The sequence below is a fragment of the Geotrypetes seraphini genome, chromosome 7, assembly GCF_902459505.1.
Source record: "Geotrypetes seraphini chromosome 7, aGeoSer1.1, whole genome shotgun sequence".
In the NCBI taxonomy this organism is placed as follows: Eukaryota; Metazoa; Chordata; class Amphibia; order Gymnophiona; family Dermophiidae; genus Geotrypetes; species Geotrypetes seraphini.
In genome coordinates this window covers 49,969,438-50,247,280 of record NC_047090.1, presented here as the reverse complement: position 1 = coordinate 50,247,280, position 277,843 = coordinate 49,969,438, and the positions used below count along the sequence as shown (strand labels likewise).

The window sequence follows — 277,843 nt, the reverse complement described above, 5'->3', positions numbered from 1 at the left end:
CCCTCACCCTGTACCTCCATAGTATCTTCGCTAGCCCGAGCATCTTCTGCCTGTTGCTTGCGCCAGCCTCTGAATCACTTCTGGGTCACAGGGCCAGGAAGTGACATCAGAGGAAAACCAACGCTGGCGTGAGGAGCATGCTTGCAGAAGCTACTCGAGCTGGCAAAGATTAAGAGGTATGGATGAAGGGGGAGCTCAAGTGTGGAAAGGGGGACGGGAAAGAGTGGGGGGGAGCGTAGAAGGAGTGAGGGGCGGGTGGGACAGCAGGGGGATGCCGGGGGGGTGCCATCGCACCAGGCACCTCCTACCCTTACTATGCCATTGGGCCTGTGTTTGAGGTGTGGGGGGTTTCCATTCTTGGTGTCATACCTTTTTTCCAAGTCGACCTCTAAGCATGGTCGTTGATCTTTCGCAGACAGCTCCAATCATGCTCTCCAAACTCTTCTTACATTATTCAGATGACATCAAAGAATATGAACAAAGCATGCAGGCAGTCCTAGAATATATGATGATGGGGGGGATACTTTGAGAGTTCTGATCCTAAATCGGTTTCTTTGAAAGTTTACCAGGGCTGAGTACCTACATTTCTACTCAAAACTTCACTAAACTCCTAAATTTAGAAGTATAAAAAGTGGATGGCACCACAGGCGGGTTTAGGACGGAGAACAAAAGGAGTTTAGCCCTGATTTTCCGCACTAGACTCATAAATCTAGGACAATAAGCAGTAATCCTAAATTTATAAACATAACTTTTAAGCTCCTAAATTAAATGAATTTTCAGCTGAAATTTGACTGGAAAAAAAGGGCATAAATTTGGGAGCTCTAGTTTAAGGGCTCCGTTTTTCACTGATCTGGATTAATAGCTCCTGACTCATCTTTACCATATATAGGTAGTTCCCGGGTTAAAAATGAGTTCCGTTTTTTTAAACCGTCAATAAGTTGAATTTGTATGTAACTGGGATCCTGTACATTAACCATTAAAGAAACAGTCCTCAAAACAAAGTATTATAGTTTAAAGAGAAAGGAAAAGATGGGAGATTTACACTTACTTTTGTTCTTCATCCATCCCACTTTTCCCTCTCTTCCACCACATCCAACATTTCTCCCACTCATCTCTCTTTTCCCCATGCCTCTGTACCTCTCGCCTCTCCCACCACCATGTCCAATATATCTTTCTCCCTCCCTATTCCGAACAATTCACCGCTCTCTTCATGTCCCCATGTGCACCATCTCTCTTTCCCTCTCACTCTCAGACACCCAATTCCCCCTTTCTATTCCCTCCCCACCTCAGCATCTCTTTCCCTCATTCCCTCCATTGCTCCATCCTATTCTCCCTTCCTGTGCCAATACGCCCCTTCCTGTCCAAACGCGACCCCTCCTTCTCCCTTTCATGTCCCAATGCATCTCTTGTCGTCTTTCACTCTGTTCTGCGTCCCAAATTTGTGCCCCCCCCCCCCCCCGTGGGCGTTTACCTCCTCTGGCCAGCTCCCTCCTCCTCTGGCATGAGAGAAGACTTCCGAGTCAACTGCGAGCCATGTGCAGGAACCGTCGGCCACGGCTTTGCAAAGAGAAGTGTGACTGGGAGGAGGGAGCTGGCCAGAGGAGGTAAACACCCACACGAGGCACAAATTTGAGACGCACAACGAAGGGAAAGACACAAGGGTCACTTTGGGACACAGAAGGGAGGAGGAGGGTCGCATTCGGACAGGAAGGGAGGAAGAAGGGGCACATTGGCACAGGAAGGGAGAGGCAGGACCCCAGTTCATAAGTACAAGTTTGACTTAAGTCGGGCGTTCTTAAACCAGGGACTGCCTGTATACTCGAGTATAAATCCATCCAAATATAAACCCCCCTCTAAATGCTAATGTGTCCACAGAATATAATGGATGTGTTATCATTTAACGAGCGCTAATATTTACTACACGCTAAATTGGCTAGAACGCCTTAGTAAAAGGATCCCAAAATGAGGTAATCTTTTTCCCCTCAAAAAAGGAAAGAAAGAGAAAAGGTTGACTCGAATATAAACCAAACTCACATCAGTCTTACAAGGTTACTGTAGGCCTATGGTTAGAGCTGCTGCCTCAGCACCCTGAGATTGTGAGTTCAATCCCCGCCTGCTCCTTGTGAGCCTGGGCAAGTCACTTAATCCCTCCATTTCCCCCAGGGACCTCAGTTGTGAGCCTGCAGGGACAGATAGGGAAAATACTTAAGAGTATCCCATTACTATTCGAAGCATTGTAACCATTTTGAATGAATCTCTTCATGAAAAGGCGGTAAATCAACAAAGCAACCACTGTGGGAACTCGTGTCAGCCATTTTTGAGTAGTGAGACTGCCTGTGGCAGGAGTATAGGAGAATCGCTCTCGCCCTGGCTCACCACTGGACCAGAAAGGCTTAAGGTAGCCCCAGGGAGAGGCCTGCGATGGGTCGGAGAGGAGGAAGACTCAATCATAAACTGAGACCCCCCATCCCCCATTTTTGGACCTAGGTTTATATTCGAATATATACAGTATTTGTATCCAATTAGGGGGTTTGGATTAATGTCAACCCATGTTTGGATTTCAATTTACAATAGCTCACTTATCATTCCACCCCCCAAAAAAAAAACCCAATCCCCCTTTCTTCCAAACAATAATATTACAGTGTAAATAGGCAAATAAAGTGATTACTTTGACATCTAACCAGCACGGAATGTTCTGAGGGTTCATAAAAGGCTTTTACATGTTAGCATCACTACTTTACACAAATGAAGGATGGCCTTGCAGGGTTGGAAAAAAAGCATTATTTTCAGATGTGAAATGCAGAAGCATTGTAAACACAGGCTCACTCAGCAAAGGCACTCCAGTAGGGAAAAGCTTCTCACACAGAAAACAGACCATTTGTAAGACAGAGCTTTTTAATTGTGAGGATGGATGGATAGATAGATAGATTAAGCTGGCTTTCACTCCTTTGACACAGCAATTAAATAGCAAAACAAAATATTCCGAACTCCAGGATTTTATTCATTTGTAATACTTACAGCTCTGAGGTTCTCTAACAATGAAAAAATAATGTGTGCTATGAACAAAGTCTGCGATGTTTGTCTGTGGTCGCATTTCTTATCAAAATAGACATTGATTCAATATTGATCTCTTTTACAATTATACACAGGAAACCATATTAGAGCAGCGCACATTGGAGCAACAGCTTAGGAAGAATCTACACAGATAGCATCCATGAATCAAGACCGTTTTTGAAACCACAGCATTTATGAGGAGAATTGTGGTGGACGGAAGCTAAGAGCGCACAGATGAAACTTAAGTGTGCTTTTGGGATGACTCACAGTACTGCTTATCTCAGGAACGATGGAGGAAAAAGAGACGGCTTTAGGAGCCTTTGTACTCAGAGTCTCTGCAACGATGACCTTCGGATCCAGGCTCTGCCGACGCAAAAGGCAAATGCTGAGTTTCCATGCATACGTTCATTTACAATGGACTCGTCGGGCACGGAGAAGACACTGCATCCACCAGGCAGCTTCAGCACATCGTCCTCAAACCCAAGTAACTTCTTCGAGGGCACGCTATGCTTATCATGACCCATTCGTCAACAATGGCCTCTTTACAGCACAGTTCTTGACATGGATACATTCCATTGTCCCTTTGTCAGCAGTCAAAGTTCCATGATACATTCTGAAATAACACTGTATCCAATAACAGCAGCACCAAACAGAATATTAATGATCTTTGCTGAAAAGCCTTTTTTTTTTTTTCTCAATTATATCTCGCAACAGGTGACGTTAGCAAAATGTATCAATGCACATCTCTAAATATCAGAAATATTGGGGGTGGGGGGGGACAAAAATTTATTAACACGTTATTATAAATGAACTCGGACATGCAAATCATGCTACAGGTATAGGCAGTCTATTAACATATACATGGCGTAATTAACAGTAAACGTGGTTAGTTTTTTTTTTCTGACAAAGCTACATGAATGGAAATCAGGGATTATTCAACAGTCTCAAGGATTCGTGAAGCCCTTATTTATTTAATTTTTCCTGTATTTCCCAGCCTCTTTTGTTCCCTACCAGCCCAAAACATCCCATTTGGCGATATGTTTATACTAAGGCATGAACTAATTCCTTTAATCTCGGGCTGAAATAAGCAGCCACTAGGGACCTGGGATTAGTATAGTAATGGATGCTGGTTGCTAGGCAGAGGGGCATGTCGCAATGGCAACAAGTTAAAGCGACAAAAACCACTGCTAGAGGGAAAAATTTCTTAGCAGGACTCACTTGAGCTTATATTTGATTTTGAAGCACTCCGTCCATTGTCAAAAGCAAACTGGAAGGAATGCAGCCGGGGCTAGTCTTCAAAGACTGGGCGCATACATCTAATTACATATGTTCTGCTGTGATCCGCTTTGAATAAAAGGTGGGGATACAAATTTAAAAACTATAAACCTATTTCTGCACCTTAATAGAGACAGATGAAATCAGACAAGTAGTTAGACAAGACAGATCGACAAACAAAACAGCATTGTGGACGAGGAATCTCAAAAATACTGAGCAGAGAAATTTGTGAAGCTTGCAAGTCAGATGTTTAAGGCTGGTCCAAACCCCTTCTTGAGAACAATCACACCCCTAAATCTGTAAAGAAATGCAAGAGCCCACCCCACCCCATGTCTTGCTTTAAGTTAACATTCTACCTCAGAAAATGTTGAAAAATCCTGGAGTGATAGTGGCAATGGTACCAAGCCGTACTTGCTCATGAAGGGCTGCAAGCCTGGATGGCATTTACCTTTTTTTAAAAATATTTTCACATGTTTTGTGCCTTCCCCAAGCCATTAAGAAAGAGATCTGGCCTCTGCTTGCGTGTAACCAGTAATGACAACCTCTTTGCAGTTATCTGTGTGCAAATAACCAGAAACATTCAGACCTGTAATATGGTATTCCACTGCAGAAGTCAATGAGCCAAAAAAAAAAATCAAACCATTTAAAGAAAGTGAAAAAAAATCACAAAAAAAAACAAAACAAAGGAAGAGATGGGAAATTGAAAAAAAAAAAAAAAAGAAAGAAATGTTCCCACATGCAGAACACTTGGGTCAATGGTGTCATCTCAGCAAGATGGTACAATGCAAGCACATATATCCAGAGCCATCGTAGGTTGCAGAATTCTGGCTGACGTAAAAACAGAATGATCCATGCAAGTGACCTGAACCCCAAGATACACTGCGTGCAATCAAGACAGGATTCCAGAATCTTCAGATGAGTTAGAAACCACAGGAAATGCAGGTCCAGAGACGTGATTATTTGGAAGCCCATGGGTTTAAATAGGTTTGATCTCCCTGAAAATACGTGCTATTTATTGAATGCACTGGCCAATGGAGTCTGCTCCCTGTCTTGTTATTGCCAGAGGAAAGGTAACGTGGAAAGTCAAGTAAAAGAGCCTTCCACTAGCCAAATGAGTTTTCATACTCTTTAAAGTGACATCATGCAGACTTCATAGTATATTAACGAAGCCCTATAGTTGATTCTAAATTTATTTATTTCCATTTTGTGGCAAATGGTACTTGGATTAATTCTAGTTAGCCGATTGATGCAGTCTGGTTTACAAGACAGATGGGATGGGAGATCGAGAGCGTCTGAGAGGACAAGGCGACGTTGCCGGAGACAGTCTCAGTGCATTGCCTGCCATCCCAGCAATGTTGTTTAAGCTTCTGGATTTTTCATACCCTTGTACAAAAAAATGCACAGACATCAGTTTTCAGCCAGAAAAGAGACAAAGACAAACATTGCAGTGCAGTTAAAACACGATAACATTGGCGTTCAAAGAGGTGTCTTCGCCTTCAAAGAACCAGATGCTGAGACAATTCTGCAGCTCTGTAGATAATGCTGCTGCTTCTTGCAGTTAACGCCAATTCGCTGCAACAAAATGCTCTCCGCTGTCATTGCAATACAGCTTGGGATTCTGGGAGCCGGGATTAAGGAAGACAGGGGGCTCTCTTTGAGAAAAGCAGAGCGGGTTTAAATTGTGTCAGCATGTGAGGGAAGAAACTCGCATTCCACAAATAAAACAGCCATAGGCAAGCAAGTGAGAAAAAGACATTTTTATGAAACCCAGTTCCTTGTTTGAACAGATTTACCTGAAAAATACAGAAAAATGCATAAATATTCCTATATTGGATTGTTTGATAGAGTGAACCAAGTTGTCACAAGGGTTACATTAAGCTCATGTTTCTAATTTAAAGGAAGAACTCTTGTGCCCGATTGACAATTTGTTTTCTGGATCAATAGCAATATCTTAACCACGCCACGAGTTATCAACATGGCAGCCATGTCAAGAGCACTCACAATTTAGACTGGGTACATTACATTTGTGGTCACTGTTTTTGCACATATACTAAAAACTTATTTCCTGGTATATTACGAGGGGGTGCTGAAAAGTTCTCAGCCCAACCAAGAACAGAATGATGTGAATATGGTTCAATCAATGATCTGAAACAATGTCAAAACAGAGAATTTCATGTCTGCAAATTGGCACGTAACGAAACAAGATAAACGTTCTTTTCAGCTACAGTGGCAAAATAACACTCAGAATTTAGGAAGTTGGTTGGTTGGGCTGAGAACTTTGTAGCACTCCTTCATATGTGAGCCAAGTATAGGACAATCAAGCCCTTGCGACATCACTGATGAGGTTGGCTCTTATTGGTGGAATGAGGCATTATGACATCACAATCTCAGCTCTGATTACCAGAGGCTGAAAGTCTTCACACTATGAGGAGGTGGTGAAAAGTTCTCAGCCCAACCAAGAAGAGAATGACGTGGATCTGGTTCAATCAATGATCTGAAACGATGTCAAAACAGAGAATTTAGTTTCTGCAAATTGGCACATAACAAAACAAGATAAATACTCTTTTATTCAATTATTGTATAATTTTAGTTGTTTTTTTGATTTCGTATTTTCATTCACTGTTTGTATATTTTTAGTACTGTATGTGAACCACCTAGAGGCCCTAGAACTAAGTGGTATGGCGGTATGGGTATATAAAAATAAAATTATTATTATTTTCAGCTACAGTGGCAAAATAACGCTCAGTTGGTTGGTTGGGCTGAGAACCTTTCAGAACCCCCTCGTATGTTGTGTGGATGTAGGTACCAGTAGGTGCCTCTGTAGACACGATTCTCAACGCAAGTAGGTGCCATAAATGAATGTCGACCAGTAAAATCCTAGCCTACATTTCTGGCGCCTACTTTTGAAGTCATGATTCTGCAAACGGCATCGTAGTGCGATTGGCATACTAACAGCACCACTTTTGTAGGCGACCGCCGATAACGGCATCGTTTGCAGAATCTGGCCCCTTGAGTACGTAACCATAACTCTTTGTGCGATTTGTAGCACTTTTTTTTTTAATAGAATTTGGGAGCGATTGTACAAATTGGAGCTGTGTTCAATTTCAGTTTCGATATCCATGGCACTGTGTCGTCCACAGTCTGATGATATTCTACAGAATGGATTGCACTATTAATTTTTTTTCCTGCTCAAATAATTTATTAGATTCAAAACTTTACATTAGACATATACGTCTTTTCCAGTTGTTAATGCTATTGATTTAGAAAATTGTTGAAAATCGATGGATAGCAATCCAAGGGCCCCTTTTCCAAAGCCGCGATAGTGATGCTGCCACGGTAAAAATCACCAAAGCCAATTCAATTCCCATGGGCTTGGTGCATTCACCACAGCAGCATCGCTACTATGGCTTTGGAAAAGAGGCCCTAAGATGAATTATCTTCATCACTTCATACAGTTACAATATACATGCCAGTCAATGTTAATCCATGTTAAATTAGTAAAGAAATCTATAATTGACTAAAAGCATTGAAAAATTTATTAAGGCCATTTAAAACAAATGAATTGTCAATTCAGCACAAAAAAATACAGTGTTTTCCCCCAGGTTGCAAGGAGAGGTTGGATCGACCTACTACACTCTCATAGGCTTTCATAGATCGTGGACAAAATTCTCTGTTTTTTTTGGCACTGCTAGTTGCTGTCACTCGTTTTGTATCCAGACAGTAATATAGAGTAACCATAGTCTTAGTGAAAGGCTGAAGAAGATGGTTTCCATCCAAAGATTAGAAAGATAATCTCTTATTTTCCTTTTTTGGACCAAAGCAAAGAGGACCCAGGCATGGAAAGGCATGAGAAGGCCGGGAAGCAGCAGCAATAAACGAGGGCAAATGACCTGAAAATAAGAAAGCTCAAAGCTACTATAACTACATATGAAAAGGATCAGAAAGACCGAAAAAAAATGGAGAGAGGGAAAATGAATGGAAAAAAATTCTAGATGTGAATCAACTTTCAAAAAGCACGGAAAAACAACAACACAATGAATGCTAAGAAAAAACTGGGAAAAAAAAAAAAAGAGTAAAATTATATAACAAGAACAATCGATAAATATGTCTGAGGTTAAAAAAAAAAAAAAAAAAGCACAGTTTGATAAACAAATGAAATGCCTTTTCTTTTTAAGAAAAAGTCTAGGGGCTCCTTTTACTAAGGTGCGCTAGCGTTTTTAACGCGCGCTAACCCTGCGCTACACGGCTAGAACTAATGCCAGCTCAATGCTGGCGTTAGCGTCTAGCATGCGTGGCATTGTAGCGCGTGCTTTTCCGCGCGTTAAAGCCCTAACGCAGCTTAGTAAAAGGAGCCCTAGATGTTAAGACTGCTACATTCTGTCAACCTTCACAGTTGTTTGGGGGGGAGGGGTTATTCTGCTTAAGATTTCAGTTCAACCACCTTCACAATTGGACAGAACATTACAAACTGGCTGTTGTTGAAACACTCAGGGATATAACAGTTTCTGGCCTTCTTGTTCTGAAACTGCCAAAGCTAATTAGAATACAAAAGATACTACTACTGTAGGTTGAGGTTGGTGGGAACGCTTGTTTACCATCCCAGCTGCAATGGAAGAAGGAAGCAAGTTCAATAAGATCCCAGGCCAGTGACCTGACATAACCCAGCAGAAAATCCCCACTGGCAAAACTCTCTATTGGAGTTGCATCGTTCCGTTTCACTTAGTAGCTGTGAGGTAAAAAGGGTTAACAACCAAGTCGTTGATGATAACGTTTTATTGGGCTAACTTAATCTATCTTTGACAAGCTTTGGAGAGTTATTCTCGCTTGATCAGGTCACTTTAGTCCACGTGGACTATAAGCACCCACAATTCTCAGTTTAATTATATGCAGCAAACTATTGTCTGCCATTACTTAAACCGCTTACTCATCTACCTTTTCCGGTTGGAAGAGTTGGAAAACATTAGGTGGCAATTTCAAAGAGGAATCTAGACTACAGTTTTCTCCCTTAGAAGAAGCTATACAAGTAGACAAAGACAAAAGACCCTAGATCATAAGACTTTTTCTTAGACACAGGACAGGAGGATACAAGTGAAAAGACCATCGCATGCAATGCCAAGCAGTTTTCCAGTATGATATCCAAGAGAGAAGAGAAGAACGAGAAAGAGAAATTATACAGTCTTCATTATCACATACTTAATATCGCCTCGCTCTTAAATTTTGGAAGAAGTCCAGAGTCAAATGACTTTTTATAATCTAATTAAAGAAGTTCATACCTTTCCTGATCCCTCCATCAGTAGCACATGTGTAATCGCCAGTTGTCATCAGGAAGCATGTCCCTCCTCGTCGGTTTTTATCTCTGGTGCTAAAGCGTCTCATTGGGTGTCTCTCACCAGGGGACAGTGGCTGGTCACTTCCTGCACTGTCTTCACCTGATAATACTGGTCAAAGCATCGTGCCAATTTGCATGCAACATTGAACAAAGGAATAGACATGACAAAAAGGTTTACAGTGAAAATCTAGCACAGCGTAACAGTACTTACAGCACATCAATTTGCGATCCAAAATGTAGATCAAAATCATCATCACTCACTGGCTCCCAGTGAAAATCCAATTTGGACGAAAACTTAAATCACTGATTTTAAGACACACATTCTCAAATTTAACCAATGTATTCTTTACAAGGTGTGAAAGGCTGATGTGAAAACTGTCCAAACCTGTTGATATTCCTGAGTTTTGAAGACCACATGGAGGGCCATTTTCAATAGGACGTCTAAGGTCACTGCTGTGAACTTCACATAAAGGGTGCCAGATATATATCTCACCACAACCCTCTTCCAATGTATGGTGATCCCTCGAAAACTCCCTCAAAACCTACTATATCCACCTGTCTCCCACCCCAATAGCCTTTATGGCTGCAGGTGGCACTTATATTGCAGTATAGGAGGATTTTGGTGGGTTCTGGTGGACTTAAACTCTCCAAAAATATGAATAAAACAGTACAAACCTGTCTGTAGAACAGCAGCATTTGGTATGGGAAAGGTTAGTACAGCATCACACAGGTGCCTTCAGTAGCCTGGTGGATGGGCTAATGAGCTATAGAGAGGAGGACCCAGGCCCATAAGACACACTAACCACTATATTTATGGTGAAAAGAGTGAGAACACTAAAACTCACCAAAATCCTACTATACTGCCATTTATGTGTCACTTGCAGCCATAAGGGCTATTGAGGTGAGAGACAGGTGGATATACATAAGAACTGCTATACTGGGACAGACCGAAGGTCCATCAAGCCCAGTATCCTGTTTCCAACAGTGACCAACCCAGGTCCCAAGTACCTGGCAGAAACCCAAAGAGTAGCAACATTCCAGAGCTGAGATTGTGATGTTATAATGCCTCATTCCACCAATGCCTAAGAGCTAACTTCATCAGTGATGTCACAATGGCTTGATTGTCCTATACTAGACTCACATAAGAGCATAAGAATTGCCGTACTGGGACAGACCGAAGGTCCATCAAGTCCAGCATCCTGCTTCTAAAAGTGACCAGCCCAGATCCCAGGTACCTAGCTTATTCCTAAGTAGTAAAACAGATTTTACGCTTGCTTATCCTTGGAAAACATCTGATTACTATGCACGTTGGAGGCTTATCAGATTCGGGATTCAAGACAATTCTGTACGATTCCATTTTGCAGCCACTTCTGCATACCATTCCTTGCTGGATGGCCAACCAATCTCATCAACTTCTTTAGTGTCTTGTTTCCTTCGAGGTCTTAACCTCCATCCTCCAATTCACACCCCACCATCAGCCTGGGACCTTAATGTTGCTTTGGTTCATTTCACGAAAGATCCCTTTGTTTGTCAGGATGTCTATGTAGCTAACCCATTACTATGCTGGCCCCACCCATGTCCAAATGGATGCTTTTGTGTTTTGTAAATGCCCCTAATAGGCACTCACATTTTAAATGTAGCATGGCATCAGAAAACTATCAAAATTACTGAGACCTTTTAATTGATGGAAGGAACTTTTTTAATGCTTTGAAATGTCATGAAATTTCCTATTTAACCACAGAGGTTTCTGGACTCTAGGTGGCTATTCTGACTTGCTGCTAAGTCTCTAAGGGGAGTAGTTATCAATCTGGACTACTGTTAATTCAGGTTATTTTACCACAAATAGAGTTATTTTAGCTCAAGTCTCCTTTTTATTATTGAGAGGTGGTAGACTCAAGAGCAATGTAAGGAAATTCTTCTTTACGGAGAGGGTGGTGGATGCCTGGAATGCATTTCCGAGAGAGGTGGTGGAGATGATAACGGTGATGGAGTTCAAAAAGCGTAGGATGAACACAGAGGATCTAGAATCGGAAAATAATAGTAAATATTGAAGAACTAAGGCCAGTAGTGGGCAGACTTGCACGGTCTGTGTCTGTATATGGCCATTTGGCTGAGGATGGGCTGGGGAGGGTGTCAATAGCTGGGATGATGTAGATGGGCTAGAGTGAGTGAGCAGTAGTTGGATCCTAAGAGCTTGACCAGAAATAGCTAAAAAGAAAAAAAAAATTTTTTAGATTGAATCAGGTTAGGTAGACTGGATGGACCATTCAGGTCTTTATCTGCCGTCATCTACTATGTTACTATGAGACCGTGAGCTAAACTAACCCAACAATCCCACTGTAAATATAGGACCCATGTCAAATTCAAAGCTGATCTTAAGATGTTTCTCTTTGCTGATGCATATAATTGACCCCTTCTTTCTTCTCATTTAATTTCTGGGTAGAATTGATCTGGACTGACTGAACATGGAAATCATACCTTGTGTTTTAAACTCCTCCCCCCCCCCCAACTATCCTATAAATATTGCAGTTCTTCCTGCTTTCCCCCACCGGCATGTTTATGCTACAAAGCACTGGCAGGACTCCCACTTATTTTGTCAACCACTTTGTATTCTCTACAAACCTTCGATCCATGCGGAGAACTTCTCTATTTTCTTTCTCTACGTTATGAGGATGTATTGAAAAAAGATTCCTGGACAAAACTTTAGCTTACCAGGCTAGTGCCTGGAGCAATACTTTAAGTGCCCTATTTGTGAATTCATTGTCTTATCAAATGTTAACGGAAACCTGTGAAATCTCATTCGGATGAAAATTTTGGTTGAAGAACCTCAACCATTTAAGTTATATAATTAGATATGAATGTCATCTGCTTCTGGCAGATTCTCTTTGTTGTAAACCACTCTGAACTGTTAAGGTATAGTGGGTTATAAATAAAATGTAAAAAATTATTATGTCAATCACACTCCTCTCCCTTTTAGATTATATTGTAAGTCGCTTAGACGTCCCACATGGTAGGATATTAAGTACTTCTTAAACTTGGATCCCCATTGCAAGGAAACACAAACATGAGTACCAAAAAAAGTTCAAGAGGAGGAAAAAGCCTCAGAACCCAACTTCTACCATATCAAAACTAGGTGGTAGGATTATAGGGTAAGGAACCTCATAGACTTTTTTTTTTTTTTTTAAACCTTCTCAATTACAACTTAAATGGTGCTTTGTGCAATGCAAAACAACCAGAGAGAGCAAAAAAAGTGTTCATGAGCTTATCTGTACAGGAAACAATGAGTCCCACCAACGATGGCCAGTTTCGCATCTACTGATGCCTGAGGGTGTAGACCAGGGGTAGGCAATTCCAGTCCTTGAGAGCCGGAGCCAGGTCAGGTTTTCAGAATATCCACAATGAATATATACGAGATGGATTTACATGCACTGCCTCCTTGAGATGTAGACAAAACTGAAAATGCTATGCTCTCTCAAACACCAGTGTTGATTCCTCCCTCCCTCAATGGTTTTGGAACGTCATTACTAAGTTCCATCCAGGATTTGATTTAGTAATTACAGATTTTAAATTGATGGCTTAAGCCTGAATGATTGTCTTGATTCAATACTGTAAGACTTCTCCAAGATCTAGATATGTTATGTGTTAAGAAAGGATAAATGTATTATGTCGGATACGACACCCTATTCATGCCTTTGCTGGCAGAGATGCTCAAGCCCTGCTCAAGCCCCACCAGCCAAGGTTTCATCATCAGATCCCTGAAGCTTCTGTCTAAGGTGGCGGCAGGTTGCGCCAGGCTCTGATGCCTGCTCAATCCAAGTGCACAAAGTAAGCCTGCGTAGCAGTGCCAGTATCAGTTGCTGCCGACTTCTTGCTGCTCATGCGGCATGGGCCGGGCATCAGCAGGGAAATTCTTCAGCCGATGGTGCTTGGGCACCCCTGCCAGCCACGTAAAGGCTGCCAAAACTAAGGGGTCCTTTTCTCAAGGCATGCTAATCGATTTAGCGTGGGCTAAATGCTAAGGCATCCATTATATTCTATGAGCGCAAAATCTGTTAGCGCACCTTAATAAAAGGATCCCCTAAGCTCTTTGTGGATGCTTAGTTCTAGAACCACTTCAGCCTAAATTAATCTCGTTCCTTTTGGAAAACAGATTAATTTTTTTGTTTCTCTGTATAAGATTGTGGAGCTCATAAGTAATTAGCTTTACTCGTCCATATTGAATAGTCTGTTAGCAGGAATTCCTAGGGTGTACATTTGTCATCTATTGAGAGTGCATGGAGTCAAGGCAGGATTAATCAGTAGGCACGTGCCTAGGGCCCAAAATGGTCAGGGGGGCCCGATGAAGGAAGGCATCAACATTGTTTTTTTCCAAACGGCAATAGGCCCCTCCAGCATCGATCGCCAACGACAGAAAGTAAGACAAGCAAGCAACGCGGGTAAGAAAGGCAACGGGAACTGTAATTGTGCAAGCGCTGCTGCTTGCCCAAAGCTTCCCATTTCCGCCTGGGCACATGGTGGGGTGGGGCAGGGCAGGGGGCCCAGTGTACTTGTGTGCCTAGGGGCCCTTGACCAATTAATCCTCCCCTGCGTTGAGTTACTCCTCCAGTTTGATGTGAATGATTTTTTTGTCAATTGAAAGATTTTGTGTTTAAATTATGTATGTTTATTGTATGGAAACCGCTGAGATTTCAGGTGGTATATAAATTCTTAAATAAATAATGTTGGAGGGGGCCTGAGCCCAGTTGGGGGATCCAAGGTCCTCCTGTGAATGCAATGACTCATTTGTGTTTGATAATTATATGATGCGTCGGCTCGGAAAGCATGACATCAGCAAAGACAGTGAAAAGGGTCGCCAAGCAAATATATTCTCAAGTCATGCAAGATACATAGACACAATGCAACCAGCGCATGCAAAGAAAAAGCAGGTCCACAAGCAAAGCATGCCAAGTACATAAACAGGTGCTTTGGGTGTATGTCAAATATCGTTGCTTCCATTCCAATGGCACACACTCGTGTGAAGATGAAACAACTACAGCTTGTGTTGCGGAAATGGTAATGCTTTCTGATGCCTGCACAAGCTAACAACCCATAATGCATTTACCTGATCTGTTGTGTTCCATCATCCTGTTGTCCTTACCCAGGCATATATCACTCTGCATGCTATTACATGCCATGTTCATGTCCGTCTTGCACACGGTAGGAGAGCCCACCTGAGGAGCATGTGGGATGTATTTTTTTCTCTTTCTCGGAAGCTTCTGCTTGGCCATTGCCAGCGAGTAGTACATTCCAAAATTGTTGACGATAACCGGCACGGGCATAGCTATCGTAAGCACACCCGCCAGTGCACAAAGTGCCCCCACTAGCATACCCGACCAAGTCTGGGGGTACATGTCTCCATATCCCAGTGTTGTCATGGTGACGACTGCCCACCAAAATCCAATGGGAATGTTTTTAAATTGCGTGTGATTGCTTGCTGATGGGTCATTTGGATTGGCTCCTATTCTCTCGGCATAGTATATCATTGTCGCAAATATCAAAACTCCTAGAGCCAAAAATATTATGAGAAGCAGAAATTCATTGGTGCTGGCTCGGAGAGTATGCCCAAGCACACGGAGTCCCACAAAATGGCGGGTCAGTTTGAAAATTCGCAGGATTCGAACAAACCTCACAACCCTGAGGAATCCTAGCACATCCTTAGCTGCTTTTGAGGAAAGGCCACTCAATCCCACCTCTAAATAAAATGGCAGGATTGCCACAAAGTCAATGATATTCAAGAGGTTTCTGATAAATTCAAGCTTGACTGGGCAGAATGTGATTCGCACTAAAAACTCAAAGGTAAACCATGCCACGCAGACCCCCTCCACGTATGTCAAAGCAGGGTCCGTTTCGATTTCAGGGTGGTAAAGCATCTCTGTACCATTGTTTATCGGCTCCGTTTTGTTTATAATTCTGTTGAAAGCCTCGTGGGTCTCCAAGCAAAAGGTAGTAATCGACACCAGGATGAAGAATAAGGAGGCAAATGCGATGAACTGCAAAAACAAAAAAAAAAAAAAAAGAGGAGAAGACACGTGAGTTAAATCACATACTAACATCAGTCTCAAAAAGGCAACATGGAGGAATCACATAGGATTAGATGCACTAAAGTCAACGATCATTGCTAAACCTGACGTACAAAACTGCTTTTACCACATGTTTTTCCCCTCGATCGGGTAGTGTATTATCTTTTTGAAGAAATAAAGGATGTGTATGAAATCCATCTGAGTTCACCAGTCTTTTCTGGACATTTCCACTCCTTTGTGTATGCTTTCCCCTCGATCGCCCATTTTTCGATTTGGCATGCAAATTAGCTAAAACCCCATACAAAGTAGCCAAGGGATTGATGCACTAACATCGCTTGGCTATGCAAAAGAAAAAAAAACAGGGGTTTTAGCTATCGGAAAAAATCGACAGGAGTACCTGGGGTTTTTTGGAGGGGGGGGTTTCTAATGGCACAATTTTTAAAAATGAAAAAAAGCCCCCCATCGCTGATGACAGCCCTCCCCAACACTCCCTGACCAACACGGCACCAGGAATTTCTTCCACCCCCACCGAGATAAAATTGGCAGGAGGGATGCCCACTCCCTCCTGCCAATGGAAGCCCCCCATGAACCATCCCCTACCCTCTCGAAAAAAAAAGGGCAGGAGAGATGCCCACTCCCTCCTGCCAATGGATTCTCCCCTTAACCCCCCACCCACTCTCCAAACCCCCCCCCCCACCCCATACCTTTGCTAGACTTTGGGAGCTGGAGGGAAACATGGTCCCTCTTGCTCCAAGGCTCGCCCGTGGAAAATGATGGGCCTTCAACTCCCCAGTGCACCATGTGTTGCATGGGGAGGAGCCTAAGGCTCCTCCCCTTGCATGCAAACTTGGTAGCGCAACGATCGCTGATCCACAATTGGACAGAGAATCGAGCAACCATTCAGTCTGTATTACCAACTGACTTTAGTGCATCTAATCCATAGCATTACAGAATCACAACATTTAAAAGGATATTTTAAAAATTCAAAATGCAAATTTATTGGGTAAAGGCCAATTGGCCCATCCAGTCTGCCCATCCGCAGCATCCACTATTTCCTCCTCTCCCTATGGGCTAAGACTCTATACCTGCATTGTGAGGTCATAGAGCTTTATGGTTATAGAAACAGGTTTACTGTTATACCTTATAGTAGGCCCTATCAAAACAATATTGACAGAAATCAGTCTTGATCCAGATTAAATATGGCTAAACACAGATAAAGTGGTAGGAATCTCATCTGATTAATCTGGCTATGCAAACCAAAAGGAATAATCTATCGCTCCACTGTGATGCAGCTAAGCAAAGAAAAAAGACGGGACCCGATATTCAGCCGGCAGCAATTGTGTTTTGCTGACCACCACTGGTGTTACACCTGGAAATTCAGTGCCAGGCCATTTCTAGGCTCGAGCATTGAATTTTGCGGTCTATGGAGTCAGTGAAAACATAGCCAGTTAAATGCGATATTGGACACTTAATTAGGGTTATTAGACGTCCGGATTTCCACGGACATGTCTTCTTTTTGTCCAGGTTTTGAGAAGCATTGCATCGGGGGGGGGGCATCCACCCATGCAAGGATGCAACGCGGTGACATCACACGCACAAGTGCATGGGTGTGACTTCATTGTGTCACATCCGCATGTGTGGTTGCCTTTCTGCCGATGAACAGGCAGCAGGGAGGGGGGCTGGGGGCAGAGCTGAGGGCAGAGCTGGGTGGCCCTGGGGAGGCAGATCTAGGGGTCCGGATTTTACCGACTTAAAATCTGATAACCCTACACTTAACTAGCTATGAAAAACCACATAAAGATAGGACTGTGTTTTATGTAGTCCTGTTTATCTTGGCGTGATTCGCGGCTGGGTAGCCGCTTTGGATCACCTAATGCCACTTCGGGGTTGGCCACGCCTACTTTGGCATTCTGCAGCCTAAAGCGGCTTCTGAGCCGCAATTCCAGCGACCATTTCAACCGCCTTTTATTTAGTCGTCAGTGGGCGCAGGGCGCCAACCAATGCCTAAATTTAGAAACTGGTTATAGAATTTCCCCCTAAGAGCCTGACTCCTAGGCACCGGTTGGCGCGGTTGGCAATCACGTGCTTAGCTCTACTTAGGCATCGCTAGGTGTCCTAATGTTAGATACCGGTATATTAGGTCAGCACCTAACACAGACACCTAGTCATACCAAGCCTAAGTCATACCATGCCTATTCTTTGCCTCTAACCATGCCCATTGTAAGGCGTTGGGTTATGCTTATCTATGTAATGCCATCAGCAAAACAAGAGTTCTACTGATCTTTACAAAATCTCACTTAAGCATTTAGCGGCGCTTAAACTCAGCACCACCTAAGTCAGACCTAAGTCAGAAATGTTCATAGCTTGGTCAGCAATGTTTATAGTAGTAGGGTTTTTTTTTAATAGATATATGATGTATTGTTTTTAAATAATTATGTATGTCGATTGTAAAATGCTTAGTTTTCGTAAGCAGTATATAAATTTTTTAATACATAAATAATATTTATTTTAAAATGTCTTTCCTGCTTAAAACCTAAGCAGGGCACAAAGCAAAAACATAAAATGCAATAAGACAGAAAAAGTATAAAACCAGAAAATCCTTGTCATCCTCTCTTCCTCGCATCCAATCTAGGAATCTGGCTGGACTGTAAAAAATGCTTTGGCACCCTCTGGAAACCCCGTACCATCAAACACTATTTTGACTTCTTCTCTTTTCGACTGCTGGTTCAATCTCTAATCTTAAGCACCTTAGATTATTGCAATATCATATACGTGGGATCCTTTAAGAAAACCATCAAACGACTGAGAATCATTCAGAATGCTGCCATCCGTCTCATCTATGGTCTCAAAAAATCCGTTCATGTAAGCCCTTACTACAGGAAACTACACTGGTTGCCAATGGAGGCAAGGGTCATCTTCAAGTTTGCCTGCCTCTGCTTCAAAACCATAACCGGTTTATCCCATATCTACCTCTCGCATCACTTTGAATTTCCAAGCACCACTTGCACACGTAATGCCTATCTGTTCGCCTTCCCCTCCCTGAAGGGCTGTATCTAAAAGAGATTCCTTGATAGATCATTGCCATTCCAAGCAGGCAAAAGGAATAAATGTCTAACCACCCTCATTTCCAATTCTCCCTCCTGCCAATCCTTCAGGAAATCAGTTAAAACCTATCTCTTTGATAAATTTCTCTGACTCCTTCCTACCTCATTGTATCTCTGAAATTCTTCCGGATATACCTAACTACTCTCTGCTTACTAATGTAATTTGAAAGGTTTTTTTTGTAACATTGCTGTCTGTGTACAGTCTCTTCCTCTGTAAACTGCTCTGAACTGCTTGTGATATTGCGGTATACAAAAATAAAGTTATTATTATTATTAGCATGAAGGATCAAGTTTTGTCTGTAATTAAGTCTGCGTTTTTTCCAGTTGCGATTGTTAAGACGATTGAAACCGATGATGTCGGTATATGATTTTCGTATAGTGGTGCAGACGACAGTCATATCAAAACTGGATTATTGTAATGCCCTGTATTTAGGGATTACAACAGTACAGTGTAAAGCCTTGCAGATGATTCAAAACGCTGCTGCAAGGTTAATTGGTGGCATAAGAAAGTTCGAACACATAATACCTTAGTTAAAGAAACTCCATTGGCTACCTGTGCGCTCAAGTATTATTTTCAAGACATTAGTACTGGTGTTTAAAGTCATTTACCAAGGGATTCCCTGGTATTTATTGCAGGCTATGGCAATATACCGGCTGCTTAGAACTCTGCAGTCTGAGAGCGCGATACGACTGTCGTTGATGGATTTCTCAAAGGTGCGCTATGAGAGCACAAGATTTCCTGCTATTTCCGCAAAGAGCTCTCCCCGATAGTCAGAAGTTCAAAAAAATGCTTAAGACTACGCTTTTTGTAAAAGTATTCCGATGAACGATGATTCTGATTTATTCTGGGTTTTGGATTGACATATAATTGAGCGCTGAAAATTAATTGTTCTTATTGACAGATCTGAAACGTTTGCTGTTTGTATAAATTTATGGTTTTCTGTATGTTGCTATTTGTAAAGCCATCTAGGAATAGGCAGTTGAGAAATCTTTTAAATAAATAAATACCGAAAGCAAGAGTTCTCCATAATACCCTTTTTTTCATCCTATGCTTCTTCCTTCGATAACCTTGTTTTGTGTACTGCAATCTATATATAGGGCTTCTTTTACTAAGCAACGTAAGAGCTTTTTACCATGAGCCATTGAGGTAATTGCTCCGACGCTTATTGAATTCCTACATGCATCGGGCACTTACCTCGCTGGCCCACGGTAAAATGCTCTTGCGCTGCTTAGTAAAAATCCAGTGACAGCTTAAAGCATCAGATGTTCAATTTATTTGCACGGTTAAATATTATACTCTTGTTCCTGTGCTTATAAGGACTTTCTCTTGACTCACTGGTTACTAAGTGTAAAAAGAAATTGAATGAATATTTCATAAACCCTCAAAAATGCCACTTTCAATATTCTCATTCGCAGGCCCAGCACTAACCTAAAAAAAACCTGTAAAACACTTTTCCTCCCCGTAGGAGCAAGAGTAGGGAATTACCTGGTAACACATAATTTAAAATTATGTGCACAGCGGCCAGGACACAGAGTAACGACGTACTTGATTTTTTTCCTTTCTTTAAAAGCTGTGATTAGCTTCTAAAATTGCAAATGTTAAAAAAAAAAAAAATCTAAAGGAACTGTTTTGATGAACACAAAATCCTATTGCATGGCATATGAGTCAAATTAGACTGAATGCCAATAGCAGGGGAGAGATTATAACTGTGAGGGAGAGAGGTTGTGGGCACGTTTCTTAAGACGAATGAAAACAAGCATTTATAATACCAATATTTTTTTATTCAGGACATCGGAGAAAAAAATTCTGAAACAGCAGGATCGTTTTTGTATATACAATCAAACCTCGGTGTGTGAGGAACGCGATTTGCGAGTGTTTTGCAAGACGAGCAAAAACACTCCAGCAAATTTCAACTCGCAAAACGAGCGGCGCCTCGATACACGAGGGCGTACGCATGCGTCACGGGTTAAGCATGCACGTCGAGGAGCACTTATGCTGTGCGTCTGTGCAGCTCATCGACGCCGTGCTTGTTTGTATGTAACGCGCGGGCGCACGTGATCATTTAGCGGGGGGGCGCTTGCACCAAGTATAGCAGGCCCGCACTTCCATGTTCACAGCGTGTGAGTGTGCTGCATCTTCCCGCACATCTTGCGAGCACTTCTCACATGTGCAGCTCGTGTGCACATCCCGCAGGTTCTGTATTAAAGCTTTTGGGTTATGGAACGAATCGTCCGAGTTTCCATTATGTCCTATGGGGAAATTCACTCTGGATTATGAGAATGCTTCTGGAATGAATTATGCTCGCAAACCAAGGTTTGACTTTATAGGCCTTTAAAACCTTTGCCTGCTCTACGCTATTAGTGCCTACGTTTTTTCGGAGGCATCGCAAGCCGCTATTCTGTTAGTGGTGCCTTAGCCAGTGCCATTTTTATAGGCGCCGTTTACAGAATGCGGGTCAGAGCGTCTGCCTGCCAGTTCTAAATTGCTTACTCTCCTAATACCAAGTACCTGCCTCCAGTGAAGTAGTAAGGGTGGGAGGCAGCTGGGACGGTGGCACTCCACTCCATGCCCCACTCTCCGTGCCCCCACTCCTGTTCCTCCAGCTCCTCCCAACCCCCCCACTCCACACTCTCCCTTCCTTTCCTCCCCCCCCCAGCACTTCATAATCTTCACCACTGCGAGTGGGTTTTCTCCAGCATGCTCCTCACGCCAACTTTGGATTTCTCTCTGATGTCACTTCCTGGCTCCTTGACCCGGAAGTGATTCAGAGGGGAACCAGGCTGGCGTGAGCAATAGGCAGAAGTTGCTCACGCTAGCATAGATCTACAGAGGTACGGGATGGGGGAAGAAGGATGGTGCGAGCGTGGTGTGATATGGTTGGACAGGGTGGAAAGGTTCCGGCGCCCCCACCAACATGGTGCCCAGGGTGTTCCGCACCCCCCACCCCCATTGCCTGCCTCCTTTTAAGGAAGGGCTGTGGCTCACTGGTTGAGCTGCTGCCTCTGCACCCAGAGGTTGTGAGATCAACTCCCAGTGCTGCTCCTTGTGACCATGGGCAAGTCACTTAATCCTCCATTGGCCAAAGCAACAAAAAAGGCAGTATATACAAGTCCCCATTCCCTTTCATCAAGCCCAGTATCCTGTTTCCAACAGTGGCCCACCCAGGTCACAAGTGCCTGTTAGAAACCCAAAGAATAGCAACATTCCAGAGCTGAGATTGTGATGTCATAATGCCTCATTCCACCAATGCCTAAGCCAACCTCAGCAGTGATGTCACAATGGCTTGATTGTCCTATACTCAGCTAACATAAAGGAATTGACCTATTGGGACAGACTGAAGTTGTGGCTCACCGGGAGAGTTGCTGCCTCTGCACCCAGAGGTTGCGAGTTCAAATCCCAGTGCTACTCCATGTGACCCTGGGCAGGTCACTTAATCCTCCCGTGCCCACCGCTTTGAATGTCAAAGCCACCAAGAAAAGCAGTATACAAGTCCCCATTCCCTTTCTCTATCATTGTTTTCCTTCTCTCTCTGATTCCAAAGCCTAATGGTTAGGTCTATGGGCTAAGCCCATTTCCTGTTCCTTGTCATCTTTGGCAAATCACTTGACCCTTCGTTGCCTCGGGTACAAACTTAGATAGTGATTCTCCCAAGGACAGAAAAATCTCTACTGTACCTGAATGCACACAACTTAAATAGCTCTCAAGCTTGCAGGTGGTCAGTGGCAGAGTGAGGATAAGAGCCACCTGGGGCCGTGGTGCCCCTCCCCCACCTTAACACGCTCCTCTCCTGCCCCCACCTGCCACGTGCATGCCGCTTCCCTTCCCCTGTACATCTGTAAGGTTCCTAGCATGAGCAGCAACCCCCAAGCTGCTATTGTGCCAGCATCAGCTCTTCCTCTGATGTCACTTCCTAGGGATGGGTTCAGGAAGTGATGTCAGAAAAGAGCCAATGCTGGTGCAACAGCAGTTTTGGGGGTTGCAGTTCACTCCAGGAACGTTACAGAGGTACCGGGAAGGGGGGGGGGGGGCAGGAAAGGAGCGAGGGTGGGCAGAGAAGAGGACAGGTGCATACACGCTCACCAGGATGGAACCCAGGGCAGACTGCCCTCCTGTGGCTCCTCCCCACTGCAGGTGGTATATGAGACATCAAGGAGCTCTTTAAAAGGTAAAAGGTCACATCCATTAGTGTGTGTTAAGCTTTAATGAAAGGGCCTCTAAATTCATAAAATCTGATTTATTCAGTAAATCATTTCCTTACTATGCAGCATACACATTAACGAGTTTAAAATGTGCCTTTACCACCTTCACATGTAAGCCAAAATCATTTGGATTAACATATATCTTGTAAAAAGTCCAACAGAGATCAAATTAAAAGCAGTGTTTCTCGGCCCCAAACCATGATCTTATTGAGTGAAATTCACCAGAGGAGCTTTCAAATGAAAGCGATATTTCACTGTAAATCAACCTCAGGCACTGCGCACACCGCTGTCGGAATTCTTCTCAAAACAGGAGGAAACCATTCACGTAAACGTGCAACAGAAAACGAACGCTCTGATTGAGAAGCTGGTACTGCAAAACAGAGACCTAGCCAACCTTCCAATTTTGGGGTTGCCTAGGGGTGGATTGGCAGGGCAACACATTCCTCCCTCCCACCCCTCACCCCCCACCCCACTGCGCCCTACACATACCTTTGCTGTCAGGGGAGACGAAGCCCCGCCAACCAAATGAATACGGTGCTCAAGCCGATCCCTTCCTCCTCATTGCAGAAGTCAGCGGCGTACCTTCAGCTGCTGACACCAGGACGTCTCACGTTTGCGTCTGAATTAAGGAAGCAGAGCAGCGGCTCAAGCACTATAGATATTTGGTTAGCGGGGCTTCGGTATCTCCACCAGCAAAGGTAAAAGTGTGCTGTAGCTCTGGAGAAGGCCTGAGCACCCCCTCCCCTGTACCTCTAATAGCGTTACCAGACGTACGGATTTCCCCGGACATAACATGTCTGGGGGTCTGGACAGCTTTTCAAAACCCGGCAAGAGGGGTGGGGGGCTAGGGCGGGCTTGGGGGCGGGATTAGGGCAAGGATGGGCGTAACTAAGTGGGCCTGGGTGCAGGGCCAGGGGGGGTCTGGATTTTCCAAAAGGAAAATCTGGCAACCCTAACCTTTAACGCACTGCCGGCACGAGCAGCAGCTCCATCTTGCTACTTGCACTGGCCTCAGGGCTCCCCTCTGGCGTTACTTCCGGGTCCCGCAAGTAGGAAGTGACATCGGAGGGCGAGCTAAACAGGTATGGGGAAAGGGAGGGGGCGCATGAGTGGCAAGGGGGGGTGGGGAAGGAGCAGGGGCTAAGCCAATGCCCCAGCCCATGGATACGCCACTGCTGCAAAAGTTCTGAAGTATCACGAAGCCCCTAATCATAAAACAAACCCTCTCAGGTCAAGGGAAACTGTTCTGGGACTTCTACAATATGAAAAATCTCTCCTCCATGGTTATTTATTCATTCTTGCTGTTTCATGACAATTATATCCTGGAATCCTATGCCAACTAATTTTAGAATGGAACAGGATTATTTGAAATGCAAAAAGCTGAAATTCTGGCTGTTTCAGGAATATTTTAACTAATAGATAGACAACCCTTGTTAGCTAGGTTAATGATTTTAAACTTAATAGCATAGATCATAGTAGATGACGCAGATAAAGACCCAAATGGTTCATCCAGTCTGCCCAACCTGATTCAATTTAAATTCTTTTTTTTTTTAATTTTTCTTCTTTGCTATTTCTGGGCAAGAATCCAAAGCTCTACCCGGTACTGTGCTTGGGTTCCAAGTGCCGAAATCTCCGTTAAAACCGACTCCAGCCCATCTAAACCCTCCCAGCCATTGAAAACCTCTCCAGCCCATCCTCCCCCAAACGGCCATATACAGACACAGACCATGCAAGTCTGCCTAGTACTGGCCTTAGTTCAATGTTTAATATTATTTTCTGACTCTAGATCCTCTGTGTTCATCCCATGCTTCTTTAAACTCAGTCACCGTTTTCCTCTCCACCACCTCCCTCGAGAGCGCATTCCAGGCATCCACCACCCTCTCCGTAAAGTAGAATATCCTAACATTGCTCTTGAATCTACCATCCCTCAACCTCAAATTATGTCCTCTGGTTTTACCATTTTCCTTTCTCTGGAAAAGATATTGTTCTATGTTAATACCTTTCATGTATTTGAACTTGTTTTGTAAAATTTTTCTAATGTTTAATTTTTCCTTTGTAAACCGTTTGAGCCATTGCATGAAATGATATCTAATATAATAAAACTCTAAGCGCGCATGCGCACTCCCACCTGCGTGTTCCGTTTTCCATGCGCTGTAATCTCCCGCAGGTAGGAGTGCGCATGCGTGCGAATCTCTCTCTCTCTCTCTCTCTCCCCCGAGGCAGATGTCAGCCGCCATAGCTGTTTTCTCCTCCCATTGCCTGCCAGTCTCAGCCCTGACCCCCCCCCCCCATCTCCATTGACTGCCCAGCCTCACACCTGGCATCCCCTCTCTCCCTTGCCTGATAACTTCACCTGCCCCGCCTTCCTCTTCTTGCCAGTCTCAGCTGGGCTCACTCCTCCCCTCTTCTCTCCCCCCTGGCAGCCCTGAACCTGCTCTCCCTTCCCCGCCATTCTCCTCCTCCAGTGTCTAATCCACCGTCGCCTTCGTCACTTCTCGGCACTCTTCAACAAGATGGCGGGATCGCTGGTGGAGAGCGATGGGCCGGTGAGTGGCGCGGCATTGTGCCCTCAGCAGAGGACCCGATGGACTCGTGGTTGCCCGGGTCCCTCTGCACCACATTTTTAAAGTCTTCCCTGGGCATATGCCCCAGCTGCGATCAGCCTCCCACTGCAGAGCCGATCCAGAGCCTGGCCACGTTGCCTGCTCCTTTTCCTGAGCGGCAAAATTGTGTAACAGGTTCAAATGAATTAACATCATCACGGCCTGTCTTTTTTTTTTCTTCTTCTTCTCCTTCTATAGAAAATAGATGGCGATCTTTTGAACAATTCTTTAGGATCTCCAGTCCAAGCAGAAGTTTTTTTCCCACGCCTGATAAATACTTGCCATTTTCTGGCCTACAGCAATAAAGTTGTGATTTTTTTTTTTTTGGTTCCTGGAATGTCAGACTACATCTAATGACAAATACTTCCTGTTCTCTTTTTTCTTTGCACTGAGTCAAATGTTTGGAAAACTGGCCCAAACCATTTAAAAACCACATTCCTCTTGGGATCTGGAGGAGAAATGTCTTTTAAAACCCCCCCCCCCCCCAAAAAAAAAGCAATGCTCTGATCAGGGAGAGATAGACTTCAGGGAGTGTGGAGGGGGCAGGAGAGATTACATTACATTAGGGAATTCTATTCCACCATTACCTTGCAGTTCAAGGCGGATTGCAAAAGAATTATCCAAGATGTATTACAACAAGAACTTACAAAAAAGAAAAATTGGTCATTTTCAAAAAGAGTGAGAAATGGGTAAGGTTATTTGTTTGGGGTAGTTGGTTTTAGTGAGAGGTGGAGTTTGAGACTTACGGTATTATTTCTTTTTTCAGAGTTTTCTTGAAGAGTATGGTCTTTATTTCTTTTCTAAAAGTCTTGTGGTCGAGGGATGCCGTCAATAGATTGGCGATTTGGTTGTCTAGTTTGGCTGCTTGAGTGGCCAGGAGGCCATCATATAGTTTTTTCCCGTTTGACCTCCTTAATTGGGGGGTATGAGAATGGGGTGTGAGTTTTCCTAAGTCTGGTTACGGTGTTGTGGATGAGGCGGTTATTCAGGTAGTTTGGACTGTCTCCGTATAAAGTCTTAAATAGTAGGCAGTAGAATTTAAATTGTATTCTTGCTGGGATTGGAAGCCAGTGCGATTGGAGATATGCTTCTGTAATGTGATCATTTTTCTTTAATGAGTAGATGAGTCTTGGTGCTGTGTTTTGGATAGTTTGTAGTTCTTTTGTTATGGTTGTAGGGCATGGGAGGTAGAGGATATTACAGTAGTCAAGTAGGCCTAGTATTAAGGACTGAACTATGAGCTGGAATTGAGTTTTCTCGAAGAATTTCCGAATTTGTCTTAAGTTTCTCATGACTAAGAATGACTTTTGTATTGTTTTATTGATTTGCGGTTGCATGGTGCAGCATCTGTCGATAGTTATTCCTAGCAGTTTTAGGGTGGTTTGTATGGGGTAGTTGATTGCGTTGATTTCAATGTCGGTTATGGTTGGTATTTTGTTGTTTTCTAGGAGAATGAATTTCGTTTTATCTGGGTTCAATTTCAGTTTGTGATCTTTCATCCAGGTTGCTATTGATTTTAGTGTTTGGTATATTGTGTTCGTCATGGAGAGTTCAGGTTGATCGAAGGGTATGAGAATGGTAATGTCATCGGCATAGCTGTAGGAGGTTATGCCTTGTTTGCCAGGTGAGAGCTGAGGGAGGCTGTATAGAGATTGAAGAGAGTCGGGGATAGAGGGGATCCTTGGGGAACTCCGCAGGGGTTTGACCAAGGTTCAGATTTTTGTTTGTCTGATTTTACTCTATAGGTTCTTGATTTAAGGAATCCTTCAAACCATGTGTATACTTTATCTGTGATACCTATTGTATCCAGGATTTGTAGTAGAATGTTATGGTCCACCAAGTCGAATGCAGCGGTAAGGTCTATTTGTATGAGCATCATTTTTTTTCCTGTGCTGAGATATTGTCTGGCTGTGTCCAAGAGAAATCCTAGTAGTGTTTCAAGTTTCAAGTTTATTGGTTTTTAATATACCGACCATCAAAGAATATCTGGACGGTTTACAATAAATCTAAAAAGAGATAAAAGTAAGATAAAATGTTGAGCATTTAAAAATGATTAGGTGAACATAAATAACATCGACTGGACAGACTTGAAAGTGAGGGTAGAAGGGAAGGGAGGGGAAAAGTTACATGTTGGAGAAGAAATGGAGACAGTGGGAAAGGGGAAAAAACATATAGGGTGGGTCGCTTTATCAAAGCGGTTGGTTTTTTTGGAAGAGGAAGAGAGAGAGAGAATAGAAAGAAAAAAAGAAAAAGAAGAAAGGAAAAAAAGAAAAAAAAAAAGTGCTGAAGTTGTTTCTGAAGCTGGATTGTGTGGGATGGAGTATGTTATGGTTTTTTAGGTAATTGGAGAGGAATTTGGCAACTAGTCCTTCTATTATTTTGACGTAGAGTGGAATAGAGGCAATAGGTCTGTAGTTGGCTGTTTGGTCTATCGGTCCTTTGGGGTCTTTGAGGATCGGGGTGATGATGATTTCGCTGAGGTTGGTAGGGTAGTGGCCGTTTATTAGCGAGATTTGTATCCAGTTTAGAAGAAGAGCGCGGAATTTTGTGCTGGATGTTTTTAGGAGATATGGTGGACAGTTGTTGAGGTCACAGGATGCATGGCTGTATTTTTTGTAGTATTTGTTGAATTCGGGCCATTGTATGTTGGGGAATTGAGACCATATTCTATCTGCTGCAGTAGAATCTCTATCTATGGGGAGAATTGGGAATTTGTTAGGATGGGTAGAGGTGTCATTGAGGGTAGCTCTTGCATTGGTAATTTTATTTTGGAAGTGTTCTGCTAATAGAGTGGCTGAGGGGGGTATAGTATTGTTAGTGGTCAGGTAGGGTTTGGTATTGGTTAGGGTTTTTAGAATTTGGAATAGTTTTTTGGTGTCTTGAGTTTCAGTGCCTATTAGGTTGGTGTAGTGTGCTTTTCTCTTGTCCTTTAATTGTGATTTGTATTGTTTGTTGATTTTTTTCCAGGCGGATTTTGTATGATCCGAGTTCGATTTTCTCCATTTTCTCTCTAGTCGTCTGCATTGCCTTTTGAGTTGTACCAGTTCGGAGTCGAACCATTTATCTGATCTCCTGCTGGGTCTGGATTTGGTTTGCAGTGGGCTAAATCATCAAGGGTGTTGGAGCAAAGTAAGATGAAGTCCTCGGGGTTGTTTTCTAGAATAGTTTCATCTATTTTAGACCAGAATATGGAGGGTTCGATGTGTTTGCGTGAGGTGTATGTTACTTTATTGAGTTTTGGTATAGTTTTTTTGTTGTTTTTGGTCCAGTTGATGTTGAAAGTGTAGGTGTAGTGGTCTGACCAGATGGATCTGGACCATGTTCCGTTAGATGTATGAATTTCTGTTAAGGATGGTTGGTGGGTCATGAAGGCTGCAATATCAAGTTGGTGGCCTTTTTCATGAGTTGTTTGTGGATTTAGCATTTGGAAGGATAAGGCTTTGAGAAATGAGAGAAAGTTGTCTACTTGTTTGGATGATTGATCATCTAGATGTAGATTTAGGTCTCCTAGGAGTAGGTTGTAGGTTGCTATTAGTGAGTTTTGGTATATGAAGTCTTCCACTTCGGTTCTTGCTAAAGACCAGTTTCCCGGCGCTATGTAGCAGAGCATGCAGTTTAGTGTGTCTTTTAGTGTGGTGCTTGAGAGTTGGCAAGCTAAAAGGTCCATGTACGGGTTAGATGTTTTCTCAATTATATTAAGGGTTAGATCTTGTTTGATTAAGATTGCTAGGCCTCCGCCTCTTTTTTTCTCTCTGCAGACCACTGTAATTTTGTATCCTTGTGGGCAGACTTCAGTTATTCTGGGGTCTGAGTCGGAGGTTAACCAGGTTTCTGTGAGGAAAAGACGGTCCAGGTTTTCTTGTGTTATCCAGGTTTTTATAAGCTCTGTTTTTGGACCTAGCGCTCTTATATTTAAGTAAGCGCATTTGAGTGTGGATATCTCTGTGTGATAGTTGTGGGTTGTGTTTGGATATATAGGTGATTTGGTGTGCTGGTGTGGTTTAGTCTTAGTGTGTGTTGGTCTTCTTCCCCATGCTGTGGTAATGGAGTGTAGAGTGTTAGATTGTAGGTTTGAGTTTGGTCTTGGGGAAGGACAGAGGGGACAGGAAAGGGAAAGATGGCAAAAGCGGTAGGACCACTGCTACTTTGGGGCACTGAGGGAGGAAAGGTTAGTACGTCAGGACTGCTGCTGCCTCCTCGTGTAAGTAAAGACCCTGTCGGGTGATAAATGCAAGGGTACAAAAGAAATGGTGAAAGGTGAGGTAGTGGGACTGGGATCAGTGGGAGGCAGGGTCCGGGCATGATAGAGGCGGGGCATGGGTGGGGTCAGAGTCAGGGTATAGGTGGGGCTATTCTAGCACCCATTACTGTAACGAATGTAACGGGCTAAAACACTAGTACAGTATAAAAACCATTATGTTATGTCTTTTCTTTATCATGGTTTATACCAGTGTTTTTCAACCACTGTTCCACGGACCAGTGCCGGTCCACAGAAATTTCCTGCCGGTCCACAGGGCCAGCACGTGCATCAGGCCCAAAACAGTGTTCTTCAACCGCCGGTCCATGGTGCGATCAATGCGGCGTTATTTTTGAGCCAGCTCCCTCTTTCTAACTGATTCAGTGCACAAAGCCACGGGCAGCGGCTCCTACGGGCATCCTGCGCCTGAACCGGAAGCCTTCTCTCTGATGTTGCAACGTCAGAGGGAAGGCTTCCAGATGAGGCACAGGACGTGCAAGGTGCAATTAGTACTATTATGGGGGCGGGGTCTGGGGTGGAGATTGGGTAGAGATGGGCGGGGTCTGGCCCACGACTTAGCCCCGTGTTCTTCAACCGCTGGTCCACAGACCGATGCCGGTACACAGAATAATTCTTTTATTTCTGCCGGTCCATAGGTGTAAAAAGGTTGAAAAACACTGGTTTATACCATTTTAAAAGAATGAATTTAAGCAGAATTTGCAGGGTCTCAATGCCCCTCACAAGTACTTATCCCTCTCCCCCCCTTTTACAAAACTGCGATAGCGGTTTATATCACAGGCCAGCGTGCTGAATGCTCCGCGCTGCTCTTGATGCTGATAGGAACACAACTTATGCCTAAAAGCCTGCCCATAATTGGGCACAGATCGGCTGTATTCCATAACAATAAGTACAACTTTTAGGAATGCCCTGAATCTGCCCCTTGCCATGTCCACTTCTGAACTGGTGCACAATTTTTAAAGAATTGCGCGTTCCACACGTAACTTTTAATTAGTGCCAATTAGAATCAATTATGAATGTTAATTTCCAATTATCTGCTCTGATTAGGCCAATTGGTCAATTAAGGGAAAGGGATTGGGACTTGGATACTGCCTTTTTGTTCTTTTACAAGCACACTCAAAGCGGTTTATTTCAAGCATTTTCCCTATCTGTCCTGGGGGGCTCACAATTTATCTAATGTACCTGGGGCAAATGGAGGGATTAAGTGACTTGCCCAGGGTCAGAAGGAGCAGCGTGGGTTTGAACCCATAACCTCAGGGTGCTGAGGCTGTAGCTTTAACCACTGCACCACTCTAGAAATCAAAATGTAGTGAAAGTGAGCCAAGTATAGGACAATCAAGCCATTGTGACATCACTGATGAGTTTGGCTCTTATTGGTGGAATGAGGCATTATGATGTCACAATATCAGCTCTGCTTATCAGAGGCTGAAACTTTTCACATTATTTATTTATTCAATTTTCTATACTGTTCTCCCAGGGGTGTTCAGAATGGTATACATGAGTTTATTCAGGTATTCAAGCATTTTTCCCTGTCTGTCCTGGGGGGCTCACAATCTATCTAATGTACCTGGGGCAATGGAAGATTAAGTGACTTGCCCAAGGTTACAGGGAGCACATTCTCAGGGTGCCGAGGCTATAAGTTCTAACCATTACGCCACATTCTCCTCCGCACGCACATTGGCTGTGCCAATGCACATGCACAACCCTAGGCACGATACGCAGAATTTAGGGAGGGGTTAACACACATCAGTAACAACCCCTCCCCGCCGACGCACAAGTTTGCCCACAGCTCCGAAACTAGGCCTTAAGGATGAGACCACTCAAACAACTAGAGAAGTGGCTTAGTAGAAAAGCTGGTAGTGGGATTGATTCCTAGCGCTGCTCCTTGTGAACCTGGGCAAGTCACCTAATCCTCCATTGCCCCAGGTACAAAATAAGTAGCTGTATATTTGTAAACCACTTTGAGTGTGTAACCACACAAGGCCCGGCCCCTTTTCCCTTTCCTCTGCTCTTTCCTGCATTACTTCACACTGCCCTGAATGACAGCTCAGAAACCTCTGAAAAGAACAAGGCCCGGCCCTCGACAGCGTTCCCCCATTAAGCACTTTGGCAGAGCATCAACAAACACACTTAGACCTAACACCACATGTCTCTAAGCAACACAAGGACGATCTTCTCATCAGACTCTTCAGTGCCGAAACTGATAATTGTTTTGAGCAAATGCATCCTGCATCCTGGAATCAAGCCAGACTCCCAAGTGCTCTCGAAACCCAGAATCTCTCCACAACTGCATGGCCAACTCGTTTCTACAAAATTCCTACACAGTGAATCGGATTCAGTGAAAACACCGAGTTATCACTGAAAGCTAGGGTTAGCGAATGTCCGGACTTCCCCGGGTATATCCTCCTTTTGAGGACATGTCCGGGGTCCATCCGGGTTTTGAAAAGCTTCCCTTCATGTACGGATACTACGCGATGATGGCACGTGCACATGATGTCATTGTGTTGTATCCGCCTATGCGCGGATGTCCTGCCTGATGAGAGAAGGCAGGGGGAGGGGCAGGGATGGGTGGGACTGGGCGGGCCTGGGGGCAGGTCTAGGGATCCAGATTTTCCAGATGAAAAATCTGGTAACCCTATTTCACACGCACGGGCAAATACCAATTCCAGAACAAGTTATTTACATATGGCTATCCAGATTCCACACCAGTCACAGATTTCAAGGGGATGTGGCCAGTGGCATAGCAAGGGAAGTAGCTCAAAAGCTGTCCTAAATCTGATACCTTTGCTATGCCAGGCCAGCACCTATATAACTTTTTATTTTTTTTTACAAAAAAACCCCTCCTGACCCCCTGTGAGTCTCTGCCCCCCACCACACACACATATGAAGTGGCATATCTTCCCCCCCCCCCCGCCTTGATCCTGCCCTCTCGTGGCAGCAATCCAAAATGCCGTGACTTCCTGTAACATCGTGAGCAGCCATGAAAGGTCATGGTGGCCATTTTGGATTGCTAACACAAGAGCGAAGGAGCAAGGGGGCTGCATTCCTGATCCAGAAGAGCCCTGCTGGACCAGAAGGTACACAGGTAGGCCCGGGAGGGGTCTACATGGACATAGGGGAGAGGGAGGAGAGATTCAGTCAAAGGATATGTGAGGGGGGACACTGCACTTCTCAGGGAGGGTGAGAAGGGTATTCCAGAGACCCATCAAGGGGGGGGTTAGGAGGGGGTTTGTATAAAAAAAAAAGTTAAGAGGCCCCGGCCAAATATTCAGTTGGAGCCACATAATTTGCTTATGCTGAATGTTAACCAGGACTTCATTGGCTCCAGAAGGTTGCCTGCTCACACTTAACCCCCAATATTCAGTGCCGGTGCTTGAACACGGCCTGGGACTAAATATTATAGGCTAATTCAGCCGGCAATGTTAAACATTTACAAAAGCAAAATATATAAAATCTGGATTTTCAAAAGGCATTTGACAAAAGATCTCATAAAAGACTTCTGAGGAAATTAGAAAGTCATGGAATAGGGGGAGATAATGTTCTATTATGGATGAAGAACTGGTTGAAAGATAGAAAACAGAGTAGGGTTAAAAGGTCAATATTTTCAATGGAGAAGGGTAAATAGTGGAGTTCTCCTGGGGTCTGTGCTGGGACCGCTGCCTTTTAATATATTTATCAATGATCTAGAAACAGGAATAACTAATGAGATAATTAAATTTGCTGATGACACAAAGTTCTTCAAAGTTGTTAAATCGCAGGAGGATTGTGAAAAATTGCAAGAAGACCTTGGGAGACTGGACATCAAAATGGCAGACGACGTTTAATGTGAGCGAGAAAAAAGGAACCTGAACCATAGCTATGAGACGCTGGGTTCCATGTTAGGAGTCACTGCCCAGGAAAAGGATCTAGGTGTCATCATTGAGGATGTGTTGAAACCCTTAGCTCAATGTGTGATGGCAGCTATGAATGCAAACAGAATGTTAGGAATTATCAGGAAAGGAATGGAAAATAAAGATTGAAAATATTATTATGCCTTTCTACGAGGAGGCGAGGAGGCAGGCAGGCGAGGGCGGTTTTCAGAGGGCTCGCTGCTGATTCCAGCGGCAGCGAGCAGGAAAGGAAGGCGAGGGGGACGCGGTGAGCCAGGGGCGGGCGAGAGTTAGCTCCGCCCACCCACACCGCGTCAGCGGCTTCAGCCGGGCTCCCCCTTAAAAGGCAGGGAGCCAACGGCGCACAGCCGTTCGGCGCGCGGCGAAAGGCGCTCGCCTTAGCGGAAGCGCCTTTGCGGAGGTGCCTTAGGGAGGAGCCAGGAGCACAGGCAGCCCAGTAGAGAAATTCCTGAGGTACATTTTCTCTAATTTATTCTCTATTCATTCTCATTCTCTTTCTCTCTCTTCTCTTACAGAACATAGGAAAGAAAACAGAGAATGGAGGCTGCAGGAATCCAGCAGGGCTACCCAGTATACTGCATCGCATGTCATATGTATGACTACCTCCCCTCTGGGAGGCGGGCATACATATGCAATCGATGCCAGGAACTGGATAGCCTGAAGAGGGAGGTCGGAAGGCTGCAGGTTAGAGTACAGGAGCTGGAAGGACTCTGCACCATAGAGGAACAGTGTGGGGAAACGGAGGATACTACCAGAGAGAGCCACTTCACAGAACAAGTCAGAGAGCTCGAGAAGTTCATAGAGGAAGCCTGGCAGATGGCAGAGGCACAGGACCACCAGCGTATCAGACGGGAACCGGAAGCTGGAGGTCAGGATCCACCAGATACCATGGGAGTGGGACCTTGCGTAGGGTCTGAAAAAGCAAATGATGGTACCCAACAGGACCTGGTGGAAGGATCAGCAGAGATCCAGCAGAGCCCGGAAGACACGGACCTGAGACCAGAGAGACATCTGAGAAAGAGGAAATCTGCTGTTGTAGTGGGAGACTCAATCCTGCGAGAAGTGGACAGTCACATTGCCGGAGGGAGGGAGGACCGACTAGTGACATGTCTCCCGGGGGCGAGAACAACAGATGTCATCAGCAGAGTTGAGAGAATCCTGGAGGGAGCCGAGACAGAGGAGACGGCAGTTGTAATCCACATTGGAACCAACGACGTCAGCAGGAAAAATTTCAACCGGACTACATTGACTGAGCAGTTCAGGATCCTGGGGCGGAAACTGAAGCTGAGATCAAGGAGGATAGCCTTCTCGGAGATCCTGCCAGTACCGAGAGCAGACGCAAGGAGACAGAGCGAACTACAAGAAATGAACGGATGGCTGAGGAGATGGTGCGAGGAGGAGGGTTTCCACTTTGTTCGAAACTGGACGACCTTCTTGGGGAAGAACAAGCTCTACAGGAGAGACGGACTGCACCTGAGCACGGCTGGGACGAGGCTGCTGGCAAGAAACATCCAAAACGCCATAGACCTAGCTTTAAACTGAGGAGCAGGGGAAAGCCGGAAGTCGATCTGGCCTCGACACACCGGACATTGGTATCAAAAAATGATACTGAGCAAGGGCATCGCAAAAGAGAGCTTGGGACCGAGTGGGATCTTTTGGACAAAGGGACTGAGAGGAAATACTTGGGCAAAGGGACTATGAGGGGCTTCTTGGACAAAGGGACTGAGTGGACACTTTTGGGCAAAGGGACTGAGTGGGAACTCTTGGACAAAGGGGCTGAGAGGGACTTTTTGGACAAAGGGACTGGGAAGGAACTTTTGAACAAAGGGGCTGAGTGGGAACCTTCAGAAAAGGGACCCACAGATGGGACTGAGATGAAAATCTTGTACAAAGGCACTGAGAGGAAACTTTTGGACAAAGGGATTGGGAGGGAACTTTTGGACAAAGGGACTGAGTGGAAATCTTCAGAAAAAGGACCCACAGATACAATGCAGGGGCCCAGTGCCCAAATGAATCTAACAGGCAGGGTCGAGATAGTACAATGGGAGCCAGGGGACCATCCAAAAAAGGGGATACTGGCTGGGGGCAAAACGGACACGCCACGGGAGGTGGATGACCGAGTAAAGGCAAGCCAAGTGGATGCGCCGAGCCATGGAAAGAAAACAGCAGGGCGGGTGACAAATCAGGACCTATATTGCCTCTACACAAATGCGAGGAGCCTCAGGGCCAAAATGGGAGAGTTGGAAATTATAGCCAGTCAAAAAGCCCTAGACATAATTGGAATCACAGAAACGTGGTGGGCTGATGACAATAAATGGGATGTAGTCATACCAGGGTACAAACTTTACAGGAGAGACAGGACGCACAAGAAGGGTGGAGGAATAGCACTATACATAAAGGACTCCATACCCTCAACCAAAATGGAAACAGCAGTAAGGGCGGACGGCTTGGAATCACTATGGGTTAAGCTACCAGGAGGATCTGGAGCAGACATCAAATTGGGTCTATACTATCGTCTGCCTGGCCAATCGGAAGAAATCGACCGGGACCTGGAGACTGAACTGCGGCAGGTATGTAAAAATGGAAATGTGGTGATGATGGGGGACTTCAACTACCCTGGGATAGACTGGAGTATCGGGCACTCGAGTTGCGAGAGAGAGACCAAATTCCTGGAAGCCACGAGGGACTGTTTCCTGGAGCAGCTGGTCACGGAACCTACACGAGGAGAAGCTACTCTTGATCTAATCTTCAGTGGACTGGGGGGACCTGCAAAGGAAGTAATAGTATTAGACCCACTGGGGAACAGCGATCACAACATGATCCAGTGCCGACTAGAACTGGGATCATCCAGGGTGAAAAGAACCACAACAACAGCGCTCAACTTCAGAAAAGGGAATTATGATGCAATGAGGAAAATGGTGGGGAAGAAACTCAACGGCAGCACAAGAAAGATAGAGTCCGTAGAAAGCGCCTGGACCATGCTCAAGCGTACGGTGCACGAAGCACAGAACCTGTACGTCCCCAGGTTCAGAAAAGAGTGCAAGAAAAATCGAATAAAGAACCCAGCATGGATAACGGCTGCTGTAAAAAAGGCGATCAGTAACAAGAAAGCATCGTTCAAAAAATGGAAACAGGATCAAACGCAGGCCAGCCAAAAGGACCACAAGGAAAAACAGGAGTGCCACCGAGTGGTTAGGAGAGCAAAGAGGGAATATGAAGAGAGACTAGCGAGAGAGGCAAAAAATTTCAAATCATTCTTCAGGTACGTAAAGGGAAAGCAACCAGCGAGGGAGGAAGTGGGGCCCTTGGATGACGGGGATAGAAAGGGAGTAGTGAGGGAGGAAAAAGAAATAGCTGACAAGTTAAACGACTTCTTTACATCAGTCTTCACGAGGGAGGACACATCCAACATCCCGGAACCAGAGGAAATAGAAAATGGAGATCAAGATAGCAAGCTGATCCAACTAGAGGTGAGCCAGGAGGATGTCCTCAGGCAGATAGACAAGCTAAAGAGCGACAAGTCGCCAGGTCCAGACAGCATCCACCCAAGGGTGCTCAAGGAATTAAGGAATGAAATAGCAGAGACACTTCAGCAAATATGCAACCTATCCCTAAAAACTGGAGAGATCCCGGAGGACTGGAAAATAGCTAATGTCACGCCCATCTTCAAGAAGGGTTCAAGGGGCGACCCGGGAAACTACAGGCCGGTGAGCCTCACATCGGTCCCGGGAAAGATGATGGAGGCACTGATTAAGGACGGCATCTGTGATCATATCGAAAAAAATGGACAGCTAAGGTCGAGCCAGCATGGGTTCTGCAAGGGTAGGTCGTGCCTCACAAATTTGTTATACTTCTTTGAGAGGGTAAATAGCCAGGTGGACAAAGGTGAACCCATAGACATAATTTACCTAGACTTTCAGAAAGCCTTCGATAAGGTACCACATGAGCGATTGCTCAGGAAACTATGGAATCATGGGGTGCGAGGGGAGGTCCACCGATGGATTAAAAACTGGCTGTCGGAGAGGAAGCAGAGGGTTGGTGTAAAGGGCCACTACTCGGACTGGCAAGGGGTCACGAGCGGGGTTCCTCAAGGGTCGGTGCTGGGACCGCTCCTGTTTAACATATTCATCGACGACCTGGAGGCGGGAACAAAATGTGAGGTCATCAAATTCGCTGATGATACCAAACTATTCAGCAGGGTTGAAACCACGGTAGATTGCGAGGATCTCCAAAGGGATCTTACGACACTGGAAGAATGGGCAAAAAAGTGGCAAATGAGCTTCAACGTGGGGAAGTGCAAGGTCATGCATGTAGGGAGAAGGAACCCGATGTTCACTTACAAAATGGGGGGAACAATGCTAGGGGTCAGTAAGCTGGAAAGAGACCTGGGAGTGATGGTAGACACGACATTGAAGGCGTCAGCACAGTGCGCCACAGCCTCGAGGAAAGCAAACCAAATGCTAGGTATCATTAAGAAGGGTATCTCGACCAGAACGAAGGAAGTCATCCTGCCACTGTACCGGGCTATGGTGCGCCCCCATCTGGAATACTGTGTACAGTACTGGTCACCGTACCTCAAAAAGGACATGGCAATGCTTGAGGGAGTCCAGAGAAGAGCAACTAAACTGATTAAGGGTATGGAAAACCTTACATACACTGACAGACTGAAAAAGCTGGGGCTGTTCTCCCTGGAGAAGCGGAGACTCAGAGGAGACATGATAGAGACCTTCAAGATCCTGAGGGGCATCGAAAAGGTTGACAAGGACAGATTTTTCAATTTGAAAGAAACCACAAAAACAAGGGGCCACTCGATGAAATTGAAGGGGGACAGGTTTAGAACAAACGCAAGGAAATTTTTTTTCACACAGAGGGTGGTGGACACATGGAACACCCTTCCGGAAGCCGTGATAGGAAATAGCACAGTACAGGGTTTCAAGGAAGACCTGGATAGGTTCCTGGAGGACAAAGGGATTGAGGGATACAGATAAGAGCAGTGGAAGGTTTAGAGATAAATGTAGAGGTAGGTATAAAATTAGTCAGGGACTGCTGCTCAGGCAATATGCCTGATGGGCCGCCGCGTGAGCGGACCGCTGGGCGGGATGGACCTCTGGTCTGCCCTGGCGGAGGCGACTACTTATGTTCTTATGTTCTTACTGCTCCATGATGTGGCTGCACCTCGAATTGCTCTGTATGCAATTCTGGTTGCCGTATCTCAAAAAAATATCTTGGCATTAGAAAAGGTACAGAGAAGGGTGAAAAAAATTTGATAAAAGGGATGGGATGGCTTCTCTATGAGGAAAGGCTAAAGTGGCTAGGGCTCTTCAGCCTGGAGAATAAACGGTTCAGCGGAGATATAAAATGCTGATTGGAATGAAACCGGTAGATGTAAATCACTTGTTTACTTTTTCCAAAAATACTAGGACTAGGGGCATGTGATGAAGCTAGTGAGTAGTAGATTTAAAATAAACTGGAGAAAAATATTTATTCACTCAATGTGCAATTAAACTCTGGAATTCATTGCCAGAGAATAAGGTGAAAGTAGTTAGCTTAGCAGGGTTAAAAAAAAAGGTTTGGATAATTTCCTAAAACGCCATAAGCCACCTAAAGTGGACTTATTATGGTGCAGAATGTATCACTGCGCTTTTGAAAACTGATCCATTTGCTTGCAGATCAGATCTGGTGTCAAAATAAGCTAAGAACTCATTTCATCGTGCTCAGAAGAATACTTTTAGGTATCAGGTATGTTTAGCTCTGAACACTCATAAAATAGCTTTAATCTCCTGCTGCATTGGAAAATCACCATCTACTTAAAAATAACATCTACCTGAGAAAACTCCCTGTGAAGGAAAGCTGAGGACCCCACATGTAGGATTACTGCTATTATTATCCATCTGAAGCGAGGGAACAGGATTATTTTTATCTCGCTCTATTCTGATTGCAAGCAGCTTGGCAAGTTCACGTGGAAATCAACGGCATCACTCTAACCCACTCATCTTGCATCCAAGCACAGCTCTTCACTGACTGCAAAGGTTCATAACAGGTTGTTATGGGGATCGGTTGTCAGAGCAAATGGGTCGCCGACCAACCCACCGGATCATAAATAGGGTGTAGGTGAAAGAAATAACAGTACCTAAAGTTAGGCGCGTACCAGAAAGTAGGCGTGGTTAGGGGGCGGACCATGAGTGGATTTGGGGCGTGTTTTGCGACTATGTACCTAGAGTGGACTTAGGCGCTGGTAGGCACCTATCTTAGGCCCTGGTATAAATAGGTGTCTAAGTTCACTTTAGCTGCGATTCTATAAACGGCACCTAACTGAAGATTGGCAGGCGTTATTTATTTAGTATTTATATACCGCTTATCAGTTTATCTAAGTGGTTTATAATCAGGTAGTCAAGCATTTTCCCTATCTCTCCTGGGGGCTCACAATTTATCTAATGTACCTGGGGCAACAGAGGATTTCACGGTCACAAGGAGCAGTGCAGGATTTGAACCCCCAACCTCAGGGTGCTGAGACTGTAGCTCTAACCACTGCACCACTCTCTCCTCCAATACAATAGCAGAAGTGAGCCAAGTATAGAACAATGAAGCTATTGTGACATCACTGAGGAGGTTGGCTCAGGCAATGGTGGAATGAGGCATTATGACATCACAATGAGCTCTGGAATTTTGCTACTATTTGGGTTTCTGCCAGGCACTATGACATCAGGGAAAGGGGTTGGGACTTGTATATCACTTTTTTGTAGTTTATATAACCACACTGAAAGCGGTTTAGAGGTACTTCAAGCATTTTTCCCTATCTGTCCTGGTGGGCTCACAATCTATCTAATGTACCTGGGGTAATGGGGGGTGGGGATTAGGTGACTTGCCCAGGCTCACAAGGAGCAGTGCAGGATTTGAACCCACTGCTGAGGCTGTAGCTCTACCCACTAGGCCACTCCTTCCTCCTTCCTGTGTTCCACGTTCCTCTGCATCTGGCTTAGGCAACGTTTATACAGTGGGGGGCCCTAGGGCTCCATATTCAGCCAGTAGCAGCGAGTATTTGGCTGACCTGGATATTCCTGGCTCATAGCAGTGTGATTCATAAATGATGGAATCTCCAAAAAAAACAGTTTCTCAGACGATCTCAAACTGCCACTAGGCCAACAAACCCGATTAGAAAATTTCCCACCAAATAATCGTTCATGTGCGTGAGTAAATTTTCAGATGAAAAACTAGGCTCTTGAAGTTGGCTGAACGAAGGGAACAACTTTAAGAATGTAACTTAAGTGCCTAATTTTACACGCTGAGCTTTGTTTTTTTTTTTTATTTTTTTTTTTTTGAGCCTCGAGCTGTATTTGCTGAGTTTCAATGACCACACACTGTGGACTGCCTCCCTAAAGCAAGGGTTCTCAATCCAGTCCTTGGGACACACCCAGCCAGTCCAGGTTTTCAACATATCCACACTGAATGAGAGAAATTTACATGCTTTGCCTCCACCGTAGGGGGGTGAGAAATACAGCACAGATTTTAATGTGTATTAGAATAACATGTTTTGGTTTTTTTTTTACATCAAGGCAGACTGTGACAGCTGTCATTTAACTGCACATCACAGAGGCGAAGTTAACTGCTTTCATAGCGAAGGACGCTTTACGAACGTGTAGGAATGTGTGGAAACAGTGGGCTTCCTCCCCTCCCCCCCCCCCACCCTAGACGCTGACCACACACCTTTTCCTAGAAAACTTTTCAGTGGAGGTTTGCAGTAGCTCATGCGAGGGAACATGGCGCGCAAAGCGGTGGTGCCCATCTTCTGCCCTCTCCCTGCCTCCTGCCGCATGCACGTGCCTCTTTCCCATACCTTTTTAATTTCAGCGAGCAGCCACCAACACACTGTCCACGTCAGCTTCGGCGCTCTCTCCGACACGGCACAGGTCCCGGAAGCGGCATCGGAGAGAGAGTGCAGAAGGCGACGCGGACAGTACGTCGGTGGTGGCTGGCGCCGAAGTTAAAAAGATACGGGGGAAGGGAAGTGGCACATGCGCGGCGGGGGAAGGGGGGCAGAGAGGAAGATGGCACCCGGGGCAGACCACCCCTTCACCCACCTTTTCTACACCACTGGAGGTTTGTGCCACTAATGCACATTTACCCCCCTCCGCTAACCGCTAATCGAATTAGCACACATTAAATGCTAACGCGTCCATAGACTATCATGAATGCGTTAGCGTTTAACGCGTGCTAAATCGATTAGCGCACCTTAGTAAAAGAGAGCCGAAGTTTGAATGGCAGTTGTCCAGAGCAGGGGGTTCATGCATTTCGTATGCACAAATAAAGCAGTATGAGAAGGTTAAAATGCAGACCTATGGTCAGCTTGTCAAGCAGCTATTGAAGAGATTTATTGCCATATTTATTTACTACAGATAAAATATCAGCATACTTCAAGGTTACTAATATTTCGCCAGTACCGGGACACAGAACTGCAGGGCAAACATCTGACTGCTCTATCAAACAGCTAGGCATAGGGGGGGTCTCTGCGTCTTTGCAGAACACCAGCGCAAATCCTGCAGAAATTGTACAGATTGAAGGCCCTGTCGCTTCCTCCTCTATGATATTACCACAATCCGACCTCTCCTCTCTGAACACACTACCAACCCCCTTATGCACACGCTCGCATCGCCTCGCGCTTAGACTACTGCAACGTACTTCTCTCAGACCTCCCGCGCATCCGTCTCTCACCCCTTCAATCCGTTCAAAATGCCTCTGCACGACTCATATTCCGCGAGAGCCGCTATTTTCACATTACCCCTCTCCTCTAGTCACTTTATCGGCTCCCCATCCATTTCCAAACACTCCTCTTACCGACTTAAAAAGCGCATTCACTCTGAAACTCCCCAATATCTCTCTTCACTTATCTCCTCCTATGCTCCTCCCCATGAACTCCGTTCGTGGGGGCAAGCCCCTCTTATCTGTACCCTTCTCCTCTACCACCAACTCCAGACTCCGTCCCTTCTTTTTTGCCACGCCGTATGCCTGGAACAGGCTGCCTGAGTCATTACGTCATGCTCCGTCTTTAGCAGCGTTCAAATCCAAGCTAAAAGCCCACTTTTTTGAAGCTGCTTCCAACTCTTAACTCACTCACCGTCCTATCCCCATTGTATTATTCCTCCTAACAGAAACTCCCCAACCTTGAGATGTCCTGTCTGTCAGTCCAAATTAGAATGTAAGCTCTTCTTAACAGGGACCGTCTCTTGAATGTTAAATGTACAGTGCTGCGTACATCTTTCAGCACTAAAGAAATGATAATTAGGAGAAGGAGACATGATGCCTGCTTAAGAGTAATTGTAAATGGCTGTTCATGCAATAACATGTAAATCGACACTCAGCCCACGTACCACTGTACCTCCTCGTCTGAGCGTGGCTACCATACAAGGCTTGCACTATGCGTATTTTTAGGTGAAACCAAATTTCTGGCACTTAGGGCCAGATGCCGCCTACAAAAAATGGTGCCGGTCAGCGCCTTAGTAAGGGGAGGGGTACGTTCTTCCATGGGGCGCTCGCACCCCTCCTGCTCTCAGCTTTGGCGCTTTCTGATGTCACTTCCAGGACCCACGCCTAGGAAGTGACGCCAGAGACCGCCGAAGCTGAAGCGAGCAGCTGCTTTGTGGCTGCTCGAACCGATGATAAAAAGGTACTGGGGAAGGGAAGGAGCGCACGCCCACATAGCAGGGGGGCGGGGAAGAGGGCGGGAGAGGGGCGCCACTCACCCCCGCTACGCCACTGGCGCTAGTCGCGTATCGTTCACACTGAGGTGCCATTTATAGAATCGCGGCTAATGGCACCTACCGGAAAACTTGGGCATCTTTAATGTAGGCCGGGGTTTTACTGGCCTACTTTGCGGATGCCTAAGTTCTTTTGAGAATCGCGGCTAATGGCGCCTAAGATCATCCCCGCCCCCCCAACCATGCCTAGTTTGACCTTAGGCGCCATTAAATGGCTCTTAAGATGCGATTACGATGCCCATCTTTGTTGGCTTCTACTGGCACCTACTTTTTTAAAGAGTTTTTAACGGCACGATAAATTACTCCGCTGCAAAATTAGTCACAGGGGTTCCTGTGTTGAAGAAACTACACTGGTTACCTATGCAACAAAGAGCGCAGTTTAAGATTGCTGCGATTATACATCAGACATTGAATCTTGCTTCCCCAAAGATCTGACAAGATTTCTTCCAGATCTATAAACCGAGAAGAGAGCTTATATTGGGGATGAAATTAAATTTGGAGGGTAGAATGGCGATTTTGCATGCTAGCATCGGAGCATCAATGATATCTGTGGCTGGCGTAGAACTATGGGATGCCTTGCCTGGTATCCTGTGGTTTTGTATGGGGGAGGATGAATTTTAAGAAAATGCTGAAAACTCAATTGTTTGCTAATGCCTTCTTATGCTAAGATGTATTTCAGTTGATAATCGCCTTCTAGAATTTTTTTTTTCTGACATCGAAGTATGATTTAAAGCTTGTTTGTACTTCTGAATTGATCGAATCCGTGCTCTCTCCCTATTATAACAGGGATGATTAACGATGTTACCTTGATATGTCTATGTTATATGTGTTAATCGGAGGGAAACAAGATTCTATGTATGTCATATGGAAACCGCATAGTTGTATGCGGTATATACATCTTTAAATAAATAACCATGCTCGTTAAATCCATTTAAAGCAGGGATCTCAAAGTCCCTCCTTGAGGGCCGCAATCCAGTTGGGTTTTCAGGATTTCCCCAATGAATATGCATTGAAAGCAGTGCATGCACATAGATCTCATGCACATTCATTGGGGAAATCCTGAAAACCCGACTGGATTGCGGCCCTCAAGGAGGGACTTTGAGCAATTAAGTTAGACAGCGTGCGTCATCTCTGTGCATAACTTTAGGCTATCTATAGCAGGTGTCCAACCTTTTGGCTTCCCTGGGCCGCATTGGCCAAAAAAAAATGTTTCTGGGGCCGCGCAAATGCTAAAGCAAGACAGCGGAGGGAGCCGGCAAGACGGTAAACACCTGGGGGCAGCAGAGGAAAACACTGCATCGCCCTCGACTGGGGCCGCACAAAATACTTCACGGGGCCGCATGTGGCCCTCGGGCTGCAAGTTGGACGCCCCTGATCTATAGGGAATTACCCCCCTTAATTTACATGCAAACTTTTACACCAGCTTTGGAGCAGATATAAAATTGTGTTATGCATGCAAGTGCACACTGATATAATTCCCTTTGAGGCCACGGCACGAGGTAGAATATAACGTTTAATCAATCAAATCAAATTTACAGGCACACTTAGTTACAAAATTACACCCCTTATGTATTTGTAGCTTTTGTGTTCGTGATATTTCAATTACTTTCTAACACAATAATTCAACAAAAAGGATATGCATGAAAGGTTTTCTGGTTTGTAAAGCCCAATCATATTATCTTGGATTTACGAGACGCTGCCTTTCAATGTCCTTGCGCTACTCCGTACTTTGGCATGATTTAAGTTGGCAGCGAACATCAAACAGCAGCGACACTGTCACTTTCTATTGTTAGCTGCAGAACCGGACGGGTGAGAAGCCAACAGAAGACGGTTGGAAGCAACCTGCTGAGTTTTACTAAGTTCTCATGTTAAAATTCTTGTGCGCTGTGGCCCGGATTCTGTAAACGGCGCCTACATGAGCTGACGCCTTCATAAACAGTGCCGGCCACGCGTCAGTCAGGCCTAGATGCTGTTAACAGAAGTGCAGCTACTGAAAGACGTAAGCACCAGTAATGTAGGCCAGGGCTTTTTAGGCCTACATTACCGGTGTCTAAGTTTGATAGAGAATCGCGGCATAGCGGTGCCTAAGATCATCTTTGCCACTAACCACACCTACTTGGACCTTAGGCTCTGCTAGGTGCCGTGCTTAGATGCGATTCCTGCGCCTACTTTACGGAGAGGGTGGTTGATGCGTGCAATGTGCTCCCGAGGTAGGTGGCGGAGAAGAAAACGATGACAGAGTTCAAACAAGTGTGGGATGAACACAGAGGATCTAGAATCGGAAACTAAGGGGTATGCATTGAAGGAGCCAAGGCCAGTACTGGGAAACGCTTGCACGGCCTGTGTCCCGTATATGGACATTCAGTTGAGGACGGGCTGGGGAGGGTTTCGATGACTGGGATGGTTAAGATGGGCTGGAGTGAGTTTTGACTGAGACTTCAGTAGAGAGAACCTATGCACACTACCGGGCAGGGCTCTGGGTTTCTGGCCCAGAAATATCTACTACTACTATATTTCTATAGCGCTACCAGACACACGCAGCACTGCACAGAGTCACAAAGAGTAGGAAAACAGTCCCTGCTCAGAAGAGCTTACAATCTAAACAGGCTTGACAGACAAACAGGATGTCATGGATACAGTTAAGCACATAAGCATTGCCTCTGCCGAGTCAGACCATAGGTCCATCATGCCCAGCAGTCCGCTCTCGAGGCGGCCCCCCAGGTCAATGACCTGTAGTGATCTATTACTCTACTACTCTATTACTTTATAGCCTTTTGTACTGTATAGTAACCCTCTAATTGTACCCCTGGATCCCCCTTTTCCTTCAGGAACTCGTCCAATCCCCTTTTGAACCACAAAGTCTTACTCTGCTCTACCACCTCCTCTGGAAGCGCATTCCAGGTGTCCACCACCCTCTGTGTGAAGAAGAACTTCCTAGCATTTGTTCTGAACTTGTCGCCCTTCAATTTTTTTGAGTGCCCTCTAGTTTTTGTTGCCCCCGCCAGTCTGAAGAATCTGGCCCTCTCTACTTTCACTATACCCTTCATGATCTTATAAGTTTCTATCATATCCCCTCTAAGTCTCCGCTTTTCCAGGGAAAAGAGCCCCAGCTTCTCCAGCCTCTCAGTATATGAGAGGTTTTCCATGCCCTTTATCATTTTTGTTGCTCTTCTCTGGACCCTCTCGAGTATCGCCATATCCTTCTTAAGGTACGACGACCAGTACTGAACGCAGTACTCCAGATGCGGTCGCACCATCGCCCTATACAGCGGGAGGATAACTTCCTTTTTTGATAATGCCCAACATTCTGTTCACCTTTTTTGAGGCCGCTGCGCACTGTGCCGCCGGTTTCATTGTTCTATCCACCAAAACCCTCAAGTCCTTTTCTAGGTTGCCTTCCCGCAGTACCATCCGCCCCCCCCCCCCCCCCCCCATCGTGTAGTTGTACATCGGGTTCCCTTTCCCTATGTGCATAACTTTACATTTCTCTACATTGAACCTCATCTGCCATTTACTTGCTCACTCACTCAGTTTGTTCAGGTCCCTTTGAAGTTCTTTACATTCCTCTACAGATCTAACTTTACCGGAGAGTTTTGTGTCATCCGCAAATTTTATAACTTCACACTTTGTCCCTGTTTCCAGGTCATTAATAAATATATTGAATAGCAGTGGTCCCAGCATTGATCCTTGTGGGACCCCATTCGTGACCCCTTTCCAGTCAGAATAGTGTCCCTTTACTCCTACCCTCTGTTTCCTGTTCGCCAGCCAGTTTCTGATCCATCTGCGTATGTTAAGGGGAACGGTTAATCTGCTGGCTGGGTTGGAGGGCAGAGGGGAGTAAAGGACAATCCAGCCATTGTGACATCGCTGATGAGGTTGGCTCTTATTGTTGGAATGAGGCATTATGACATCAGAGGTTAAGGATTGAAGGCTATATCAAACAGGTGGGTTTTCTGCCTGCTTTTAAACAAGGGAAGGGGCTTGACGGACAAACTCGGATAATTTATTCCAGGCATAGGGGGCAGCTAGATGAAAGGAACGAAGTCTGGAATTGGCAGTGGAGGAGAAGGGTAACTCTAAGAGTGACTTATCTGAGGAACGGAGTTCTCTGGGAGGTGGATAAGGAGAGAGAAGAAAGGAGAGATATTGAGGGGCAGCAGAATGAACACACTTGTAGGTCAGCAATAGGAGCATGAACTGTATGCGATGGCGGATAGTGAGCCAGTGAAGTGACTTGAGGAGAGGGCTGACATGAGCGTCACAAGGTTGGTAGAAGATGAGTCGCGCAGCAGAGTTTTGCACAGATTCCAAAGGGGAGAGGCGACACTGCGAGAGACCAGTTAGAAGTAGATTGCAGTAATCTAAACACGAGAGCATGGACAAGGGTCTGGGTAGTGTGCTCAGAGAGATAGAAGCAACAGGTCTAAGAAAGATCTAAGAAAAAGGACCACTTAAATTAAATGATTCATTTATGGAGCATGTATGGTTAGGTAGACTGGATGGACCGTTCAAGTACTATGTTACTGTGTATGTTGCCATGCCAATTATAACCAATTAAAGCAATTACCCCCCCCCACCCCCTTTTCACCTACGCTTGTTTCATTACAATGCTTGCATGTGACACCATATATATCTGCTTTCTTCATTAGCCTTTTTATGTTATTCTATGCCTAATTTTGATATCGTTCTCAGAATGTATATATTTATGTCCCATAAGAGCATATTTTGACATTTCTTCATTTAGACTACTGGTACAATCTCTGATTTTGGTCAGCTGGATTGTTGTAACATCGTACAATTGGCTGGTACTCCCAAAAAATCTTTATAGATAGCGCATCATTCAGAATGCGGCAATTCAACTGGTTTTGTGGTTGAAAAAAAAGTTTGATCCTATTCCGTCTTTTTTGCGTGAATTACATTGGCCGATGGTGGAGGCACGTGTGATGTTTAAGTTCGGCTGTATATACACGTTAAAGAGTTAGCTGGTCTCATACCTTGATACCTTGTGGACGCCTTTACTTTTGTTAAAGCAAAACGTTCAAGACAATTAGATACACTTCTCCCTCCCTATTCGTAGTTTCGATGTTCACAGTTTCGATTATCTGTGGGATTTTCCCCCAGGTCCACCCCCCCCCCACCGCCCCCCGAGAATCGCAAAAAAAACAGCCCTGGGACTTGGAGGGAGGCGATCAGAGGCGGTGGGGGGGGGGCAATCGGAGGCGGAGGGGGCGATAGGAGGTGGCGTGGGAATGAATGGAGCATGGACCTTATCTGGTGTTCTAGCGGTGACTTGGGGCAGGAGTGAGTTTCCTACACTCCTGCCCCGTGCAGAGCCACGCTGCAAGTTCCCGTGGTCTCACAAGAGTACAACAGGGAGTTCCTGCAGGGAACGCAGCAGCGCGGCTCTGTACGGGGCAGGAGTGTAGGAAGATTGCTCCTGCCCCATGTCACCGCTAGATAAGGTCCAGAGGTGGGTCAGAGCCGGCCAAAAGTTATTTGCACTTTTTCCCTATTCGCAGGCCGGCTCTGCCCCTAACCCCCGCAAATAGAAAGGGAGAAGTGTGCTCTCTTTTCTTTTCCGTCCGTCAAGGGATGTAAATTTAAGAAATATCACCAATATCTTTTAGCTTACCAAACAGCCTCCTGGACATACCCCGTCTTTTACACACTAAATATTAACGTGCGCTAAACGCTAACACGTGCATGTTATCCTATAGACGCATCAGCGGTTAGTGCGCTAAATCTGCGCTAAAATGCTTAGCGCGCTTTTGTAAAAGAGGGCCAAAGACTTGAATTCTTTGATTGTGAATGCTAGTACGTATCAACAGTTTAGGAAACATCTTGATCGTCTTCTTCTTTTGTAAACCGCATGGATCCTCACGGTTATGCTGTATGGAAGCAAGTTTTTACGTTATGTTTATGTTATTTATAATCACTGATTTTATCCATTGAAATCATCTTTCAGGACCCATAATGCACCAGGACAGGGTTGTCAGAAATCCAGGCCCACTCAAAATATTCCTACCGGAACTGGATATGTCAGCAGATATGTTATTTTTGTGTTTTCTTGTATTTAAAATCTAAGAAGGGAACCTGGGCATGGGATATGAGGGGTTCTGAGGTATGGCAAGCATAAATCAGGTTTTAGTACCTACGAGGGAGTGTTGAAAAGTTCTCAGCCCAATCAAGAATAGAATGATGTGGATCTAGTTCAATCAATGATCTGAAACAATGTCAAAACAGAGAATTTCGTTTCTGCAAATAATAATCCTCTTTCCAGCTCCAGTGCCAAAATAACACTCAGAATTTAGGAAGTCGGTTGGTTGAGCTGATAACTTCTCAGTACTCCCTGATATGTAATAAAAGTGAGCCAAGTGTAGGACAATGAAGCCCTTGCGACATCACTGATGAGGTTGGCTCTTATTGGTGGAATGAGGCGTTATGACATCACAATCTCAGTTCTGGTTACCAAAGACTGAAAGTCTTCACACTAGGAGGGGGTGTTGAAAAGTTCTCAGCCCAACCAAGACGAGAATGAAACGGATATGGTTCAATCAATGATCCGAAACAAAGTCAACACACAGAATTTTGTTTCTACAAATTGGCACTTAACGAAATAAGATGACATTCTTTTCAGCTCCAGTGGCAAAATAACGCTCAGAATTTTGGAAGTTGGTTGGTTGGGCTGAGAACCTTTCAGCCCCCTTTCCTATCTGCAGATTTGTGGCACTATAATACAAGCTCCCTGAAGCACAAAGGGGTGACGGATGGGCCAAATCTTTAATAAAAGCCACTGAAATACATCTGTAAATGTGGATTATATAAGATTCGACCCACTAGAACACAGAAGACGGCTCATTCTCCACTGCCCCCTCCCCCACACACACTTCAATAACTCCTGGACTGATCAAGAACAGCAGTTAAAACAAAATTCTCTTCCTAATCAAATCAGAAACCAAATAAATGGGACCAAAAAGACTTAACCTTATTATTAATAAAGTCATTAGAGCACGCTAATTAAGAAGTCGATCTGAACAACATCTGTCGTGCACTCGTCAGTTGGGCCAAATGAAACATTATGCCATCATTAGCTACTGGATAAAAGCATTAGCGGAGATCCAATGATTGAATATAACTAGTCCAGAGACCCTATTACCTGATGTAATGATGTCTAGCTATGTCCCAATGAGTGATTTGCATTCCCTCCATCACCTCTTTCCTTCCTTCCTCATCCTGTTGTTCCTTTTCCCTTTTCACTCTCTTGACATTTAATACTTTGATGTCAACAGAGACACTGGGCAACTCTTTTCACTCCTGTGCACTTCATTGCAGTGTATTTCATTGCACTGTAAAGGCGATTGAGGAACTTTTGGGAGCCTGTGGTTTTAACCCGTTCAAGACTGCGGGTTAAAACCACGAGCTTGCAGTGCGGGGAAGGGTGGGAGAGTTCGGGGCAGGCAGGCAGCGTGTTCGGGGCTGCAGGATAGGGGCTGACAGGGCAGAGAGCAGGGCGGCAGAAGACAGGGCAGCCGGAAAGGGCTTCAGCGACTGGTCCTCAGCAGTCACCAGCCCAGTCGGTGTTGCAGGGTTTTCTTTAGTGAATCACATCCCTGCCTATTTTGCATGCCGTTGCCCTCATTTGCATGCGCGGATCGGAGGATGGTCGGAAGACAGGTAAGTGAATCGGGCCGGGGTCGATAAGGGGTTGCAAACCGATCGGTTTGCTTTGTGAATCTAGCCCTAAGACGCCTGCACTAAGTTTTTGGGATGGGCGCTGTTAGCTGTCAAAAGCATGCAGGACTTTGGCGCGCCGACAATCCCGTGGCAACATTTGCGTGTAGGACTTACGCGCGCCGCTGCTTTGAAGCATTTCCGTTAGTGTTATGAAGGGGGGTGTGGGGAGTAACCCCGCTAGTACATTTACAAGTTCTTGCGCTCCTGTTATGGGGGGCTTGGGGGTGAAACAACCCCCCCCCCAAGTACATTGAAAACTCCTGTTCTCCTTTCCACTTTTACTGTTCAGGAGTTCACCCGGGGTTCAGGGGGGTTCACCTTCACACACACACCCCCAATGGGACTTGTAAATGTAGGGGGGGGTTCCCCTCCCCACATCACCCCTCACAGTGCTAATGGGAAGGCTTCAAAGCCGTGGAAGCGGCGGTACCCATATATCCTGCGCACAAATGTCACCGCAGGATTGTCAGCGCGCCAAAGTCCTGTGCACTTTTGACAGGTCACCCTTTAAACTGCACCTAAGCGTGATTAACATGCAGCTAGCACCTGTTTTGTAGGCGGCTACCAATTTAGGTACATCCAGCCCAAACTGTAGAAGTCTGCCACACACTGGCCTTACTTCCTAATTGCTGCAGTTGCCCCAAAAGCCCACTCCAGCCCATCCTCGAAAGGGTCCAGAGAAGAGCGACTAAAATAGTTAAGGGGCTGGAGGAGTTGCCGTACAGTGAGAGATTAGAGAAACTGGGCCTATCCTCCCTTGAAAAGAGGAGACTGAGAGGGGACTTGATCGAAACATTCAAGATAATGAAGGGAATAGACTTAGTAGATAAAGACAGACTGTTCACCCTCTCCAAGGTAGGGAGAAAGAGAGGGCACTCTCTAAAGTTAAAAGGGGATAGAGTCCGTACAAACGTAAGGAAGTTCTTCACCCAGAGAGTGGTAGAAAACTGGACCGCTCTTCCGGAGGCTGTTATAGGGGAAAACACCCTCCAGGGATTCAAAACAAAGTAGATAAAGACAGGTTGTTCACCCTCTCCAAGGTAGGGAGAACGAGAGGGCACCCTCTAAAGTTGAAAGGGGATAGATTCCGTACAAACATAAGGAAGTTCTTTACCCAGAGAGTGGTAGAAATCTGGAACACTCTTCCGGAGGCTGTTATAAGGGAAAACAACCTTCAGGGTTTCAAGACAAAGTTAGACAAGTTCCTGCTAAACTGGAACGTACACAGGTGAAGCTGGACTCATTTAGAGCACTGGTCTTTGACCTAAGGGCCACTGCGTGAGCGGACTGCTGGGCAAGATGGACCACTGGTCTGACCCAGCAGCGGCAATTCTTATGTTCTTATCCAGATCCATTTTTTCATAATTGGGACACAGATAGTAGAAGTCCGTCCTGTTTTGCCATATTTGGGACACAGGTGTCTTTTATACATATTTTACAAAAGGCTCTATATTTAGTGAGCTTTTTGTAAAATATCCACAAATTTTTTTTTTTTAATTTTATTATTTATATACCACTTATATCCAAAGTGGTTTACATTCAGGTACTTTATCATATTTCCCTGTCTGTCCTGGTGGGCTCAAACTCTTATCTAGAGTACCTGGAGCAATGAGGGGATTAAGTGACTTGCCCAGGGTCACAAGAACAGCGAGGGATTTGAACCCACAACTTCAGGATGCTGAGGCTGTAGCTCTAATCACTGTGCCCAGGGCAGGATTAATTCGATGAGGGCCCCTAGGTACACAAGTACACTGGGCCCCCTGCCCCACCCTACCCCACCATGCGCCTAGGCAGAAACAGGAAGCTGCATCAGAGGGAAGCTTTGGGAAAGCAGCACCGCTTGCACAATTACAATTCATGTTGCCTTTCTTACTCACGTTGCTTACTTGTCTTACTTTCCGTCGATGGGGGGGGGCACATTTCCGAACGGGGCAGGGCCCGCATTGCCGATCGAGGGGGTCCGCGTTGCTAATCGATGCTGGAGGGGCCCATCGCTGTTTGGGAAAAACAATGTTGATGCTCTTCTTCATCGGGCCCCCCCTGACCATTTCGGGCCTACTTGGCCTATTGGTTAATCCTGCCCTGACTGCGTCACCCACTCCCACAAAATATTGGACCATCCTGCCTTAGACATCCCTTTCAGACTTAACCATCTTTGCAACATAGGGCTTCCCGTGATTAATAAGGCAAGCTTGAATTTCTTGGCTAAATATACCGCTGGGTCTGTCACATCTTGCTTAGTTCTGCTGCTACAATGTTTAACCTCTACTTGTCCAATTAGATCTTGCCTTCAGAATTCACTTGTGATTTCTTTTTTAAGAACGGATAAATTGCAGATCACTGGGATAAGAGTATGTTAAGTTTTGTGCATGACTGGAAGAATTTAAGGCTCTTCCAGTTATTTATGACTTTGGAAGACAATTAAAAGACTAACCTGTGAGTTACAAGAATACATTTGGGAATTGACTGCTCTTTGTATATGTTTCATATATTCCACCTTGAACCTTGGTGATCCATGGCGTAGCAAGGGCGAGAGACGCCCTCCCCTTCCATCTTCTCTACCCCCCGCTCCTTCCCCAATCCTGCCTACCATGCACGCTCCCCCACTTTTCCTGAACGATTGTACTTCTTCCCTTTTTTCCATTTGTCCATTTTTTCGTTTGTCTAGAAGTGTACCTCACCTTTTGTTAAGTTATGTTAATTGTATTATCTGTTTTACCCTTTTTTTTTTTTTTGTATTCTTTATTTATAATTTTAACAATTGGCAATAATTACAAGTCAATAAAAGCAAACATACAACGTAAACTGAAGTTAAATTAAAATTCCAAATTGCTTAAAGGATATCAGCCTATACAACGTATTATTAGTCCACAATTTTGGAGACGAAGCTGAAGAAAAAAGACAACCAAGAAACTAAATATCAAGCAAACTAAAGAAGCGATCCGACTGCTCATGAAGCAGAGAAGCTCATGAAGACTATCAGAAATAAACTTAGATAGCTGCTGTGGGTCACAGAACACATATCTATTCCCCCCAAAATGTCATGACACACTCACAGGGATATCTTAGGACAAAAGTTGCCCCTAATTGTACAGCCTGAGGTCTCAATATTAGAAACTGCTTTCTTCTTCTCTGGGTTAGATGAGATACATCAGGGTACATCCTTATTATATTTGTCAAAAATGGACCATCTGTATTTTTAAAGAACATCTTAACCCTTTCAGGACCATAAGGATCGTAGGCCAATTTTTGTGGTTTTGATGACATTTTTATGGTAAAAAGGGCTTGCAGATGCCAAAAAATTGATTTTTTTTGTGAAATATCATTATTTTTTTTTAAAAAAATCAAACTTCTGGCTTATGGACAGTGTGGCAAGTGAATCTTCTCGTCAATCTGGCAACGACGCTAATGAATGAATGTCGGAACCAGTTTGTTTACATAAAGGCAGTATCATATGGAATCCGTACATATCAAATTTAGAACTGTAGACTATCCCAATCAAAATTTATAGGATTTTAAAGTTATGGGACAAATATGTCCCTTGGTCCTGAAAGGGTTAAGCATCCAATCCCTGTCTGAATCAATTGCAAACTCTACTATTAATGTAGCAGGGACCTGAATGTCAGTATCCAACCTCTCTAGAAACTGTGTCAAATCCAACCTATCAACAGATAAATTCTGCCGATTTGGATTTGTATTTTGAGATTTAGCTCTCATTGGGAGGTAATATATTTACCCATTTTTATTGTATAACCACCTTGAAATAAATGATAAGGTTATATCAGATCAATAATAAACTTGAAACTATAGAAAATTTCAACTATCTGGATAATGAGTAAGAAATCACTACTAATTATCTTTGTCCCGCCCTGATTTTCCTTATGAAATCTGAACTTCCATCACAGCAAACAGCATCCGCCCTTTCTCCCACAACCACAAACAAAAATCATTAACACTTAGCTCTCTTCGGCTGACGCAAGGAAAACGATAAGACGCAGACTCTTATCTCATGTTGGTCTCGAAAATAACATTTTACATTTTGGCCCTCTTATCACTAAGCTATGCAGCCCAGAGCGCTCAACGCTACTTCGATGCTCATAGAATTCCATCGAGCATCGGAGTGTTTAGCATCCCAGGCCACAGTAAAAACCTCTGCTGCAGCTTAGTGAGAGGACCTTTCTTTTTCTAGAATTCTTAACTGTGCTGAACAAAAGGGCCCGGACCTACTTTAATGATGGAGTGGAGCAGTGGCATAGTAAGGGGACGGGGGGAGGGGAGTGTTCCACCCAGGGCGCCAAGTTGGAGAGGGTGCCAGCACCTTTCCCCCCCCCCCCCCACCTCTTCACACTGCTCCCCTCCAAGCGTACACCCCCTTCCCTTCACGGCAGTCAACAATGTAAGAACATAAGATTAGCCTTGCTGGGTCAGTCCAATGGTCCATCAAGCCCAGTAGCTTGTTCAAGTTTCAAGTTTATTAGTTTTAATATACTGACCATCAAACAAATATCTGGCTGGTTAACAATAAAATTTAAAAGATAGGAAGACTAAAAAATTAAAGATAAAATAAGTTGGTATATTAAATATATAGTGTGAACATAAATATAAATAACAATACAAACTTGAAAGTGGGGGTAGATGGGAGAGGAGGGGTAAAGTTACATATTTAAGAGGAAAAAGGAGATAGTGAGGTTGGGATAAAACATACAGGGTGTGGTCGCTTTATTAAAGCAGTTGGTTGCTAGAATGAGAAGGAAGGATGAAAAGTCTAAGCACTAGGAAATGCATCGCAGAATAAGAAGGTTTTTAGGCCTGTCTTAAATTTATCTAAACGTTGTTCATCGCGAAGTTGTTGTGGAAGGAGGTTCCATAAGGTTGGAGCTGTTACTGCAAAATTTACTTTTCGTGTATAATAAAAATCTCATGGTGGCCAATCCAGGTCCCTAGTACTTGGCCAAAATCCAAGGAGTAGCAACGTTCCATTCAGAATCCTAAAGAACAGCAAGATTCTGGAACCCCAAAGAGTAACAAAAGATTCCGGAACCTTAAAGAGTAGCAACATTCCATGCTACCGATACAGGACAAGCAGTGGTTTCCCTCATGTCTTCCTTCATCTTCTTTGCCTGTAGATGGTTTGCGCATGCGTATAGAGAGCTGGAACCTTTTTTATTTTTACTTTGCGAGCTCATGGTTTTAACCCGCTTTAAACCTGTGGATTAAAACCACGGGCTCGCCCTGCAGGGAAGAGCGAGCAAGAGAGTCGGGGCAGAGAGCAGGACGGCAAGAGGAGAGTCGGGGCAGAGAGCAGGGCAGTCGGAAAGGACATGAGCGACTGGTCCTCAGCAGTCGCTTATTTTTTTGATCGGCCAGCCCAGTCGGTGTTCTTGAAATTTTTTTACTGAATCGCTGTCTTCCTACATTTGCATGCCATTCCCCCCTCATTTGTATGCGCGGATCGGATCGGGAGCAAGGTTAGTGAATCGGGTCGGGGTCGCAAAGTGGTCGGGACACGATCGGTGTCCTTAGTGAATCTGGCCCTTAGTCAGTGGATTTAAACTTTATTGTTTAATAGGCCAAGTCAGCACTGATAATTAGCAAATTAACACTTCTAAAATTAAAAGGGGATAGATTCCGTACAAACGTAAGGAAGTTCTTCTTCACCCAGAGAGTGGTGGAAAACTGGAACGCTCTTCTGGAGTCTGTCTTAGGGGAAAACACCCTCCAGGGATTCAAGACAAAGTTAGACAAGTTCCTGCTGAACCGGAACGTACGTAAGTAGAGCTAGTCTCAGTTAGGGCGCTGGTCTTTGACCTAAGGGCTGCCGCGTGAGGGGACTGCTGGGCACGATGGACCACTGGTCTGACCCAGCAGCAGCAATTCTTATGTTCATGCATACACATTTTCAAGAAAATATTGTGCATTCTAAGTGACCGATGTAAGTGCGTTTTTGTAGTTTCAATAGGGTCATTTTTAAATCGCAGTGTGCACTTTACATTTGAAAGCTGATACGTATGTTGGAAAGTCAGACATGAATATGCTGGAGAACATGCAGGGGGGAATAGTGAAAGATTAAAGGTGCACAAGAAACAAACTGTTTTCAATGGAAGGGAAGTCTAAGAACAAGGGGTCTTGATGTGATGTTCCTAAGTGTGCTTAGTCCTGGTTTTAGGAGAAAGAGTTTTTGATTTTATAACAGAATTTCATTTGAAAAAATTCTTTAAAAAGGCACCAATTGAAAGGCACTATCCAACATACGTGCAGGGAAACTAAACATTACAGAGACTGTTGGAAATTCATGTCAACATAACACCCAGTGGTAACACAGAAAATATTATTCAAAAATCACTTGCAAAAAGAAAATATTATGAATTTGCTCATAGATCAACGCAGGGAAATAACCATGAAGCCTTAAACAGACTAGTGGTTCTCTAAGGTGCTCTAATTACGGCGCAGATGACAACTGAATGGTCCTTCCAGTCTGCCCAATAGTCACAAGTTGGCCACTGAGAAGATGGGCTACTAGGCTAGATGGACCATTGGCATGGCCAAGTAAGGCTATTCTTATGTTCTTATATGTTATAGAAACATAGAAACATGATGGCAGATAAAGGCCAAATGGCCCATCCAGTCTACCCATCCGCAGTAACCGTTATCTCTTCCTCTCTCCAAGAGATCCCACGTGCCTATCCCAGACTTTCTTGAATTCAGACACAGTCTCTGTCTCCACCACCTCTTCTGGAAGATTGTTCCACGCATCAACCACCTTTTCTGTAAAATAGTATTTCCTTAGATTACTCCGGAGCCTATCACCTCTTAACTTCATCTTATGCCCTCTCATTCCAGAGCTTCCTTTCAAATGAAAGAGACTTGACTCGTGCGCATTTATATCACGTAGGTATTTAAACGTCTCTATCATATCTCCCCTCTCCCCCAAAGTATACAGATTGAGATCTTTAAGTCTGTCCCCATACGCCTTATGATGAAGACCACCCACCATTTTAGTAGTCTTCCTCTGGACCGACTCCATCCTTTTTATAGCTTTTTGAAGGTGCGGCCTCCAGAATTGTACACAATATTCTAAATGAGGTCTCACCAGATCTTATACAGGAGCATCAATACCTCCTTTTTCCTACTGGTCATACCTCTCCCTATGTACCCTAGCATCCTTCTAGCTTTTGCTGTCACCTTTTCAACCTGCTTAATATTTCTGGGTAACAGACCATAGAAATCCTCCCAGTACTGTCTTTAGGTTCCCACTGCTGGAGTTGCCCTTGAAACCCACCCCAGCCTATCCTGTCAGTGGAGCTTCTATCAAAGCCCTCCCCAGCTCATCCTAAACCAAATCACCAGTACCGGCCTTAGTTTGTTTTATACCATTCAATTTTCTAATTAGAGATCCTCTGTGTTCATCCCATGCTTTTTTTAATTCCATCACCGTTTTCATCTCCACCACCTCCCTCAGGAGGGCATTCCAAACATCCACCACCCTCTCCGTGAAAAAGATTTTCCTAACATTACTTCTAAGTCTGCCAGCCCGCAACCTCAATTCATGCCCTCTAGTTTTAGCATTTTATTTTCTCCGAGAAAGATTAATACCTTTCAAATAATTAAACGTCTGTATCGTAACTCAGATATTTGCGGTTCTCCTTGAGGTTCCCTTTGGGTGTAACAAACAGCCCCAGCTGTTCCAGGACTATTACAAGCTCTTCGCAACCCTGTTTCAATTGTGATTCATCGCACAGCAATGTTTATTTATTTCTAGAGCTTGTAAGGCTATTTTAAAGTGGTTCTCAAAACTAGACAAAACAGAAGGACCAACAGAAGTTGCAGTTTGATTTTGTTTATTTAATCCAATCCAATCCTTTATTGATTTTCCATACTTAAATAGTGCAATACATGAATATATAACATGCCAATATAAGCACATTCAACTTATAATTATACATAACCAATCATTTTCTCTCCCCCCCCACCCCAAGTGTAAATACTCTAAGGTCAAATTAGAACAGAAATATCCCCCTCCCATCCCCCTTTTTTTGAATTCCGTCACCGTTTTCCTCTCCACCACCCCTCTCGGAAGCGCATTCCAGGCATCCACCACCCTCTTCATAAAGTAGAATTTCCTAACATTGCTCTTGAATCTATCACCCCTCTACCACCATGTCTCGTGGGAAAGAGCAAGTGAGGTCAACAAGGTGCAAATGCTTCCATATAAGTCACACAGCAGAAAGGTTTGGCTTCAGTCCATTCTAATCTAATCTTCCATTTGTGAGTCGCACATTCAACCCATTCAAGCTCGAGGCGACAGATCAAAGAAGAAGGGGAAAGTTGTAGGGAAGGGGGCATGGAGAAGCAAGAGGAGGGATCTAGAAGTAGGGGGTGCTATACAGAAACTGAAACAGTTATTTGTCAAAGAGGTGAGTCTTGTTTCTTTCCTGATGGTTTCTGGGAGATCATTCCAGGCTTTTACACCCAGATAAGTTAGCATTGAGTGGAAAATTCGCTTGTAATGGAGGTATTTTGTGGAGGCAGATTTAGTTGGATTCTGTTAAGGATTCTTTTTGATGTTGACCAAACTTTAGAGAATAATTGGATGAGGGGGACTGCTGAGCTTCCGTATAGAATCTGGTGTAGGATACATAACGATTTGAAGATTATTTGGGATGATATTGGGAGTCAGTGTATTTGCCTGATGAAGGTTATGATTGACTCATATTTCTTTAATTTGTAGATTAGTCTAATGTCTGTGTTCTGGATGAGCTGCAGTTTGTGGATAAGAGTGGTGTTGATGCCAAGGTAGGCAGAGTTGCAATAGTCCAGTTGAGGTAAGACCATCATCTGAACGATCAGAGCAAAGTGATGTACACTTCTCCCTCCGTATCCACGGGGATTAGGGGCAGAGCCTGCCCGTGAATATTAAAAAAACTACGAATAATATTTGGGCCGGTTCTGCCCCTAACCTCTGCTTCCCCCTGGCTATTTTAAGCCCTGTAAGCCTCCCCTTAAGCCTTACCTGGTGGTCTAGTGGGTTTTCGGAGCAGGAGCGATCTTCCCATGCTCCTGCCCTATGTAGATCGCTCACAGGAAATGACTGCCTTGAGCTCCTGTAGTCTCTTGAGCCATTTCCTGTGAGCGATCTGCACAGGGCAGGAGCGTGGGAAGATCGCTCCTGCCCCGAAAACCTGCTAGACCACCAGGTAAGGCTTAAGGGGGGGCTTACAGGGTTTAAAATAGCCAGAAAAATGTAAAAAAAAAAAATTTTGTTTAAAACTCGTGAATAACCGAATCCGCGGATGCTGAGGGGGGAAGTGTATTCCCTTCAGAAGCGCACAGCAAGTCACCACATTCCAGATTGAATTTTGTGTCCGATTCTTCGTGTATCATTTTGATGACCCACCTTTATAAACTACAAAGCTTGGAAAATGAAACCCAAATAGCTGTCTCAGCCCAAAATAGACTTTTTTCATTCTGCTGAACTGCTAAAAAGCTGATTGCTTTGAAAGGTAAAGTAATAGATAAATTCTGGGAGTTTTCTATTCATACTGGCTGCGTCACCAAACCACAGGCTGTGTGTCTGGCTGTTCTCTTTGTAACACACCACTGCATGCAGCGGGTTGGACAACAGTACTTCCTATCCTATCTATCTCCACGGAAGAAAATAAACAAGTGCTTCACCCACTGTAGAAAAGAGATTTTCTAGCTTTAGTGTTTTTCAGTTTATTATAGCATTTGGGCTGCAAAAACCCAAGAGAGCAGTACAGTTTAGGGGGTGAAGAGCTTGTGTGCACGATGGTAGAGCGGGACTTGGGTGTGATTGCATGTGATGACCTTAAGGTGTCCAAACAGGTTGAAAAAGCTAGAAGGATGCTAGGTTGCATAGGGAGAGGTATGGCTAGTAGGAAAAAGGAGGTACTGATGCCTCTATAAGACTCTGGCGAGACCTCATTTAGAATATTGTGTACAATTCTGGAGGCCGCACCTTCAAAAAGATATAAAAAGGATGGAGTCAGTCCAGAGGAAGACTACTAAAATAGTACGTGGTCTTCATCATAAGGCATATGGGGACAGACTTAAAGATCTCAGTCTGTATACTGTGGAGGAAAGGCGGGAGAGGGGAGATAGGATGGAGACGTTTAAATACCTACGTAATGTAAATGGGCATGAGTTGAGTCTCTTTCATTTGAAAAGAAACCCTGCAATGAGAGGGCATAGGATGAAGTTAAGAGGTGATAGGCTCCAGAGTAATCTGAGGAAATACTTTTTTACTGAAAGAGTGGTAGATGCGTGGAACAATCTCCCGGAAGAGATGGTGGAGATAGAGACTGTGTCTGAATTCAAGAGGGCCTGGGATAGGCATGTGGGATATCTCGGAGAGAGATTGTTAATGGTTACTCCGGATGGACAGACTAGATGGGCCATTTGGCCTTTATCTGCCATCATGTTTCTATATACTGCTTTAAATACCAAAGCGGTTCACATCATACAAAATTTTAAAAACCAAATATAGAAATAGTTAAAAACAAGAGAAAGGGCATATAGATACAAAAATTCAATTGACAAGACATGGAACACAAGGGAAATGGGAGAGGTTACAATTCTCAAAATAAAAAGAGAAGGTAACGGACAGAACAACATGGTGAAGGAAAAGACTCAAACGAATCCTTTATCTAAATCTCAAACACATCCCTAAAGAGAAAGGTTTTAAGGTTAGATTTGAAATTATTAGAATTAGCCTCTCGTCTTGGAATTATTGGGACAGAATAAATGGTTTTACATGTTGAGTCGTAAAATAATTGTCGAAGAAGATGTTGTTGAGATGATCTAAGTGACCGTGAAGTTTTGTACGGGATCAAAGTTTGTCAATAACAGGGGGGAGTGATTGACCTGAATATTGAAAGCGAGAAAAATAATTTTGTATGCAATTCTATGGGAGATGGGCAACCAAAGGACCTTGTTTTAACAGAGGGGTTGCATGGACAAACTACTTCTCCTTGTCCATCCTCAAACTGTTTCCTTAAAACCTTTTACAACACAGGTGTCAAAGTCGGTCCTCGAGGGCCGGAATCCAGTCGGGTTTTCAGGATTTCCCCAATGAATCTGCATGAGATCTATTTGCATGCACTGCTTTCAATGCATATTCATTGGGGAAATCCTGAAAACCCGACTGGATTCCGGCCCTCGAGGAGGGACTTTGACACCCCTGTTTTACAAGAACTCAATCTGTTGTCAACCTCTTTCTCCATCAGAGTTGAACCCCTCACAGTGGGTTTAAAAGGGGGGAGGGGCAATGAACCCCTAAAACTAGTCTTGCAGAATGGAGAAGAGTCAGTATTTCTCTCATCCATTTCCAGGTGTTGATGACACAGGGGTCAAATTTCAAAACCTGCTTCATTCCTAAATTATAGGAACCTATATTTTGACAGATAACTTAAAGCCACCTAACTTATTTTCTCTACCTTAACTCCACCCAAGATGCTGACCTCTTTCTAGGAACCTGCATTGTAAATTTAGATACTCAGGCTTAGTCAGATTTACAAAGAAGGACTAATTTAGGTTCCAAACTTCTTAAGACCCTTAAAAACTGAGTCCACGAAAGAGTAGAAGTGATTCGTATTTTCATTTTGAAGCCAGAAAAAAATGCCCATCTTTGTTAATGGTTCAGGACAGCTTTATATAACACATATAACTTTATATAACACATACAGCTTTATATAACACCCGCCCTCTAAGCGGGCGGGTGTTGTGAGCAAACTTTTTTCACTGTGAGCTAAAAATATCGGGCGCCAGCAAGTTATGAGCCAAATAAATATGTTGCTTTCTACCACAGAACTTCCTTACGTTTGTATGGAATCTATCCCCTTTCAACTTTAGAGAGTGCCCTCTCGTTCTCCCTGCCTTAGCTACTAAGTCTATTCCCTTCAGTACCTTGAATGTTTCTATCATGTCCCCTCTCAATCTCCTCTGCTCAAGGGAGAAGAGGCCCAGTTTCTCTAATCTTTCGCTGTACGGCAACTCCTCCAGCCCCTTAACCATTTTAGTTGCTCTTCTCTGGATCCTTTCGAGTAGTACCGTGTCCTTCTTAAAGTACCAGTGCTGGACGCAGTACTCCAGGTGAGGGCGTACCATGGCCCGGTACAGCAGCATGATAACCTTCTCTGTCTCTTCAGTCCAGCATCTGCCCCTTCTATTCACTGTCTGTCTTTCCCTGCCATCTCTCCTCCTGCCCCCCCCCACCCCCCAATTTGGTCTAGCATCCATCATCTTCCTTCTGTTCCCCTCATGGTCTGGCATCTCTATCCTTCCCTCCCCCCTGTGGTTTTTAGCATATCTCTCTTCTCATTTCCTCCACTCAGATCTGATCATTCTCTGCTCTCTCTTCCCTTTTCTTCTCTGGTCTTCCTTCTCTATTTTCTGCCTCCATCTAAATTAAATTCTTTCTTACTATTTAGTCCCATTTCCCTCTTTTCACTGTGTCTACACACAGCTTGTCACCCCTTTCCCTCACCCCTCCATTATCTTACTATTTTCTTCCCCCTTTATTTATCTCCTCCTTCCATCCAGTATGTGTTCTTTCCCCACTTCCATTCAGCATCTGCTCTCCCTTCTCAACTGACATCCATCTGCCTTCTGCTCTCTCTCCCTTCTTCTCACTTCCATCATCTGTCCCCTTCTCTCTCTCTCTCATCTCCTCCATTCCATCATCTGCCCCTTCTCTCTCTCTCTCTCTCTCTCCCCCCCCCCCAAACTTCCATCATCTGCCCCCCTTCCCCTCACCTTTGTGGGTCACTTTCTTTCCCCTGAGGGTGGCTCATGTCACAGGGGAAGCTTTGGCCGAGCAGAACCGCTTGATTGACAGTGGAACTTACTTGATTGATGTCGATGCTGGGGCCCGTTGCCGTTTGAAGGAAAAAAAAAAAGGTGGAAAAAAGGAACCTGTAAAGGCGAGAGGAAGGGAAACCTCCAGGACAGCTGCTTTTTGCCCTCCTTCAGCGGCCCAAGAGTTCAGACCAGCAGCGGCAGCTCTGTATGCTTTTAACTTCGGCACAGAGCTGCCCCTAATCAATAGTTTAGCGCGGTTTCATGAGGCAGCCTCGGGGCCTTTGATAGCCGGCCCGCTTCGATGATGCGATGTGGGCCGGCCTAGCAAAGGCCCCGAGGCTGCCTTATGAAACCGCGCTAAACTATTGATTAGGGGCAGCTCTGTGCCGAAGTTAAAAGCATACACAGCTGCCGCTGCTGGTCTGGAGGTGCGGAGACAAGGCAGGAGGCAAACGCGGTGGAAGGCAGGAGTCCCGGCGAAGGCAGGAGTCCCGGCACAGCGACTACAACAGGAAGTTGCAAGTCAGCTGACGCCGGCCTTTCGTTGCGGCGGGGACCGAATCCTTCGCGGACCGGCAAGATTTTGTTTGCGGACCGGCGGTTGAAGAACTGTGCTCTACACTGTGTGCGCTGTGACGAGAAACTTGTGCGCTGCGAGGTAATATTTTGAGCGCCAGCGCACCCCAGCGCAGCTTAGCGGGAACGCTGAGTCACAACCTATACCAATATCCTCTGCATTTCTTCTTATACAGTATATAGGGTATTTATTTCCCCAAGGAGATTTGTTGGCCGTTCTCGCTGCCACTCCACTCTGTGCTCTATTGCCAGCCACTGATTTGCCAAGAATAAGTTTCTAATTTCCAACAACCTCATTAGTGATCTTCAGGGACAGTGACGTAGTGAGGGTAGGAGGTGCCCAAGGTGTTAATGCCCCTGTGCCCCCCTCTCCACCCCCATCCTTCTAGACCACCCTTCTCCTTCCTCGCCCACCCCCCATGCCACACTCACACACTGGCCCCACAACCCAGAAGTGATTTCAGAGCGGAGCAGCAAGCCTGAGAAGTTGCTTGCTCTGGCAAAGATTTAAAGAGGTATGGGGTGGGGGAAGGGAGAGCACGAGCGCGGGGAAGGGAGGGACGGAGAGGTGCCAGTGCCCCAACCAAGACGGTGCCTGGGGTGGTACACCTCCCATCCCCCACGCTTACTATGCTGCTGTTCAGGGGTGACTTCCACTGTTCCCTCTAAGCTGAACAGAAGAGTCCTCCATTTACAATCCTGTCAATGGTGGGGTGCTTTTTCATTATCACATTTTAATAGTAAGGGATAAGCAAGTTCTGCAGGCCTCCGGGGAATCTGCTTATCTAGAGATTGAAAACATAATACTTAAGCACCACCCCCTACTGGTAGCAATGCAGTTGGAGGACACGCCCTCAGCTTAGAGGGAACAGTGGTGGCAGTCCCCCTCAATCAGTAGGACGTGTCCAAGCGCCAGACGGATTTTCAAAACCCAGAACCTTGTCCGGGTTTTGAAAAGCTTCCAGCTCTGGACCGCGTCGGGAGGGCATCTGCGCGTGCGCTGATGCAATGCGGAGACATCACGCACATGTGTGCATGCGTGTGATGTCATTGCGTCACAGCTGCACATGAGCAGATGCCCTCCCGACGCGATCCCGAGCATGAGAACAGGTTGAGAGGGGTGGGGCCATGGGTGGCACTTCCAACAAATGCTGCGATACTGACCGCAATGTGCAGGAGGGAGCACCACTTCAGGAAACATATTTCGAATGGCCTTAAATACCAACACCAGGATACTTAGCTCTGTGGCACCTACACAGCTACCAAGTAACAGATTAAGTTGTTGAATATGCCCCCCTCTTTCCCTTCCCCATCCCAAACCCATTAGCTCTCCCCCCCCTTTAAGATCAGTCCTCTCCCCAGACCAGACCCCCAACCTGAAACCTGCTCTTCCCCCACCCCCTACATTAGGGTTGCCAGATTTTCCAATCTGAAAATCCCGCCCCCAGGCCCACCCATCCCCACCCTGTAACGCCCTAATCCCACCCCCCAGTCCTGTCTTAGCCCCGCTGCCTGTTCTGCGCGGACTTCCTCCCTGCCCCGATGCAATTTGAGGAGACTTTTCAAAACTCGGACAAAGTGTCAAGTTTTGAAAAGCCATCCATGGAAATCCAGATGTCTGGTAACCCTACGCCTACATCCCTGATTGTCCACTATTGGTGAGAGACCATCATGGATAGTGCGCAGTGCTTAAGGATCTTGGCGATTGTTTTAGATTTCTGGGCCATGCGGTGTATAAACAGGATTAAGCCCAGCCTTGTATGGCAGCTCCAGACATCAGTTCTAGACTTCATTGCAACCAGCCAGGATCTGAAACCGGGCAGATTCCAAATGGGCCAGAAGTCCAAATGTAGGAGGAGGTTGACCAGACGAAAGAAAAACGGAGATTCTATGCTATTCTTACTTGATTTTTACTCCAGTAATTGTGTCTGTGAATCATGTGTCACATTCTCCAAGCATCATACCCGGAGTTTCATGCAGCTAAATGAAATACTGGCTTGACTGACAGTGCTCAAGTAAAAGGTTTAATACTGAGGTGTTGAGTCTGTAGCCAAATCAAAAGGGGATGAAGTGGCCCTCTCATAGCGCTTTTCAGAAAAAAATACAACTATTTTCTCAGAATGTAACAGTGTGAATTCACTTACTCTCACAGCCCCAAATCAAATTGTTCTGTGCTTTTGCGAAAACGAAGCGGCAGGTTTTAGAAAGAACGCGGAGAGGGGAATTCCTATGTCCGAGCCAGGACATGTGGAATTCCCACACTGTTTTACAAGAGGCTCTGCAAACATAAAGATACATCCAGAGAAACCAGGTGTGGAGAAAGGGTTTTCTCTCTGACCTCAGGGCTAGATCTGGGTGTAATCTTTCACTTGAGATTTCCCTCTAAATGAGAATGCATATGCCTTTATTTATTTACATAAGAACATAGGAACCGCCATCTCCGGATCAGACCTTCGGTCCATCAAGTCCGGCGATCCGCACACACGGAGGCCCAGCCAGGTGTACACCTGGCGTAATTTTAGTCACCCATATCCTTCTATGCCTCTCGTAAGGAGATGTGCGTCTAGTTTGCTTTTAAATCCTAGAACAGTGGATTCCGCAATAATCTCCTCTTGGAGAGCATTCCAGGTGTCCACCACTCGTTGCGTGAAGCAGAACTTCCTGATATTTGTCCTGGACTTGTCCCCCCTCAGCTTCAGTCCATGTCCTCTTGTCCGTGTCACATTGGACATTGTAAATATTTTTTTTCCTGCTCTATTTTGTCGATTCCTTTCAGTATTTTGAAAGTCTCGAACATATCCCCTCGCAGTCTCCTTTTCTCAAGGGAGAATTCTATTCTATGCAACCTGAAATTCTTTTTTATACTTAATTTTTTTTTCTTTTTTAAATTTGCTTCCAACTAAATATAAACAAGACAGCAGACAGTATACGCAGATGGGGCCTTATTAACGCTTAGAGATTTAGAATATTCCCTCCCTACAATCTGAAATTCTTGGTGGATTACAATATACAAGTACATAATCGTAACACAATACCAAACTAAACTAATGGGCTCCTTTCACGAAGGCGTGTTAGGGCCTAAACGCGCGGAATAGCATGCGCTAAATTGCCCTGCGCGCTAGCTGCTACCGCCTCCTCTTGAACAGGTGGTAGTTTTTCGGCTAGCGCGCACTATAGCACGCACAAATCCAGTGCGCGCGCTAAAAACGCTAGCACACCTTCGTAAAAGGAGCCCTAAACTATGAGCTTATATAAGAACATAAAAAGTTGCCTCCGCTGAGGCAGACCATAGGTCCATCCTGCCCAGCGGTCCGCTCCCGCCGCGGCCCATCAGGCCCATTGCCTGAGTAGTGGTCTATACCTATCTATACCCTTCAATCCCTTTTTCTTCTAGGAATCTATCCAAACCTTCTTTGAAACCATTTAATGTTTTCTTGTCTACAACAGCCTCTGGAAGCGCATTCCATGTATACCGCATGTTGGGAAAAAGAACCCGATGTTCAGCTATTCAATGGGGGGAACATTGCTAGATGTAAGTACCCTTGAAAGAGACCTGGGTGTGCTGGTGGATACAACAATGAAAGCATCAGCACAATGCGCGACAGCCTCAAAGAAAGCAAACAGAATGTTGGGTATCATCAAGAAGGGTATCACGACCAGGACAAAGGAAGTCATCATGCCACTGTACCGTGCAATGGTGCGCCCGCATCTGGAGTACTGTGTCCAGTATTGGTCGCCGTACCTCAAGAAGGACATAGCATTGCTTGAGGGGGTCCAGAGAAGAGCGACGAAAATGGTAAGAGGTATGGAAAACCTTTCGTATGCCGACAGGCTAGAACAGCTGGGGCTATTCTCCCTGGAAAAGAGGAGACTTAGAGGAGACATGATACAAACTTTCAAGATCCTGAAAGGCATAGATAAGGTAGACAGGGACAGATTCTTCAGACTGTGGGGAACAACAAGTACAAGGGGGCACTCGGAGAAACTGAAAGGGGATAGGTTTAGAACCAATGCCAGGAAGTTCTTCTTCACCCAGAGAGTGGTGGACACATGGAACGCACTCCCGGAGGTTGTGGTGGGGCAGAAAACACTACAGGGATTCAAAGAAGGTTTGGATAAATTCCTGAAGGAAAAGGGGATTGAGGGATACAGATAGAAGTAAGGATAGGTTTTTTAGGGCAGGGAACACTTGACAGGTCATGGACCTGATGGGCCGCCGCGGGTGCGGACCGCTGGGTGCGATGGACCTCTGGTCTGATCCCGGTGGAGGCAACTTCTTATGTTCTTATGTTCTCTACAAAGATAGAGCTCGGCACGGTTTACAAGAAATTTAAAGAAAGAAGAATCGGCGATTATAGAGAGAGCAGTGAAATTTACATTTTTGAGAATAGCCAACTACAATCATTTTAAATTATAGAATAAAACAAGTTCAGAAGACAGTACATTGCTGCTACATTCACTATTGGGAATGTTTTTATTGTAAAACTGCTTAGTTATAGGTGGTCTATAAATTTTAGAAATAAATACCACTTATCATTTCTAAAGCACAGCGATCAGCAGGAGGCAGCCTCATAGCAGGTAGCTTGCAGCCAGCCCTGGCAGGGCCTTTCCTCTGATGCGCTGGAAGTGACCTATCAGAGGAAAGGCCTTCTGGGACTGGAAATTAGCAACCAGTTGTGAAGCTGCCTCCTGCTGACTGCTGCGCTTCGGGTAAGGAAGAGAGGGAGGAAGCGAGGGAGTTCACGGCTCAGGACCGCCGCCTGCTTCTGGAGGGAGGAGGGTTTTGTGGCTCAGGACCGCCACCTGCTTCTGGAGGGAAGAGGGTTTTGTGGCTCAGGACCGCTGCCGCGCTGGTGCTTCAGGGCGGGAGGGAGGGGGGTTCATAGCTGCTTGGGGGCTTGAGGGAGGGAGGATTTGCGTTTCAGAATGTTGCTGCTGGTGCTTCAGGAGACTCACACTTTTAAAAAAAAATTACACCAGTGAATTTTTTGCTGGTTGGGTGAGAGTCCCGGCTAACCAAGACCTTACTATACTACCTGTCTCTGACTATAAGCAAAGCAGTTTACATATTATATACAGATGCTTATTTTAGACTTGGGGCAATGGAGGGTTAAGTGACCTGCCCAGAGTCACAAAGTTAATACAGATATATATATATTTATTCTGCTAATGTTTCAGCTCCTGAGATGATTGTTCATCTGTGTGGGATTTTGCAGTCACAGAGATGACAGTCACTTTTCTAAGATCAGTAAGTAGCTGAGTAGGCCATGGTTAACGGTAGCAGGAAGTCATGAGACAGCCTGTTTCTATGGTAGCACTAACAGCTGCCTTAAAAACCCCTTTCTCGGTGTGTTCCGTTGGCCTAGTGTTCCAAAACATTGCAGCCTAATGGAAACTGGTTCAGCTTTCATTGTAGAGGTCACACAAGGAGTACCAGATGTCAACATACCGCATATCAACTAAGCCACTTGCAATCAAGTCTCATCCCCCCCCCAAAAAAAAAAAAAAAATACCAACAGTCAATTAAAATAAGATATAGATGACTTCATTGGAGATGAGTCATGATTCAATGCAGCAAAGAACTCGGCAGGCATCGTATGAATACTGAATATGCTGCAGTGATACCATGCTTTCTTCTCAGGAAAACACAAACAGTGTTGCTCTGATAGAGCACGAATGTGTCAGTCATGACACATTAATGAGCTGAGTCTTTATCATCCAGGACTTCTGGGTCTATGTAGCTCCTAGGAAAAAATAAGTGTGTTGTTTACTGAATTGGCCTACATGAACATAAGAATATCCTTACTGGGTCAGAACAATGGTCCATCAAGCCCAGGAGCCCGTTCTCACGGTGGCCAATCCAGGTCACTAGTACCTGGCCAAAACCCAAGGAGTAGCAATATTCCTTGCTACCGATCCAGGGCAAGCAGTGGCTTCCCCCATGTCTTTCTCAATAACAGACTATGGACTTTTCCTCCAGGAACTTGTCCAAACTTTTCTTAAAACCAGCAACACTATCCGCTCTTACCACAACCTCTGGCAATGCGTTCCAGGGGGGGAAAAAATTTTCCTCCTATTGGTTTTAATTTCATCAAGTGTCCCCTAGTCTTTGTAATTTTTGACAGTTGGGAATTATCTAGTAATATGAAGTTTAGTGCCTATTAGGGGCATTTTCAAAACACTAAGAAGTCCAAAAAATGGCATAAATCGGCACTTGAACGTCTTCGTTGCCAGAGCGTCCAAGTGCTGATTTTCAAAACCATTTTTCTGGACATCTTGCGAGGTGTCCTAGCCTCTGTGCATCTAAAACAAAAGGGGGGTATGTTGGAGGTGTTTTTCTGGGTGGGCTTAGACTTGGACATATTGCGGTAATCAAACCTGTCCCGAGACGTCCTGAATGGAATTTAGATGTTATGACCTGTTTTGAAAGCATCTAAGTGCCAAAAAGATACCCAAACTAACCAGATGACCACTGGAGGGATTAAGTAATGACCCACACACATTCCCCCATTGGTCACTAACTCCCTCCCACCCCACAAAGATCTAAATGAAACAGTGCATACCTGTCTCTAGAACAGCAGCACTTGGTATGGGAAAGCCTAGTTGAACTGCACACAGGTGTCTTAAGTAGTCTTTTGGGTGGGCTAGTGAGCTTTAGAGAGGAGGACCCAAAACCAAAACCCACTCTAAACAGTACATTTCTGGTGGAAAGTGCGAGGCCACCAAAACCCTACTATACTGCTATAAAGGTACCCCTGCAGCCATAAGGTCCATCAGGGTGGTAGATATAGGTGGTTATAGTAGGTTTTGGGGGTGTTTCAGAGGGCTCACCATACACTATAATGGGGTTATCCTGAGATGTACTTCTGGCACTCTTTATGTGATGTTCACAGCTATGCCCTCTAAGGTGCCCCACTGCTCTACTGGCATGTCTATGTGGCCAATCCATTACAATGCTGCCCCCTCCCTCCATCTCCAAATGGTCTGGATTTGGATGTTTTGAACTTGGATGTTTTTGTGGTTAAACATGGCAGATGAGCTTCAACGTGGGGAAATGCAAGGTCATGCACGTGGGGAAAAAGAACCCGATGTTCACATACAAAATGGGGGGAACACCACTAGGGGTTAGTAACCTGGAGAGAGACCTGGGAGTGATGGTAGACGCAACACTGAAGGCATCGGCGCAATGCGCCACAGCCTCTAGGAAAGCAAACAGAATGCTGGGTATCATTAAGAAGGGTATTACAACCAGGACGAAGGAAGTTATCATGCCGCTGTATCGTGCAATGGTACGGCCGCATCTGGAGTACTGTGTCCAGTACTGGTCACCGTACCTCAAGAAAGACATGGCGGTACTTGAGGGAGTACAAAGAAGAGCAACCAAACTGATAAGGGGAATGGAAAATCTCCCATATACCGACAGATTGAAGCAGTTGGGACTTTTCTCCCTGGAGAAGCGAAGACTTAGAGGAGACATGATAGAAACCTTCAAGATCCTGAAGGGCATAGAAAAAGTAGACAGGGACAGATTTTTCAAACTAAGGGGCACCACAAGCACAAGGGGGCATTGGGGGAAATTGAAAGGGGACAGGTTTAGAACAAACGCTAGGAAGTACTTTTTCACTCAGAGGGTGGTAGATACATGGAACGCGCTCCCAGAGGCTGTTGTAGACAAGAAAACACTAAATGGTTTCAAAGAAGGTTTGGATAGATTCCTAGAAGAAAAAGGGATTGGGGGGTATAGATAGGTATAGACCATTGCTCAGTCAATGGGCCTGATGGGCCGCCGCGGGAGCGGACCGCTGAGCAGGATGGACCTATGGTCTGCCTCAGCGGAGGCAACTTCTTATGTTCTTATGTTCTTATGTTCTTAAATTTGGCCGTCCTAAGGCTGGCTGCCCTGGCAGCTAAGCCGTCCAAGTAGGTGATTATCAAAAAAAAAAAAATAAAATTTGGACATCTAGTGGTTTTTGCCAGATTCAAAAATGGTCATTTCTCCATCTCCAACTTTGGACGTCTTGAGGAAAACGTCCAAAGTAGGACTTAGATATCCTTTTGAAAATGTCCCTCTATGTCTGTCAAAATCACATGTAAACTGCAACTTTTACATTACATTAGTGATTTCTATTCCACCAATACCTTGCGGTTCAAGACGGATTACAAAAGAAGTTATCTGGCCATTTCCAGAGGAATTGAAGAGTAGAGCGAGTTGCTTCAGAGAATTGGGAAGAGTCTTGCGGTATTAATTTGTTTTTAAGGATTTCTTGATAGGATGGTTTTTATTTCTTTTCTAAACGATTTGTAATCTGGATTCATTATCAGTAAATTGGAGAGTTGGTAGTCTAGTTTTGCTGCTTGAGTGGCTAGAAGGCCATTGTACAGTTTTTTTCGTTTGACGTCTCTGATTGGGGGATGCGTGAACGGTTTGTGTGTTTTCCTGTGTCTGGTTGAGGTAGTTTGGATTAGGTGGTTGTTCAGGTAGGCTGGGCTGTCTCCGTTTATGGTTTAAATAGTAGGCAGTAGAATTTGAATTGCACTCTTGCTTGTATTGGGAGCCAGTGTGAGTCGAGGTATGCTGCCATAATGTGGTCATGTTTCCTCAGGGAATAGATAAGTCTTAGCGCTGTGTTTTGAACTGTTTGTAGTTGTTTTATCATGATTGTATAAAATCACTACAATTTAGAAGGAGGTCCTTCCTACTGTGTAGAGTTGGGGATTTTCCTTTAGCCTATGGAGGTACAAAGTACACATTAATCTTTATTGAGGAATTTACTTTCTTCTGATAATGCAATCTGTTTCCTTTTCAATCCTTTTACATCATTGTCTTTGAATACAGAGCTAGAGATGGACCAAATATAATTGTTCACTGTTTTATATGTCAAATATATTCTCCAAGCAAGGTCGAAACACGGACCGTGTTGGATTCTCTTCATTGATAGAAGTTGTGCATGAACGTTATTTTTGTTAAGATTGTGGATTATCTTCTCGTGTTAATAAAGCCTGCATTAGTAACATCAGATGCCACAGTTTCTTTTGGTCATTGTTTTATTGTTCATTGTCCTTCTTTATGATTTTTTTTATCACGATAGTTTTTTAAATCTATTTATAACTTTATCTGAACAAGTGTTTTACTATGGAAATTTTCTATTATGCAATTCCTTTGTTGTTCATTATCATATTTATGTTCAAACAATGCGTGTCGTCATTTTACTTGTTTTTGGTTGTACATTATCCCCCGCGAATACGGTTTTTCGTGGGGGAGACAGGATAGGGCAGCAGGAGAGGCAGGTGTAGGGATGGAGATCTGATAAGTTCTGATCCAGGGCATCAGAACACAGGCAGAGTGAGCACACGCAGGCGGTTCTGAACACAAGCCAGGTCGGCACACCGACCTAGGCCTTGTGTGCAGATCTGTGCCTGTGTGTGGATCTAGGTCTGGGTTTGGTTCTGAGGCCCTGTTTCTCATTTCCTCTCCCTCACCCTCCTGCCACGTATACATTCTAAGCAAGGATAAGGGTTGCACCTTGAGCAGAAGGCTGAGGCATTCCCCCTCCCTTGCCACATATTAACCAGACATACATTTACCCTTTTTCTCTTAAACACACACCTCAATCAAAAAAAACCACATATACCACACGCAAACATATCGACCCAACCATTTTTTGGTCAAATGTAGACGAAACTATCCAAGACTGCGACCCAAAAAACTTCATCTCCCACTGGAAAAATGTGTCCACCAACATCCTTGATGACCTGGCCCCCCTACAAACCAAAACCAGAACCAGCAGGAAATCAGACCAATGGTTTGATAATGAATTACTCCAACTCAAAAGACAGTGTAGAAGATTAGAAAGAAAATGGAGAAAAAAGAACCAAGATCAAACAAAAACCGAATGGAAAAAAATCAACAAACAATACAAAAATCAACTAAGGGATAAGAGGAAAAGCTACTATACTAATCTCATAGGCACGGAAACCCAAGATTCCAAAAAAATATTCCAAATCCTGAAAGAATTAACAGACACCAAACCATACACAACCACCACGAACACCCCTCCACCATCACCCACCCTCTTAGCAGAACACTTCAAGAACAAAATTACCAACACCAGAGCCACTCTCATCCTTAACCCATCCCATCAAAACCCAATCACAATCCACCCTTCAGGAAAAGAGGCAACTGCAGCAGACAGAATTTGGACTCAATTCCCCAACATACAATGGTCAGAATTCAACAAATTCTACAAAAAATACAGCCATGCCTCCTGTGACCTCAACCATTGCCCCTCATATCTCCTTACCACCTCTAGTGTAAAATTCCGCACCATAATTCTACAATGGATTCAATTCACGCTCACAGAAGGCACATTCCCTGCTGACCTCAGCGAAAACGTCATCACCCCAATCCAAAAAGACCCAAAAGCACCACAAAACCACCCATCTAACTTTAGACCTATAGCCTCAATTCCGCTATATGTCAAAATTATAGAAGGCCTAGTAGCCAAACTCCTCACCAATTACATAGATGACCACAACCTACTCCACCCCATGCAATCAGGCTTCAGAACAAACTTCAGTACAGAGACACTACTAGGCTCCCTTATGGATACCGTCAGACAACACCTTAGTACAGGGAAAAAAATGCTTCTCATACAACTGGACCTAACTGCGGCATTCGACTTAGTGGATCACAACACCCTTCTACAGATCTTAGACGCAATAGGCATCTCAGATAAAGTATACTCTTGGTTTGAAGGATTCCTAAAACTCAGAACCTACAGTGTAAAATCAAACAAAGAAAAGTCAGAATCCTGGTCAAACCCCTGCGGCGTACCACAAGGATCTCCACTATCCCCCACCCTCTTCAATCTCTACACTGCTTCTCTAGGAACGCATCTGGACAATCTGGGCATAACCACCTATAGTTATGCTGATGACATCACCATCCTCATCCCATACGATCATTCTAAACCTACCATGACAGACAAACTTCACCAAACACTTGAAACAGTCACAACCTGGATGAAAAATCACAAACTTAAACTCAACCAAGACAAAACAAAATTCATCCTTCTCGAAAATGACAAGATCCAAACCACAACCAACTTAGACATAAACGCAATCAAATATCCCATCCAAACCACCATAAAACTACTTGGCATGACCAAAGACAGATGCTGCACAATGCAACCGCAAATAAATAAAACAATTCAGAAATCATTCGCAATCATGAGAAATCTGAGACAAGTCCGAAAATTCTTTGAAAGAACACAATTCCAACTTATAGTACAATCCCTAATACTAGGTATATTGGACTACTGCAACATCCTCTTCCTTCCTTGCCCTGCAACTACGATCAGACAACTCCAAACAATCCAAAATACAGCTTTGAGACTCATCTACTCATTGAAAAAACATGACCACATCACTGAAGCCTTCATCAACTCACATTGGCTTCCAATCCAAGAAAGAATCCAATTCAAATTCTACTGCATATTATTTAAAACCCTACACGGAGACAGCCCATCATACTTGAACAATCGCCTCATCCAAGCACCCACAACAAGACACAGAAAAACGCACTCCCCATTCATACCCCCCCCAATCAAGGAAGTAAAAAGAACAAAACTACACGACGGCCTCCTAGCCACCCAAGCCGCAAGGCTGGACAACCAGATCTCCAACCTCTTGATGACCACCCCAGACTATAGGACGTTCAGAAAAGAATTAAAAACCACACTTTTCAAGAAATTCCTGAAGCAGCAATAACATCACGACCGTTTAGTAACTCTAAAACTGACATTTGATCTACCCATTACTGCACTAATAATAACAAAAGAACTTCCACTATGACCACCTATTAACTCTTTTACAAACCACCTCACCCTCAACAACCCGCTAAATGTTTATAAGATCTACAACTTACCTCTCTTGCTAATCATTGTAACTCTGTTTTTTTTAAATTAACCTTTTGTAATCCGCCTTGAACCGCAAGGTAATGGCGGAATAGAAATCCCTAATGTAATGTAATGTAATGTAATCTTGTTTAAGCATCCCTTATATGGGCAACAATCAGACTTTGCCTGAGCAAGGCTAATCAAGAGAGCTTAAGAAGCTGTCACATGCCATAGTAAGATTTGAGACATATCAGAAAGGTACACATTGGGAATCACTTTATTATAACTGTTATTATGTATTCATATGTCACGTGAATTAGTAGCTTTGAGATACACATGATATAGATAAACATTATCCCCCGCGAATACGGTTTTTCGTGGGGGAGACAGGATAGGGCAGCAGGAGAGGCAGGTGTAGGGATGGAGATCTGATAAGTTCTGATCCAGGGCATCAGAACACAGGCAGAGTGAGCACACGCAGGTGGTTCTGAACACAAGCCAGGTCGGCACACCGACCTAGGCCTTGTGTGCAGATCTGTGCCTGTGTGTGGATCTAGGTCTGGGTTTGGTTCTGAGGCCCTGTTTCTCAATTCCTCTCCCTCACCCTCCTGCCACGTATACATTCTAAGCAAGGATAAGGGTTGCACCTTGAGCAGAAGGCTGAGGCATTCCCCCCTCCCTTGCCACATATTAACCAGACATACATTTACCCTTTTTCTCTTATCTTGTTTAAGCATCCCTTATATGGGCAACAATCAGACTTTGCCTGAGCAAGGCTAATCAAGAGAGCTTAAGAAGCTGTCACATGCCATAGTAAGATTTGAGACATATCAGAAAGGTACACATTGGGAATCACTTTATTATAACTGTTATTATGTATTCATATGTCACGTGAGTTAGTAGCTTTGAGATACACATGATATAGATAAACAATGGTTTAATCCTCACTGTAAATGCATTATGAAATTATAACCTTGTAGAGCATTAACTAAGTAATTAATGGAGATATGATTCTCAATAAAAAGAGGGAGAGACCATTCATTTGGAGCGTCTCCTCTCGACTCTAAGATTGCGTGTATGTGTGTTTATTGTGGGGCATTCGTACAGGCAGGAGAGAGCAGCCGGAGCGCCGGCGAGTGCAGGAAATCACTCGCCGTGTGCTCCGACCGCCTCTTCCTGCACTAAGTTGGGCCTTACCAATCAGGAACTGCGCCAGACTCAGCCCAAAAAGATGAGGTTTGCATGGTGTTGGGGTTAGGGGGCAGAATGGGGCGTGGCTGGGGGGGGGCGGAACGGGGCCGGGACAGGCACAGGACGAGGCGAGGCCATGCGTCTTCTTGTTCCAGATGCAAAATCTGGTAACCCTACACCCTGCACAGTCACCTTTACTGAATAATGCCTCAACATGGATTTTCCCAACAACTAACTGAGGAGAGAAGAGGCCTAGTTGCACAGCTGCTGCCTCAGCACCATGGGGTTTTGAGGACATGCTCGAGGATCAGGACAGCTTTTCAAAACCCGGCATTTCGTCGGGACTGCGTCGGGACGGCATCTCTGCATCCGACACGGCTCTGAGCACAAGAATAGGTTGAGGGGGCTGGGGAGGAAAGGGGCGTGACTTGGCCGGGACTGGGCGGGCCTGGGGGTGGGGCCCTGGGTCCCGATTTTACAATAGTATAATCTGGTAACCCTCATTCATACACAAGTTTTACTATACTTAGCTAGTGCCTGGGTGTATGCAGTTGATCCAGGCCCTTGGTACAGATCTGCTCTTTCTGTACACCCACGCCAAGACAGGAGTTTTTGTGAATTCTAGACTCCAGATCCAGATGTGCCCTCAAGTCAGAGTTAACTCCTGGTAAGCGTACAGTGATGGAACCTCTCCCCCCATAGCTTTTTAGCATTGCCTCCTCCCTTCCAAAGCTAGCACTGAACAAGCAACGAGAGCCTAGAACACCGACCTGCTAACCAATCACAATACAGAATGTTGCAACGCCCCAGAGAATACTGGGAAATGCGCTATCCAATCTTCACTCTAAATCAGTGGTTCCCAACCCTGTCTTGGAGGACCACCAGCCAGCCAGGTTTTCAGGACAGACATAATGAATATGCAGGGAACAGATTTGCATACCTGCCACCTTCATTATATGCAAATCTTTCTCATGCATATTCATTAGGGTTATCCCGAAAAACCCAACTGGATGCTGGTCTTCTAGGACAGGGTTGGAAACCACTACTCTAAATTAACACACAACGCCTGCAGGTTAACCTAAGGGAAAGGAGTTAGGCTACTGCCTGCTTATTAGTTTAAAGATTGCTACCGGGAATGTAAAAAATCTTAGGCCAGGATTCACTAACCTGCCAGATCGGGCCCGATCAATTCATAAACCAAAAATAGGCAGATGGGGGCGATCGGAGGAACGCCCCCATCTGCCTGCATGGATAGCGCATACGCAGACCATAGGAGCAGCGATCTTTTTTTTTTTTTTTTTTACATTTTTGTACTTGCGGCAGGACTTCGGGGAGACTGAACCAAACACCGCCACCTCCACTGACCTCCAACCCGCGTGGCTCCCAGAAATCTGGTCCCGCTCTTGCCAGCTGCCTCACTAATAATAAAAAGATAAATGGAACCCGTGGTTTTAACCCGCTTAGAGCCCGCGGGTTAAAACCACAGGCTTGCACTGCGGGGAAGGGTGGGAGAGTCCAGGCAGGCAGGAAAATCATGGCAGTTCGGGGCAGGCAGCAGTTTGGGCAGGGTAGGAGAAGAGCATCAGAAAGACGAACAGCAGGAGATAAGAAGCAGGGCTGAGCAGGGCAGCATTCAGGGCGAGCAGGCAGGAGAGATTGCAGGGCAGAGAGCAGGGCTTCCAGTCGGAAAGACGTTTTCGACTGGTCCCCAGCAGCCGCTTCTTCAGGTGATCGGCCAGCCCAGTCGGATCAGAAATTTGGTGTAGTGAATCGGGTCGCTGTCCAATTTGCATGCATTTCACCTCATTTGCATGCATGGATTCAAAACAGATTGCAGGAGAGGTAAGTGACCAGGCCAGATGGAAATTTGATAGTAAAGGGGTCGCAAACTGATCGGTTTGCTTTGTGAATCTAGTCCTTAGTGCACCAAACAAAAAAGCCTTATTTCTCCCTACCAAGTCCTTGCATTTCAGTTCTGTGTGCTAAATCACTGCAGATAGAAAATAGTGGCACTCGTAACTTGGCATCACTTACAAACTTTTTGTACTCAGAAACACTGACGGTGCCAAATTTATAGTATTTCACTTTCTGTGAACTTTCAAATAGAAGAAACAATAATTATGCAATTGTGTTTTGGTCAAAATAACATGCGTGTTATGGTAAATATTTATTCTGAATGCAAAACTGATCCACTTTCCTCCAAGATTAAAGGCACAAGAGGATGTACAGAGGATGTGTTCTGGCATAGTAAACAGGCTATTTAAGGTAATTAACTTGCCTACAGGATGAGCAAATCATTTTTATATTAACCAAATAGCTTCCTGGACTGCTTTTTACTTTTTACATATTCGAGTTTATTTACGGTTTGCTATTCCGCTTATCATGCTTTACATTACATTACATTAGTGATTTCTATTCCGCCTTTACCTTGCGGTTTAAGGTGGATTGCATAAGAATTGTTATATTAAGAATTACATATTGTTAAGATAATTAGAAGTACTTAAGGAATAGTTTGAACATTTTCTAATTTGCTAAGGAGTAGATTGGTATTGCAGGAGGAGTTCGGAACATTGTCTGGTTGTGTTATATTGGTTTTATGTATAGGATTTTTGTTTCTTTTTTGAAGGTTTTGTAGTCTGTGGTCAAAATTAGCAGATTGGTGAGTTGTCAGTCCAATTTCGCTGCTCTGCTGGCCAGTAGGTTGTCATACAGTTTTCAGTGGTGTACAGTTTATAAAAGAGAGGATTTTGCAAATTAACAATATGAGTCCACGTTAGCAAGACATACCAACATATGAGAGGATAATAAGGGGGAACTCCATAAAATAAATAGAATAGAGACATTTAGGGGAAGAACAAAAGGGCGGTGGAATCCTGTCTGAGAGGGGTCTTCAAAGCATAGATTTAGATTTCAAAAAATAAGTTTTCAGTTTTGATTTGAAGTGGTTTAATCAGGTTTCTTCTCTTACATGGGTTGAGATAGAATTCCAGAGTGAGGGGGCAGTTACAGAAAAAATGGAGGATCGGGTTGCTACAAGGTTGTGTAAGTCTTACCTCTGAAACAATAGGGCCATTTTTGTAACGACAAACATTGCCCACTTTTGCTACTAACCGAAAGGAGAGCATTGCGGGACCAGGAAGTGACATCTGAGGGAGAGCTGAGGCTGGCGCGGGCAGCAGGTTGGAGATGCTGTTCACGCCAATGAAGAGTTAGAGGTACAGGGGAAGGGAAGGAGTGCGCGCGGCAGAGGGGGGCAGGGTAGGGTTACCAGATTTTCCTGGAGGAAAATCCGGACCCATGGCCACCCTGCCAGGACCACTCCGTTCCCAGCCCTGTCCCCTGACGGCATCCGCGCATGCGCGGACGTGATGAAACGATGTCACGCGCACACGTGCATGGACGCAACATGTGCAGTTGCCCCTTCCTGACGCAATTTTGATGGGAAGCTTTTCAAAACCTGGACAAAGTGCCATATTTTGAAAAGTCATCTGGACCCCCGGACATGTCCTCGAAAAGGAGGACATGTCCGGTGAAATCTGGACATCTGGTAACCCTAGGGCAAGGGGTACCACCATCCCAGGCACTTCCTACCCACAGTACACCACTGATCTAACACACTGCAAAAACCTCTAGTGTTTTTCTCTATAACATCACCGAAATCCACCCCTTCCTTTATGAACACACTGGCAAAACCCTTCTCACCACTTCCTGATTAGACTACTGCGACCTGCTCCTCACAGATCTCCACTGAATCATCTCTCTCCCCTTCAATCTATTCAAAATTCTGCTGCACAACATATCTTAGATGTCAGCAGATAAAGACCTCCACGATCCATCCAGTCTGCCCAACAAGGTGTCCAGAGTTATATCTGACACTCTGCCGGGTTTTGAAAAGCCGTCTGGATGCCCGGACATGCCCTCTAGAAAGAGGACATGTCTGGGTAAATCCGGACGTCTGGTAACCCTAGGCGAGACTGCAGTAGGATGTCTACCACCACCTACAATCGGGATGCCGTTTCTAGAATCGGCCCCTCAGTTCCTAGCTCTTCCTGACAATTTAGAGGCCTGCACAGTGCTGCCCTGCGATGCTGCCCAACCTCAATCTCTCTCTGCCAGCACACCTGCACTGCTGCCACACATCAATAGAACCAGTGGTGTAGTGAGGGGGGGAGGGGAGAGCAGACCACCCATGTGTCATGTCAGTGGGGGGTGCTGGAACCTCTCTGCCACACCACGCTTGCTCCATCCCTCTCTCCCACCGCGTACCTCTGTGGATCTTTCACTAGCACGAGCGACTTCTCCTGCCTGTTGCTCGCACCAGTCTGGGTCCTCTCTGAATCACTTTCGGGTCAAGGGGGCCAGGAAGTGACATCAGAGGGAAATCCACAGCTGGTGTGAAGAGCACGCTGGAGAAAAGCCATCCGCACTAGTGAAGATTTAGAGGTACGGGGGAGAAGTGACAGCGCGAGTGTGGAGTGAGGGGCGGGACACAGAGATGAGGGCGCTGGGGTCGTCTCCTACCCTTACTAAGCTACCAACTAGAACTGCTGCTGCACAGTGGTTAAAGCTACAGCCTCCACACCCTGAGGTTGTGGAGTCAAACCCACGCTGCTCCTTGTGACCCTGGGCACGTCACTTAATCCCCCCATTGCCCCAGGTACATTAGATAGATTGTGAGCCCACCGGGACAGACAGGGAAAAATGCTTGAGTACCTGCTTGAGTACCTGAGTAAACTGTTCTGAGCTCCCCTTGGAGAACAGTATAGAAAATTGACTAAATAAAGTGTGAAAAATTTCAGCCTCTGATAAGCAATAAGAACCAACCTCATCAGTGATGTCACAATAGCTTGACTGTCCTAGACTTGGCTCACTTTTGCTACATTTTGATTTCTAGAGTGGTGCAGTGGTTAAAGCTACAGCCTCCGCACCCTGAGGTTGTGGGTTCAAACCCACGCTGTTCCTTGTGACCCTGGGCAAGTCACTTAATCCCCCCATTGCCCCAGGTACATTAGATAGATTGTGAGCCCGCCGGGACAGACAGGGAAAACTGCTTGAGTACCTGAATAAATGCATGTAAACTGTTCTGAGGTCCCCTGGGAGAACAGTATAGAAAATTGAATAAATAAATATATTGAATAAATAGGTTTAAGCCAATTTTCACCTTTGCAAATATCTGCGCGTGAAAACCAAGTTGAACTAGTGATGAAAGGCCCTAGACGTGAGATCTTTCAACCAAATGCAAACACTCTGAGTGATGCAGGAGGCTGACTTCTTCTCTTAACAACACCCCTAGCTCAGCAAATTCATTAAGGAGAAACAGAAAAGGTACTTTGGCTCTGTGTGGCCCAATTTACCAGTGTATAAGTAGGTAATTAGAATAGCATTGTTCATTCCTCCCACTCCTTTTCAGAAGGTTTAATTCAGCGGAGTCCTCAGACATTTACTACCTACCAGTCTACACCTCTGTCAGCTCTGTCTTTCTTGCTGGAGTAGTAAATTGTAACGTGCCTCAAACATGCTGTATAAAAATGGATTGTGATATTGTTCTCTTAGGCTTCCACGGCTGGCGCCGCGATGGTTGCTATTGTCCTGGATCTTGCTACGTCTGAACTGACGTCAGCTATCGCTCTGTGGCTTTCTTCAGGGTATGCTGTGAGGTCTGTAGGTTGTCTTTATATATAGTGGGTCCACGGACCTGATTGAGAACAGGCAGGAGAGGAGCGGTGGGGGGGGCAAGGGGAGGAGGGGTGTCACACCCTTGGAAAGACCACGCCTCCCCCTCCCCCCCGCCACGCCACTGACAATAGTGATTGTCCGGGTCTTGCCACGTCAGGGTAGGTAGAACCAACGTTTCAGCCCTCATGCTGAATTTGAAATTTGAATTTTGGCAGGAAAATTCATTGGTCACAAATTTGAAATGTGGCGGGAAAGTAACCAAAAGGTTAAAGTTTGTGACCAACCACAATTCAAAATTCAAGTTCATGACCAACTGACCTCCCTGTTCTCAATCAGGTCCATGGACCCCACTATTCATAAAGATAAAGCTACAAATCCTCACAGCATACTCTGACGAAAGCCACAGCGCAATGGCTGAAACATTGGTTCTATCTACCAAGATGTGGCAAGACCCAGACAATCACTATTGTCAGTGGCATAGTGAGGGGGCAGTAGGGCGGTCTTCCTAAGGGCTCGGCTCCCCTCCTCCTCTCTGCCCTGCCCCACCGCTCCTCGCCGCACATGCGCGTCCCTTGCTTTCCCCATACCTTTTTTTTTACTTCCCTAGCGCGAAGCTGCTGCCCTCGTTGGCATCGGCAGTCTGACGTCACTTGTGGGACCCGCACCTAGGAAGTGACAGCAAAGGGCGGAGCCGACACCAATGGGGGCATGCTGCTCATGCCGAAGAAGTTAAAAAGATACAAGGGAAGGGGGCAAGTGTGGGCGCGGTGGGGGGGGGAAGAGGGCGGGTGAGGGGCGCTGCTCACCCTTACTATGCCACTGAGTATTGCAATATTGTTGCAACATGCATCAAACATGTAATGTAATGTAATGTAATTTATTTCTTATATACCGCTACATCCGTTAGGTTCTAAGCGGTTTGAAGAAAATATACATTAAGATTATAAATGAGAAGTAAGAAGGTACTTAAAAAATTCCCTTACTGTCCCGAAGGCTCACAATCTAACTAAAGTACCTGGAAATTAATAAAGAAGAGAAAATAAAGATGGTTGAAAAAAGAAAAATTCTATGTGAATTTATAGGATGGAAATTAAACTGACAGTGAAGAACTGTATGAAAAATATATATGGAATTCAGTTAGAGAGGGTAGGTTACAATCTATTTATGGTATTTGTTTAATTGGAAGGTGTTAAGGTGGGTTCTTATGATTTAAAGTAATTATACCCAGTGGCGTACCTAGCATATGTAAAATCCTATTTGAAAGAAGTCTGATCGGTCGAGATACACCCCGAGGCAGCATATTTGTGAAACACTGGCCACCGTTGGTGTACCGATCAGCTGAAGATAAACTGAAATTTTTCTTCTATCTTTTATTTTTCATTAGCGAAGCACAGCATAAGGCTTTAATGCATATTGAAGGTTTTTTGCCAATGAGGTGACCGCTCGACCACCTTTTACAAATCACTTTGGTGGAGGTGGAAGGGCCCTTTCTGAGGCTTTTTCTTTCATTTCTGAGCCAGTTTACAGCCTATGCTGTTCTCATATCATACCACAGGACATTACAGCAATCACTACTGAAAGTGTTTATTATTTTACACATTATGTTTTCATGATATCTGGATCATTTGTGGGTACCTAGCATATGTGACACCCGGAGCCCATCATTTTTTGACACCCCCCTCATCAGCACTGGTCGCCATACATGAAGAAGGACATGGTACTACTCAAAAGGGTTCAGAGAAGAGTGACTAAGATGGTTAAGGGGCTGGAGGAGTTGCCATAAAGCAAAAGATTAGAGAAACTCGGCCTCTTCTCCCTCAAACAGAGGAGATTGAGAGGGGACATGATTGAAACATTCAAGGTACTGAAGGGAATAGACTTAGTAGATAAAGACAGGTTGTTCCCCCTCTCCAAGGTAGGGAGAACGTAAGGCCACTCTCTAAAATTGAAAGGGAATAGATTCCGTATGAACATAAGGAAGTTTTTCTTCACCCAGAGAGTGGTAGAAAACTGGAACGCTCTTCCGAAATCTGTTATAGGGGAAAACACCCTCCAGGGATTCAAGACAAAGTTAGGCAAGTTTCTGCTGAACAGAACTTACGCAGGTAGGGCTAGTCTTAGTTAGGGCGCTGGTCTTTGACCAGAGGGCCACCACGTGAGCAGACTGCTGGGCACGATGGGCCACTGGTCTGACCCAGCAGCGGCTATTCATATGTTCTTATGTGAAAAATATGATTTTTAGTAACAATCCATATATCACACAACAAGAGTGTATCTAGGAAAAAAGGCAGTATCTTAAACACTGCAGTGAGCACTAGAACATCAACACATACATTGTAAAACTAAACAAACCAGATCCCGCACAGTCAATTGATCCTATACAGTCAATGCCAACAGAAAACCATGTTCTTTTCATACACACAGAACAGAGATACACCCTCGCCCAATATGGAATAATCACAAACTAAAAATAGAAATATATAGACAAAGTTAAACTTAACCGCCAAGAAACCAGACTCTGCATACAATACAACACCACAAAAACAGTGACACATGTCCTCTAATACTGTGCAAAATATAAAGACAGTAGATGTAAATTTGAAAAAACTGATACATAACCATCACCGCTTTACAAATTAACAATAGAAATAAAACAAATAATGAGAAATAAGAAAGTAAAGCAACAAAAAAATCTTTCTACCCTTTTGTCATTTCTGCTTTAATCATCTGCTCTTCACTCTCTTCTTTCTATACAGCATTTGTCCTCTCTCCCTTCCATGCAACATCTGCACCCCCCTTTGCACCTTCCACCCAGGTTCTGCCCTTTCTCTCTACCCCTTCCATCTACTTCCCACACTCTGCCCCTTCCATCAACTGCCCACACTCTCTCTGTCCCTTCCATATGGCATCTTCTCTCTTTCTATGTCCCTTAAATATCCTGTGCCCCTTCTCTCCTTTGTGCATGATTCATTTCAGTTTCACCCTCTCTTCATTTTTCTGTCTCCACCCTTCCCCTATGCTTTGGCATCTCTCTCTCTCTCTCTCTCTCTCTTCTCCTTTTCTTCCTTCTCACTCCACACCATGGTCTGGCATCTCTATCTCCATCACTTCCCTCCTCCCATGCCCTGGTACCTCTCTCTCTCTCCATTCTCTGGCACCTCCTCCTCCTCTGGTCTGGCATTTGTCTCCTTAATTTCCCTTTCCTCCCTCCATGCCCTGGCATCTCTCTCCTCTCCTTCCAACTCCCCCCCCTCCTACACTATCTGGCATCTCCTTTTCTTCCTTTCTCTCCCTCCTTCCTTCCTTTCCCCTGCTCTTGCATTGTTCTCCTTCCCCCCCCCCCCATGCCCTGGCATCTCACCCTCCCTCTCCATGGTCTGGTATCTCCTTTCCTTCCCCTCCTTCTCATGGACTTGGCATCTCTGGTTCTTCTCCCTTGTCTTCCTTCCCTCTCTCTCCCCAATTGGGTGCTACAGCAGCAGCATTTCTCTCTCCCCTCCCCCCTTGCCTCTGCAGCAGCAACATTTCTCTTCACTGCCCTGTGCAGCAACAGCATTTCTGGCCGGTTCCTTGCTGCAGCCAGTTTTCCATTCAAAGCCGTGGGCGTCGACAACTTGCGCGATCCGCGGCTGCGTCAGAAGCCTTCTCTCTGACATCGTGATGTCAGAGGAACGCTTCTGATGCAGCCGCAGACCGCGTGAGGAACTGACGGCTGCAGCTTTGAGCGGTAAAATTGCTGCAGGGGAGCCGACTAGAAACCAAACACCTGCCAGAGGGAGCACAAGCTGGGCCGCAGACACCCCTTATTTAAAGTTTGTTGCTGCTGGTTAAGGAAAGCAACAGCGGCAGAATAGGGAGGGTGGCCGGCTGTGCACCCGGGGTGGACCGCCCCCCTTGATAAGCCACTGGTTACACCCTAAAGCAGGGGTGGAATCCACAGTCCTTGAGGGCCACATTCCAGCTGGGTTTGCAAGATTTCCACAATGAATATGCATGAAATTGATTTACATGTACCGATTTCATTGTATGCATAAGAACATAAAAGAGTTGCCATAGCGAAACAAATTGAAGGTTCATCAAGCCCCCATATCTTGTTTCCAACAATGGCCAAACCAGGTCTTAAATACCTTGCAAGATCTCAAAACGTACAACAGATTTGATGCTGCTTATCCTAGGCATAAGCAGTGGATTTCCCCAAGTCCATCTTAATAATGGCTTATGAACTTTTCTTTTAGGAAGTTATCTAAAGGGGTTTGTTTTTTTAAAAAACCCTGCTAAGCTAACTACTTTCACCACATTCTCCGACAACAAATTCCAGAGTTTAATTACAGAGTGAGTGAAGAAATATTTTCTCTAGCATGTTTTAAATCTACTACTTAGCAGCTTCATTGCACAGCCCCTGGTCCTAATATTTTTGGAAAGAGTAAACAAATGATTCACATCTACCCATTCCACTCCACTCAGTATTTTATAGATCCCTATCATATGTCCTCTGAGCCAACTCTTCTCCAAGCTGAAGAGCCCATTCCTTTTATTATGTTCATTGCCCTTCTCTGTACCTTTTCTAATTCCGTTATATTTTTTTTTAGATACAACGACCAGAATTACACACACTACTCAAGCTGTAGTTGTACCATAGAGCAAAACAAGGGCATTCTAACATTTTCATCTTTGTTTTCTTTTTTTTTTTTTTTTAATATAATTTTTATTGTAAAAGCAGTCAAATACACACAACCGTGGTCTGGCAGACGACCACATAACAGATATAACAACAAAGCAAAACAGTAGGAAATACAGAAGCTTCATAGCAGAGGAGGTGTATTCATAACGTCCGTCATGAAGGAACATACAATCGATGGAATGAAAAGGAAGAATCTCGCCAAAATGAGTCTCAAAAGGCGCCCCCGAAAGGACCCTCCTCAAGATAATAAAGACTGCAAAAACATTTTTGTCATTATTAGAAACCCCTCACCCCTCACTCACCCATCCATCCAACAGACATAACTATCCAGCACAAACAATCCACACATTTCACAACAGCCACCCTCCTAGCACTCCACAGACATACCACAATCAACCGATCTCGAGAGTCGCGGGCAAGTAGGCCAGAGCAGGCCCCAATCAAGGAGCCGCCCATACCTAAAAAAGGGGACCATATTTAAGGCAGGGCTCTGGGAGCTGCGGAGTCAGCCGCAACTTGAAATGTTCTCCACAGGGAAACATATACTACCCTATCACGTCCAGTAGATGCCGCATGGGATTGAACTTCAAAAGCAGCGAGCTCCCGCATGCGGTGGAGCCATTGGGTGAAGGATGCGGACTCAGGCCCCACCCAATGTAAAAGCAACAGCTTCTTCACCATTAAGAGTGCAATGTACAAAAACTTCTGATACGGTTTGGTAAAGCCTGTGGCGGATACATCCTCCATGTCACCCAACAATAAGAGGCCATAAGACCGGGGAATGGTCCGGCCGATGAGGCCCTCAAGAAAAGGGAGAACCTGGAGCCATAGGGCTGCATGAGGGCACTCCAAAAACATGTGCAGTAGGGTGCCCCTCACTCTCTTACAATGAGAGCAAATGTCATCATCCCATAAACCCATTTACCGATTCTGCCGGTTCGGAAACCCATGCAATATCATCTTTGTTTTCTATTCTTTTCTTGAAAATTCCTGACATTCTATTTGCTTTCATAGCCCTCAGCGCACACTGAGTTGAGGGTTTCAACGTATCCTCAGCAATGATACCTAGATTCTTTTCCGGGACAGCGACTCCTAGCATTGAACCCTGCATCACACAGATCTACAGTACTCCCCCGAAATTCAATTGAATCTTGAAAAACCATGAATATGGTTTTTCGTGGGGGAGACTGGAGAGGGCAGCTGGAGAGGCAGGAGAGAGCAGCCGGAGCGCCGGCAAGGGAAGGAAATCACTCGCTGTATGCTCTGACCGCCTCTTCCTGCACTAAAGTCGGGCCTTACCAATCAGGTCACAGCAGCTCCTGATTGGTGTAGCCCGACTTTAATACAGGAAGTGGCAGTCGGAGCAGATCGCGAGTGATTTCCTTCACCCGCCGCGCTCCTACCTCCCCTGCCTTTTGACAGGCAAAAAAACGCATTTGCGGTTTTTCAAAATTCGCAGGGTTTCCTGGAACAGAACCCCCGCGAATTTCGGGGGAGTACTGTAGATCTCATTTGCATTCATTGTGGGAATGTGGAAAACCTGACTGGTTTGATGCACTCGAGAACGGCAGTGGATTGGCTATACCACCAGTGGCACAGTAACACTCTTCTTGGTGGGGGCACCAGCACATCTTGTAGCCACCACCAGGGTCTCTAGGCATGGTTCAACAGTGCCCCTAGTGGCTACAGCAAAAAATTGATCAGAGCGTGTGACTCAGAATGGAGCCAACCCTGCAGGGACTGAAATACTATATAAAAGAAACCCCAAAAAATAATAGCTTTAATAGTCAGAATGTGCCAAGTCAACATGAAATGTAATTTTAAAAAACCCCAAAACATCAGGATTTCTCTATACAGTTCACTCAACTCCCAAAACTGTACTTTTTCACTCAAACAGTTTCTTTCCCCAAAGTTCTTTCCCCAGCCTGCCAAATGCAGGCCACAGGAAAGTTCAGCTCCTTAGCTGTAGCAGTCCAAACATTTAAACAGCTCAAACACGAAAGCCTCCAGCTAACAGTACTGCTGGGACCAGGAGAATTGCCTCAAGTTTGCATTATGTAAAGCACAAAAACAGTTTTCAAACTTCCCTCCCAGATAATGGCAAACTTCTCCCACTAGACCAGGGTAGGGAACTCCGGTCCTCGAGAGCCGTATTCCAGTCGGGTTTTCAGGATTTCCTCAATGAATATGCATGAGATCTATTTGCATGCACTGTTTTCAATGCATATTCATTGAGGAAATCCTGAAAACCCGACTGGAATACGGCTCTCGAGGACTGGAGTTCCCTACCCCTGCATTAGACAATCCCAGCTTCCTACAAGCATGGGCTGAGAACTAAACACAGCAATCAAAAACCCCACAGTTCCTGCAGTCCATGGAAAAGGTAAACAAAAAAACATCCTCAGCAAAAACAAAACAGTTTCATTCCAATGTCCCAAATGCAGAAAAATTTTAAAAAACTCACAGCTCTGCAATCAGTTCTGCAAATGGTTCCCTTCTGCCACATGTTTCCTCCTGCAGCTCCAACAGCCCTCCCGGGCCTGGGGCTGCAAACGGTGGTGTGGACCCAGCTTTTTCCACACCCAGATCTAAGGCATTACCCTGGCTTGAGCCTGAAACTTTCTCTTTGGGAAGAGACCCTGGTCTTTCCCCTAACCTCTCCCCGACTACTGGCTTTTCATGAGGGGAGCCGCACCCTGCTCTGACTGAGCCTGCTCTCACCTGGGCCCTCTTGGGCTCCTCCCAGTGGACACTAGAGCAACAACAGGGACCAAGGCGGCACGGAGCCTGACTGGTCACAATCTCCACCCTCCCCCCATGCCAAGCTTGCGCCCTCCCTTACCCACACACCCCCACACCCCCGGTACCTATTTAAAATTTTTTGCCAGCATGAGCAACTACTTCTAGCCTGCTGCTCGTGCTGGTCTGGCTCCCTCTGAAATCACTTCCAGGTTGTGGAGCCAGGAAGGCCAGCGCAGCAGCAGGCTGGCGAAGCTGCTTGCGCTCACGCTGGTGAAGATTTTAAGAGATACAGGGTAGTACGGGAGAGCACGAGTGTGGTGTGGAAGGATCAGGGAGCGGAGGGCATGGGTGGCTAGCATGGAAGGGGCGGGGGAGGGTAGAGAAGGGGTGCCTCCTATGCTCGTTACGCTACTCTATACCACCTTTCTGTGGTACAACCAAAGTAGCTTATATTTTGATTTAGGCAGGTACTTTCTCTGTCCCTAGAGGGCTCTCAATCTAAGTTTCTGTACCTGGAGTAGGGGAAGGTTAAGTGACTTGCCCAAGGTCACAAGGAGCTACAGTGGGAGCTGAACCCAGTTCCCCAGGCTCTCTGCCCCCTGCACTAACCTTAGGCTACTCCATAGTAAGGGGGGGCGGGGGGGAGCAGTCCACCCCAGGCACTGTCTTTGTAGGTATGCCAGCACCCACCTCCCCACTACTGCATGCGGGCGCCTCTTCCCTGTACCTCTTTAATGTTCCCAGCCTTTATTCTTTAGTATTAGCCTCTTAATTCCTTGATTCATGTGAAGCTTTGAAACATCTAATACTTCTTTTGAAATGATTCCCCTCCTAATGTTTTTGCCACTCCCCATTTACCGTCCTTTTTTATTAATTTTACTTCGATGTATTTTAAACAACCTTTCCCTCCCTTACTTTCCTTCCGTTTCATGTACGTTAATCCAAATTCGTCTAGTATTTTTGATAAAATATTGCTTTTATTTACCTATTTTAATTGTCCCTTACAATCTTTTTATATTGTACACCGTCTAGATGCTTGTTTTGATAGACGGTATATCAAAAATAAAGAAACTTGAAACTTGCAACTTGAAGCCCCCCAACCTGCTGCTCGCACCAGCTTCGGCTCTTCCTATGACATCACTTCCTAGACCCACACCTAAGAAGTGACATCAGAAAAACAGCCGACACTGGCACGAGCAGCAGGTTGGGGGTTTGCTGCTCGCTCCGGGAACGTTAAAGAGGTACAGAGGAAGGGAAGGGGCATGCGGGGGCAGGGAACGGATAAGAGGGCGGGGGAGGGGCACTACCACCCCAGGCGCCTCTCACCCTCGCTACTCCCACCCTATATACATCCCTGGGCCTTTCATTGTGCATGTGTGATTTGCGCTACCAGCAGGCTGCCATTGAGGGAAGGGCTCCAGGAACAGCAGTGGGGACATGCAACAGGCTTCAATGGGGAAAGACGACATGGTGGCCCTTGGGAGGTGAGAAAAAGTATGGTAGGGAGAGACTGTCTCTGCCTATAAAGGGACTTTTTATCTAGTAAGTACAAGCAGCCCCCAGGTTAAAAACGAATTACGTTTTTAAAGCTGTTCTTAAGTTGGATTTGTATGTAACTCGGAACTTGTAGATTTTAGGATTCTGCTCCCAGCTGACAAAAGGGCCAACTGTCCCCAGTGTTCCCTCTAAGGTACAGCAAGCACAACCACACACTGTTGTTAATGTGGCCATGCATCATTCCTGAATCTGTGTAGGAGTCTCTGCCACTGGAAATACTGCTCAGTGAAATCAAATGAAGCCGCAAGCACGTTCTTAAGTAGCAACATTCCAGAGCTCATATTGTGATGTCATAATGCTTCATTCCACCAATGCCTAAGAGCCAACTTCATTAGTGATGTCACAATAGCTTGATTATTCCTATACAGGCAGTTCCCGGGTTAAGAACGAGTTACGTTTTTTTAAAGCTGTTTTTAAGTTGGATTTGTATGTAACTCGGAACTTAATAGATTTTAGGATTCTGCTCCCAGCTGACAAAAGGGCCAACTGTCTCTCCAGTGTTCCCTCTAAGGTACAGCAAGCACAACCACACACTGTTCTTAATGTGGCCATACATCATTCCTAAATCTGCTGCAGGAGAAGTGTAGAGTCTCTGCCACTGGAAATACTGCTCAGTGAAATCAAATGAAGCCGCAAGCACTTTCTTAAGTAGCAACATTCTAGAGCTCATATTATGATGTCATAATGCTTCATTCCACCAATGCCTAAGAACCAACTTCATTAGTGATGTCACAATGGTTTGATTATTCCTATACAGGCAGTCCCCGGGTTAAGAACAAGCTACGTTTTTAAAGCTGTTCTTAAGTCGGATTTGTATGTAACTCAGAACTTGTAGATTTTAGGATTCTGCTCCCAGCTGACAAAAGGGCCAACTGTCCCCAGTGTTCCCTCTAAAGTACAATATAAACTAAACTAAACCTTAGGTTTGTATACCGCACCATCTCCATAGTCGTGGAGCTCGGCACGGTTTACAGGAATTGTAATGAGAAAGGAACTCCAAGGAAAGGGCTAGATGAAGATCGGAGGAAAGAAGAATGTTAGAGGGCTAGGATGTCAGATGAGGAGGGAGTGTTAGATTTTTGAGAAAAGCCAGGTTTTCAGATGTTTACGGAAGGGTTGGAGAGCACTCAGGTTCCGAAGAGGGGAGGTAAGGTTGTTCCAGAGCTCGGTGAATCTGAAGGGGAGGGAAGTCCCCAGTTTTCCTAGGTGGGAAATGCCTTTTAATGAGGGGAAGGATAATTTTGATTTTTGGGTAGGTCTGGTGGTATTAAGATTTGAGGAGTTCCAAGAAAGTGGAATTAATGGAGGAAGGATGCCGTGGAGGATCTTGAAAGTTAGGCAGATGCATTTGAAGTGGACTTTGGAAATTATCGGAAGCCAGTGAAGCTTGAAAAGGAGCGGTGAGACGTGATCGAATTTACTTTTTGCAAAGATAAGCTTGGCCGCGGCATTTTGAATCCGTTGGAGTCTGTGAAGGTTTTTCTTCGTTAGGCTTATGAAGATAGAATTGCAGTAGTCTAGTCTGGAGAGGATGATGGATTGGACGAGAACGGCAAAATGTTTTTGATGGAAACAGGATCTTACTTTCCTCAGCATGTGTAGGCTGAAATAGCATTTTTTTACCAGGGAGTTGAAGTGGTCATTGAAGGATAATGTAGAATCAATGATGACGCCCAGGACCTTGCTGGAGAATTCGAGCTGCAGAGTACAGTGGGATTGAGGTGGGAGCCAGAGGACAGTGGGATTGAGGTGGGTAGCTGAACTAATTTTGGGCCAAGCCAAAGTAGTTTTGTCTTGGATTCATTCAATTTCATTTGGACGGTGTGGGCCCAAGATTGGAGGTTCGAGATACAAGAGGATATGTTCTCTAAGAGATTAGTGCGATTCGAGTCGGTCTCTAGAAGGACAAGGATGTCATCAGCATAGGTGTAAATTGTTTCAAGGGGGGATAGATGGAGGAGTTTTAGAGAGGACATGTAAATGTTGAAAAGGATAAGAGATAAAGGTGAACCTTGCGGGACTCCACAGATTGGTATCCAGGGAGAGGATGAGGTGCCATTCATGTTGACAATGTAGGATCGGGAACGAAGGAATTTTGAGAACCATTCAAGGACTGTAGAGGAGAGTTGGTAAATTAGAATATCATGGTGAACAATATACACAACCACACACTGTTCTTAATGTGGCCATGCGTCATTCCTGAATCTGCTGCAGGAGAAGTGTAGGCGTGTAGGCCACTGGAAAGACTGCTCAGTGGAATCAAATGAAGCCACAACCGTGTTCTTAACTATGAGTCGTACTTAAGTCGGGCGTTTGTAACTCGGGGACTGTCTTTATTAAAATGTTGTTGAGTTTATCTTCATCAAAGAAATAAAGCATCATTCAGCAGATCTCTCGGTGAGAAGTAGTGATAATTCTGCTTGAGTCAACATCCTTTCAACAGTGTGTAGTCACGGAGTGAATTTTAATTTTACAAAGTAAATATCAGTGGCAAACAGCTCATCACATAAAAATGGTTCATGGAAAAAAACAAAAAAAAGCTCTTTGTAGGTGTATAATTTGAATTGATTTAAATCATTACTTTCCACATACATCTGCTCCTGGGTTTTTATCTTTTTTTCATTCTGTTTCCTCCACCTCAGGTAACTTGCATAGATCACTCCAAGAACCAAAGGGAAATCTCTTCCAGAGCTAATTTCCAATGCTGCTCTATGACCTGCAGGGGTCATTGCCATGGAAGCAACTGTCTTCCTTTCCTTTGCCATAATGGGACAGACCAAGGGTCCATCAAGCCCAGTATCCTGTTTCCAACAGTGGCCAATCCAGGTCTCAAGTACGTGGCAGAAACCCAAAGAGCAGCAATATTCCAGAGCTGAGACTGTGATGTCATAATGCCTCATTCTACCAATACCTAAAAGCCAACCTCATCAGTGATGTCAAAATGGCTTGGCTGTCCTATACTTGGCTCACATAGGAACATAAGAATTACCATACCGAAGGTCCATCAAGCCCAGTATCCTGTTTCCAATAGTGGCCAACCTAGGTCCCAAATACCTAGCTAGATCGCAAGTAATAAAACAGTATAAGCAGTGAATTTCCCCAGGCCATCTCAATAATGGCCTATGGATTTCTCTTGTAGGAAATTATACAAGCCTTTAATAAACTCCTCTAAACTAACTGATTTCACCGCATTCTCCAGAAACAAATTCTAGAGTTTAATTTTATGTTGGGTGAAGAAATATTTTCTCCGGTTTGTTTTAAATCTACTGCTTTGCAAATAGTGTGCACACTTTCCTGATCGTGCATGCATGCATGGACCATTGTGCATGATCAAACCATTCCACGTGCATGCACTATTGGAAAAGAGCATGCCTTCTATGCAAACAATGCACCACCGTTTCAGAAAATGTGAACTCGTAATGACTTTGCCCCTGAAATGAGAATGAAGACGATTCAACACAAAATATCATGAACAATGCGGCAAACATCAAAACTTGGGGGGGCTGCTTATCCCTACTGCCAAATGGGAGAGGCCCCACCCAACCTAAAGCCCAGCACTTACAGTCCCCCATGTGTTGGATTTTGAGAAGCTCCACCAGACAGAGATCAGCAATTTAATGAAGTGGGAGGAAGGGGGGGGTCTTGTCTGTCTGTTGGGGAGAAGAAAAATCCTTTGCAACTTATTCTGAATCGCTCGATAATATTCAGATTCAGAGATTCCTAATAGTAGAGATTACAAGCAAAATGCAGGAAGCTATTACAATTCCGTATTATTACAGCTGTACAGATGTCTAAAGTACAAAAATGCGTCCTTTAGCCTCCAATGAGCTGATTTCACCATTTATATAATACTGCTTCATCGTCTCTCACTGGAATAATGTCTTCCCTTCTTGCTCCACAACAGGTTACCATGACAACTTATATTACAAGTTCTGTAAATTGCTATTTTTAGACACCAGTTCAGGATAGGAAAAAAAACCCCCACAAATTACAAATATTAAATTCCAACCTTTCTCATCTTTCTTTTTACCCCCTCCCCTAACTGTAGTAGAAGACCAAATGAACCAGCCAATGAAAAATGTGAAATTCCATCCATAAACCTGTGCTATTAGCAAAAATGGCTCTTCTTTTCTGAAGCATCTGAATCTCAGTTCTTGAGAAATAAGACCTAGAAATAAAAAAAAACAGCTGCTTCAAATTCTAATCATAATAATATAAGAATAGCCTCACTGGGTCCATCTAGCCCAGTAGCCCATCCTCATGGTGGCCAATCCAGGTCACTAGTACCTGACAAAAACCCAGAAAATAGCAATATTCCAGAATCTCAAAGAGTAGCAAGATTCCAAACAGAACCCCAAAGAGCAAGCAAGATTCTGGAATCCCAAATAGTAGCAACATTCCATGCAGAATCCCCCAAAGAGTAGTAAGATTCCAAACAGAACCCCAAAGAGTAGCAAGATTCTGGAATCCCAAATAGTAGCAACATTCCATGCAGGATAAACAAAGAATAACAAGATTCCAAACAGTACCTCAAACAGTAAGCAACATTCCATGCAGAATCCCCAAAGAGTAGCAAGATTCCAAACAGAACCCCAAACAGTAAGCAAGATTCTGGAATCCCAAATAGTAGCAACATTCCATGCAGAATCCCCAAAGAGTAGCAAGATTCCAAACAGAACCCCAAACAGTAAGCAAGATTCTGGAATCCCAAACAATAGCAACATTCCATGCAGAATCCCCAAAGAGTAGCAAACATTCCATGCAGAATCCCCAAAGTGTAGCAAGATTCCAAACAGAACCCTAAACAGTAAGCAAGATTTTGGAATCCCAAATAGTAGAAACATAGAAACATAGAAGATGACGGCAGAAAAAGGGCTATAGCCCATCAAGTTTGCCCACCGTACTGTCCCTTCCTCTTAAGTCTATACCTAGTGACTATTTATTCAGATTGACTCTCTTAGGGATCCCCTCTTTCCTCCTCTGACCCTCGTAGGGATCCCACATATGTATCCCATTTATTCTTGAAGTCCAGCACGCTGTTGGCCTCGATCACCTGCGCTGGAAGCTCATTCCAACGGTCAACCACTCTTTCTGTGAAGAAGTACTTCCTTATGTCGCCATGAAATTTCCCGCCCCTGAGTTTGAGCGGATGCCCTCTGGTGGCAGAGGGTCCCCTGAGAAAGAAGATATCATCTTCCACCTCGATACGTCCTGTGATGTATTTAAATGTCTCAATCATGTCTCCCCTCTCCCTACGTTCTTCTAGAGTGTAGAGCTGTAGTTTGTTTAGTCTCTCCTCGTATGAGAGACCTTTGAGACCCACGATCCTCCTGGTGGCCATCCGTTGAACCGACTCGATTCTGAGCACATCTTTACGGTAATGAGGTCTCCAGAATTGTACACAGTATTCCAGATGAGGTCTCACCATGGTTCTGTACAATGGCATTATGACTTCAGGCTTCTTGCTGACAAAGCTTCTACTGATACATCCCATCATTTGCCTTGCTTTAGATGAAGCCTTCTCCACTTGATTGGCAGTTTTCATGTCTGCACTGATGATTACTCCTAGGTCTCGTTCCGCCGAAGTACTAGTTAAAGTTTCCCCATTCATGGTGTAATTTCTGCATGGATTACCGTTACCGAGGTGCATAACCTTACATTTCCCAGCGTTGAAGCCCAGTTGCCAGGTCGAGGACCATCTTTCCAATGTAAGCAGGTCCTGTGTCATACTATCCTGTAAATTACATTCACTTACTGTATTGCATAGTTTAGCATCGTCGGCGAATAATGTTATTTTACCCTGAAGCCCCTGAGTCAGATCCCCTATGAATATGTTGAAAAGGAGTGGGCCCAGGACTGAACCCTGCGGTACTCCGCTGGTCACCTCTGATGTTTTAGAGAGGGTACCGTTAACCATTACCCTTTGAAGTCTTCCGCTTAGCCAATCCTTGACCCAAGTAGTAAGTGTTTCTCTTAACCCCATCGATTTCATTTTGCTCAACAGCCTGCGGTGTGGGACGCTATCAAATGCTTTACTGAAATCCAGGTACACGATGTCCATAGACTCTCCCAAGTCTAGCTTCCTTGTCACCCAGTCAAAGAAGCTGATGAGACTGGATTGGCAGGACCTACCCTTGGTGAATCCATGTTGATTGGGATCCTGTAGATTTCCCTCATACAGGATCGTGTCTAATTTGCGTTTAATTAAAGTTTCCATGAGTTTACACACTATTGATGTGAGACTCACCGGTCTGTAATTCGCAGCCTCTGCCCTGCCACCCTTTTTGTGCAGAGGAATGACGTTGGCTGTTTTCCAGTCCAAGGGTACTCTCCCCGTGTTTAGGGAGAGATTGAAGAGTGCGGCTAGTGGTATCACCAGGACATCGCACAACTCTTTGAGCACTCTTGGGTGCAGATTGTCTGGTCCCATGGCTTTATTTACCTTTAGTCTTGCCAGTTCGCTGTAAACTTCACCAGGTGTGAACTCAAAATTCTGAAACGGGTCATCCGCATTTGACTTAGCCTCTAACCGAGGACCATGTCCTGGTGCCTCGCAAGTGAAGACCGAGCAGAAGTATTCGTTCAGTAGTTCAGATTTATCTGAATCTGCTTCCACGTAATTCCCATCCGGTTTGTTAAGGCGTACTATCCCGTCTGTGTTCTTTTTCCTATCACTAATATACCTGAAGAAGGATTTGTCCCTCTTCTTAATGTTCTTTGCTAGAGTTTCTTCCACACAAAGTTTGGCCTCCCTAATTGCTGTTTTGACCGCTGTAGATCTGGTCCTATATTCCATGATAGCTTCTCTTGTTTCCGTATGCTTGTAGGAAAGAAATGCTTTTTTCTTCTCCTTAACAAGGTGCGAGATCTCTGCGGTGAACCATTGGGGTTTATTGTTTCTTTGTCGTTTATTTACCGATTTTATGTAGCGGCTAGTTGCTTCATGTATGGTTGATTTCAGTGTTAACCACTTAGCTTCTACATCATCAGTCTCCACTTGGTCCTGCAGCGTCCGATGGACGAAATCTCCCATGCGTGCGAAGTCTGTGCCGCGGAAATTGAGTACCTTTGTTTTCGTGTTTGATCTAGGGAAGCCTTTCCTAAGATTGAACCATACTATGTTGTGGTCGCTGGAGGCTAACGTATTTCCTACTGAGACCTCTGAGACGCTTTCCCCATTGGTGAGTACCAGGTCAAGGATTGCCTGGGCCCTAGTGGGCTCCATCACCATTTGTTTGAGACGGGCTCCCTTTATGGAGTTTAATAGCCTCCTACTAGCGCTGGATGTCGCTGAAAGTGTGCTCCAGTCTGCATCAGGCATATTGAAATCCCCAAGTATTACAGTGTCTCCCCTTAGAGTGATATTCTCAATGTCTTCAATTAAGTCTGTGTCCATGTCATCCAGTTGTCTAGGGGGTCTGTACACCACACCAAGATACAGGCACTTCTCTCTGCCTCTTGCCAGGTTTACCCAGAGGGATTCCCCTGTGTATTTGACATCTGTAATCCTGGTGGTTTTGATGTCCTCTTTAATATATAATGCTACCCCACCACCTAACCTGCTCTCTCTGTCCCGACGAAGTAAGTTATAACCTGGTATAACCATATCCCACCCATGAGAGTCTGTTAGCCAAGTTTCGGATATCGCCGCCACGTCTAGGTCTGTATTCCTTATTTCAGTCTCTAATTCTAGAATTTTATTACCTAAACTGTGTGCATTAACATACATAGCCCTCCACTCTTTATGTTTGCTAAATCCCTTTGAGATTTTTTCTACCTGAGTTGGTGTGACCCCTAGAGAACTGTTTGTAGTGTGGGTACTTACCTCAGAGCTTTGACTCATCTCATCAGGATAGTTCCTTACTGCACTGGTATGTGAGTGGGTACCCTCCCCCGACTTACCTAGTTTAAAGCCCTGCGAAGCAGGCGGGCTAGTCGGTGTCCGAAAACATACTTACTTCTACTGGTCAGATAGTAGCAACATTCCATGCAGAATCTCCAAAGAGTAGCAAGATTCTGGAATCTCAAATAGTAGCAACAATCCATGCAGAATCCCTAAAGAGTAGCAAGATTCTGGAATCTCAAATAGTAGCAACATTCCATGCAGAATCCCCAAAGAGTAGCAAGATTCCAAACAGAACCCCAAAGAGCAAGCAAGATTCTGGAATCCCAAACAGTAACAACATTCCATGCAGAATCCCCAAAGAGTAGCAAGATTCCAAACAGTACCCCAAAGAGTAAGCATGATTCTAGAATCCCAAATAATAGCAACATTCCATGCAGAATCCCCAAAGAGTAGCAAGATTCCAAACAGAACCCCAAAGAGCAAGCAAGATTCTGGAATCCCAAACAGTAGCAACATTCCATGCAGAATCCCCAAAGAGTAGCAAGATTCCAACCAGTACCCCAAAGAGTAAGCATGATTCTAGAATCCCAAATAGTAGCAACATTCCATGCAGAATCCCCAAAGAGTAGCGAGATTCCAAACAGAACCCCAAAGAGCAAGCAAGATTCTGGAAACCCAAATAGTAGCTACCGATCCAGCGCAAGCAGTGGCTTCCCCCATATCTGTCTCAATAGCAGTCTATGGACTTTTCCTCCAGGAACTTGTCCAAAGTTGGCAGTTACACAACAACATTTAGGGCTCCTATTACAAAGTCGTGACAGCGAGTCCTATGTGGGAAAACCACCTAAGCCCATAGGAACTGAATGAGTTTCAGTCCCCTTGGCACTGGGGAATCACTACCACGGCTTTGTAAAAGGGGCCCTTAAGCATGTGCAGTGATGCCATGTCAATAGAAATTTTACGCTAACATAGAGAATAAAGCAGAATAAGGACTAAGTGCAATTATATGCATTAAATGTAAGGTAGTGGCAATCAACAGCAATTAATGTCCATTTAGTGATGATTAATTATTTTATGTGTGCAGCTTTAATTGTATGCTGAACCTTTACAGAATTTGGGGGCCTGCTGAACAACCATTTTGCATCCTGCACCCTCTTAAACGTATCCTGATTTAATCCGAGCCATTAATATGCGATAATGGTTTTTTCAAACGACATCTCATTGAGCTCTGTTCATGAAGAATTTTTTCAACCCGTTGACGCCGAATGGAAAAAGTAAAGCGTCACTGACATCAGGTCCTTTTTTTTTTTTTTTTTTTTTTGTATTTATCAAATTTTACATTTTATAAATCAAGTATCCACTTGTACAGAAAGTTGAAGAAAAGCAGAAAAATAATACTCATAGGTAAAATACATAATAATCAACTAAATAAAAATAAATGTTTAGCTTAAATTCAGCTCAAGTCCTCTAAATTAGATCCAAGATGGATGAGGCGGACATATTAACAGATGCTGACAAATATCAAATCAAGTATTAGGAAAACAAAGTCCCTTAGCTGAGGAAGGATATCATTTATTCAATTGGACCTCACTTGATTTCCCTTCATCCAGTCGAGTTCCTGCCAGAAAAGCTGTCAACTGGAATGGCTCAAAGAATACATATTTCTTCATATGGTACTGTATTACACATTTGCAAGGGTGTCGTAGGAAAAAGGTCCCTCCAAGAGATATAACACCTGGCTTCATCAAAAGAAACTCTCGCCTTCTTCTCTGGGTTTCCCGTGCCAAATCTGGGAACATTAATATTTTATGTCCAAGAAATTCTTTCATTTTATTCCTAAAGTACATTCTAAGCAACCAGTTTTTATCTGGTGCAAGGGCCACCGTAAGAAGCAATGTTGCCGGAGATGCTAGCTCTCTGTCCGAAAGTTCCAAGATTGCTGAAACATTAAGTGGTTGATTATCCTCCTGTTGTTTAAGTGGTAATTTAGTAGTTTTCATTGGTAAGTAATATACTTGAGTAAGTGGTGGTAATGTATCCTCTGGAATACCCAAAATCTCTACCATATAACGTTTCATCATATCTCTAGGTGTCACAGAGGCTATCTTAGGAAAATTAATCAAGCGGAGATTATTATTACGAGAAAAGTTCTCCAAATTTTCCAATTTTCTGCGCAAACTTGTGTTATCTTTTACCATTGCTTCATTAAGCTGTTTTGATGCTTTTAACTCCTGTTGTATATTCAGAATTGAGTTCTTGGATTCATCATCTTCAACTTTTATATTTTTTATATCATTTTCTTGAAGAGTAATTTTATTTTCCAGCTGCAAAAGCTGGGGCTTAACAGACTTGGCTAGGTCAGCAACTAAATCCCACATTGAGTCCAGTGTTACTTCTCTGGGTTTTTCAATAACATATGAAAGATTGGGAATTTGAATAGTCTCACCGGTTATCAGTTGATTCTGGCAATCCTTCTGCTGGGCTGAAATGATCCCTGATGTTTCCAAATCCTCTGTACTTCTTGGACTCACCTGGAAACTCAGGGAGTCCATCTCCACGCTCCCCTCTCTGTTCTTCCTGGCCTCCGAGGGTAGGTGCTTGCTTCCTTCCGGGAGCTCCTCCACTCGTGGGGAGCTGGTAATCTGAGGAGGTGGGGGAGGTGCCCTAGCGTCGGGGCTGAGCGTAGTCTCTAGCCCCAAGGAGATCACCTCATTCCCGCCTCTCTGAGGCGTCTCCAGCGGGGGGGGTGCCGACGCTGCCGGGATATCCTGCATCCGACGCAGGAGCTCTTCAATATGACATCAGGTCCTTTATGATTTCTGCCAAAACCAAATACAGTAAAACATTGGTTTGCGAGCATAATTTGTTCTGGAAACATGCTTGTAACCCAAAACACTCGTATATCAAAGCGAATTTCCCCATAAGAAATAATGGAAACTCAGACGATTCATTCCAAAACCCAAAAACTGTAATACAAAATTCTATAGAATAGTCACTGCACTCCTGCAGCGTCAGAGAGAAAGCAGAACCAAGGTTTTACTGTACATCTAAGTACTTGCATTTACATGTGCATTTTCTGAAATACCATACATACATGGGTAAGTGCTGGCACAGAGGTACTATATGGAATTATGCTTGCAAAACAACGGCTCAGTTGTAATAATGTGATGCACGTATAGAGTGCGTACTTATATTGAACTTCGCAGCGTCAGAGAGAGAGAAGAACCATCGGCTCAGTTGTGGTGACGTGCCGCGCGGATACGTACTTGTATTGCAAGACCTCACTCGTTTATCATGCTAAAATTTAATAAAACGTTTTGCTCATCTTGCAAAACACTCACACGCCAAGTTACTCGCAATCCAAGGTTTTACTGTATTTGAAATCAAATGCTGCTGAGTAAACACATCGCAAGGTCAAAGGGTGTACTTTTTATAAACGCAGGGGTCATCTCCCTTAAAATATAGCTAGCTAATATATATAGCGGCCTCTTTTACAAAGCCACGCTAGCGGCTGCGCTGCGCTAACGGCCCCGAAGCTCATAGAGATTTAAAGGGCTTTGGGGCTGTGAAAGAGGCCATAAAACAAAACCTCATCTTTTGTGTAAATATCAGCCTTTCACTTGAAGAAACTACTTGCTAAATTGACAATGGACTTTTGAACTGGTTCCTTTAACAAAGCTACGCTGATCATGTTTGATGTATGCTGCCATTAAGAGATGTAGAGAGTCACCTTCCCTGTTCTATGGCTGCAGCAAAATCTAGTGCCAGCCTTAGAGGGGGGTGGAGTGGAGAAAACCCAGATACAAAGATCAGCTATAAATCTGGCAAAGGACACATCCTTTTTTTTTTTTTACAAAGCAATCAATCAAAAGGCATATTTCTCCAACAGTGTTTTTAATCTATGTATAGAAAATGTCACGAAAGGGTCGCAATTCAAAGCTTTTTAGCCGGCCAGACAGGCCGCTGACTAATTAAATCGCTCATTTGGAGCTATTCCCTATTTTTCAGCAGTACTTAAGTGGTTATCACCAATGAGTACCTGATTGTAAACCGCTTAGATAACCAGATAGACAGTATATAAATACCTAAATAATAATAATACACCTACTGGAAAGAATGAACAAGCTAGATTACTACTGAACCTGGCATTGAATCCCTATGTTAATAGAATACCTGGCCTCAGTCACACATGCTGAACACAGATAGATCCTATCACTAATAAATCACCACTAGATAGAAATAGAAATACCTGTTTCTGGTCAAAAGTTAAACACAAACCCCAAGAATGCATTCTCTGCACAAAGTGCGACACCAGAAAAATGGAAAATGATGCATTCCTCCTAAGCTGCGCCTGCGTGGGTCTTCATTCTGCCAGACTTCTTGTAGTTCTTTTAAAATATAAAGGCAGCAGATGTAAATTCCAAAACTGACACACTTTTATCAGGTCATTTTATTTTTCTAATTGTCTCAGGATGGAAAACCTCTCATACGCTGAGAGATTGGAGAAACTGGGTCTCTTTTCCCTGGAGAAGAGGAGACTTAGAGGGGATATGATAGAGACTTATAAGATCATGAAGGGCATAGAGAGAGTAGAGAAGGACAGATTCTTCAAACTTTCGAAAAATAAAAGAACAAGAGGACACTTGGAAAAGTTGAAAGGGGACAGATTTAAAACGAATGCTAGGAAGTTCTTCTTTACCCAACGAGTGGTGGACACCTGGAATGCGCTTCCAGAGGGAGTAATAAGGCAGAGTACAGTACAGGGGTTTAAGAAAGGATTGGACAATTTCCTGCTGGAAAAGGGGATAGAGGGGTATAAATAGAGGATTACTGCACAGGTCCTGGACCTGTTGGGCCGCCGCGTGAGCGGACTGCTGGGCATGATGGACCTCAGGTCTGACCCAGCAGAGGCATTGCTTATGTTCTTATGTTCTTATGTTCTCGTTTCTCCTTTCCTCTGTGTGTCTCATCTCGTAATTCAGTTCCTAGGATATCCTGTCTAATTGCCTTTTCTTTTTTTTTTCTCCTTCTGTCTTCACTTCCTCTCAATCCTCCACTGCCCCAGGTTCATTAGACAGATTGTGACCCACCGGGACAGATAGGGAAAATGCTTGAAGTACCTGTATGTAGACCGCTTTGAATGTGGTTGTAAAGTTACAATAGGTGGTATACAAGTCCAAATCCCCTTTCCTTTCCCTTACATCCATCTTTGATGTTGAGCTCTCACTTTCAGCTGTCTTCCATTTTTTTGTGCTTCTCTATTCACTCATATTTCATCCTTCATCACTCATATTTCATCCTTCACCAAGCGCTCAGTCTCCCCATTATTTTTTTTTTTACTACTTCGACCTACTCCTTTTCCATCTCCCATTCTAGCCCTCCTACTACCCACTTCTCTCTGCTTCCCCAGCCTCTATCTCCTGCGCTATGTCCAGAATTTCCCCTTCTTTTCCACACTTTTCCTCATAATCCAGCATCCTTCCTTCTCTACTCCATTGTAGTTAGGTATCTCCCTTTCCCTTCCTTGCTCATGTCCAGTATCGCCACTTCTCTGCTCTTCCATCTACTCCATGCCCAGCATTTCTCCTTCTCTTTTACACTTCTTCCAATAGCTGAGCATCTTCCCTTCTCAATCCCATCAAAGTCTAGCATCTCTCTTGCCCTTCCCTTCCATACTCTCCATGTCCAGCATCTCCCCTTCCTTTCTTTATCCTACCAACTATCCAGCATCTCCCTTTCTTTTCCTTACCCTTTAGGCATTCAACATCTCTCCTTATGTTCTCTACTTCCTCCTCACGTGTTCATTATTTCTCCTTCCCTTCATTTACCCCTACCCCATGCCATATCAGCCATCTTCTCCCTCTTGCCTTCCTGTGACGACTGAGTTCACTCCTCTTCTCCACTGCTACTACCACTTTACCTCTGTCCAGCCATCCTACAGCATTAAAAGCAATACACCAATATCCTGCAAACAGGATGGTTGGATAGGCTGGAGTGAGCTTGGAAGGCAACTTCAGCATTTGGAACCTAGGACAATACCAGGTGGACTTTACAGTCTATGACCCAGAAATATCAAAGAAGAGACAAGTTCATTTAATCATGTATTTTTAATGGGTATAATTAATGGGCAGACTGGATTGACCGTTCAGGTCTTTATCTGCCGTCATTTACTATGTTACTATGTTACACATGGCAAAGAGCCTGTGTGTGTACTGAACGCCTACTGTACTTCAGTCACTCCAATGCAAACTTCCTGTTGGAAGAGGTAATATGTGACAAGTGTTTAGTATTATCAAGGTGTTATCAAAGGTCACACACAGTGCCAACAGCTTTTACAACTAGTCTACATAATGTTAGTGCTGCCCATGTAAGGATTCAATATGCATTCACCCTAGTCTAACCAGTGGGCCAAGCTCCTTCCTACCTGATTGAAACATCCACCACTTCCTCTCAAAAGCATTCCCGAAGTTCTCATGTGCTCTATGTTTTTCCGCCTCTTAGGGGCTGCAAATTTAAGAGGTTTCATAAATGTGTACTTTCCTACTGGGCAGCAAGTTGGGATAAGGACTTCAAGGGCCTCCTATTGCCTTCAATCTCCTATGTACATTTTAGAAGACAATTGAAAACTCACATGTGTAAAAGTCTGTCAATGTTACGAGTGTCTGTGTGTGTAAGGATACAACCACCCAGACAAGCATCATTTTTTGACGTGATTGGTCCTTGAAAACTAACGCCAAGTAATTTTAGTTTTATTTTTACGCAGTAGTTATCCTAACTTGAGGAACAAAGCAATCAAGGCTTTGTTACCATTTGGATCGTTCTATCTTTGCAAACTTGGATTTTCAGTTCATAGATGAAAGCACGCGGGACAATCGCACACAGACAAATGAGCTGAGACAAACACGCGCAGGATGTCAGCGCACCAGATTAAAAGTTAAATTTAAAGCGCTCTGGGGGTGTTGGGGGGAACCCCCAGTTTATTTGGAAGTGTTGGCGCTGCTGTTGTGGGATTTGGGGGGTAACCCCCCCATTACAGAGGAAAGTACAATTTTTCCCTGTTTTAGGGAAAAATTACAGTTTCCTCTGTAAGTGGGGGATTCCCCCCACCCCACCCCCAATGGCAGCACCAACACTTCTAAGTAAAGGGGGGGTCCCCCATACAGACCTCCTCGGAGCGCTTTAAATTTAACTTTTAATCCGGCGTGCTGACGTCCTGCACGCATTTGTCTCAACTCATATGTCTGCAAGCGATTGTTTGGCACGCTTTAGTCCCGTCACTGGATTTTCAGCTCTGACACATTAAATTAAAAAAAAAAAAAAAAAAAAGAGAACAACTGCAGATGGTGGATGATGAAATGCGTGCTTGCTTGTCGACTATCGAGCCACGTTTTGATTAGCACATCCATCGCATTGATTAGCATTTCTATTCTATCTACTTTACCCTCCCCCCCTTTTACAAAACCGTAGCAAGGATTTTAGCGCAGGCCACGGCAGAAACAGCTCTGATGCTCATAGGGCTCCTTTTACTAAGCTGCGCTAGCGGCTTTAGCGTGCGCTGAACTGCTAATGCCAGCATTGAGCTGGCTTTAGTTTTTTGTGTGTAGTGCGGGGTTAGCGCGTGCTAAAAACGTTAGTGCACCTTGGTAAAAGGAGCCCATAGAATTCCTATGAGCATCGGAGCAGTTACTGCCGCGGCCAGCGCTAAAAACGTGCTACGGTTTTGTAAAAGGTTTTTTTTAAGTTCACTGTTGTTACAATTACCCATACATAGCTTAAGGAACTTTAATTAAATAACTCTCATATTTATTTATTTTTACCATTTCTGGGTTTTTATTTTCTCATGTTTACAAAAAAAAATTTCCATGAACGCCAACAGAAAACCTCTTTGTGCTTCCTCTGTGCTAGCAGGGGCATCTCCTCCTTTGGTGTTTCTTGTGTAAATCACCTGGGCCCGGTGCTTGGATACTAGTTTAATTAGCCCTTTGTTAAGCAGCTCATGAAGAGCGGCTCTGGATAGAGAACCCCTGATTTTCAGCCTCTCCGAGACCACAGCAGGTGAGCTTGTAGTTTGGAACTTCTTCACATAGTTTGTCATATGTAGCTTTGTCAAAGAAAACCAGGTTGTTTAGTTTGTTCTTCACTTTTCCCTTGGACCACTTCTTCTTTTTGGCTTTTCCACCGGATTTGTTCATGGGGTCTTTGTCCTTCTTGGCAGACTTGCCTGCATCTTTCTTCTTCTTGTCATCTTTGGGTGGCATGGTGCAAACGCCGCCTCTCCTGCAAGATGTCGGCCCAGAAAGCTCATATTTAATTTTTTTTGTTGGTTTTGCAATTTCATCATTTCAATTATAATGTGCTGCAAAAAAACATTTGCTCTGTTTAGTGTGCCAGAGCTAAAATAAAGTTTGCGAAACACTGCCCAAGAATTCTATAGTTTCAATGGTTCTCCCTTCTGCTTCTATTTCCGATCTCTCCTCTTTTTTCAACCTTTCAAAGTCCTTTAGATCATTGTAGTCTTATTAGAATGTTTATTTTCTTATTTTTATCATCTATCTCTATTTTATTTCTTCATTACTCTACTAATTGTCATCTTTTCCAGGTACTTTAGTTAGATTGTGAGCCTTCGGGACAGTAAGGGAATTTCTAAGTACCTATTTTACTTATAATTTTAATGCACCCTATTGTCTATTTTTCTGTAAACCGCTTAGAATCATAACGGAGTTTAGCGGTATATAAGAAATAAATTAAATTACTGCCTTCGAGTGAATAAAGCTCAGATCTGTGACTTGACACATGCACGTTATATGCATCTATTAGTTAACCTTTTTTTTTTCCATAATGGTTCAGCTCTGACATTGAATTCAAATGCAAAAAATAAAAAAATCATAATTGATTCAGAATACGGCGGCCAAATTGACTATTGGAAAAAGGAGATTTAATCATGGACTTCCATTACTGAGAAATCTTCACTGGCTCCCTGTTCAACTTAGAATTCGATTTAACTGCGCTTGTATGATATTGAAAATTGTCTATGGTCTATTTTTGCCTCTAATCCCTCTAACATGGAATTCTCTTCGGTCTGTTGTTTCGAGGAATTCTCAGAAGCACAAAACTTTCATTTCCTTCAGGGAAAGGGATAAAGCTTGTTGGTAATATCTCTCGCTCCTTTTCGAATAGGTTTACAACGATTTGGAGTGAAATTCCCAGTTATCCCCACACCCTCCTTTTACTAAACTGCGATAGTAGTTTTTAGCGCAGGGAGCCACACTGAATGCCCTGCGCTGCTCCTGACACTTATAGGAACTCTACGAGCGTCAGGAGAAGGGCGGAGCATTCAGTGCAGCTCCCCGCGCTAAAAAACGCTATCACGGTTTATATTAGAACTCTTTTCTCTCTCCAGATTTTTCGCAAATGAATTTAAACAATGCTATTTCAACTAGAGAGCTGCACGGGAACGGGGACGACGGGAATCCCGCGGGACCCGCGGGCATCCTGCGGGTTCCCCCTTCGGGTCACGGGGATCCCGTGGGGACGCCCCCTAGAGTCACGGGAATCCCATGGGGACGCCCCATAGGGTCGCGGGGATCCCATGGGGACGCCTCCGAGGGTAGCGGGGTTCCTGCGGGGCTGGATGTACTAAGTAGCGCGGCTTTTCTCCCTACCTGCTCTGCTTGCAGCACAGAGCCAAACGGAAGTCTTCCCGACGTCAGCGCTGACGTTGGGAAGACTTCCGTTCGGCTCTGTGCTGCAGGCAGGGTAGGTAAGGAGGAGTAGCCTTGCGGCTCGAGTGGCTATCAAGGGAGGGGGGCGGTCCGCCCTGCCCCGGGTGCAGCACAGCCGGCCAGGTCCCCTTACTTTTGTGGCGCTTCCCCGACCGACCGACAACAGCCCTGGTCCGACAAACCTCCCTGCCCTTAACCGCGAATCTAAATTACCTTCTTACAGCAGCTGTAAGAAGGAAATTTAGATTCACGGTTAAGGGCAGGGAGGTTTGTCAGACTGGGGCTGTTGTCAGTCGGTCGGTCGGGGAAGAACCACAAAAGTAAGGGGACCTGGCCGGCTGTGCTGCACCCGGGGCGGGAGAGAAGGAGGGGGAGAAGAATGCTGAAAGCACTGGGGAAGACAAAGGGGTGGAGAAGGACGCTGAAAGGCCATGGGGAAGATGGGGGGAGGAAGGACACTGAAAGCATTTGTGGAAGACAGAAGGGGAAGAAGGACGCTGACAGGACATGGGGAAGACGGGGGGGGAGAAGGACGCTGAAAGCACATGGGGAAGACAGAGAGGGAGAAGGATGCTGGAAGGACATGGGGAAGACAGAGGGGGGAGAAGGACACTGAAAGGACATGGGGAAGACAGAGGGGGGAGAAGGACACTGAAAGGACATGGGGAAGACAGAGGGGGGAGAAGGACGCTGACAGGACATGGGGAAGATGGGGGGGAGAAGGACGCTGAAAGGAAATGGGAAGAGAGAGTGGGGAGAAGACGCTGGCAGGGAAGAAGACAGAGATGCCAGACTATGGGGGGAGCGGAGGGAAGAAGATGGGTGCCAGACCAATTTGGAAGGGGGGAGAAAGGGAGAGGCACAGTAACAGAGCAAATGGAAGACGCAGAAGGAAGAGAGACAGTGGATGGAAGGAACTGAATGAGAACATGAGGAAAGCAGAAACCAGGCAACAAAGGTAGGAAAATAATTCTATTTCTTTTTTCTTTTTTTTGCTTCAGGATAAAGTAGTATATTAGTTATGTTGATAAAAATTTATAAACAAAAGAGGCTCTGGTAGAAACCCGTTTACAAAGTATGTATTCTTCCCAATTAATATTTCCAAATTAATAAAGTCTTTTTGCTTATTTGTAAATGGGTTTCTACCAGAACCTTTAATTCAGTAGCATAATTAAATGAAATAACTATTTCTGAAGTTTATAGGGACGGGCGGGGACGGAGGGGATTCCTCACAGGGACGGGGGGGACGGAGGGGATTCCTCACGGGGACAGGTGGGGACGGAGGGATTCCTCACGGGGACGGGTGGGGACGGGTGGGGACGGGTGGGATTCCTCATGGGGATGGGGGGGACGGACGGAGGGGATTCCTCCCGGGGACGGGTGAGACTTTGGCGGGGACGGGTGGGATTTCTGTCCCCGCGCAACTCTCTAATTTCAACAGTTTGGGGGGAAATGGTACTACGGAGTGTCAATTGTCTTTTGTTCAGTAATTTACATGTTAGTTAAACCGATTTCCCTGTTTATTGAAGTCTTGTGTAAACTGAGTTGAGCCCCTACTTCAGGAGATGATAAAATAGATAAATCTAAGGCTTAGATTAAATTAGATGATATTTTGGCTTTCAATACAAACATGGATTTAACACACACGCACACACCCCTCCTCCCTTTTACTTAGCTGCGGTAGACATTAAATGTTGCCTGGGATGTTGAATGCTCTGACGCTGCTCCAATGCTCATAGAATTCCTTTGCGTATAGGACCAGCTTTGGAGCATTTAGCGTGGCTTAGTAAAAAAGGGTCTTAATGACTAATTATTGAATGCCAGGTCAAGATATATCTGTCACTAATGACAATGTGGATTTAAAGTAAAAACCATTTTTAAATTTGATTTTAGCAAACCCTGGAAGCCCATTGAAATGGCTGTGTGAAACACTGCAGATCACTTGAGAAAGACTCGCAAAGGGAGGTTAAAAAAAAAAAAGTCTCCCGCATTCAAAATACTGCTTCGCTCATCCCTGGCAAATAAAATTATAAACTTTGGGCTCCTTTTACTAAGCTGCGATAGCATTTTTAGCGCACGCTAAACCCGCACTATGCGGCTAGAACTAACGCCAGCTCAATGCTGGCGTTAAGGTCTAGCGTGCTAACACCGCTCTCACAGCTTAGTAAAAGGAGCCCTACGGCTGAAAGAGAAACCCCAGTTGACTTGCAGAAAATTAACTCACCTAACGTACTGCTTTTTAAAGTTGAACTCCTACCATTGCTTTCCTTTGGAGACCTCATGATAAATGGGACTTTCATTCACTCACTGGGACTCAATCATTGGATCAACATCAGAAACCGGGGGGGAGGGGGAGGTGGGGGGCCTTTCAAATGAATTGTATCCTCTAATGATGAATCATAGCAATGGATTGCAAACATAAAAATAGTTATCCGAGGAGTGAACGCGATCAAACAAAAGAACTGTCTTTAAAAGGCATAAATTCAGCAAATGGAAATTGTTTCTGTAAAATAATTAGATTATTGATATAAAATATCTTGATTTTTTTTTTTTTTGTTCCAATATGTCATTGAAATTTTATACGGTAACATACAATGAAGCAGGCGAAACAAATCGAACAATTGCTCATAACACTAGTAGCAGACTGTCATATGAAACGGAAGCCATGAAGCAGCTGCAGGAGGGCCCTCTGATGGATTTGCTTTTTTCAAAGAGTTGTGCCACGGGAAGACCTGTTTGGCCTGCTTCGATTTTAAAACTCTGACCGGTTCGGCCCCATAGCATCCGTGCTCCCGCTTTGAGCTGGCTCTCACGTCCGGACGTTAGCGTACGACTCGTATGTTTGCTTTTCCTTCACTGAAAGGTCGTCTTTATAAAAGATTTTTTTTTTAAGATAGAACATTCTCATTCTGCGCTGGTGAAATGAATGCTTGGTTAAAAGAAATGTCATTGTATTATAATTACATTTGTCTTATTGTAGTAATTTGGTAAGTGGCGGGGGGGGGGGAGAAAATGATTGTTCTAAGTATAAATTGTATGCTTAATAATGCGCTTTATGAAATATTTATGTTCAGATAATTGTATTGCATTGTCAAAGTTTAAAAATCAATAAAGATTTATTAAAAAAAAAAAAGAAAAGAAATGTCGTTAAAAGCCTTTTCCTACCAATCCTTTAGAAAATCTGTAAAGACCCATCTATTCGAAAAATTTGTTACCTCATCATGGGGTCCTTTTACTAAGGCGCGTTAGTCATTTTTAGCGCTCGCGTAATGCTAACACATCCATAGACTATAATGGGCATGTTAACGTTTAGCGCACGCTAATATTTAGGCACTAAAACGACTAGCACGCCTTAGTAAAAGGCCCCCAGTATATCTTCTTGTTTCTTTCTATAGCCTGTATTGATTGTATTTCACTGGTTGTCAGTTCATCTCTTATTGTAAATCGCTTTAGTATCGCGGTCTTTAAAAATAAAGTTATTATTATTATTTTAAAGCTACAAATGGGCACCTGAGAACAGTGGCGTAGTGAGGGTGAGAGGCACCTGAGGCAGTTGCGCCCCTCCCCCGCCCATCCGCTCCATACTCCCCTTCCCTTCCCCGTACTTCATTAACAGGGTGAAACTGAAAGAAGCCAAGAGAGAGATACGTTTGGCGAAGGCACAGGCGGAAGAACAAATGGCTAAAAATGTAAAAAAGGGAGATAAAAATTTTTTCAGATATATTAGTGAAAGGAGGAAGATAAAAAATGGAATTGCTAGGCTAAAAGATGCTGGGAACAAATATGTGGAGAGTGATGAGGAGAAAGCAAATGTGCTAAACAAATACTTCTGTTCTGTGTTCACAGAAGAAAATCCTGGAGAAGGACCGAGATTGTCTGGCAAAGTTACACGAGAAAATGGAGTAGATTCTGCGCCGTTCACGGAGGAGGGTGTTTATGAGCAACTTGAAAAACTGAAGGTGGACAAAGCGATGGAACCAGACGGGATCCATCCCAGGATACTAAGGGAGCTCAGAGAGGTTCTGGCGAGTCCTATTAAAGACTTGTTCAACAAATCTCTGGAGACGGGAGTGATTCCTGGGGATTGGAGGAGAGCGGATGTGGTCCCTATTCATAAAAGTGGTCACAGGGATGAAGCAGGAAACTACAGGCCGGTGAGCCTCACTTCAGTTGTTGGAAAAATAATGGAAGTGTTGCTGAAAGAAAGGATAGTGTATTTCCTTGAATCTAATGGGTTACAGGATCCGAGGCAACATGGCTTTACAAAAGGTAAATCGTGCCAAACGAACCTGATTGAATTTTTTGATTGGGTGACCAGAGAGCTGGATCGAGGACATATGCTAGATGTAATTTACTTGGATTTCAGCAAAGCCTTTGATACTGTTCCTCATAGGAGGCTGTTGAACAAACTTGAAGGGCTGAAGTTAGGACCCAAAGTGGTGAACTGGGTCAGAAACTGGCTGTCGGCAGACGCCAGAGGGTGGTGGTTAATGGAAGTCGCTCGAAGGAAGGAAAGGTGACTAGTGGAGTCCCTCAGGGTTCGGTGCTGGGGCCAATCCTGTTCAATATGTATGTAAGTGACATTGCTGAAGGGTTAGAAGGAAAAGTGTGCCTTTTTGCAGATTTGTAACAGAGTAGACACCGAAGAGGGAGTGGAAAATATGAAAAAGGATCTGCAAAAGTTAGAGGAATGGTCTAATGCCTGGCAACTAAAATTCAATGCAAAGAAATGCAGAGTAATGCATTTGGGGATTAATAATAGGAAGGAACCATATATGCTGGGAGGAGAGAAGCTGATATGCACGGACGGGGAGAGGGACCTTGGGGTGATAGTGTCCGAAGATCTAAAGGCGAAAAAACAGTGTGACAAGGCAGTGGCTGCTGCCAGAAGGATTCTGGGCTGTATAAAGAGAGGCGTAGTCAGTAGAAGGAAGAAGGTGTTGATGCCCCTGTACAGGTCATTGGTGAGGCCCCACTTGGAGTATTGTGTTCAGTTTTGGAGACCGTATCTGGCAAAAGACGTAAGAAGACTTGAGGCGGGCGACGAAAATGATAGGAGGCTTGCGCCAGAAGACGTATGAGGAGAGACTGGAAGCCCTGAATATGTATACCCTAGAGGAAAGGAGAGACAGGGGAGATATGATTCAGACGTTCAAATACTTAAAGGGTATTAACGTAGAACAAAATCTTTTCCAGAGAAAGGAAAATGGTAAAACCAGAGGACATAATTTGAGGTTGAGGGGTGGTAGATTCAGGAGCAATGTTAGGAAATTCTACTTTACGGAGAGGGTGGTGGATGCCTGGAATGCGCTCCCGAGAGAGGTGGTGGAGAGTAAAACTGTGACTGAGTTCAAAGAAGCGTGGGATGAACACAGAAGATTTAGAATCAGAAAATAATATTAAAGCTTGAACTAGGCCAGTTACTGGGCAGACTTGTACGGTCTGTGTCTGTGTATGGCCGTTTGGAGGAGGATGGGCAGGGGAGGGCTTCAATGGCTGGGAGGGTGTAGATGGGCTGGAGTAAGTCTTAACAGAGATTTCGGCAGTTGGAACCCAAGCACAGTACCGGGTAAAGCTTTGGATTCTCGCCCAGAAATAGCTAAGAAGAAAAAAAAAAAAAATTTAAATTGAATCAGGTTGGGCAGACTGGATGGACCATTCGGGTCTTTATCTGCCGTCATCTACTACTATATGTTACTTTCCCAGCGCAACCAGCATCACCACTTGCTGCCTGGGTGGGCTCTCCCTCTGACATGACTCCTTAGGCACACAACGCGGAAGTGACATCAGAGGGAGAGCCGACACTGGCGTGAGCAACAGGTTAGAGTTGCTGCTGGTGCCTGCGAAGAGCTAGAGGTACGGTGGAGGGGGGAAAGAAGGCACGCACGAAGTGTGGGGAGAAGTGGGAAGGAGCGGGAGGGGGTGGAGAAGAAGATGGGCGCCGGCACCCCTGCCGAGACAGTGCCCGGGGTGGACTGCCCCTCTTACTATGCCATGACCTGGAAGTACAATCTGCTTCTCACTTCTCCCCCTGCTGCATGCAAGACTTCACTCTCTTCCCCCCAACCCCACCGTACCTCCAGCTTGAACTATAACTTCCCCGACCCTGAAATGTCCTGTCTAAATTGGATTGTACACTTCTCCCTCCGTAATCATGGTGATAGGGGGTTAATAGAACCGCAAATACAGAAAAACCACGAATAACTTTTTCATATGTTATTCGCTGTTTTCTATTAAAAACCATCGTGAATATGGTGAAACCGCGAATAACATGGTGGGAGACTTGGCCTGTTCCTGAAGGAGAGGCAAAATATGGTGAAGAAAGTGCTGGGAATCGGCGATTTTCTCTGTAAATGCTTGCAATCAGCGATTTCTCTATGCAAGCTGATGTAATTTGGGGGGAGGAGCCAGCAAGCTAAAAACCATGAATAATCAAAACCACAATTGCTGAAATCGCGAAAACAGAGGGAGAAGTGTAAGCTCTTCTGAGCAGGGACTGTCTATTGTATGTTAAAATGTACAGCGCTGCGTATGATTTTTCAGCGCTATAGAAATAATAAATAGTAGTAGTAGTAGTAGTCATTGGTGCCAGTAATTGGCAGTGATGTACATATATGCTGCAGGTGGTATTCTACAAGGTAGCATCTAAATGCATTAGTGTAAAACTCCAGTTCATGCACCCCCACCCTCCTGTAAAATACAGTATGACCATTGTGCATATATATTTCCTAAATGTGTAGAGTAGTGTATCGCAAACTGTGTGCCTCCTAAGATTTCAGGTGTGCCACGGCACACTGGGGGGGGGGGGGGGAGGAGAGGCGCCAGCGCCAACTGATTGCCTTCAGGATGTGTTTCTCACAGCTGGCCCCAGTGCCTCTCCTTCTCTCCGGACCTCTTCCCTGATAGCACCCCCACTGGCGTCTCGGGGCCCATCTGGAGGGCCTTCACGCATATGTGGATGTTGACATGATGATATCACGCATGCATGTGATGTCATCACGGCAACGTCCATGCACTTCCGGATGCCTGGAGCTGTGGCCACTAAGTTTAGTGTGCCACGGTTCAAGAAAGTTTACGGGACACTGCTGTAGAGGAAGGAATTCTCCATTTTGTGCTATTGGCACACACACCTTTCACTCCCATGAACTATTTCTACTATCACTGCACTGGAGTCCATTAGAAAAAGAGCTTTTTCGTATGCTGGGCTGGCGCTCTGGATTTCACTACTAGAAGGCTTTCAGATTGGACTATCTTACTATGCATTTTGTAAACAATTGAAGTCCACTCTTTTTCAATAACATTATAGATCTGGCTAACATTGACCTTGGAGATGTCATAGAAACTGAAGAAATTGACTCATTGCTACTCAGTATTACTTGTTTTATTGAGCTATCTTGTACTGTAACTATATTGTAATTTCATTGAATTAGTTTTGTGAACTGCTAAATACATTGGCCCTGGTGGTATATCAAGTGCAATAAATCCAATCCAATCCACCAAAGATAGAACCTACATTTTTCTCCTTGGTTCCCTTCAACTGTCTTCTCAGCTTCCATTCCTTCATTGCTTTGCCTTCTCTTCGTTGCGTCCATTTCTTCATTGCTTTGCCGTCTCTTCGTTGCTTCCATTTCTTCATTGCTTTGACTTCTCTTCGTTGCTTCCATTTCTTAGTTGCTTTCCCGTATCTTCGTTGCTTCCATTTCTTCGTTGCTTTGACTTCTCTTCGTTGTTTCCATTTCTTCATTGCTTTGCCTTCTCTTCTCATTGTTCCCTAGCTGTTCTGATCTCTCAGGGCTACTCCTCCACTCTGTTTTCTCTATTTCCATGCTTTTCATTATTTCTTATCCCTTCTAACTCTTCCCCACATCATCCTTGATCAGTGGTTTTCAATCCAGTTCTTGGGAAACACCCAGCTAGCCTAGTTTATTTATTTATATATTTTTTAAATGTCTATTTCACATAAAACCTAGTTTTTAGAATATTCACAGTGAATATGCATCAGATGGATTTGCAGTCAATTGAAACCTTCTTGGACTTTGGTTGATGAGGTCTGGGGAGTCCTGCCAGCCCCACTGTTCTGATGCTAATGGTTCCTCCTCGTCTTCTATTGATGGAAACTGGGCAAATCCAACAGCAATAATCTTCTTATCCAGATCCACCTTCTTTAATGCAGAACAGAGTTTGGCAGGAACTGTCTAGTTCAGGCGTAGGCAATTCCAGTCCTCGAGAGCCATAGGCAGGTCAGGTTTTCAGGATATCTACAATGAATATGTATGAGATGGATTTGCATGCACTGCCCCAATTATGGAACTCACTTCCAGCCCACCTTAGAAAAGAAACCTCTTTAGACAGATTCAAGTGTTCCTTAAGAACATTAATCCGATCTTGTCCAAACAGAACAATGCTTATTCCTTTGCCCTTCACTACCTCCTCTAAAAGATTTTGATCTTGTGTCCCCAAGCCATTATTGTTATCTCTCCTATAACCATTGTACTTCTACCCTTTTTCCCATCATGTTTCTGTTTGTAAATCATCCATTATTCATTAGGTCTGTTTTAACTTTAATTGTTTGGTAATCCCCATTTCTATGTACATCGCTTAGAAATTTTTTATACGCATTTTTATCTAATTTTAAATAAACTTGAGATGCAAATCTATCTTGTGCATATTTATTGTGGATATCCTGAAAACCTGACCTGCCTGTGGCTCTCAAGGACCGGAATTGCCTACCCTGATCTAGTTCATCCAATAGTAAAACTCTGGCCCTGCCAGAGACTGCCACATACTCATGTGTTAGTCAGTCTTGTGTGTAAGTTGAGCACAGTTTTGGGACTCAAAATGGCCAGAACTGCCGTGTATAAGTCGAGGCTAAAAACGGGTCCAACATTGCTCTTTCTCTCTCTCCCCTCTGTCTCTAACTTCAACACTGCTCCCTCTTCTTCCCTCCCCCTCCCATTACACAGCATCAATCTATCTCTCTCCCTCCCCCCCCCCCCCTTATGTGCAGTCTTGCTCCTCAATCTTCCCTTCCTCATGTACCTTCAAACTTATTTTCCTAAAGAAGTCTCAGTGCAGCAATACACCTAGGCCTCCTATAGCCTGCTCTGGAGTGCTCCCTCTGCCCTGAACTATCATCTCTGACACAATTTCTTGGTTCTGCATTGCTAGGATGGGTCAGAGGAAGCACTCCGGAGCAGGCTGCAGGTGGCCTAGGTACCTCACTGTGCTGCTACTGCTCTACAGAACATAGGTCTGAGGGTACTTAGGGAGGGGGAATAAGATGCCAAACCCAGGCTGGGAAGGGAGGGAAGTGGAGGGAAATTAGGCTGAACTGTGCAACTGACAGAGGTGGAGGGGGGCAGTTATTTTTATGAGCCATTATGGAGAGCAATTCAACTCATAGATAAGACAACCCCGGGTTTTTAAAAAGGCATTTTGGAATCAAAATTTCTCAATTTATACCAGAGTACGCATGGTAATACACTTTTTACTTAAGCACCTGGACTCCTTAGCTAAATTTTAATCTACAACTAAGGTCAGCTTCTGAAACAAAGAGAGCATCAGGTTCACCTTGAAGCTAATACTACAAAAATAACCATCCAAAAGAATAAAATCAGTGTCTTCCCAACACCGTCCTACGGGCACACCTAATAAGGAGGAGTGGCCTAGTGGTTAGGGATACAGCCTCAGCACCCTGAAGTTTCAGGGTCAAATCTAGCACTGCTCCATGTGACCCTGGGCAAGTCTCCAGTGCCCCAGGTACATCAGTCAGAATACGCTTCCATTAGGACAGATAGGGAGAAACACTTGAGTACCTGAATGTAAAATCACTTAGGTTACAAGCGCTGTATAAATACGAAACATAAATAAATAAATAAGTCTGATTCTCTGTGTAGCCATATTGAATGTACTGTACATTAGATAGTTTTACATATTGGATTATCAATATCCTGAAAACAAGACAGATTACTTATTCTACTGCTATTCATGCTAGAATTATGCACAAACCTTGAGTTTCAAACTTCTGTGATCAAACATTGATATAAATTGGTAATCCCAATAACTGTGAAATTAAATGGAGGTCAAAGTTCACTATCCTAACCCAACAGATAAGCTTTACGTCTAGATGAGAATTAAAGAACACTCCAACTGCCCAGCAAATATTACAGACCCAAAAAAAAGTCACCTACTAAAGTTCAATTGATTAAGTGAGTTGATTTGTTTAAATAAAATACAATATTGCAGACTCAAACAGCCTCTTTTACAAAGCCGCACAGCAACAACCCCGAAGTAGAGAGTTGCACGGGGACAGAAATCCCACCCATCCCCGCCCGTCCTCAACAGGATCTTCTCCATTCCCACCCGATCCCACCAGGATCCTCTCCGTCCCCACTCACCCCCACAAGGAATTACCTCCAACCCCACCCGTCCCCGCCAGAATCCTCTCCATCCCCACATGGAATTACCTCCATCCCCGCCCATCCCCATGAAAAGCAGCAATTACTTCTGACAGGATCATCAATACCACAGTTTCTTTTGTGTTTGCGCTGCTGTTTTCCTTGTGGAATTTCTTTGGTGGAATCCTTTTTTTGTTTTCTGTTCAGGTAATTAACTTATAAACCCCCTCTTTTACTAAGGCTGACGTGTCCATTATATTATATGAACAAACCCTGCTTCCAAAGCCTTCCATCCCCATGGGAGTCCCGTTGGCTTGAGGGGGGTCCCCGTGGGTGTCCTGTGGGCCAGAGGGGGGTCCCCATGGGAGTCCCGTGGGTTAGGGGGGATTCCCGTGGGACCCGCAGGATTCCTGCAATCCCCGTTCCCGTGCAGACCTCTACCCCAAAGCCCTTTAAATCTCTATGGGCTTTGGGGCTGTTAGCACAACACAGCCACTAACACGGCTTTGTAAAAGAGGCCGAAAGTATAGAACTAAATTAAATTGGTATCAGCCAATAATTATATTGTAGATTAAGGTCATCTGTGGAAAATTTAGTATTGTAGCACATGTACAGTACATAACCTTACCCGGGCAGCCCTGGATGAGTAAGGATCTTCAAACAGAGCCCAGACACGAGGCCGCCACTTTTTCCACCGGTTGACCCTGCCATCAGATCCCACCACGTCCTCAATGGCCATTCTTTTGTCCAGCTCTTCATCGTCCCCATCCAAAATTGGTTGCTCTCCACTGATGAGGTCTGGGGCTTCAAAGATGTCTAGGGCCTCTTCAGCATCCCTGTGCTGACGGTACGTCATCCAGCAGCATGGTTCCACATCTGTTTCATCAATACCCCAGAAAGCTAGTTCCTCCTCGAAGAGTGGGCCACACACATCGGCTGGACAATGCAGCTTGCCAGTTCGGTAGTAGTTCAGCACGTAGGCAAAAACCCCCGGGTGCCGATCAAAGAAGAATTCGTTGTTCTTGGGATTGGACTCGACCCCAGGGGAAACCTGTTGTTGCAGTTGCTGCTCCCCAGATTCGCCCCGATGCTCAGAAGCGAGCAGGGCCAATCGAGTTCCGGGTAAAGTCTTCAATGTGTTCCGGTAGGTTTCGTGCCTGGTGCCCCCAACGTTGAGGACTATCCTCTCGTTGTCATCAATCTTGCCCATCTCTCTGGATCAGACATGACTTGAGAAAATAAAATTTTAAAAAAACATTAAGATCCTAAAATTCAAAGATAAAAAAAACAAGGTGGAAGGAAAGGGGATAGAAGAAGGGAAGATAAATACATTTAATGCAAAAGAGAATCAGAAACGAATGTAAGAGAACTTAATCCCCGATGACACCAGTCTTAAAAGTTTCCCTTCTTAAGAAATGCACCCTCTGAAAGCAGCTCCCAGCCTTGTCTTTGGAACTCCCCAACTAGCTTTTTCTCAAGGCTTTTCTACCATGTACAAGTTGGTAACTGGTGATAATGTCTTCTTCTGGACAAGCACTGTATAAACCTCTGTTTTCCTGCAAAGTGCAGCATCCTTTGCCACACTTCAAATGGGTTGCAGCTATTAATGTCAGGTCTCCTTAAAAAAATCAGCCATCTGCTGTCTTTGGCTTTGCCCACCCCTTCCCTCTTCCCCTTTTTCATTCACCCTTGCTTTTCTTTTGGGTGCGATCAGCCTATGTGCGGAACATAACGTGTTTCAGTTCATTAAGTCGTCTTGCAACCAAATATAAATTCTAGAAGGTGAGATGAATCGGGGCACACAGTTATCAGGTAGCCCCCAATGCTAGTTTGAACCCCTTAATCTTCACAATTAGTACTTGTAAAAATGTTTTGGAAACAAAAGGAAACGGCTTTCATTCCGATTCCCATACCTTTATGAGAGGAGAGAAAAGGCTCGGTATTGATTGCAGTATCCAAGCTGCTCTGAGAGTCTCAGGTGAAAACTACTTGTTGTGAATTCCCCCCCCCCCCCCTCCCCTTATTTTCAGGTGGCTATTTCATGTCCTTCAGTGCTGGAACCAGAAAGACCCGAATTCAGCCTCTGCCTGCTCCTGGCATATTCTTGCTCTCTCATGTTCATGAAAAAGATCGAAATGGTTTTTAGCTCCGAAAACCACCATAACCGATAAACAAGTGGCTGGCTGGGGCAGGGACAGTCCGACGGCATATTCCGAATCGCCAAACCATTTCACCGGGGCTGTAACTGGAGTGCTTGTTTTGAAGACGACAACTGTATCCCTATTCTAAACGGGAGGTTAAAAATGCAAGCGCCACTGGCGAGCTGTTTGACCCTTCCCCTGAGGAAGCGGCCGCGCTAGAGGAGCTGTCCCTTCAGCACCACGCCAGCAGCAGTTCTGTCGCACCTACAGAAGCCGCCACCCCCGAAGCACCTTCCCCTGAGGAAGCGGCTGCGCCGGAGGAGCTGTCCCTTCAGCACCACGCTAGCAGCAGTTCTGTCGCACCTACAGAAGCGGCCAGCCCCGAAGCACCTTCCCCTGAGGAAGCGGCCGCGCCAGAGGAGCTGTCCCTTCAGCACTACGCCAGCAGCAGTTCTGTCGCAACTACAGAAGCCGCCACCCCTGAAGCGCAGAACCTACATCTCGCCTTCTCTTTCCCTGCCTGCATCCTCCAGCCGCGCATTATGTTTCCCCACGAGATGGAGAAAAAGCCCCGGGGGGAGAACTGGAGCTGTTGTCTGCTGATTGAGGCAGGCGAAGCCGGTGCCTAGCTACAGGTGACAGCCCAGTCGTGTGCATCTACGTACGAACGGATGCCAGCAGATTCCCCACACTCTGCGGACGGGGAGGCGCCACCCACCCTCCCCAGTCGCATCCCTGGTACATCTTCTTCCATTGTCAACTCTTTGACATGAGGTTCCAGCTTCTCTTTCCTGTTGGTTGAGGGTCGCCTCCCTGTAGGTGGTGCTGGAAAACATCTGATGTGTAAGTCAGTGTGCTGTTTGGCGCTTCCTTCTTTCATGCTGTGAGTTCATTTGTCTCCCAAGGGCTCAGGTCTCAAACCCGTGGGGACGTTAGATCTGTTCTAGAGGTTATCGCGGCAGTTACTGTTCGGCGTCAAAAGGGCACCGCCCGTGCACACATTTTCATCTTCGTTCGTACTAGCTAAATGCATTGTAACCAGTTGCTTAAAGTTGATTCTTAAATGCCTAAACTAACTTGAGTAGTATACTGTAGTTTTATAACAACGCAGAAGCAGCGACATCTGCATCAGAGACATCCAGAAAGAAAGAAAGAAAAAAGAGATGATCAGAGGCGCTACGGTAAAATCAGGCAGAGGAAAAAGGAGGGCGGGAACTTCAAATGTTTCGGGTTGCTGAGGGTGAACCCGATTGCTCAAATGTCTCTGGATCTGACCCTGGGTAAGTCACTCAATCCTCCAGGTAAGGTTGCAGGGGTAGGGAACTCCGGTTCTCAAGAGCCATATTCCAGTCGGGTTTTCAGGATTTCCTCAATGAATATGCATTGAAAGCAGTGCATGCAAATAGATCTCATGCATATTCATTGAGGAAATCCTGAAAACCCGACTGGAATATGGCTCTCGAGGACCGGAGTTCCCTGCCACTGCGTTAGAGGTTAGATAGTTTGCGAGCCCACGGATGGGGAAAATGCTAGAGTACCTGATTGTAAACCGCTTAGGTCAGTGGTCCCCAACCCTGACCTGGAGGACCACCAGGCCAATCGGGTTTTCAGGCTAACCCTAATGAATATGCTTGAGAGAGATTTGCATATAATTGAAGTGACAGACATGCAAATTAGAGAATGACACGGTGACAAAATTCATCACCATTCCCGTCCCCGCGGATAACCGTGGGAAATAATCCCATGTCATTTTCTATTGTCTATTTCAACCTCAATCCTACACCAGCATTCTTCAAAGCAAAGCTTGCGGGTCATTGGTTGTGGCCATTCATACTCTGAATCTTCCCTCTCTCCTTAAAGAATGACATGAAGATGGTTTCCCGCGGTTATCTGCGGGGACGGGAACGGTGATGAATTTTGTTACCGTGTCATTCTCTAATGCAAATCTACTCCATTCATATTCATTAGGGCTAGTCTGAAAACTCGATTAGCCCGGTGTGGTCCACTGGCTTAAATAACCTTGATAGGTGGTATATAAATACGGTAAATAAATGAAAATTATTGCTTCTGATTTTTGTCCAGGAGGTAAGAGCAATGCAAACCTCTTCCGTGGTAACCTACAGCTCCCAAGTTGCCCAGTTCCCAAAGGGATATAGGCTAGTCCTGGTTTTCTGGCAGCCCTATCCAGATGCATTATGGCCCTGGGTGAGTTGGACTACAAATACCACGCTAACAGCTAGTTACTAAAGTGTGCAATTCTTTTAGTGTGCGCTAATTAACTTGTCCCTAGTAACTACAATTCCTGGTAAAGATGTCAGTGTGGGCTTTTTAACTACTGTGATGTCGTTTTTCAAGTGGCAGCCACCTATTAAATATTTGTGCTGAAGTTCATTAAGGCAGTGGTTCCCAACCCTGTCGAGGACCACCAGACCAATTGGGTTTTCAGGCTAGCCCTAATGAATATGCATGAGAGAGATTTGCATATAATGGGAGGGACAGGCATGCAAATCTGCTCCATGCATATTCATTAGGGCTAGCCTGAAAACCCAATTGGTCTGGTGGTCCTCCAGGACAGGGTTGGGAACCACTGCATTAAGGGATGATGGAGAATAACAGCAGTGCTGCTAAATTACCCAGGTCCAGAAGAGAGACTTTTTGGCCAGTCCAGGTTTTGAACTAACACCCCAAATACCGTGTAGTATTTGCAGGTCTTGATTCAATCCATTGAGATCAATGTTTCAGGCAGTGGCACAGAAAGTGTAGGAGGCTCCCCCCCCCCCCCCATGCCATCCTCTCCACTGTACCTCTAAATCTTCACCAGTGTGAGTGACTTTTCTCCAGCATGCTCCTCACACCAGCATTGGATTTCCCTCTGAAGTCACTTCCTGGCCCCACGAAGAGAGCTAATGGTGGGAAAGAGCCTTTCAATATCTTTGATGGTACAGGAATTCCAGAAAGAGCACACTTTTTTCATTTTCTTGTTTTGTTTTTCGAAGGGGGAGGAGAGGGGAAGAGGGGCAAACCACATAAATTTTAGCCCTGATAAACAAGCCCTTGTACACCAAGTTGAGCAAAGCAAGTGGATTGGATCATGGTCCTGGTAGGCAAACTTATTCTGCTGCCCATGAGGAATTCTGAAGGTTTATTGTCATCATACTACCTGATATCAAATGTAATTGAAGTTTGGCAGAAGAGGCTCCTGCCCCATCATATCACTTGTGTCCACCTAAGCGCTGACATTCAGTGGCATTTAACTGATGCCAAATATCACCACCAACTGCCACTGTCCAGTTAGTGCCAAGGTGGTTTGTAGATGGAGTTTGGGTGGAGCCTGAGGGAAGCCAGTTAAGTGGCTAAGCAGACAGGCTGTCTTAACTTTAGCCAAAGAGGGTGGCCCAAGTGAGCCTACGGAGGGACACTTTGGGGTAAATTCTCTATAATACGTCTAAACTTAGGCGTGCTTTAGACGTCCAGAGTAATTGAATAATTACGGAGTTAAGGGTCTTAATTAGCATTGATTGAGAGTTAGACGTAGCTAGACATCAGGTAGATGTCCAGAAAAGATAGGCGTAGGATAGGCATCTGAAGAAAGCATAGTAGCGTCTATATATTTGTGTCCCTTTTACAAACCCACAGTGGCGATGCTGCCATGGTAAATATACCGATGCCCATTCAACTATGGCAGCATCACTGCTGTGGCTTTGAAAAAGGGACCCTAAGGTCCCTGATGCAAAAGGGTAAAAATAAAATTTTGCACTGGCAGGGAAAAAAAAAAAACTTCTTCCAAAATTAGTCAAAAGCAAAGATGTAGTCCGTCCAAACACCCAAAGTTCTACAGCAGTGTATCACACTAGTGTGCCACAGCAGATTCCAGGATGTCAAGAGGCACGTCCTGTAGGAAGTCAGCTGGCGCCGACGACTCTTCTCCTTGCTGGTGTCTCTCCTCCTCGCCCTCCTCCAGGATCCCCCACCAAAGTGACAGGTTCAGGTTCGCGGCCAGATGGACCTCCACACAGGTGCGTGATGTCATCGCATCAATGTTCGTGCATTTCCGGGTGCTTTCCGGCCAGGGTACTGGGTTTAGTGTGCCTTCCAGCCAAATCGTTTGTGGGACACTGTTCTACAGGGTGAGGCAAAAAAAAAAAAAAAAAAGCAAGCCCACCCCAGAGATATTCTTTTCTGTTTTTTGAGCAATCACTTGGAATTTCAATGTGAATTTTTATAGTTTCATTTGCCGTTACTATCTACACTTATGAGCCAAGAGGAATGAAGTTATAAACATTTTACATGGTGAAGTTACAGACTTTTTAAGCATCACCACCCAGCAATATTCATACATTCAAAAATGTTTGTACTTTAAAACTACCATTATTTGGGGAACGGGGGGAAGCTGTACCAGCTTACTGTCAATGATGTCACAGTGATGTAGACTTTTGTCTGGGGACCTATCACAAGCTCCACTGGTGCTCCATCAGTACTAACAGGGAAAGAAGCAACAGAATTTGCAAAAAAAAGACTCTTCAATGAGGAAAAATTTCAAGCAACCTCATAAATACAGTGAGAAACACAAAGTGTTTCCCAGGAGACATTTGTTGCACTGGGAAGACATTTGTTGCATGATGCACCGGGAAGGGACAGGCCCGCCATTCAGTGAAAGCGGGCCTGCCGGCATGATGGAGAAAGCATCTGGCCAGCCAGAAAACTTTTAAGGTACTTTGAAGTCTGGGTGGGCTGGGGGGGGGTTCCATCCGGGTGGGCTTGGGGGGGGTTCTGGCAGGAGGGATTGGGCATCGCTCCTGCTGGTGATCTTTGGGAGGTGGGGGGAATGGGTTCCCCAATTCTCTAACCGGCACTTATGACAGATGCCGGTTAGAAAATCATGGTGTTAGGTGAAGGACTGACTCCTCCAACATCTAAAAGGTCTTGTTTTGGATGTTTGGGACTTGCACAAATTTTTGGTCCAGAATATATAAAGATAGACATAGTGGTGGTCTGGGCAATTAAACACCTGGACATACAGGTAAGCCATTCTTGGGGGAAAAAAACATTTTGGACATATTTTTCGAGAATGGACATTTTCCTGCTGCCGACTTTGAGCTAAAAACAGACTTAGACAGGTTTTGTTTTGTTTTTAATATGCCCTTCTAATTGTTTACCTACAGTTTTTTCTGAAAGAAGCTCATTGGCTACCTATAACCCATCGTATCACATATAAAACAATTATGCAAGTCTTCAAAATTAGATTCTCCCGCCAACCTTCTTTTCTAGATAAACTTCTAATCCCTTACTGCTCATCACGGACCCTTAGATCAGCCGATCAAAACCTGCTATCTGTCCCCACAATCAAAGATTTCTTCTATAAGAGAAAGACTAACTTTTCTGTAGTCGCTCCTACCCTATGGAACTCATTGCCATCCCACATTCGTCACGAGACATCAATTGATAAATTTAAGGCTAAATTTAAAACTTTCTTATTCCAAGAAGTGTTTTACTGCTCCCAAATATAATTTATTCTTCAATACCTCAACCGCTTTTAGAAAGCGATCCCATTCCTTATGTTTCATCCTTCCCTTTTCAATTTTTTTTTTAATTGAACTATGTATTTTTTTCCCTTCCATTTCTTTTCCCTACCATCACTTTCCAGTATGTCCAGTTAAAGTCTAAATGTTCACAATCCCCTCTTCTCTTTCTTTTCAATTATTTTATATATTGTATTAATTTTATTTTTTATCTTATTTTAACTTGTAAACCGGCTAGATATTTGCTGATAGTCGGTATAGTAAAAATTTAATAAACTTGAAACTTGAAACTATCAATTGCTAGTTATCTTATATTGTAATCCACACTGAGCTGATTTGGTTTGTAGCAGAATATAAGTTTTAATCATAATTTTAGATTGTAAGCTCTTTCGAGCAGGGACTGTCTTCTTTGTGACTCCATACAGCACTGCATAAGTCTGGCAGCGCTATAGAAATAATTAATAGTAGTAGTAGTAATTTTAATTGTAACGTCTGTGTGGAAAGAAAGTCGCCTTTCCAATTAAAAAAAATAAAAGTGAGAAGCGGAGCACATCTCAAAAGATCAAGCTAACCAGCCAGCACTCTTCTGCCTTTCCCAAAACTTCTTAAGATTTCACTAAATCACTTTCTCTAGAGTCTTTGGGTCTGATATTCTAAGGCAGTGTTCTTCAACCACCGGTCCATGGACCAGTGCCGGTCCACAGAAATTTCCTGCCGGTCCACAAGGCCAGCACGTGCATCAGGCCCAAAACAGTGTTCTTCAACCACCGATCCACGGTGCGATCGATGCGGTGTTATCTTCGAGCCAGCTCCCTCTTCCTAACTGATTCAGTGCACAAAGCCACAGGCAGCGGCTCCTACAGGTGTCCTGCGCCTGAACTGGAAGCCTTCTCTCTGATGTTGCAACGTCAGAGGGAAGGCTTCCAGATGAGGCACAGGACATGCAAGGTGCAATTAGTACTATTATGAGGGCGGTGTCTGGGGTGGAGGTTGGGTAGAGATGGGCGGGGTCTGGCCCACAACTTAGCCCAGTGTTCTTCAACTGCTGGTCCACGGACCGATGCCGGTCCACAGAATAATTCTTTTATTTCTGCCGTCCATAGGTGTAAAAAGGTTGAAAAACACTGTTCTAAGGAGTTTAACTGGGCAGGAGGGTTTCTATGCTGGGTGGGCTAGCTTATGATATTCAGCAGCATTTAACCAAACAGTGCCTCTGAATATCAGTTCTAAAACATCTACTGCAAAAACAGGCAGTGGATGCATAACTTCTGGGTTGCTGATTCAATCCCCCATCTAATGCCCAGTGTAACCAAAACTCCTAATGCTGATCCTCCCCCCCCCCCCCTCCTTCCTACCCTATTCACCTTGCTACCAAACCTCCCATGCCAATCCCCTCTCTCAATTCCAATCTCCCTAACCATCTTGTTCCCAACCCAACCTTCTCCCATCTCCCAGGACCCCACCCCCCAATCACCACTCCAAGGACTCATCTAGAGGTCATCCCTAGAGTCTAGTGGGCCAGAGTAGGCATGGTCCGCCTTCATTTCCCCTACATCAGTCTTCAGGTTCAAAAATGGTGGTGCTGACCCCTAGCTATAGTCTCATGGTACTACTGCTAGGGATTAGCCTTCCATATAATGGCACTTTATCCTTATATGGAAGGATGACCAAGGTGTCAGTGCCACCATTTTTTTATCTAGAGACTTATGTGACAGGAGCCAATGAGAACTCCAGTTCTAGCCCACTAGACACCAGTGATGATCTCTGGATAAGTTCTGCACAAGAAGGATTGGCACCAAGGGTTCTGCTGGCAAGGGGTTCAGACAGGAAGTATTTAGGGGTCTGATTACAAGGGGGAGCAGGCAAGAGGAGGATCAACATCAGGAGTTCTGCTAACAAGGTGGATCAACTTCGGGGAGCAGCCAGAGGACCCATCACATTAGCTACAGACCTCCTTATTTCAGTGTTGGCTGATATTCCACTGGGTCTTGTGTGGGCTCTGAATTTCAACAGGCACCTAGGTATGTGCCGGTAGCAAGCACATGTCAAAATATTCAATGCCAGTGTCTGGACATGACCTGATTTTGCAGACAGTGTAGCATAGCTCTTTCAACAAGAGTCTTTGAATTATGGCCATGCAGTAGTGCTCTCTCTAAAACCCTGCAGTCATGGGTCCTAAGTCCAGCTTCTAGGTATTACAGTTGAATGATGACCATGATTTCCTCCTTTCCCCTCTGAAGGCTCTTCAGCCCTGATCTACCTAGGATGCTAAAAACCTGACCTTGGAGCCAAACTCAGGCACACTGGCCCAGGTCACTCTCTCCATTTTACACAAAATCTCAACTAGCAACATGGAGGAAGAAGTAGCCTAGTAGTGGTTAGAGCAGGGGTAGGGAACTCCGGTCCTCAAGAGCCGTATTCCAGTCGGGTTTTCAGGATTTCCCCAATGCACATTTTACGCTGAGTGCAGCTGAACATAATAAAAGTTGAATATGACAGAAGCGTCACGCCCAATTTATCTATAGCTCAAGCGCTCAATGTTGTGGAACAAATCGTCTGAGTTTCCATGATTTCCTATGAGGAAATTTGCTTTGATGTATGAGTGCATTGGATTACAAGCATGCTTCTGGAACAAATTATGTTCGCAAACCAAGGTTTTACTGTCCCTAAAATAAAACCATAGTAGTCTTCATTCATCAAATACTCCTCATTCAATCCTGATCTCACAATCTGGATCTACTATTCACTTCTTTTATCTGTGATTTCAGCTACATTTCTTTCCAATCATCTGTTATTAAATCCTGCCATTAGCAGTAACTTATTCAATTTTGAATTTGCTCCCTGTTTTCTTGCTGTTGATGCGCTGTAGCTGTCTCTAGTGGTTCCATTGGTTGATTTTGGTGCCCAGAGAGCTAGAAGTAGACAACCATGCTTCAGCAAGTTTCTATGGAAACCTGAGGTTGGCGAGGGTATACAGGGGCTCTAGGAGTAGGAAGCTGCAGAGCGAGATAGATGCACAGAACAACAGAATCGAGAAAGTAGAAAAAGAAATCGACAATGAAACAAGGAAAGAAGACAGAGGGAGTAAAACAGAAGTGAAAGAAAGAATAAGACGGAAGACTCGAAAGTAAAGAAAGACACTTCATTACGACAAAAAGACCCAAGAGGAAAAGGCAGTAGAATCAAATAAAGACCATAGAAAAAGAGACAGTGAGAAATATTATTTGTCTGCTGACTCTTATTTTTATGTATTTGGTGAACTAAACATTTATTTTACTTATTTAGTAGCTGATCACCCGGCGTTGCCGAGATATTTATTTAATAATAATAATAATAAATTTATTTTTATATACCGCTAGGAATGGTTCTAGGAGGTTCACAAGTATAACTGAACATGCAGTGAAGTGGAAATACATCAGATAATAAACATAGGAAAAGCATAAAATTTTATAAGACAACAGAATACATTAAGATACAAATTTATCCCAATCTTCTGGTATCAATAGACATTTTACACCCCCTTTTTACCATGTCATCCCCTTCCCAAGCCCACAGTATTTTTTCCCAAATAGTAACACCACAGAACAATGTGGAACCAATCGCTGGACTCCCAAGAGTTAAAATGCTGATATTTATTAATGCAACAATTCAAGTCCAATAATCACAGTGAAATAAAAGCCAACATATAGCTTCAAAATATAATACACTTGCTGTATATTATGAAGCTATGTGTTGGCTTTTATTACACTGTGATTATTGGACTTGAATTTTTGCATTAATAAATATCAGCATTTTAACTCTTGGGAGTCCAGGGGTTGGTTCCACATTGTTCTTTTGTGGATATCTGTATTGTTGTGGTACCAAGGTCCATTGCTGTGGGAGTTTGGACCGTTCCTGTGGCATTGACCACGTCATAGTGTTGTTTGTTCCCCAGATGTATACCAAGTTTGGTTGAAATCTCTCCATGCGTTTCAGAGTTATGCTGAGTATTCATCTCAGCGAGCCCATAAACTATGGGGTAGACACTAAAAACTCTCATGTTTCTAGACTTCACAACCTCTTCAACAATAGGGATGGAATAACTATACCTGGGTTCCTCCAATTAAGAGCCTAGAGGTGTGTGGTAGGATCCTAGGTGTTCATTTAACTTTATAGAATACTAACGTAACCAGGTACAGATACACCGCTGATTTTCCTGCAACGGATGGTCCAGCGCCTCCTTTAGTCTGTACTTATGCCAGCCTTAGAGCTAGTAGAAGTACACGTGCTGCAGGATGCATGTGGCACAGTGGTTAAAGCTACAACCTCACCATCCTGTGGTTGTGGGTTGAAACCCACGCTGCTCCTTGTGACCCTGAACAACTCACTTAATCCCCCCGGGAAAAATACTTGAGTACTTGAATAAATTCATGTAAACCATTCTGAGCTCTCCTGAAAGAACAGTATAGAAAACTGAATAAATATTTAAGTTACACACGTAAGTGGGAACCTTGCCTATGTCCCACTGTGCGCTGCCCCTGTTTAAGACCCTTCTCCTGCACATATACTATGGGGCTCACTTTCAAAAGAGAAAAAATGTCCTCCCAAACCAATTCATGCGCACGACTAAGAATTAGAACTGCTTCGCCTCTTGTCGGTTCCTTCTAATTTCTGATTACATTTCAGCATCTGTCCATTCTTCCTGGTCAGGTGGACAGTAGTACACTCTCATCACTAATCCTTTTCCTCTTTACATGTGGAATTTCTACCCACAGGGATTTCAAGGTGTGTTTCGGCTCCTGTAGAATTTCCAGTCCATTCAAGGCCCTACTTAACATGTAATGCTACGCCGCCAACAATTCGATCCAACCTAGCACTGTAAGAGTTTGCACCCCAGTATAACATTGTCCCATTGGTTATCTTCCTTTCACCAGGTCACAGAGATACAATATATTCTAACTCTCCCAACTTCTTAGGCTTCTGGCATTTGCATATGGGCATTTGAAACAATGTTTGTCATATTTATTTACAATTTGCTTAGCACCTGGCATGGTTAATTTGCAATCTTTAACATCAGCATGCTCTGTATTTAAGGAAACTTGGTCTACTGTGGCCTGCATTTTTACTATCAGGATGCTTTGTTTCTATGCTTCCTCCACAGCCAGCACCGCTTCTGGCTTCCTGTTTCTTTCCTCTCTCTTCCCTTCCTCCTAAATGTCCCATCCTCTGTAATTTGGCATCCCTATTAGAGAATGACACGGGGAGCGATCCCCGCAGGGAGCCGCGGCATGGCTGCGGTTTGGCTGCGGGCTATGGAGACTCCATAGCCAAATCGCCGCAGACACGGGGACAAAAGTTTTCACCGCCCGCAAAAACGGTGAAAAGATTTGTCCCCGCAGGCAAATGTACCCCCTTCTATGTACCGCTATTTACCTTGTCTTCACCGTGAGTCTTTGGTTCGGGACCGGGTGTCAGATTTTTTCCGGCAGCCATGTTTGTCTCTGCATGGTCTGTCTCCTCAACCCGACTTGCACATTGCCGCATTGACTCCGCCCCCTAATATACAGGCTCTTCATTGGTCAGTTCTTTTTGCTCAAAGAAGAGGACCAATCGCTACTGCCACACCCGATATTTAATGGGATGTAGTGCAGCAGTAGCGATTGTATTTCAGAGCCGAGCCCAGGATTTGAATTTTGTTTGCAGTCGCTGCCTCGCTTGGATTCACTCGTTTCACTTCGTCAGGTACAAGTAAGTGTTCTCCCCAGCTGATTTAGATGACCACCCAGCTAATCCTGCTGCTGCTGACAATGCTCCTTCCCGGGCTAACTCGCCGTCGAAAATTTTGTTTGATGCCTGCCTTTTTTTGCCAGCATGCTTTTACTTGCTTTGGGCCTTCCTCGTTGCCGGATCCTGCCTACTTTCTGTTTCCGCGAAGGCAGGACCCGGCAGCGAGGAAGGCCCGAAACAAGTAAAAGCAGCAAGGTGTAAGCTTCCCTCCGGGCCGGGGCTCTATCGTGTGCGTGCCGGCTTCCCTTCTCTTCCCCCCCCCCCTGGGACGCTACTTCTGGTTTCGGAGGGAAGAGAAGGGAAGCCAGCACGCACACAATAGAGCCCCGGAGGGAAGCTTACAACTTGCTGCTTTTACTTGCTTCGGGCCTTCCTCGCTGCCGGGTCCTGCCTTCGCGGAAACAGAAAGTAGGCAGGTCCCGGCAACGAGGAAGGCCCGAAGCAAGTAAAAGCAGCAAGTGTAGTGGTATACCATTTGAGGAAAAAAAAAACGCACGGACGTCGGACCTGATTCTGCTTGCTCTCGCCAAGGACACGGACCGACACGGACCTCAGATTTTTAAGGCGGTACAGGTTTAGATCCGCGAGGTCCGTCAGGTCCGTGAGGTCCGCGTTTTACCCCTTTCCCAACCTTGGTGTTTATTGTGGTCAGCCAGGAAGAATGAAATCAAAAAAGTTCGAGTTTAGTCAAGCTGTGATTTGAACTTTATAGGCTTTTTTTTTTTCATCCTTTAACTGGCAGGCAGAAGAATGCTCCATTTATTAATCTTGCAAAGTCTGATACAGGAAAAGCTAGAAGTGCATCAAGATTTAAGGAGCTTGGGGTGTGCAAATCTACTTAATGCAGAGATTACAGTAAAACAAAATCACTTTTCTATTTCACTGCAGCTCTATGAGGTTCTTTTGCCCTTAGCTATAGTCAAATGATGGATAGAAATATGTTTATTTCATTTAAGTTAAGGGAAAACAATATTTTTTCTGAGTATCCTTTAAATAATGGTTCACAAATTAATTCAGCCTGTTTTAAGGCTGGGTTTTGTTTTTCATATTATTGCTTCTATTTTTATAATCCTTAAAAAATAAGGGGCAATTTTCCAAGTGGGTTCTTCCTCGTAGGCACCCTGAGACTGTACAGGGAACGCCTATTCTATAGCAGTGAATGGGCTCCCAGGTTCCATTACAGAATGGTAGCATATAGCCTTAGATTCAGGCGCCTTACAGTTAAAGCAGCCATAGAGCATGTCCACTTGTGGGAGAAATGATTTTATTTTCAGTTTAGTGATCAAAATGTGTCTGTTTTGAGAATTTATATCTGCTGTCTATATTTTGCACTATGGCCCCCTTTTACTAAATCGCAATAGCGGTTTTTAGCACAGGGAGCCTATGAGCATTGAAAGCAGTGCAGGGCATTCAGCGCATCTCCCTGCGCTAAAAACCGCTATTGCGATTTAGTAAAAGGGGAGGGGGGTATATTTGTCTATTTTTGTATAGTTGTTCCTGATGTGACATTGCATAAAATCATCTGCCTTGATCTCTTTGAAAACCTGCGGAATATATATGGGGTGGGGGAAGATTAGTGATAGAAAAATTGTATGAAAAATGACTATTTTCAATTTAGTGATCAAAATGTGTCAGTTTTGAGAATTTATATCAGTTATCTATATTTTGCATTATATTTGTCTATTTTTCTATAGTTGTTTCTGAAGTGACATTGCATATTTTAGTCATCTGTCTTGACCTCTTTGAAACAAATATTAATTAATATTTTCTCTGCATACAGTGTGCTTTGTGTTTCTTTTAATTTTGTGGTTACCATAATGAATTAATATTATATACAGTAGTGATGCTGATGTTTTAAGATTTTGGAGAAATAAACAAGAATGCTGGCCAAAATTAGCAAAAGTTGCACGAGGGATACTGTGCATTCCAGCTACCAGCACATCTTCAGAGAGGGCATTCTCTATTGCAGGAAGGACTGTGGAAGAAAAGAGAACTAGACTGAATCCAGAGATTGTGGATGATTTGTTGTTCATCTACGGGTTAAAAAATAAGGACAATTAAAAGTACAGGTTGTGTTTTGTTTTTGTATAGTTAACAAAGTTGTAAAGAATGTTTCCTTTATACGTTAATAAAGATAAGTATATAAAATCATACCTGTTTGAGGCTTTTATGCATGCTGCGGTGACAGGGCGGTGAATGGGATGGCAGTGGCGGTGACAGGGCGGTGAAAGGGATGGCGGTGGCGGTGACGGTGACGGGGCGGTGAAGGGAATGGCGGTGACAGGGCAGTGCAGAGGATAGTCGGCCGGTGACGGGGACAAATTTTTTCCCCGTGTCATTCTCTAATGCCTATCTCCCGCTTTTGGTCCAGTGTCTCTACTCTTCCCTCCCCTGGTCCATTCTTTCTCTCTCTTTCCCTCCCCCCCTCCAGTATTTGCTTCTTCTTTTCTTCCTCTCCCTTGATCCAGGTCTCTCTTTCTTTCTTTTCCACCTATTCTCCACTCCCCCAGCCCACCACTACTGCAGCATTTGTCCTCTCTCTTTACTTTCCACTTTGGTCTAGGTCTCTCTCTTACTCTTCCATTGGCCTCGGCCACAATTACTCTCTATCTCTCCCCTCCCCCAGCATCACTCCTGTACTCTATTCCCTCTCCCCACCCCAATATCTCTCTGGATTCTCCATAGTGCTGTGATAGGTGGCTCGCAGTGGCAGTGACTGAGGTAGTCCTGAAAACTGATCTCTGGCCAGCAGGGTCTTTCCTCAACTTCCCTTGGGTGGGACATGGCAGAGGGGGATAGAGTGATGCTATGCCATTGTGAGGGGAAAGAAGAGGGTAAAGATGCCAAGCCTGCAGGCAGAAGCAACTTCAGGCAGCCTTGGGCATGTTGTCAGGCTTGCTTAACGGTACCGAAGCCCCAATTCACTGGCGATCCAAAGCTAGTTGAACACTCACAAAAAAAGCAGAATTAAACTTGCTGTGTAGGTATATGTATGAACAGAGAACATAATGATTTTATATACAGTAGAGTCTTGCTTATCCAGAGTAAACAGGATTTACAGGTTGTTGGGCAATCAAAAAGTCAGATTATATCAAATAAGTGCATAAGGGGTGAAACAGAAGTATATTGACTTTAAAACTTAATATGGCCAAGATGCCTTTTAATTGAGCTTGATGTCAGTGATAGCTGTGTCACGGGGGTATGTTGGATAATCCAGACATCAGATAAGCAAGATGCTACTGTACTGTATATCTATATATCTGCCTATGTTTTTTTAGATAGCTTAATAGTAAAATATTAAGATCTTTTCTGCCATGTTACAAACTCAGGGCAAGATGCTCAGAAAACCGCGTTAAAAAGCGACGGTCTAACGCGGCCATTTCGATAGCAAATTTAAAAAAGCAAGGCATTCTCCAAAAATCGTACATGCAAATGATGTCGGCAGACAGCAGGGAAGATTAGCTAAATTTACATGCGAGTCGCTGGTGCTAGTGACCGGCACATGTGCAGAATATACAAAGAAAGAGACAAGAATGTGCACTTGTCCCTGGAAAGCAACGCAATGCAATCAGCACGTGCGTTATGAATCCTCCCAGCCGTAAAGCATCAGTGGTGCCATATAAGCCGTAAGCGGTGTGTCAATCATAAGCATACAAGAGCTATAAAAAACTACTATAATTCATGTAAATTTTGTAATTTGTTTTTAATGTAAAATTTAAACAAGACCCACAGCCAGAAACCCACAAGACAGGGTATCATACACACGCTCAAAAAAAAAAAGTCTTTTAACAAGCGTGCATGAAACATGCTTGTCTCTCCCAAAAACTCAACAGAAGTGCGATTTTACTACCCTCCACTTAAAATATATAGATACACTTTTTTTTCATTAGCTACACAAGTGCTGGCACTGTAACAGCACCCTGGACCAGTCGCTGCTTTTTGTCGCCAAAAGCCGACTCTGCTGTTCGAAAATGCCACAACAAATTTTAAGAATCCACCGGAGGGCTCATTTCCAAAGTTAAAGAGAACTTTTGCATGCCATTGTTGGAGACTACTATAAACCTCACTAAAGACAGAGAGAATCCGTTTTGATAATCCATAACTAAAATGTGTGCAGGCTAAACCGCTGAAAAACCACCAGAAAACAGTTTAGCGACCGCGTTTGTTTTATGAATCTTGCCCTCAGTTGTCATTTGAACAAATAAAAGTTCCTGAAACTGCCTGTATTATCCTGGGGGGGGGGGAACCTCAATGTTCATCCAAATTCATGATCTAGGACAGGGGTGTCAAAGTCCCTTCTCGAGGCTTTAATCCAGTCGAGTGTTCAGGATTTGCCTAATGAATATGCATGAGATCTAGTAGCATACAATGAAAGCAGAGCTTGCACATAGATCTCATGCATATTCATTGGGGAAATCCTGAAAACCCGACTGGATTGCGGCCCTCGAGGAGGGACTTTGACATCCCTGCTCTAGAACAAGAATTCTGGCACTGCTGAAATACAGTTTAAAGCAAGGGTCCCCCAAAGTCCCTCCTTGAGGGCCAAATCCAATCGGGTTTTCAGGATTTCCCCAATTAAATATGCATTGAAAGCAGTGCATGCACCAGATCTCATGCATATTCATTGGGGAAATCCTGAAAACCCGACTGGATTCAGGCCCTCGAGGACCGGAGTTGCCCATGTCTGGCCTAGACCAGTGGTTCCCAACCCTGTCCTGGAGGAACACCAGGCCAATTGGGTTTTCAGGCTAACCCTAATGAATATGCATGAAGCAAATTTGCATGCCTATCACTTCCATCATATGCAAATCTCTCTCATGCATATTCATTAGGGCTAGCCTGAAAACCCGATTGTCAAGGTGTTCCTCCAGGACAGGGTTGGGAATCACTGGCCTAGACCATCTAGATTCCTAACTCCCCCCTTCCCAAAACTACCTAAGACAGGGATCTCAAAGTAGCTCCTTGAGGGCCGCAATCCAGTCGGGTTTTCAGGATTTCCCCAATGAATATGCATGAGATCTATGTGCATGCACTGCTTTCATTGTATGCTAATAGATCTCATGCATATTCATTGGGAGAAATCCTGAAAATCCAACTGGATTGCGGTTCTCGAGGAGGGACTTTGGGGACCCCTGGTTTAAAGATACCATCAGTCAAGTGTTCAATCCTAAAATTTCTCATTCTACGTGAATATATCTTAAAGATTGAAAAAACTCATTTTCTAAATAATGTAAGCCTGAACCTCCTAAACCCTTCCAGGTGACTCCTGTCAAATGCGTTTTAGCAGATCCAAAATGAATATGCATGAGATAAATTTACATGCTTTAGAACCCCCCCACCTCCCAACTGTATACAGATTTACTTCATGCATATTCATTCTAGATCTCCTGAAAACACAGCTACTCTATGGTTGTCACCAAGGCAGGTTTGAGAAGCCCCGACATTGCCCTAAATAATACATGACCTTTTCAAACCTGCCATGTAAACAAATGATTAAAACAACTGCATACTGGAAAAAGATGAAGCACATCATAATTTTGAAGATCCAGAGATCTGCAGGATTCAGGCATCGATAAAGAGCTGTGGAAACGGATTGTTCCTTGCAAATATTTCTATTTCTCTCCTCCTGTTACTGGTAAATACCAACCTTGTTTTCCTGTGAGCAGAAATACCTCATTCTGCATTTGGCTACTGTGTGAAATTGTGGCAGTTACTTTTTTTTTGGGGGGGGGGGGGGCTTTTGCTCATTTCCCTTGCAATGCACGAAACTATAAATTTGTTGGATGTAATACAAGGGTCATTTCATATATAATGCACACTTTTTTTTTTCTTTCAAATATTTCTTTACAATCCTTCAATATAGTCTCCCTGCTTTGCAATGACCGAGTTCCAACATTCGGGAAACTTCATTATTCCATCCAAGACACCGTTTTTATTCAGTTGCCAAATGGCTCGGGAACCGATGGAAGAAAGCTCTTCCAGAGTTGCAAAACGATGTCCACGCATAGATTGTTTCAACTTTGGAAAAAGGTCAAAGTCTGGTGGATTGTCTGGATTGTAGGGAGCATGATTTAATAATAATAATAATAATAATTTTATTTCTTATATACCGCTGTACCGTGAGGTTCTAAGCGGTTTACAGTAGAAACAGAAGAAATGCAATAAGTAAGATTAATTAAGATGAAGAGAAAGTACTTAGAGTTCCCTGACTGTCCCAAAGGCTCACATTCTTGCTAAAGTACTTGAGAAAAATAAATTAGTTAGGTTATAAACATAGAGTAGAAGAAGGTAGGAAAACAGTTCATAGGAAAATTAATTTCGAATACATTATACATTATATATTGTTCAAGGCGGAATACAAATTATAGGAATTACCAAAAGAATTGCGTAATAAAGATTATCTAGATAAATTACATAACAGTGATTCGTGTACATTACATGGTGTGGTAGAGGATTCAATTTTGAGAATTACATATCAAGGGAATCAAGTGATAACAGAATATAGTGGAGATTATCAGTATATACGGTTTACAGATTGGAAGTTACCTAATAATGAAGTAAGAAATTTATTGGATAGTGTGGAAAATGTTTATATAGGAATCAGAGTATGTATGATAGGAAAGGTTCTAAGAATTGAATTAATGTGTTATTCTATCGAGGGAGAGCTTGTGCATAAAGGGAGGATATTAGTTGGTAATGACGTGTTTTCTGAATAGAAATGTTTTGATTTCTTTTCGAAACACTTTGATGTCTGTTGTATTGATCATTAGTTTGGTGATTGTGGGGTCAATTTTTGCTGCCTGTGTCGCTAGAAGGCTGTTGTATAGTTTCTTAAGACGGGTTCCATTATTAGGTGGGAAGGTGAATAGGTTTTGAGTTCTTCTTGATCTGGATGAGCGGTAATGGTTTAGGCGGTTGTTTAGGTAACAGGGGGCAGTTCCATGGGTTATCTTAAACAGCAGACAATAGAACTTGAATTGAGTTCTTGCTTTTATCGGAAGCCAGTGAGAGTCTATATAGGCGGGAGTGATGTGGTCAAATTTGCTGAGACAGTAGATGAGTCTGATGGCAGTGTTCTGAACTGTCTGTAGTTGTTTTATCATATTGTTAGGACATGTTAGGTAGAGGCTGTTGCAGTAATCCAAGTTACTGAGTGTGAGGGATTGTACAATGATCTTGTAGTGTTCTTTGGTAAAGAAATTTCTTATTTTTCTTAGGTTTCGCATGGTGAAGAATGCCTTCTGTATGACTTTGTGTATCTGTGTCTGCATAGTGCAGCGTCTATCTAATTGTATTCCTAGAATTTTTAGAGTGCTCTGTATGGGATATTTGATTGTATTTACTTCCAGTTCTGTTATAGATTTAACACCTCCCAGCCATATTTGTGCAGTTTTTCAATGACGAGTGGAGAGCTCCATCTTCCCCACAACCAAAAAAATTTTTGACGAGCTCAATCAAAAGTCAAACAAATGATTTTTCCTCATGATCATAAAGGCATTATCATTACAGACAAAGTTCCATGTGGAAGAAGTGTCACAGCAGTGTATTATCATGATTGTTTGCAAAAAATGCGCAAAACCCAACCTCACTTGCTCTTGGCTGGGCCACTCATTCTTCACGACAACACTCATCCGCACATAGGGAATGTTGTCATTGAAAAACTACGCAAATACGGCTGGGAGGTGTTACCTCATGCTCCCTACAGTCCAGACATGAGTCCATCAGACTTCGACCTTTCTCCAAAGTTGAAACAACCTATGCGTGGACATTGTTTTGCATCTCTGGAAGAGCTTTCTTCTGCCAGTACCCGAGCCATTCGACAACTGAACAAAAACGGTGTCTTGGATGGAATAATGAAGCTTCCTGGACTTTGGGACTCAAGTCATTGCAAAGCAGGGAGACTATATTGAAGGATTGGAAGGAAATACTTGGAAAAAAAATAAAAATAAAATGTAAATTAAAAAAAAAAAATAGTGTGCATTATTTATGAAATGACCAACGTATTATAGAAGACCGGACTTCTGAGGAAGGCCATGCACCCAAGTTGGGTCCTTTACATATAATTTGTTTCTTCTTATGTTGAGTTTGTGAATTTATTGACTGCTGCAATCAAGATTTTTGTTAATAAAAGTGATCTACATACAAAGCAATGCTAATCCCACCTTTTTATTTTGTCTACTGAACTATCTTCCAGGTATTTATGCAGTAGTCTGATACCAAAAGTGGTTTACTGTAAAATCTTTAATTTACAACTGCACATACTTTGAATTTTATTGTCTACTTGGTGGTTTCTGAATATATTTTTCATATTAGAAAAATGTTCATGCAGGGTTCATTTATGAAAATAAAGTATCCTATTGAAACCTCAGATGAAAAAAGTGTCAGCACAATAAATGACCTAATATATACCATATGATTCTTCTGATAGTCCTGTGAAATGAGATTAATCTCAGGCTGATGCTTATTTCCACATGAGTTTATATTAATCAAGACACTTTATTTGTTTGGTTTTACTGTATTTTTCAACATTTTTTGTGACATATGTTTTTTCCTTTTTCTACCATGGACCCCTGATGAAGGTTGTCCGAAACACGGACCGTGTTGGGTCCCTTGTTTGGTAAAAAGGTTTTAATATATATTTTGGTTGTCACAATAAATTTAGCCTACATCGTTGTACATATCGCGACGAGCAGGACCTTCGGAGGGAGAGGAGAGGAGGTAGTAGCAGCGGCGGGTGGCAGAGCAAGGCGCTAGCAGCGCCAGAAATCGAAGGAGGCTTGTGGGGTCGCAGCGAGAGTAAGCTCCGCCCACCCCTCCGCATCAGCAGTCAGCGACCGGGCTCCTCCATTTAAGGAGGCGAGCCAACGGACACTGCACTGTTCGCGGCGAGCGGGACCTTCGGAGGGAGAGGAGAGGAGGTAGTAGCAGCGGCGGGTGGCAGAGCAAGGCGCTAGCAGCGCCAGAAATCGAAGGAGGCTTGTGGGGTCGCAGCGAGAGTAAGCTCCGCCCACCCCTCCGCATCAGCAGTCAGCGACCGGGCTCCTCCATTTAAGGAGGCGAGCCAACGGACACTGCACTGTTCGCGGCGAGCGGGACCTTCGGAGGGAGAGGAGAGGAGGTAGTAGCAGCGGCGGGTGGCAGAGCAAGGCGCTAGCAGCGCCAGAAATCGAAGGAGGCTTGTGGGGTCGCAGTGAGAGTAAGCTCCGCCCACCCCTCTGCATCAGCAGTCAGCGACCGGGCTCCTCCATTTAAGGAGGTGAGCCAACGGGCACTGCACTGTTCGCGGCGAGCAGGACCTTTGGAGGGAGAGGAGAGGAGGTAGTAGCAGCGGCGGGTGGCAGAGCAAGGCGCTAGCAGCGCCAGAAATCGAAGGAGGCTTGTGGGGTCGTGGCGAGAGTAAGCTCCGCCCACCCCTTCACATCAGCAGTCAGCGACCGGGCTCCTCCATTTAAGGAGGCGAGCCAACGGGCACTGCACTGTTCGCGGCGAGCAGGACCTTCGGAGGGAGAGGAGAGGAAGTAGTAGCAGCGGCGGGTGGCAGAGCAAGGCGCTAGCAGCACCAAAAATCGAAGGAGGCTTGTGGGGTCGTGGCGAGAGTAAGCTCCGCCCACCCCTTCGCATCAGCAGTCAGCGACCGGGCTCCTCCATTTAAGGAGGCGAGCCAACGGGCACTGCACTGTTCGCGGCGAGCAGGATCGCGGCGAGAGTAAGCTCCGCCCACCCCTCCACATCAGAAGTCAGCGACCGGGCTCCTCCATTTAAGGAGGCGAGCCAACGGCGCGCGGCGAAGGCGAGCGGCAAAGGCGCTCGCCTTAGCGAGAACGCCTTTGCGAAGAGCCTTAAAGAAGAGCCAAATCTAGTACAACAGGACACAGTGAGGCAACTAGCATTCACTCTAGGCACCCTACTGCTTAGATCTCTCTGCCATCCTAAACCTTCAACTCTACCCTTCAGACACCCTACCTTTACATTCTCTCACACTATCTCCCTCTCTTTTACTCTCTCTCTTTTACTCTCTCTCATTTACTCTCTCTCATTTACTCTCTCTCATTTACTCTCTCTTTTTTACTCATAACAGGCAGACCTCATACAGTACCTGAGTATGGCAGGGCGAACAAGAAGTGTGAAGTCTACAAACAAGATTGACATTCCCTGCATGGAGGTGATCCGGGAGATGACCTCAGCCCACGCACAGACGGAGGAGAACACAACACCAGGGAAGGAGATCTCTGTGCAGACCGAGGCCATGCCGCAGCAGTACAATACGACCTCTACTCAGACGGAGGAGGTCGTCCAGCAGGACGACATCATGCAGGAACTAAGGAGCCTCAGGGAGGAGGTGAAACGCCTGAGAGGCATTAGAGAGGATGAGGTCTATATCGATGGTCTAGTACAGGAGCTGTCCCAAATCACCGAACAGGCCCGAGACAGGTCCCTCATTGAGACACCAGGGCCGTCGACGCTGAACCCAACTGTTGGAGTCCAGGAGATGGCTGGAGACACTGATTCCTGGCAGTTAGTGACCTCCTCCACAGGTAAACGTAGGAGACCACCCCACCCCCCCACCCCCCATTTACAATCTCTTCACCTTCTCTTTCTTTCTCTTACCAGGGCAGCTCCACATCGACTCCACAACTTAACCTGAGGAACAGATTCCAGGTCTTGCAGGAAGAGACTACCGACGTGAAGCAGGACCAGGTTCAACACACGTCTCCATCTCCGGGCACAACGGATCGACCCCCCCCAAAAGAAGCGCAGAGTCATAGTCATTGGGGACTCCATGCTGAGAGGCACTGAGGGACCAATATGCAGGCCGGATATGGAGTCGAGAGAGATCTGCTGTCTGCCGGGAGCCAGAATACGAGATGTGACCGCCTGTCTTGATAAACTTCTCAGGCCCCAGGACCACTTTCCCATGCTGCTCATCCACGTCGGAACAAATGACACTGCCAAGAACGCCCCGGAGGACATAGCTAAAGACTTCGGAGCTCTGGGGGAAAAGCTGAAGCGGACAGGAGCACAGGTAGTATTCTCTTCTATTCTTCCTGTTAGGGGCAAGGGAAGGGATAGAGACAAACGTATCCTGAAGACAAACGAATGGCTGCAACGATGGTGCCGGGAATTGAACTTCAGATTCCTGAATCATGGAGAGGCACTACAGGGACTCCAGGGACCAGACGGACTTCACCTGACCAGCAGAGGTAAGAACGTCTTCGGACACCGATTAGCCCGCCTGCTTAGAAGGGCTTTAAACTAGGTAAGTTGGGGGAGGGTACCCACTTATATACCAGTGCAGTAAGTAACAATCCTGATGTGGTAATCCAAAACTCCGCTTCTAAGTCTGAGGAAAGTACCCTCACTGCAGAAGGTTCGTTAGGAAACATTTTGTCTCAGATGGGGGACTCTCCACAGGGGTCTAACAAGCACAAAGAGTGGAGAGCTATGTATGTTAACGCACATAGTTTAGGGAACAAAATTCTAGAACTGGAAACAGAAATAGTGAATGCCGACCTAGACGTGGTGGCAATATCCGAAACATGGTTCACAGACTCTCATGGGTGGGATATAACTATACCAGGGTACAACCTACTTCGTCAAGACAGGAAGGGTAAGTTAGGAGGAGGGGTAGCACTTTACATCAAAGAGAACATCAAAACAGCCAGGATCACAGATGTCAAGTACACCGGGGAATCCATCTGGGTAAACCTGGCCTGAGGCGGAGAAAAATGCCTATACCTTGGTGTGGTATACAGACCTCCAAGACAAACGGAGGACAAGGACACAGAATTAATTGAAGACATTGAGAATATCACTCTACGGGGGGACGCTGTTCTGCTAGGGGACTTCAACATGCCTGATGTAGACTGGAACACACTCTCAGCGACATCTTGTGGTAGCGGGAGGATATTAACGACCATGAATGGAGTACGGCTCAAACAAATGGTACTAGAGTCCACTAGAGCCAAGGCCATCCTAGACCTCTTACTCACAAACGGGGAGAGCGTCTCGGAGGTCTCGGTGGGAGAAACGCTAGCCACAAGTGACCATAACATGGTACGGTTCAACCTTAGGGAAGCAAAACGAGGGTACTCAATTTCCGGGGCACAGACTTCGCACGCATGGGAGATTTCGTTCATCAGACGCTGCAGGATCAAGGAGCAACTGATAATGTGGAAGCAATGTGGTCAACCATGAAATTGACCCTACACGAGGCGACTAACCGCTACATAAAATCGGTAAATAAACAACAAAGGAACAAAAAACCCCAATGGTTCACTGATGAGGTTTTGCACCTCGTCAAGGAAAAGAAAAGAGCATTTCTTTCATACAAACGTACGGGGAAAGGGGAAGCTAACATTGAATACAGGACTAGGTCTGCAGCAGTCAAAACAGCAGTCAGAGAGGCCAAACTTGCGGTGGAAGAAACTCTAGCAAAGAACATTAAAAAAAAGGGGACAAATCCTTCTTCAGGTATATTAGTGACAGGAAAAAAAACACAAACGGGATAGTACGCCTTAGAACACTGGACGGGAACTACGTGGAAACTGATTCTGATAAAGCCAAACTACTGAACGAATACTTCTGCTCGGTCTTTACCCATGAGGCACCAGGGCATGGACCACATTTGGAAGCAATGTTAAGCACGGAAGACCCATTTCAGAATTTTGAGTTCACACCAGCTGACGTCTACACCGAACTGTCAAAACTCAAGGTGTGCAAAGCCATGGGTCCAGACGAATTGCACCCGAGAGTACTCAGAGAGCTGTGCAATGTCCTGGCGGAACCATTAGCCATGCTCTTCAATCTTTCCCTAAATACAGGGAGAGTCCCCCTGGACTGGAAAAGAGCTAACGTCGTTCCTCTGCACAAAAAGGGTTGCAGAGCAGAGGCTGCGAACTACAGACCAGTGAGTCTCACATCGATAGTGTGTAAAATCATGGAAACACTAATTAAACATAAATTAGACACGATCTTGGATGAAGGGAATCTAAGGGATCCAAACCAGCATGGATTCACTGAGGGTAGGTCATGCCAATCCAATCTCATCAGCTTCTTTGATTGGGTAACAGGTAAGCTAGACTCGGGAGAGTCTCTGGACATAGTGTACTTAGATTTCAGCAAGGCTTTTGACAGCGTCCCACACCGCAGGCTTCTAAACAAGATGAAATCGATGGGGTTGGGCGAAACAATAACTGCATGGGTCAAGGATTGGCTTGGTGATAGACGTCAGAGGGTGGTGGTTAACGGCACCCTCCCTGAAACATCTGAGGTGACCAGCGGGGTGCCGCAGGGCTCGGTCCTGGGTCCACTCCTTTTTAACATATTCATAAGGGACTTGACACGAGGGCTGCAGGGTAAGGTAACATTATTCGCCGATGACGCCAAACTATGCAACATAGTAAGTGAAGGAGGTTTGCAGGATAATATGACACAGGACCTTCTTGCGTTGGAAAACTGGTCCTCAACATGGCAGCTGGGTTTCAATGCTAAGAAATGTAAGGTCATGCACCTCGGTAGCAGAAATCCATGCAGAACTTACACCTTAAATGGAGAAACATTGGCTAGGACCTCAGCAGAACGGGATTTGGGAGTAATCATCAGTGCAGACATGAAGGCTGCCAAACAGGTAGAAAAGGCCTCATCCAAGGCAAGACAAATGATGGGATGTATCAATAGAAGTTTCGTCAGCCGGAAACCAGAAGTCATAATGCCACTGTACAGGACCATGGTGAGACCTCATCTGGAGTACTGTGTGCAATTCTGGAGGCCACATTACCGTAAAGACGTGCTTAGTTGAGTTGGTTCTGTGGATGGCCACTAGGATGATCTCGGGGCTCAAGGGTCTCTCGTACGAAGAGAGACTGAACAGATTGCAGCTCTACACTCTGGAGGAACGCAGGGAGAGGGGAGACATGATTGAGACATTTAAATACATCACAGGACGTGTCGAGGTGGAAGACGACTTCCTTTTTCTCAAAGGACCCTCGGCCACAAGAGGGCATCTGCTTAAACTTAGAGGGGGGAAATTTAGTAGTGACACCAGGAAGTATTTCTTCACGGAAAGAGTGGTGGATCACTGGAACAAGCTTCCGGTGCAGGTGGTCGAGGCCACCAGCGTGCTTGACTTCAAGAATAAATGGGACATCTACGTGGGATCCCTACGAAGGTCGAGTTAAGGAACTGGGTCATTAGCATTCGGACTTATGGGGGTGGGTCAGTTGAGTGGGCAGACTTGATGGGCTATAGCCCTTTTCTGCCGTCATCTTTCTATGTTTCTATGTTTCTATCTGCAGTTTTGGTTTGTTTGTTCCCAATCAAGACACTTTCAACATGATTCCCCAAAACCATTTCAAAAGCATTCCTTAAAAAGACCTAGCAAAGGGAAGTTACATGTAAAGCAGAGGGAAATACATATACAGACAGTCCTCGAGTTACAGACATCAACTTAAGAATGCAGTTGCTGCTTCTTTTGATTTCACTGAGCAGTATTTCCAGTAGGGGAAATGCTCACTTTCTCCCACCGCCAAACAATCCCCCGACACCACCACACCCCGCAGCGGAAGGGATGCCCACTCCCTCCCGCCACTAAACAACCCCACCCTATGACAGCAAGAGAGATGCCCTTCCCTCTCATTGCCAACAACCCCCCCAGAATCCCCAAGACTAGCAACATTCCATGCTTCCGATCCCGGGCAAGCAGTGGCTTCCCCCTTGTCTTTCTCAATAACAGACTATGGACTTTTCCTCCAGGAACTTGTCCAAACCTTTCTTAAAACCAGCTACGCTATCCGCTCTTACCACATTCTCTGGTATCGCGTTCCAGAGTTTAACTATTCTCTGAGTGAAAAAATATTTCCTCCTATTGGTTTGAAAAGCATTTCCCTGTAACTTCATTGAGTGTCCCCTAGTCTTTGAAATTTTTGACGGAGCGAAAAATCGATCCACTTGTACCTGTTCTACTCCACTCAGGATTTTGCAGACTTCAGCTTGGAAAAGAGACAGCTGAGGCGAGATATGATTGAAGAGCCGTAACCATTTTAGTCTTTCCTCATACGAGAGGGGTTCCATCCCCTTTACCATCTTGGTTGCTCTTGTTTGAACCTTTTCTAGCGCCACTATACCTTTCTTGAGATAAGGAGACCAGAATTGAACGCAGTACTCCAAATGAGGTTGTACCATGGAGCGAAACAGGGGCATTATAACATTCTTAGTCTTGTTAACCATCCCTTTTTTAATAATTCCCTGCATCCTATTTGCTTTTTTGGCATCCCTCAAAAATGAGATTTTGGACCCCCCCCTCCCCAATTTTCCCTTAGAAAATAATGAGGTTGTTCTGCGACAGTGCTTATCTGTCAGCTTTCTCTGCAGCTTCCTCAGAAACTTCCAAGTGACTCTATACCAGGAAGTCTTCAGGTTGCCAATCAAATTGACCCCCATCTGAGACCTCCAACCCCACAAAACCTCAACAAAGTATGATGGGGGGGGAGTAAACTACACAGCAAGCTCTCTGATACCCCAAGGGTTCTTACTCAAAGAGTTGGCTCCCAGGAGAACAGACTCTGAGTCCTGAAGCAGCACACAGCAGGCTGGCCCTACAGGTCCACCCGAAGGTTTGGCCTGTGAGCTGCAGTCCGGCTCCGCAGAACTTGTGTCCTTTCCCAAGCAGAGACTCCCAAACATGGGGTCTCAGGCCACCAAAGCCTGAGAAAAAATGAACTTAAAAGCCAAAAATAAGAAACACCAAGCAGAACAGATCAGAAACACCTCTGCACAGTTTGCCTGCAAAAGGAAACAATGAAGGGAGCACTGCACGCCACTGGCAATGTGGGAGATGCTGAAAGCTGTAAGTAACACACTTCAGCAAAACCCTAGCATACGGACTCCTGAGTAAATGTAACAGAAATGATTTTTCCTCAGTAAGTTATGAACTATTGGAAATTGAAACCTTTAAACCTAATCCATGACTGCATTTAAAAGTGGTAGAATTTTCTCCTTTGGTTCTAACCCAACTTTTTTTTTTTTTTTTTTAAGAACCCAACAAGCAATGGAACAAAAGCAAAATGAGAATGTATACACAAAATAGTTATTTTTAATTAGTATTGTTAATATTAAACAACAAAGCCTTGACATTAAGATAAATGCAAGCATAATGAACAAATAACAATGACCTGAATTTAGTAAAACGTTGTGTGTTTTCCAGTTGCAATTGATCAGGTTCTGCCTAATCTCAATAGGCTAAAATCCAAGATTATAACTTACTTTCATAAAAGGTCTGAACCTAATTGGTTCACTTTAACAAAATTACTTTGCTGCTAGCAGATGGACAGATGAAATTGTCAGAACTACTAAAAAAACACTACCCCTCTTTTACTAAGCAGGCCCGCAACGCTAAATGCTCCGACATTCATAGCAATTAATTATATAAGCATTGGAGCATTTACCTCTCTACCTTGGCTTTGTAAAAGGAGCCTTTGCTTCATTAAGCAAAAATAACAAATTTTTAAGAAAAATAGAGCTTTAAGTAATCAGTGGCTTTGAAGGACCCCAGGACAAGCTATAAAAATTTTTAAAAAATTATTTTCTGATCAAACACAATCAAATTCATGGAAAAAAACTTCAATTTGCACAGTTTTCCCAACCTTTGGTTTTTCTGGACATGTGTAGTGCCTTAAACTTGGGCCACAAAAAGCACTTTCTTCTATTTGTTTCATTAATGGCTATGGGCTAAAGTTAGCATTTGTGCATAGCTATTTAAAACCCAAATAAAGAAAAGAACTTACCACAAGAGCACTCACCGCCTCCTCTTTAGGGGGTGGTCAGTACATTAAAAAATGGCTGGCGTTGTTTTCAGCACCTGGGTTTCCCATGCACCGTCCTAAGACGCCAGACTATGCCACTTCCTTATTAACAGCCATACTCAAATTGCAAAATTAGCTTGTGGCCATTACGCACGCGAGCCCTCAATATTTAGAAATTAAGGACTCCTACATTAATCCTGCGCTAATTGGTCAGTGTGCACCAATTAGTATAGGACACACATACTCTCTGTCCTAAAACATGCCCTCCATGCTAAAAATGTATTTTTTTTAGCACGTGTGTGGTGTGCACCAAGCCCGCAGTTAATGCGAGGGTCTTGGGCGCATGCCACTAGCACCATTTCTAGGCAGCAGTAAGTACACATTACATTACATTAATGGCTTCTATTCCACCCGTACCTTGCAGTTCTGGGCAGATTACAAAAGAAACAGCTGGACATTTCCAGGAGAATTACAAGAAGATTGGAGAATTACAATTTAGGGAATAGGATACAGAAAAGATGACTGGGCTATTCCAGTAGATTTACAATTTGGGGAGCTGAACGAGATAGTGCAATTCCCGTAAATGTACAATTTGGGAAGCATTAGAGTATACCATCGCTTAGTAAAAGGCCTCCTATAAATGAACTGACCAGTTAGCATGGTAGTAAAAGGCTCTGTTTTACTAAGCCACGGTAGAGGTTTTAAAGTGGCCTGGGGTGATAAATGCCCCGAAGCTCATAGGAATTCTATGAGCGTTGGAGCAGCATCTGAGCATTTAGAGCTCTGGGCTGTGGTAGAAATCTCTACCGCAGTTTAGTAAAAAAGGGGGGAGGGAGTGCATGCTTTACCTGATTAGCATATCCACACCCATTCTCTACCTCCGACACCCCCCCTCCATAAAAACCTTCAAAAAGATAACTTAGAATTACCATATGCATAGCGCACACATATGTCAAAATTATTGTGGAATACTTTGGTGCATCCTGCATTAGGCTAATTTCTGCTGTGTTAAGCGCATGTTGGCGCTTAACGCAGCTTATTCAGAGGTCTTCTAAGACAGGAAGAGATCTCAAGCCAGCTACTCTTATTAATTCCCTCAAAAAAAATGATATTGTTACAAAATAAAGCTGGGAAAACCTGCAAACCCAAGCCACTCAATTAAAGGTCCATATTTACAACACTGGCCAGATGAATGATTTTAAATACACAATAAAATATTTGCATCAAGATATTAGATCTCCACATAATGAAATTAAAAATGTACAATACAGTCAAATATTTTAACAAATGTTCCTTCATAAAGGAAGAATATTTAGAAATGTTTAAAATGAAGGACAAAAACTTTAAAATTTCACATCAAAGATTCTGTAATGGCATGGCATATATGCTTTTTTTTCTGTCCTATACGCCCCAGGAATTTCTCAGTATGTTCACAAAATCTTCATCATCAGAGATTGCAAGACTTAATCCTTCATAGTAGTCTTCAAACTCACAATAGGACACCTCGTTGGGATTACTGCAGGCATCTACTAACGTTTCTAACAAGGCAGATTTAATAACATCCTCTGTGGCTGTACCTATTAAAACATTGTTAAGATTAAAGCAAAATTTATACCTGTGGAACAAATTAAAGCTCAAACAAAACAAAATATACCCAGCTACAACAGAAATACAGCAGCCATTAAATTAAGTCAGGGTCGTTTAGTAAAGATTTATTATTATTCTCCACACAGAGGCTCCATTCCTTCTCAATTATAAATAAATTGTTTCACCACATGAAAACTGTTCCAAGCTTTCAAATCCAGACTGATGATGCATCACTTTAAAGCTCCATTCAGCTGAAGACCAGTTTAGGACCAAGTTAGCTTGTATAATCCAAATATCCTTTCAAATTTTAGTCAATGTAGAACATTCCAAAGAGTGCAAGAGTGGAGGAGGAACCTAATGGTTAGAGTAGAGAATGACACAGGGACAAATTTTTCCTCATTCCTGTGGGAACTCATTTTCCCGTCCCAGAGAGTTCTCCTGTCCCTGCAAGCTCCGTCCTCATCTGCACAAGCCTCAAACACTTTAAAATCATAAGTGTTTGAGGCTTGGGCGGTTAAGGCAGAGCTTACAGGAATGGGACAGGGGCAGCGACAAAATGCGCAGGGATGGGATGGGGGAAGTTGAGTTCCTGCAGGGAGGGGAAAATGTGTCCCCGTGTCACTCTCTACACTGCACCACTCTAGAAATCAAAATGTAGTAAAAGTGAGCCAAGAATAGGACAGTCAAGCCATTTTGACATCACTGATGAATTGGCTCTTATTGATGAAATGAGGCATTATGATGTCACAATACCAGCTCTGGTTACCAGAGGCTGAAACTTTTCACATTATTTATTAAATTTTCTATACTGTTCTCCCAAGTAGAGAATGACAATGGGACAAATATTTCCCCATCACCAAGAGATCTCATGGTCCAGTCCTGTCCCCGTGAGTTCTTTTCCTGCCCCTGCCTCATTCCTGCAAACTCTGTCCTCATCTGCACAATCCTCAAACCCTTTAAAATCCTAAGTAGCAACATTCTAGAGCTCATATTGTGATGTCATAATGCCTCATTCCACCAATGCCTAAGCTCCGTCCTCATCTGCACAAGCCTCAAACACTTCAAAATCATAAGTGTTTGAGGTTTGTGCGATTAAAGCAGAGCTTACAGGAATGGGGTGGGGACAGGGATAGCGACTAGAGAATGACACAGTGACAAAATTCATTACCGTTCCCGTCCCCGCGGATAACCGCAAGAAACCATCTTCATGTCATTCTTTAAGGAGAGAGGAAAGAATCAGAGTATAATTGGGCACAACCACTGACCCGCAAGCTTTGCTTTGAAGAATGCTGGTGTAGAAGGACCGAGGTTGAAATAGACATTAGAAAATGACATTGGATTATTTCCTGCGGTTATCCGTGGGGACGGGAACGATGATGAATTTTATCACCGTGTCATTCTCTAATAGCGACAAAACTCACGGGGACGGGGAAATTGAGTTCCTGCGGGGATGGGGAAAAAATTTGTCCCAGTGTCATTCTCTAGGTTAGAGCAGTGACTTCAGAACCAGGAAAGCCAGTGTTCAAATCCCACCAACTATGCACCAATCTGCACATAAGAAAATTAGCTATTGACTTTGATGCAGAGAAGTACAAGGAAGACTAAGGCTGAGCACAAGGCAGGTGCTCTAATGCCACATCAGATGAGGCGTGGAAGGGTTAAAGACAAAGAATGAGAAGTGACCGCACTGTGCACAAGTCTAAGCAGAAAAAATATATCTCTGCACTTGTGCTGGAATGTTCTGGGCATAAATATTTGCATCTTAAAAATTTTATGCACACCAAAGTGTTGCGATGCCATTATTAACGGCAGAACAACATCCCAACAGATGTGCCGATATGTTCGCTGTGCAAAGTACTAGCTGCCCTCGGCTGGACACTGTGGGGCTGGTTCTATAAAGGGCGCCTAACTTAGGGATCCTTTTACTAAGGCGTGCTAGCTGTTTTAATGCACACTAATGTGTCCATAGAATATAACGCACTATCAGTATGAATATCTTGCAAAGGGTGTGAATCTTATACAATTAATCATCAAAACAGTAGTAAACTGTTTTGATGATCGATTGCATAGAATATAACGGACATGTTATAATAATAATAATAACTTTATTCTTGTATACCGCCATACCCAGGGAGTTCTAGGCGGTTCACATCAATTAAACAAAAGTTTAATAAGAAATTACAATAAACTAGAATTACAAGTAATGTAGATATTCAGGTGAGCATGAGGAGGGGAGTTTTCACAACAGATAAACAAAATTTAACAAGAACTTACAATTGATCATAATTACAAGCAATGAGGTGGTTAAGGTGAGCATGAGAGGGGAGGATTGTACAGGTCATTGGAGGTAGTGAGATGGGGGGGAATCAAAAAAGGGAGGGGACCGGGAGAGTTGGGTCGTTTGATGGAGGGGTGAGAGAAGTGGAAGAGAGGGGATTAGGGATTTTGAGCGTGGAATAAATGAGTTTTGAGTATTTTTCAGAAATCCAGATAGGAGTGGGCCTTGAGCAGAATTTGGGCTAGCCAAGGATTCTGTTTGGCTGCCTGGAAGGCGAAGGTTTTGTCGAAGAACCTTTTGAGGTGACATAGTTTTAGGGAGGGGAAGGCGAAAAGATTGATTCTGCGGGAGTTTTTTGTTGCAGTTCAGGTTGAAATGTGGGGCGAGGTAGCTCGGAGATAGACCAAAAACAGTTTTGTAGCAGAAGCAAGCGAACTTTAATAGGATTCTAGATTCAAGGGGTAGCCAATGTAGTTTGTGGTAAAAAGGGGTGATGTGTTCCCATTTGTTTAAGCCAAATATTAGGCGAACGGCGGTGTTCTGGATCAGTTTCAGTCTCCTAATGGTTTTCTTCGTGGAGGCCAGATAAATGATGTTGCAGTAGTCTAGGATGCTGAGAATGGAGGATTGTATCAACAGGCGGAATGAGATGTCGTCAAAGTATTTTTTTATGGTGTGTAGTTTCCAAAGTACTGAAATGCATTTCCTGATAGTAATATCAGTATGTTTTTCCAGGGATAGATGTTTGTCTAGGGTGACTCCCAATACTTTTAAGGTTTGTTCGAGGGGGAAGGCCATACCTTTCACTTGGATTGTGGTGTCTTTGATTTTGTCGTTGGGGGTAGCTAGGAAGAATTTGGTTTTGTCAGGATTTAATTTTAGTCTGTGGGATAGCATCCAGAGTTCTATCTGAGTAAGTGAGCTTGAAAGAGAGGTGAGCAACTCTGGAGTGAAACTGGTTAGTGGGATGACTATTGTAATGACATCTGTGTAGATAAAGAATTTGAGCTTGAGGTTTTGCAGGAGGTTTCCCAGGGAGGCGAGGTAGATGTTAAACAGGGTGGGGGAGAGGGGGGAGCCCTGTGGAACCCCACAGGCATTATTCCAGCTGTATGAAAGAGAGTCATTCTTGAATACCCTGTATGATCTATTTTTAAAAAAACCGCGGAACCAATTGAGGACCTGGCCAGAGATGCCGATGTAGACAAGGCAGTCTAGGAGGATGGAGTGGTCGACAAGGTCGAATGCACTGCTAAGATCAAGTTGTACGATCAGGGCACTGGTGCCCTGGCTGAAAAGTGAGTGCAGGTGGTCGAGTAGAGCGGCTATGATGGTCTCGGTGCTGTGGTCCGGGCGGAAGCCTGATTGGTTGTCATTTAAGATACTGAATTTTTCTAGGTATGTGGTGATTTCGGCATTTACTAGCCCTTCTGCTATTTTGGTGAACAGCGGGATGCTCGCGATAGGTCTGTAGTTAGACGGGGTGTTGAGTGGCTCTTTTGTGTTTTTTATAATAGGAGTTATTATTATATGGCCTTGTTCTGCCAGGAAATTTCCTGTGGATAGTGACAGGTTTACCCATGCCAACATATTTAGCGTTTAGCCAACATATTTAGCGTTTAGCATGTGCTAAAACGGCTAGCACACCTTAGTTAAAAGGACCCGTTAATTGGCAAAATATCCTTAACAGCCTCAATACTTAGTTTTTAAAAAATGGGGCGACAAGCGCTTATCGCAATGCGCTTAGCAATGCCTAAGTAGGCGTTTCTATGAGTAGAACATGAGTTAGGCACCGCTAAGCATGATTTTCCAAAAACTTAGGCGCCTGAAATGTAAGCCTTTAAAACCCTTGCCTACATTTCAGGTGCCACAAGCCGCGATTCTGTAAATGGTACCTAGTGATCGACGTGTGGCCAGCCCCTTTTTTAAGGCGCCATTTATAGAATCAGGCCCTGTATGTATGCATGAATCTAGAATGCTTGCCCTGATTAGCACCCAAGTTTTGTCTGCATACGATTATTAGTTTACACTGTAAACTTTACAGCATCAGCAAGCAAGCAAAACCTTTGTGTTGCATTCCCTTTTGAAGCCACTGGCGCAAAACGCACCGCTTTCTGCATCAGCCCCCTCAATTTTAAGCTTTCTAGGGACAGGAAAATACCTACTGTACCTGAATGTAACACCTTATTTACATAAATATTGGTTTTTAAATATTTATACTGATGGGCCAGTTTCTCAAGGCCTGATTTTTTGCCCATACATCTAGGGGGTCAATATTCAGAATGATTTAACTCGCCTGTTTGGGACTAACCACTAATTTTCAGTGGCACTTAAGCAGCCAAACTGAAACTCAGCTGTTTTGGGAGCAGAGTCAGCCAGTTAAAAAACTAATATTGAGTACTTAACCAACCAGATTAATAGCATAAACAAGACCGCATACAGGTCAGTGCTATATTTATGTGGTATCCCATAGCTGGTTAAATGCTGAACTGTGCACTTAGCCGACTCCACGAACATGGCCAGATGTTGAATTTCTGGGTTTACCATCAACAAAATGCTGGATTGCTGACAGCTAAATATTGGGTACCTAATGTACAATGAACGCTAAGGCCCTGACTCTATAAAAAGCGTCTGCCATTAGGCACCTAGATTGGCCCATGCAGATAATTGGTTCAATCGGTGCTGCTAATTGAACAGCGCCATTAAAAACCAATTTTAAAAATGTATTTACTGGTAGGCACCTAACTTGCTAGGTGCCATGCCGACATCTACAAGATGCCTACCCAAAAAGTAGGCTTGGCTAGGGGTGGGTTTGGGCATGGACTGAGTTAGGCACTGGTATTTTAGGCCAAGAAAACCCTGGTCTAATATACCGGCACCTTAGTTGTAAATGCCTACCAGTGTCCAACTTGATTTGGGCACTGCTAGGCACGATTCGACAAACAGCGCCTAATTTTAAATGACATTGCAGTAGGTGACATTTTTAATGCTAAAACTTAGCAAGCTATATATTTTGTTCATGGTGCTCTTTACCTGCCAAGACTTGAGGGTGTTTTCTTGCACAGTAGAACTTGGTGATATCCGTCATAGACACGCTACCAGTCTTGTTGGGATCTAATTTCATGTAGACCTAAATAGGATTAAAAATGAAAGGCAAAAACCCAATAACCCTAATGCTTTTGCATTATTTCTTTAAAGGAGATTTGGTCACTATGACTCCTTTTATTGCCCTCCTCCCAATTACTTCTATTTAAACCAATGAAAGTTAAGAATACATAATTAACAATTTAGGGTTTTTTTTGTGAATTTTAATACTGTAATTCATGGTGATCAGAGGTGCTCTGCTCCCATTGCAAGCCACAGCAACACTGATTACAAAACTTACAGTCATCAAATGAATGCTAGTAAGATGGAGGCGGGGAAGCATACAGACCTTTATGAGGTCTTTGCCTCTTAAATACATTGTGAAATTTGCCTCTGGGAAGGCAGACCTGATCTTCTCTGAATGGGAAAATAAGGGACAATTTTAGGGCAATTGTTAGAATTGAATTGAGTTTTGGAGTTTGAAGATCTGCATAATAAATTCAGACAGAGGAGACAGGTACCAGTACAGTCAAATTAAGCACTTCCTGAATCATAAGGCACTGAAAGATTATCCATAGAGATAGCACTCCCTTCTGGGGCATCTATTACTATAGCGCTACCAGAAGCACGAAGCACTGCAAAGTCACAAAGAAGAAGAAAACAGTCCCTGCTCGAAAGAGCTTACAATCTAAACAGCCAAGACAGACAAACAGGATGTCATGGATACAGTTAAGGGGAACGGTTAACCATCTGGCTGGGTTGGAGGGCAGAGGAGTAGGGTTAAGGATTGAAAGCCATATCAAAAAGGTGAGTTGTCAGTCTGCTTTTAAACACGGAAAAGGAAGGGGATCTATAGGGGTGATGGCTCACATTTATTAATAATAATAATAATTTTTTTTTTTATATACTGCCAAAGCCAAAGTAGTTTGAGGCGGTTTACAATAAGAAGAGCTGGACAGTCAGCGAAGAAGAGTTGGACAGTCAGCGAAGTCATAACAATGAAGTCCTTGGATACAATGAATTCTTAGAATAACAATGATGTTTTTGAGTACATGCATATTTGTGGGGAGGAAGAAAAACATAGTGAAAGTCACATTGTGGGGGCGTCAAGTTCAGGTAAGTAGAATACAGGGGAAAGGCTTTAAGAGTTCTTGGTTACAAATCAGTTAAACAGGTTGGTTTTGACTAGTTTTCTGAAGTTAAGGTAGGATGAAGAGTGCTTGATGCCGCTCTGCTATAGTTGTAGAAAATGCTTGGGGGAGGCACCTCATTTTTCATGCCTTGATGCAGCACAGGGAGCATCCTGATTCAGCATCAGGACATCCTGATTCAGGTATAGAAAACCTGCATAAACCTGACTGATGTGCCAAAAAAAGAAGGAATGCCTGCTTATGCCACTTCAATGGCAGTCACAAGTGGACACACCCAGCCATGCATGCTATTGGCTGACATGCCTGTGACCCACCCATCTGTACACCCATCTACAAAATATGCCCTATTTAAGTTACGTGCTCAGAAGTAATTTTGGAAGTTATGTGCATATGTGCGATTATTCTAACATTAATGTGTGTAATCCACATGTAAACGTTAGTACCTATTTTATAAAATTAAGCCCTAAATATCCTTTGACATCCTCCCACCTCCCAAAAAAATCCCAACCATTTAAACCTCCCATTAATACTTTCCAGTACACAAAAATATTCCTTACTTTTCTAACAAATGCTTTCCGGTATTCATTCATTTCTCCAATTACAGCATGGGTAAATTCTCCATAATCGACTTGATCATTACAATTCTCATCCAAAATGATCCAGACAGATTCAAAGATCTAGAAAAAGAGTGCAAGATAGCCATAAATGTTCAACAAAATCTGCTGCCGTGACAAAATATATCCAAATATAACCCCCCTCTTTTACAAAGGTATAGCACGGGTTTGGTAACTGCTCCGACACTCATAGAATTCCTATGAGCGTCAGAGCAGTTACTGCTGCTGCTGGAATTAAAACCTGCGCTAGGCCTTCATAAAGAGGGGGATAGAGAGGAGCTGCTAACAAAGGACAGAAAGCACACGCCCCTCATTTTTTTTTTTTTTTTTTTAATATCTTTGTTAGCAATTGCAAAGGGACATACAACCAGAAGTGGAGAAAACAGAAATAGGCATAACAACCATCAGAACCACATTTAATAACATTTCTGTTACAATTTCAGTTTTAAAAATGGCAGATTACTTCTTTAGCAGCAATTTTTTTTAAATGGAACTATTTCCTGTTCTCATATTTATGACAGACACTGATGTGCTGGTTTCCATGTTTATACGTGTATGTCCAGGACACACTGAGAAAATAATCCAAATAAAGTACAATACACCCCCGCGAATTTGCAGTCGGCGATTCGCAGACTCAGTCATGCACGCTATTTTCTGACCACCTCATCCAGTCAGAAAATAATGCGAATGACTGACCAATGGAAAAGCTCTGCTTTCCCTGGCCAGGCGCCTCCCGTGCACCCTCCCATAACGCAGTGAGAGGGGAAAGCAGAGCAACAGATGCCCTCCCTCCCACCACCAACATGGCGATCGCATCACTCCCGACGTTAGCCTCTTCTAATGAAAACCTGGAACGCGCTTCCTGTGTGGGGTTGTGCAGGAGGAGGAGGTCGAGTGCACAGGAACCAGCCACGGGGAAGCCGAGACGCCGCTGACTAAGGCGACCAGGTAAGAAGCGCAGCTCGGGCCGGAGCAAGAGAGGAGGAGGGGGATTGCCGATTGCAGTACTCTTCCGATATTCACGGTTTATTTTAACATTCGTGGTCACTCCGTGAACGTAACCCCCGCAAATTTCGGGGGAGTACTGTACATCACAAGTGAAACAGAATATGCAGTCTTCGCATGCAATCACTTTTTCTACAAAAGCTTGGAATGCTTATTTTTGGAAACAATTTTCAAAAGACACTAGACAAAATACAAATTAAGCAAACAGTAAGCTCTTTTGAAGAAACATTTAAAATAAGCAACTTAACTTTAAGCTCTGGAACGCGTTGCCAGAGGTTGTAGTAAAAGCGGATAGAGTAGCTGGTTTTAAGAAAGGTTTGGACAATTTCCTGGAGGAAAAGTCCATAGTCTGTTATTGAGAAAGACATGGGGGAAGCCACTGCTTGCCCTGGATCGGAAGCATGGAAAGCACAGTTACTTACCGTAACAGGTGTTATCCAGGGACAGCAGGCAGATATTCTTAACGCATGGGTGACGTCACCGACGCAGCCCCGGTACGGACCTTTTTAACTAGAAAGTTCTAGTTGGCCGCACCGCGCATGCGCGAGTGCCTTCCCACCTGACGGAGGAGTGCGTGGTCCCCAGTTAAGATAAGCCAGCTAAGAAGCCAACCCGGGGAAGAGGGTGGGACATAAGAATATCTGCCTGCTGTCCCTGGATAACACCTGTTACGGTAAGTAACTTTGCTTTATCCCAGGACAAGCAGGCAGCATATTCTTAACGCATGGGTGACCTCCAAGCTAACAGAGAGGGAGGAGGGATGGTTGGCCATTAGGAAAATAAATTTTGTAGCACAGATTGGCCGAAGTGTCCATCCCGTCTGGAGAAGGCATCCAGACAGTAGTGAGTAGTGAACATGTGAACTGAGGACCAAGTGGCAGCCTTGCAGATTTCCTCGATGGGTGTGGAACGGAGGAAAGCCACAGAAGCAGCCATAGCTCTGACCCTGTGGGCCGTGACAGCACCTTCCAGTGAGAGACCGGCCCGAGCATAACAGAACGCAATACAGGCAGCAAGCCAGTTGGAAAGCGTCCATTTAGAGACAGGACGACCTAGACGGTTAGGATCGAAGGTCAAAAAGAGCTGAGGGGACGAGCGGTGAGCCCTGGTACGGTCAAGGTAGTATGCGAGGGCACGCTTACAATCCAGCGTGTGCAACGCCTGTTCCCCAGGATGAGAATGGGGTTTAGGGAAAAAGACAGGCAACACAATGGACTGGTTGAGGTGAAAAGCCGAGACCACCTTGGGAAGGAATTTAGGATGGGTACGCTGAACCACCTTGTCATGGTGAAAAACAGTGAACGGTGGATCGGCGACCAGTGCATGCATCTCACTAACCCTCCTGGCAGAGGTGATGGCAATGAGGAAAAGCACCTTCCATGTTAGAAGTTTGAGCGAAGTTGTGGCAAGAGGCTCAAAAGGAGGATTCATGAGGGCTGATAAAACCACATTCAGGTCCCAGACGACAGGAGGAGGCTTCAGAGGTGGTTTGACATTGAAGAGGCCTCTCATGAACCGGGAAACCAGTGGATGAGCCGTGAGAGGTTTTCCGAGGATAGGCTCGTGAAACGCAGTGATGGCACTGAGGTGGACTCTGATTGAGGTAGACTTGAGGCCAGCGTCGGACAGAGAGAGCAAATAGTCCAGTACAGTTTCCACCGCCAATGAGGTGGGATCGTGATGATGCAGTAGACACCAAGAGGAGAACCTGGTCCACTTCTGATGGTAACATTGGAGGGGGACCGGTTTCCTGGAGGCATCCAAAATGCGACGGACAGGCTGAGACAGGTTCTCTGGAGAGGTCAGCCCGAGAGAAACCAAGCTGTCAGGTGGAGCGAAGACAGATTGGGATGTAGTAGAGATGCTGCTGCGTAAGTAGAGTAGGAAACACAGGAAGAGGAATGGGCTCCTTGGAGCTGAGCTGAAGCAGGAGGGAGAACCAGTGTTGGCAGGGCCACTGAGGAGCGATGAGAATCATGGTGGCCCTGTCCCTGCGGAGTTTGGATAACGTCCGCAACATCAGAGGTAATGGAGGAAAGGCATAGAGGAACTGATCCGTCCAGTCGAGCAGGAATGCATCTGGGGTCAGACGATGAGGAGAGAAGAGTCTGGAACAGAACTGGGGCAGCTGATGGTTGTGAGGAACTGCAAAGAGGTCCACCTGCGGAGTGCCCCAGCGAGCAAAGATGGAGTGGAGTGTGGAAGGGTCCAGAGTCCACTCGTGAGGTTGAAGGATGCGGCTGAGATTGTCGGCCAGGGAGTTCTGTTCGCCCTGGATATAGACAGCCTTGAGGAAGAGATTGCGGGCCATGGCCCAGGTCCAGATGCTGAGAGCCTCCTGACAAAGGAGGCGAGATCCGGTGCCACCTTGCTTGTTTATGTAGTACATGGCGACTTGATTGTCTGTGCACAGGAGAAGAACCTGAGGGCAGAGAAGGTGCTGGGAGGCCTTGAGAGCATAGAACATGGCTCTGAGTTCCAGGAAATTGATGTGATGTTGACGCTCCTGAGGGGTCCAGAGTCCCTGGGTGCGTAGATCTCCCAGGTGAGCTCCCCACGCATAGGGGGAGACATCCGTGGTTATGATCATGGAGTGAGGGGGTAGATGAAAGAGTAGACCCCTGGAAAGATTTGAGGAGTTCAACCACCATTGAAGAGATTGCTGAAGAGACGATGTCACAGAGATGGGATGAGAAAGAAGATCCGTGGTCTGTGACCATTGGTTGGCAAGAGTCCATTGAGGTGTCCTGAGGTGGAGTCGCGCCAGAGGAAGCACATGGACCGTCGAGGCCATGTGGCCCAGGAGGACCATCATCTGTCGGGCTGGAACGGAGTGATGAAGGAGCACCTGACGACAGAGGTGGAGCAGGGTCAGTTGACGGTCAGAGGGGAGAAACGCCCTCATCAGTGTGGTGTCGAGAACTGCTCCAATGAACTGAAGTCGCTGTGTGGGAAGCAGATGCGACTTGGGGTAGTTGATCTCGAACCCCAGGAGATGGAGGAAAGAGATGGTGTGATGAGTGGCTTGTAGCGCAAGTGGTGCTTTCACCAACCAATCGTCCAAGTAGGGGAACACCTGGAGGTTGTGAGACCTGAGGAAGGCCGCCACCACAATAAGGCACTTGGTGAACACCCTGGGCGATGAAGCGAGGCCAAAAGGTAGCACTTTGTACTGATAGTGACGGTGCTGTATCTGAAACCGTAGGTAGCAACGTGAAGTCGGATTGATTGGGATGTGAGTGTAGGCCTCTTTGAGGTCCAGGGAACATAGCCAGTCGTGCTGAGAGAGAAGAGGGTAAAGCGTGGCAAGGGAGAGCATTCTGAACTTCTCCTTGACCAGACACTTGTTGAGGTCCCTGAGATCGAGGATGGGACGGAGGTCTCCTGTCTTTTTGGGAACCAGGAAGTAGCGGGAGTAGAATCCCTGACCCCTTTGGTCCGGAGGCACTTCTTCGATGGCATTGAGAAGGAGAGAGTGGACCTCCCTCAGGAGGAGGGGGGTTTGGGAGGAGTGAGAAGCAGACTCTATGGGAGGATTGTCTGGTAGAAGAGTCTGGAATTTGAGAGAGTAGCCGTGGCATATGATGCTGAGGACCCATTGGTCTGATGTGATGACCTCCCAACGGCTGAGGAAGATTTGGAGGCGCCCTCCGATAGGCTGAGGAAGAGGCAGTGATGGTGGGAGACTGGCTAAGCCCTGGAGGAAAAAGTCAAAAGGGCTGAGATGGTTTTGACGGAGGTAGAGGCTTGGCAGGTTGGTGAGACTGTGAGCGAGCTTGAGATTGATGCTGTTGACGAGGACGGCGAGGCTGCTGTTGAGGCGGGTTGAGAGGTCTGGCCGAGAACCTGCGCTGGTAGGAAGACTGCTGTCTGTAGGGGCGAGCAGGCGGAGTCTTCTTTTTAGGTTTGATCAGAGTGTCCCACCTGGTCTTATGTGCTGAGAGCTTCGGGGTTGTTGAGTCCAGGGACTCTCCGAAGAGTTCATCACCCAGACAAGGTGCGTTCGCCAGGCGGTCCTGGTGGTTAATGTCTAGGTCAGAGACTCTCAGCCATGCCAAACGGCGCATGGCCACCGCCATGGCAGATGCGCGAGAGGTCAGCTCAAATGAGTCATAAGAACATAAGCAGTGCCTCTGCAGGGTCAGACCACAGGTCCATCCTGCCCAGCAGTCCGCTCCCGCGTCGGCCCAACAGGTCGTAGATGGAGCGAACCATAAATTTCCTGAGTTGGAGGAGGCTAGAAATATGTTGCTGGAAAAGAGGGACCTTACGTTCAGGAAGATATTTCTGTAAGGAGGAGAGCTGTTGCACCAGATGCTTCATGTAGAAGGAGAAGTGGAAGGTGTAGTTGTTGGCTCTATTGGCTAACATGGCATTTTGGAAAAGGCGCTTACCAAATTTATCCATGGTTTTTCCCTCTCTGCCAGGAGGGGTGGAGGCATATACACTGGAACCCTGAGATTTTTTCAAAGTAGATTCCACCAGGAGGGACTCGTGGGGCAATTGAGGTTTTTCAAACCCTGGGATTGGAATAACCCGGTACAAGCTATCCAATTTACGAGGGGCTCCAGGAACAGTGAGGGGAGCCTCCCAGTTTTTATAGAAAGTTTCCCGTAAGATGTCGTGGACGGGCAACTTCAGAAATTCTTTGGGAGGTTGCTCAAAGTCTAGGGCGTCGAGGAAAGCCTGAGACTTTTTAGAGTCGGACTCTAAGGGAATGGAAAGAGCTGCTGACATCTCCCTAAGGAATTTGGAGAAAGAGGATTGCTCTGGTTTTGATACGGTGTCGGTCATGGAGGGTTCTTCGTCGGTTGACGAAGCGTCCTCCTCGGTACCGTGAGGGGAGTCTTCCCACAAGTCCGGGTCCCTAATGTCGGGGTGCATACGTTTGGACATTGGTGTGGAGGGCTCAGCATGGCGGGTCTTTGAGAGAGATTTGCCTGAGCGCACCGAGGCGGTACCGGGTGAGGAAGACCGATGTCATTCCTGGGACCGGACAGGGTCGGCAGCATCACGGGTATGCACTGTAGGTGTTTCTGCCAAGAGCACCGGAATGGAGGTATTAATCGGTACCGAGGGGGTCGACACCGATGGGACCGTTCGAGGCTCGGACCGGTCCTGTACCGGAAGGTGCGGTGCCAGCAACGCCGGCAACAGTTGCTGGAGCTGTTGTTGCAGCTGCTCCTGTAACTGTAACTGTGTTTGAAGTATGGCCGCGATGCGGTCATCCAGGGGAGGCACCGGTACCGCTTTTTTCTTCTTCGGTACCATAGGTGCCGCTCTACGCTCCGGCGATGAGGAGGCCGATGATGAGGCACTCACTGAGATCGGAGCGGAGCGTTTGCGGGGCCGGTGCGGTGCCGGGAGGGCCGGTGTCGCAACCGTGGCAGGAGGGCGCTCAAGGGAAGTGGGAGGCTTCTTAGCCGGCTTACCTGGGCCCAATGACCCCGAGGAAGGGTCCGGTGGTGTCGATGTTGTCGGTGCCGACTTTTGGGGTGCCGTCGACGTCGCAGCCGGTTCCATGGCAGATCCGGTACCAAACAAAATATTTTGCTGGATCTGCCTATTTTTTAAAGTACGCTTTTTAAGCATAGCACAGCGGGTGCAGGTGTCAGCCCGATGCTCTGGACCCAAGCACTGGATGCACCAATTGTGCGGGTCGGTGAGGGAGATCGGGCGTGCACACCGCTGGCACTTCTTAAAGCCCGGTTGAGGGGGCATGAAGGGAAACATGGCCTCCGCAAAATCAAAGCCGGAGGCCTGTATGGTGGCAACAGGCGCCGCCGGGGCCGGCCCGAAAAAATAAAGAAAACTCGACGAGTTTTTTTTTTTTTTTAAAGAAAAGTAACGGGATCCGAAAGGAAAAAAACTGAAAAAATGAAAAAAGTACGCGAGCGGGAAGGCAGAAAATAGTTTTTCAATGGCCGTTGAAAACACATGCGTCTTCTTCGCTCCGCGGAAACGAAGAATCTGGGGACCACGCACTCCTCCGTCGGGCGGGAAGGCACTCGCGCATGCGCGGTGCAGCCAACTAGAACTTTCTAGTTAAAAAGGTCCATACCGGGGCTCCGTCGGTGACGTCACCCATGCGTTAAGAATATGCTGCCTGCTTGTCCTGGGATAATGTTGCTATTCTTTGGGATTCTGGAATCTTGCTTACTCTGAGATAATAGAATGCTGCTACTTCTTGGGTTTTAGCCAGGTATTAGGGACCTGGATTGGCCACCGTGAGAACGGGCTACTGGGCTTGAAGGACCATTGGTTTGACCTAGTAAGGATATTCTTAAAAAATTGTCTGGAATAAGTACACAGAAGTCAGTAATCAGAAGAGAGTGGCTATTTTTATGCCAGTAGTCTCCAATGCATGGCCCCCTGAAGTCCTCTACTGCGACCCTCAAACAGTTGGCTGAAATGTTCTTCAAATCCTGTAAATGCGTTAATTTCAATCTTGCACACAATCTCTTAAGTGCGTTAATCAGGTGTCTCATTTATGGAATTTGCTACTGCTTAAAAACCAAAGCAAAGTGAGTTTTTAAAAGATATTCTTGAAGCGGTGTAGAATCAACGCTGGTATTAATTTTTAATGTTTAATACCCAGTCTGAACAAGCAGGTCAAGACACTTTATAACCTATGTGAAAGCTTGAAATCTTTTTGTGACCCTCGGGGCTTTCTTGTATTCACACGGTAGCCCTTTACATGAAAAAAGTTGGAGACCACTGATTTATGCAATACACATATAGGGCTTCTTGGCAGCAAATGGATTGAGCAGATGTGTTACAAGAAGAGCAAATGTAAAAGAATGTGAACACAATAGGCATAAACACATGGGATTTTATAACGCTTGTGCATAAATTGCAACTAGGTCCAAATTCCATCCCTGAACACGGCTACATGTGGGTCACGTAAAAGTACACTTCTCCTTGTCAATATACACATTTTTAAGTGCAATTTAAATTTTATAATATAACTAGTCTTTAAGCCCGTTACATTAACGGGTGCTAGAACAGATGTGTCTGGCTGTGTTTCTTTATCTCTCTCTCCTTGGCCGCTGTCTGTATCCTTCTGTCTCCCCCCCCCCCCCCCGAGCAAAGCTGTCTGCCCCCAGCACACACCTCCCCCCAAAGCAGCCCCCTTTCCCTCTCCCTAACTGTCTCTCCATGGCCCTCTTCTGTCTTCCCCTCCAGAGCAAAGCTGGCTGTCCCCAGCACACCTCCCTCCAAAGCAGCCCCCTTTCCGTCTCCCTATATCTCCATGGCCCCTTCTGTCTCTCCCAGAACACCCCTCCCCCCAAAGCAGCCCCCTTTCCCTTTCCCTGTCTCTCCATGGCCCCTTCTGTCTTCCCCCCCAGAGCAAAGCTGTTTGCCCCAAGCACACCCCTCCCCCCAAAGCAGCCCCCTTTCCCTCTCCCTGTCTCTCCAGGGCCCCTTCTGTCTTCCCCCCCCAGAGCAAAGCTGTCTGTCCCCAGCATACCTCCCCCCCAAAGCAGCCCCCTTTCCCTTTCCCTCTCCCTCTGGCTCCCGGTATTGATCCCCTTCTTACCCTCCCTCCATCCTGGCGTCTTCTGGCCTGCTCCTCTTCAAAGCAGCCTACGATCGTGGTGGCCGGCTTTAGCGAACCTAGCAGGCCACTCTCCAACTCGGTAGCACGTTCCCTCTGACGCGATCCCGTGCGTCAGAGGGAGCGTGCTACTGAGGTTGGAGAGCGGCCTGCGAGGTTCTTTAAAGCCGGCCACGATCTTAGGCTGCTCTGAAGAGGAGGATCAGCGGCAGCGGCAAGTGAAGGCGGGAGGTGTGTTCCCTGCTGAGGACGCAGGCAGGGAGAGAGCACAGTTACGCGCCTTCAGCCACCACACACGCCTCCAGCCCCTGCAAGCGCTGTGAGGTGTCAAATAGAATACTGCCACAGAAGCACACCTCATGGCGCCAGAAATAATGAATTTTCAAGAGCACATGCGCGCTCTAGGGTTTTATTATTATAGATTTTATAGGAGGCTCTTAATAATCTTTTTAAATAAAATTGGCTTCCCCCATAGGTCATTTATACTTATTTATCTCTGCCTCTCCAGGCAGTTACAAGCATACAAATACAATAAAAGTATACAAACATTTGTAAATATATTCGAATATGAGCCAATCCAAATATAAGCTGAGTTAATAGTTTTCCCTCAAAATTAGAGGGGAAAAGATTCTGAGTATAAGCTGGGGAAGGGGTTATATTCAAGTATAGTGGTACCTCGGTTTACGAGTGCACCGGTTTGTGAGTGTTTTGCAAGACGAGCAAAACATTCGCAAGATCGGCGCCTCGGAAACCGAGTGTGCCTCGATTTGCGAGCGGCGCCCCCTGCGATCCGGCACCCTCCCCCCCGCAATCTGAAGTCCCCCAGACCCACCTGAACCCGCTTCTTACTATCATCTGGGCTTCGGCACCGGCACGCCCTGTACGTTGGTGCCGGTGCCCGAAGATCAGCCTCCTCTTCTTGCTGAGCCTTGAGCATCTGCGCATCCTCAAGGCCTGCGAGTTCACGCTCTCTCCGAGAGAACGTGAACTCGCAGATGCTCAAGGCCCAGCAAGAAGAGGAAGCTGATCTTCGGGCACTGGCACCAACGCACAGGACATGCCTGTGCTGGTGCCGAGGCCCAGATGACAATAAGAAGCGGGTTTGGGTGGGTCTGGGGGACTTCAAATTGCAGCGGGGGGGGGGGGGCCGGATTGCAGGAGGGGCCTTCGGGGGGAGCAATGCCGGTTCTCATGGAGGGGATAGAGCAGCGCCGCTGGCCTCGGGGGGTGGGAACGTATCAAAGCGAGTTTCTATTATTTCCTATGGGGAAACTCGCTTTGATATACGAGTATTTTGGTTTACGAGCATGCTTCTGGAACGAATTATGCTCGTAAACCAAGGTACCACTGTATACCAATAATCCTTCCTCCCCTATAGCCCTATAGTGTCTTGCATGTCTTCCTTTTCCTCTCTCACCCCCTACCCCATGTGATCATCACCTCTCACTTCCCCCCCAGCAGAAACTGGCACGTCTGTTCCCTTCCCTCCCTCCCCTAGCACTTTTATCTCGTTATATCCCCCTCCCCCTCATCACAACTGGCACATCTCTCTTGTTCCTTCCTTCCCTCTACCCTCCTGTTGCGGCAACCAGCACTTCCTTCTTGTTCCCTCGCCAACCCCTCCTCCCATGGAGACCAGCATTTCTCTCTCCTTTCCTACCCTTCCAGACAAACCATAGGAAGGTCCTTAGGTATCTGGCCAATTAGAGTCTTAGGTCACTCCCACTGCATCCCAGGATGAACTGGGAGGGAGACCTAAGACTCCAGTTGGCCCAGGTGCCTAAGGCCCCTCCCATGGGAGGGGCCTTAGGCATCTGGGCTAATCAGAGCCTTTGGCCCCTCCCCGGTGAATCTCAGAATGCACTGGGAAAGGGAAGGCCTACCATTTTGGAACAGGTGGGCCTGACGGCAGGAGTAAGTTGGGGATGTACGAGATTAATTGCGAGACAGGGTAGGGATGGAATGGATTTTAGTGGGTATTGGTGAAATTTATGTCCCTATGCAACTCTACTTCCATGCCCGTTTTCTGCCTATACCTCACAACACAAGGTTTACCACACTGCAAATGCTAAATTATTCTGAGTGGTATAGAACAGGTACAAGGGAATCAATTTTTTACTCCATCAAAAATTACAAAGATTAGGGAACAGTCATATTACAGGAAAATATGTTTAAAACCAACAGGAGGAAATATTTTTTTCACTCGGAGAATAGTTAAGCTCTGGAAAGCATTGATAGAGGATGTGGTAACAACTGTACACCAACGAAAGCACTTAGGATATTGGCGCGCCGACACCTGCGCGCAGGACAAAAGCGCACCACTGGTTCTGCCGCTTTTACGCCTTATTAGCTTTCTGAGGGGAGGTGGGGGCAGAACCCCCAATACACTTATAACTGTTCGGCTTCCGTTGGGGGGGGGATTTGGGAGGGGGAACCCCGCCAGTACACTGAAAACTTCCGTTCTCTCGATGTTTGAGAATGTTCGGAAGTTTTAAGTGTAGGGGAGGGCGGGTTCCCCCAAACACCCCCCCAGCAGGAGCTGTATAAGTGTAGTGTGGGGGGGGTCACCCCCCACACCCCCTCTCAGAATGCTAAAGGTAAGGTGTAAAAGCGGCAGAACCGGTGGCACACTTTTGTCCTGCACACAGGTGTTGGCACACGATTGTCAGCATGCGAATGCCCAACGTGCCACCGGTAACAACAGTTAACATAGATGTGTTTAGAAAAGGTTTGGTCAAGTTAATGGAGGAAAAGTCCATAGTCTGCTATTGAGACAGACATAGGGGAAGCCACTGCTTGCCCTGGAATCAGTAGCATGGAATGTTGCTACTATTTGGGGTTTTGCCAGGTGCTTGTGACCTGGACTGGCCACTGTGGAAACAGGATACTGGGCTAGATAGACCACTGCTCTGACCCAGAATGGCTAGTCTTATGTAGCTCTACATTAGCAGTTACCAGTAAACTATACATGCTAAGCACAGTTTAATAAGAGGGCCCCATTAAAAAGTAACACAGTATTAAATCATATGTTCTTTACACAAAAAAATTAAGAGTGGCCACATCTACTACTGAGGTTAAGAAATGGACTTATAGATGATTAGAAAAAAGGAATGAGGCCACACAATAGGAAGTCTCAGGATTTAGGCACAGTGAGTTACTGAAGATACCTCTTCTGGAAGTTCCAAGTGAAAGTACGTAAGAGCCTGTTTGTAGTCTGACTTGCAAAGCAATCCATGTCCCTTCATGTCCTGCTGCCGGAAGAATTTTCCCAATCTTGTTAGAGTACGAACTCCTCTCTTACTCAATCTCTCTTGCAGCTTATCTAAAAAAGGAAATCATTCTTAAGTACGCTCTCTCACAAGTGAGATTACAAAAGAGAAAACCAGTCCTCTATCAGGTAAGATGCAAAAACAACATTAATTTAAAAGCTAAATGAGTTATGACACAAGCGCTTACTTTGTACAGCTATGAAGGTGCTCTTGTCATCAAGCTCCTTAGTGAGACCTTGCTGGTTTTCCATCAAAGTAGATCTGAAATGAATCAATCCATTTCTAAATTGTTTAATTTCACAATATACTTTTACTATGATGGAAACAAAACAGCCCAGCCTATGCCCCTACTGTAAACATGAGGTGATTGAATGCAATATTTTAAAATATATTTGTGCTAATTCAAACATTTTCTGTTGGTACTTTGACCTACAGACTTTGTACTAGTTCATAATGAGAAAGTATTAAACAAGCCTGCCTGCTGAATAGTATCTACAGAGATTTGTTCCTGGTTTCTATTTGAAAATGTGATTTATCTATTTATTATTTTAAAAATGTATATTCCCCTTAAACCTAAGCAGATTACAAGTAAAAACAATCACATCAAATATTTCACAAATTTAAACTGTTAGCTGCAATGTTACTTAAATACATATAGAAAAGCTGGAGAAGATGTTCCTGAATCAGTTCTTTATTGAGTCAATCAACAAGTAGCAATAATACATCCACATATGCATAAGATGGTGCGGATCCAACAAGGTCCGTGCTTTGACTAAAATAGCCTTCTTCTGAGGAAATGAGCTATTGTGGATATTGCCTTAATTGATAAAATTGACAAGATCGAAAGCAACACAGAAAGCCCACCTCTTTGAGAGTGCTTTTGACTCCTAACTCCTCTCACCTTGGGTTCTGCATCCCCAACCCTATATGTCAAGTCTGTCTGTCCAAGTTAGATTGTAAACTCTTCCAAGCAGGAACCATCTGTAAATGTCAAAATGTACATTACTGCGTACGCCTTTCGGCGCTATATAAGTGATTAGTAGTAGCAGTAGTAGTATAAGCTCTTCTGAGCAGGGACCGTCTGTGATTAGTAGTAAGCTCTTCCCGAGCAGGGACCATCTGTAAATGTCAAAATGTACAGCACTGCTTACGCCTTTCGGCGCTATATAAGTGATTAGTAGTAGCAGTAGTAGTAAGCTCTTCCGAGCAGGGACCGTCTGTAAATGTCAAAATGTACAGCACTGCGTACGCCTTTCGGCGCTATATAAGTGATTAGTAGTAGCAGTAGTAGTAAGCTCTTCCGAGCAGGGACCATCTGTAAATGTCAAAATGTACAGCACTGCGTATTCCTTTCGGCGCGATATAAGTGATTAGTAGTAGCAGTAGTAGTAAGCTCTTCTGAGCAGGGACCCTCTGTAAATGTCAAAATGTACAGCACTGCGTATGCCTTTCGGCGCTATATAAGTGATTAGTAGTAGCAGTAGTATAAAGGTCAAAATGTATAGCGCTGCATATGCTTTTCAGTGCTATAAGTGATAAGTAGTAGGAGTAGCAGTATAGTTATCTGCCTAGTTTTAAGTGGAATGCAAATGTAATAAATAAACCAGGTTCTTAGATTCAGTATATCAAAGAAAATGAACATTGGCATGAGCATGAACATAAAATGGAAATATGTGTCTCTCTCTATGTCGTAAACAGAAACTCCGAACAGTGTTAGTCTAAGGCCAGTTCTAAGCTTCAGGAGGGCAAATTTCAGAAGCCATGTGCTCGGTTAAATTCTGGTGTTTTTCCACCATAGGGGTTGAACCTTTAGGGCTCCTTTTATCAAGCCGCGTTAAACTGCCGGCCGCGCTAGCCGCTAATGCCTGCCTTGAGCAGGCGGTAGTTTTTTGGCCAGTGCAAGGGTTAGTGCGTGATTAAAAGTTGCGTGCGCTAACCCCGCTAGCACGGCTTGATAAAAGGAGCCCTTAGTGAAGTACATTAGAATGGCATCACCCTTGGCATGAGGTGGAGGCATTTCGGAGAGCCCTTCCACCTCTTTTGAGGCGGTCAGCTTTTCTCCGGAGGAGCGAGACACGCCGGCACAGCCACTCTCTCGACTGGGTTTGCAGGGCGAGGAGAGTGTGGCGGTAATTTCCGGGAGCTGTGAGGAGGAGGAAAATGAAGAACTGGCAGCCCGGAGATTGTCTACTGCCTTTCCAACGCAGGAAGTCTTGGGGAAAATGGAGGAATGGCAAGAATCACCATTACCTTTACACTTCCAAACAGGTACTGAGCAGCTTAAAGATTTGAACATTAAATGTTTCCTAGCTCCTCTAGAAAAACCTTCAGTGGTGGATTTAAACTCTATTTGGGAGGCAATCTCAACATTACAGATTTCCCTGGGAAACCAATTGCAAACTCTGTCTACTCATTGTGCAGGGATACTTTCTGAGACTGCAAAAAAAAATTGCAAAAAAAAGTGGGCAAATTGGAGGAAAAATCATTAGAACATGAAAGAAAATTGGAAGTTATGGTGAATATTAAGAAAAAAATCACTTGAGCAGGAAAAAAATTTGGAAATATTGGGAGCACAAAATCAGATCCTTATGAGGGATAATGATAATATCAATTTCAAGATGGAGGTTCTTGAAAACTTAGTACGGAGACAAAACTTGAGATTGATTAATTTTCCTAAGTTAATATCCACTACAGCTCTTGATATGTTTAAACGGTATCTTTCAGAGATTCTAAAAGTCCCACAGAGTTCTTTCCCACCAATTTCAAAAATTTACTATATTTCCTTGGGAAAGAAGAAGACCCCGGAGGACAAGCAAGAACCAGTAAGAGATGTGTTGGACTTAACAAACCTATTAGAGAAGTCAGAATCAGAGGAATTAACGGCTGCCACACTTTTTGTTCAACTAGCATTAGATTCAGATAGAGAATGGCTTCTGAAGTTGTTTTTTTAAATATAAAGATGCTTTGTTTTTGAATCAAAAAATAAGAATGTATCCAGATGTTTCTAGGATAACTCAAAAAAAAAAAAAAGGAAACAGTTTTTGCTCTTGAGACCACAGGTGTAAAAATCGGAGCTACGTTTATGCTGAGATACCCCTGTAAATGTTTAGTTAATTTTAGGGGAGCTAAATATACTTTTTTTGAATCTGCAGTTAGAGGTTTATATTAGATAAGGAGGTGATGGTCTGTAAGTACCCCTATTTGTAACCAAGAAAATGTTCCTAGTTAGTTAATTGGGTCCACTTCAGTCAGCCTAAATTTCTTATAAACTGTTGGATTAATTAGTCTCCGATTTATGATACTTCTCCCTCAATATTTGTGGACTAATTAACAGTAGAAAGAATGTTTATTTTTCTTATATTGTTTTATGTTATGTATTGTATGGTGGATACTGTTTTATTTCATTATGATTGTGTTATCATATAATTTAAACTCAATAAAGACAAAGTTAAAAAAAAAAAAAAAGAATGGCATCACGACAAAATTAATTTTGCTGTACACTTATGTTACATCGTATTTGTCAAAGCTGGATATTTCAATTCACATTCTTTTGGAAAAATTAGAGACATTTTTGGTCTTATCTTGCTACAAAATCAAATATAAATAATCTAGAATATACTATAATTTCCTTGCTCAATAAGCAACTTAAAAATCAAGAGGCCTTTTTGCTACAGCTTAGCATGTGCTAATGGAATTAGCGCATGCTAAAAGCTAAGAAGGGCTTAACATTTAGCACACACTAAGCTTTAGTAAAAGGGCCCCTAGTTCAGTGTTCCTTCAAGTGAGCTAAGATTATATAAATATCGAAAATAGTATCCTGTGTACATAGTCAATGACAAACTACGTAAGTACCAGCAAGGTTTGCCTGTTTGTCAGTGACTACATACACAGGATACTATTTTCGATATTGGCATGAGCTGTGCATTCACACCAGCTGGTTTTTATTGCTGGTAGAAGCTGTTTGATACCAGCATGTTACTCACCCCTGAAGCAGTTTGGCAAAATGCATTGGGCATATTGCTGGGAGCACTCTGAATAAACATTAATGTGTCTTCAGATTGTCTACAGCTTCTTCTGTTCCACATTAAAAAAATATTTTATAATTTTTCTGTGAGGGGGCATATATCTGGGGACAGAGAGTGGGTATTTCTGCACTAAATTAGCGCATCTATACTGAATCGTCAAACTCTGGAATTTATTATCAGACAATGTGGTAAGAGCAGTTAGTTTAGCAGGGTTTAAAAAAGTTTGGCTAAGTTTCCTAAAAAAAAAAAAAAAATGATAAGCTATTATCAAGATGGACTTGGGAAAATCCACTGTTTATTTCTAGGATAATCAGCATAAAATCCATTCCACTCTTAAGATCTTGCAGGGTACATGACCTGGATTGGCCACTGTTGGAAACATGATACTGTGCTTAATGGACCTTTGTTCTGTCCCAGTATGGCAATGCTTATGTGCGGGATTAGCACGTGAGCCGTTACTTCAGAAAATGGAAAAATTGGCCATTTTCTGGCAGCAGTAATAGCAGCCTTAGGGCTCCATTTACTAAGCTGTGTTAGCGTTTTTCGCGCACGCATTTTAGCGGATGCTAAACCCGCGCTACGTGGCTAGAACTAACGCCAGCTCAATGCTGGCGTTAAGGTGTAGCATGCACGGCAATTTAGTATGCGCTATTCCGCGCGTTAAAGCCCTAACACGGCTTAGTAAAAGGAGTCCTTAGTGTGTAAGGAAAACCAGAGTAAGGGCAAACTAAGACCACTTTCTACTACAGCTTAGTTAACCATCTCTTAAAAAGGAGAATCACAGGTTTGTGTAATCACAAACAAGCTACAATTAGTCTAAAAACCTTACAGAGCTCCAAAAGGTGGTGGCACTAATTCCCATAGCTAATCTCTAGCACTTTTAAACAGTATCTTAGTGCAGTAAAACAGAAGCACCAGCACCGCAGAAGTGGCTGATGGTGCTCTGGAGCATAACTGAAATGGAGGTGTTAACGGCACAATGTAAAGGGAAATGAGAAGAGGATAACAAGAAGCGGGGACCCTGTAATGAAGGTTTTGGAGATGCGAGAATACAATTGCTGTTTATAAATCTAGAAGACAAGGACAAATGGTAGAATGGAGGGGAGGCGGTTAAGCGGGAAGGTGGAAGGGTCTGTCCTAGATGTGCTCATTAACTACAGCTCTTCTTTATGCAGGTTTTCATGCTGTTGGTTTGGATTATTCTACATACATGTGTCAGTCTCTCACCCATTTCTTGCATGTGTACTTTGGATTTCTATACTCCAAGTGTATAATCAATGGGAGAGTGTGGCGCAGTGGTTAAAGCTACAGCCTCAGCACCCTGAGCTGCTGGGTTCAAATCTCATGCTGCTCCTTGTAACCCTGGGCAAGTCACTTAATCCCCCTCATTGCCCCAGGTATATTAGATAGATTGTGAGCAACCAGGACAGACAAGGAAAAATACTTGAGTACCTGAATAAATTCATGTAAAGTTTTGAGCGCCCCTGGGAGAATGGTACAGAAAACTGAATAAATAAATAGTGTGAAACATTTCAGCCTCTGATAACCAGAGCTGGTATTGTGACATCTTAATGCCTCATTCCAACAATACCTAAGAGCCAACCTCATCCGTGATGTCACAATGGCTTGACTGTCCTATACTTTGCTCACTTCTACTATATTATGATTTCTAGAGTGGTGCAGTCGTTAAAGCTACAACCTCAGCACCCTGAGGTTGAGGGTTCAAACCCACGCTGCTTCTTGTTACCATGGGAAAATCACTTAATCCCTCCATTGCCCCAGGTACATTAGATAGATTGCGAGTCCACAGGACAGACAGGGAAAAATGCTTGAGTACTTGAATAAATTCATGTAAACCGTTCTGAACTCCCCTGGGATAAAAAATGCAGGTGGGTGGGTAAAAATGGTTTGGTCATGTATATTTATAAGTTGAATGTGCTTTTGTTGACTAATTGTATGTTATATATCTGTATATTGCACTATTGCAGTTTGGAAAATCAATAAAGAATTAAAAAAAAAAAATGCTAATGCAGCTTCATAAAAGGGGGTCTAAATGTATTTAGCCTTTACTTTTTGATTTACCCTTGTATGAATAATAATTTCACTTTATTTTTAATCTTATGAACAGGACAAAATAAGAGAGAGTGGGGAAGAAACTGTAAACATATTTAATCCTGGCATTTAACAGAAGGGTCAGAACTGACATCAGACCAATTAAACAGTCTGCTCAGTAAGCAGATTTTTAAATTATATCAGTGGTACACAACCTTGGTTGCTCAGTGAGCCACTCTTGCTGAATCTCAGTCACATTCAAATGTAATCTTCTTTTAAGCTTGATGCTGAAGGTTTAGTTTCAAATGCTCTTCTAAAATCTGTTTTACTATTTGGGATCTAGCTAGGTACTATGGTGACAGATTTCATCACCTTTACCGTCCTCGTGGATAATCACGGGAAACCATCCAAATGTCATTCTTTAAGGAGAGAGGGAAGAATCAGAGTATGAATAGTCCCAGCCAGTGACCCTCAAGCCTTGCATTGAAGAACGCTGATGTAGAAGGACCGAGGTTGAGATAGACACCGGATGGTTTCCTGCGGTTATCCAAGGGGATGGAAACGGTGATGAATTCTGTCACTATGTCATTCTCTACTTGGGACCTAGGATGGCCACTGTTGGAAACAGGATGCTGGGCTTGTCCCAGTATGGCAAGTCTTATGTTCTAGAAATTCATTAGTTTCATAAAGATAAATTGTGTTTTCTGTAGCTCTTTGGCATCAAGTTAAATTTTAAAAAAAAATTACATAGATTTTTTCTTACCACAGACTGTTGTTGCTACAACTGCTTTCTAAAGTTTCCTCAAGAACCACCTACATTTCACAGTCAGTAAAATTGTTTAGAGTAGCAGAAGACATGTACCCCACCATCCTATACTTGTTATCAAGACCTAATGATCCCAAAACATGAAATACTTACGTGAAAGAATCCAGAGCTTTCTTATCGATATCTATCAGTCGAAGTTTAAGTAACGGGTTCTGCTTAACACTATCCGAAAGGTTAAGATGATCACAAGTCAAAAAGGTGAAGTTAGCACCCTGTGTAGAATGGTAGATATCCAAATGTTGGCAACAATACAATGTAATACAACTTCTTATATCCCACAATTTTTGACAGGGAATCATTGTGGCTTACAGCAAAATGAGTTACATTTGTGATACAGTGCTATTGATAAGCAAATTTAATATTGCTAGGTTAGTTTAGGATGGCAGTCTGTGGGATGAAGAGGGCTGGGAAGAGTTGAGTCTACTGGGGGAAGAGATACGTTTTTAATCTTTTCCTGAACTGTGCATCCTCAAAAGTATATGAAAGTGACTTTAGAACACATCATACTTATTACAAATCTAACATTATTTATCTGAATATTCCTTTATTGCCCATATGTTCATCAATAAAATTACTAGGTCATATAATTGTAAAAAAAAGATTTTACTTTGATATACAAAGAAGCTGTATGGAAAACCACATTACTTACCTGTAGCAGGTGTTCTTCATATGCAGTGGGATGGAAGATTTAGACTTTACAAATGGGTGATGTCAACGGACAGATCCTGCAACATTGACTTTGCATTGGAAGTTTTGCATATATACCGCATGGTTATGCAGGGCTGCTTCAGTCCTCTCTGCAGGTTAATATGGAATTCAACTATAAAATGAGCCATCGTTAGGTGCCATTGACTCGTGTTCGAGTCCTAGCAACTTGACGATATTGTGGCAGAATACAGAAGTAGATTGCTGGGCCTTTCTTCTGCACAGTATAAATTCAACGTCACCGTTGTCGCATCAAACGCGATCCTCCACCTCCAACACTGCCCATCTGCTGCTGCCCAGATGGGTGGTACTTCGTTAGTCTGACATCTCCGCTATAACCTGTCCGCCTTGGGAGACCCTGCTGGTAGTGAAACTACCGATGGCATAGCTTTCAGCTTCACAGATGCATACAAGCCCCAGTGACATAAGACCATGTACCAAGACTTGAGATAAGATAAGCAGGGAGTGTTATATGATTATTTCCATCTTGCTACTCATGGAGAACACCTGCTATAGATGTGTTTTCTCCAAAGACAAGAAGGATGGAAAAAAAGTTCCCACAAATGGGCTTCCCTAGCTATAGAATTCCTGTAACATAAAAAAGGGGAAACGGGGAAAAAGTGACAATAGGCAGGTAAAAAATATTTCTGCTGGCAATAGCCTTCCTCTCCCTCTTCAGTACATAGGAGACAGAGAAATCCCTTTCCAAGCAATGAAATGTGAAATGTATAAACAGAAGTTCTTGCAGTTCTACAAGTTTCCTCTGAGAAGGCCAACCTTGTTTACAAAAACATTATCAACACCGTCACGCCACCAATATTGTGAGCTTTAGTGTGGTCCACCAAGACTGGGCACAAATGAAATAGAAGCAGTCCGCTAGCCAGTTAGAAAGTTTGGCAATGGCAATCCTAGGTTTACTGGGAGCAAATGAAACAGAACTGGGTAGGCTTTCTGCAAGCTTTAGTGCACTCTAGATAGAGAGCTAAGAATTTTACAATCCTGTGTGTGTAGGCAAACTCACCGTCATGGGCCTTTGCCTAAGAAAAAACCACTGAATGGACGACTTGACTTGTAAAGGTGAAATTTCAACACCACCCTATTGTTAAAAACGGTTCATAGTCTAAAGCGCGCTTGGACAAAGGCGTGCCAACAACTGAGCACAGGACTTCATCGCGCCAAAGAAAAACCGTATTTTAAAGGGCAACTTTTTTTCCTTAGACATCCTTGTAAATGTGTAATTCATTATAAAACTCAGAAGTATGTCTTTTTTGATCCTCACCAACTGACGACCTTCCTGTCCCTGTCCCGACTGGAGAAGGAGAGTGCTAAATAGATTAGAGGTCCTTTACTCTCTGATAGCTCATGATTCTATAATGATTGTTTCTTTTTGATGTACTCTAATTTGATTTTTACATCCTGGATCCATTTGAGGATTTGAGAAGATTTATGTTTAGGTTACTTTAATTGCTTGTTTAATTTTCTTTTCATGAATCATCTTTCCACACAAGTTTATCTTGATTGTATAAATTGAAAACCTATAAATAAATAAATTAACTGGCTTGGCCTGATGTTACCAGCACCGAAGCATCGAATTGAGCTAGATGTCAGTAAAGCTACTCCTTGATCTTCCTATCCAGCTCCTCTTCAAAGATTACACTGCCAAAACTGAAGGGGGCATGCTGAAGAGTCTCAAAAGGCACTCTCTTAAGCGGACTAAAGTAAGATTCTATTCAGGAAAAAACCCCAACACAAACCCAGGTTGAAATGGAGGCTTCTGCCGAATAACTGTTTTTTTAAAAACAACAAACCTCATCAGAATGCACTGCCGAGGAAAAAGTTTATAAATGCTCTTGAAAAAGCAAGTCATGTTGGACTTTTAGGGTGTAAAGCCTTTAGTAAACCCTTATGCAAGACCAGAACAGTAGCCACACCAGAATAGTAGCCACAAAAGACTAAAATTCTCATAGAGCACATCATAGCTTGAAACAAGGCTTTGGAAAGACCAACCTCACTAAAATGCTCGATTACCTGAACAAATTCATGTAAACCGTTCAGTTCTCCTGGGATAACGGTATAGAAAATTGAATAAATAATAAATAAATATCTTTAGGAAATTGTTAAAAACTTTTTATTTTTATTGATTGTTAAATGAATAATTTTGTATGGCTCTAATATTTTTTTTTTTTTAATTGTTGTTATCCACCTAGAATCTATTAAGAATAGTGCAGAATATAAATATATAAGAATAGAATAGAATCCCTTTCATCTCATTTTTAACTTTTCATGAGGCAGGCCAAAAGACTAGAAGAAAACAGACATTTCAACTGAACTGGGCCTCTTTTAAGTAGTTGCCCCTTCCCTCTGGAACTCAGCGTCGAATGCATGAGATAACGAACCTCAAGAAATTTAAGTCTTTTCTTAAGACATTCCTTTTTAAAAGATGCTTTTCAAGTTTGAGTGTCCTTTTAAGGATTTTTAAACTTTTTTTCTTTTATTAGTCCACTTGTATTGGACTTGTTTGTTTTTAACCCCGTCCTTTTGTTTCTCCCTTTGTACCTCACTTTCCTTTAACTATTGTAGTTCTTCCCTTCTTTCCATCCGTACCTGTTTGTCCAGTAGTGTACCTTATCTTTTGTTAAGTTATGTTAATTGTATTACCTGTTTTTACCCTATTTTTAATTGTACAACCACCTTGAAATAAATGATACGGTGGTATATCAAATCAATAATAAACTTGAATAGAAAACATAGCAGCCTAAGAATCTGAAGCTCAATTATGTTTGCATACCACGATCTTCTGGACGAGCAAGAGCCATCAAAATTAAAAGTGGATGGTAAAACAACCCTGCAATATCTTCTTCCCTCTAGTGGCCATAGGAAGTAGAACACAGTTGCCACAGCTGAAGCAAACATCCAGCCCTCAGTCAACTGAAAATCCCAGGAAGTTTGACCTTATGCCTTGTGGCCATAAAATCCAAACCATGTGTAGTCATGATAAGACTGAAGGCCTCCCTCGAGAGTTTCCAATCTCCAGAGACAAGGGAGTAAGTTCTGACGTAGTCTGCTTAAAAGAAAAAGAAAAAAACAAAAAACCCCCAAGCCTCATCAAGGTGCACCACCATCATAATCAACATCAAGGAACCAAAAGTGTGCAGTACAAGTTTCTATAGAAGTTTAGCTGTCAGTATTTCTTTCAGTACATTCCTAAGGTCTTTTTCAAGACTACATGAAATAGAGATACCACTATAATATCTTGTTTTGTTTTTTGTTGTTTTTTTTTTTTATACAGCAGTTTGGTCCACCATTTCTTGAAGGGTAATTTGCAAAGTATACAGAATATACGTCACAACCTTCAAATTACACCATATACAGAAATCACCATTTGTGCAAGTCCGAGTGGACCCAAATCTGATATACAGAAATTACAGTGCATCATCATTTAGTTAACTGGCATAACAAAACATAGTCTTGCTACAAAAAAAAGTCACAGAAGAAATTAAAGTAAGAGCACAAATCACAGTTTAATAGGGCTATCAAAAATGTACAATATATTCTGAATTGGCAAACTAAGATTTTTTTTTTTTAAGAATGTAAAGAGTTTATTAATAGTGTAAAGTTTTATGGTCCATTGGATACTAGCTGCCAAATGCAGATTAATGAATGTGTAAAAAAAACCACACACAACACACACTGAGCAACCAAACTTCAAATTTCACTGTCACTATAACAAACATTCTAGATAATACATAATATCTTGTTATCAGTTTGGTATATACCCTGAGGAAGGCACTGTTCTGCCAAAACCAAGATCCGAGTTGGGACTTCCCAGAGGAACTTTCAATAAAATCCCTTGTGTTGTATTGCGACATCGGCTTTGCCTTTCTTTTGTTTTGCTTCTTGCTGAGCAAGGAAGACTCCTCTTTTTTTTGTTGACCAGAAATCAACATCCAGGAGTTGCACAGAGAAACATTTTCTACCTGCAGGAGATAGAGAAATGCTGATTTGTGGGAGCTGCACAGTGCTCCATAGGGCAGAGCACACAAGCCCACACGTTCTGGATGATACAACAAAAGCGAGCAGGACTTGGGCGCGCCAACAATCCCGTGGCGACATTTGCACGCAGGACATATGCCGCTTTGAAGCCTTCCCATTAGCGCTGTGAGGGGGGGTATGGGAGGGGGGAAAACCCTGCCAGTACATTTACAAGTCCTCATGCTCCTTTCTCCTTTACGTTTTTGCTGTTTGGAAGTTTTCAGTGTAGTGGGGGGGGGGGGGATTCCCCCATACACACCCCCAACAGGAGCGTGAGGACTTGTAAATATAGTGGGGGGGGTTCCCCCCCCCAAATACCCCCCTCAGAATGCTAACAGAAAAGCTTAAAAATGGTGGCACATAAATGTTACCGCGGGATTGTCTGCTTACCAAAGTCCTGCGCACTTTTGACGGGTCACCGTTCTAGACAGGTCTATTGAGGAGGCTAAGCAACTTGAATTTAAAGATCAGTGCTTTCATGCATCTTCATAGATTCTTCATTTTGTCTCCTCAATATTTTGTAACTACTATTAATCTTCCACTCTGGCTCCTTGTGACCTTAAGCAAATCACTTAACCCTATGCTGCCCCAGGTACAAAAAAGCTTCACTAGATTGTTAACCCACTAGGGACAGAGAAAGTATCCTTTATTCTTTACTTTCTCATACTGTAACTTTTTTTTTTTTTTTTTTTTTTTAATTAAGATCTTGCAAAATGTAATTTGTTTGTTTTTATCTTTTTTTTAAACGGCCTTCCTATAATTCTGTTTAGAAACTGGTGCACAACATAACTGAGAGCCTGATGTACTAACGGTTTTCTCCCACTGTATTTTGGGAAAATGCTTAATACAGAAGTGAAAGCTTCTGAAATTCTATGACTCTTGATATTCTGGAGGTAAACAAGTGTACTGTAAGAAACAAACTCTCAAAAAAATGTTCTATACAAATTTCTGCAAAGCAATGCAATGCAATAGAAAGACTATTTGTTATTTCTTTAAAACATCTACTCAGATTTGCTGAAATTATAGCCAAGTTTATTTTTCTATAAACTTTGATTTTTGTCATTCTGCTAGTCATAGAAACATGTTGGCAGATAGAGGCCCATCCAGTCTGCCCATCCGCAGCATCCACTACTTCCTCCTCTCCCTAAGATATCCCACATGTTTGTCCCACACTTTCTTGAATTCAGACAGTCCCTGTCTCCACCACCTCTTCTGGGAGACTGTTGCATGCATCTATCACCCTTTCTGTAAAAAAATATTTCCTTAGATTACTGCGGAGCCTATCACCTCTTAACTTCATCCTATGTCTTCTCATTCCAGCGCTACCTTTCAAATGAAAGAGACTTGACATGCGCATTTACGCCATGTAGGTATTTAAACGTCTGTCATATCTCCCGCCTTTCTCCCAAAGAATACAGATTGAGATCTTTAAGTCTGTCCCCATACACCTTATGACAAAGACAATGGAACGCTTAAGTAACCTTCCTCTGGACTAACTCCATCCTGTTTATATCTTTTTGAAGGTGCAGCCTCCAGAATTGTACACATTATTTTAAATGAGGTCTTACCAGAGCCTTATACAGGGGCATCAATACCTCTTTTTTCCTACTGGCCATACCCGATGAAACCAATGATGTTAAAGCCACTGATTATGCAATTTTCAACCTATCCACACCAAAATAGTCATAGGTGAAATGACTACTGTAATATCGCCTATCTGGCAACTACCCAAAAGAAAATGCAGCGATTACAACTGGTGTAAAATGTAGCGGTCAAACTGATCTTCGGGTTGAAGAAGTTTGACCATGTGACTCCTTCCTTCCGACTCCTACATTGGCTGCCAATGGAGGCACATGTGAAGTTTAAGTTCAGATGTTTCTGCTTTAAGGTACTGTTCGGTTTAGCTCCTAAATATATAACTGACCTTTTCTCCTTCCCAACCAACAGACATAAGAGAAGCTCACACCTGAACTTTATATCTCCACCGGCTAGAGGATGTAAATTCAAAAGTCATCAACAGGTTAAATTATAACTTTTGGTGGAATTCAGTATGCCATATATATAAAATGGAGCATACATTTGCAACACAAAAAGGGTATATAGATAAGTTTAAGAAGATTTGGGGACCATTAACAGACTTTTGCAATGAATGATATAATTTTCCCATAAAACACAGTTACTTACCGTAACAGGTGTTATCCAGGGACAGCAGGCATATATTCTCACATGTGGGTGACGTCATCTACGGAGCCCCGATGTGGACAGCTTTTTCAAGCAAACTTGATTGAAGATTTAAAGTTTGCTCTGCTGCTCCACGCATGCGTGCCTTCCTGCTCCACTAGAGGGCGCATCTCCCCCTCGTGGTCTCCAGTTCACTTAACCAGCAAAGAAGCCAACATCTGGGAGGCGGGCGGGTTGTGAGAATATATGCCTGCTGTCCCTGGATAACACCTGTTACGGTAAGTAACTGTGCTTTATCCCAGGACAAGCAGGCATGATATTCTCACATGTGGGTGACCTCCAAGCTAACCGAAAAGGGACGGAGGGAAGTTGGCAATTCAAGAAAACAGATTACGCAAAACCGACCGGCCAAACCGACCGTCGCTTCTGGACAGAGTATCCAGACAGTAATGAGAGGTGAAAGTATGAACCGAAGACCACGTGGCAGCTTTGCAAATATCCTCAATAGGCGTGGACCTGAGGAAAGCAACAGAAGCTGCCATCGCTCGGACCCTATGTCCCGTTACTCGACCATGCAGCGCAAGACCAGCCTGAGCGTAGCAAAAAGAAATACAAGCAGCCAACCAGTTGGACAAGGTGCGCTTGGAAACTGGGCGACCCAGCCGATTAGGGTCGAAGGACAAAAACAATTGTGGGACTGTCCGATGAGACTGAGTTTGTTGGAGGTAAAAGGCCAACGCTCTCTTACAGTCAAGCGTGTGTAGTGCCGTCTCTCCGGGATGAGAGTGGGGCTTGGGGAAAAATACTGGCAAGACAATGGACTGGTTGAGGTGGAAATCAGACACCACTTTAGGCAGGAACTTAGGGTTAGTGCGGAGGACCACCTTGTCGTGATGGAATAAAGGTGGGTCCGCCACCAGGGCCTGCAGCTCACTAACCCGCCGAGCGGAAGTGAGTGCGAGCAGGAAGATCACCTTCCAAGTGAGGAATTTTAGATGGCATTTGTCTAACGGCTCAAATGGGGGTTTCATGAGTTGAGCCAGCACCACATTAAGGTCCCAAACCACTGGGGGAGGTTTGAGAGGAGGGTGGACATTCAAAAGGCCTTTCATGAAACGAGAAACTAAGGGATGGAGTGAAAGGGCTTTTCCTTCCAAGGGCTGATGGAAGGCCGCAATCGCACTAAGATGTACCCGAATGGAGTTGGTCTTCAGGCCGGAGTGAGAAAGATGGAGCAAATACTCCAGGACCAAGGGGACCGGGACCGACACCGGGTCCTGGTCGTGCAAGGAGCACCAGGACGAGAATCTGGTCCACTTTTGGGAATAGCAGGTTCTAGTCGAGGCCTTCCTTGAGGCTTCCAGTATTTCCTTGACTGATTGTGACACGGGGAGAGAAGTCAGGGGGAGAGAAACCAAGCATTCAGATGAAGAGACTGAAGATTTGGATGTAACAGTGAACCCTGGCTCTGCGATAGCAGAGAGGGAAACAGAGGCAGAGGCAGTGGATCTCTGGTACTGAGTTGAAGTAGAAGGGAAAACCAAGGCTGGCGTGGCCACCGAGGAGCAATCAAGATCATAGTGGCTCGCACTGGTTTGAGATGGACCAGCGTCCGCAGAATCAGAGGAAAAGGTGGAAACGCGTAGAGAAACCTTCCCTCCCAATCTAGGAGGAAGGCGTCTGCCTCGAGGCGGTCCGGGGAGTACATCCGGGAGCAGAATTGAGGGAGTTTGTGGTTGAGGGGGGAGGCGAACAGATCTATCTGAGGAGTCCCCCACTTCTCGAACACCTGTCTTAAGGTTTGAGCGTGAAGCGACCACTCGTGTGGCTGGAGGAGGCGGCTGAGTCTGTCTGCCAGACAGTTCCGCTCTCCTTGTATGTACACCGCTCGAAGGAAGATGTTGTTGGAGATTGCCCACTTCCAGAGGCACAGGGCTTCCTGACAGAGGGCCCGAGACCCCGTCCCCCCTTGCTTGTTTACATAGTACATTGCTACCTGGTTGTCGGTTCGGACGAGAACCACCCGGTCGTGGAGCAGATGTTGAAAGGCTACAGCGGCGAGATAGATGGCCCGAAGCTCCAGCACGTTGATGTGGCAGCGGCGGTCCTCTGTTGACCACATCCCTTGAGTGCGTAGGCCATCCAGGTGAGCTCCCCAAGCGTACTCCGACGAATCCGTGGTGAGTACCTTGCTGTGTGGAGGGGCGAGAAAAAGTAAACCTTTGGATAGATTTGAAGAGTCGGCCCACCAGAGGAGCGATCGTTGCAATGAAGGAGTCACTGTCACGGGACGGTCGATTGGGTCCCGCTCCTGACGCCATTGGGAGGCCAGGGTCCATTGAGGAATCCTCAGGTGGAGGCAGGCGAAGGGTATGACGTGGACGGTAGAGGCCATGTGGCCCAGAAGAGTCATCATCTGCCGAGCTGATACCGAGGTCAGCAGCGAAATCCTTCGACTCAGGCTTACTAACGCCTCTTGACGTGGAGGGGGAAGGAAGGAGCGGAGTCGAACCGTATCCAGCACGGCCCCGATGAACTATAAGGACTGAGAGGGGCGCAGCTGGAATTTTAGGAAGTTTACCTCGAACCCCAGACCTTGAAGGTAGATAATAGTCTGTCGGGTCGCTGAGATAACCCCCTCCCTGGACGGGGCTTTGATCAGCCAGTCGTCCAGGTAGGGGAATACCTGGAGGCCCTGTGAGCGTAAGGCAGCTGCGACCACCACGAGGCACTTGGTGAAGACTCGGGGTGACGACGCTAGGCCAAAGGGGAGGACTCGGTATTGTAGGTGCAGGTCCCCCACCTGAAAGCGCAGGAACTTGCGGTGAGCAGAGTGCACTGGAACATGTGTGTAGGCTTCCTTCAGATCGAGGGAGCAGAGCCAATCGCCCTCGTCGATGAGAGGGTAGAGAATCGGTAGGGAAAGCATCCGGAACTTTTCCCGCACCAGAAATTTGTTGAGTCGCCTCAAGTCTAGAATTGGGCGCAGGTCTCCCGTCTTCTTCGGTACCAGGAAGTAACGGGAGTAGAACCCTTTCCCCCGTTGGTCGGGGGGAACCACCTCCACTGCCCGTAGGCGAAGCAGTTCTCGAGCTTCTGAGAAGGAGGGGTAACTGAGTTCGGTTGGGAGGGCACACCCTTGGAGGATTGTCTGGAGGGTTTTCCCGAAAATTGAGAGAGTATCCTGATGAGATCACGCCAAGGACCCATGCGTCCGAAGTGACTTGTTCCCAGCGCGGGTAGAAGGCTCTGAGGTGTCCCCCGATGGGAAGGAGGCCTGGGGCTGTGGCGGAGGAGGCCAGCCCCCATCCGCTTGTCCCATCAAAAGGACGGGGATGGTTTGGCGGTCGCAGGTGGCTGGGGCTTTGGCGGAGCCCGATGGTGAGCTTGCGGGCGTCGGGGTGGAGGCCGTGAGAAGGCAGGGGTGGATTTTTGAGGGTAACGGCGTGGAGGGGCCCTGAACGGCCTAGACGTAGGCGGTTTAGGCTTTTGCCGAACGAGGGAGGCAAACGAGCGTTCATGCTCTGAAAGGCGTTTCGTAGCTGCCTCGATAGTGTCATCGAAAAGTTCTTTGCCCACGCAGGGGAGGTTAGCCAACCGGTCCTGTAAGTTGGGGTCCATGTCGACGAGGTGTAACCAGGCTAGGCGGCGCATGGCAATTGCGAAGGCTGCCACTCTGGAGGAAAGTTCAAAGCCATCATAGGCCGCGTGGAATAGATGGAGGCGTAGGTTGGAGAAAACCTCCAGGAGCAGGTTAAAGGCTCCTTGGCGTGAGGCCGGCAGGTCGGTCGCAAAGGCTCCCAACAGTCCAATGAGGTGTTTCAAGTAGGACGTGAAGGTTAAAGTGTAACTTTGTACCCTAGAGGCCATCATAGAGTTCTGGTACAGTCTTCTGCCGAACTTGTCAAGGGTCCGACCCTCTCGACCCGGGGGGACCGCTGCTGAGACCCGGGAGGGATGAGCCTTTTTCAGGGAAGATTCTACCAACAGCGACTGGTGGGAGAGCTGTGGTTGCTCAAATCCGGGGTATGGTACTGTACGGTATTTGGACTCCATTTTGGAGGGGACAGCTGTTACCATATAGGGGGTCTCCAGATTCCTGAAGAAAGCCTTTTGGAGTACCGGATTGGGAGGTAAGCGGAGGGACTCTCTGGGCGGTGACGGTAAATCTAGTTCCGCCAGGTACTCTTTAGAGTATCTTGAGTCGGACTGGAGGTCTAAGTCCAGAGCGTGGCCCATGTCCTGGACAAAGCGAGTGAAGGAGGGGTGAGACGTTCCCGGGGCCCCGTGTGGGGACGGTGAACGAGACCTCCGTCGGGCGGAGAAGGACGGGGAGGCTTCCCTCGAGTATCGAGGTTCATGCTCTGACCCGCGCTCCGAGACCGGGGAAACACTGTGGCAGTGTTCCGGGGTCGAGGACCTACGTCGTCTCGAGGAGCCCCTCGGAGACGATGCCGGGGTACGGGGTACCGATCGATGTCAAATCGGTGACCTCGCACCGGACTCCCTCGGCGAAAGCCTGGGACCTCGGCTCGGAGCCCCGGTCCGAGGGGGAGTTAGGAGGATGTGAGGGTTGGAGAGTGATAACTCGGTCACCTTCAGCGGTCCTGTACGGGGCGTCAGTGAACGGCCTCGTAGTGTGGGAGAACACTGGGCCTTCTTAGAGGTACGGCGGTTCGAGGTTTCGGTTGTCTTAGCGCGGCGCTTTGCCCCACGGCGGTCCGTGGAGGGAGAGCGTCTCTGACGCCTCGGCGAGGAATCCGAGGAGGATGGAATGCGGCGAAGCTGGCGCACTTTGCCCCGAGGAGGCTCGACGCGAGGCTCAGGCTGGTCCGGCGCACGCGAGGTCGAGGTCGGGGCCGGTTGTAGATGGGCCAGTGCAGCGGACAGCTCCGACGAGATCATCGCCCGGAGCAGGTCCTGAAAAACGGGCACGGACAGCATCGAGGGCATGTCCGATGCCTCGGTGCACTCCACCGGGGGCGACCTCGTGTCAGAGTATTCCCATGTGGTGGAGGCACGGCCCGAAGGCTTGGCAGGCTTCGCCGGGGCTGAAAGCATGGGGTTTCCACCATGCGTCACCGGTGTCCCCGAGGCTGGCTTCTTCGCTGGTGCAGAACCTGAAGAAGGAAGAGGAGACTTACCCGGGGCCGAGGCTTTTTGCTGTCCCGAGGGCTTCGGGGTCGAGTCTCGAGGCGATGCCGAGGCATTCGGGGCCGAGGTCAAGGCCGGGGCCGACCTCGAGGCCGAGGTAGTGGGTTGGTCGGCGGTGAAAAGGTCCGCCATGCGGGCTTTTCTTCGACAGAGGGCCCGGTTCTGAAAAGTAGCGCACTGGGGGCAGGAGTCGGTTGGATGGGCGGCCCCCAGGCAGAGGATGCACCGGCGATGCGGGTCTGTGATAGAAAGAAGCCGCTCGCACCGGGTGCACTTTTTAAAGCCGGTCTGAGGCTGGGACATAGAAAAAGAAATTGGCTGCGGCTCGAATAGCCACGCAGCCACGGCGGCCCGGAAGCCTCCGGGTCGCGAAACGAAGCAGGAACAGGAAAGAAAAAGAAAAATTTTGCGCACAGCGACTTAATCGAAGGCAAAACAAAAAAGAAAATCGCGGTGCTAGAAGGCAGTTGGGGCAGAGCCTGGAAAAAAAACGACTTCTAGGCTCAGCGGAAAAATTTGAACTGGAGACCACGAGGGGGAGATGCGCCCTCTAGTGGAGCAGGAAGGCACGCATGCGTGGAGCAGCAGAGCAAACTTTAAATCTTCAATCAAGTTTGCTTGAAAAAGCTGTCCGCATCGGGGCTCCGTAGATGACGTCACCCACATGTGAGAATATCATGCCTGCTTGTCCTGGGATAATAAGATATTTGAAAAGAGGGGTGGTGGGTGGGTTTATTTTATTCATCATAAAATATAAATAATTTAACATTATATTTTGTTTTATTGTATGCATTTCCCAAAGTAAGGGGAGGGAGGGGGGTTATAATTGAGTAATAGTTGACATACTTATTACTTATTAAGTATTATATGCTGTTTTAAAAATTATAGCAAAAGAGTATATAATGAAATGTTATATTTACAGTAAGGTATGAAAGAATGTCAAGTGTATACTTAATGAATTTGTATGAATTTAGATTGTACACTTGTTATATGAAAAATGAATAAAAAAACTTAAGAGAAACAGAAACAAAAAAAAGTCATCAACATCTTTTCTCATATCAAGCAGCATTATGGGGTAAAAGACCTGGAACAATTACTTATGCTTACTAATACTTATGGGAAATTCAGGAGACACCTAAAAACATATCTGTTCCTGAAGTACTTAGGCAGTTGATTTGTACAATCTGTCCCACAAAAACTGATCTCTAGAGCCGCTATTCACTAGTTTTAACCTGCCAGTTCTACTAAATTTGTAGCATTTTTAATCATTGTAAACTGCATAGAACTTCACGGTCCTGCAGTATATAAACTGTTTATTATTATTAAATAAAATACATGGATAGTTTTTACTGCACCAATTTTTAAAAAGAAAACATGCATTGATATTTGCAGCTGCTTTTACAGCAATATTTTATCATGGAAAAGTGTGCGCACAGATTGCGCACAGACAGCTATGCAAACTTTTTTTTGAAAATTGGCCTCTTATGGGAGGGGATGTGCAGGAAAGCAGTTTAACCAGAAAATGAAAATAAATTTTCTTTCTTTTAAATGTCTATCTTGTAATTATTTATACCCTGCAAAAGGTAAATCTGGGCATAAAATAGTGTCATAGCAATCAGGAAAAGACAGCAGACTATAGGCTCCTTTTACTAAGGTATGCTAGCGTTTTTAAGGACATAAGCAGTGCCTCTGCTGGGTCAGACCACAGGTCCATTGTGCCCAGCAGTCTGCTCATGCGGTGGCCCATCAGGTCCAGGACCTGTATAGTAATCCTCTATCTATACACTTCTATCCCCTTTTCCTTCAGGAAATCATCTAATCCCTTCTTGAACCCCAATACCGTACTCTGTCCTATCACACCCTCTGGAAGCGCATTCCAGGCGTCCACCACCCTTTGGGTGAAGAAGAACTTCCTAGCACTGGTTCTGAATCTGTCCCCTCTCAATTTTTCCGAATGCCCTCTCATTCTTGTAGTTTGAGAGTTTGAAGAATTTGTCCCTCTCCACTTTTTCTCTATGCCCTTCATGATCTCATTGTATAAAATGAGACCATACTTAAATAGCATATTTTCGCCACTCATAAGAACATAAGCAGTGCCTCTGCTGGGTCAGACCAGAGGTCCATCATGCCCAGCAGTCCGCTCACGCAGTGGCCCATCAGGTCCAGGACCTGTATAGTAATCCTCTATCTATACCCTTTTATCCCCTTTTCCTTCCTCTATCTATAACCTTCTTGAACCCCAAAACTGTACTCTGTCCTATCACGCCCTCTGGAAGCGCATTCCAGGTGTCCCCCACCCTCTGGGTGAAGAAGAACTTCCTAGCACTGGTTCTGACTCTGTCCCCTATTAATTTTTCCGAATGCCCTCTCATTCTTGTAGTTTTTGAAAGTTTGAAGAATCTGTCCCTCTCCACTTTCTCTTTTTAAATTCTTTATTCATTTTAAAACTGACAAACAAGTGATTAATATTAAAATATTACATTATTAATAAAATATACAGTACTTGACATTCTTATAAATAAATCCATTAAAGTAGAAATTATAACCCTTTCCCCCACCCAACAATTCTTCAAAAGAAATCCAATCATTAAATAAAAATATTAATCATCCAATTTCCCCCCTCCCCCCAATAAAATACATGTATCCATCGGAAAGGAAAACAATGTTCATTCATTAAAATAATTTCCTCTCCACTTTCTCTATGCCCTTCATGATCTTGTAAGTCTCTATCATGTCCCCTCTAAGTCTCTGTTTTTCTAGGGAAAAGAGCCCTAGCTTCTCCAGTCTTTCAGCGTATGACAGGTTTTCCATACCTTTTATCAAGCGCGTTGCTCTTTTCTGCATTGCTGCGCACGGTAACCCCACGGTACGTGCCAAGAACTAACACCAGCTCAATGCTGGTATTAGCGTCTAGCGTGCGTGGCACTGCAGCGCGCACTAAGCCCACTAGCGCTGCTTAGTAAAAGGAGCCCTATATTTCCTTTAAGAGAAAATGATAAGAAAAATGTGTGACATGATAAGAACACCACCTCAAGTGTGTATAATTTTACATTTATTTCTGTACAGAGAGCGAGCCTCTTATCAAGCCCGATAGCACGGGCCAGCGCAGTAAATGCATTGAAGCCCATAGGGATTTAAAAGGCTTCAGGGCATTTGAAGTGCGGTTTCATAGAAGAGGCCAGTAGTTTTTGTACAAGCTTATCCATTCTTACTCCGAGATTATCACGTATCGTTTCTGACTATACATGCAATTTTTCCTTAAGTTAATTACCCTTATTTTCTAATTCCTATTGATTTATCTTCTTTTTTTTTTTTAATCTTTCATCATTTAAAAAAAAACTTTCAATAAGTGTAACACAAGATACAATCATTTTATACTTTAACATCACTTAATATACCATCAAAGTTTAACTCACATCAAATATCCCTCCCCCCCTTATACCCAACTATTGTACTTAAGCATAAGAAATCATAAAGTATTCCCTCCCTCCCCCACCCTGGAAGTGTATGAACAAAGGGAGAACATAATATTCATTCTATACAATATTTTGTTAATGGCTCCCAAACATCCCTAAATTTCTTAAAATGCCCCTGCTGTATGGCTATTACCCAATCCAGTTTAAAGATTTGGCATGACGAATTCCACCAAAAATTATAATTCAGCCGATCCCAATTTTTCCAGTTTTTCATAATTTGCTGTACGGCAACCCCTGTCATGATGAGCAAAAGTTTATTATTATTAGAAGAGATTTGACTCTTGGCTCTCATGGAAGTACCAAATAACAGTGTCATATGATAATGCCACCGGATTTTCCAGTAGATTATTCACTTAGCCCCAAATGGATTTCCAAAAACTAAGGGCTCCTTTTATCAAGGTGCGCTACGGGGGTTAGCGCTTCGGACATTTCATCACATGCTAACCCCAGCGGCACACCAAAAAACTAATGCCTCGTCAATGGAGGTGTTAGAGACTAGCGCGGCAGACGGTTGAATGCGCAGTATTCCACGCGTTAACCGCCTACCGCAGCTTGATAAAAGGAGCCACAAGTATCAATGGACAATAGAATATTAAATGATCTAATGTCCCAGCTTCGAGATGACAATGCCAGCTTCTATTACACTTAGAGCTGTCTAATTTCTGTAAACGAACTGGGGTCCAAAATGCTCTATGTAACAAAAAACAAAAACAAGTTTGTCTCATAGATGCCAATGCCGTACATCTTATCCTCAAAGTCCAAATTCGTGGCCATTGAGATGCAGTAATTTGATGCTTTATCTCAATGCTCCAAATGTCACGCAGACCAGTCTTTGGTCTTCTCTATTCAATTTCTGGTCCCACCCTATGCTGATATTTTAGTGTGTATTATGCCGACATTGTAAATAGCATATTATTCTATAATGTGTATTGCCTTTGTCCAAATTGTTCTTGATATACACTGCCATGGTTAGATTTCTAAAAAAAAAAAAAAAAAAAGCAGTAAATAAATCCTAATAAAAGTACTTACAATATAAAAGTCTCCAATTTCATAGAGCTTCCCTTTCCTTCTTCCACGCTGGTGACTATAGATTCCCTTCTTGATGAAAGGTAGCGTACTTGTTCTTTGAGAAAAGAATGTCACAAATTTTAACTGCTACAGAAAATGAAAAAGCCCAATAACAAAGTAAAAAAAAAAAAAAAAAATCAACTTTTTCCTTACCTATTTCTTCCAAACTGTCGATATTCATATACAGTAAGAGATTGGTCATAGCCAAAAAAGAATCCAATTAACTCTCTACATGCATCACGCCCATTCCTGGAACAAATAACTCTTTTTAAGTGATTTAATATAGGTATTCTTTTCAAATGTACCATCTACCACAAGTGAAGTACATTTTGCACAACATGTGGAGTAGGAATTGTGAATGTGATCTGGATGTTCTAATTCTCCTGGTATTTTACAAAAGACTCTGCAATAGGCAGAGCCCTTCATAAAAGTACATATAAGGATACCAGCACATACATAGGTTCTTTACTAGTACAGAGCAGAGAAACAATTTCGCAAATGTTATTTGCATAAAGAGGGTAGCATCACTTGGTACCTTCCATGTATAGATGCCAGCAATTAAAAATGAAAGCTCTGACTTTTCATGCCTCCGAGTATCAGTGTAGAAGCCCCGTTTCAGAAAATTATACATAGAAGCTGAGCCAACTAAGGCCTGAATCCCCAAATGATGAAATTTAATATATGGAGGGGGGACAACCCAGGAGGTTCAATTTGGGTTGTCAAATACTATGCGGTGAAATGAAGGAACCACCCAAAATTTTGCTGACCAGATTGAAGAGTATATTGTATCAATAGCATTTGGAACATAGTCACAAAGCTGTCCATTCCCCTGCAGAATTAAAAATGGTCTATGGTACCACAGAAATTTTCATAAATATGTTTACCTTGATATGATTCTAGCATCAAATCGCAATTTGTTTGAAAGTACATTTTCAGTCAGTGATGAGTTTGTCCTTATTCTGTCAAGAAACAATGCATATAATTTTGTTATCTGGCTTCTTCTGTAAGGGGAACCGGTACAATATCAGATTTAAATAAATAAACATACAACAGCAAGTGAGCAGTTTGAGAAGACACAGAGCACAGTTAAATTTAAAAATACAATTTCCAAAGGCCGGTGCGTTAGCGCTTTCTTTCCCAATCAATGAGTTTTCTCCTCCAGCCCTCTGTTCAGCTGAACAGGTATGGGATCTGGCTCCCCAAGCCTTCATCTGCAGCTACCCAGGGAGTGTGTGGCACAGGGGTTAGAGCTACAGCCTCAGCACCCTGAGGCTGTGGGTTCAAATCCCATGCTGTTCCTTGTAACCCTGGGCAAGTTGTTTAATCCCTCCATTGCCCCAGATACATTAGATAGTGTGGGAGCCAATCAGGACAGACAGGGAAAAAATCTAGAGTACCTGTGAATGTAAAACCACTTAGGCTGTAAGTGGTACATAAATACTTAATAAATATTTTCTAATCTCTTCCAAATTACTTTAACTTTAAGTTTTTATTCAGATTAATATGCTCTGAAGTTGAAGGTAATGGCGGAATAGAAATCCCTAATGTAATGTAATGTAATCATTGCAATAATCCACAGCTTAAACCCATTCACCGAGGCTCCTTCTGGAACCATACACCATGAACCCTACATTCAGCCTCTAGATGTCACTGCTGTGAATTGGGTTCCTTGAGGGTCCCTAGCCAACTTTGAAGCAAAAGGTGATGAGCTAGCTCAGTGTTTCACAACTCAGTCCTGGAGTGACCCCTTGCCAGTCAGGTTTTCAGGATAACCACAATAAATATGCATGAACTTGATTTGCATACAATGCCTCCACTATATGCAAATTTCTTTCATTAATATTCATTGTGGATATCCTGAAAACCTAACTGGCAAGGTGGGATCACCTCCTTCTGAAAGTTCTGGTTTTCAAGATATCCACAATCAAACGTGAGAGAAATTTCCATGCACTTCATACATTGCATACTATGTGTATCTCATGCATATTCATTACGGATAACCCAAAAACCAGACTGGCTAGGGAATAATCCAGGAATGTGTTGTAATTTACTATTACTGCCACCATTATCTGCTACAAATTGATAAAACGGATCATTTTCCAGGTAAGCTGATGAAAGACATGTTCACCCAATATGGTGCCTTAAGATGAAACACACATCAATCTTAAAATATTACAGTTTAAAGAGAGATTCTTACTTGGTGTCATGTAGCGTTCTTTTCCTAAAGCGCAAAGGTACAGCTCCAAGAACTTGGAGACGATGAACTGCCTCATCATTACCAGCAACTGAGTTCTGTTCTGGGTCACTTATTACAGCTCTAAACCCAAAACAGAAAGAAAAGAAAAAGGTACAAAACAATAGACTTGAGTTCTTGGAACATTTTGTTAGCATATGTACTAAAGATATATCTCAATGTCAATTGATCATAACAGGCACTGTGGAGATATCTGCAATAGTTTTAGATACAATGTGGAATTGTATCAGCCCAGGAGAAAAATATAAAAGATTTGGTTCTTTACCTTGCTAATATCTTTTCTAGTAAATAGGCGTGTCATTCTGGACTATAGGATACGAGGGGCTGCTGTAAAGTTCTCAGCCCAACCAAGAAGAGAATAATGTGGAGCCATGAAACTTACAAGTTATTCCACACTTTTGACGCTTTGTTTCATTTCATATCATTGAAACAAAAAATGTCAAGAAAAAAAAATGTCAAGAAAAAGTGTGGAATAACTTGTAAGTTTCATGGCTCCACATCATTCTCTTCTTGGTTGGGCTGAGAACATTTCAGTGGCCCCTCGTATTCTCCCCATGCTTGCAAGTCGTGCAGAAGAAATCCACTCCAGGTTTTCTCCTCCTTCTCCAGAGGGCTCTGTTGCCCCCTTCAGTTTGTACCAAAACAGGTGATAGCCCTAGATAGAAATACACAAGAAGGCGGGATATGGGGAAACTACCCAAAAATACACTTCTGTCTGCTCTGAAAGAAGCATAACAAATGTGTTAAATATCCTAATTGAATAATCCAAACATCGGAATAACCAAAAACCTTTATGAAGCTCAAACACTGCCCAATGTGTTATAGCAATAGATTATTTTTCATACCCTTAAGGTGTCACTGACATCAATATATCTCAGGCCCTCTTTTACTAAGGTGTGCTAACTTCTAACGTGGCCATAGGATAATATGCATGCGTTAGCATTTAGTGCATGATTAGCGCAAGCTAATATTTACTGCACACTAAAAAGCATAGCGCACCTTAGCAAAAGAGGGGGTCAGTTTGACTCAAACTTTTCGACTGAGACAGCAGACAGGCGGAGTAAATAACTAACAGCTATGTCATTCTGGAGCCCCGCCCTATCTACTAGAAAATATATTAGCAAGATAAGAACCTAATCTCTTTTTCTAGTGCAATAGGTGTGCCATTCTGGACTGTAGGGATGTACAAAAGCAGTCCCAGAAATCTAAGGTGGGACCTCTGTGCCTGCTCATAACCCCGAGGACCCATAGATGGTGTCCTCCTATGGTGCCACATCCACTCTGTAGAACGTATTAACAATGGATCAGGTCACTGACCTACAAATCTCCCCAGGCAAAATTGCCCAAGCTTCTGCCCACGAAGAGGCTATGCTTCTTGTGGAATGTGCTTTCAAGTAGACAGGCAATTGCTTGCCACAGGTAATATATGCCGACAAGATGGCCATCCATATACATCTTGAAATAGTAGTTTTAGACGTCAGCCTGCCGCAACTAGCCTGACTGGTAAGCGCAAACAGAAACAGATGGTCAGACAGTCGGAACTCATTAGTAACCTCTAGATAACATAGGAGGACTCTCCTCACATCCAGATTTCTCAGAATCCAGTCCTTCTTCTTTGACCTTGTGGTCTGGAATGCTGGTAATCTTACTTCTTGATTAACATGGAAAGCAGACCCAACCTGAATTTGGGAGGAGAAATCACTGCCTCACGGAACTGTCCTCCAAACGCTGAAATCTTCAAGCTGCCAGTTGGACCCCTCAGACCTGCACACGCAAAAGGGGGAAGGCGAAATGCAGCCGACATTCTGAGGAGCCCCACTGAGCCCCCTGCAGATGCTTAACAGCCTGCACTCAAGGCCCTGGTACCCAGTAGGCGAGCAAAGCTTCTAGGGATCCGAATCCTGAGCTCCACAAAGTTTCTGCAGGCTGGTTAACTTGCCCGTCAGCTTCAGACCTCAAGTCTGCTTCTCCTCCATGCAGGCAGAGCTATCTCCTCAACCTAGAAAGTTTAGCACCAAAAGCCACCAAAAATTGCAAAAGAACTCACCAAAAAAATAAAGAAATATACAGAGCAGGTCAGAAAGACCCTTTCCGGCTCACGTTCAGAAGAAAAAAAAACTGAAGGGGGCAGCAGAGCCCTCTGGAGGAGGAGGAGGAGGAATTGAAATCCTGGAGTGAATTCTTTCTGCATGGCTCACGAGCCTACAGCAGGAGTGTCAAATTCCCTCCTCGAGGGCCACAATCCAGTCGGGTTTTCCCCCAATGAATATACACGAGATCTATTAGCATACAATAAAAGCAGTGCATGCAAATAGATCTCATGCATATTCATTGGGGAAATCCTGAAAACCCGACCGGATTGCGGCCCTCGAGGAGGGACTTTGACACCCCTGGCCCTCGAGGAGGGACTTAGACACCTCTACCCCTCGAGGAGGGACTTTGACACCCCTACCCCACAGTCCAGAATGACACGCCTATTTACTGGATGTGGTATCTTTTAAAGCAACCAACATCTCAAATTCAGAGCCCATGGTTTACAGTGGAAACAACCTGTGTAAAGGCATATTAAGGTCATGTTTTGCCACAGCACAGTAAAAGGACCCCTAAGTTTTTAAGAGTGGTATATGAAATGTAAAATTAGATAGGAATGCCTGGAACTGGAAAAATAAGGATTCTACAGTAAGAAAAGATAAAAGTTAAATATAAAATCCATAGCCGCTAACTGGTTCTCTTACCTAGATAACTGATCTATCATCACTTGCTCTACAACTGCCTGTTTTCTCCTCTGAACAGCTAAGTCCTCCTAAAACAGAAACCCACAATTAAACGAGGAATACATTTTCAATAGCACAAATAATATGATCTTTGATCCAGAAAATGACAGCATTGGATTAAACAAGATTTGCTCAGTGATCAGCATATTTTAAAAAACCAATAAACGACAAATTGGTTTTCTTTTCATTTTCATGATAATGTGCCTTTCCTTACTGGGATCGAGGTAAGGAACAACAAGTTGTCTAAGGATTTATCGTGTGTATATACCTTCAAATACTCAAAGGCCTCTCATGGAATTAGCTCAAGTGAAAACTTATGCGCGGTGACAAGGCAGCATGGACTCGTATACTAACGGGGTGTGGACTTTAAAGGGAGGAGCTTGGAGAAAGCACAGGCAGAGGTATAAAGTCTAAATCTTCCCATTGCCACCCATATAACTAGCCATGTTTAGGTAATGAATGCTTATGCATGAAGCCATGCCTTCACCTTTTCCCCAAAACTTCAGATAATATGGTTCCATACTACTCCAAAATGGCTGTTTTCTTGTAGTTAATTATGCAGTTTCAAAGATAGAACCCCAAGTAAGCTCTATAGAGAAGACCTAGTGATCCTCTGTGGAATGTACTACACCACGTCCACTAGATAACACGGTGTTGCCGAGTAATAACATTGAAAATGAGAGTTAAAATGCTATGCAAACTTCCAGTGGCAGCAGCATAGGGATAAGGGTTACACAAGGTCAGTACTCTTAATCCCCGTTAGAAGCCTGGCCGTCATGTTCTGTTTTAATTGCAATCTCCTTAATATAATAACATAGTAAATGACAGCAGATAAAGACCTGAACTATCCATCCGGTCTGCCCTTTAGTTATACCCATTAAAAATACATGATTAATTTAACTTGTTTCTTCTTTGATATTTCTGGGACATAGACTGTAAAGTCCACCTGGTATTGTCCTAGGTTCCAAATGCTGAACTTGCCATCCAAGCTCACTCTAGTCTATCCAATCATTCTGCTTGCATGATATCTACCGTAAAGACTGTCCAGTAACATCTTCAAGTTCCAAGTTAGTGGAGTTCCCATTGATGCTCTCCCCAGGCCATCCTACACCAAATCACCATAATCATATATTTTAGGGAAATCCTTATAAAATAAGTTATAAAAGCCAAAGAGCATGAAACCAACAAATTAATAACCATGCTAGATTTGAAGGAAAATTTATAACAGAGCAAGATGGGAAAGAGGCGTCTATTTTTAGCCTTATGTACAAAGGCACACGAGCATAAGAACATAAGAATTGCTATACTGGACAGACTGAAGATCCATCAAGCCCAGTATCCTGTTTCAACAGTGGTCAATCCAAATCACAAGTACCTGGCAAAATCCCAAGGAGTAAAACAGACTTTATGCTGCTTATCCTAGGAATAAGCAGTGGATTTCACCTATGGACTTCTTGTTTAGGAAATTATCCAAACCTTTTTTAAACCCCGCTAAGCTAACTGATTTCACCACACTCTCTGGCAAAGAATTCCAGGCTTTAATTTTCTCCTTTATTTTATCAAGGCACTTCTATACCTATATAAAATACTAGTGCAAATTTTGAAAATATTATACCTAGACTGAAGGCACAGACATTGAGCTTGCTCAAAAGCAAAGATAAAAAATATACACATACGCTATGCTATGTGCATTCATGCTTTTTATAAATATATGCATAAATCTTGACCCCCACCTATGATTATCCTAAATATGCTCCAAACATGTTTACTGTACAAGAACACGCCACCTTATACCACACACACTTTTAGGTTATGCTATTTTTTATTTACAAAAATGATTTATAAAATTATCCTCCACATGTCCAATTTAAAATAATTTATTAACCATCTATCTATTGCAGTTTTTAGGACCCTTCAATACTCAAAAACTGTAAACTCTCTGAATAAGGGATTGTATTGTATGGTCTGTTTATCCTTCTCTCCTAACATACACTGTGTAAATTTACAGATTCCTTGGAAAACTTACAGCTTCTAACTTCTTTATGCTCTGTTGCACAGTATAAGGCTTGCTTGTGTAACACTGTTGCATAAGGGCTTTCATATCAAGAGCTGTTAAATCATCATAACTTCCATCTTCAGGCTGCACTGTCTAAACACAAACAGAAAAAAACAAAAAACAAAAACAAAACCTCAAACTCATGTCTGGATCTGAGACCTTAAAATGGCCCCTAAAATCTCAACAGAAATAATGAGAATCCTCAGAAAGCAATGTTACTTACCGTAACAGTTGTTATCCAGGGACAGCAGGCAGCTATTCTCACTAGTGGGTGATGTCATCCAACAAAGCCCCGATACGGACGTCTCACAAGCATGTCTTGCTTGAAGAAACTCAGAAGTTTCGAGATGCCCGCACCGCGCATGCGCCAGTGCCTTCCCACCCGATGGTCCGGGCGTGTCTCCTCAGTTCAGGTAGCTAGCAGAGAAGCCAACCCAGGGGAGGCGGGTGGGACGTGAGAATAGCTGCCTGCTGTCCCTGGATAACAACTGTTACGGTAAGTAACATTGCTTTATCCCAGGACAAGCAGGCAGGTATTCTCACTAGTGGGTGACCTCCAAGCTAACCTCAATGGGATGGTGGGAGAGTTGGCAACTTAGGAGAATAAATTTTGTAACACTGTTTGGCCAAACTGTCCATCCCTTCTGGAGAAAGTATCCAGACAATAATGAGAGGTGAATGTATGAATCGAGGACCAAGTGGCACCCTTACAAATCTCCTCAATTGGTGTCAATCTGAGGAAGGCTACAGAGGCTGCCATCGCTCTGACCCTATGGGCTGTGACCTTACAGGGAAGGGGTAATCCAGCCTGGGCATAGCAGAAAGAGATACAAGCCGCCAACCAGTTGGAGATGGTGCGCTTTGAGACAGGGCGTCCCAACTTGTTTGGATCAAATGAGACGAATAGTTGAGGAGCAGTTCTGTGTGGTTTGGTACGAGCCAGGTAGAAGGCCAAAGCACGTTTACAGTCCAGAGTGTGAAGAGCTGATTCTCCAGGATGAGAATGAGGCTTCGGGAAAAACACTGGAAGTACAATGGATTGGTTGAGATGAAATTCAGAAACCACTTTAGGCAGGAATTTAGGATGAGTGCGGAGGACCACCTTGTCATGATGGAAGACTGTGAAAGGCGGGTCCGCCACCAAGGCCTAAAGCTCACTGACCCTGCGAGCAGAGGTGAGGGCCACGAGGAAAACCACTTTCCAAGTGAGAAACTTGAGGGGAGCCTTGTTGAGAGGCTCAAAATGAGGTTTCATAAGTCGAGAAAGGACAACATTGAGATCCCAAACCACTGGAGGCGGTTTGAGAGGAGGATTGACATGAAAAAGTCCTTTCATAAATCTGGAAACCACAGGATGCGCAGAGAGAGGTTTCCCTTGAAGAGGCTGATGGAAAGCCGCAATCGCACTCAGGTGGACCCGTATAGAGGTTGACTTGAGACCAGACTGAGAGAGGTGTAGAAGATAGTCCAACACAGAGGATAGAGAGGCTCGCCGAGGCTCCGTAGAGTTGGAAATACACCATGAAGAAAATCTAGTCCATTTTTGGGAGTAGCATTGACGAGTAGCAGGCTTCCTGGAAGCCTCCAAGACGTCCCTCACTGCCTGGGAAAACTGGTGAGGGGTTATGTTGAGAGGAACCAAGCTGTCAGGTGGAGAGACTGCAGGTTGGGATGAAGCAGCGATCCTTGATGTTGAGTAAGTAGTGAAGGAAACACTGAAGAAGGACCGGCTCCCTGATGCTGAGTTGAAGTAGAAGGGAGAACCAAGGTTGTCTGGGCCACCGAGGAGCTATCAGAATCATGGTGGCATAGTCGGACTTCAGCTTGACCAGAGTCTTCTGAATGAGAGGAAATGGAGGAAACGCGTACAGAAAGCGATTCCCCCAATCCAGCAGAAAGGCATCCGCCTCGAGGCGATGAGGAGTGTAGATCCTGGAGCAAAACTGAGGCAGTTTGAAGTTGTGGGGAGCCGCAAAGAGGTCTATCTGAGGCGTCCCCCACTGTGCAAAGATCTGATGAAGGGGGTTGGAATGGAGAGTCCATTCGTGAGGCTGGAGTAGACGACTTAAGTTGTCTGCCAAGACATTGTCCTTCCCCTGAATGTAGACAGCCCTGAGGAAGGCATTGTGGCAAACCGCCCAATCCCAGACTTTGAGAGCTTCCTGGCAGAGGGAGGCCGAGCCCGTGCCCCCCTGCTTGTTGACATAATACATGGCGACCTGATTGTCTGTGCGAATGAGGACCACCATGTCGTGAAGCAGATGTTGAAATGCTTGAAGAGCATTGAAGATTGCTCTGAGTTCCAGAAGATTGATTTGATGGAGTCGGTCCGCACTGGTCCAGAATCCCTGAGTGCGAAGACCATCCAGATGTGCCCCCCAGGCATAGGTCGAGGAATCGGTCGTGAGAACCTTCTGGTGGGGTAGAGTGTGAAACAGCAAACCTCTGGATAGATTCGAAGAGGTCACCAACCAAAGTAGAGACTGCCGAAGAGCAGGAGTGACGAGGATGTGTCGAGACAATGGATCTGACACCTGAGTCCATTGAGATGCCAGGGCCCACTGAGGAATTCTGAGATGGAGTCTGGCGAACGGCGTCACATGAACTGTAGAGGCCATGTGGCCCAGGAGGACCATCATGTGTCTCGCTGAGATGGACTGGCAAGAAGACACAGACTGGCAGAGATGAAGCAGAGCATTCAAGCGCTGAGGAGGAAGAAATGCTCTGAGGCGAATGGTATCCAGAACCGCCCCGATGAAGGGGAGCGACTGTGTAGGCTGTAGATGAGATTTGGAGAAGTTGATCTCAAATCCCAAACTCTGCAGGAACAGAATCGTGGACAAGGTCGCCGAGAGGACCCCTGAGGCCGAGGGAGCCTTGATCAGCCAGTCGTCGAGGTAGGGAAATACCTGAAGACCCTGGTTCCGGAGTGCGGCAGCCACCACTACCAGACACTTTGTAAATACTCTGGGAGACGAGGACAGGCCGAAAGGAAGCACTCGATACTGCAGATGCAGATGTCCCACCCGAAATCTGAGGAACTTGCGAGAGGCCGGATGAATGGGAATGTGAGTGTAGGCCTCCTTGAGATCCAGAGAGCATAACCAGTCGTTCTGCTCGAGGAGGGGGTAGAGAGAAGCAAGGGTCAGCATGTGAAACCTCTCTTTGACTAGGAATTTGTTGAGGACCCTGAGGTCCAAAATGGGTCGCAGGTCGCCCGTCTTCTTCGGAACAAGGAAGTACCGGGAGTAAAACCCCTGGTTCAGTTGGTCCGACGGGACTGGCTCTACGGCACGAAGCTGGAGCAAAGCCTGAGCTTCCTGAAGAAGAAGGGTGTCCTGTGTCAAATTGGAAGGGTGGTCTGGAGGGACCCAATGGAAATGAAGAGAGTATCCCTCCCTGACGATAGTGAGGACCCAGAGGTCGGAGGTTATGGCCTCCCAGCGATGATAAAAATGATGGAGGCGCCCTCCAATGGGAAAAACAGGGGGAGGCAGAACGAGGTTGGTTATGCCCTCGACGAAACAGTCAAAAAGGCTGAGTGGCCTTAGGGACAGCAGGCGACTGAGACTTTGGCTAACCCTTCTGAGGAGGCTGTCGCTTCGCCGGTTGCCTCGCAGGTGGAGTTTGCCTCGGTTGATAACGTCGCTGATAAATCAACGGTGGACGAGAGGGTCGAGACTGTTGAGGCTTAGGCTTCAGCCTAAGAATGGACTGAAAGGACTTTTCATGATCGGACAATTTCTTCGTGACTGTCTCGATGGATTCGTCAAAAAGATCCGCCCCAGCACACGGGACGTTTGCCAGGCGGTCCTGAAGGTTCGGGTCCATGTCAATGGTCTGCAACCAGGCCAACCGGCGCATCGCCACAGAACAGGCCGCTGCTCGGGCCGAGAGCTCGAAAGCATCATAGGCATATTGCATCAACTGAAGACGAAGCTGGGACAGCGAAGCAACTACTTCCTCAAACTCAAACCGAGCCTGTGACTCGATGTATGGTGTGAATTTCCGAAGCACAGGCAGAAAAAATTCCAAGTAGGCGGCGAAGTGGAAATTGTAATTCAGGACTTGGGACGTCATCATCGAATTCTGATAGATGCGTCGACCAAACTTATCCATGGTTCTGCCCTCGCGTCCCGGAGGCACTGAAGCATAGACCTGGCCAGGATGAGACCGCTTGAGCGAGGATTCGACCAGGAGGGACTGGTGAGAAAGCTGAGGACTCAAAGCCCTTATGATGCACCGTGCGGTACCGAGCATCCAATTTTCCAGGGACCGCAGGGATAGAGTAAGGAGACTCAAAGCACCTCATGAAGGTCTGGTCGAGGAGCTTGTGCAGAAGGAGGCGCAAGGACTCGGCTGGAGGACGAGTAAGTGCATGGTGTCGAGGTACTCCTTGGAGTATCGAGACCCAGCATCGAGAGTAATGTCCATGTCATCCGCCATCTGTCTGAAAAATGAGGAAAAAGACAGTTGGTCCGCCGTCGCCGGTTTACGAGAAGGGCTAGAAGAAGACGAGGCTTCGGACTCCTAGAGGCCTGAGAGCAACAGGGTGAGTAGAAAACCTCGGGGTCCTCAAACTCCGGGCCCGGAGGAGGAGACCCAGCCGAAGCAGCATACCCCATCCAAGGCAATTTCTTCTGAGGCGAGACGGTCGAGTGTCGAGAAGAATGTCTCGAGGAGTGTCTGGATCGATGCCCCTCATGATGCCTGGAAGGGGATCGAGCCCGTCTGTGAGAAACCTGATCAGAAGCCTCCAAGGAGCAGATCGGACTCGAGGCCGTCGAACGAAGAGGCGGAAGAGCTGGTGCCTCCCCCGACGCCACCCATGCTTGATAGGGGGTCCGGAAGAACTCGTCCTGCTTTCTGCTATGCCCCGGACTGGGAGGCCTCGAAGGTGGACGTCACACAGTATCATGGGGCGGGGTTACAGGTTCCAATGGAGGCAAATCACTAAACGAAGCTTTCCTCGAGGGGATAGGCTCCAAGGGTGGCATATCACTAAGGGAGGCCTTCCACGAGGGAATCGGTTCCAAAGGAGGCATAGCACCAACCGAGGACCGCCTCGAGGACCCGGACACCGCTCGCCGCTCCTCCTCGCCGAGCAACGAGGTCGTGCGGCGCGGCGGAGGAGGAGGGGGCGGTCTGCCCCTCGGAACCGGAACGGGGAGGTCACCCTGGATTGAGGCAATCAGCCGGGGTCCCATGGTGGTCATGAGTTCCACAAACTGAGCCTCCAGTATGGACCGCAACGAAGCCGATATGGAGGGATCCGCACCAAAAGGGGGCCCTTCCGCACGGTCTCCGCGCTCTTTCGGTGCTGCGTGTTTCTGCTTGCCAGCCTTCGGCACTTTAAGCACCACCGGTGGAACTGTAGTGGCCGATACCTGCTCCGAGGAGACGGAGGAAGGCACCAGCGCTGAAGTCGAGGCCGAAACCGGCGTGAACGATGCCGGCTTCAGAAGGCCCGAAGCAGCCGGGGAGGCAGAGGGCTTCGCCGATGAAGTCGAAGCACCAGTCGATGTCGAAGCTGACGGATCCAACGAAGCTTCCATCTTGAACATGGACTCCCACAGCAGACAGCGGCGCTTAAACGCTCTCGCTGTTAATGGAGCAAGGCCGGCACGATTTCGGAAAGTGATCCGGTCCCAGACACTGTAAGCAGCGGCGATGAGGGTCCGTGAGCGAAATCGCGCGCTGGCACTTGCTACACTTCTTAAAACCGGTGATCGGCCGGGACATAGGCCGGAAAAGCTCCGCCGCAAGGTCGAAGGCGCGGGGCCCCAGCCACGCGGCCGACCCGGTGTTGGAAGAAAAAAATTTAAAAAAAAAATTAAAAAAAAAGAAATCAAAGAAAGAAACAAATGCACAGGAGAGCCAAAAGAACTCAACCCGCGGCAAAAACAGAAGGCAAAAAGAGATTCAATGGGCGCAAAATTGAAGACAGACTTCTCAGCTCCGCGGAAGAAAAAGAACTGAGGAGACACGCCCGGACCATCGGGCGGGAAGGCACTGGCGCATGCGCGGTGCGGGCATCTCGAAACTTCTGAGTTTCTTCAAGCAAGACATGCTTATGAGACGTCCGTATCGGGGCTCTGTCGAATGACATCACCCACTAGTGAGAATACCTGCCTGCTTGTCCTGGGATAAAAAGCAAGTGCTGGGTTTACTAAACTGTGCTACTATTTCAGAGGCTCATTTCAAGCCAAGGTAAATTTTTGGCATTTACTACAAGTATTATACTTTTGTTACTGCTGGTTAAGTTGCTTAATTATTTTTGTAGTTTTTTTATGGAAAATATTTTTTCTTTTGTTTATTTAAGATAGCTTTTATGCTGTAGGAATTATATTTTTTTTCTCTAGCTATAATCCTACAAGTTCAGAAATCACAAAAATTATTTCTCCATAAATGGTCAACAGATTGAAGAAAAAATACTAATACAGTAGATGATGTTAGATATGAGCAATTGGCTCATCCAGTCTGTCCAATCATTCTAGACCACACTGCTAAGGATATACAGCTCAACTACAGGTCATGGATATTTGACTACCGAATTTTTTGCTCCATAAGATGCACCTGACCATAAGACGCACCCTAGATTTAGAGTAGGAAAACAAGAAAAAATATCATTCTGAACCAAATTGTGTACTAATATATACCAGGCTCTATACCCTGTCCCCTCTCCTTACCAGGCTCTGCACCCAACTACACACAAGTCCTTGCCAGGCTCTGCACCCTGTCCCCATTCCCTTCCAGGCTATTCCCCCCACCCTCCCAAACCCCAAATATGCAAAAACTCTATTACCCCGATCAAGGACATAAGAACATAAGCAATGCCTCTGCCGGGTCAGACCCGAGGTCCATCGCGCCCAGCAGTCCGCTCACGCGGCGGCCCAACAGGTCCAGGACCTGTGCAGTAATCCTCTATCTATACCCCTCTATCCCCTTTTCCAACAGGAAATTGTCCAATCCTTTCTTAAACCCCAGACCTGGCTCTTATGGTCCCCGAGTAAGAACCAACCTCCACCCCCTTCCAAGGGTTAGAGAAAACCAAGGCAAATACCCCCTCCCTCCCCGATTGCCCAAATCCAAATCTTTCCTGGGGAGTGTAGGGGTTCGTTTGCTCCCTAGATTAGCCAGGGTGCTGCAAAGGCAATATTCAGAGCTTCCAGGAGATTGGTCATTGCTGAAGGATAACATCTACTAGCAGAATTCTGAAGCCATGTTTCTTGCTGTCCCATTCCTGTAAGCTCTGCCTTAACTGCACAAGCTTCAAACACTTAGGCTCTCTTTTACTAAGGTGCGCTACGAGCAGTGGCGTACCAAGGGAGGGGACGTGGGGAGCGGTCCGCCCCGGGTGCAGCCTTAGGGGGGTGCACAGCCAGCCTGGTCCCTATCGCGCTCCCACCCTCCCAGCGAGAGCAGCAAACTTCCCTCCAGTAGCGACAGCTGCTTCGCGGCTTTCTCCTCCCTCTGCCGTGTCACTGATGACGTCATCAGTGACGCTTCACCGACAGGAGAAAGCCGCGAAGTAGCCGACGCTACTGGAAGGAGATTTGCTGCTCTCGCTGGGAGGGTTGGAAAGGTTCACTTGGGGGGAGAAGCGGTCTGCCTTGGTGCTCCATTACCTTCTTTGGGCAGCAGCAGCTTTTACAATTCGCTGCTGTTGCCGGCTTCAGGCCTTCCTCTCTGCCAGGTCCTGCCTACTTCCTGTTTTCATGAAGACAGGACCCGACAGAGAGGAAGGCCTGAAGCGAGCAACAGCAGTGAATTGTGAATGCTGCTGCTGCCCGATGAAGTTCAGGACATCAGGCCTTGGGTGACAGAAGGAGGAAAGGGAACAGAGGGGGAGAGAATTGGGGAGAATTGTGGCTGTACCCAACTAGAGGAAATGAAAGGAAATGCCAGGGCTTGGAGGAAGAAGAGACGCCAGGGCATGGAGGGAAGGAGGAAGGTATGCCAGATCAAGGGAAAAGGAGGGAGAGATGGAAGAAAAGGAAAAGAGAGAGATGCCGGGAATCAGGGAAGGGATGATGCCAGACCGTGAGGTGGGAAGGAAAGAAAGGAGAAGAGAGAGATGCCAGAGCAAAGGGGAGGGGGTGGTGACAGAGAGAAAAACGGAGAGGTGACAGAGTTGAAATCAATCATGTACAAAGGAAAGAAGGGGCACGGGATAGATAGTTTATGGAAGGAGCATAGAAAGAGGGAAGATGCCATATGGAAGAGAGAGAGAGGGTGCACACTGGACAGAAAGAGCACAGAGGGCAGTGAATGGAAGGGGCAAGATAGAGGGTGAACAGTAGATGGAAGGGGTAGAGAGAGGAACTGACACTGAATGGAAGGGTGGGGGAGAGGACGGACAGCTGCTGAATGAAAGTGTGAGGGAAAGGGGGAGCAGATGTTGGTAGGAAGTGGGGAGAAGAAAGAAAAAAGGGCACATGCAGGATTGAGGGAAGAGGATAGAGTTAGTTACTAGAAGGGGTGAGGGAAAGAGGTGGCAAGCTATAGGTAGACACAGTGAAAGAGGGAAATTGAGGACTGAATAGTAAAAAAGAATTTAGACAGAGGCAGAAAATAAATTGAGAAAGAAGACCAGGGAAGAACAGGAGGAAGGGAGCAGAGAGAGAGAGATGCCAGAGCAGGGGGGAAGGAGAGGAGACAGTTACCAGACCAATGGGGGTAAAAGGAGAGATGGAAGGGGGAGGCATACTGTTTCTGGAAGGGGCATAGAAGGAGAGAAGATACCATATAGGGGCAGAGAGATGGCAGACAATGAATGGAAGGAGGAGAGTAACAAAAAGATGAGGAAAGCAGAAACCAGAGAAGACAAAGGTAGAACAAAAATTTTCTATTTATTTATTGCTTTAGGAGACGTGTCACTGTTTCTATGGTATTGCATTGTATGCAGAGTCCAGCTTCTTGCTGGTTCAATTTAACCTTTGTCTATGTATTTCTATTTTATCCCCCCTTTTACAAAACTGTGGAGCGTTTTTTAGCACCAGCCGTGGTGGTAGCAGCTCTGATGCTCAGAATTCTATGAACATCAGAGCTGTTATCACCGTGGCTAAAATCCACACTACAGTTTTGTAAAAGGGGGAGGGGTAAGTTTGTGATGACATTCCATATTAGGCGAAGGTGTTTTCTGTGTTCTGTGTGTTCGAAAGACATGTTTTTTTGTTAGGATTGATCTGTAACCGTCTTAGTTTTACAATGAGTGTATTGATGTTGTACTTCTCACTGCAGTATGTAAGATGCTGCCTTTTCCTAGGTACTCATGTGCGACGTGTGGCTTGTTACTAAAAATCATGTTTTTCGTACAGATGGGGGGGTGCCCAAAAAATGATGGGCCCCGGGTGTCACACAAGCCAGGTACGCCACTGGCTATGAGTTTTAACGCATGTTTAGTGCATGCTAAATCAATGCGTGCTAACACGTCCATAACATTAGCGTTTAACGTGTGTTTAGCGTGCACTAATATTTACCACGTGCTAAAAAGCATAGCGCACTTTAGTAAAAGAGGGGATTAGATTTAATTAGTTTTAATTAATTTATTTCATTTCTGTTCTTTTTCTATTGTTTTTTTCTTTGCTTTCCTATTTTATATAGCATTCTTTTCGTTTCTTGTTTTTAAAAATTTTGTACACCTTGCTGTTGACAAACAGAAGTGCAGTTAACTTAATAAACAAACATGAGGATGGAGCTTGCAGGTATGGGGCAGGGACAAGAAAAGAACTCGTGGGGACCGGAAGGGAGCTCCTGTATGGATGGGGGAAATTTTGTCCCCGTGTCATTCTCTACTTTACAAGTTAGTGAGTGTTGGGAGTTAAAAAACAGCCTTGAAAAAGTGGGCTTTTAGCCTAAGACCAAGCTTGATGTACTGACTCAAGCAGTCTGTTCCAGGCACTCGATATAGCAAGATAGAAGGTAGAGAATGGCATGGTGACAAATTTTTTCCTATCCCTGCCCCATTCCTGCAAACTCCGTCTTCATCCGCACAAGCCTCAAACACTTTAAAATCCTAAGTAGCAACATTCTAGAGCTCAGATTGTGATGTCATAATGCCTCATTCCACCAATGCCTAAGCTCCATCCTCATCCGCACAAGCCTCAAACACTTTAAAATCCTAAGTAGCAACATTCTAGAGCTCAGATTGTAATGTCATAATGCTCATTTCACCAATGCCCAAGCTTCAGCCTTATCTGTACAAGCCTCAAATGCTTTAAAATCATAAGTGTTTAAGGATTGTGTGGTTAAGGCAGAGCTTATAGGAAAGGAACAGAAAAAGCAACAAAACTTAGGACGGGACAGGGAAATTGAATTCCTGCGAGGATGGGGAAAAATGTGTCTGCATATCATTCTCTACTGAGGTGCTTAGCAAATTTTTTATTAATGGGGGTTCTTTTTGATTCATTGCTTTATAACTTTACCTCCATTATTCCTTTTTGAAATTTTATAAACTGTGCCTTACTTTAAAGGTGGCTTCAAGAACAGTGTTTTTCAGCACCAATTTATAGAGAGCTATAAGACCTAAACGTAAAGTTGGGCACTGAAATTTCTAGACTTTGAGAGTGTATGTTTTAATGGATCCTCTACCTCCATGTCTGCTGCTTTCCTTGCAGATAGTTGAGGTTGTGCACTTTTGGATTTTTCCGCAGCTTCCTGTGAATATTGCTTGTACCCTTCTTTCATTTCAGCTTCATACTGCTGATACTTTAATTTGTATTTGTCAGATGGTAGGGGCAAATTTTCTGGAATTATCTTTTGCTCTAATGATGAATGCTAAAAGCAAAGAATATGCATTACTATGTGAAATTGTTATAATGTATAAAATATAAAGACAGTTTACAAAGTAGCACTAATAGGGACTGATGATGTTTGATGTTATACTTTCCATCAAAAAAAGTAAACATAAGTAAGCTTAGCTACTCTCTTCTGGTTATACCCCGTAGGAAACTATTTTCTTAGCAGGCAACATACACTTCTCCCTCCGTATTTGCAGTTTCAGCAATCGGGGTTTCAATTATTCACAGTTTTTAGCTTTCTGGCTCCTCCCCCCAAATTACATCAGCTTGCATAGAGAAATTGCGGATTCCAAGCGTTTACGGAGAAAATCGCCGATTCCCAGCACTTTCTTCACCGTGTTTTGCCTCTCCTTCAGGAACAGACCAGGTCTCCCACCATATTATTCGCGGTCTCACCATATTCATGATGGTTTTTAATAGAAAACAGTGAATAACATATGAAAAAGTTATTTGCGGTTTTTCTGTATTTGCGGTTCTGTTAATCCCCTATCACAGCGAATACAGAGGGAGAAGTGTAAATACATTTGAGTTAATCCTGTATTAAATTTCTTCAACATGACTTATGCAGTGGATCTCACCGTGAATGTATACTTATGCAATAGCGCAATTTTCAGAATGCACAACCTAAATCAGTAACAGTCAAAAAGGAGCGCTGTAAATAACCATAAGCAAATTGTAAGTCCTTTTTTTTTCTGGAGCAAGCTTTGTAAATTCACTATTCGAGAGAAGGGGCCAATGATGCTCAACAACTCAAATAAGCTAAAGGCTTATCCAGATTTAATGAACATCTTTAAATCTATACCATTTTAAACGGCATTTTGGACTTAACTTGCCAGCGCCTAAGTTAAGGCGCTGTTTAGAGGCTATGGGCCTTAGTGTAGTGGGATAAGCATGCGAGCCCTTATTGCAGTGTTTCGCAAGCTGTGGGCCTCCTGAGATTTGAGGTGTGCTGCAAGACGCTGGGGAGGACAGGCGCTGGCTGATTGCCTACAGGATGTGCTTCTCGCAGCGATACGCACATCCTGTAGGAAATCAGCCTCCTCTCCTTTTCTCTTGCGCGTCTTCCCTGCTGGCACCCCCCTCTCCCACTGGTGACTAAGGGCCCGTTTGGAAGGCCTTCACACATGCACATGACATCATCACGTCGACATCCATGCACTTCCGCAGCCACTACATTTAGGGCTCCTTTAACCAAGGAGCCGCACGCTAAACCGCTGGCTGCGCTAGCTGCTACCGCTTCCTCTTGAGCAGGCGGTAGTTTTTAGGCCAGCGCGGGGGTTAGCGCGTGATGAAAAGTGACGCACGTTAACCCCGCTAGCGGGACTTAATAAAAAGATCCCTTAGTGTGCTGCGGCTCAACACAGTTTGCACAACACTGCCTTATTGAGTAGCTATAATGGCTCTGCTCCATTTAGCATAGGGTGATAAATTGAGAAAAATCAGCCATTTTCCAGCTGTGGTAAAAATGGCCTTTTGGCCTAGCGTATCCTTTTTGTGGGTCTTTTTACTGCAGCTTAATACAAGGACTTCATAGAGCACTGTATATAAAGAAAAGCCAAACACTCTGATGCTCTAATTGCACTTTCTTAACTGACCATCTGACTGCGAACACGACATGCAGAAGGGGTTTGTAATGGTGTGCCCCAACTAATAGTTGTTGAGGAATCAGGAAGACCAAGACGAGGATATGCATCACCGAATGGAGTATAATTATTCTGTTAAAATATAAATAAAAAAGTACAGTAATTATCCAAGCAGCCTTCAACACTGAAATCCAAGTTTGGGTTACAGTCTCACTTCAAACATTCGTTAATGCTTGTTTAGTTTTTTTAATCCATCTGTATCAATGCTATTATAAAAAAAAATATATATATATATATATCATCTTGGCCAATTCTGCTTTATTTTTTTTAAGTTTACAAGTTTATTAAAAATTTGATATCCCACCAAATCAGGCTTCAAGGCGCTTTACATATTAAAAACAATAGGTAAAACACTAAAAATATAAAAAAACAAACATGCGCATTACAAATAAACACAAATCACGGACTAAACAGGAACAAAGGGAACAGGGGAAGAACTACAATATTTGGAGAGTAAAGAAGGGAAGGAAAGAACGTAGAGCATTCAGTGGGTTTATTTATCTCCCATCTAAGTATTAGCCAAGAAATCCTATTTCACTTTGGAAAGTATGTAGGAGACTACATTTGATTACACACTACTGGATTTTGAAGTGGAAATGTGCAAAGGAATTTTAAAAATATTGTACCCTAAAAAGCACAGGATGCAGCATCATGAATTTCAGCTACTCCTGTACCTTTTTAGCAGTTTTGTAAGTAGAAAAAGTCCCGAAACGATTTACGCCCGATTTGTCTAGTGCTATCTTAAATTAGTGCTGGTTGTGCATAATTCTGAAGTACTCAAATCCAGACCGGTGTCCACGGAACACTCCTACAACAAATCAATTTCTTCAATGCTCCCAGCCTGACAGCCGCCCTGTTTCCCAGAGCTTCTGATTGGAGTGCTTCAGAATTTCCCAGGAAACAGCTGTGAAGACAATTTTGTAACTTTTGAATAAGAACATAAGAATTGCCATCTCCGGATCAGACCCTGGGTCCATCAAGTCCGGTGATCCGCACACGCAGAGGCCCCGCCAGGTGTACCCTGGCATAGTTTTAGTCCCCATATCACTGTATGCTTCTCAAGGGAGATGTGCATCTAATTTACCCCTACCTGTATCTCTCTATGCCACTCTTAAGGAGATGTGCATCTAGTTTACCCTTAAATCCTAGAACGGTGGATTCTGCAATTACTTCCTCTGGGAGAGCATTCCAGGTGTCCACCACTCGCTGCGTGAAACAGAACTTCCTGATATTCGTCCTGGACCTGTCCCCCCTCAGCTTTGATACTCTTTGGGGTTCTGAAATGCTGCTACTATTTGAGGTTTTGGAATCTTGCTACACTTTGAGATTCTGTACGGAATCTTGATACATAAGAATTGCCATCTCCGGATCAGACTTTTGATCCATCAAGTCCGGTGATCTGCACACACGGAGGCCCCACCAGGTGTACCTTGGCCTAGTTTTAGTCCCCATATCACTGTATGCTTCTCAAGGGAGATGTGCATCTAATTTACCCTTACCACTCTACGTCATTCTTAAGGAGAATGTTATTCAAGTAGAGTTTTTGAGACCTGTGATTTGTGCTATATCCCTTGACCTGGACTTTAGGACTGAATTGCTGGGACTAAGTGTCCTGAGGTCTCTTTTTCCCTCCACTTTTTTGGGCATTCTTTGCTATTTATCTGTAATAGCTGTATGATATTTTCTCTATGTATTTTGGTGAGTTAATGCAAGCTACTATGGAATACAAAAATATACCAAATAAATAAAAGTACAATTTAAAATAAAGCATCTTTCAATCTGTCAAAGAAAAGCTAGCAGAGATTTTCTAAATAAGACATTTTTGTAAGTATAGAAACAAACTCAAGGATTACCTCATCATCCGAGTCTCCAAGTTTGCCAAGGTCAAGACATGGTACACTACAAAGGAGTAATTTTTGGAAACATTAGGGCCTCTTTACTGTGCAAATCTTCATATACATACACACCCCCCAATCCCCTCACTTACTAAGGTGCGCTACTTACCTCCCTACCACCGCTCCCCAAGTTCTCTTTCCCAACCTTTCGCCCTGCCCACCTTACTATTGTCCCTCATATTTTACCCGTTCCCCGCACACACATATTTATTGTATCTGTATTCGCTGATTGTTTCGCTGATTGCCCTGCCCTTCTCTGTTGTAAACCGTATTCGCTGATTCTCTGTTGTATCTGTATTCACTGATTGTAACCATTCGCTGATTGTCCAGCCCTTCTTTATTGTGAACCGCCTCGAACTACTACGGCTTTGGCGGTATATAAGAAATAAAATAATAATAACGCGTCCATAAGCTAACATGCACGCGTAAAAGAGGGCCCAAGTTTGTGAAAAAGCACTACTTACACGTATCTATGGTAAAAGAAGTGTGAAGGATGTGCAGTTTGGGAGGCCCTTCAAGTACACGTGTTTCCTGTTTAATGGAAATGTATGTATCCTTTGGAAAATTTCCCCCATCAGCATTTACACACTGGTTTTGAGACCTGTATAATCTGTGACTATTTCAAGATATAGCAAAATTAGAAAAGATTCAAAGGGCAATCAAAATGATGAAGGGGATGGAATGCCTCTCGTATATGGAAAGGCTATAGAGGTTAGGGCTCTTCAGCTTGGAAAAAAGATGGCTGAGGGGGAAAGGAAATTCTTACTTATATTTGTTTCTAGGCCTACAAAAAAAAAAAAAAAAAAAGGACCACACCTCTTCTTGCCTCTGTATGATAAAGAGACACATCTCTAAATACTTCTATACAGGCATTCTGACATTGTCTAGGGCCCAATTTCTTTGCTGCTGTATTAGTTCTTTGAGCCCATCATCCTGTAGACGGGCCACAATGTCTCTGCTCTGATCTTCTCACCAAGATCCCAAAGCCCTGTGGGCGTGATCAGTTTTCAGACTGTGGTTCAAGATGTTTAGCTCTCTCTTGTATTACCATCACGCAGTCATCGTAGGCTGGGGTCTTTGAAACTCCTCTCCTCTCTCAGGCTTCCACCCCTCTCTCATAGGGCCTGTGCTTGATGAGCCATTGAATCCTGCTTCCCCAAAGATCTTACAAGAATTCTTCCAGATCTATAAACCGAGAAGAGAGCTTAGAGACGTAAATGGGATGAAATTAAGTTTGGAGGGTAGAATGTTGACTTTGCATGCCAGGATCGGAGCATCAATGATATCTGTGGCTGGGGTAGAACTATGGAATGCCTTGCCTGGTATCCTGCAGTTTTGCATGGAGAGGATGAATTTTAAGAAAATGCTGAAAACTCAATTGATTGCCAATGCCTTCTTGTGCTAAGGTATATTTCAGTTGATAATCGCCTTTTAGAATTTTTTGACAGCAATGTATGATTTAAAGTTGTATTTCTGCAGAGGCGTACCTAGCATATGTGACACCTGGGGCCCATCATTTTTGACACCCTCCCCCCATCTATATCAAAAATATGATTTTCAGTAACAATCCATATATCGCACAACAAGAGTGTACTTAGGAAAAGGCAGCATCTTAAACACTGCAGTGAGCACTAGAACACCAACACATACATTGTAAAATTAAACAAGCCAGATCCCGCACAGTCAATTGATCCTGTAGTCAATGCCAACTGAAAACTATGTCCTTTTCATACACACAGAACAGAGATACACCCTCGCCCAATATGAAATAATCACAAACTAAAAATAGAAATATGTAGACAAAAGATAAACTGAACCGCCAAGAAACCAGACTGCATACAATACAACACCACAAAAAACAGTGACACATGTCCCAAAATACTGTGCAAAATATAAAGACAGTAGATGTAAATTTGAAAAAACTGATACATGTCCCAAAATACTGTGCAAAATATAAAGACAGTAGATGTAAATTTGAAAAAACTGATACATAACAATCACCACTTTACAAATTAACAAATAAAAATAAAACAAATAATGAGAAATAAGAAAATACCATTTTATTGGACTAATCCATTTTTCAATTAGCTTTCAGAGGCCAAATCTTTCTTCAGAACAGTAGATGTAAATTTGTAGATGTAAAGACAGTAGATGTAAATTTGAAAAAACTGATACATAACAATCACCACTTTACAAATTAACAAATAAAAATAAAACAAATAATGAGAAATAAGAAAATACCATTTTATTGGACTAATCCATTTTTCAATTAGCTTTCAGAGGCCAAATCTTTCTTCAGAACAGTACAGCTGTTATGGTATCCTGTCCTGAGAGAAGGGGTTTAGTCCAAAAAATTGCCTTATTTCCATTTTCTATTTATAAACTTTTATCAATACAGTTACAATACTACTAAGTAAAGCAACAAAAAATCTTACTACCTTTTGTCGTTTCTGCTTTAATCATCTTCTCTTTGCTCTCTTCTTTCTATACAGCGTTTGTCCTCTCTCCCTTCCATGCAAGATCTGCCCTTTCTTTGCCCCTTCCGCCCAGCTTCTGCCCTCTCTCTACACCCCTTCCATCTACTGCCCACACTCTCTCTGCCCCTTCCATCTACTGTCCATCCTCTCTCTCTTCAATATGGCATCTTCCCTCTTTCTATGTCCCTTCAATAAACTGTATATCCGGGATCTCTTCTCTCCTTTGCACATGATTCATTTCAGCTTCACCCCCCTCTCCATTTTTCTGTCTCCACCCCCTCCTCTATGCTTTGGCATCTCTCTTTCTCTTCTCCTTTCCTTCCTTCCCACTCCACACCATGGTGTAGTATCTGTATCTCCTTCCCTTCCCTCCCCCCATGCCATGGCATCTCTTCCTCCCCCTCCATAGTCTGGTATCTCCTTTCTCAGCAGAGGACTTAGAATCTACAGTTTAAGGGACTTTCCTATGGAGCAGCAGTGGGATCTGAACCCTGCTTCTTGGTTTGGGTTAGATGCACAAAGCCTCCCATGCTGGCAACCAGTCTAAATGCAACATTCCCAGCATGGGAGGCTTTATGCATCTGACCCAAACCAAGAAGCAGGGTTCAGATCCCACTGCTGCTCCTTAGGAAAGTCCCTTAAATGGTAGATTCTAAGTCCTCCGCTGAGAAAGGGAGCTGGCATGACTTCTTCCCCCTCTGCCCTCCATCCAGCTCGTTACCCGTCTGCTTTCCATCCCCCTGCCGCCTCTCCTCACCATACTCGCTGGGCTCCAGGTCCGGGTAAAAAGTGAAGTGGGCCACCGCCCACCTCTGTGGCTCCGGTCCAAGCTGCAGCCTTTCCCGCAGCAGGACCTGGGCTACCGCCATTGTTGTTGTTGCTGAAAGGAGACAGCAGCATGTTATTGAACTGGAGGCAGAACCTGCAGGAAGCCTCGCTATTGGACGACACGCCTTCTTTGAAAGAGAGGCAGCGCCGGCGACCAAAGAGACCAATCCGGGAGCCGAGGGGAGGTGGGAGACTGAGGCACGAGGGGGATGTGCGTGACAGCAGAGATTGGGAATTGAGCGTATTACACCAGGCCCAATTCCATTTTGCGGTGGGGAGGGGATCTCAACTTTGGACTCCAGGCAGCCGCCGGAAGGAGCATCCGTAGACACCCCTGTTTACTGCCAGTGCTGCTGGTTAAGGAAAGCAGCAGCGGCAGAATAGGGAGGGTGGCCGGCTGTGCACCCCCTTGGGGCATGCACCCGGGGTGGACCACCCCCCCTTGGTATGCCACTGTATTTCTGAATTGATTGAATTTGCACTCTATCCCTGTTTATAACAGGGACGATTAATGATGTTGTTTAGACATGTCTATGCTATATGTGATAATCAGACGGAAACAAGATTTTATGTATGCGATATGGAAACCGAATAGTTGTATGCGGTATATAAATTTTTCAATAAATAAAAAAAAAATAAATGCAGATCAGTCATTTTCCTCTCGATTTCTTCTTGGCATTCTTCCAGATTGTAATATCTTTTTTCCCGTACTTTTCTGTACTTCTTTTACATCCTGGCATACCATCTGATTTTTTTTTCATTCATTGTTTAAGATTGAATTTGTGCATTACATAGTCTGAACACTCCACCTCAGAACTTAGCTCACCCACAAGTACACCATGCTAATTTACTCACATCTGCCAGTTTCTGAGCTAACATTGTTTGCACAGGTATTCTCATTCAGAACATGGAGGAATTGTACTTTTTTTTTTTTTTTTTTGCTGAGCATGAATAGAGCTCTAGCTCTCTGTTTCTATCTCAGGTGCTGAGGTCACATCCTCCCCACCCCTCTAGTTTTACTTCTGAAGGGACAGCATTTCTTGGTTTTGTTTACACTCCTGCTAACAGATTCATAATGCTGGGAGAGGCTATGAGAAGTTGGGTGCTCCGTTAGGTTTACAACAACAACAACAAAAAAAATTGCTGCAAAATTTCTTAAATAATATACAGGTCTCCCTCTATATTTGTGGGTTTGGCATTCGCAACTTCGATTATTTGTGGTTTCCATCTCGCTGACTTCGCCCCCAAGTGACAATATGGGGTGCCAAGAGAAAAGTTTGGTGCTTTTTTTCAGTGTGGTAAGGTAAACACCAGCATCAGAGGTGTGTGTTTTGCTGGGGTGCTGAAAGAAAAGTTCAGCGCTTTGCTTCAGAGATACTGTATGACATCATTCAGTGCCAGAGAGATGTGTGACTTGAGTTTTGCTGCAGCTATACTATGCTTGCGAATATGAAGGGAAGGTTTATTATTCGTAAATTCACGATGTTCCCAATGGCTATACCCCCAAACCCCACAAATATGAAAGCAGTGTTCTCCCTAGGGCCTTTTAGCCGGGCGTTCCGCCCAGCTAATTTAGACCACCGCCCGGCTGTCATCCGATCGCAAATTCTGCTGCCGCCACTGCTCAACATTAAAAAAAAACAACCAAAAAAACAAAACAAAAACAACCGGCTTGGAGATTTCAGGCCTTAGCCCATAGCGAACTCATGCTCCGGGATTCTAAAGTGTGTGTGCCGGCTTTCCTTCTCTTCCCTCCGAAACCGGAAGTTATGTCCGGGTAGGGGAGGGGGGAAGAGAAGGGAAACCGGCACACACACGTCAGAGCCCTGGAGCATGAGTTCGCTACGGGCTAAGGCGGGAAACTTACAATTTGCTGCTCTTGCTGCCGGGTCTTACCTACTTTCTGTTTCCGCGAAGGAAGGACCCGGCAGCACTTCTCTACATCGCTCCTTAGTTTTTATGAAGTGGTGCAGTGAGGGGCCATCGGCTGTGGTTACCACAGCCAGCACTTTACTGGCGCAGGCAGTAGCAGCAGGAGGACGATGGTGGCCTTATGTAATCAATGAGGCGAGCCCAGCGGTGGTGCTGCAGTGCTTGTGGGAGGCGTGCGAGAGTGTGACAGCCGCCCTGGAGCCGCTGCACTTCAACAAACTGGATTTTGGTGAGACCAGCGTGCACAATCACTTCTACAATGCAAGTGCACGGGAAGCACAAGAGTGGGGGTAGAAAGTGGCCAGAGTGAGAAGTTATCAGGCGCCGTGGGGTTGTTGGGGGTGTATATGGGGTTTTTATTATTTATAACCAGCTGAATTTCAAAATAAATGTGTGAGCAGAGTGGCTGTACTGCTATAAATAATTTGTTTAAAAAGTACACTAACGAATTGCCATCTTAATGGAAATTCTTGCAAGCCCCCTTGTTAGTACTAGTGCTCTGCTGTTTTCTTGGTAGTAATTTCAGCTGGGGTGTTTTGTTGGTTTTTTTTACTGTCACTACAGAATTTGCTTTTTCTTCATTGTCATTTTCAGAGCCCCCACTCCCTTTTTCCTATTCCTCCTTTTCACAGCTGGGCCTTCCTCCCACAAAAGGACAAACGGTGAGTGAGAGAAGTGTCACCACCACATTGTCCTGTCCAGAAGGCTGAGCCAATCTTCCATGTCTGCTTTCAAAGGCTGTTCAGAAAAATCTAAAGTTGGAAAAACTGAATTGAACTTTTCCCCATGAATTTGATTGTACTTGATCAGAAAATAATTTTAAAAAATTTGAAAGCCCTTCCTAGGGTCCCTCAAAGTCACTGATTACAAAGCTCCATTTTTCTTAAAATTTGCTATTATTTTTGATTAATGAAGCAATTTTCTTGGTATTATAGCTATAACTGTTTAGATTGCTGCGGCTGACAATGCTGCTGGAGGAAGGTTTGTCAGTCATCTCACGGTAGGGTTTGCATGGAAGGGAGAGATAGGAGGGTCAGCAGGGTGGGGGGGGGAGAAGTGGGCTGCTCTGGTTGCTCCAAGGCCTAGCGTCATTAACTTCTTTGAGCAGTGTTTACAATTCGCTGCTGTTGCCGTGCCGAGTCCTGCCTAATTCCTGTTTCCATGAAGGTAGAATCCAACAGAGAAGGCCCGAAACCGGCAACATCCCCGGTCATGAACTTCTTTGGGCAGCAGCAGCAGCAGCAATCACAATTCGCTGCTGTTCAAAGAAGTTCATGACCAGGGATGGGGTGACAGAAGGAGGAAAGGGAGCAGAGGGTGGAGAGAATTGCTGCACGCAACTGGAGGGAGAAAGAAAGGGAGAAGGAAGATGAGGGTGGGAAAGGAAGGAATGAAAGAAGATGCCAGGGCATGGAGGGGGAGAGAGAGATGGAAGAAAAGGAGAGATATGCCAGGGAATCAGGGAAGGGAAGGAGACAGAGATGCCATCCCGTGGGGTGGGAAGGAAAGAAAGGAGAAGAGAGAGATGCCAGAGGAGGTGGTGACAGAGAGAGAAAAATGGAGAGGTGGCAGAGCTGAAATCAATCATGTACAAAGGAGAGACGGGGCACAGGGTAGACATTTTATGGAAGGAGCATAGAAAGAGGGAAGATGCCATATGGAACAGGGAGAGGGCAGACAGTAGAAGGAAAGGGCTGATGCTGCATGGAAGACAGAGAGAGGACAGATGCTGGCTAGAAAGAAGAGAGTGAAGACAAGATGATTAAAGCAGAAACAACAAAAGATAGAAAAAAAATTTTGTTGCTTTAGAATAAAATAGTATTGTAGTTGTATTGGTAAAACTTTTAGAAACAGAAAAAGCACAGTTACTTACCGTAACAGGTGTTATCTAGGGACAGCAGGCAGATATTCTCACATGTGGGTGACGTCATCTACGGAGCCCCAGCGCGGACAGCTTTTCAAGCAAACTTGATTGAAGTTTCAAGTTTGCTACACTGCACCACGCATGTGCATGCCTTCTCGCCCACTAGAGGGCGCATCCCACCTCGTGGTCCTCAGTTCCATCACTAGCAAAGAAGCCATCCCCGGGGAGGCGGGCGGGTTGTGAGAATATCTGCCTGCTGTTCCTGGATAACACCTGTTACGGTAAGTAACTGTGCTTTATCCCAGGACAAGCAGGCAGCATATTCTCACATGTGGGTGACCTCCAAGCCAACCAAAAAGGGGCAGGTGGGAGGATGGCAATTTAGGAAAACACATTACGTAACACCGACTGGCCAAAACGGCCGTCGCTTCTGGACAAAACATCCAGACAGTAGTGGGAGGTGAACGTATGAACCGAAGACCAAGTGGCAGCTTTACATATGTCCTCCACAGGAGTAGATCGGAGGAAAGCAACCGAAGCTGCCATCGCCCGGACCTTATGCCCCGTGACTCGACCCGGGGGCGTAAGATCAGCCTGAGCGTAGCAAAAAGAAATACAAGCAGCCAACCAGTTGGACAAGGTGCGCTTGGAAACAGGATGTCCTAAACGATTAGGATCAAAGGACAAAAACAATTGAGGAACCTTCCGATGAGACCTGGTACGTTGGAGATAAAATGCCAACACCCTCTTACAGTCAAGCGTGTGGAGCGCCGTCTCGCCAGGATGGGAGTGGGGCTTAGGAAAGAACACAGGAAGGACAATGGACTGATTGAGGTGGAAATCTTAGGTAAAAATTTAGGATGGGTGCGGAGAACCACCTTGTCATGATGAAACACAGTGAAAGGCGGGTCCGCAACCAAAGCTTGCAGCTCACTAATCCGTCGAGCAGATGTGAGGGCAATCAGAAATACCACTTTCCAAGTAAGAAATTTCAGGAGAGACTTGTCGATAGGCTCAAAGGGAGGTTTCATCAGTTGAGCTAAGACAACATTCAAATCCCAAACTACGGGAGGAGGCTTCAGAGGGGGACAAACATTGATTAGACCCTTCATGAAACGTGTCACCAGAGGATGAAGCGAAAGAGAACGTCCGTCCAAGTGACGATGGAAAGCAGAAATGGCACTGAGATGCACCCGAACAGATGTCGTCTTCAGGCCGGAATTAGACAGATGTAACAAGTAGTCCAGCACCGAAGACACCGGGACCGAATCCGGGTCCAGATGACGCGAGGAGCACCAGGAGGAAAACCTGGTCCATTTCTGGGAATAACAAAGCCTGGTCGAGACCTTGCACGAGGCTTCCAAAACTTCCCTCACCGACTGAGAAACCTGGACCGAAGTCAAGGGGAAAGGAACCAAGCGGTCAGGTGTAAGGACTGAAGATTGGGATGCAACAGCGAACCCCGACTCTGAGATAGCAGAGAGGGAAACACAGGCAGTAGCAGAGGCTCCCTGACACTGAGTTGAAGAAGCAGGGAGAACCAGTGTTGACGAGGCCACCGAGGCGCAATGAGAATCATAGTGGCTCTGGATGATTTGAGACGAACCAACGTCCTCAAGATCAGGGGAAAAGGAGGAAACGCGTAAAGGAACCTCCCTCCCCAGTCGAGAAGAAAGGCATCCGCTTCTTGACGGTCCAGGGAGTACATCCGAGAACAATACAGGGGAAGTTTGCGAGTCTCCGGGGAGGCAAACAGATCCACCTGCGGAGTCCCCCAGCGGTCGAAGACGTCGCGTAGGACTCTGGAGTTGAGTGACCACTCGTGCGGCTGGAGAAGCCGACTGAGTTTGTCTGCCAAGCAGTTCCGTTCTCCCTGGATATAGACCGCCTGTAGGAAGATGTTCTGGGAGATCGCCCATTCCCAAAGGCGCAGAGCTTCCCGGCAAAGGGACCAAAAGCCTGTCCCACCTTGCTTGTTCACATAATACATGGCCACCTGGTTGTCCGTTCGCACTAGGACTACTTGATCTCGGAGTAGGTGGAAGAACGCTTGAGCCGCCAGAAAAATGGCACGAAGCTCCAACACATTGATGTGACAGCGGCGATCCTCCGCCGACCACAGTCCCTGGGTCCGCAGACCGTCGATGTGGGACCCCCACGCGTACTCCGAGGAGTCCGTGGTCAGAACTTTGCAATGAGGAGGGACGAGAAAGAGCAAACCTCCGGAAAGATTCGAAGAGTCGGTCCACCAACGGAGCTAACGTCTCAAAGAAGGAGTCACTGCTATGCGACGAGAGACAGGATCGCACTCCTGGCACCACTGAGAGGCCAGAGTCCATTGAGGAATTCTCAGGTGCAGTCTGGCGAATGGAGTGACGTGGACCGTAGACGCCATGTGGCCCAGAAGCATCATCATGCGCTGAGCCGACACCACTGGAAGCTGAGAGATCAGACGGCCCAACCGAACCAAAGCCTCCAAACGAGGAGGAGGGAGGAATGAACGGAGGCGAACAGTGTCCAGCACTGCGCCTATGAACTGAAGTGATTGGGCCGGGCACAACTGTGACTTGGGAAAATTCACTTCGAACCCTAGTCGCTGAAGGAAGGCGATAGACTGTAGGGTCGCTGAGATAACCCCCTCCCTGGTCGGGGCCTTGATCAGCCAATCGTCCAGGTAAGGGAAGACCTGAAGCCCCCGAGACCTCAGGGCTGCAGCGACTACCACCATACACTTCGTGAAGACTCGAGGGGACGAAGCCAGGCCGAAGGGGAGGACCCTGTACTGCAGGTGTAGCTCGCCCACCTGGAACCGTAAGAATTTGCGGAAGGCGGGATGCACCGGAACATGGGTGTACGCTTCCTTCAGGTCCAGGGAGCACATCCAGTCCCCTTCCTCCAAGAGAGGATACAATATCGGAAGTGACAACATCCGGAACTTCTCCCGGACCAGGAACTTGTTGAGCTTCCTGAGGTCTAGAATGGGACGCAAGTCCCCGGTCTTTTTTGGGACCAAAAAGTAACGGGAGTAAAACCCCCGCCCCCGCTGGTCGGGGGGTACAGGTTCCACCGCCCGAAGCTTCAACAAGGCCCTGGCCTCGGCCATGAGGATGGGGAGCTGGGTCCGATTGTATGGGCAAGCCCCCGGTGACTGTTCCGGCGGCGCAGAGCAAAAGTTGAGAGAATAGCCCTCGGAGACGGTTCGGAGCACCCAAGCGTCGGATGTTATCTCGGTCCAAGCCGCGTAAAAGGACCGGAGTCGACCCCCTATGGGAAGGGGGTCCGGCGCAATCGCGGAGGGGGGCCGGCCCCATCCGCCTAGCCCGTCAAAAGGACGGCGCTGGCTTGGCAGGACCCTGCGCTGGAGTTTTGGTTTGTCCCCCTCTGCCCTGTCGAGGGGGACGCCGAGGCGGTGGCCTAGAAAAAGCCGGGGTCGACTTTTGAGGGTACCGCCTCGGGGGAGGCCGGAAGGGTTTCTGCGGCGTGGCTCGAGGTTTCGGTCGGACCAAGGAGGCCAACGAGCGCTCCTGTTCCGAGAGCCGTTTGGTCGCCGCCTCCAGGGATTCATCAAATAATTCGGACCCCACGCAAGGTAAGTCCGCAAGGCGTTCTTGCAGGTTTGGGTCCATATTGAGGGTGCGTAGCCACGCCAACCGGCGCATAGCTACCGCAAAAGCCGACACCCTCGATACCAGCTCAAACATATCGTACACCGCATGAAAAAGGTACAGGCGCAAATGAGACAGGTTGGACATAAACCTGTCAAACCCTTCATTGCGGGAGTCCGGCAAGGCTTCACGATATTGGGGCAGATCCTTTACCATGCCACGCAGATAGGACGAAAAGGTAAAGGCATAATTTAAAACCCTGGTTGCCATGAAGGAATTCGCATAGAGGCGACGACCAAACTTGTCAAGGGTCCGACCCTCCCTGCCGGGCGGGACCGCCGCAGAAACTCGGGAGGGTTGCGTCTTTTTGAGCGCAGACTCGACCAGCAAGGACTGGTGGGAGAGTTGAGCCTTCTCAAAACCCTTGGGTGGAATCGTCCTATATTTGGACTCCATCTTGGACGGGACCGCAGTGACTGTAAGAGGTGAAGCCAGGTTCTTAAGTAAGGTCTGATGAAGGACCTTATTCAAGGGCAGCCGAGGGGATTCCCTTGGTGGAGTGGGAAGGTCCTGCTCCTCGAGGAACTCTTTAGTATATTGAGATCCAGCCATGAGGTCCAGACCCAAGGCACGCACCATGTCCTGCACAAAGCTGGAGAAGGAGGACGGTCTGGCAGGCGGCGAGGGAGTTCTCGACCTCTCCGCCGAACAGAAGGGGGAAGCCTCGTGAGAATATCGTGGTTCCCTACCGGACCCCGAGCCCCATGAGGCCAGATCCAATGGCCTCGAGGGGGTCGGGGAACGTCTCCGCCTCGAAGAACCCCTGGGAGAAGTCCCAGGCGTCCGAGGGACCGAGGCACACCCTCTTTTCCTCGGCGAGGAGTCACGAGCGGCGAGGAGCGACCACGTCGACGAGGAGAGCCATGCAATCGCTTAGGCTTCCTCGGGCGACGCCTCGCCCGAGGCCGGCCCGAGGGCGAGGAACCCCGGGAGGACCTCGAGGAGGAGGAGGAGGAAATCCGTCTCACTCTGCGTACCTTGTCCCGGGGCCGTACGCTGCTCTCAGGCGGGCCCCCGAGGCCGAGGTCGAGGGCAAGGTCGAGGCCGAGGTCGGCGGTGCCCCAGTACCCGAGACCAAGGGAGTCGAGACCGTGGTCGCCGAGGTCGGCGCCCCCGAGGTCAAAGCAGTCGAGGTCGCAGCCCGCTGCAGTTGTTCGAGGGCGCCAGACAGCTCCGAGGAAATCAATGCTCGGAGCAGGTCCTGGAACGCCGGAATCCTGACCATGGTAGGCAGGTCCGAGGCCGGGGGATGCTCCCTGGAGGGCGACCTCGGTCTCGAGTATTCCCTCGGGGCATTAGTGGCCGGAGTCCTGGGCGGGGCCAAGGACGACCCACCCGCCGCAGAGGAGCTCGAGGATGGCTTCTTCGATGACCCTGGAGTCGGGGATGGAAAAGAGGACTTACCCGAGGCAGGTTTGGTCGCAGGCGTCGAGGTCGAGGGACGCGGCGAAGCTGAGGGCGCCGAGGCCGAGGTCAAGGCCGGGGCCGAAGCCGACGTCGAGGCCTTCCCGGGCGCGGAGTCAACTGCGAAAAGCTCCGCCATCCTGGCGCGGCGTCGACGGAGCGCTCTGGCCTGAAAAGTGGAGCACCGATCGCAGGAGTCAGTCGGATGCTCGGGTCCAAGGCAGAGAAAGCACCACCGGTGGGGGTCAGTGATGGATAGTAACCGCTCACACCGGGTGCACTTTTTGAAACCCGTCAAGGGACGGGACATGAAAACCGAACCGACCGACAATGAGGCCGGGTCGCGGCTCACGGGAGCCCCCGGAGCCGACGGAAAAACTTTTTTTTTTTTTTTTTGATTCAAAGACGTAGAAAACTAAAAGAAAGAGAAAGCAAGTACCACGACCGAAGAAAAAACACCGGACGCGGCGACAGAAGGCAAAATTAGCAGAGCTCAAATTCCACAGGGCTTCTGGCTCCGTGGAAAAAACTGAACTGAGGACCACGAGGTGGGATGCGCCCTCTAGTGGGCGAGAAGGCATGCACATGCGTGGTGCAGTGTAGCAAACTTGAAACTTCAATCAAGTTTGCTTGAAAAGCTGTCCGCGCTGGGGCTCCGTAGATGACGTCACCCACATGTGAGAATATGCTGCCTGCTTGTCCTGGGATAATAAGGTAATCTTTTTACTGGACTTATTTTAATACATTTTTTACTAACTTTTAGAGACCAAAACCCCCTTTCTCAGGTCAGGACAGTATAATGTAACACCAGTATACTATATTGACCTGAAGAAGGAGGCTATGGCCTCAAAGTTAATTGAAAAATTGATTAGCCCAATAAAATGGTATATTCTTATCTTCAATTTATGTTTTATTTTTATTTGTTAATTTGTAAAGTAAAGTGGCGATTGTTATGTATCAGTTTTTTCAAATTTACATTTACTGTCTTTATATTTTGCACAGTATTAGGGGACAAGTGTCACTGTTTCTGTGGTGTTGCATTGTATGCAGAGTCTGGTTTCTTGGTGGTTCAGTTTAACTTTTGTCTACATATTTTTATTTTTAGTTTGTGATTATTCCATATTGGGCGAGGGTGTATCTGTGTTCTGTGTGTATGAAAAGGACATGGTTTTCTGTTACCATCGACTATACAGGATCAATTGATTGTGCAGGATCTGGTTTGTTTAGTTTTACATTGCATGTATTGGTGTTCTAGTGCTCACTGCAGTGTTTAAGATGCTGCCTTGTCCTAGGTGTACCCTTGTTGTGTGACTCATGGATTATTACTAAAAATAACTTTTTTATATAGAGGAGAGGGTTGTTAAAAATGATTAGCACTGGCTGTCATAAATACTAGGTACACCACTGGATTTAATGACCCTATTCTAACCACCAAATTTCCCCGTCCCGCCAAGTGTATTCTACAGATTCTTTAGTTAATGATGATAATCTACTTTCTGTTACTTTATGAAAGTCACAAGTTGACGAAGTAAACCATTTACTCTAAAAGAGGAAGAAATAACTTACTCCGCTGGGCGAAGCTCATGTGTAGCTTGTGATTTAGATCGCCAACCCTATAAAAACACACAAAATTATTCCATGCTACTCAAACTCAAAAATATATCTTTTCTTAGAACAAATATATTCTTAGGAACAAAAGTATTTAAGCAACATGTTAAGTTCATTTCACCTTGACATCAAGTCCCCATTTTCACTCACATTCCTTACAATCATAACTAATTAGTTAAGTTCGACCAAATATTTGTTAGGCTTTTACTGCCCTGTCTAACTCAGCTGCCCTCTCACCAGGAGCTGAGTGTAGCCCCAGAGGTTATACACAAAATAATTTATTTTGGGGTGACTGTCATTTTTAAATAGGAAAACAAAAAGAAAAACATGAAACCAGTGCAGCAACATGTAAAATAAAAGGGTGGATATGGGGAGATAAAACCCACAGCGTACACCAAAGGGAAACTGGAAAGACAAAAGGCTCAATAGCATAGGTGTATTATAGTAATACACCTTTATTAGGTACTCTAAAAATATAATGCATCCACAGTCCTTTAAAAACAGTCAAAAACAAAGGTAACTTTGGACCTGAACTATTGCTTAAGACTCTCTCTCTTGATTCTCCTTTTTATCAATCCCTAAGTGAATACTTCCTCTTCTCTGTTCTTCTTCTTTAAGAGACTGGAACTTTGCCTCTTGATTTTTGAGGTACCTAATTTAGACACCAATTCCTGCTTTTCCTCTAATTACAGAGTGGTATATCTCCTAAGTGGTGATATTAATAAAGGGATTTATTTGCTCTCCTACTTAAGATCGCCAGCAGGAGGGTGCCCAATCCCTCCTGCCAACCCCCCCAATGAGTCCCCCTGTCCCCGAACCCCCCCCACGAAATGCCCCAACCCCCTCCCCGGATCCCTCCCAATGAAACCTCCCCTCCCCAGGCTCACCTACTAAGTTGGACGGACAGATAGGTCCTCGCACTGTCCAGCCAACAGGCCCGCCCCTCCCCTGCCCAACCCATAGGAGCCTAGGGCCTGATTGGCCCAGGCGCCTAAGGCCCCTCCTATGGGCGGGGCCTTAAGTACATGGGCCATGTCATCAGCAACGCAGTACGGAACACCCAGGCATGAGAAGGCCATGATGAAGCCTGTGCTGTCATTTGTTACCAGGTATTTCGGTCTCGCAGTCAGGGTTCGGATGGGAGAGATGGAAGGGGCGGGGGAGGGAGCAAGAGGAAGCCCTGCTGCCGGCGACTAGGGCTTATTTTCGGGGATAGGACTTATATTAAAACCTACCCCAAAAATCATGCTAGGGCTTATTTTTGGGGTAGGTCTTATTTTCGGGGAAACACGGTATTACAGAATCATGCCTAACTTAAAAACCATAGGTACCATTAAAATAGGCTAGGGTTTTAAAGGCCTACATTATAGGTACCTAAGTCCTTTATAGAATCACACAATCCTTCTCCACTCCTAAACATGCCTACTTTGGAGTTAGGCGCCTATCTACCAATTAATTTTTTTTTCAATTACAAGTTTGTTAAAGCTCATAATTGAAATCAATTTACTAATTAACCCCATCCCCTTTTACAAAGCAGCACTAGCAGCTGCTGCTGTGGTAATCACTCTGACGACCATAGGGAATTAATGAACATTGGAGAGTTTTCCATAAGAACATAAGAATTGCCACTGCTGGGTCAGATCAGTGGTCCATCGTGCCCAGCGGTCCGCTCCCACGGTGGCCCTTATGTAAAGGACTAGAGCCCTAACTGAATCTAGCCTTACCTGAGTACGTGCAGCATTGTAAAAGAAGCTCTAATTTAGGTGCCTCATAGAATTTCCTCATCTACTCTGTGTGAGATATTTCACAGAACATAATTGGCAGCAACTTAAAAAATATATTTGCAAGATTTATTTTCCCCTTATACCTTAAGGCTTTTCTTCCTTGCTGAAGACAAAACATCTTGTCCTCTTGAAGTTGCTGCTACTCCCTTAATCTGAAGATCCATTCAGAGAAGATAACAAACCTACCAGAAAAACAACCATATCTCATATGCAAAGAAGAGAAAAAAATATATATCATCTGACCACCAGCAAACTCCATGAACTGTTGCAGATCTGGAATCACAGAAATTAAGGAATGGTGTTAAAGTCATGTAAAGTCTCTAATACTAAGGGTTCTTTTAACAAGGCCGCAATGGTGAGGCTACCACAGTAAATGTTCCTATGGGCTTCGGTGCATTTACCATAAAAGCCTCACTACTGTGGCTTTGTAAAAGGGGTTCTAAGGATAAAAATAAAACATGAAAAACCCCACACATTTTACCTTGACTAGAGCAGTGTAACACCCTGTATCTTATCTATCATCAAATACTATATGAAGACCCGATCTATATTAATAAAAGTACACAACATGGATATTTATATGACCCCTGCTGAAGAATGCCTCTGCTATAGGATTGTATGGAGAACCATCTCTTGTGGGAAAACGTGAGTATAAGAGACCCTGCTTACAGCAGAGCCTGTGTGGAGTGTTTCCACTTAGAGGGGAAGATAGCATTGTCCCAGGAAGAGGGTGAGACCCGGAGTATATCACCACATGTACCAAAGGAGTTGTGTGAAGTATTTAAGAAATATGCTGAAAGAGTATTTGAATTGTCAATACTGTAACAGCAATGCTATATTCAATCAAGTGTTCAGGTAGAGTTATAAATTTGCTTTTGGCCTTGGCTCGATTCCTTAACAAGAGAAGTAAGGACTGAGTGTGATGCTTGAACCCAGAGTAAATCCAGCTCCAGCCTAGGCCCAACTGAAAAATAGAACGTTTCTTTATGTGAATCCTGGAAACAGGTCCCTAACCCAAAGAGCTAGCTGATGTCCAAAGACTGTGTATGAGTGAGACTAGGGCTACATTTCTACCAAGTACTTTAGTTACTGCAGTCCTAGAATAAATTGAATAAAATAAGAGCTTAGCTCTTCAAAAGCTTCTACACAGGTAGCAAGCTTCTACACAGGTAGCAACCTCCTCCCCATCCCTCAATTAACTTTATCCACCTCTGAATTTGAATTCCAGGTGCCTTCCCAAATAATGTGGGCAGGCTGCATAGGAGCATTCCAGGCTCTGCAATGGAGCCAGAAAAAGCAGCAACATTCACCCCTGCTGAAAGGATGAGGAGAGTGCATTAGCAATAGTACAGGGTGCCCACAAAACACTCCTTGATTTTAAATGGTTACAAACCCAAAATTAATTGGAATATTCTTTCAAATTTATTTTAAAATTTTTTATATTGCCTAATCAGACTTCTAGGCAGTGTACATCAATAAAAAGAAGCATGCAAGGTACATTAAAACTAAGATAAAATAACTAAATTAGTAGGTAGAACATCACTAGTGTGGATTAATACACCAAATAGACTGACAAGACGTATGTCCACAGGAGGGAAGGGGGGAGTGAACTACAATATTGAGGCTACAGTTTCATCAACTCATAGTTTCATATGATTATCTGCTGATTACATACACTCGATATGCGCCCCACCTGTTACTCAGCAAACATCGATGCAATAATCTAACTCAGACCAGAATCTCCAAAGCATATCCAGCATGATCACGTTTATAGCTTCAGTAAGGAAGCTCTTCTTATAGGAGAAAAGCACCCTCCAGGGATTCAAGACAAAGTTAGACAAGTTCCTGCTGAACCAGAACGTACGCAGGTAAGGCTAGACTCAGGGCACTGGTCTTTGACCTAAGGGCCACCGCGTGAGCGGACTACTGGGCACAATGGACCACTGGTCTGACCCAGCAGTGGCAATTCTTTGGTTCTTATGCGATGCGTTCGTGCAGGTCATCCATAGTTGCAGGTAGCGGAGGTACATACACTCTGTCTTTCACGTAGCCCCAAACAGTAATGTCCAGTGATCTCGGGAGCCACTTGAGGAATACCTGATCATTTTGTTGCGTTGCATTATCTAAGGGTTGTAACTTCTGCACCAATTGCAGCTTATAAGGGTGAAAGTGCAAGTGATTGTGTAAGAGCTTGCTAATCGTGCTTTTTGGGACTTGTATTTCCCGTCATCTTATTTACAAACATATTCCAATAAGTTTTCGTTTTGTAACCATTTAAAATCAAGGCGCGTTTTTGTGGGCAGCCTGTATAGGTAATTTATTTGTATCCCGCCTTTCCCAAAGCAAATACATACACAAGTATAAACAAGACAATGCACATGCCGCAAACAGTAAGGGCTCCTTTTACTAAGGTGTGCTAGCGTGATTAGCGCGCTATGCGGCTAGAACTAATGCCAGCTCAGTGCTAGTGTTAGCGTCTAGCGCGCGCTATTACGCGCATTAAAGCCCTAATGCAGCTTAGTAAAAGGAGCCCTAAAAGGAAAATAGAGCCACCATCGCTCTTCATACTATATAAAATTCAGAGTACCAACTTCAAATACAATAATACTTAATTTGACCAAAAAAAAAAAAAAGATGCTTCTTCAATCATTTTTTTTTTTTTTTTTTTTTTGGAAACTCCGTAAATACTTCTGCCGACGGACACAGACGCTCGTCCCATTCCCATCCTTATTCTCCGCGTTACCTGCTCACGCAAAGCCCCGGGGCCCAGGCGGAAGGAAGTGGCTGTTGCTTAGGTTTCCGTCAACAGCCCGAGGTAGACGCGAAGTCGCTGTGCTGCCCAAATAGGGGCCCGGCCCGGCCCGCCCCCGGCTCCTCGCGTTTAGGGATCCGGCCTCAGCTCGTCCCCCCTTCTAGACTAGAGCTCGAGCGTTACGTGGAGACGCCGCAAAGGAGAAAAGCCCGAGGGTTCGGCGGCCATGTCGGTTGTGGGCAAGAGAGGAGACGCTCGGCGATGTTTTCACCTTGACTAGCGGGAAAAGATGTCGCGAAATAACGAGCTGGGAGCGCGTGCCGGCGAAATATAGGAGGACGGTGGGAGGAATCTCCCCGGAGAGAGGCCTATGCGCGCCCTATCTGTTTTGCCCCTATGAAAAATGGCGGCGCAGAACTCACGCTCGTCCCCCACCCCCGGCGGTTCTATGCTGCAGCGGGACCCAAGGGAGCGGGTCCCGCCCAGGCTCGACCCTGCTGCGGACGGAGGGAGCGGAGTCTCGGCAGTGATGGCGCTTTCTCCCTTGCACCAGGCGCTCTTCGCCGTCTCCTTGGGCCTCTGCGTCTTCGTGGTGCTGCCGAGGTTCTTCGGGGGAGCGCGAGAGAGCCCCGGCCGTCTCGCGCCCTACGAGCGAGCCCGAGGTACTAGCCCAAACCTGCAAAAGTTGTATTTCAAGGCGAATTCCGATTCCTTTTCTGGGGACTCTCTTAATTGTTTACAGATGTCTGAGCGTTGTAATATTATTGCAGCGATTCGTGGTTATTGTGCTACATTTACAAATAAAATTAATAATTTAAAATTGCAATAAATATTTGAGAAAAGGTGGGGGGGAATGGTGTTGGTGCAGCTGTCCTTGTTATCAGCATACCGCGCTAACCCAATAGCAGCAAATAGCTGCAATAATATTGCAACGCGCAAATATCTATAAACAATTCGAGAGTTCGCAAAAAGGAATAGGAATATATTCATTTCCTATGCATATCCAGTTTAATGGTTAGCGCGGTATGCGATTAACAAGGAAAGCCGCAACCAATAGGGAATAAAAGCTTTATAAGCCCTATGAGATAACACTCTTATTCAGTTTATAGAGGAATTGGTCTATGTGATTGGCGATTTGAATCTGAGGGACTTCACCTTGAAAAAGCTTATTAGCCAAGCATGTCGGTGAATTCATGTCCCCGATTTAGACCACAAAAATTAAGTATTAGCTAACTTAAAGTATATTATATGTAGAAAGAATATTTATTCAACTATCTAATGATATAATTAGTTTTTAAAAACCTACTTATTTAAAAATTGACTTATTTAAAATCTAATCTATTTATACAAACATTCTTAGATCCGATGAAGATTTAACACTTAAATAAAACTATTCGAATTCTGAGTGGTGTTGCTGAGGATCTTATAAACTGAATAAGGGTGTTGGCTCATAGGATTTATAAAGCTTTTATTCCCTATTGGTTGTGACTACTACGGAATAACCCCAGTACTACTATTGGAAGAGTACTAGAACATTAACAAGGAAAGCTGCACTAAAATCTAACATGATTCCCCCCCCCCTTTCTCAAATATTTATTGAAATTTTAAATGATTAATGTTATTTGTAAATTTTTCTAAATATAACAAGCACAATAACCATGAATCGCTGCAAATAATATTACAACGCTCAAACAATTAGAGCTCACAAAAAGGGAACAGGAACATAGTACAGTGGTACCTCAGTTTACGAGTGCACCAGTTTGCGAGTGTTTTGCAAGATGAGCAAAACATTTGCAAAATCAGCACCTCGGAGACCGAGCGTGGCTCGATTTACCAGCGCCCCCCGCGATCCAGCACCCTCCCCCCGCGATCCGGCACCTCCCCCCCCCCCCCGATGCGATTGGTCACCCCTCCGCCATGATTGGGCACCCTCCCGCCGCTTCTTACTGTCATCTGGGCACCGGCATGTCCTGTGCCTGGTGCCGGTGCCCGAAGATCGGCCTCCTCTTCAGAACGTGAACTCGCAGGCCTTGAGCATGCGCAGATGCTCAAGGCCCAGCAGAAGAGGAGGCCGATCTTCGGGCACCAAGCACAGGACATGCCGGTGCCGGTGCCCAGATGATGGTAAGAAGTGGCGGGGGGGTGCCGGATCGCGGGGGGGGAGGGTGCCGGATCGCAGGGGGGGGAACGTATCAAAGCGAGTTTCCTTTATTTTCTATGGGGAAACTCGCTTTGATAAGCGAGCATTTTGGATTACGAGCATGCTCCTGGAACGGATTATGCTCGTAATCCAAGGTACCACTGTATTACCAGAGAATGAGAACAGTATGCATCCAAGATTCCCCATAGTTTCAGATAAAAGATGGCAAATGATTATGTTTTAAGGCTATAACTTCTTCATATTTTCTAAAAGCACATAGGGCTCCTTTTATAAAGGTGCGCTAGCATTTTTAACGCACGCACCGGATTAGCGCTAGCCGAAAATCTACTACCTACTTAAAAGGAGGCCGTAGCGGCTAGTGCGCGAGGCAATTTAACACACGCTATTCTGAGTGTTAAGGAAAGTACAAAAGGAGGGTAAAAAATTGAAAAGTATTGATAAAAATTGAAAAGAAAATTAAGAACTTTTTTTTTTTTAATTAAATTTCTCGGAGCCTAAGACAGAGGACATGTGAGTTTATGCAGAGAATGGGATCAAAAGAGACTCAGATAATTAGGTCTCAAAAGCATCGACTGTAAATAGTGTCCCTAATTTGTGTCCAGTATTGTTAATTTTTATTTTTTTTAATTTTATTTATTTATTCAATTTAATTAATACAAACAAGCAATAAACATACTTGTACACAGATTACAAAGAATATTATAAGAAAAATCTATAACCCCAAATCCACTTTACTCAGTGTTTTTGGTTACTTAATAATAATTCAAATTATTTAGTCCACAACTTTTGGAGAGAGACTTAAGAAAAAATAAGAAATAAGACAAATCTTATCCAACTTAGAAAGCGGCATTTTTCTGCAGTGCTACAGCCATTCATGGCAGGTTACTCATTTTCAGTTACAGGCACTAACTACATGCTCTTTAGATTCTATAAATCCTATCAATTGTTTAGGCTCAAAAAATAAGTAATTCTTATTCTGATGTGAAACAAAACAGTTTACAGGAAATTTCAACATAAAATTTGCTCCCAAGGCTAGGACTCTTGGCCGTAATGCCAAGAATTCCTTCCTACGCCTCTGAGATCTCAATGACATATCAGGAAATATTCGAACATTAGAACCTAAAAATTGATCATTAATATGATGAAAAAACAAGCGTAGTATATATTCTCTATTACTTTCTAAAGCAAGAGTTATTAACAGGGTTTTCCTTTCCGTTATAACCTCTAAAGAGTTCTCCAGAAACGTCGTTAAGTTCATATTGTCATTATTTGTCCCTTGAATCTCATTAGGAGTGGAAACTTCCACAGGTTTCTTTACTTGAAGATAATTAGCTCTAACAATTGGTGGCAAACTTTCTGTAGGAATTAGCAAAATTTCCTTAAAATACTTTCTTGCCATCTCCGTTGGTGAAATTAAGGGACATTTAGGAAAATTTAGGAGTCTCAGATTATTTTTCCTTAATTGGTTCTCAAAACTTTCCATTTTCCTGGCAGTAAATGATCTTTCTTTTACCAATTCCAAATCCAAAGTTTTCATTTCGGATATTCTTGACTCCTGTTTTTCTAATTTCTCACTTAAATCTTTAAGGACCAAGCCCTGTTGCTCCACTTTAGAGTGAATAGTCCCATAATCAATTTTTAAAGTGGAAAAGGACAGTTTGAGGTTAGCGTCCATAACTGATATGGCCTGCCATAAAGCCTCCATATTTATTACCTCAGGCTTCTCCAACACCCCAAAGTTGATGTTACTTCCCCCCGAAGCTCCTCTCACCTCCTCTGCAGGGTGGGAAAGTTGCTTCTGTTCTCTAGCTTCTTCAGCTCCCGATAAAATTGGAGCTGGCTGTCCTCCTTCTCTGGGGATCGATGTGCCTTCCGGGGTCATCGTTACCTCAGGAACTCCCGACTCTGGACTGCTTCCGGGTTGCGGTGGTGGCTTCCTCTGCTCCGGGCTCAACAACGTCCGAATGTGCTGGCTGAGTTCGCCCGACGTATTCGGGCTTACCCCTGAAGTAGCCCCCGAAGATTCGCTCGAGCGGGCTAATGCTCCCTCGATTGTAGTTTGCACCAGACGCGGTGCCGCTATCGCCGCCGGAGGATTGCTGCGAAGGGCTCCTTTCCTCTTCCCCATATCGAGGTAAGAGGGTTGCTAGATCGCTCAGCAAACGCCTGCCGACTGCAAGAGAGGGAGCCTCCTACTCAGGCGTCCGCTCTCGTCGCCATCTTGTTTCTCCCAGTATTGTTAAATTTTAAATGATAACAGTGCAACAGATTCATTCATACACTGTTTTTACTCTTTTCTAGTGCCAAATGTTTGTCCTCTTCTTGTAGGCTGGTTTCAGCACAGGAGCAAAGCAGGGCCATCTGAGGTGCAATGCAGCACGCGTCGCCCCTGAGGCTCCAAAAGCCCCCCTGGTAGCCTTAGACCCTGATCTCTGCGCCATCATCTTGGAAAATGCTGGCGTGAGCCTTTTAATTAAATGAATCATTGCCTTATTTGGTAGACTGACAGAATTTGCCATTATAAATACAGTTCAACAACACAAGAATTCCAAAACTAACCCCTTGTTTTACCAAGGTGCGCTATGCGTTTTAACGCGTGCTAAATGCTAATGCGTCCATAGACTAACATGCACACGTTAGCGTTTAGTGCGTGGTTAGCGCACGCTGAAACGCTTAGCGCACCTTAGTAAAAGGAGCCTTAAGTTGAGCTATTATAACACAATTAAATTAATCTACTCTACAAGTCACTGGCTCTTTCCACACAATCCTCTTTGACTTCTTTATTTCCATAGCTTTAAAACACATCATTAACTGGAAAGATAATTCCCATATATCTTTACCCATGTGGTGGAACTGGATATTAATGTGCAAAAAATACAAAGACAACCTGACCGAAAGGGAACATCTAAAAGAGCACAGCAGCCAGCCGGGCCCCCTTTCAGGCCACCAGCGGGAGACAGCGTATCCAGATTGTTCCCGAAGAGAGGCAGCGTGGGAGCCCTGGTCCGCCCCCCTCTCTGACTGAAAGGGAACATTTAAAAGAGCACAGCGCCAACGGCGCTCAGCCGTTCGGCGCGCCTTTGTGAAGCGCCTGCAGTGACGACAGTTGGATTCTGAAGCTAACAAAATAACAGGCTCCAATCAGCAGGAGCACACCAGCACTTTACGAGAGCGATGGAGGACCCAGGATCCCAGAGGTACTTTCCGGTATACTGCACAGAGTGCAATATGTACGACTACCTCCCCTTGGAAGGCGGGAGTACATATGCAGTCGGTGTCAGGAACTGGAAAGCCTGAGGATGGAGGTCGGCAGATTGAGGGTCAGGGTCCAGGAACTGGAGGGACTGCGCACCACAGAGGAGACGAGCTGGTCAACAGACCTCGAGAGATTCATCGAGGAGGCCTATAGGAAGGTGGAGGAACAGGACCAGCAGCTGCACAGACGGATGTCGGCAGATGAGACCCAGGATCCACAAGGCGACAACGGGGAAGGACCTAGCGGAGGAATCACGCAAGAGGAGGAGACCGCGACTCACCGGGACCCTGAGGGAGAGACACCGCACTACACCAAGGACACGGACCTGAGGCAGAGGAGGTTGCTGAGGAAAGGGAAGTCTGCTATTGTGGTGGGAGACTCGATCTTGAGAGAGGTAGACAGTCACGTAGCTGGAGGAAGGGAGGACCGGCTAGTGACTTGTCTCACAGGGGCCAAGACACGAGACATCACTGATAGGATCGAGAGGATCCTGGACGGAGGAGAGACAGAGGAGACTGCGGTAATAATCCACGTCGGAATGAATGATGTGAGCCGGAGGAACTTCAGCATGGCCACACTGACTGACCAGTTCAGGGTCCTGGGACGAAAGCTGAAGCGGAGCACACGGAGGATAGCATTCTCGGAGATCCTGCCTGTACCGAGAGCAGATGCAAAGAGGCAGGCAGACCTCCAGGCTATGAATGCATGGTTGAGGAGATGGTGCCAGGAGGAGGGCTTCCACTTTGTGAGGAACTGGACGTCCTTCTGGGGAAAGAGCAAGCTCTACCGGCGGGACGGCCTGCACCTGAGCACAGCGGGAACTAGACTACTGGCAGCCAATGTGAGGAAGGAGATCGAGAGGGCTTTAAACTGAGGAGAGGGGGAAAGCCGACAGCTGATCTGATGTTGACGCTTCGGACAACAGTATCCAGAACAGATGCTGAACGGGCTGACTGCAGGGAGGAAGCAGAGGGACTGGAGGATCTTATGATCAGACAGCGAGAGAAACATCAGGTAAAGGGAGCTTGCTGGGAGAAGACTAAGGGGCATGGAGACACAGGGGGACTGGGTGGCACGAGGGCGAAAGCTGAGGGCAATATAGAGGTACCACAAGGCGAGGGGGATCAAACAGAGGCTCAAGGGATGATAGCCCAGGAGGGGGCCGGTAGGGCTAGAAAACCCAGAGAAAAAGCGGGGAAGTGGGGTAGCGGGAATGTGGGGAAGCTGAAAGCTAAGAGGGTAAAGGCTGAGGGCAAAGCAGAAGCACAGGGAACGGGAGAACTGCCCGAAATCCAAGGGCAGGCGGCCCAGGTAAATGCAGAGGTGGAGGAAAAACGACGGGACCTGCGGTGCTTATACGCAAATGCAAGAAGCCTCATGGCCAAGATGGGTGAACTAGAAGTCGTGGCCAAGGGGGAGGACCTAGATATAATTGGAATTGCAGAAACCTGGTGGACAGAGGAAAATCAATGTGATGTGGCGCTGCCGGGGTACAAGCTCTACAGGAGGGACAGGACCCACAAGAAGGGGGGAGGCATAGCACTATATATAAAGGACTCTATCCACTCGGTCGGGATGGATATGGCAATGAAGGCAGAGGGGCTGGAATCACTATGGGTCAAATTGCCGGGAAACAAGGGTGCAGGCATAAAACTGGGGCTGTACTATCGCCCACCTGGTACGCCAGAAGGAGTCGGACACGACTTGGAAGCGGAATTGAGACAGGAATGCAGGACTGGAAGTGTAACAGTGATGGGGGACTTCAACTACCCAGGAATAGACTGGAGTAGGGTCACTCCAACTGCACTAAGGAAACAGGATTTGTAGAAGCTGTGAGGGACTGCTTCATGGAGCAACTAGTCAAAGAACCGACGCGAGGGGGTGCTACTCTTGACCTCATCCTAAACGGATTAGGGGGGCCTGCAAGAGGGGTAGAAGTGGGAGGACCACTAGGCAACAGTGATCACAACGCGATCAGATTCACATTAGAAAGGGGGACACCCATAGTAAGGAGGACCGCAACAACTGCGCTCAACTTCAAGAAAGGGAACTATGTTGCTATGAGGGAAATGGTGGGGAGGAAGCTCAGAAACATCTTTAGGATGGAAACTGTGGGAAGCGCCTGGACCCTATTCAGGGACACCCTGCAGGAAGCACAATGTACGTCCCCAGTTTCAGGAAAGGCTGCAAGAACAAGCGATCAAAGGATCCGGTTTGGATGTCAACTGAAGTAAAGAGGGCAATAAATGACAAAAAAGTATCCTTCCGGAGATGGAAAAAGGACCCAACGGAGGAAAATCACCAGGCGCACAGGAAATGCCAAAAGGAATGCCACCAAGAGGTTAGAAAAGCGAAAGGGGAATACGAAGAGGGGCTGGCCAGGGAGGCAAAAAACTTCAAGGCATTCTTCAGTTACGTAAAGGGGAAGCGACCAGCGAGAGAGGAGGTGGGGCCGTTGGACAATGGGGATAGGAAGGGAGTGATTAAGGAGGATAAAGAGGTAGCTGAGAGGTTGAACACGTTCTTCTCGTCGGTTTTCACGAGCGAAGACACATCTAATAGAGGAGCTCATGAGTGGGGAACAGGCCGAAAAATTGGAGCACATAGAGGTAAGTAAGGAGGATGTCCTCAAACAGATAGACAGGTTAAAATGCGGTAAATCACTGGGCCCGGACGGGATCCACCCAAGGGTTCTGAAGGAACTAAGACAAGAAATAGCGGGTACAATCCAGCATGTTTGCAACCTATCCTTGAAAACTGGTGAGGTACCAGAGGACTGGAAATTGGCGAATGTCACACCTATCTTCAAGAAGGGATCGAGGGGTGACCCCGGGAACTACAGGCCGGTGAGCCTGACTTCAATTATAGGGAAGATGGTGGAAGCTATGATCAAGGACAGCATTTGCGAGCACATCGAGAAGAATGGCCTACTGAGAACAAGCCAGCACGGATTCCGTAAGGGAAGGTCGTGCCTAACGAACCTTCTGTACTTCTTTGAGGGAATAAGCAGTCGGGTGGACAATGGGGAACCCATAGACATCATTTACCTCGATTTTCAAAAGGCTTTCGACAAGATGCCACATGAAAGGCTGCTTAGGAAGCTGTGGAACCACGGGGTGGGAGGGGATGTGCACAGATGGATCAAGCACTGGTTGTCGGGTAGACTGCAGAGGGTCGGAGTGAAGGGCCAATATTCTGACTGGCGGGGAGTCACGAGCGGTGTGCCACAGGGATCGGTGCTGGGGCCGTTACTCTTCAACATATTTATCAATGACCTGGAAAAGGAGGCAAAGTGTGAGGTTATAAAATTTGCAGACGATACCAAACTGTGCGGTAGAGTTAGGTCCATGGAGGAGTGTGAGGACCTGCAAAGGGACCTGGACAAGCTGGAAGACTGGGCAAACAAATGGCAAATGCGCTTTAACGTGGAAAAATGCAAGGTCATGCATATAGGGAAAAAGAACCCGTTGTTCAACTACAAATTGGGGGGGCATTGTTGGGAGACAGCAGACTTGAGAGAGACTTGGGTGTGCTGGTGGATGCATCACTGAAGCCATCTGCACAGTGCGCAGCAGCCTCGAAAAAAGCCAACAGGATGCTGGGCATCATAAAGAGGGGCATAACAACCAGGACACGGGAAGTCATCATGCCATTGTATCGAGCGATGGTGCGTCCACATCTGGAATACTGCGTTCAGTATTGGTCGCCACACCTCAAGAAGGACATGGCGGTACTTGAGAGAGTCCAAAGGAGAGCAACGAAACTGGTAAAAGGGCTGGAACACTGCCCATACGCCGAGAGGTTGGATAGGCTGGGGCTCTTCTCTCTGGAAAAAAGGAGGCTCAGGGGAGATATGATAGAGACCTTCAAGATCATGAGGGGCATAGAGAGGGTGGATAGGGACAGATTCTTCAGACTGAAGGGGACAACAAGTACGAGGGGGCATTCGGAGAAACTGAAGGGAGATAGGTTCAAAACAAGTGCAAGGCAGTTTTTTTTCACCCAAAGGGTCGTGGACACTTGGAATGCGCTACCGGAGGAAGTGATCAGGCAGAGTACGGTACAGGGATTCAAACAGGGATTGGACGGATTCCTGAGGGATAAAGGGATCGTGGGATACTGAGAGAGGTGCTGGGATGTAACACAGGTATAGAAAGCTAACCAGGTAATAAGTATAGAAACCCAACAGGTCATGCATATGCAAGACCGGAGGGTTAGGACTACGATGGGAAGATAGGACTTCAATGAGAAACCAAGGTGGCAAGGGAGCCCCTTCTGGTGATTCAGACAGGTCGTGACCTGTTTGGGCCGCTGCGGGAGCGGACTGCCGGGCAGGATGGACCTATGGTCTGACCCGGCGGAGGCACTGCTTATGTTCTTATGTTCTTTCTTATAACTCTCCAAATTACTCTTTTAAGTATCAGAAAATTGAAGTTTTCTTTCATAATTCAAGGAACAATTTTCTTCAGGTTGGTTTTTTTTTTTTGGCGCCTTACTACATACAAGAAGGTATATATTTCTTGTTTTCTTTATGTTTATGAATCTTTTCAATTATAACAATTTAAAATTTAAATAAATATCTGGAAAAAAAAGATTTTCAACCCTGCACTATGGGCCTGTTTTACAAAGCCCCGAAGCCCTTTAAATCTCTATGGGCTTCGGGACCGTTACCACGCGGCTTTGTAAAGCAGGCCCTATATGGGTCAACAAGGAGTACAGCATAACATTTAACAGCAAGCTGTATTGCTAAAGAGAATTACTGTAATTACTGAACAATATTTAAATACCTAGGTATTAGCCCCATTGTTTAAAATCTATCCTACACTACAGTAAAAGTATGGCAGGAAGAATGTACTCCGCTTCTTGCATTTTGCTCAGGATTAAAAGATACTTTTCTGAGTGTCGGAGCATTTAGTGCTCTGGGCTGCAGTAGAAAATCTCTACCAAGGTCTCTTTGTGGGTTGTGGGGAGTTTTTGTTGTTTTGTTTTGGTTTTTTTTAATCTAATGTAAACTGCTGAGATGGTTATCTAATTTGGCAGAATTAACTAGTGCAAATAATGGTGTTTAAGAAATATTAATAAAACCTTCAGGAGAAATAACATCCCTGTTGCAGGAGTAGTAGAGTTGTCTAGTTGGAAAAACTGGGGGTCCTTTCATTAAGGTGCGCTAACCAATTTAACCCCTCCCTTTTTTACTAAACTGCGATAACGGTTATTAGGAACTCTACGAGCGTCGGGAGCAGCGCAGAGCATTCAGCGCGGCTTCCTACACTAATAACCTCTGTCGCAGTTTAGTAAAAAGGGGGGTTAGTGCACGCTAAATCAGTTAGCGTGCCTTAATAAAAGGACCCCTGTGTGAATTGAAGTTTTTCCCATGAATTTGATATTTTAAAGCCCATCCTGGGGTCGCTCAAAGCCACTGTTACATAAAGCTCCTTTTTTCCCTAAAACTTGCTCTTTTTGCTTAATGGAGCACATTTCTTAGTATTAGAGCAGTGGTCTCAAACTCGCGGCCCACCAGGTACTATTTTGAGGCCCTCATTATGTTTATCATAATCACAAAAGTAAAATAAAACAGTTTCTTGATCATATGTCTCTTTAGCTATAAATGACAATATTATTATTAAGACTTAGCCAAAAGGAAAGATTTATAAACTATACATACAAAATTGTCATTTCTTTAATAAGACATGAACTATTTTTTCTGAGGCCCTCCAAGTACCTACAAATCCAAAATGTGGCCCTGCAAAGGGTTTGAGTTTGAGACCACTGTATTAGAGCTATGACTTTTATGTTTTCACATTCAGCAATGATACATTGATAAAAAGACATTTATGCAATATAGAAATAGTTTATTAAATGAACCTTCAATATCTACTCGTTTATTGTGGAAAATAACAGATAAAATTTAACATACTTTGCTAATAGCTAAACAGGTACACTTTGGCATAGCCATTTACCAATGGCGTTCCAAATACTCAAGCATTCAGGGCCTGATTCTTGAAAATGCGGAGCCCAATGGAAGGAGGCTGTAAACGTCCTACTGCCTTAGGGCAACCAATCGGAACACACGTTTTTGGGTTTGTTTTTTTTAAAAACCTCCCCGAGGCAGGATACCCACTGTGTAGGCCTCTGGAGCGCATCTACGGAGACACGTAGCGACGCTTAAGGATGCCCAAGGTGAGGCATGGGCATAGCTTCGCCCGGAAGTGGTCTTGGGCAGGCTTAAGCGTTGGTATACATCTCTGTAGACGGAAGACAGAAGCCTGAAATGTAGGTCTGCAAACTGCTGGCCTACATTTCAGGTGTCTGTCCAGGAGAGTAGACACGATTCTGCATAGGATGCCGGTACGTAATTGACATGAAATCAGTAGCCTCTTCTTAGGTGGCCACCGATACCAGCGTCCTATACAGAATCAGGCCCTCGTTACCTTCTTGAGTTAGGATAAAACCTGCAGTGCTATTCAGTTCCTTGCAACAAGGCCTCACACTGTACTGGGTTTGTGGTGATACCAGTGGCAAAGTCGGTTATCAGTTTTAACACCTTGCTCTGATCAAGCACAATGAAATTCATGGGAAATACTTCAATTTGCATGGTTTTTCTAGACATCTCTAAGGAGTAGGCCGTGGTGAACGTGTTCATAGGACTCACTGAAACAGGAGGTAAACATTGATTAATTTCTGAGTTGAGGCCTCAAAACTATTAGGTGGACTCCTGGAAAAGAATGTACTGCAACAGAAACACTTCCTACAATGATGAATGCTACAGATCTTATGTAAAAGCAATTTCCAAGTAGACTTGATACGTTGCCAAATACATATTACATTTTATGACCTCCAGAAAGGAGCTCTGTTCAACTGCATTCTGGGTAACTCTTGGAGACTGAGATCATACTCTACACAACCTGATTCAAGAGATTTATAGTATACACAAAATTAACCCTTTAAAGACAATGTTCTTAGCTTCTGTTGTGGACCAGTTAGAAAGTGCATGTTAAAAGCATAACCATGAAGGCATATTTATATAGGATCAAATACATATATTAAACATCACTCCCCTCCAGGCAGTAGGAAGGTGTGTGGTTTGGTCATGGGGTCGTGGGCTGCCTGCACACAGCTGTCGGCTCATCGCGGAACAGAAAATTGACATCAAAGGGGGCAAGGCCAGCGGAGCCAATGGCCGTGCACAGATGTACCGCAGACCCGCAACCTCTTCAGCACCCCGGAGCTCCCTACACCTAGTGTGGATTGCCCCACCCTTGGTATGCCGCTGTTAAACTTCCCTTGCAGTGGGTTATGGGTAAGATGCATGGGAGGATGATAGATTAGAGGTTTGGGGATGAGCAGGAGGGATGGTTGAGATTTGCATGCACAAATGTATGAATCTGAGTGCTTGAAATTGTGGCTGCATGTACAGTTACTGAATGCAGTTTTGGACAGGGTAAGTAGGTGTGATGTGTTTTTTGGTTGATTTTGGACTGTGCTGGGGTGACTGACTAGTATTTGCCGGGTTGCGTGATGTTCACTCGGGTTTGGTAAGCTTGAATAGTAGGGGTTATTTTCAAGTTTGGTATTAGGGATTGTGTGGTCTTGTTCCTGGCTGAGAGTGAGTGAAGGGCAGGTTAGAAGTGGAGACTTCTAATTTTTTTTTTTCTTTTGATAATGTTAAGCTTCTGTCAAATCTCCTTCAAGTATACAGGGTGAGGCAAAAAAAAAAAACAAACAACCTAGTTTTTTTGCTGTTTTCTCAGCAACTGGCATGTAACTTTACAGTTTTGTTGTTACTATCTACATTTATGTGCCTAGTCTAGTGGAACGAGGGAAAGGGAATGGGACTTGATGCTTACTATGGTTTCCGTATCTGAAATACAAAAAATTTTTAGCATATATTGACACTCAGCAGTGATTCGGAATGGGACTTGATGCTTACTATGGTTTCCGTATCTGAAATACAAAAATTTTTTAGCATATATTGACACTCAGCAGTGATTCGGAAACCATAGTAAGCCCCAGGGCTCGGTACTTGGGCCCATCTTATTTAATATTTTCATCAATGACCTAGAAGAAGGAACATCAAGTTTGCAAAGCTATGCCGGGCAATCAGATCGCAGAAGGATAGCGAGGAACTCCAGAGTGACTTGTGTCAGTTAGAGAAATGGGCGGAGAAATGGCAGATGAAGTTTAATGTGGAAAAGTGCAAAGTAATGCATTTAGGCAGAAAGAACAAGGAACACGAGTATAGAATGTCAGGTGCAACTCTGGGTAAGAGCGAACAAGAAAAGGACCAGGGTGTACTGATAGATAGGACCCTGAAACCGTCAACGGCAAAGAAAGCAAATAGAATGTTAGGCATGATAAAGAAATGAATCACGAGTAGATCAGAGAAAGTTATAATGCCGCTTTATAGGGCAATGGTCAGATCACACTTGGAATACTGTGTCCAACATTGGTCTCCCAACCTAAAGAAGGATATAAAACTGCTGGAGAGGGTGCAGAGACGAGCAACGAAGCTAATAAAAGGCATGGAGAACTTGGAATACAAGGAACGACTTAAGAGACTGGGATTGTTCTTCCTTGAGAAAAGGAGACTGCAAGGGGATATGATCGAGACTTTCAAAATACTGAAAGGAATCGACAAAATAGAGCAGGAAAAAAAATTATTTACAATGTCCAATGTGACATGGACAAGAGGACATGGGCTGAAGCTAAGGGGGGACAAGTCCAGGACAAATATCAGGAAGTTCTGCTTCACGAAACGAGTGGTGGACACTTGGAATGCTCTCACAGAGGAGGTTATTGCGGAATCCACCATTCTAGGATTTAAAAGCAAACTACCGTATTTGCCGGCGTATAGGACGACTGGGCGTATAAGACGACCCCCCAACTTTTAGTTAAAAAATAGAGTTTTGTGTTATACTCGCCGTATAAGACGACCCCTTCCTTCTCCACCACTTTGTATTCCCCCATGTGCTTTCAGCGTTCTTCTCCCTCCTCTGTCTTCAAGTGCTTTCAGAGTCCTTCCCCCCCCCCCTCCTGTCTTCACCATGGCATTTCAGCGTCCTTCTCCCCCCCCCTCCTTCTCTACCGCCCCGGGTGCAGCACAGCCAGCCAGGTCCCCTTACTTTTGTGGCACTTCCCCGACCGACCGACAACAGCCCGGGTCCGACAAACTTCCCTGCCCTTAACCGCGAATCTAAATTACCTTCTTACAGCTGCTGTAAGAAGGTAATTTAGATTCGCGGCTACAGGGCAGGGAGGATTGTCGGACCCTGGCTGTTATCGGTCGGTCGGGGAAGTGCCACAAAAGTAAGGGGACCTGGCCGGCTGTGCTGCAACCGGGGCGGGGCGGCCGCCCCTCTCTCTTGGTACCGCGAGGCTACTCTCCTTCTCCTTACCTGCCATGCCTGCAGCACAGAGCCGAACGGAAGTCTTCCCGACATCAGCGCTGACGTCGGAGGGAGGGAGGGCTTTGTTTAAGCTTTGTTTAAGCCCTCCCTCCCCTCCGACGTCAGCGCTGACGTCGGGAAGACTTCCGTTCGGCTCTGTGCTGCAAGCAGAGAAGGTAGGGAGAAGAAGAGCCGCGCGACTGAGTACATCCAGCCCCGCAAGTAAGGGCATGTAAACTGTACCCGGCGTATAAGACGACCCCCGACTTTGGGGAGGATTTTAAGGTACTAAAAAGTCGTCTTATACGCCGGCAAATACGGTAGATGCACATCTCCTTATGAGAGGCATAGAGGGATATGGGTGACTAAAATTACGCCAGGTGTACACCTGGCTGGGCCTCTGCGTGTGCGGATCGCCGGACTTGATGGACCGAGGGTCTGATCTGGAGATGGCAGTTATGTTCATGGATACTTAGCAGTGATATGATTGTACATCACGGAGATTTACCAACTTGTCACATCTTTTGTATCAAGAACTTTGAAATTCTATATTGGGTCTCCTGAAGCAGATTTAACGGGGCCACGTTGGGACCCCTCAGATTGCAGCTATAAGCTAAGTGAACTGTTTGTTATATTTAATCAATTCAGTGATTTCTTCGTTTATCTGCATACTAGCTGATGCCCCGGCGTTGCACGGGTATTTAATTATAGCAATAACACTGTAAATGGATTCAAATAAAGATACTTTATAGTGGTGAATGAAATTATTTTTTAACAGCTTTATAAAAAGTACAATATTCAAATTATAATGTGAAATATTTGACAAAATGAATACAATACAACTAACACAAAACTTGATTATAAACAACATTTTTAGTTTCACCTCCAGGAGCAAGAACATATAAATTCTTGGGTGAACCCACCCTTGAGCAAGCAACATAGAGTTGTCCATGGGAAAAACATGGGGATCTTAAATCCACTCCACATTATGTAATAGTCTGTCCCTGTGATTTGTTGATTGTAATAGAGAATGCAAGTCTCACTGGAATTTGCAATCTCTTAAACTGAAAAGGAAGATATGTTGGAATAAGTGGCATCCAAAAGTTTCAGTATTGATTTAAACAACTCAATATGTGGAAACTCAGGTTGAAAAGAAACTCCATGCAGTTTTTTCCCGGTTCAGAATGGAACCCTGTGTTCCTAGTTCAGCATATGTGAGTACTCATGTAATGTAATAACATTATGAACTGGGGTGCATGAAGGAAACAGTTACAAACACAGTTAGAACATACAAACTCTATATGTATGGTGTCCGTGGTAGAATAAAAACGATGTCCCTAGTGGTTATAGTGTCATAGAAAGTGTTTTATAGTTGGAATTACTGTGAGAATGGCAGCTTTTTACATCCTTTCCATTGACATGAATGGGTGAAATTTAATATTCTGTTTGTAGCTCCGCCCACGTGTGCAGGTGGGCCGCGAGACCCCCAGAACATATCACCCCAGGTAGTGAGGGATCTGCATACCAAGTTTCGTTCAATTCGGTCAAGCCGAATTTGAAGTACTGTGAGAATGGCAGCTTTTTACAATTTTACCATTGACATGAATGGGTGAAATCTGATTTTCTGTTTGTAGCTCCGCCCACGTGTGCAGGTGGGCCGCGAGACCCCCAGAACATATCACCCCAGATAGTGAGGGATCGGCATACCAAGTTTCGTTCAAAGCGGTCAAGCTGGTTTTGAATTACTGTGAGAATGGCAGCTTTTTACATTTTTTCCATTGACATGAATGGGTGAAATCTGATGTTCTGTTTGTAGCTCCGCCCACGTGTGCAGGAGGGCCGCGAGACCCCCAGAACATATCACCCCAGGTAGTTGGAATTACTGTGAGAATGGCAGCTTTTTACATTTTTTCCATTGACATGAATGGGTGAAATCTGATGTTCTGTTTGTAGCTCCGCCCACGTGTGCAGGAGGGCCGCGAGACCCCCAGAACATATCACCCCAGGTAGTGAGGGAACTGCATACCAAGTTTCGTTCAAATCGGTCAAGCCGTTTTTGCGTGATCGCGGCACATACACACACACACACATACATACATACATACACACATACATACCTCCGATTTTATATATATATATACTAGTCGTTAAGCCCGTTACATTAACGGGTGCTAGAATTTATGTCTGTCTGTATTTTTCTTTCTGTCTCTTTCCTCCCTCCATTTCCCTGTGTAGCACTGTCTCTGCTTTCTTCCTCAGTCTGCACTCTCAAGCTGTAACATTACTGCTTAGCTTTTTCTCCCTGCAAGCATCTCTGCTCTCTTTCTCATCCCCAGTCTCTTTGCTATTTTTCTCTTCTTGCAGGGGTCTCTGCTCTCCTTTCTCTATATGTTCCTGATTCCTGCAAACTTCTGTTTTCTCTGTATGCTCTTGATCCTGTGTTTCCCTGTAGGTGTCTTTTCCCTTTTTTTTTTTTTTTATTCCTTCTTCATGTATGGTTGATTTATTAAAAGTTTTTTTATTTTTCCTATTTGTTGCATGCCTGTCTCCTTGGCCGCTGTATGTTTCTAATTTTTTGCTTTGTGTGTTTGTGTTTTTTTGCTGATTGTCTACTTGGTCGCTGTCAGTCTGTCTGTCTCATTGGCTGCTGTATGTCTGTATGCCTTTTTTTCAGTCTAACTCCTTGGCCACTGTATGTCTGGAAGGTTTTTTTTCCTGAATTTATCCTTGGGCATTGTAATTTTTATTTTTTTCTGTTTGTCTCCTTGGCTGTTTGTATTTTTTTGCTGTCTCTCTCTGTCTACTTGGACGCTGTATGTAAGTATGTCTGTCTCCTTGGCTGCTGTATGTCTGTTTGTCATTTTTTTTCCTGTGTCTCTCTCTCCTTGTCCTCTGTGTTTTGTTATTTTTTCAATCTGTGTCTTTAGCCCCCTGTCCTTCTGTGACTGTCTGTGTGTCTCTCTCTACTTGTGCACTGTTGTTTGTTTGTTTTTTTCAATCTCTCTTTAGCTCCTGATCCCCTCTCACTGACCCTTGCGCGACTGCATGTAATTCCGGTTAGGTTTCCATGGCAACCCTGCTCGCGGGTCTGTGAGTGTAGGGCCGTTTTGTCGGGTCTGGCGGCGCCGGGTTGGGAAGAGTCCTGGCTCCTTTTTTGGTTTGGGCCCGGGCAGAGGGGCTCAACAGCGCACAACCACCTTTCCTTCCCTCCCTCCATCAGGTGCAGTGCAGCTCCACCAATGTTAAAAGCAGCCGCGTCGAAATCGGAGCCCTGCCACTGCCGTAGCTCTTTCCCCTCTGCCTTGGTCCCGCCCCTTCTCTGACATATGGGACCGCGGCAGAGGGAACGTGTTATGGTGGCGGCAGGGCTCCAATTTCAAAGCAGCTGCTTTTAACATAGGCGGAGCTGAACTGTACCTGATGGAGGAAGGGAAGGAACGGTGGGGCAAATTTGGTCAACGGCAGGAATTGTTTGGCGGACCTAACACTGTGAAACCGTGAGGAAGGCCGCCGCAGCCTCGCAGCTAGGTAGGGGGACAACAATGGCGCTTATGCTCAAGCCCCCACCGCAGCTCCTCTCTCGATCCTGGTGCGGTTCGAGAGAGGATTCGTGGTGGCGGCTTGAGCATAAGCGCAATTGTTGTCCAAGTTGCCGAGTTTGGTGACGTAAACCCGCGCATGCGCACTAAAAAAACGCGACGGATCAGGGAACACGTTTTTTTTAGTGCGCATGCGCGTCCTACCATTTTATTATATTAGATATAGATTATGAACTTTCATGAACTTAAATATATGAAGAGAAGAAATTATTCTTTTTGATTTTTTGAATGCTTTTTGAATAATTGAAGCAGTATAAGACATATTTTTCCATCAAGCCTCAAAGAGTGATCAGATACATATGAGGTCGCAATGACTGGAAGGTGAACTCTTTCCGTAAAGGTGTAAAGGTGGCTTTCCAGCCTTCCTTTTGGAGTTTCATATCTCTGAGCACATTATATATGAACTGATCACTCTCTGAAGACAGTTTTTTCATTGAAGTCAGTCTTTTTGATATACTCTCTCTGGCTGGCAGGCCTGCCTCTTCAGAATGTCGGGCCTTATCCTTCCCTGTGCATCCTGGGATGCACCGGGGAGAGGCCTAAGGCCCTGATATAAATCCTTATAAATGTGTTAAATTTCAGTTTTGCCCACTTGATATTGTAACTGCAAACAATCTCTTAAGTGTATTATTCAGGTGTCTCATTTATGGAATTTACTACTGTTGACAATCCCAAAATAAAATGAGTTTTTAAGATATATTCATGAAATGTAGAATCAATATTAGTATTCATTTTTAATGTTTAATACCCAGTCTAAATAAGCGGTTGAAGTCGGTTTACAAAATTAGTAATATATGTAAGCTTGAAAACTTTTGGTGGCCATCAGAGCTTTTATATTTACACTGTGGTCCTTTACATAAGAAACAGTTGGAGACCACCGAGTTAGGCTGAGTGGGTTAAGCAAACTGCTGAGGAAGGTCAGTGTGAGACCTAGGATTACAAACTACAGAGATCTCTGGATGAGGGTGGAAACAGAGTCTTAATTACTTCTACACTTCTCCCTCCGTATTCGCTGTGATAGGGAATTAACAGACCCGCGAATACAGAAAAACCATGAATAACTTTTTCGTATGTTATTTGCTGTTTTCTGTTAAAAACCATCGTGAATATGATGAAACCGCAAATAACATGGTGGGAGACCTGGCATTTTCCTGAAGGAGAGGCAAAACACGGTGGAGATAGTGCTGGGAATCAGCGATTTTCTCTGTAAATGCTTGGAATCAGCGATTTCTCTATGCAAACTGACGTAATTTGGGAGGAGGAGCCAGCAAGCTAAAAACTGAGAATAATCGAAACCCCGATTGCTGAAACCGCAAATACGGAGGGAGAAGTGTATTTCTTATGAATACATGTTGAATACATGAATGCATGTTGAAAGAGTAGAATATGGTATGTAGACCAATGAAACTTCCATTTTAATGCATTTTGAACTGTCTTTTGAACAGCAGAATATGAAAAACGGAGGTGGTGTTGAAGACCCTTGGGTAGAGACGATGCCTTTATAAGATAGTGGTGTTAAGAAAAGAAATGCTGTAAGTATATTTGGAGTTTGTTTTATATTGCCGTTTACTTTTCTGATAACAGGTAATGTTGGGAGTGGTCGCCAGAATTTGGGACATCAGGAAGGCAAGTCCTATGAGAACATGCGACAAGTGCGGCACGCATTAGCCCAGAACATAAAGAATGAGAGGACAAATGGGAATCACAAAGGCTTCACTTTCACTCTGATGCCCTTGTTTGCTATTGGCGTGGGTGTTTTTGCGGCCTACAAATTTGTAAAGGTTGGTGACATATTTTTTAAAAATCAAGTTTATTTGGGCAGCAGAATAGAACCGGCAGTTTGTGCTGCATAACACCAGAATCTAAGTCTTACAAAAATATTGCAAAACAATGTCAATATTTCAGATTTCACAATGCAACTTAATCTCATTATATACCTGCCTCCTGTGCGCTTATGGTAAAATTAAATACTTTCAAAGATATATCTCTCCATCTCGCCTTTCATCCAGGGCATGCCATATATACTCAAATATAAACTGAACCAATTAAACCAAGGTAATGTCTATTCCCTCCCCCCCAAAAAAAAGGGTTCACTCTATTATAAACCGAGGGTTTTATATTCAATTGCCACGCCTTGCACCCAGCCCTCCTTCCCTTCCTGCCCAGCTCTGCACCCAGCTTCCGATGCCTGCTACAGGCTTGCTTTAAGCCCTGGTAGTCCAGACGTGAGCCGGACAGGAGCAATCCTTCCCGCATCCTGTCACGGCAAAATGCTAACCACCTCACTTCCCTCCCACCTCCCGGATCCACCATTCAACATACCTTTTGAACCCTGGTGGTCTATCAGTGAAGCGGGGCAGGAGTGATTTTTCTTCACTCCTGCCCCATGCAGAGCCCAAATCAGCTAAGTGCTTGGGACCTGGGTTGGCTACTGTTAGAAACAGGATTCTGGGCTTCATGGATCTTCAATCTGTCCCAGTATGGCAACTCTTATAGGAGTCACAATTACACCATTCACAGTAGGACAAAAAGAAGCTGGGAAAGATAGGTGTTATAGGCTGAATAATTCTCTCATCAGAGTTCAATTTAAATTTATTAAAATAAACCAATTAGAACTAGCAGACAATGGATGACTAATTTCATTGGAGGAAAGTACATGAAGCTTTCACTGCAACATAGAGCTGAAAGTCTTATGATCATGTAAGATGATGTTGAATCCTGATCCTTGGAACTAAAGGGCTTCGTTTTGTTAAAATATTGTTGCCTTTAGGTTTCTCTCTTATCGATAAGCTCATTTGAAGTAATCAAATGTGCTAAAATATAGTTGTTCAAGAATTCAGGTGCTACTAAATGTCAGGTTTCTAGATTTATTCAGTTGATAAGTCTGCATCAGTGCAGTCTCCTTTATTTTCATCTGGGAGCCCTTTTCTCTCTAGGTCAGGGGTAGGTAATTCCGGTCCTCGAGAGCCGCAGGCAGGTCAGATTTTTACAATATCCACAATGAATGTGCATGAGCTAGATTTGCATTAGAGAATGACACAGTGGCTGCTAGCTGCGGGTAACCCACCAAAACGGTGGGGGGAGTGCTCACTGCGGCCATGGGGACAAGGCCATCCACCGCCCCGTGGAACGATGAATGGCCTTGTCCCCACAGTTAAGGGAGGGAACGCGCGCAGTCACTGATCGCACGCAGCCTCCTCCCTCCTTCCTACCTACCGGCCAAATCTATTTCCCTCCCGCCCCTTACCTTCGTGGCGCATTAGTAAAGAAACATACTCAAGCTGGCCCAGCCTGACTGCAGTCACATGCGTCTGTGGGCGGAAACTTCTCCTCTGACACAACTTCTGGTTGCATCAGGAGAAGCTTCTGCCCACAGACGCACACGACTGCAGGCAGGCTGGGCCGGCTTGAGCAAGTTACTTTACTAATGCACTGCGAAGGTAAGGGGGAGGGAGGGAGATTCTTGGGCTGCGCGAGCGGTGCTGAAGGGCAGTGAGGTAGCGAGAGGGAAGGGGGTGGTGGACAGAAGACGCTGAAGGGAAATGGGGAAGACAGAGTGGGGAGAAGACGCTGAAGGGAAATGGGGAAAACAGAGTCATGTTGAAAAATTAGGACACCCCATGAAATATTCGGATCTTTCTTAAGAAATGTTCACATATCAATGTCAAATCTTTTTTTTTTTTTTATTTATCTCTGGAAAAGTAAGTGATGTAATTGCAGGTAAACAAAAGTTTTCCTCGATTTACTCATGAAACAAAAGATATGCACAAAAATGTGTATTCTAACTGAGGAATAAATTAGGACACCCCCACATATCCTCCCACTTAAAGTGGCTCAAATCACACACAGGTGTATAACATCAGGTGCCAATGATTAGAACATTGTTACTCAGCATTTTGAAGAAGGTTTGGTCTATTCAAACCTCAGACATTTAGTTTGGTGTGCTCATGACTGCTGCAGTGAGAGTGAACACCATGGTGAGTTCAAGAGAGCTGTCTGAGGCCTTCAGAAAGAAGATTGCAGCAGCTTATAAGTCTAGTAAGGGATTTTTAAAGATCTCGACATAATTTGATAGTAGCCATTCCATTGTCCGGAAAATAGTGTACAAGTGGAGGACTTTCCAAACAACTGCTAACATGTCCAGGTCTGGTCATCCAAGCAAATTGACCCCCAGAGCAGACCGCTAGATGCTAAAAGAAGTCTCCAAAAAATCCTAAAATGTCATCAAGGGATCTACAGCAGGCTCTTGCTACTGTTGATGTGAAAGTGCATGCCTCTACAATCAGAAAGAGACTTAACTTGCATGGGAGGTGTTCAAGGAGCAAACCTTTGCTCTTTAAGAGAAACATCAAGGCCAAACTTAAGTTTGCCAGAGAGAATGTAGACAAACACCAGGACTTCTGGAATAGTGTTCTATGGACAGATGAGTCTAAAATTGAATTATTTGGACACCAGAAAAGAGGATATGTTTGGCGTATACCAAATACAGCATTCCAGGAAAAGAACCTCATACCAACTGTGAAGCATGGAGGTGGAAGTGTCATGGTTTGGGGACGCTTTGCTGCAGCAGGACCTGGCCAACTCACCATCATAGAATCCACCATGAATTCTACCGTGTATCAAAGGGTACTTGAGGAACATGTGAGACCATTTGTAAGAAAATTAAAGCTGAAGCAGAACTGGACCCTGCAACACGACAGTGACCCAAAACATACCAGTAAATCCACCAAGGACTGGCTGAAAACCAAGAAATGGAGAGTCCTGGAGTGGCCGAGTCAAAGCCCTGATCTTAATCCCATTGAGGTGCTGTGGGGTGATTTGAAATGGGCTGTCCATACAAGAAACCCCTCAAAGAATTCTGCATTGAGGAGTGGGCCAAACTTTCCTCAGACCGATGTCAGAGGCTGGTAAATGGCTACAAGAAGCGTCTCACTGCAGTTATTTCAGCCAAAGGGTGTCATAAGAACATAACATAAGAACATAAGAACTGCCATCTCCGGATCAGACCTTTGGTCCATCAAGTCCGGCGATCCGCGCACGCGGAGGCCCTGCCAGGTGTACCCTGGCGTAATTTATAGTCCATCATATCTTTATATGCCTCTCTTAAGGAGATATGCATCTAGTTTGCTCTTGAAGCCTAGGACGGTCGATTCCGCAATAATCTCCTCTGGGAGGGCATTCCAGGTGTCAACCACTCTCTGAGTGAAGCAGAACTTCCTGACATTAGTCCTGAACCTGTCCCCCCTTAGCTTCATTACATGTCCTCTAGTCCGTGTCAAATTGGACAATGTAAATAATCTTCTCTGCTCTATTTTGTCGATTCCTTTCAGTATTTTGAAGGTCTCGATCATATCCCCACGCAGTCTCCTTTTCTCTAGGGAGAACAATCCTAGTGTTATAAGTCTATCCTCGTATTCCAGTTTCTCCATACCCTTCACCAGTTTTGTTGCTCGTCTCTGCACCCTCTCCAGCAGTTTTATATCCTTCTTTAGGTAGGGAGACCAATGTTGGACGCAGTATTCTAAGTGTGGTCTGACCATTGCCCTATAAAGCGGCATTATAACTTTCTCCGATCTACTCGAGATTCCTTTCTTTATCATGCCCAACATTCTATTTGCCTTCTTTGCCGCTGCCGCGCATTGTGCCGACGGCTTCAGGGTCCTATCTATCAGTACACCCAGGTCCTTTTCTTGTTCACTCTTCCCCAGAGTTGCACCTGACATTGTATACTCGTATTCCTTATTCTTATTGCCTAAATGCATTACCTTGCATTTCTCCACATTGAACTTCATCTGCCATTTCTCCGCCCATGTTTCTAACCGACACAAGTCGCTCTGGAGTTCCTCTCTATCCTCCTGCGATCTGATTGCCCGGCATAGTTTTGTATCATCTGCAAACTTGATGATCTCACTGGTTGTTCCTTCCTCCAGGTCATTGATATAAATATTAAAAAGGATCGGCCCAAGTACCGAGCCCTGGGGTACACCACTAGTCACTTTCTCCCAGTCGGAGAACTTCCCATTTATGCCCACTCTCTGCTTTCGGTTTTCCAGCCATTTGCCTATCCACCTTTGTATATCCCCCTCTATGCCATGGCATGTCCTCAGGTTGTCCTAATTTATTCCTCAGTTAGAATGGATATCTTTTGTTCCATGAGTAAATCAATGAAAATTTTGTTGTGTACCTGCAATTACATCACTTTCTTTTCCAGAGATAAATAAAAAAAGATTTGACATCGATATGTGAACATTTCTTGAGAAAGAACTGAATATTTCATGGGGTATCTTAATTTTTTCACATGACTGTATATGACATACACAAAGTATTATTAAACTTTTAAGTAAACAATGTAAAAAAACACACACACACACACCTTTTTTTATGCAAAAAGTAATGGCCACTCATTATAATTACAAAATGCAATCCTCTTGTGCAAATTAAAACCGATCAAATTTTCTACTATCATTACTACTACTACTACATCTATTGTTAATTGCCATCGACTTGTGTTCAAGTCCTAGCGTCTTGATGAATTGCAGATTTAAAAATAAATCAGTTTTGTGCTATTCTGGAAAGGTCCTCCAGTGTCATACCCATGGTTATTTTCAACATGTCCAGCCATCTGATTGCTGGTCGCCCTCTTTGCCTGGTTCCTTAGATCTTCTCAAATAGGATATCCTTCTCCAATGATCTTTCTCTTCTGGCAGTGTGACCAAATAAGACAGTTATAACTTCATCATTTGAGCTTTGAGTGATATAGCCGGTTTGATCTCTTCAAGAATCAGTTTTGTTAGTTCTTCTGGCGGTCCACGGCACGCCTGAAATCCTACTTTAGCACCAAAGCTCAAATGAGTCAATCTTCTTTCTGTCTTGTTTTCATAGTGTCCAGATTTCGCATCTATAACTGACCACTGAGAAAATGAGTGCTTAGACAAGTCTGATCTTTAATTGGAGTGTTATCTCCTTGCCTTTGAATATTTTTGTTGAGAGCTTTCATTGAAGACGATAGACGCTGTAAAGGATGTGAATCTCCTGGACTCTTTTTGTAAACAAAGACACAACTAGCAGGAAGGAAACACTCTGCAGAATAGCACTTGATCACTCTTCAATGAAGGTACTCGACAAAGTTTCATAGGCAAGGAGGTACCACTCCAAACGAAGATCAGACTGCTACATGTACTGTCTCGTTATCTGCAAGAAAAATCAACAGTACCGGGCTGTATAGTGAATATAAATGTTAAATTTTTATCTGACATTCACAGACCCCCTGAAACCTATCCATGGACCCCCAGGTTAGGAACCCCTGCTCTAGTGTAAGATGCAGAGCTAAATTAACACATGTACAGGTTTGCATTTTGTGAACAGTAGTGCTAGTGGGTAGGGATTCTCAAGTGCCACTGAAATTTGTATCTCGAATATCATTTTTGAGTCGTTTTATGTTTCCATGGTTTTATAGTGATGATGATGATTTTGTCTTTTAGATAAAATCTAAAGAGGAAGAAAGCACTTCCAGGAAGGCAAAAAATGAAGAAGATATGAAGACCAAAGAAACAGGTATTCTGCTACATTGTTTCTTGAAAAAGTGGGTTACTTTTTGGTTCCCTTAGTTTTAGCGATGGGCTCTTGTTGTTGGTTTTGTATTGTGTTCGGGTTTTGTTCCCCTACACCCACCCCAGTATTTTGTTAAACTCATTTAGATTGATTCGATATGTTCCAATGACATATGTAGCCAAATTTTGTTGTTTGTTTGTTTTTTAGTGGGGGAGGAAAGCAAACCATAAATATCTGTGAAACATGAGAATAGATTTCCCTGTGGACTGAGGCAAGAGATGGCGATGACATTGCTAGGCTTGTACAATGTGTCAAATATCTTCTATTTTGTTTACTAGAACATCAGCTTTTGGAGTTGGAACAGCGTCTAGCACAGACAGAAACGATGTTAAACAGCTTACTCTCTCAGCTAGACCCTCTCTCGAACTGGTAAGGAATAGCACTATCTTTCTTATTTCTAATAATTAGAAAGTACACTCTCCTTCCATATTTGCGGGTTTAGGGGCAAAGCTAGCCCACGAATATGGAAAAATCACAAATAACTTTTAGGACCAACTCTGGCCCACCCCCGCCTCCCTCCCACCTCCAAGACCTCTCCACACCTTACCTGGTGGTCTAGCAGTGAAGCATGGCAGGAGCGATCTTCTTACGCTCCTGCCCCGTGCAGAGCCGTCAACAAAAATGGCTGCCGTGTAGTCTCGTGAGACCACGGGAACTCACGGCAGCTATTTTTGCTGACGGCTCTGCATGGTTCAAGAGAGTAGGAAGATTGCTCCTGCTCCACTTCACCACTAGACCACCAGGTAAGGTGTGGAGAGTTCTGGGAGGCGGGGGCGGGTCAGGATTTAGAAACTCGTGAATAACTGAAGTTGCAAGTCTTAAACCTGCAAATTTGGAAGGAGAAATGTAATTGCCTTTTAAATACAGGACACCAAGACAGATGTAGTTTTTGCAACATAATGTTTACGCTTCCTAAACTATGAGAATTATGAGCTGATATAGGGATTCTATTGGTTAATGAAACATTACATTACATTAGTGACTTCTATTCCGCTTATACTTTGCAGTTCTAGGTGGATCACAGAGAAAGTTAACTGGACACCCTGAAAACGTACAGAACTAAGGGGAGAACTTATTAACATGGACTACAGAAAAACCGCAAATAACTTTTTCTTTTTTTTTTTTTAATTTATTTATAAGTTTTAAAAAATATAAAGCAAGCATCAACACTTGTTTAAGCAAAACGAAAGGAAACAAAATATAAGGTAATATAGTATTAATGAAATAAACATTCATAACTTTTTCTTAGACCCCAACTTAAAATGCAGTGTGGTGGCCCAAAGCAAATAAGGACTTATAAATCTGACAAGCAATCATTATAACGAAATAGGCATTAACAGGTATTCTCCTCTACAGACTTATTGACCAAATCTAATACTTGTTGATCTTCTTTAAGTCCAGAAACGACCGTAAAAGGTCTGGAACAAAGAAAGTGTACTTCACTCCGAGGTATTTAATGAGGTATTTACATGGATATGCCAGTTGGAAATTTGCCCCCAAATCCTTTACTTCTTGTCTCATATTTAGGAAAAGTTTCCTCCTCTCTTGGGTTTCTTTGTTGACATCCGGATAAATCCAAACCCGTTGACCCATGAAAGGATTCTATGCATTCCTGAAGTACAATTTCATTGTCGCATTTAAGTCTTGTTGAAACACAAACGAGACAAGCAGAGTTGCCCTCTCCTCAATATGCACCAACGGTGATTCCAAAATATCTGAAATATTGCCTAAGTCCATTTGAGCTTGATTATGAGGCTCCGTTACATTTTCTTCAACACCTTTTTTTTTTTTTTAGAAGAAGTTGGTAAGTAGTAAATCTTATTTAGTGGCGGAAACATTTCAGGTGTGAAGTTTAAATTCTGTGTAAGAAAATTTCTAAACATTTCAACCGGTGATATATCCAATGTTTTGGGGAAATTCAATAGTCTTAGATTTAGTCTCCTATTATAATTTTCCAGTTGTTCTATCTTTTTATGTATCATTAATTTGTCTTTTATTAAAGTTTCATTAACAGCTTTTAAAGATGTAATATCCTCATTAACTTGGAGAAACTTCTGATCCATGTCTTTTTTAATATCATCTACTGTTTTAACTAGAGAGTTTTATCCCAGGACAAGCAGGCAGCATATTCTCACATGTGGGTGACGTCATCCACGGAGCCCCGACGCGGACAGCTTTTCAAGCAAACTTGATTGAAGATTTCAAGTTTGCTAGTGCTGCACCACGCATGTGTGTGTCTTCCTGATCCACTAGAGGGCGCATACCCTCCACATGGTCCTCAGTTCTTAGTTTTCCGCTGAGCCAGAAAGACCTTGTCTCTCTTCTCTGCGTTCTTCTAAGTGCCTTTCTGGCACCGCGGCTTCTTTATTTTGTTAGGGAGTCGCTGTGCGTTTGTTAATTGATCGTGTATTTTCTTTGTTTCAAAAAAAATAAAAAATAAAAAAGGACTTTTTATTGTGTTTTTCCACCGGCAGGCCCTTCTTGGGCCTCAGCCATGCGGCTAGGCCTCATTTGGCTGCAGCTGTATTTTCTTCTTCCCTGGCCTCTCTATGGGCTCACCTCATGTGAGCAGAATGGCCGGGACCCTCTTTCCTTCGTTGGAATCGGACTGTGTAGCTTCGATCCCCGGTAAGTTTTTTTTCTTTCTTTCTTCTAGGTGCGTTACCTTGGTAACGCCACCGGCTGAGTCTCAGGCATTCCAGGCATCGAGTGCGATCGTGCCCGCCTCTACGAGACCTTCGATGCGTGCCTCCTTTCATGGGAATACTCTTCACGAGGTTGCCCTTATGGAGCGTACTGCTGCACCTTTCTTACCAGTTTCATTGGTACGGTGCCGACTTCTGAACCTCAACGGACTTCGGTGTGCCTCGACGTCGACTGGGGCTTCGTGCCTCGACGTCGACTGAGGCTGCGTACGTCGACGGAGGCTTTGTGCCTCGACGTCGACTGAGGCTTTGTGCCTCGACGTCGACTGAGGCTTTGTGCCTCGACCTCGACGGAGGCTTTGTGCCTCGACGTCGACGGAGGCTTTGTACGTCGACGGAGGCTTTGTGCCTCGACGTCGACTGAGGCTTTGTGCCTCGACGTCGACGGAGGCTTTGTGCCTCGACGTCGACGGAGGCTTTGTGCCTCGACGTCGACGGAGGCTTTGTGCCTCGACGTCGATGGAGGCTTTGTGCCTCGACGTCGGCTGAGGCTTTGTGCCTCGACGTCGTCTGAGGTTTTGTGCCTCGACGTCGACTGAGGCTTTGTGCCTCGACGTCGTCTGAGGCTTTGTGCCTCGACGTCGTCTGAGGCTTTGTGCCTCGACGTCGTCTGAGGCTTTGTGCCTCGACGTCGTCTGAGGTTTTGTGCCTCGACGTCGACTGAGTCTTTCTGCCTCGACGTCGACTGAGTCTTTCTGCCTCGACGTCGACTGAGGCTTTGTGCCTCGACGTCGACTGAGGCTTTGTGCCTCGACGTCGACTGAGGCTTTGTGCCTCGACGTCGACTGAGGTTTTGTGCCTCGACGTCGACTGAGGCTTTGTGCCTCGACGTCGACTGAGGCTTTGTGCCTCGACGTCGACTGAGGCTTTGTGCCTCGACGTCGACTGAGGCTTTGTGCCTCGACGTCGACTGGGCTGTGTGCCTCGACGTCGACTGAGGCTGTGTGCCTCGACGTCGACTGAGGCTGTGTGCCTCGACGTCGACTGAGGCTTGGTGCCTCGAAGTCGACTGAGGCTTGATGCCTCGACGTCGACTGAGGCTGTGTGCCTCGACGTCGACTGAGGCTGTGTGCCTCGACGTCGACTGAGGCTGTGTGCCTCGACGTCGTCTGAGGCTTTGTGCCTCGAAGTCGTCTGAGGCTTTGTGCCTCGACGTCATCTGAGGCTTTGTGCCTCGACGTCGTCTGAGGCTTTGTGCCTCGACGTCGTCTGAGGCTTTGTGCCTCGACGTCGTCGGAGGCTTGTGCGCCGGCGTCTGAGGCTTGTGCGCCTCGACGTCGCCTGATACTTGTGCCTCGACATCGTCTGGGGCTTTGTGCCTTGACGTCGACTGAGGCTTTGTGCCTCGCCGTCGTCTGCGGTTTTCTGCCTCGACGTCAACTGGGGCTTGGTGTCTCGGCATCGATGGATGCTTTGTACCTTCGACGTCGGCTGAGCCGGGTGCTCCGCGTCGCCTGATGCTTGTGCTTCGACGTCGACTGAGGCTGGGGGCCTCATCGTCGGCTGGAGCTCTGTGCCTCGGCGTCGACCGAGGCTTCGTGCCTCGCCGTTGACTGGTGCTTTGTGACTTGGCGTCGCTTGGGGCTTTGTGCCCTTTGATGGACTGTGGCCTTGTGCCTCGGAGTTGACTGGGGCTTGGTGCCGCAGCGTCGTTATGGGCTTTATGCCTCGGCATCGGCTGAGGCTTTGGGCCTCGGCGTCGACTGCGGGTTTGCGCCCCGGTTTCGACGGGGGCTTCGTGCCTCGACTTCGTCTGTGGCTCTGTGCCTCGGCGTCTCCGGCTCCTATTTGGTTGTGGTGCGGAGTTTGGTTTCCTGGAGGAGACTCTCTCCCTGCTCCGGCTCTATTGCTCCCGCCATGCGTCATCTCGCTTGGCGCAGAGTGTGGCTGTGGATCCGACCCTCCAGGATCGTCTCACCACCTTTCCTTGCGTGAGTACTGCATTGCTTGAGGCCTCTCTTGCGGAAGCCACTAACCACCTTTCAGACCGCGACCGGTCCTTCGCCTATCGGGACGCCTTCAGCTGAACCCCTTCTGCCTTGGTGGTTTGGACTCCTTCTCCGGAGGGGCCCTCCGGATACCTTTCTTGTGTTATCTCGGCCTCCTTCGCAGCAGTCGCAATAGCTGCAGCAGCTCCGGGTTGTGGTCCAGCCGCCGGCTTCGGCGACTCCTGGCCGTCTTTTTGACTATTCTCGCATAGCCTCCGGGCTGCTCTCTTCTGGCGATTCCTCCCCTCCCTTTGGGAGGGGTGTCACCGTGTCTACACACTGGGAGTATAGCCTCGCCTCTGTCGGTTGGGCGTTCCCATCCTCCTGGCTACGTCTGGTCCTGGCCCTTCGGGACCTGCACTAGTTTCTAATCTGGGAGCGTTTCAGTCTCGGTCTGCCCCAGTCTCGGGAGTCCGTCAGGGCGGACCTGGACCCAGTTTGTCTGCGCTCCTTCTTGTCTCGACCTCAGGGAGAGGGCCTTGTCTGTTTATACCGGACGATGGCCCCTCTGTCCTCGGTCCGCCTCCGGTCTTTTCGGCCACTGCCTCGGCAGGCCGCCTGTCTGCGCCTGAGTCCGCTGGTGACTCAGCTGTTTTCGACCTCGGCCGAGCTGATGCTGCGTGTTCCCCACTGCACCCGAGCATCTCAGTGATGGCAGGATAGGGATCCCGCTTCCCAGCGCTTATGTGGTGCGCTGGTTTCGTTGGTGGGCCACCTCTTCGTATCCCTGCATCATAAGGTTCTGCCGATGGACTCCTCGGCATCGGCTTAGGGGCGCAACACTACGGCCTTCGGACTCGGATTCTTTGGTCGGGTGCGGACCGTCGCAGCCGCATCAATCTGCTGAAGCTCCGGGCCATTTACAATGCCGTGAAGGATTTTCGTTATTGGTTGCTGGATTGCGGAGTCCTGGTGAGTCCCGTCATCCCGGGGGCGATGTATTCTGTGACCAAGCCAGGGGGTACAAGGTTCCCTGTTACTTTGCAGGGGAGCCCTTCGTCTTTGGCAGGGGACGTTACACCGCTACTTCTTTCTTTGGGCGGTGTATTTCCGGGGCGTGCAGCATTGTCTGGTGGCCACGTTGCGTCACCCTTTTTAGCCGCATGACTGGTCGCTCCATTCTCAGACTCTGCGGCATGTGGTTGCTTGGTGGGAAATCCCACAGGTAGTTCTGTTCGCTTTGCCCCTCACTCACTGGTTGCCTCGATTTTGCTCGAGGATGTTCTCCCAGGTTCGCATCGAGGTGGCTGCTTTCCTTCTCAATTGGATGGGCAGGTTCCTCTATGTGTTCCCTTCCTTTACTCTGATTCGCAGGTCTTTGATACTCCTCCTGTCGGTCTGCGCCACCATGATCTTGATGGCTCCTCTGTGGCCCTGGCAGCTGGGGTTCTCCCTGCTCCTCCAGCATGTCAGGGAGCCTCTGTTCCTACCTCTGCTCCCTTCTCTGCTGTCTCAGAGTTGAGGTTTCTATTGCATTCCAATCTGCAGTCTCTACACTTATCAGCTTAGTTCCTCGCAACGTGCCTCCCTCCTTCTGTTTCAAGTCGGTGGGGGTGTTTTCGAGGCCTCTCGAAAGATCTCCACTCGGCAATGCTATTCCCAGAAATGGTCCTGATTTGCTGCGTGGTGTGCTGAGCACCGCATGGATCTGCTCTCTGCCTCCTTGCCTTCAGTGCTGGTTTATCTGTTTCACTTGTCTCGGTCTGGTCTCGAATCGACATCTATTTGAGCCCACCTCTGTGCTTTTGCTGCCTGTCATCGGCCGCTTGATGGGACGCTGCTCTCCGTCCATCCGACGGTTTCCCGCTTTATGAAGGATCTCTTCAATGTACATCCTCCGCTCAAAGCCCCTCCGGTGGTTTGGGATCTTTGTATGGTCCTGACTCAATTGGTGATACCTCTATTGATTCCATTGCTAGAGCTCTTTGAATTACTTCACCTGGCAGGTGGTATTCCTGGTTGCTCTCACGTCTGCTCGCGAGTCAGTGAGCTGCAAGCTCTGGTTGCGGACCCGTCTTTTCCTGTATTTTTTCATACACGGTGGTCCTGAGTACTCAACCCCAGTTCTTGCCCAAGGTGGTTTCGGACTTTCCTCTCACTCATTTCATTGTTCTTCTGGTCTCTTTCCTGCAGCCCCACTCGCCTCCGGGCTGTAAGAGGGCGTTGGCTTTTTATCTTCAACGCACTCAGTCTCCTCAGACGGTTCCTCAATTGTTTTTGTCCCTCGACCCTAATCGGTTGGGACGCCCAGTTTCCAAGCGCAACTTGTCCCTGGTTGGCTGCTTGTATTTCCTTTTGCTACGCTCAGGCTGGTCTCGCGCTGCATGGTCGAGTCGCGGGACATATGTCCGAGCGATGGCGGCTTCTGTAGCTTTCCTCGGGTCGACGCCTATCGAGGAGATTTGCAAAGCTGCCCCTTGGTCTTCGGTTCATACTTTCACCTCCCACTACTGCCTGGATACTCTGTCCAGGAGCGATGGCCGGTTGGGCCAGTCGGTTTTGAGTACTCTGTTTTCTTGAATTGCCAACTTCCCTCCGTCCCTTTTTTGGTTAGCTTGGAGGTCACCCACATGTGAGAATATGCTGCCTGCTTGTCCTGGGATAAAGCACAGTTACTTACCGTAACAGGTGTTATCCAGGGACAGCAGGCAGATATTCTCACAACCCGCCCGCCTCCCCGAGGTTGGCTTCTTTGCTAGCTATCTGAACTGAGGACCATGTGGAGGGTATGCGCCCTCTAGTGGATCAGGAAGGCACACACATGCGTGGTGCAGCACTAGCAAACTTGAAATCTTCAATCAAGTTTGCTTGAAAAGCTGTCCGCGTCGGGGCTCCGTGGATGACGTCACCCACATGTGAGAATATCTGCCTGCTGTCCCTGGATAACACCTGTTACGGTAAGTAACTGTGCTAACTGTGCCTACCAAGTTAGTAGTTTCTTCTGTAGACTTCCGAATTGTCCCATCCATTTTCTGGAGCAGTTTCCAGACATCCACAAGGGAGACCTCCGAGGGAGTTGAAGCAAAAACTTCAACTCCTAGTTGTTTGTTTTCCACTGCGGTATCGAGTCCGGCTGCACTTCCCTCATGAAGGAAAACTCCTGCAACCTCCAGGGTATCAGGGGTTCCTTCAAGCCCAGACGTCTCCGTCGCAGGACACGGAGGAGTAGAGAGGTCGGGAGGGGAGAGAGAAACTTCCGGCTCCGGCGTGCCAACCAAGTCCCGAGAAGGCGACGCCACGGCCCTCCACACTCCGATTTCAGAAGGAGATCTAGCTGGGAAGTCGAGGAGCGTCTGGCGCATCGGCGTAGATGTGCCCGAAGGTAAGGGACCCGTTCGGACCGTGCCTTTGCGCTTAATATGAGGCATATTTACGAAGGAGTTCAGAGATCTCAAAGCTCGACCTCAACCAGCATAGCACATCGCCGCCATCTTGGGTCCACCGCAAATAACTTTTTCATTTGTTATTCCCTGTTTTCTATTAAAAACCATCATGAATATGGTGAAACCGTGAATAACATGGTGGGAGACCTGGCCTGTTCCTGAAGGAGAGGCAAAACACGGTGAAGAAAGTGCTGGGAATCGGCGATTTTCTCTGTAAATGCTTGGAATCGGTGATTTCTCTATGCAAGCTGATGCCATTTGGGGGGAGGAGCCAGAAAGCTAAAAACCACAAATGACTTTTTCATATGTTATTCGCTGTTTTCTATTAAAAAACCATTGTGAATATGTTGAAACCACTAATAACATGGTGGGAGACCTGGCCTGTTCCTGAAGGAGAGGCAAAACACGGTGAATAAACTGCTGGGAATCAGCGATTTCTCTATGCAAGCTGATGTAATTTTGGGAGAGGAGCCAGCAACCCAAAAACTGAATAATCGAAACTGTGAATGCTGAAACCGCAAATACGGAGAGAGAAGTGTACAGTGCAAAAGATGTGCACACTTGTACAGCGCACTTGAACTGTGGGTGAATTGAGTGTGATGCTTTTATTACGTTCAGCCGTGCTCAGCGTGAGATGTGCTTATGTTGTGCGCGCTTGAACTTGATCTCGGGAGGGGAACCCCCTTGTGTGCACTTTACCATATTCGGTCAACAGTCACAAAGTGTGTAAGATTGTCAAAAGGTATAGGCTTATATTACAACTGCATCCCAATTTAAGGGGTTTACCCAAGTTTGTGTTCAGCCACACTTAGCAATGCGATCAGCGATGCAACTTGCGTATATTGTGCGTACTTGACATGACACGCGTATACGTGCTCGTGCTGCAAGACCGCTCATTTAGCGAGTTAAAATTTAATAAAATGTTTTGCTCGTCTTGCAAAACACTCGCATACCACGTTACTCGCTATCCAAGGTTTGACTGTAATGAGATCTTGTGCAGTTCTTAAAATGCTTCATATTTTTCAGTTTCCTTTTGAATCAAATGGTTCTCCTACTATAAAGTTCTTATAAGAACATAAGAATTGCCACTGCTGGGTCAGACCAGTGGTCCATCATGCCCAGCAGTACGCTCGCGCGGCGGCCCTCTGGTCAAAGACCAGTGCCCTAACTGAGACTAGCCCTACCAGCATACGTCCTTGTTCAGCAGGAACTTGTCTAACTTTGTCTTGAATCCCTGGAGGGTGTTTACCCCTATGACAGACTCCGGAAAAGCGTTCCAGTTTTCTACCACTCTGGATGAAGAAGAAGTTTGTACGAAATCTAACCCTTTCAACTTTAGAGAGTGCCCTCTTGTTCTCCCTACCTTGGAGAGGATGAACAACCTGTCCTTATCTACTAAGTCTGTCCCCTTCAGTACCTTGAATGTTTCAATCATGTCCCCTCTCAGTCTCCTCTTTTTGAGGGAGAAAAGGCCCAGTTTCTCTAATCTTTCACTGTACGGCAACTCCTCCAGCCCCTTAACCATCTTAGTCGCTCTTCTCTGGACCCTTTCGAGTAGTACTGTGTCCTTCTTCATGTACGGCGACCAGTGCTGGATGCAGTACTCCAGGTGAGGGCGCACCATGGCCCAGTACAGCGGTGTGATAACCACCTCCGATCTGTTCGTGATCCCCTTCTTTATCATTCCTAGCATTCTGTTCATCCTTTCCGCCGCCACCACACATTGCGCGGACTTCTTCTTCGACTTGTCGATCAGAACTCCCAAGTCCCTTTCCTGGGAGGTCTCTCCAAGTACCGCCCCGGACATCCTGTATTCGTGCATGAGATTTTTGTTACCGACATGCATCACTTTACTCTTGTCCATGTTGAACCTCATCTGCCATGTTGATGCCCATTCCTCAAGCCTGATTATATCACGTTGCAGATCTTCGTAATCCCCCTGCGTCTTCACTACTCTGAATAACTTCGTATTGTCCGCAAATTTTATCACCTCACTCATCGTACCTATGTCCAGATCATTTATAAAGATGTTGAAGTGCACGGGTCCAAGCACCGAGCCCTGCGGCACCCCACTGGTGACGCTCTTCCAGTCCGAGTATTGTCCATTTACCCCCACTCTCTGTTTCCTATGCTCCAATCAGTTTTTAATCCACGTGAATATTTCACCCTCGATTCCATGGCTTGCAATTTTCCGAAGTAGTCATTCATGCAGAACCTTGCCAAACGCCCTCTGAAAGTCTCTAGCTGCCTGTTTACTCCCTCGAAGAAGTGCAGCAGGTTTGTTAAACAAGATCTGCCTTTGCTGAAACCGTGCTGGCTGGTCCTCATCAGACCGGGTCCGTCAAGGTGATCATTGATGCGGTGCTTTATCAGCGCCTCTACCATCTTTCCCGGTACCGAGGTCAGACTCACCGGTCTGTAGTTTCCCAGGTCTCCCCTCGAACCTTTTTTTAAAGATCAGCAAAATATTCGCCACCTTCCAATCCTCCGGAATCTTTCCCATTTTGGTCGACAGATTGACTATTAGTTGAAGCAGTTCAGCTACAGTCCCTTTCAGTTCCTTGATGACCCTCAGATGGATGCCATCCAGTCCCAGGGATTTATCGCTCTTAAGCCTGTCAATCTGCCTGCATACCTCTTCTAGACTGACCGTTAACCTTGTCAGTTTCCCATTTTCACTTCCAGCATATAGCCTAATGGGTTTCAGTATGCTGTATATATCCTCTTCGGTAAATACAGATGCAAAAAAACATGTTCAGTCTGTCAGCAATTGCTTTGTCCTCTTTTAGCTCCCTTTATTCCTAGGTCATCCAATGGTTCCACCAGTTCCTTCGCGGGTCGTTTCCTTTTAATATATCGAAAGAACGCCTTAAAGTTTTTTGCCTCCTTGGCTATTATTTCCTCGTAGTCTCTTTTGGCCCCTTTTACTGCCTTATAATAATAATAATAACAATTTATATACCGCAGGGCCGTGAAGTTCTATGCGGTGTACAATGATTAAAAATGTTACAGGTTGAGTAGTATTAACAGAGTTGAAGTTTAACAATCAGTTGTGGGGAGAGATTGTGCAGTGCAGCTGCCTACATACCTTAGGAACAGATATGTTTTTAGGTGTTTCCTAAATTCCCCATAAGTATTCGTAAGCATGAGTAATTGTTTCAGATCTTTACCCCATAATGCTGCCTGATATGAGAGGAGATGTTGATGATGTCTTTTAAATTTACATCCTCTAACTGGTGGGGAAATGAAATTCATGTTTGAGCTTCTTATATGTTGATTGGTTGAAAAAGAGAAAAGGTCAGATATGTATCTGGGGGCTAGGCCGAAAAGTACCTTAAAGCAGAAACAACCAAACTTAAACTTCACACGAGCCTCCATCGGCAACCAGTGCAGGAGTCGGTAGGAAGGAGTTATGTGATCGAACTTCTTCGGCCCAAAAATAAGCCTGACCGCCGCGTTTTGCACCAGTTGTAATCGCTGCAAGTTCTTCTGGGTAACTGCCAGATAGGCACCTGCGTTGATGTTGTTTGTGCTTATTCCAGTTTTCATTCGTTTAGTTGCTGATCTGCTGTAGCTTTTTTTCATTTGTTGCAGTGTTAACGTCCTGGCTAATGATCAGAGAGATGAAATAATGACGCAGCTACAGTCAATTAGACAACTGATGAAAGAGAACGACATCAATAAATCAGAACTAAATCATGAAGGTAAAATTCTTTAAAACTAAGCTTATTACATGATAAAATGTGCATTTCTTTTATGTTAATAGAAATTTTAAATTAAAAATTATTGCTATAGAGTCTGGAAACAAAGCTCTTAAGGTTACTCATAGCAAGCAACAGTTCTTAGGTTTTGGATACTCATAGCAGAAAGGTCTGGTAATATACTTCTGTGAAAAGAGAAACCTAAGATAATGAAAATGACTATTGGGTCAGTTTAAACAGTGGCAATTTTCTTAGTGCTGTTATGCCAATAAGTGGCAGAAATAACAGCATTATACATACATTGTGCGCTGCTACCTAACATAAGAATTGCCGTACTGGGACAAACCGAAGGTCCATCAAGCCCAGTATCCTCTTTCCAACAGTGGCCAACCCAGGTCTTAAGTACCTGGCAGAAACCCAAAAAGTAGCAGCATTCCAGAGCTGAGATTGTGATGTCATAATGCCTCATTCCACCAGTGCCTAAGAGCCAACCTCATCAGTGATGTCACAATGACTTGGCTGTCCTATACTTGGCTCACATAAGAACATAGGAATTGTCATACTGGGACAGACTGTAGGTCCCTCAATCCAACAGGGGCCATCCCAGGTCCCAAGTACCTAGCTAGATCCCAAGTAGTAAAACAGATTTCATGCTGCTTATCCTAGGAATAAGCAGTAGCAGTTGGAGAATAAGACCATGGTTGGGCAGACTGCTACAGTCTGTGCCCTGAAAATGCTAAGGACCGAGCAAGTATGTATATAAGTTTATCTTGTAGGGCAGATTAGATGGATTGTACAGGTCTTTAATTAATAGCATTGCCCCCTCTCCCCCCCCCCAATACATTATTGTTGTTTCTAAAAACAGTTTTTAAAAAATCTGAACTGAAGCATACTAATGCTGCCCGATTCAGGGAAAAATTTTTTTATTCGATTCAGCCTATTGAATTTGATTCAATTATCCTGTCCATTTGGGCATTTTTTGCAAAAGTCGTAGCAGTGTTTATTTTGTAGTGTTTCTACCCATCCCACCCCCTTTGTGCTCTCTAACCCCACACTGGTGCTATAGTATAAACAAAAATACTTTTCCTCTCTTTGTTAGGTCCTAACTCATGCTCAGTCTAACACCAGCTTTGGTAGGATACACATTTCAAATCTGACATATTGTAATCACAAACAAAAAACACAATTTATTTTTTCTACCTTCCACTACCATATTCAACATTTGTTTCTTTCCCACTATCTACCCCCCTCTCTCTCTCTCTCTCATGCCCTGAGTCAAACTTCTCTATTTTCCTCCATGCAGCATCTCTTCTTTCCTCCCCTCCATTATGATGTGCAACATGTCTTTCTCTTTCTCCATGCACCATCTCTCCCTGCCATTCACCATATGTCTAACATTTCTTCCTCTCTCTTCTCCATGCATGTCTCTCTCCCCTCCACCATATACAGGATTTCTACCTCACTCCTTTCTACCTCATTTCACCTCTCCCTTCCTGTCTTCCACCCCAATTCTTCTTCTCCCCCCCCCCCCCCCATATACAGCAGCTTTCCATTAAGCCCTCCCATCCCCCTGTGCAGCAGCACTTCACTGATCCTCCCACCATGAGACCTGACATACCTCCAAGGTCTCCTAAAGCAGCAGCAGCAGTGTTCTGAACGGGCTGCTTTGCGGCCTTCCCCGCTAGGGCTTTCATCTGCTGCGTCACTGACATCAGTGACACATCAGAGGGCAGGCCACAAAGCAGCCCATTCAGAGCACTGCCGCCGCCGCTGCTGCTTTAGGATGCCTCGGAGGTATGTCTGGTCTCACCAGGGTGATGTGATGTGGGGGGGGGTTGGTCGCTGCATCGGTGAGTCCGATTTTCTCGGACAACGAATCGATTCACCAAAGTGAATCAGGCAGCACTAAAGCATACAGCTCTGGGAGTCCCCCATTTCTGTGGCTGATGCATCCTGCTTTTGGGTGGAGAAAGCCAAGTTGGTTATCTATATACAGGATAAATCAACTACACATATTCGTGCTGAGGGGATGGAGCAGAATTCCCATGTCTGCCTGCACAGGAGCTCCCCCCCCCCCCCCCCCAGAACACTAAACAAACTTCTTGACTGTATCCAGGGAGAGGTCATTTGCATTGTGAAAAGTTGGTTTCTGTGTCTGCCTGGTAAGATTTCTAACTCCTTGAATTCTTGAGACAGCTGGTCTCTCTCTGCTAGAGTATGATTGATTTTTATCCTGCGGTATGCAGAAAATTCTCATTACAGTTAAGCGACTTCACTTTTCTTTTTTCCAAAATTCTAGTTAGGGGTTATACATGAAAAGTATCTCCCATTAAAACGCTATCTTCAAGGAAACAGTACTTAATTTGAAAAGTGAACTGTGTGGCTTAGTAGTATTAAAATGGAGAGTCTTTCAAATACAATATCTACAAATGTTTGTTATGCTTATTCAGTGCTTAGTTAATATACTGCCGTTTCTGTACATTACAGTCATATCTGTCTGCCAATCAGCTGAGATATATATATATTTTTTTTTACTTATATGATACGTGGAACAATCAGAAGTATAAATTAGTAGTTCATAGATATTATGTTCCTATACCTTTCTCATTTTGCTTTCTTGAAATAAGGTGAAAGTGGCAGCAGTAAAGATAAATTGAAAGATCTGATTCATTCGCTGGAAGAACACTGTCAGGAGCCAGCATTGAATGATAAGCATCAAACTTGCAGTGATTATGAAGAAGTTTCGCCAGAAACTGACGAGGACCGTTATAGAACATCAGACGATGAAGATGATGACAAAGAACTCCTTTTGAGGCATGAGGCCGATTCAGAACATGGACAAGATAGAGTAGCTAATCAAGAAGATGCGTCAAATCTAAAACTTCCTAGGTTACGGAGACGTAATAGAAAAGACTGATTGTACCTTGTGTAGATCTGAAAGCTTTAAGAGATGCTTCTGCTGTATCCATCTGTCACGTATCTGACCTACCTTTGCATCAAATTACTGCTTGATTCAGCCTCTTCTTTCTCATAGATACAGAAAAAGCTGCTTCGGTGGAGTTCCACGGATGGTTCTGCGAGTGTTTAAAGTTTTGGATACCCACACCTTTTCCTTTAGTTTAGTGCCCGATGATTTTTTAATTACCTGCCTTAGCACACTGTCAATATTCATTGAAAGGCCTAGTGGGAAGCAGTAAATGTTTTGAAAATCTAGGTAACAGTTAAATGTTGTTGAATTTTCTTAAAACATTTTTGCTTGTTGTTTTAACATCCTGTTTCCTCTTTCTCATCCCCTCCCCACCAAAGCTAGTGTTCTGTTGATTTCACCTCCAATGCAGGACCACAGTGGTGAACTCTGTTCCTTGCTTGGTTTTCTAGTCATGCTACTAGTGTACCCATCACACTGACATTTCTGGAAAATTTATGGAAGAAATGGAAAATAGGAAAATGTTCATAACTTTTGCAACTCTAATAAAGTTGTTGAAATATCAGTTCAGATCAGTAAAAATGTCAGCTAATGGCAATTTATTTATTAAATATGCTGATTGTAGAAATCATTTATTTTTCACTGTTTTAATTTGAAATGTATAATACATAATTGAGAGAACTTTTTGAACAGACATAATATGAATCTATTGAGGGACCAGAAGAAAAAGTAAAGAAATATATATATTATCCCAGGACAAGCAGGCAGCATATTCTCGACATGTGGGTGACGTCATCTACGGAGCCCCGACGTGGACAGCTTTTCAAGCAAACTTGATTGAAGATTCAAGTTTGCTGTACTGCACCACGCATGTGTTTGCCTTCCTGCTCCACTAGAGGGCGCATCCCCTCCTCGTGGTCTTCAGTTCTAAGTTTTCCGCGGAGCCAGAAAGTCCTGTTCTTTTTCACTCCGTTTCAAAGTGCCTTCTAGCACCGCGGCTTTGTTGTTTTTTCACCGGAGTCACTGTGCGTTACATTCTTTTCCTGCTTTGTTGTTTTCGTGTAGTTTTGCGGTTGTTCGGCATCCGGGGGCACCCGGTTTGCTGTGGCCTCGATCGGCCTCGGCCTTATCTTTGCTTATGTCCCGGCCTCTGTCCGGCTTTAAGAAGTGCACCCGGTGTGATCGGCTGCTGTCGATCACCGATCCTCATCGGTGGTGCATTTTGTGCCTGGGGGCTGACCATCCAACTGACTCGTGTCCCCGGTGTGCTACTTTTCAATCTCGTGCTCTACGCCGTCGTCGCGCCCGTATGGCGGACCTTTTTGTTGTGGAGCAAGCCTCAGTCTCGGCCCCGGCCTTGACCTCGATGACCTCGGCCCCGCCTCGGATGTCCTTGACCTCGAAGACCTCGGCCTTGGCCTCTAAGTCCTCGGCTCTGGGCAAGTCCCCTCTTCCTTCTTCAGGTTCGACGCCAGTGAAGAAGTCATCCTCGGGGGCTCCGGCTGTTCAAGGGGGGGGTGCTCCGCCCCTGGCCCCGTCTAAGCCCTCCAAGTCTTCTGGGCGTGCGCCCACCACACGGGAATACTCGATGTCAAGGTGGAGTGCACTGCGGCGCCCGATATGCCTTCGATGCGGTCGGATGTTCCAGGACATGCTTCGAGCCATGATATCCTCGGAGCTCTCCTCGGCGTTGGCCCACCTGCAACCAGCCTCGACCTCGCGTGTGCCGGACCAGCCTGAGCATCGTGTCGAGACCCCTCGAGGCAAGATGCGCTGCTCCCGGCATCTCTCTTCCTCTGATTCCTCATCCCGGGCTTCGAGACATTCCTCACCCTTGGGACTCCCGGGGTCGAAGCCTGCGTCGACCTCGCCCCGGCGGCTGGCTAAGTGTGCCCGGGATTCCCCCCCAAGGCGGGGTCGTTCCCCTGCGGCCCGCACAGCCAGGCCTCTCCGGGTTTCGGAGTTATCTCTCTCCAATCCCCGGTTGCTTTTGTCACCTCGGTCCGGGGCTCTGGCCCGAGGAGCTCTGCCTTTCAAAGGATCTCCGGTGGAGTCTGGGGGACCCGTCCCCGAGCCGTCTGAGGTCTTCAATGCCTCGCACCCCAGGGTCTTCCCCGCGGGGCTCCTCAAGGCACCGCCGGTCCTCGACCCCGGCTCGCTCCCTCAGTGCTGTGTCCTGGGGTTCGGGGCACGGGGGAGCTGAGAGGGAACTCGCTATTCTCGGGAGGCTTCTCCCTCCTTTTCTGCTGTCCGGCGGTCCCATTCGGCCACCCCACCTGAGGACAGGGGTGACGCTCGTCCGTCCTCCTTCACGAGGTTTGTGCAGGACATGGGGCGAGCTCTCCATCTGGACCTCCAGGCGGACTCAAAGTATACCAAGGAGTTTTTGGAGGAGCTGGACATGCCATCTCCGCCCCGGGAGTCTCTTCAGCTCCCCTTGAACCCGGGGCTCCGTCAGGCCTTTATTTGCAACTTGGAGACCCCTTATGCGGTCACCGCTGTTCCGTCCAAAATGTAATCTAAATATAGGACGGTTCCCTGCCCGGGGTTTGAACGAGCGCATTTGTCGCACCAGTCTCTGCTGGTTGAATCCTCGCTCAAGAAGTCTCACCCTTCCCGCGTTTCGGCGGCGGTCCCACCGGGCCGGGAGGGCAGGATCATAGACAAATTTGGGAGGAGACTTTACCAAAATTCTATGATGGCAAACCGAGTACTGAACTATACATTTACTTTTACCTCGTAT

General features: G+C 45.2%; 3 protein-coding genes and 1 pseudogene across 13 annotated transcripts; 1 reads left to right on the top strand and 3 right to left on the bottom strand.

Annotated features, from left to right (window-relative positions):
• Positions 1-2,980: 2,980 nt before the first annotated feature.
• KCNC2 (potassium voltage-gated channel subfamily C member 2) lies at positions 2,981-121,566 on the bottom strand. Of its 7 annotated transcripts, none has more exons than XM_033953182.1 (5): positions 120,985-121,566; positions 14,742-15,687; positions 10,110-10,118; positions 9,603-9,767; positions 2,981-5,712 (listed from the first exon to the last, which is right to left on the bottom strand). In XM_033953182.1, exons 1-5 carry the CDS (start codon positions 121,564-121,566, stop codon positions 5,588-5,590), a joined length of 1,827 nt encoding a protein of 608 aa, XP_033809073.1. In that variant the 3' UTR covers positions 2,981-5,587. The 7 variants fall into 7 exon arrangements, with proteins under 7 accessions (XP_033809073.1, XP_033809075.1, XP_033809072.1 ...); XM_033953184.1 differs by lacking the exon at positions 10,110-10,118 and adding an exon at positions 8,889-8,890 and having other exon boundaries at positions 2,981-3,678; positions 14,760-15,687; XM_033953181.1 differs by lacking the exon at positions 10,110-10,118 and having other exon boundaries at positions 14,760-15,687.
• Positions 101,108-108,523, bottom strand: LOC117363640 (annotated as a pseudogene).
• Positions 121,567-149,854: 28,288 nt separating the features above from the next.
• CAPS2 (calcyphosine 2) lies at positions 149,855-235,112 on the bottom strand. 5 transcript variants are annotated; one of them, XM_033951716.1, is made up of 19 exons: positions 235,061-235,112; positions 231,716-231,814; positions 229,807-229,853; positions 216,029-216,074; positions 214,128-214,247; positions 212,324-212,509; positions 201,701-201,823; positions 199,636-199,703; positions 196,844-196,963; positions 195,531-195,605; positions 194,800-194,895; positions 194,608-194,701; positions 182,512-182,712; positions 178,124-178,242; positions 171,315-171,388; positions 171,026-171,180; positions 159,239-159,358; positions 157,480-157,576; positions 149,855-152,158 (listed from the first exon to the last, which is right to left on the bottom strand). In XM_033951716.1, the coding sequence occupies exons 2-19, from the start codon at positions 231,794-231,796 to the stop codon at positions 151,983-151,985; spliced, it is 1,998 nt and encodes a 665-aa protein (XP_033807607.1). In that variant the 5' UTR covers positions 231,797-231,814; positions 235,061-235,112; the 3' UTR covers positions 149,855-151,982. The 5 variants fall into 5 exon arrangements, with proteins under 5 accessions (XP_033807607.1, XP_033807606.1, XP_033807605.1 ...); XM_033951715.1 differs by lacking the exon at positions 235,061-235,112 and adding an exon at positions 234,376-234,514 and having other exon boundaries at positions 231,716-231,905; XM_033951714.1 differs by lacking the exon at positions 235,061-235,112 and adding an exon at positions 234,376-234,512.
• LOC117363631 lies at positions 234,754-275,729 on the top strand. Its single transcript, XM_033951720.1, has 6 exons — positions 234,754-235,046; positions 254,371-254,567; positions 260,268-260,340; positions 260,676-260,766; positions 272,068-272,177; positions 274,802-275,729. Exons 1-6 carry the CDS (start codon positions 234,788-234,790, stop codon positions 275,089-275,091), a joined length of 1,020 nt encoding a protein of 339 aa, XP_033807611.1. The 5' UTR covers positions 234,754-234,787; the 3' UTR covers positions 275,092-275,729.
• The last annotated feature ends 2,114 nt before the right edge of the window (positions 275,730-277,843 follow it).

What these genes read in the sequence shown, in the direction of transcription:
- CAPS2 (XM_033951716.1), bottom strand. Translation starts at nt 231,796, where the DNA reads ATGGATCTTCAGATTAAGGGAGTAGCAGCAACTTCAAGAGGACAAGAT. An exon ending in GGAAAGCATTTGTTAGAAAA is followed by an intron (nt 157,577 to 159,238) that starts GTAAGGAATATT and finishes AATCCTATTTAG; the next exon opens with GTCTACATGAAATTAGATCC. An exon ending in ACACCCTCAAGTCTTGGCAG is followed by an intron (nt 152,159 to 157,479) that starts GTAAAGAGCACC and finishes ATGTTTTAATAG; the next exon opens with GTACAGCCACAGAGGATGTT.
- KCNC2 (XM_033953182.1), bottom strand. Translation starts at nt 121,566, where the DNA reads ATGGGCAAGATTGATGACAACGAGAGGATAGTCCTCAACGTTGGGGGC. An exon ending in ACTCATCCAGGGCTGCCCGG is followed by an intron (nt 15,688 to 120,984) that starts GTAAGGTTATGT and finishes TTGTTTTTGCAG; the next exon opens with TTCATCGCATTTGCCTCCTT. An exon ending in TGATGGAGGGATCAGGAAAG is followed by an intron (nt 5,713 to 9,602) that starts GTATGAACTTCT and finishes TTTTTGTACAAG; the next exon opens with GGTATGAAAAATCCAGAAGC.
- LOC117363631 (XM_033951720.1), top strand. Translation starts at nt 234,788, where the DNA reads ATGGCGGCGCAGAACTCACGCTCGTCCCCCACCCCCGGCGGTTCTATG. An exon ending in GCCCTACGAGCGAGCCCGAG is followed by an intron (nt 235,047 to 254,370) that starts GTACTAGCCCAA and finishes TTCTGATAACAG; the next exon opens with GTAATGTTGGGAGTGGTCGC. An exon ending in ATCAGAACTAAATCATGAAG is followed by an intron (nt 272,178 to 274,801) that starts GTAAAATTCTTT and finishes TCTTGAAATAAG; the next exon opens with GTGAAAGTGGCAGCAGTAAA.